Genomic DNA, 282,999 nt, shown 5'->3' on the forward strand with positions numbered 1-282,999 from the left:
ATGGTTCTCAAGACTTATATAAATGCTAATATGTAATAAAAAACCAGTACTACTGATCTATTACTTCCAGCTTATCTAGCTGGTTACATTTCTCAAACAAGCTACTGCCCTCTCTTTTGTTGATCACTGGATGCACAGGAAATTTTTCCAAGTAATTTCCCATAAGCATTAAGAGTCCAGATATTGACAGCCTCCTGTGAGGTGATGAGTATCCTCAAGGCCCAGTAACTTCAAAGGGACTTGTGCATGCTTAAAATTTCTCAGAACCTTGCAGAATTATGCCACAACAACAATAAAATCCCCCCAGTGGGTAATTTTTCTAAAATTTTCTAATGCAGATGTCTTACAAAGTAAATTTAACTTCAGTGACTTTTATGCTGGACAAGGCTTTCAAGTACATCAAACATACCTTTACATTTTTTTATTTTTCTGGCCCTGTTTGCAAGTTACTGAAATTATGTTCTTAAGATGGCTCCTTTTTCCTTTGTACCTGATCTGCCAATGAGGATATGGTACTGACTCTGGCAGACCCAATAAAATAAAAAAATCTCACAGTACAAAATTATCAACTCACTGAAGGCTAAAGCAACAGGGTGATTATGGAGGAATAAATGTACAAATATATAAAATAATAGCCTAACAAATACTTAGAATGACCAGTCAAGTAAACCGCCTTTTATATAAGTGTTCATAATTTCAAACATTTTTCAGTTTGAAGACAATTCCTTTCATCCTCTCCCCTTTCCAAAATGAATAATCTTTATGTGCTTGGCAGATTTACATTAAGCAATTAAAAAAAATCCATAAATGGGGGCGTATGTGGACTAAAGTTAAAAATATATTTACATATTCAAATTCCTTTTTCACCATTACCAAGACTTGAAGAATATTTTCCCTCTGAAAGTTGATCATATTACAGCCACTTGAAACAACAGCTGAACCCATTTTAAGCTTCAACACAGAATCTCAAATTATTTGTAATTTTTAAGTCTACATACACTGGTGACTAGTGTAGATTTTGCTATATGAAAGAATTTTTAAAAAAGTGAACAGAAATGAAAGGACAATACATTTGTTCAGTCTCACTGGCAAGTTCTGCTACTAGTCTGTTGCTAGACACTGCATTCTCACTTTGGTGCTGGCTAGTGTTCTGAGAGCAAGGGTACAATTTTCAAAAGCACCTAAACTGACTTACAAGTTTGAGTCTTGTTTTCAAAACTGACTTAGGAAGTCACTTTTGAAAACGGGACTTAAAGTACCTAATTGACTTAAAACCCTAAGTCCCATTTTCAAAAGTGGCTTCTTAAGTCAGTTTTGAAAACAAGACTCAAACTTGTAAGTCAGTTTGAAAATTTTACTCAAGTTTAATGTGGTTAACTGCAAAAATATTTCAATGTAAGTTCTCTAGCTGGCCTCAACATGAAAAAAAGAGGTTTGAAAATACCGAGTTCTCAAGTGTATTATATCAAAAAATATGGAATCTTGAAAGGTGTTTTTAAATGAAAGTTTTACAATTCACTTTCAGTGTCTAAGGCCAAAGTAATAAGTTATTTCTTGCTCCTGCCTTGTTTTGTTAGCATGAATAAACTCAGACTTTTCAAGCTCCTGAATTTCTGGTAGTTCCCATGGTCACACATTGCCCCTGCCCAAAATGGCAAAAAAAATCTCAATTATAAGATCTACTAGGGTACTATTTTGCATAAAATTATTTCAGTAAAACATTATTATAGTACCTATTGTTGTCCACTATCTTTGCTTGTTTAGTTGTTCACAGACCTGCTTATTTCAGTTTCTCCTGACCTTCTAAATCTGTTTCCAAAAAGATTCCAACTGTTCCACAAGACCTTGGGTTAAAAAAAAAAAAATCTGTTGTGTTCATGTCCCCTTTACATCGCTCACTTATTACATCTGGCAATAAACATAACTTATCTTCACTATTTAGGGTGCAAGCCTGATCCATTTAGTTAATTTAAATTTTGTCATTGACTTAGAAGGAAGGAAGGTCAGGTTCCTTAGTTAGCCTGGGCAATTAAAGCATGTGGTCCCTGCACCCACCTGCAGACTCAATGACATCAGTGGGTCACAGCTGTAGGGTCTGCTAGGTAGACTGGCTTGCAGGATCAGGGCCACTGGGATTTTGCTTTAATTGGAGCCACAGTAAGATAAACATAACAACGTATTCGACAAGCTTCAAATCATAATAATATTAAAGGAAAATTAGTCACAAGTTTTATGGTATTTAACATTTCATTTTCTGTAGCTTTAAAATAGCCTTAGCTTGCATAAGTAATGTTTTCTAAATGTTGGGTCTAAAGCGTTTAGTGACTGAGACACTATAGTTCCAATTTACAAACCACAAAAATCTATATTCTTCCAACAGCATTCTAAGAGGATGATGGAGTGGGATGCATTCTCTACATAATCTATAAATGTCTGGGTCAGATGTTGACTTTATTTGTCATTCAGAAAACGAGCCCAATCATTTTTTTTTTTGATAGAACTCAGTCATTTTGTAACAAGAACCCAAAAAGTAGATAATTAATATTGTTGTAGACAACAATTCTCATGAAAGATTCATGCAATTTAGCCATAGGAAATTTGTCACATGAAAAGGAACATCATGATTTGTAAGATAACACTTTGATACAATGTTTTCTGGTAGCAGGGATGAATTTACAATTGGATTCAGTATCCTGTAGATGTAAAATAAATATAGTCTTACTCAAACTATTAATTTTCAAACTGAACATTTACATAACCAAGAATTTAAAAAAATGGAGTAAGGTTTAGAAACCAGATCCAACAATAGAGTCTATAACACTTAGGTTTTCTAAAGTGGTCCTGTAAAATATTGTATTTTCTCAAAAATCAGAAAAAATTAAAGTTTGACTTTTAAAAAACTAATATTTTGATAAATATCTACAATGATTAAAAATGAAGATTTTTGTTTTAAGTCTTACAAATTCTAGACCTCACCTACAGTGGGATTTTAGCCTCTCATGTAGCTGCACTCTGACATGCCTCTACTCTAGGCTCAGTTTAGGAGTACAGTGTAATTTACCACATTGTAAAACTGCACCAATTCAAACCACATGTACATTTTGAGCTTTCACTGGTGCATAAAATCCTAGTCTAGATAAAGTCTCTATATTATGTATTTCACAAATACAAGTTTAAGTACTTCACTTGGTTTATATCAATACTGTTACTAAGTACAGTAACTACAAGATTTCTGAGATTTAAAATGCAGATACTGCATAATCTAATCCTAAATTGTTCTATTTACCACAGAAAAATATAGTAGTCATATAGAACAGTCAAATTTCAGATATCAAAAGGCTGAAATGGAGTTAAGTGGGTCTCCATTTTGAACTCTGATGTACAACCCATCAAATAGAGTCAACTTTGTTTTTGTTTAAACTTTGGTGCAGGTTGTGCTACTCATATAGATCCAGGTCAAACATATCTTTTAAAAATAAAACAAGCACCAATTTTCCACTGTTTCTTATTTAAAACACAAATTCTGATATCTACATATCATCACTAGGTTTCTTTAAGAAGAAAGTTCTACATTAAAAAAAACTTTAGTTCTCTAAGAGCTCAAACTTTATTTTTTTTTTTTGGGGGGGGGGCATATTTTAAAGCAGAATAAAAGTCCTAAGGCCTAATCTTATAAATCTTTATTGAAATACTTCACAGACTTCCACTAACTTCAGTGGGTCTATTCATGGGGGGAGGGGGAGGGAGGGGAAGAAATCAATAAAAAAGGGAACAAACTGAGTTCAATATCCACCTACATTTATCAACTGGAAAATCATTTTTACTTTTCTTGTACCTTCCACAGTTATCAAGTTAAAAGGCCCAAGAATACACAAAGGTTGGTTACCTCTCTCCCCACCCTTATCCTTGGAAGACCTCAGTTCAGAGCTATTTTTTTAAATTATATTTGTCATACCTAGATATGTTTGCAAAGCAAACCACAGAACCATGCTGCAGGTTTTTGTTTTTTAGCTAGCTAAAAAACTAGTTTTTCCATTTAAATGCTTTCATACTTGGATAAACCCTCATTTAGATGCTACATGCTCAATAAAATTATCTAGATCTGCTAGGGAATTATGAAGTGAATCATTCATGTCTTGACTTCTGAGAAACCTTCGAAGAGTATCTAAAGCAGTTAGAGCCTCATTTTTTGATGGCAAAGGCTGTTCAATTCCTGGAGATCCATCACCTTCACCTTCATCTTCCTCTTCATCATAAACAAACAAATCAGTTTTAACCGAAGTGCTTTCTTTGGTCCACATCGTTTCATTATTTGTGGGCATTTCACATGTTACCAAGTCATCATCCAAACCTGCATATTCCTCCAAAGATAAGCCTTCTGGAAACTCTACCCCAGCTGCCAATGCATGTGCAATCAAATCTAAACCACTTTCAATTTCTCTGTCTGTGTCACCATTTTCCCCTGTTTGTGATTTGAATCCTGCTTCTTCATAACTTTTAACAACAGTTTCTGGAGTTACATTTCTCCAGCATAGGTGCAACATATCAACTGCATCAAGTAGAGTCAATGTAAACTCTTTACTACCTTCTACACAGTCTACAAATCTCTTGATAAGACGATGCCTGTATTTGACTTTCAGACTTCTTATAACTCCCTGTTTCATAGCTATAAATTTAGATGATGAGCATGGAGGAAAGAACACCAGTTCAATAGACTTCAGATTCTTTACCTCTGGATGAGCTGGGAAAGAGTCAACAAAAAATACTACTCGCCGCTGCTGTGCTTGAAATCTCTCATCAAGTTTATGCATCCATTGTTCAAACACTTCTGAGGTCATCCATGCCATATTGTTTGCCTCATAATCCACAGGCAGTGACTTTACATCTTTAAAGCAGTGCGGATTTTTATTTTTGCCAATAACAAGCAAAGGAAGTTTCTCAGAGCCATCCATATTTGTACCAACCATTACAGTTATTCTCTCTCTGCTTAGTTTGCCAACAGAACAAGTTTCCCCTTTAAATGCAAAAGTATTATTAGGTAACATCCGATAAAACAATCCAGTCTCCTTTACATTAAACACATTTTTTGGCTGATAATCATTTAAATAATAAGGAAGAACATTTTGGTACCAAACAGTTAAAGTATCTGCTGTAGTAGCCACAGATTCTATAGACTGAGATCTGAATACTAAACCATATCTTGATTTAAAACGATCAAGCCAGCCGTTACTGCACTTAAAATCACTATGTCCAAGTTTCTGAGCAAAATCGTTAGCTTTGAAACGCAACATTGGGCCATTTACTGGTACATTCAAGCACTGAGCAATTCTGTACCACTTCATTAATGCCTCTTCCAGATCCGTATAAAAAGCTGTTCTTAGTCTTTTTCTTTTAGGATCAAATCGTAAGGACTCAAAGGCTTCTAGAACTTTATCTTTATTCTTCATAATTGAAGACAATGAATTTTTCTTTATGCCATATTTTGCTGCAATGTCTGCTTTTTTCTTGCCACTTTCCACAGCACTTATTATGTCAATTTTTTCCTCAATGGATAAACTTTTCTTTTTCCTTATTACAGGTAAAGATGAGGGATCCACTGAAGTCTCTGCCATGGTATCCTGCACTCTTTTACAAACAAGCACACACAAACACACACTCTTTCTAGTCCTTTCTGATACCAGCTTCTTTAATTAGATTAGTTTTCAAGTATATATACTGATGTCACAGTCATCACATTTTGAAAGCTGATGTGGTACAGTCACTGGTATCTTCCTGGATACTATCAGTACATTAATAGCAATTTAGCCTCTCTTACTTCTTTAAATGTCTTTATCTAGAAAGAGGAGTCTAAAAACTAAAACAAATTAACACAATGATTACAAGTTCCTTTCAGGTTCATTTTAGAAAACTGCCGTTGCACCTCCCACCCCCAAAGATTGAAAAAGTAAGAGTGGGGAAAGGATGACTTCATTGACATAAATATAGAAACCTTTCAGTCCCACTGATTTACTTCTGGTGCATTATAATCCTTAACCACACCTAGGAACTAATTCAAAGAAGAGAACATAGTCAATAAGAAAGTGGCCTCCAGTGCCCTTGCCTGTATGGAAAAACAATATTTTTAAGGGATGCAGAGCTATCTGGTGTTCCTTTTATGCAGGACCATGGCCTAGGAAAGACTTTGCTGCTGACAGCAAGTTCCCTCGAGGCCAACTTTTCCTTCACCCCAGGCCACTAAAACAAGGAGAGAGAAAGGAAGCACATTAGCAGCATTTCTTTCATTTACCTAACCCCAGGCCCCCTGAATTTTATTTGGGCGTCAAAGGGATGTTATCATGTTGCCAAGTTGACTCTTTCAAGGTGCCGACAATAACCTGGTGGCTCAGAGAGCGCTGCAGCAGCTGGGCCCACGCTGTGAACGGGACAAACACTCTCCCACCTAACCGCTCTCGTCCGCTGACGCACATGGATCTTCACTCCGTGTCTCTCTCGCCGACCTCACACGCGGGAGGGGGAGGCGGCAGGGCTGGGAGAGCAGCTGTTCCCCCGCACGGGGTCCCCTAGCCCCCCAGGTAACCACAGGGCGGGAGTCTAACACCCCTGCGCCTCGCAGCACCTCCCGCGGAGCGGCAGCCGGGCCCCGCGAGACTGAGCAGCTCGCTCGCTGCCCTGCCGCGCCCCGCCCCGCCTCGCTGACCCCAGCGCTGCAACCCGGCGGGGACACGTTCCGAGAGGAACCCGCCCGCCCGAGCGTCAGCGAGAGACTCCCGGGACACACCAGCGCCCCAGCCCACCCGCTCTTCTCTTGGGGCGGGAGAGGCTGCGCCGCGCTTCCTGCCCGGCTGCCTCCAGCGGGGGAGCAGGTCACGGTGTGCGGTCGTAGCCGCCACGTGACCTCCCGCACCGGGACTCGGCTCCAGTCCCCGGCAGAGCGCACAAGACGCTGCGGAAGCGGGGGGAGAACATTAGAGAAGCGGCGGCGGACCCGGATGTCGTTGCTATGGTTGCTGCATGGAGGCAGCGACACCACAGAAACGGATATTGTTGGCTAGAGAGACTCTTCCACGTCATGGCCATAGAGATTTCCGGCCAAGCGCTTCCGGTTGCAACTGGTGGTGGAGAAGGAAGAAATAAAGGTGCAGGCGTTGGCACCGGAGCCTTTTCTGCCCGCAGGAGCCGCCCCTTTCCCCTCCGGGCCTGACAGCAGCTGTCCCTTGTCCGGCCCCCGCGGAGCAGGACGTGAGCGGGGCGGGAGCGGCGCCGCTGGCAGGTGAGAGGAGGTGGGTGGGGGGGGGGGGCAGCGCGGCGCTCTGTGCTGGGCCCTGATGCTGGAGTCTCCCCGGGGGGATGGCGGCCGTGCCCAGCTCCGCGCTTCGGTGCGAGTGGCGGCTGTTGTCCGCGTAGGACGCAGCTCACGGGCGGGGAGCCGGGCCGCAGCGCCCGCCCTCTCATTGCCGTGTACGTGTCACGTCTCGGCGCGGAGGCCGGGAAGCTGCTTCCTTGTCGGAAACGGGACCTGCCAGCCCCCTTCCCGGTCCCGCGTCCCTCGCCCTAGGTGCCAGCGGGGACAGCGCTTGTGCTCGGCGGGGCCGGGCTCCCAGCGGCGGCGCTGCACGCCTGTCACCAGCAACGAAAGCTTGATCCTGACACACTTTCCCTTCCCCGGGCTGCCATCGGCGCCTCTCCCGGGATTATCCCCCAGGGACCGTCAGCCCGCGAGCGTATGGGTGGGCTGCAGAAGGTCTGCAGAGAGACCCCGGTTGTTAGCTGTTGTTGGTATTCACTTTTAGTTCTTGTTTTTAGCTAACTTTTACCGTCTTGCAATCTTAAATAATAATTGGCATCTAGAGGCTTGTTTTTAATGATTGACTAAATGGATGTTTAACTGGTTGTTTCGCTAAAATGAACTAAACGTAAGTGAAAAGAAAAAACAAGATTTTTTAAAGAAGTCATTTGTTTTGATTCTTTGTTTCCACACGCTGTTTAGCCACAAGGGGAAACAAGCCACTTACCACGTTGATTACATGGTAGTAAGAAATGAAGTGTGGAAAGCAGCAGGAGGAAATGATACAGGCCTAATTTGCAGCAGACAATGTGAAAGGCATGTTAACTCTTTCAAAAGTCTGTTTAAATGAGACTTGTTCTCTCCTTGTGTGTGGTGTTTTTTTTATTTTTTGGTATGGCTTATTGAGGAAATTATGACCAGTTCTTGTTGGTAGTTTTCAGTTTAAAATAAAAGTTTCAATTTCTGAGTGTACAATACTCATACTCTTTCTTGAAGAGCTAGAGAGATATTTTGTCATCAGGTGGAGTCACATATCTGGTGAAGAGTCCTGATATTGCATTTTGGTGGTGTTAGGCCATTGCACTTCAGTCCTTTATTTTCCTCCCCACTTTTCTCGCTCCTATAAGGGGTTGGAATTGCCAACATCTGTCACCTTCCATTTGCTCAGAAATCTTGCATCTTTCTCACATGTGTTGGAAGACATAGGGAACACTCTTGTGATTGAGATTCTGGTTGTAACCATACAGAAAGTGAGATGCTTCTTGAATGTAAAATTGGAAACTAGTCTCAGCGTAATATACAACACACTGTCAAACTTCACTGGGAGGAAGAACCTCAGGGAAGATGCAGAACAAATTTGTTCTGCTTCTCTAGCACTGTTGAGGAGCTTTCCAAATGACAAAATAGGGGTGGGGGGAAATACCATATAGCATTAAACAGTCTGTGTCTGTCGGCAGGATCACCCACGATTTCAAATAGGAATATCATCCAAGATTTTATTCATATTTTGTGGCCCAAACACTTAATCAGTAGAAGAGCTTTCAGAACCAATGATCTTTCCAAGTAGTGGTTTTGCACTCATGACTGTAGTGGGCTAGAGAAAGAGATTATTTTGTGGTTTGTGGCTCAACAGCTTATTGTTCAAAAGCCATTTTATTGAGGGCTGATAGTTTCAACCCTTATATGTGAAGGAGAGATGGGCAGTGACTGGGAGAGGATGAAGTTGGACAGCAGTACATTATTTTTAATTGGCCTCTATTTGACATTCATTAGGTAGAAAGAAGTGAATGATACTTGGGGAATTGCAAATTGTTTGTGCTCTAGTTGTTCAGGAGTAATTGTGCATCAGTCACAGTATTGCCAGTTCATTTAACCCAGTGGCAGTATGCTCTTTTTTATATCACTCTGCTAGGTAGTTAGGGTGTGTTCTCCAATTAAATGAGGTTGGCTGTCTATGGTAGAATGAACCAGAGCAGGTGGCTGATAGTTGTGGCTTAGATGAGGTAGGAATGTGAACTTGTTTTAAATTTTGGCTGTCCCATGGATTTTTATTTCTTCTGACAGTCTTTCAAAATAAGAAAAAAGCCATAGTTATTCTCAAAAGCTAACACTTTTGAAGTTTTTTTCAGAGTACTTGGAAATACTCCAGTGTCTGTTTAGGACATGATTGTCCGGGACAGTGTTAAAGATGCCTCATTTTAGGAATTCAGATGGAATCTTAAGTGTTTAGGTTCCATCTATACTGTCAAATTGAAATGTGCTTTAATCATGTCAGTGGACAACTGTGTTGTTACTGCTTCTTTTGATACTACAGTATTTGCAGTGTAAACGAGGGTCTTATTGTGCTCTGCGTGTCTTGGCAAACCAATGTTTGTTGGAAAGGTAGACTATAAGGAGCCCTGTTTAGCTTGGACAAATGGTGCTTGGACTCTGAGATACAAATTTAAATAGCTGAAACTTAAAAAGTCACTTGAAGAAAACATTTTTCAGTGATGCTCAATTTTTTTTTCATTACGGAGAAAGATCGAACAATCAGTCACTTTGCATTAGTACTTACAAATTTTATGTTTGATACAATGTTGCATGTTCTTTGCACAGCAGATTAAGATACTAATCTCAAATAAAAATATGCTATGTAACAAGCACCATTTAGCCAGAGAGGTAGTATTGTATTTCAATTTGGTAATTCATGCATTACTGAAGTCTTTGGTAAATTGGTGGTCAGCATCCTTAAAGAGAAAAAGAAGTGGTTTGAAATCCAGTCTTCCGCACTGCAATGTGTGTCAATCACCCCTCCCCCCCAAAAAATGACTAGATTAAGAGCAAACCCCTTGTTTGAATGGAAGATCTCTGATTATTTTCTATTTAAATTAAACCTATATGGTTGGAATATGGCTATAAATGAGAGAAGTGTCACCCAAAACACCCTTTTTACATACAGTAATATTCAGACAGAAATTGGCCAAGGTCACACAGCATGGCAGAGTTAATGTCTCAGATTTGTTGCCTTGTGTTCTAGTCATGTTCAAAATGGATTTATTAGTCCCTAGTGGAAACTTAGCCCCATTAAAGACGTTCACACGTGGCAGAAATATTGCAGGCAAAAACTGGAGTATTGGCAGAGTTGTGTGGGGACACGTTTATAGTGATCACCTACTGGTAAGTCCTTCATGTTTGCAAATACTTATTTGCATTACTTACTGAAGTAGCTCATATGGTTTTGGATCAATAAGAGCAAAAATAATCCTTGGTTTGCTTGCAAAGACAGTTCTGTGTAGTAATCTTGTTTTTGTCATGAATGGTGCTCATTCTGTAGATGATCTTGCATAATTCTATTTACCTTTCTTAAAAGAAGGTAATTGTCCGAGACCAGTACAGGTTCGAGTAAGTTTTTGATCGAGTGAGGAAAATCAAAACGTGTCAGATTGAAAGTTCAAAACCACGTGGCCTTTTATTGATGGGGGATAAGTTGCTACTTGGGCTGGGGAGGAGCGCTTTTACTAACTAACAATACTATTAGAACGAGAATATTTACACAACTTGAAACAATCTATAATTAACTGCTTACTAAAATTCAGAACAGATACACAAAAACTAAATAAACTGTGTGCACATTAACCAAATATTGTAAAATACAACAATTAACCACAATAGCAGTTAATACAACAGTTTAACTTTCATATACTATATACATAACTTGCACCAAATAATAACAATATATACAGTTCTGTACCAAATAAGGGAGGGAAAAAGAAGAGGCTAAGCAAACAGAATATTACAGAAATTGGAATACAAATACCGCACTCCAGGCGCAGCTGACCGGCATGTACAGACACCGAGAGCATAATGAATTGATGGGAATTAATCCCACTCGTCCCGACTTTGTTTCGGTCTTCACTGAGAAGTCTGAAGGAATGTCTAATATAGTGAATGCTTATGGGAAGAGGGTAGGTTTAGAAGATAAAATAAAAAAAGAGCAAGTAAAAAATCACTTAGAAAAGTTAGATGCCTGCAAGTCACCAGGGCCTGATGAAATGCATCCTAGAATACTCAAGGAGTTAATAGAGGAGGTATCTGAGCCTCTAGCTATTATCTTTGGGAAATCATGGGAGACGGGGGAGATTCCAGAAGACTGGAAAAGGGCAAATATAGTGCCCATCTATAAAAAGGGAAATAAAAACAACCCAGGAAACTACAGACCAGTTCGTTTAACTTCTGTGCCAGGGATGATAATGGAGCAAGTAATTAAATAAATCATCTGCAAACACTTGGAAGGTGGTAAGGTGATAGGGAATAGCCAGCATGGATTTGTAAAGAACAAATCTTGTCAAACTAATCTGCTAGCATTCTTTGATAGGATAATGAGCCTTGTGGATAAGGGAGAAGCGGTGGATGTGATATACCTAGACTTTAATAAGGCATTTGATACGGTCTCGCATGATATTCTTGTAGATAAACTAGGAAAGTACAATTTAGATGGGGCTACTATAAGGTGGGTGCGTAACTGGCTGGATAACCGTACTCAGAGAGTAGTTATTAAGGGCTCCCAATCCTGCTGGAAAGGTATAACAAGTGGGGTTCCGCAAGGGTCTGTTTTGGGACCGGCTCTGTTCAATATCTTCATCAACGATTTAGATGTTGGCATAGAAAGTACACTTATTAAGTTTGCGGACGATACCAAACTGGGAGGGATTGCAACTGCTTTGGAGGACAGGGTCAAAATTCAAAATGATCTGGACAAATTGGAGAAATGGTCTGAGGTAAACAGGATGAAGTTCAATAAAGATAAATGCAAAGTGCTCCACTTAGGAAGGAACAATCAGTTTCACACATACAGAATGGGAAGAGACTGTCTAGGAAGGAGTATGGCAGAAAGAGATCTAGGGGTCATAGTGGACCACAAGCTAAATATGAGTCAACAGTGTGATACTGTTGCAAAAAAAGCAAACGTGATTCTGGGATGCATTAACAGGTGTGTTGTAAACAAGACACGAGAAGTCATTCTTCCGCTTTACTCTGCTCTGGTTAGGCCTCAACTGGAGTATTGTGTCCAGTTCTGGGCACCGCATTTCAAGAAAGATGTGGAGAAATTGGAGAGGGTCCAGAGAAGAGCAACAAGAATGATTAAAAGTCTTGAGAACATGACCTATGAAGGAAGGCTGAAGGAACTGGGTTTGTTTAGTTTGGAAAAGAGAAGATTGAGAGGGGACATGATAGCAGTTTTCAGGTATCTAAAAGGGTGTCTGTCATCAGGAGGAGGAAGAAAACTTGCTCACCTTAGCCTCCAATGATAGAACAAGAAGCAATGGGCTTAAACTGCAGCAAGGGAGATTTAGGTTGGACATTAGGAAAAAGTTCCTAACTGTCAGGGTAGTTAAACACTGGAATAGATTGCCTAGGGAAGTTGTGGAATCTCCATCTCTGGAGATATTTCAGAGTAGGTTAGATAAATGTCTATTAGGGATGGTCTAGACAGTATTTGGTCCTGCCATGAGGGCAGGGGACTGGACTCAATGACCTCTCGAGGTCCCTTCCAGTCGTAGAGTCTATGAGTCTATGAGCCAGCTAAATCCGCAGGAGACCCTTCTAGCTGGAAGGAGGATCCAAGTCTTCCAGCTAACATGCAAATACTCCTCCAGATCTTGGCGCGAGACATGGTTTTATTCGAAAGCTCTCTTACTCGTGTCAGCGTCTGATTGATCCCTAGCTCCTTCGCCTTCCAGGTTCTGAGCTGGAGCCCTCCACGTAAACAAGATCTGCACACGGCAGACTACACTTATGCACATGGCATGCTGGTATTTTTGCACAAGGCACTCGCCTGACCCCTAGGTGACCAGGCAGAAAGAGCGGGAAAATGCACACAGCACTATAATGTTGCGCAATGCACTAGCCTGACCCTTAGGTGACCAGGGAAAAAGAGCGGGAAAATGCACACGGCACTATAATGTTGCACAACGCACTACAGTGTTGCACACAGTACCAATGTGACCTTTTGACCGACAATTGGCCATACAGACACCATATTTGAGCATAGGCTTAGGGCTACGACAGTAATGAGTCAGCCTAACGTAAAATAATTTAGATAATTCATTTCCCTGTGTTTTCTGTATCTTGCTTGTTATCTTACTTTATACATCACATAGACCACCTGACTACTCATGATTAGACTTTATGTAAATAAAACATTCAGCACAAATTGGAAAGTTGAAATGTGCTATGAAGATAACTAGTGCTGGTTTATTTAACTGGGATTGTCTGTATCTGGTGTGAAAGTAAGTAAATGTTGAATGCTAGGAGGCTTACTCTACACAGGGCATATCACCTTTTGTTATACCAAAGATTATTGGCAGTCTTGATTTATTTTTTCAGAGATCAGCTGTCTACCTCACAGGTTGCTCAAACAGTGCAGTATTTGTAGGTTTCAGCTATCTGGAAATTTTTTCAGGTTACAGTTTCCAAGTGCAGTTCTGTTATGAAAAGTGATCATGTAAAAATATCGCTACATTACTCTACATCTACAGAACTGTTCCTTGTGTATATTCAGAGAGCTGTTTGCTTGCTTTAGCATCAAAAGTGAGGGTCTCACTCTTGTTAGGCCATGCACACAACACAGTTAAGAGAAATCTGGGTTCGTTTTCTATTTATGCATAATGTGGAAGTGTCTACTGTTCCAGTGATTTACATCAGTGTTAATAGAGTTTGTACACGTGTCTTCAAAGTATGTCCTCAGTGACTAAGGGATTACAGAGGTGACTGCAGGACATAATTGACCTTTATAACCTTCATTACAGGTGACTGGTGAAGAATCTACCTTAATCTCTGAACCCAGTTTTAGTTTGCAAGTTTAGTCTGCTTGCCAGGGCAGATAGCTCCTCATGCTGCCCTCCTCACAGCCTTAGGAGCATGGCGAAGAGAGACTTAGAAGGCAAATGAAACTGAGCTGGCAGGAGTAGAGAGGAACAGCTGCAGCTAGGACTTTGGACACTGTTACAAGTATCTGGCTGGTTTTTGCAGCTTTTACTTTGGATGTTTTTCCTCTCTGCTGATTGGATATTTGCTCCAGTTTCCTCACAATCTCTTCTCTTCACCTTCATTTCACCAGCCCCCTCCTACACCTCTTCTTTCCTCCTCCCTTCAGTTTCTCCTCTACTTAACTTTGTTTCTCTTTTCAGCTAATGTCCTCTGTGATTCACACCCTTACACGCTTAGTACAAAAGAAACCTGTTGAGGTTTCATCTGAACACTCATAACTCACTGGTCAGTAATATGGTAAAATGTATGTAGCAACATCATATGTCTAGTTGGGAATTCCCCCTTGTGATACTTTTTTTTTTTTAATGGTCCAGGACTTTATTAGGAACTAATCTACAAGATACAAACCAATCAAAAACCATTAAAGAAAAGTTGTTTGAAAATGTTATGTACAGGTACATTACACAGAAGAGAGCAACAGTCGTCTTCTAAAGGCCTTTCCAGTGAGCAAGAGCAGCACTGGCTAGCAACGGGGCACATGGAGAATAATGCAGCTCTGCCTACTGATCTCTGGTCTGGCCACAAGAAACCAGGCAGCCCTCCCTGCTTAGGAAAAGGTTGTTAAACAGGCCTAACCTAAACAAAGGATTGTTTGTTTATCTTAATTTACATGGAAGTAATAAACAGAACAATCAAGACAGTTGCTGGGAGTGGGGAAGGAGAGTGCAGGAAACTGAACAATGTGCAATTTAGCAAACTCCAGCTATGTCGGGGGGGAAAAAAGGGGGAGGGAATAGAGCATGGAGCCTCCTTCACCACCAGGCTCCATCTCATCTTCCTCATTTCTTGAATAAACTTTATTGTAAGGAGTGACCTTCAGAAGAATCCATTTCAAAGGTTCATTGGACTATAAGAGAGAGGGCTAGAAAATCTCAAATGTATTAACCTAAGAAAACAAAGGAACCCACATCTTTCTCTCTCTAGAAGAGAGACTGACTTGAACAAAGCCTGAACCAAACAAACCCTGCTAGATTAAGTTTTAGACTTTTACGAGTATTAGCACTTTTATTTGCTTCTGTATTTCTAACTTCATCTTATACTTAAACTCACTTAAAATCCTATCTTCTTTTATTTTATTGTTCATATAAACCAACAGTGCTGTGTCCGTACCAAAGTGAATGTTAAATCCAGTTAAAGTTGCAGGCTGTTGCATTTTGTCTCCTTCAAGGAGCAACTGGATCTTACTGTTCCTCTGAACCACGGGTCAGCAACCTTTCCGAAGTGGTGTGCCAAATTCACTGTAACTTAAGATTTCCTGTGTCTTAACATTTGTAGAAGGTCTTTCTCTCTCTCTGTCTATATTATATAAATAAACTATTGTGTTTAAAGTAAATAAGGTTTTAAAAATATTTAACTAGCTTTATTTAAAATAAAACTAAAATGCAGATCTTATCAATTTAGTGTGATCCTTCCCTGGGATCGTTGTCTGGGGTTCCAGCCACCAACCCCGCTCTGCCCTCTGCCAGTCTGGGGTCAAATTGCTGGTCCTGCTCAGCCCGCTGCCGGTCTGTGGTTCTATTTACTCAGCCGGCAACGGGCTGAGCAGGGCTGGCGGCAGGCTGAGTGGGTCAGTCTGCTGCCAGTCTGGGGTGCCAGTGGTACTCAGCCGGCTGCAGGTCTGGGGTTTTGGCTGCCGGTCTGAGGTTCCGGCTACCGGCCTCTTGCCATTCGAGGTCCCAGCCTCCGGCCCCGCTCAGCCTCCTGACGGCCTCAGTGAGCAGAACCCCAGGCCGGTAGCAGGCTGAGCGGGCCCAGCGGCCAGGATCCTGGCTGGCAACAGGGCAGCAGCCGGAACCCCAGAAGAGCACGTGCCATTAAAAATCGGCTTGCATGCCACCTTTGGCATGTGTGCCGTAGGTTGCCGACCCCTACTCTGAATGTTGGAGGAGAGGGCTGGACATATCAGAGTGTATGAGTCTAGGGGAAGATCAGGACTGGGGTAGTGTTAGGGTCACAAGTCTGGTAAAGTCTGTGATAACTTCTGCAGGCTGTTGGACTCGAAGCAATTGAATAAGAGCTGTACAGTGTACAGAGTGCAAAGTGCCTGCTGGCTGTGTGTGTCCCAGATAGGGAAATACTAGTAGCAGAAGCATTTTGGGTCACTCAGGGTTATAATACAAGAAGTGACACACCCTTTCACTGATCTGAATTGCAGTCCCAGAGTATGACATATTGCCAAAAACTTCACCCCAAATATTAAAAAACCCTAACAAAATATAGATTTTGGAACTACCATGCCAATTGCAGACCATCACATTATTCATCCTACTTGTATGTTATATCCCTTCCATGAACCCTTTATCTCCTGTCTATTTAGACAATAACTGTTTCAGGACAGGGGCCGTCTTATTCTATGTATAGTGCCTGTGCTGGAATTATTAATATGGGAGACCACAAAACACTAATTTAACTATACATTCCTTTTAAGTCCAGTGGTCAAATGATATTTTATACAATTGCTCTAAACACATCTAACAGCCTACAAAATAAGCAGTTACTGCACCCAATATAGTAACTCAGGGCTTGGCTACACTGGAGAGTTGCAGCGCTGGTGAGGGGGTTACAGCGCTGCAACTCAGGATGTGGCCACACTTGCAAAGCACAGCCAGCGCTGCAACTCCCTGGTTGCAGCGCTGGCTGTACGCCTGGTCTGCCTCGGGTGTAGTGATTCCAGCCCTGGTGATGCAGCGCTGGTCATCAAGTGTGGACACCAACAGCGCTTTTATTGGCCTCCGGGGTATAAGGAGGTATCCCAGCATACCTTTTCAGCCACTCTGGTAATCGTTTCACACTCCACTGCCCTGGGCTCAGCTGACCCCTCCTTTAAATGCCCCGGGAATTTTAAAAATCCCCTTCCTGTTTGCTCAGCCAGGTGTGGAGTGCAATCAATCAATCAATCAGCGACCATGCCTCCATGCCCCAAACGAGCCCCAGCATGGAACAGTTCCGAGCTGCAGGACCTCATCACTGTTTGGGGTGAGGAAGCTGTGCAATCACAGCTGCGCTCCAGCCGGAGAAATTATGATACCTATGGGCAGATATCAAAGTCCTTGATGCTAAGGGGCCATGAACGGGACACTTTGCAGTGCAGGGTAAAAATAAAGGAGCTGCGCAGTGCCTATTGCAAAGCCGTGAGGGAAATCGCCGCTCAGGAGCTGCCTCCACGACCTGCCGTTTTTACAAGGAGCTGGATGCCATACTTGGGTGTGACCCCACTGCCAATCCGAGGAGCACGATGGAGAGTTCAGAGCAGGAAGAAGTGGGGGAGGGTGTAGAGGAAGCGGAGAGTGAGGCCACTGGGGTGGAGGGAGACACCCCAGAGTCCCAGGAGGCATGCAGCCACGAGCTCTTCTCAAGCCAGGAGGAGGCTAGCCAGTCGCAGCAGCTGGAAGTTGCTGGTGAGGAAGAAGCAGAGGAGCGTGTTCCGGGTAAGCAGATTTTATGTTTTGGGAGAGGAGGGTTGGGGTTATGGCTGCCTACATGCATGCCTAAATGTGGAATAGCCCATTGATTTGCTCTATCACGTCTCTGTAATCGGCCTCGGTAATCTCTTGAAAACTTGCAGCCAGAGCGTGGGCAATGTGCTTGCGCAAGTTTATAGAGAGAGCCACCGTGGTCCTTGTCCCGGTCAGGCTAACTCGTCCGAGCCACTGTGCCGCAAGGGGTGGGGGGACCATTGCTGCACACAGGCAAGCTGCATAGGGGCCAGGGCGGAATCCACATTGCTGTAGAAGACCCTCCCGCTCTTCCCAGGTAACACACAGCAGTGATATATCTGGCAGTAGGAAACCCTGTTGAGAATGTAGGGATACTGCTCAGTGCAGGTCGGCAGCTTCGCGGTCCCCCCCCCCCCCCTTGCAGGTCGGCAGCTTCGCGGTCCCCCCCCCTTGCAGGTCGGCAGCTTCGCGGTCCCCTCCCCTTGCAGGTCGGCAGCTTCCTGTTCCCTCCTGTCCCCTGTGCAGGCCCCCAGCTCCCTCCTCTACCCAGTGCAGAGAAACCCCAGTGAGCCATCAGGCAGTTCCCCTTCCCAGGTGAAGTCGGGGCAGAAACACTCACCCCATTGCTCGCCATGCCTTTGCTTCCGTGGCCTCTCTGTGCTATGTTAGGTATGTGGGAATGATGCTACAAAAAGTCTACAAACTCCTTCACTGTGTGATAATAAACAATGTAGCCTCTGTGTATTACATGTTTCTATCTATGTTTTTTTAAGTGACCTTGAATAATGCAGCCGGATCACCGCCTGCTTGTCGCTTGCAGAACTTGAGGAAAAATCCGCGAAAATCAAAAGAAGAATTGATCAAAGCGGTTATGAATCAGTACGCCAGAGAAAGTAGGAAGACGCAGGAATGGAGAGAGAAAATGCATGAGTGGAGGCAAACACAAAGCAGGAGAAAGGAATTGGCTACCAGAAAAACCTCAAAGCAGTTGATAAGCCTCCTGGCTCGCCAAACTGACTCTTTCCAGTCTCTCGTAGCTATGCAGGCAGATCTGTACCGTGGTAACCCACACCCCTCCCAAAGCTCTCTTTCTTGTTCCCCAGTATTTGCACAAAACACCCTTCTCCAGCAGCCTGTTTCTTACTACCCCTAGCTGCCCCCAACACCTGTACGATCACCTACCAGCCCTGATAACTACAATCCTTACCCTGTGCATTCCACCCCCATGACGCTGCAGCATATTAATCCTGAAGTGCAGCAGACATTGAACAGCAATCCAAACAGGACATATTCAAACCTATGAATGTACAGTCCACCACCCTACCCCCCTACCCTTTTATGTACTGTATTTTGAATAAAGGATTTCATGGCTTTTACAATAGTTTTTATTATTGCAGAAAGTGGTAAATACTGTACCCCAAGGGAAAAATGAGCACAGCAAAGGCATCAAACATTACTGTTGGCTCTCAGCATCAAATTGCTCCCTTAAGGCATCCCTAATCCTTGAAGCCCTTTGCTGGGCCTCTCTAGTAGCCCTGCTCTCTGGCTGTGCAAATTCAGCCTCTAGGCGTCAAACCTCGGAGGTCCATTCCTCACTGAATCTTTCACCCTTCCCTTCACAAATATTATGGAGGGTACAGCACGCAGATATAACAGCGGAGATGCTGCTTTCCCCCAAATCTAGCTTCCCATAAAGACAACGCCAGCGGGCTTTCAAACGGCCAAAAGCACACTCCACAGTCATTCTGCACTGGCTCAGCCTGTAGTTGAACCGGTCCTTGCTCCTGTCAAGCTTCTCTGTATACGGTTTCATGAGCCATGGCATTAAGGGGTAAGCGGGGTCTCCAAGGATCACAGTGGGCATTTCGACGTCCCCTACTGTGATCTTGCGGTCTGGGAAAAAAGTCCCGGCCATCAGCTTCCTGAACAGGGCACTGTTCCGAAAGATGCATGCATCATGCACCTTTCCAGGCCATCCTGAGTAAATGTCAGTGAAACGCCCACGGTGATCCACAAGCGCTTGGAGAACCACGGAGAAATACCCCTTGCGATTAATGTACTCTGATGCCAGGTGGGGTGGTGCCAGAATAGGAATATGCGTCCCATCTATTGCCCCTCCACAGTTAGGGAAACCCATTTGTGCAAAGCCATCCACAATGTCCTGCACGTTCCCCAGAGTCACAGTTCTTCTTAGCAGGGTGCGATTAATGGCTGTGCAAACTTGCATCAGCACTATTCCAACGGTGGACTTTCCCACTCCAAACTGGTTCGCCACTGATCAGTAGCTGTCTGGAGTTGCCAGCTTCCAGATTGCAATAGCCACCCGCTTCTCCGCTGCCAGGGCAGCTCTCAATCTCGTGTCCCTGCACCGCAGGGTAGGGGCGAGCTCAGCACACAGTCCCATGAAAGTGGCTTTTCTCATCCAAAAGTTCTGCAGCCACTGCTCGTCATCCCAGACTTGCAGGATGATGTGATCCCACCACTCAGTGCTCGTTTCCCGAGCCCAAAGGCGCCGTTCCACGGTGCTGAGCACGTCTGTTACTGCCACAAGCAATTTACTGTCTTGAGCGTCAGGCAAATCAATATCATCGTCTGACTCCTCACTGTCACTTTGCAGCTGAAGGAATAGCTCCACTGCCATGCGTGATGTGCTGGCAACATTCATCAGCAAGGTCCTCAGCAGCTCGGGCTCCATTTGTAACAGAAATCGCGCTGCAGACTCACAATGCCGCCAAACTGCTCGGAATGTGTAGCAAAGCACCACGGGGCGTTGGAACAGGAAGCGGAAAGACCTGCACCCTTCCGTCCCCTTCCCACAAGCCACAGCGCCAAAATGGGACGTGCTCTGTGGGATAGCTGCCCATAATGCATCACTCCCAACAGCGCTGCAAGTGCTGCAAATGTGGCCACACTGCAGCGCTGGTAGCTGTCAGTGTGGCCACACTGCAGCGCTGGCCCTACACAGCTGTACGAACACAGCTGTAACTACCAGCGCTGCAGAACTGTAAGTGTAGCCATGGCCAAAGTGTTCTTAAGCATGTGACCAAGATGCTTCCCACCAGGCCAGACCTAGGGAAAACCATGTCATTCTGACATGCTCCAGAATGATCAGGTAGGGTCTCACAATGAAACCTCAAATTCATAATTCTTTTTATTTCTTTCAACAAGCAAATTATGCCCTAACCAATTACCACTTTATCTAAACAACTAATTAGAGACAGCGCACCCTAATTTCCAGGTTTAATCCAGGTAAGATTTACAGTCTCTTTCTACCCAAGGTCTTTCCTCCTTATCTCTTCCCCTCCTTTCTGTTAACACTTGTATGCAAGATGGGAAAGCCCATGCTGGCTCCTCTTAAGACATTCCTTTTGTCTTATTTAAACCCATCTGCAGTCACTCCTATTGATTGAAGGCCTTCTTTTCATGAACATCCCTTTATGTCAGGTGTTCTCAACCTTCATTGCACCATGACTCCCTTCTGAGAACAAAAATGACTACACAACTCCAGGAGGGGGGACCAAACCCTGACCCTGCCGGAGCCCCATTGTCCTAGTTGTGGGGGGAGAGGGGACCAAAGCCAAAACCCGAGCCTCACCACTATGGGCTTTGGCTTTGGCCCTGAGAGGTGGGGCTTGGGCCCTGGGCTTCCTGGGTGGTGGGGCTCAGGCTTTGGCCACAGGCCCCAGCAAGTCTAAGCCAACCCTAGCAATCCTACTACAATGGGCTTGTGACCCACTCTGGGATTCCAACCCACTGTTTGAGAACTGTTGCTGTATCTCATTAGTTACTTGAACCAGACATCATCCCTACTCCATTCCTTCTGGTCTTAAACTCATTATTTTCTAGGCCTTCCTGCTACCTGCTAGTCAGGACATTTTTTTACAACACCTAGTTGAAGTTTGGTTAAGGAAATATAACTCCAGTTCTTCAATTTTATATTTATTCTACAGCCTAGAATAATGGTTCTCTGGTCTTGGTTGGGATCTCTAGGTGCTATCATAGTATAAATAATAAGGGCTGACATTTTAAAAAGCCCACCTTTTTGTTTGTAAACTATGTATGTTTGCTGTGGAAGTTGAACTTGGTACAACTGGCATTTTTAGTCCAGTTTCAAAGTAGAACCATACTTTAAAAAGATAAAGGCCAAAATGCTGTTGGCACCTTCTGCTTTATAAATGATCGCAAAACTAGTAAAAGTCATGGGAAGTTTGTGCAGAATATTTGTTTGTGCTCTTCTGCTATCACAGACATTGTTCCACGCTTTACATGACCAATAAACGTGGGATTTGAGGCTAAGGTTGAAAGGGTTTGTTAGTACGTAACCCAGATGATGGTCTGATGCGTCTTGAATGCAGAGCTCCTGCTATTTGGCAGTAGTCTGATTCTCAGTAGTGTCCGCTACAGGCCCCTCTCCCATGCTAGCTCAAAAGGTTGAGACTTGGGACAGTTCAGTGATTGCAAGCCCAGAATGGATCTCTGTGATTATCTTGTCTGACCTCCTGTATAATACAGGCCATGGGACTTCTCCAAAATAATGGAGAAAGAAGTAATGTTTAATGGCAAATTAGAAGAGAAACTGTGAGCACAGAGTCCGGAGGATGAACATAGTGGACAGCCTGAAGAAGGGAAGAGTGGAGAGGAGAGAGGGCCAGGAGTCCCAGCAGGTAAAGGAGTGAGAGAGGCATCAGGACATAATGGGGCTTCTCAGGCAGCGAACAAAAATAATGCAGACTCTGATGGACCTGCACATTTAACAATCCCGGTCTCTCCTCCATCTGTAGCCCATTGAGAATTCAACATTGGGGCCGCTTTATACACCCCCTTCAACATTCCAGGTGGTATCGGGGATTGGTGTACTACATCTACAACCACACCCTGGGATATATTAAAGACAATCACAGCTTCACATACACAGACCTGCGAAACCTACGGTTGGTGTATGTGTAGCTGAAATGGACATGAATATTCTTTCCTCTTCACAAATTTGGTTCTATTAATTTATTAAGTTTTATTAAGTTTATAATGTATTAGATTTAAAATTTCAGAACTTTTGCACTGATTTTGTTGCAAATAGTACAATTTTATTCTATAACACAAGTCATCTTTATTATTTCACAACATATGCTGCTTGGTGCTCAGTAGTTCTGAAAGCAACTAATTACCGGTCCCAGCAGTACAGACCCCTGGGGGACACCACTACTTACCTCTCTCCATTCTGAAAACTGGCCATTTATTCCTACCTTTTGTTTCCTGTCTTTTAACCAGTTACCAATCCATGAGAGGACCTTCCCTCTTATCCATGACTGCTTACTTTTCTTAAGAGCCTTTGGTGAGGGACTTATCAAAGGCTTTCTGAAAATCTAAGTACACTATATCCAGTGAGTCCCCCTTGTCCACATGCTTGTTGACCCCCTTAAACAATTCTAGTAGATTGGTAAGGCATGATTTCCCTTTACTCAAACCGTGTTGACTATTCCCCAACAAATTATGTTAATCTGTGTCTGACAATTTTGTTCTTTACTGTAGTTTCAACCAGTTTGCCCAATACTGAAGTTAGGCTTACCTGCCTGTAATTGCCAGAGTTTCCTCCAGAGTCCTTTTTAAAAATTAGCATCACATTAGCTATCCTCCAGTCATTTGGTACAGAAGCTAATTTAAATGGTAGGTTACAGATGATAGTTAATAGTCCACCAATTTCACATTTTAGTTCCTTTAGAACGCTTGGGTGAATACCATCTGGTCCTGGTGACTTCTTACTGTTTAGTTTATCAGTTTGTTCCAAAGCCTTCTCTAATGACACCTCAGTCTGGGACAGTTGCTCAGATTTATCACTTAAAAAGAATGGCTCAGGTTTGGGAATCTCCCTCATGTCCTCAACTGTGAAGACAGATGCAAAGAATTCATTTAGTTTCTCTGCAATGGCCTTATCATCCTTGAGTGCTCCTTTATCATCTCAATCAGACCTCTCAATCATGGGCAGACACTTTGCCCATTTATTTCATAGATATTTTGAAGGGCACGGCAGGCAGCTTAAACCGTTGGGATATCTTTCTCACTGAGGTCCAGTCTTGTGAATGGACATCATTGACTCTTCAAATGAGCATAGGCACATTCGGCTGTCATTCTGCACCTGCTGAGCTGGTGGGTCAATCATTCCTTGGTGCTGTCAAGGTGGCCGGTATATGGCTTCATGAGCAAGGGGTAGATTGGGTTTCCCCAATTCACTATTGCCATTTCAACATTCCCAATGGTAATCCGCTGGTCTGAAAAGGAAGTCCCTACTTGTAGGTTTCTGAACAGTTCTGTGTTCTTAAAGATGTAGGTGTCATGCACCTTCCCTGACGAGCCCACGTTGATGTTGGGTGAAGCGTTCCCGGTGGTGCACCAGTGCTTTCATAACCACAGAAAAGTATCCCTTTCTGTTGATGTACTCAGTGACAAGATGGTCTTGTGCCAAAATAGGGATATGCGTGTCATCTGTCTGTCCACTGCAGTTTGGAAACCCTATAGCTGTGAAGCTGACCACTATGTCCTGCACATTGCCGAGGGTCTCAGTGCTGCTTAGCAGAATGTGATTAATGGCCCTGCACACTTGCATCCCCCATGGTGGATTTGCCTACTCCAAATTGATTCCCAACTGACCAGTAGCAATCGGGTATTCCGAGTTTCCACAGTGCAATCCCTCTTGCTTCTCAGCTGTCAGTGCAGCTCTTGTTTTTGTGTCCCTTTGCTGGAAGCTCAGTGGACAGATCTAGGAATGTAGCCGTGTGCAGCCAGAGGTTCTGCAGCCAATGTTTATTTTCCCAAATGTGCATTATGATGGGATCCTACCAGTCAGTGCTAAATTCTCAGGCCCAGAAGCAGTGCTTCACCATCTGCAGCTGCTCGAATGCCACCAACAACCTTGAATTGGTTCTCATTATGTCCCACAGCAGTCTGTCCTCCAAGGAATCCTCATGCTCTCCACTCATTTGGTTCTTTTTGCAGCTTTGGAAATGCTACAGGATTGTACGCCCTTTGCTTGCAAAGTTCATGACAAAAATGCAGAGCTGTGCAGGCTCCATGCTTCTGTCAGAGATGGTGGACAGTCAGGAGGGCCATGCAGGTTTGTGGGATTTTGAAAAAAGTCATAAAATTTATGGGATATTGATACCGTTATGGGATGGAAATAATTGCAAGCTGAGAAGTTGATTGCATGCTCCCAGTCACTGCTGCATAACTTACTTTGCCCCATCCGACATTGCCAAAACTTCCCAAAAGTCAGTGTGCTGATGGTGGGGAGTTGCACAGCGGGATGCCTGTCAATGGTGCACCACATTCTGCATTGACACAAGCACTGCTAGTGAGTACATGCATCACTAACACGAGGAGTCAAGTATGCATGTGCACAAATGATGATGTACTAATTACAGCAGCTGTATGTCAACATACCTTGAGTCGACGTAAGTTTGTAGTGCAGATATGGCCTTAAACACTTATTACCTCAAAACATCTTAAGGTATGTCTATATGGTAATGTAAGACCAGGGGTTTGAACTCGGGCTCAAGCCTAATCTTCCCCCCCCCCCCACCCTTTCTGTCTACACACACACAGTGCTAATCCGGGAGTCAGACCCACGGTCTCAGGACCCCACGGGGATAGAAGGTCTGAGCTTGAGTCAAGCCAGGACCCTGGGTTACAGCCTTATTTCTTTGCAGTGTAGATGTAGCCCCACTGGACTTGTGCTCTGGCAGTCTGCCAAAAGTATTCCACAACCCCATGTCTGACTTTCTTTGTCCAGGACAGTCAAGTTTAGTGAACAAACCGGTTTTGTCACATTGCACCATGAACAAAGGGCTAGAGGCCACATTTTAGGGGAGGGTGCTAGGGAATCTGGGATAAGGGTGACTGGACTGGGGCCCACATAATGCAGTGTAGATTCTGGAGCCTCAGGTTGGGACCTAGGATTCAACAGTTCTCAACCTGGGGTTACAAATGAGTATAGGTGTTCAGGCTGTAGGTTAACAAAGTGTTTACTCTCTTGATTTCTATTAATCTTGGGCTTCCATTGCAGTTTAGACGTACTCTTAATGTTTTATGTGGTTTTCCCAAATGATGGACACCAAAATCATGCTGACTGTCTTGTATACTTATAATGTGCTTATGAACATATCTGGCTGCTAAGAGATCAAACTAATTAATCTGCTAAAAACTGGCTAGTGATACTGTCCCTTTGATTTTTATAAAATATTCTACTATACAGCAGCAGCTATAGTGAATTTAGAAGAATTACATTTTAATGCAGAAGGAGCATGGCATTAATATTTTCTGAAAGTTCACTATTTTTCATCAGTAATGTCTGTAAGGTACAACATATAATCACTTGCATAAGAATTAATGCATGCTCAACGTATTTCGTTTTCAGATATGTCAGGACACAGCAACGATCCCACAGCAGTTGATGAATCTCATCCAGCCGCAGAAGAGGTCCGGTCTGACTCTGAGGTGATTGGGTGATATTTGTGTAATACTGTAAAATCAACCAATCCCAGTAACAGTTTCAGACTACCAAAAATGCATAATGCAATGCATAATAAAATTCTTGGGTGTGCACACATGCATGTGGTGCTGCTAGATTTATATTCTGGCCTTTTTAACTTTGGGTCCGGTTTCCGATTGTTCTGTTGCATCTGAAGCAGTGAAACTAAATTTAGTCCATAATTCAGGATCACTTCAGCCAGCAACTTTCCTGCTGTGCTGTGCTACTATTTGATTGTATGAGCTAAATGGGTTTAGGTGGGTGGGGATTAGAAGGAGCACACAGGTACTGCAGGAAGGGGCACTGGTAATTTTAAAAAGATGATGATCTTTCCTCAGTCTGCCTTGATTAGTTCCTCAGCATGATAGAGTAGGAGGGGACATCGCATAGAGTGAAAACTAAAACAGAGAATCTGACCACTTGTAGTTGATGATTTAAGGTAGTAAATTTTGCCATCCTTCAGGATGAAAAGGGCTATATTGGACATTGTTAGTCAAAGGACTAAAATATTATTGAGTTTGGATAAGAAGTAAAAAAAATAATAATAAAAACCTTAGGGAAAATTTTCTTTTGACACTGAAAGAAAAGACCTTCTTGAGGGGATAAATAACATTCATTCTGTGTAGTCATCTTATGTATGTCTCGTAATACTTATCAGTCTGAAGAATTTGGGCAAACACATAGTGCACATCCCATTGTCACTGGTGGGATGTACTGCAATCCCTTTCACATGTAGCTGACATGCGAAGATAATTAATATTGTCCATAGAATAACCTCAGTGGAATAGTTTGAGTTAACTCAAGAAACTTTAAAAATACACTTAATTTTTATATTTTTCTTTCCATTATCTAAAATGCACTTTTAATTCAATTCTTGGGAGATCATTTCATCTTGCAAAGTTGGTGGCAAAAAGCCAAGGAACTTGTGCAATAGTCTCCCTTGATGCAGGCATGGCTTTGACCACAAAGTGGAAGTACTTGTCAAACACTGACTCATAAAGGATTTGGGAATTTGAGTGGGCGCCCAACTGTGTATAAAGGTGCTTCCATAGTGAATCAGTTGATTTTGTTGAACACATTTTCCCCATCACAGAATGGGCCAAATACAATTTAGAAAAAAGAGTGCATCAGTTGATAGGCAAAACCGTTACAAAATGAATGTGCTTCTAAATGTGTCTATTCTAGAGTTTCCCTGTTGGTTCAAAGAACAGATGTGTATTATCTGTGGACTAATAACCTCATTAGGTAGGCACTGTTTATGAATTTCACCCTCAGTTTGTAATATAGTTAAATTAATAGACAAAAGAGAGAATATGGTAATTAAAGAATGATTAAATTACTTTGATTACATTATATTTGTCTTGGATTAAAGTAGCCATTTTAAAATTTAAAATGGGACCCTATTTAATCTAGATCCCTCTTTAGCATTTAGTTCATGCAAAAGTTTGTGATTTCACAGAACTCTTCAGAACCTTTTCAGTTGCTCAAATACTCTGACTGTGCCACCCCCTCCCACTGCTGCACAAAAAATTACTCTCCACTGAGATTGGGATTTTGCTCATATTTTTTGTGATGCATTTTGGTTTTTCCCACCTGAAAATCTCCACAAAATACATCCACTTCATACTGTTTTGCTTCCTGTTTTTTTGCCACAGACTTCATATATTGTTTGGGGCAAGTCAGGTAACATGACTGTACTTCAGTTCTACCATCAATATAATAGTAATTGAGAGGCTTAATTCATTAATATGAGTAAAGTGACAAAGTCTTTGATGGAAGGCATTTGAGCAAAATATTTAATGCTCAAATTGTTGGTAATCCAAAATGTGCTCACTATCAAACTCATGTTTCTTGCATGACAATATGGAACAACTCCCACTTCTTCTAACCTCAACCTAACTATCTATATGAAGAATATAGTCTCTTGCACAGTTGATAGGATAACAAATTAAAGTATTTTGACTTGTCCAGAAACTGCAGTACCACATATAGAAACAATTGGAGCCATCTTGCCAATATAGACTCATAGACTCATAGACTCTAGGACTGGAAGGGACCTCGAGAGGTCATCGAGTCCAGTCCCCTGCCATCATGGCAGGACCAAATACTGTCTAGACCATCCCTGATAGACATTTATCTAACCTACTCTTAAATATCTCCAGAGATGGAGATTCCACAACTTCCCTAGGCAATCTATTCCAGTGTTTAACTACCCTGACAGTTAGGAACTTTTTCCTAATGTCCAACCTAAATCTCCCTTGCTGCAGTTTAAGCCCATTGGTTCTTGTTCTATCATTGGAGGCTAAGGTGAACAAGTTTTCTCCCTCCTGCTGATGACACCCTTTTAGTGTCATAACTGATTATATTCTATTTCAAGTTGAAGCAGGTCATAATTCTATCATAACTTGGTCTGTATGGAGACTTAGTGTATGAGAGTTCAGTTCTGGAGCAATTTTTAAAAACAGTTGAGTTGTTTATAGGTTTCTTAAAATAAAGCTTAATTTTGGCAGGTGATTTGCATCTCTATGCCCAATGTTCTTTCATAGGAGTGGGACAGATTATCTGTCTATCCACCAAGTACTTCTAATGCATTTAAAACACACCTTAAATATGTACTGAAGAGCCATAGGGCTTGTGTGGTGCACCTTAATGTATTTTTAGCTACATATTCACCCGATAAACATTGTTGGGTTTGTTTTTGTTTGTTTGTTTTTTTTTAAGAGGGACATAGCATGGAAAAACTTACTAATCTCTATACACTGGACATACACTATTGTAAAACTGGGAGGTTTGTTTGGACAATGCTTGATCCGTTTCGGGAAAATGTGAGGATTTCCAGGAGAGGGAATTCAAGTGATAATATTTGCAAAGAAGGGCTGGCTGTATTGAGCATTAATAAGAGGATGCAGTTTGAATTGCGTGTTGTTCTTATTTTTCTCTCAAACTCCCCCTAAAGGCTGAAAATACCGAGTATACTTTAAATATTTCTAAGGTGTCTGTCATACATGGTATCTTGCTATCTTCATAGCATTCTTGTACCCTTCTGCTTCAGAAATCTGAAGCAAAGTTGGGATGGTGCAGGATATTGCATCTGTGACAGTAAATATTTTCAGCGCTTTGATAAATTTTCAACAAGCTGAAATAAATCTACTTAAATCCCATGACCTAAAGTCTCTAGTACAATATAATTTCCATAGAAAAGGACTTGTTCTACTAACACTATTTAGGGATTGTATGTAGATGACCATTACTGTGATACCTGAACGTCTTGGTTATACCCTCCAAATCAGGGTATGTGCAATTTTCACTCTATTATGTTGTATGTATTTATTACAAAAGAGAAAGTAACACTTTTTCAGAGTGGGAAAAGATAAACTAACAAATTACTGTTACGCATATAACCAAGGTAAGTAGGGACATGGTGGCGAAAATAGGGTTAAATATTCACAACAGCACATGCACATCAAATATAACAAAGGAGGAAGCCATTCTCTCCAGCTTAAAAACTGAACTGTTCCCACAAACTGGGTTTGTGCTCTGAGACCTGCACTGCTTTGTGTATGGCCCCCAAGTAACTCTGGCAGTTGTATTTTTGAATAGAGTCATTAGAGTTCTATAAATCAATTAAAAAAAACAACAAAAACAAACACAAATTCCAATAGAATGAGGACAAAAATTACTTCCCTACTACTATGATAGCAAGGCAGGATAAAATGCATCAGTGCTCCCTATATGTATACTTCCTGAGCAAGGAGACACTATGCTTGTGTTTGTGTGTGTGTATGTGTGTGTGTGTGCTACATAAGGGCACCTTCAGATAGTTCACTATATTGTAAATCTCATTTCCATCTCATTACTGTTAAAGGACAAATGATTTTGTACAGTAACTTAAGGTGTGCAGTTTATGGATGGATATTTGTCAAATCTCAATAGAACTAGACTACTTTTTGATTGGCCACAAAGATTTCATATGGGACAGGAATTCTTAAACTTGTTCATCATATGCATCACATCTTAATAGCAACAGTGTTTTTGTGGCACAGATCTTCCCCCTCCCCCCCATCTTCCCCCATTCATTGTTGCATGGATCATCTTCCCTCCCACTGACCGTTGAATAACATCCTTGTAACAACCACAGTAATTGTTTATCTGGAAAGGTGGTGGGAAAGCATTTAGTGCATGTCTTCGCTTTTGATGTGACTCTAGCAGGTGGAAACAAGCACCATGTGACGCTTTATGGACATGCACAGTTGAAGTGAAGGAGGATGGTGTGATTTTTTTTTTTTTTTTTTTTTTTTTTTGCTTTGGTGTTGGACTGTTTTACCTAGTTGGTTGTCTGAACCTAAAATCCAAATATATTTAAGTCTAGTGGATTTTTTTGTTATGCTTCATAATTCACTTGGTTAAAGATGTATAATTTCACAGTTTACTTTATAGAACCTTTAAAGGATCAATTAAAAATAACCTGTTATTTTGTATTTTTGAGGCTGCTTATTATTCAGTGTCAATGTGCTAGATACTGTAAGGCCCAAAATAAAGGCTGCCCCTGTCCTGAAAGAGCTATGTCATTTAATCAGCTGAGTCTATTGGATAATCTTGACAGAAAAAGTTTTATTTTCCTGATGTAAATGTGATGATCACAACCATGTTAATAGATTTCTGAAAGATATATTCACTTATATTTTTTTTTGCTTAAACCTTTGTTTTGTGAACACAGCCAGTTCCAGTGCTCAGATAAATAGATCAGCTGCTATTCAGTACCCATATATTTCTCATGTTGGCCTTAGACTGTCCCAACTCAAGGATTTGTAAATATTCTGGATCTCAAGGATTTTGAAACTGATTTCTTCTAACTAATTTGGAGGAAAAATCCAAATACCTTAACTAACTTTTTGCAGTGATGATGGAAATTGTCTTTTTCCTTCCCCCAGCCCAAAGAGCTTTCCTGAAATAAACAAAAATCTGAAATATTCAAAAACAGAAACTTTATTTCCTGTCTCAATGGATGTTTCTAAATATTTTTCTTTTTCTTTAAGACAACACTTCTTTAACAAACACAAAAATCACTAATTTGCTTTGGACAGTAGCATACTGCTTTTAGTAGGTGTTTCTGAATGTATAGTTGATTTAAATTATAGTAATTCCTCACTTAGTCATCCCGGTTAATGGTTTTTCGTTATGTTGCTGAACATGCTCTTTCAAAGTTGTGTAATGCTCCCTTCTAACGTCGTTTGGCAGCTGCCTGCTTCATCTACTGCTTGCAGGAAGAGTAACCCGTTGCAGCTAGCTGGTGGAGGCTTTGAACCAGGGTGGACCAGCAGCCCCCTATCAGCTCCCCACTCCTCTAAGTTCCCTGTGCAGCAGCTGCCTGCAGTTCAGCTGTGTCCCTCTCCCCACTGCCATATGCTGCTCCCGCCCTCTGCCTCAGAACTGCTCCCCAAGACTCCTGCTTGCTGTGCCTGATGGGGGAGGGAAGGAAGAGGGGGGCTAATGTCAGGGTATCCGCCTCCCCCCTGCTCCTGCACCCCGCTTACTCCATCTTCCATAGAGCAGGGGGGGACACACCAGGGCTGGTCTCAGCAAGCTGACCTAATTAACATGGCAGTGTACTTAAGGGAAATGCGCATGTCTCCCTCCATTCCTGCTGCCTTGCAGAGTGAGAGAGTTAACCCTTGAGGGCTCAGCCAATTGCTAGTTCATCATTTAGCAGTAAGGGAAATATCCCACCCTCTGACTCCTCCACCTCAGCCAAGCTTCACAATCATCATCTCTGTGTACCAGTGTTAAATTGTTTGTTTAAACCTTATATATATCAACACACACAAAAAATCTTTTTTTTTTTTTTGGTCGGGTTACAAAAATTTCCCTGGAACCTAACCCCCTTATTTACATTAATTCTTATGGGGAAATTGGATTTGCTTAACATCGTTTCGCTTAAAGTCACATTTTTCAGGAACATAACTACAACGTTAAGTGAGGAGTTACTGTATCTGTAATCTACTCTTCCTAATTCATTTCTGAATGCTTATAAGAGTTCTTTCAAAAGCCTGGTATCACAGCCTTTTTGTTTTACACTTACAGCTTGATAGCAATGTAAGTTGTGAAAAGTCTTTCAAAAGTATAGGATTAGTTAAATATGGAAATTAGTTGATTCTTTGTGGCTTAAATGGAGAATAAAACTATAAATATACAACTTCAGATTTTCTTGGACCCTGTACACCTGCTTGCAGTGTGTTGTATAACTTTCCTAAAAGAAAGGAAGATCATAATTCGTAAGCAAGAGTGCTAAGAATCAGAAATATACTTTTTCTTTCTCCCTCACCACCGCCTCCAAAAGCAACACTTCATCAGGGTTTAAGGGATTTTTTCATTTGTCTTCACACTTTCCCTGTTCTTACAGTTACAGATTGATAATAATGTAAGCTATGAAAAGTCTTTCAAAAGTATACGGTTATTAAAGCAAATTGGTGCTGCTAGACCAAATTTTATAGATATTGCACAAAATCTTGTATATTGTATTGCAAGAACATAGCACTTTGCAAACCTTTGCACATTTTTAACCCAATTTAAGGACAGTTAATGTTTCTATCCTTAATGGCTAACGTTCTTGCTTTGTGGCTCATGCAACGGACTCCCTGATCCACATGGGAAGCTAAATATTTATTCCCAGGTCCCTCCTTTTGCTCTTTCACTTTCCACTGTGTTATTTTGCAGTTGGATGAAATTATGATCTCTTCTTCAAAAGACTGAGTGGTGTGAAAAATCATTACTATAGTCAGTGATTTTCTTTTTTTTTTTATGCATGCAAGTGTAATTCATATAATGTTAATTTGCTTTTGAAAATCATCTGGTGATGGAGAAACACATGGATTAAAGTCCATGCTTCAGACACATGCACATTCAGAGCTTAGTTAAAAAATGGATCAATGGTTATCAGAGTCTAGGGAGAGTCTCAAGTTATTAATGAAGTATTCCATGTTGAACCAGACTTATTCTGTCAGCCACACAATTGAAACAACAATGGAAGAGGGGAAAATATGTATGACAACAAGCTTTATCAGTATGATTATGCAGGCCATCTCACGCAAGTGTCAATAAATCTTTGTACTACACTAAGTTTTCTGTGTGAGGGGCAGGAGAGATGCTGGCCTTTAACCCTTTTGAAGGCTTAATTTGTTGTCTAAAATTGTAGTCTTCCTTCCCCTAGCTAATGAAACAGTTAAGATGCTTTTTGTCTAGTCTCTTCAGGACTGTTTAACTAACTGCTGTGCTGGAGTGGGAAAAGATGAACTCAATCTGATCTTTCATCAGCCCCTTTCCTTTGGGCTATCTTTCACACAAATGGTTCCAGTAACTGTCTTCTATTGCTTACTGCAGGGTTTCTCAAACTGGGGTCGCAGCTTGTGTAGGGAAAGCCCCTGGCGGCTCCCACTGGCTGTGGATTGCTGCTCTGGGCCAGTGGGAGCTGCTACAAACAGCGGCCAGTATGTCCCTCTGCCTGCACTGCTTCCAGCAGCTCCCATTGGCTTGGAGCAGTGATCCACAGCCAGTTGGAGCCTCGATTGGCTGGACCTGCGGACAGGGCGGGTGAACAAACCGGCCTGGCCTGCCAGGTGCTTTCCCTACTCAAGTGGTCACCTCAGTTTGAGAAACCCTGGCTTACTGCTTTACCAAGCAGCAGCAGTGTGAAGCTGAAATGATTCTTTCTGAGTAGCAGAAGTATTGATTGTTGATTTGGCTCTGCTGCTTCTGGCAGAGCCATGAACAGCAGCAGAAGCGCTATTGTTGTTTGGTCCAGAAGACAGCACTGCATTGGTAACATTTGTTCCACATTGCGACAGAAGGGCTAGAATCATAACTTTTTTTAAAAAACACAAGCTTAAATTCTGCAGCAATTGATGATTAAAGCCACTTCCTTCTTCCATGCTGCTTGCTATGATGAGTGGGGTTTTTCAAGCTTGGCTCATTTCATTAAGTACTCTGGAATATGTGAGATATGACGGATGCTGGATGTACCATCTGTCTCTGGGTGCACACATGTACAAGTACAAAATAATTATTTATTTAGGGCCTTCTGAATTTAATTCTACCTTTCAGATTCTGTCTAGAAATATAGATGGGGGGAGGGATAGCTCAATGGTTTGAGCATTTGCCTGCTAAACCCAGGGCTGTGAGTTCAGTCCTTGAGGGGGCCATGTAGGGATCTTGGGCAAAAATCTGTCTGGGAATTGGTCCTGCTTTGAGCAGGGGATTGGACTACATGACCTCCTGAGATCCCTTCCAACCCTGGTATTCTATGATTCTGTAAACTGAATGACATTATTTAATTACCCAACACTGTGATATGGGTCAGGTCCTAACTATGGAATTGTGTTACACAACTTGCAAAAAAGTATCTAACACACAGTGACTTTGTTTTTGTGTGATTTAAAATACTAACTGAATTCAGTTTTTGTATCAATGAAATGTTAGAATTAGATTTCCATTTTGTAACAGCAGCTGATATGTAAAATTAATTGTTAAATTTTCTGTTGAGCACTTTTATAATATGCTAGTCACTCTGGTGTGTTGGCAAATACTAACCTGTTTCTTTTTACACTGTAGGAGTTTGCAATGGCTCAAGAGTCTCCCAAAAATTCAGCAGCAGAAATTCCTGTGACCAGTAATGGAGAACTTGAAGATTCACGTGAACGCAGTTTTAACAGGGTAAAAAGAATTTCTTCAGTGTTGTTAATTACTACTAAATCACTATCAGAAATCCAATTAATGAAATGCTGAGATTACAAGGTAATATGTAATAAACAGAATCTGGCCTGGGTTGATTCCCTAGGGCTCACAGAAGGCTAGTTTAGTTAATATTTTATCATGTCAGAGGTGAACATATACCTATTCTTGTAGTTAAGGAGAAGGTTAGACTACAAACCACTACCTCAGTGTACTCAGTCCTCAGTTGTTCAGGAGCCAACTTAGCGATCAGCATTTCCCAAAATGCCACAATAGTGTGAATTCATTGTTTCATTTAGTATAGTAATATGTAGTCATATTTGAACAATATGGTGGGAAATACTTAGTTTTTATATACCCTTATTCTCTCAGCAAAATGACTGGCCAAGTATTATTTTATCAACTACAATGGGTTAATAACATAGTAAAAGCATCCTGATAGGTTTATAATTTAGACTGGTGAATAATTAAGTCACACAGTGTTTTAATATCATGTGCTGCAAAAGAGCTGCAGGAGACACATTAAAGAGCCACTTGCAGCTTGCAGGCCTCAGTCTGAGTATCACTGTGCTACATAAAGATGCCTGCAGGCTTGCATTTGTTCAAAGAAATTAAATGGAAAATCATTCTAGTGGTTTATTAAACAGACAGAAATATGATAAAAATTTGAGCTTACTAACGTTAGTTTGGATAGCCTTCTGGACTACTAGGTTGTCTTGTTCACCCTGAAGCATTTCGTTAAGATACGTCTGTAAATATGTTTAGTACTTTTAAGTGTTTCTAGTAGAGACTTAAGAAAATGTAAGTACTTACAGATTTGTATTATTTCTGCATATAAATTCACCCTAATTCCAACTACAGTTACTACTGGGGCTATGAGTTGAAAGTAGAATGTCTCCCATTACACAGATGTTTTCTGGTGCCTCAGGTTGCCTTCTGTATTTGGGGGTTTTTTTTTGTACGCTTCTATCCTAGTTGTAAACTTAATTTTGTATGGAAAAAAGTAAGTTTGCAACAAGCAGTACCTTGAATTTTATTTCTCTGTGGATGAAATGTCTATTGGAGGAGGTAAGTGGATGTCAGTGATCTTGGCAGTCTTCTGACAGCATTAATGGAAAAACTTGTTAAAAAGCTCTATTGAAAAATTAAAGTTTAAAGTAAATAAAATCAAGCAGGCATCGCAAACTGGAGTAAGTTTGTACTGAAATTACTTTATGCTTTCACTATTGTACATTTACAAAACTCTGCCACTAGTAATGTACCATATAGCTCATAGTCCAGCATGTAAATCTTACATTCATAATAAAATTTCTCTACCAAAAAAAAGAGAGCCTGCGTTGGGTTTTTGCCCTCAAGTTTTTATTCATTAAAATTTCAAAACAGGTATATTTAAAATGGGTACTTGAGGGGCTGTGCAAATACTGTACAGGCAGCTAGTTTACACAGTTAGCTGGTTCTTAAGTTTTACTTGCTACAAAGCAGGCCACTTCAAAAGGCTTTAAAATAAGAGGTGGCACATTTAAAATTACATGTAACTGCACCTTGGCTTCTGTATGCAACTGCACCAAGTAGTGTTGCAGAAGGGAGAGGAGTGTAATAGTTTTGTTCATTTGGGTAACTGAAGTTTTTGTGCCACATATCTATCTGAAATATACCTATTGCTATATGGCAGGGGTCGGCAACCTTTCAAAAGTGGTATGCTGAGTCATCATTTATTCACTCTAAGTTTTTGCGTGCCAGTAATACATTTGAACATTTTTAGAAGGTCTCTTTCTATAAGTCTAGCATATATAACTAAACTATTGTTGTATGTAAAGTAAATAAGGTTTCTAAAATGTTTAAGAAGCTTCATTTAAAATTAAATTAAAATGCAGAGCCCCCTAGACTGGTGGCCAGGACCCAGGCAGTGTGAGTGCCACTGAAAATCAGCTTGCGTGCCGCCTTTGGCATGCGTGCCATAGGTTGCCTACCCCTGCTATATGGTATCAATAGTTTCCATTCTCTAAGATGGAATACAAAATGGTAACATTTATATTACATGGTAAAGAATTTGTGTGTATGCATGTGCCATTTCTTTCAACACCCATACTTTTTTCCCCGAGACATTTAATTGGTAGCTAATAATTTGTTCCTTGACTGACCAGCAGGGGCTGCTGTGGTTTAAGCCATAGAGATTTGGGCATTTTCAATTTCAGACTGTAAAAACAAAGGCTGGTTCCTGCTCTAAATTTTTGTTTACCCTGGTAGTCTAGACTTAAGTGAGATCTTCTAGTAGAACATGAATTGGAATTAGACCCATACAACACTGAACTGGGGATATTTTTTGTGTGTTTAAAAAAAAAATTGCTGGCAAGACCTAAAAATTAGTAGATCCTTACTGGATCCTTGAGTGAGGAAGAAACTAAAATATATATATATATTTTTATTGGCTGGAAGAATTGTTTTCAGGGTTAACACAATCTGCATTTGTGGTCATCAGGTAGGTGTAGTGACTGGCTGACAAGAAGAATGGAACTTCAAGGGGATGGAACACAATATGGTGTCCAATAATAAAGATATAAAGTTACTACTGCTCTTATCCCCGGTCATAAGTATATTTTTTAGTCACCCTGGATGTGTGTCCCTTTGCGTTTCCATGACTATGCTGTTAATACACATTATGGGAGAAAAGATACTTCAGTGACTTTAAATCTGTGCTGTCAAATGGGAACTTCAAGAGGGCCCCCAGAGTCAGGATATGTGTAATAAATAAAAAGAAAAATTACAAATGAAGGTGTCTTAAAGGTAATTGTGAATGATTAGGGCAACTAAAACAGAACTTAGAGTTCTGCTGTGGCAATGAACTTGGGCCTTGTGCAATAGGGAGAAACATTGGGCTTGTAGTCTGTTAAGGAATTAATTTAATTGTTTTTATAAGGAGTTTCCTCAGTCCTTGGTTAGTATTGTGACAGCAAACCTACACTGTATGGTAAAGAATGTTAAAATAGACCAAATAAAAGTTAGACTAGAAAGTGATGTTTCGGGCGGTGAGGGTGGGTGGTTGTTGTTGTTTTTAAGTTAAAGAGTAAATATCTGAAAATCACTAACTACCCAATCTGCTAAGTCAACTTCAGTTTTTTTATGGTCATAGACTGTTTATGCTAAAGATCCCAGTTGGAGCAAGGCTAACAATTCTTTTGATGCCCAAACTTGAATAGAATTCTAACTTACTCTGCTGTATCTTTGACTCTGCAGGGCTAATAGGTGAAAAGTAGCAGAAACTTGCTTTAGTTAGTAAAGCAAGTACTTAAGCAGATGTGGCTTTGAATGCTTACAGAGAGCATAGTAACATGGTACCATTTTTACATAGTTACTTTTCAGGTTAAATCCTGCTGAGTAAGAATTCTGATTTTTATTTTGCTATGTGGTGCATAAAGCAAATGACTTTTATGCTTGTCTTTAAAAATACAAAACTCTGTGGGCTTTCAGCTATCCAGGTGCCAAATGGAGCTACCTACTTTCTAAGCATGTTATTGTACACCTATATTCAAAGGGTGTATCTCTACTGTTGCCCAAAGTAAATATCAGCAGTATTCTGGGTGCTGACTAAAATATAATACAGGCAGATGCACAAAAAAAAGTTTGTTTATTTTTAACCAAAATTGTTGAATTTACTGTGTGCAAGCTTAAAATGGTAATCTGAAAACTTGTCATGTTTTAAACCTGTGCAACTGTTCCAATTCTTGTAACTTATGCATGACTGTGCAAAGATTAAGAGGAAATTTGTTTTTTAACTTAAAATCAGATTTAGAGTAAGAATGGTATTTGAGAACCTTCAAGGAAGTTTTATTAAACATTTTAAAATATTTAAAATTTAATACATGCTAATGTACTGTGTTCAGAGAATCTGTGTTCTCTTCTGAATTCACTGTGCAGGCAAAATAAGTGTTTTTTTTGTGTTACAGGGCTAAATAATAGAATTCTAACTATAGAAAATTGGAATTATGTATAACTGTATAGTAGATTTAGTTCATGATTACATATGAAAAGTTGCAGCAGCTAGTTTTTTTTGTTCACTGACTTTTTCAGAAGTTACTTACTTTCTGCGTAACCCAGAAAGTAGAAAATACAAGCAATCCTCAGAGCATAGTGTGCATATATCACCAGTTTTCTGCAGCCTGAAGACGAGATCTGAATGTCTTCCATTTGCAGTAAGGAAACATTCTTAAATATTTACTGTAAACCAGTTGGTTTAAGAAAATGGTGATCTAGAAACTCTGAGCGATGGAGGGAGGGGGGTGGGGCAAGGGTGAGTGTTCGGTTTTCTGTGATTAGAAAGTTGGCAACCATACCCCCATGCTTGACTTGACCCATATTTTCATTTACATTTTGCAAATGTAATAACTTTGCAGATATTTCAGCAGCTTTAGGCGTATTTGTTCTCATCTGTGTGCACAGAGATCTAGCTGTGCAAGTCTTGTTCAATGCTAATATGATTTACACAAACTCTTGTTCTGGGAGTATACCCCAATTTTACACTCACATCTGAGACGCCTTCTTAACTTGGAATGTGTGATGATCAGAATTATTGCAAAAAGATTAAAGGCTCATAGATTGTTTGTTTCCTTTGGGATATCTTTCTGGATCTGTTTACTATTGTCAGTCTCCAAAATCAGAACTATTATGCCTTTAAAAAAAAAAAAGTGGTGTTCATCTTGCTTCAACTTTGTTACTTTTAATGCCTCTCTTTTGCTTTTTCCTTTTCTCCTGTAATTTTGGTCATTATTTCTGAGTTTAATGTAAAACTATATGTAATGTGTTAGTTACTGCTCTGAAATTTCTTCAGTTTTGCTGTGAGTATTAATTTATTAGTTTGTAGGCAGAGCCAGCACAGGAATGGTTAAGAGTTCACCTAAGATTGGGAGAAGGAATATACTTCAGTTGTACAATTATAGTAGTTCTTCATAAATAAAAGAGGGTGGTGGAGGTGATTACAATGAGTAAATGGACTTAATTTCAGGGAAGTCTTTTTTGTTTTAAATAAGTTGGATTCAGTTGAGAAACATTTTAGTTTTTTTGCTTTTTTAAACATGTGGTAGTGCCCCACTCAGGAATCTAGGGCCCCACGTAGGGTTGCCAGATGTCCAGTTTTCGACTGGAGCACCCAGTTGAAAAGGGACCCTGGTGGCTCCAGTCAGCACCACTGACCAGGCTGTTAAAAGTCTGATTGGTGGTACTGCTGGCACAGCGGGGCTGCCAGGCGCCGTGCAGCTCCCAGAAGCAGTCGGCATGTCCCTCCGGCTCCGAGGCAGCACACACAGCCCCATGGCTACCCCTTTGCCTAGGAGCTGGAGGGATACGCCAGCCACTTCTGGGAGCCGCCTGAGGCAAACGCTGTCTGGAGCCTGTGTCCCAACGCCCTCCCATGCCTGAAGCCCCTACCTCAGCCCTAAACCCCTTCCTGGACCCCCAACTCCTCATCCCTGGCCCCACCCCAGAGCCTGCACCCCCTCCCGCACCCCTCATCCCCTCCCACACCCCAACCCCCAGCCCAGAGACCCTCCCACACTGAGCCCCTCATTTCTGGCCCTACCCTGGGGCCCACACCTCTAGCCCAGAGCCCATACTCCATTCCAAACCCCAACTCCTTGCCTCAAACCAGAGCCCTCTCATCCCTGGTCCCACTCCAGAACCCGCACCCCCAGCTAGAGCCCTCGCATTCCAGTGAAAATGAGTGAGTGAGCGATGGAGGGACAGAGGTGGGCAAGGGTGAGTGTTCAGTTTTCTGTGATTAGAAAGTTGGCAACCATACCCCCATGCTTGACTTGACCCATATTTTCATTGACATTTTGCGAATGTAGTAACTTTGCAGATATTTCAGCAGCTTTAGGCGTATTTGTTCTCATCTGTGTGCACAGAGATCTAGCTGTGTAAGTCTTGTTCAATGCTAATATGATTTACACAAACGCTTGCTCTGGGAATATACCCTTTAGCAACAAAATAACAGTAGAGACCAATTTGAGGTTCTGTTCTGCATAAATCCATTTTAATGCATGGACAAGCAAATGCAATATCTGATTTTGCAATAAATATCTCTCTTTGTTTCTGAGTTCTTGTAAAATGGTGGTATTGTTGTTTAATTTTTGCACTACAGTGCACCTATAGTACTTGCATACAGCATCATGCAGGAATATACTGTTAAATAAAACACGAGTTACCAAATGTACTTGATTTTTAAAAAACAATTGGTAACATGTTAATACAGTAATATTTACTATTTGCATCACTTCCAGTAAACAATTGGTTCTCTAACAAAATCCAAATTGATAATTAAAAAGTCAGGTTAGAGGCTTAAAGAGGATCCTCAAAATATTTTAATTAATTTTAAATTAGTTTTGTAACTGAAAGCTGCTTTCATTCCTCATGTTACACGGTTTCCTTTTAATTTTGCTTTTCATTTTTCACTGTTGGGTGAAGTACACAAATCTACATAACCAATAATAAATAACGGGCTCAATTGTTAGTTAACAGATTCATATAAGCATTGTAAATCCATTAACAATCTGGTCACTAAATGAAGCACTGACCTATTTCTCAGATATAATCACTGATAAACCGTAACTGGTGATCTGTAAAAGCAGGAATGTGTTATCAAAAATTACTAGCTGCAACAGCAGAGCAAAAGATTAGTCTCCTTCCAGGCTTCCCCCAATCAGAACGTATGGCTCGCCATTATGGGCTTACTAATTATTTGTCAGCCACCAAACTTTGACTCAGATTAACTTTGCAGTATAGTGAAGCAGTTATGCTGATGGCTGTGTGCGCACCTCTCTCCCCATCCACCCCCCGCTCACCTGATTTACTGCTGAAGAATGCTATGCGAGTAATTTAATATGATTTACATTCAGGATGGTCCAGAATACAAATCCTGGATCCAGACCTTCCTAGACTCAGGGAAGGATGGTTTTTAAATCTGGGACTATCTCTTATCCCTACAAAAAGGAAAAACAAAATTGTGGATCCAAACACTACCTAATCTGGGGAGATTTGTGATCAAAATACAGATTTTGTGGTTTGCGCCCAGATTAGGCCCATCGCCGGAATTATAAAAGAGAGAATGTCTTTTTCACAAATAAACATATCCCTCCACCCATTATAACCAGTTTTAGAGACATGCAATAAGTGAAGTAGTGTTGTTACCCTTTGTGTATTGTCTATATTGAGGCCAGTGACAAAAAAACACAAAGGAACTGTAACTAGCAGAAATGATGTGGTGCACGCATCATTCTAAAGGGCAGATGGTGTGAGCTCTAGCAGCCAAAGTTACATTTGCTTGGGGAATAGAGAAGGGACAGCGGATCCCTCATGACTGTGGCCTGGTCTACACTACGCATTTAAACCGATTTTAGCAGCGTTAAACCGTTTCAATGCACCCATTCACACAACGGGGCCCTTTATATCGATATAAAGGGCTCTTTAAATGGGTTTCTGTACTCCTCCCTGACGAGAGGAGTAGTGCTGAAATCGGTATTACCATATCGGATTAGGGTTAGTGTGGCTGCAAATCGATGGTATTGGCCTCCGGGTGGTATCCCACAGTGCACCACTGTGACTGCTCTGGACAGCAATCTGAACTCGGATGCACTGGCCTGGTAAACAGGAAAAGCCCCACGAACTTTTGAATTTCATTTCCTGTTTGCCCATGGTGGAGCTCTGATCAGCACGGGTGGCGATGCAGTCCCAAATCCAAAAAGAGCTCCAGCATGGACCATACGGGAGATACTGGATTTGATCGCTGTATGGGGAGACACATCTGTTCTATCACAGCTCCATTACAGAAGACGAAATGAGAAAGCATTTGAAAAAAATCTCCAGGCTATGATAGACAGAGGCCATAGCACAGCGCTGTGTGACAAGCGTAACGGAAAGCCAAATAATCAAATGGATGCTCATGGAGGGAAGGAGGAGGTACTGAGGACTCCAGCTATCCCAGAGGTCCCGCAGTCTCTGAAAAGCATTTGCATTCTTGGCTGAGCTCCCAATGCCTCTAGGGTCAAACACATTGTCTGGGGTGTTTCAGGGTATATGTCTTCAATTTACCCCCCCCCTTACCTTCCCCCTGTGAAAGAAAAGGGAAAAAAATCATTTCTTGACTTTTTTTATATGACACCCTATGTCTACTGCATGCTGCTGGTAGACGCGGTGCCACGGCAATGAATAGCAGCATCCTCTCCCCTCCCCTCCCCGGTGACAGACGGTACAATATGACTGCCATCCATCGTCATCATCAGCCCGTGAGTGCTCCTGGCTGGCCTCAGGTGAGGTCGGCCAGGGGCACCTGGGTAAAAATAGGAATGACTCCCGGTCATTCCCGGTAGATGGTACAGAACGGCTGGTAACTGTCCTCATCATAGCAACTGGGGGCTGAGTTCCATCAGCCTCCCCCCACTCCCTGTCATGTCTAAAGAAAAGATTCTGTACTGCCTGAACTATCATGGAAGCGGGATGCTGGGCTTCTCTCCCCCCACAGTTTAATGTCCTGCCTCGACTATCATAGCAGCTGGAGGCTGCCTCCCCCTCATTTTATCTCACTAAAAAGTCAGTGTTTCTTATTCCTGCATTCTTTATTACTTCATCACACAAATGGGGGACACTGCCACAGTAGCCCAGAAAGGTTGGGGGAAGAAGGGAATCAACGGGTGGGGTTGTTGCAGGGGCACCCCCCATGAATGGCTTGCAGCTCATCATTTCTGCGGGATCTGACACGGAGCGGCTGTGCTCTCTGATTCTCTGATACACTGGTTCTCTAGTACACTTGCCCCATATTCTAGGCAGGACTGACTCTATTTTTAGATAAACCATAAAGGAGGGATTGACTCGGGGAGTCATTCCCATTTTTGTCTTTGCGCCCCTGGCCAACCTCAGCTAAGGCCTGCCAGGAGAACCCATGACAGCAGCAGACGGTACAGAATGACTGATAACCATCATCTCATCGCCAATTTAAGGCACAGCAGACGGTATAGAACAACTGGTAACCATCTCTGCTACCTTGCAATGGCAAATGAATGCTGCGGTGTAGCACTGCAGTACCGCCTCTGTCAGTGGCATCCAGTACACATATGGTGGCAGTGACAAAAGGCAAAACGGGCTCCATGGTTGCCATGCTGTGGCGTTTGCCAGGGCAATCCAGGGAAAAAGGGCACGAAATGATTGTCTGCCGTTGCTTTCAGGGGAAGGAACGAGTGATGACATTTACCCAGAGTCACCCGCGACACTGTTTTTGCACCATCATGCATTGGGATCTCAACCCAGAATTCCAGTGGGCGTGGGAGACTGCGGGAACTATGGGATAGCTACGGGATAGCTACCCACAGTGCAACGCTCCGGAAATCGACGCTAGCCTTGGTACATGGACACACACCGCCAAATTAATGTGCTTAGTGTGGCTGCATGTACTTGACTTTATACAATCTGTTTTACAAAACCGGTTTATGTAAAATCGGAATAATCCCTAGTGTAGACATACCTTGAGAGCCTCCTGTTGTTGGGGAAGTAGAGGGAGCTGAAGAAACTGCTACTCAGTTACTACCTCCTTTGCTTCAGAAGTGTCCGGTAAAATGTGTGTCCTATTCGGTTTCTGCTTCCACATATACTTCTTGTATGGCTGTTCTGGTAGGTAAATAGTGGCATTGTTGCTCAGGAATTACTTGCACCTGCACCCTCACCATAGATGAAATCACTGCTCACTTAATTAAAATCGTTCATAAAAGAGCTGCTGTATTCTCACTTGTCCTCATGTGCACTATCAAGAATTACTTAAGTACAGTTTTGACTGAAATTCTAACTTGGTTTGTCCAGCCAGTATGATAGATTTAAACTTTAAAGTGACTGAACTGGGCTGTAGCCTTGAGCTGTATTGGGCCAAAAGTTTGTTTTTATGTTATGACATAGTTTTGTCTCAACCACACAATCTGAGCTTAAAGCATGCTTAAGCATACTGGTTTTGTTAGTGTCTATGCACCTTTAAAGTCCATTAGTAATGGTAGTGTTAATGGGATGACTAATTGACACAGCCCTTTATTATTGTTTGCTGGAGGAAACGCAGCCGATTGCCATTTTTTAACTTGTTGGTCCTGTAGTTCACACTCTTTACAACATGAATAGTGTGAGAAATTTCCTTTTGTCATTTAAATACTTGCTTTCAGTTTTTTTTAATGTAGGTGAGAATACTTAATATTGTTTAACAAACTGGACCCTGAGGCCATGTCTACATCTAAAATTTTGCAGCGCTGGTTGTTACAGCTGTATTAGTACAGCTGTATAGGGCCAGCGCTGCAGAGTGGCCACACTTACAGCAACCAGCGCTGCAAGTGGTGTTAGATGTGGCCACACTGCAGCGCTGTTGGGCGGCTTCAAGGGGTTTTGGGGAAGGCGAGAGCAAACCGGGGAAGGAGACCAGCTTCGCCGCGGTTTGCTCTCGCGTTCCGCGAACCACCCTGCAAACCGCAGGGAAGGAGAGACCTGCTTGCTCGGGGGTTCGGCGAACGCGAGAGCAAACCGGGGAAGGAGACCAGCTTCGCCGCGGTTTGCTCTCGCGTTCCGCGAACCACCCTGCAAACCGCAGGGAAGGAGAGACCTGCTTGCTCGGGGGTTCGGCGAACGCGAGAGCAAACCGGGGAAGGAGACCAGCTTCGCCGCGGTTTGCTCTCGCGTTCCGCGAACCACCCTGCAAACCGCAGGGAAGAAGAGACCTGCTTGCTCGGGGGTTCGGGGAACGCGAGAGCAAACCGGGGAAGGAGACCAGCTTCGCCGCGGTTTGCTCTCGCGTTCCGCGAACCACCCTGCAAACCGCAGGGAAGGAGAGACCTGCTTGCTCGGGGGTTCGGCGAACGCGAGAGCAAACCGGGGAAGGAGACCAGCTTCGCCGCGGTTTGCTCTCGCGTTCCCCGAACAAGCAGGTCTCCTTCCCTGCGGTTTGCACGGTGGTTCGCGGAACGCGAGAGCAAACCGCGGCGAAGCTGGTCTCCTTTCCCGGTTTGCTCTCGCCTTCCCGGAACCACCCAGCAAACCTCAGGGAAGGAGACCTGCTTGCTCGGGGTTCGGGGAACGCGAGAGCAAGCCGGGGAAGGAGACCAGCTTGATTACCAGAGGCTTCCTCAGGTATGCTGGGATACCTGCTTATTCCACGGAGGTCAAGAAAAGCGCTGGTAAGTGACTATACTTGATTACCAGCGCTGGATCACCAGCGCTGGATCCTCTACACCCCAGACAAAACGGGAGTACGGCCAGCGCTGCAAACAGGGAGTTGCAGCGCTGGTGGTGCCCTGCAGATGTGTACACCTCCTAAGTTGCAGCGCTGTAACTCCCTCACCAGCGCTGCAACTTTCTGATGTAGACAAGCCCTGAGATGGGGAAAAGTGCATTATTCTTTGTAATCTGAAAACATGCGATGTGTTTGTCCGAAAGAGTTTCTAAAGAATGAATTAAAATTGTTGTGGTTAAGCTACCCAAGAGCCCAAATACTGTTATCTTACAAACTTACTTAAGTATTTGTCAAGTATCAGGGGGTAGCCGTGTTAGTCTGTATCCACAAAAACAACAAGGAGTCAGGTGGCACCTTAAAGACTAACAGATTTATAATGGGCATAAGCTTTCGTGAGTCAAAAACCACTTCTTCAGATGCATCATCATCATATGTTTGAAATGCTTTATGAAAATACGAAACCTGGTGTGTGCATTGCATTCTGAAATTCCTTTGTATATCTTTTTGTTGTTTGTTGTTTCCCAGGATAGACTCTTTCCTCCTGTCCCTTTTTGCCCTCTTCCAGAGCAAAAGCAGTCTTCTAAGCATCTTTATATGCTGCCAATAGCAAAGTTTATCTGGCAGTGTGGGAAACTTGAGCTTCATTGTGAATCTTCAGTATGTGCTATTAGAAGAAAGAGTATCTTTAAGATCTGTTACTCACTGCACCTGCACTCATAACACCTTGAGCTGTAATCTTGTCAGATCACATAAACCATGTAAAGTCAGAGCACTTATATGGGAGACTAACAAAAGGAAACTCAGGTGCTTTAGGAAGTGCTTACGCCTTCTGAGTCAATACTGAGCTAGTGTTCCAGCCTGGTGGTAGAGAACACTGTGGTGTGCTTCTTGTGGTGCTCTATTTTAGATGAGTTGGAAATCAAACCCCGTGATCACCTGTAGTCATGTAAGATCCCAGTTCTCCTTTATTAAGTTTAGGTATGTTATCTCTGGCCTGGCCAAATTCCAGTTTGAGCAATTATATTCAATTTTACTAAAATGTCTCAATTGGAGAAGCCATTTTTTGCTTCTTATCATAAAAACAAACCTTTAGAAACTTGTGGGTTTTTATTTTCTGCTGCCAGGTGGCTTATTTCATGCACTTTAAAAGAGGAAGGGTCTGGACTTCATTGATAAGACTGGAGGAGAAATTGTTCAGAAAGGTGGATTGTAAGGTGAGATTGGAGAAGACAAACTGCTTAGTGGAGGAGGAAAAGACTTCTTTCAAGTGAAGAGTAACATGATTTAAGGCATGAGGCCAGGAGACAGAACAAAGAGATACAAAGAATAAGTAGTAAGCAAAGTGAATTAAATTTAACGTAGAGCAGGGGTGGCCAACCTGTGGCTTCTTGCCTAGGTGCCAACTCTGGGGCTGGAGCTATAGGTGCCAACTTTCCAATGTGGTACACAGGGTGCTCACTGCTCAACCCCTGGCTCTGCCCCAGGCCCTGGCCCCACTCCACTCCTTCCCCCAAGGCCTCTGCCCCTTCCCCAAGTCTACCATGCCCTTGCTGCTGCTGCTCCTCCTCCTGCACACCACAAAACAGCTGATCACAGCAGGCGGGAGACGCAGGGATGGAGGGTTAGGTGCTGATCGACAGTGCTACTGGTGGGTGGGAGATACTGGGGACAGGTAGGGGAGCTGACGAGGGGGGCGCTGCTGATGTGTTACTGTGGCTCTTTGGCAATGCACATAGGTAAATTCTGGCTCCTTCTCAGGCTCTGGTTGGCCACTCCGGTGTAGAGGGAAACCAAAACACAAATGTAGGTGCGGGCAAGTTAGTGGAGTATTTTGGCTTAAGAGGCGAGCTTAGAATGGTAGTAATGCAGGAAAACAATGAATTGATTCAAAGCAAAGTGTGGGTAATATGATTGTAGTGAGAGGAAGATGACTTTACAATGAGTATTGTAAAGTGGACACACTTGGTGAGGCTGGAGATTGAGAACTGAGAGGCCATGTTAGTCAAAGCAAAAGTGACCATGGCAAGTATCTTAATAGTGTGGAATAGATGGGACATGATGAACAGACAGAGCCAATGTTTTGTCTCATTGAAAGTCAGTGGAACTTAAATTCCTAAATGACTTTTGACAATCTGATTTAGGCTCCTAAGTCACTTCAGTGCTTTTGAAAAAATGTAAAAGAAGGTAATATGAATCTGTGTTAATTGTTGCTTGATTCGTTAGGACGGTGTCATCCTTAAGGAGACAACAGTGTATAGTCTTTCCCAGTTGAATTCCCTAAATTCTTATTAATGGGTTGCATAAGTGGACTAGTTTTTTTTTTTATTCCACTTTCCTCCCAAAGAAGTACTTAAGTTACATCAATGATCATAAGCCGCTTTAATTACATCAGTTGTGTATGTCCACACAATACTCCTTGTGATGGCAGAGCGTGTCCACAGTCCTTGCCCTTACACTGACAGAGTGTTGCATTAGGGGTAGCTATCCCACTGTGCAACACACCACCGTCTGCTGCTGGGACCTCTGGGAATGGATCGTGGTGCATTATGGGGGCATGCTTACCGTTCCGTGGTGTGGCTCTTTCCATCCCATCATTTCATGGGCTTCGAACTTCATTTCATGCCGTTTTTCAACAGTCCTTATTAAGTGTGCACCCACCATCTTTGCCTAACAGCATGGATCCTGAACCATTGACCAGTCTGGTGATGAGCGTTATGAAGACAATGCAGCTGTCCTGCGGTATTTCATGAGCTGTGTGTAGTTGGGGGTGGTTGTCCTTCCCCCTCTGGCTCAGAGGGAGGCCGCACTGCCTCACTGTGCTGTTAGGGGTCTCTGCCAATATTAGGGAAATTAGCAAGTTGAGTGTTAATGTCCTGTTAAGAACTAGTTAGAAAAATGCCTGTCAGGCAAGGTCTAGGTTTAGGTGGTCCTCCTCAGCTCAGGAGAATGGACTAATGACTTCTTGAGGTCCCTACCAGCACTAACTTTTGTGACTAAGAGAGGATAAAACTTTAGATGGAAAAGAAACAGCACAGGCAAGATCCATAACAAAAAATGATTGGACTAAGTCTTATTGTTCCAATCTTGCGAAATCATCTAAATATAAAATCTACTTGTCCCACCCTCATAACGTGGTGATGTAAAAGTTATTTTTACTTAAAGTTACTGTTTAGACAGGTAGAAGAGTAATGTTTTGCAAGTTTGATGTTATACAAACTATCGTAAGCTCCATATGCTCTATAGGCTTTGATATGCTCTCCAGTGGTCACATGGATAATCATAGACATGCACAGCTGGAAGGAACCTTCAGGTCATACAGGCCAGCCCCTTTCGCAGAGGCAGAACCAAGTATACCTAGATTTCAATATGGGGATTCCACAACCTCCCTTGGAAACTACTTAATGGAACACAAGCCTGAATAAGGAAAGAACAGGTTAGCTAACTGCTTTGGCCAAGGGACAATAATACTACTATCAGTAGTGGAACTACTACCCATAATAAAAGCTTATAGCACAATGTCACTGTTGTCACTATGTATCAGACACACACTTAATAAAGCAGTTATTTTTCAGAGTAGGGTAATCATGAATTTCTCATAAATAGGTCACCTATGGCAAATGTTTATTTCCTCTCTTTGACTGTTTCACTCTGGAGCACACTTTAAAAAAAAAGATTGTAAAGAAAGCACTGTTCAAGAAAGTGATTTTGGTTTTTTTGCTCGAATGAGAACTTAATTCCTGACAGCACACTTGTTTTCCAGTGCTTTCTGTAATGGAGTCAGAATGATGTTATATAATACCTTATGTTTCCAAGGAACTAACTTTTAGCATTTTTAACGTTTTGTTTTTTCACTCCAAGATAAAGCCCTTTTAAGGCTGTGGTTTTTAAGTTGTGTATGTTACTTTTAGATATCTTATACTCTCCTCACTGAAACAGGTTTAATTGAAAATGTTTAATTTTGAGACCATAGTGGTATTGTAAACTAACTTTTCAGAGGAGAAATAATTAGTTTGAGTGAATATTTTAAAATGTACGCAGATTTCCCACAAATGCAGACTTCGGCACAGAATACACTGACCTCTATGTAACTTACTGGTGGACCAGACCAACTATTTTAAGAAGGCTGTCTAATCTTTGGATAGGTTTTTTTTGTTTGTTTGTTTTTTTTAATATAACTGAATGTCATCAGCAGGCTAACTCCATAGTTTGAGCCTAGCGTGTGGCCAACTGTTACTAAATGTACGGAGTTACTTCACCAGTATGATGCACTAGCTCTCCCACTGCTATTTACAATATTTAATCATATTATATGTTGTGATTTATAATTAAAATAACTGTAAATTATTAGTCAAGCGTGTGACAGTATACTTGCAGCAGCAGCAGAATTATTTATTGGATCAAAAACTAGTTTCTTGCATTGATGGAAAAACACAAAAAAGCTTTACAGATTATCATATAAAATACCTTCTTACAGCAACTGTGTAGTAATGGTTTGTAATTATTTCTCATTCTATTAAAACATTAAATGAAAAAATCCCCAGTATGTTCAGATAATGTTATGTCCAACTGTTAGGAAACTTGACAATGTGGTAGGCTTTTTCCCCTTTATCAGATGACATAAACAAGGAAATTCAAAGGTAAAGCTTGATACTCTCCTTTTCTATGTCAAGGGATTTTTAATAACTTACAGTATGTATTCACATGTATGGTTCAGTTTCTAGATTTCTGGATTCATTTCTGTTTATAACTTATCCATACTTCAAGTGCATACATAACTAGCTTCTTTTAGATATTTTAATAGAAATATAGCTAGAGTAGCAGTTAATGGAATCTTTGTGGGGAACTAAATTAAACATACTTTAAAACAGTAGTTTCTTTCTGTAATTTAAGCTTTGTTTTAATTGCCTTCAACTCTAGATCTCATAAACTTGAAAAAAAAACTTGAGTAAAATGTTGGGGCCTGAAAAATGTAGAGTTAGGTAGTAAACGTATGCTGATGCAATCACATGATACAAATGCATTCTTGACCTTTTTTGGCTCTAACATGGGACTGAAGTCTGAAAAGATATGGAAGTGTCTTAACTTGTTTTTCTCATTAAGGTAAACAGATAATTTTCACTACTGAAAGCAGTGCATACTGAAAATAAGTTATGGAAGTTTCTAATCAACAAATTGTCATCAAGCTCTGATTATGGAATCTCTTTGCTACTTAAACCATCAGCCAAAAACAAAAAACCCAGACCATAGCTTGATAGTGTCTCAAATTCAAACTTGATTTTTTTCAGTGCTGGTATTTAGTTTTCAAGTAAAATTATTAATTTTACTGAGAATAAAATATGTATTGCAACTTTACATAATCTTTGTCGGTCATGTTTGGTTATAACAAATCTTACAAATGTATGTAGTGTTGTATCAAGTATATTATATCAATCAGTTCTTCTTCAAGTACTTGCTCATATCGATTCCAATTAGGTGTGCTTGCACCGCGTGCACGTTCACCGGAAGATTTTTACCCTAGCAACACTGGGTGGGTCAGCTAGGCGCCCCCTGGAGTGGCGCCGCTATGGCATCGGATATATACCCCTGCCAACCCAACCGCCCCTCAGTTCCTTCTTACCGCCTGTGTCGGTCGTTGGAACAGTGGAGTGCAGTTTTACTGACCTCCACCTCCCTAGCTAGTTATTTTTGTGTATATAGCTATAGTTATAGTTAATTTTTATCGTTCATAGTTAGTATTATAGTTAAGAGGGGTTTGGGGATTAGCCCCTTCCCAGCACCCAGTGCCGGGGCCCATTCCCGGTTCACCGGGTCTCAAAACGTGCTCGGCTTCTCACAAGCCGATGCCGACAGGAGATCCACACGACTCCTGTCTTAAGTGCCTCGGGGAATCTCACCTGGCAGATAAGTGTCGCATTTGCAAGACTTTTAAGCCAAGAACAAAAAAGGAGCGGGACTTTCGACTAAAACAGCTCCTTATGGAGGCGGCTCTTACCCCTCCGCCTTCAGCATGGAGCACTGGTCAATCGGCGGGCAGAAGCGCCTCCTCGGCACCGGACTGTGCCGGTACGGCCAAGGCCTCTCGGCACCGGCCATCGCCGGCACCCAAGTCGACTTGGCACCGCTCCTTCTCCCCGAGGTCGAGAAAGACTAAGACTCCTGCTGCTTCCATGCCACCTGCACCACAGCCAGAGAGCTTGTCTAAGTCGGATCGCCCAGCACCAACGACGTCGGCACCGTCGATTCCGGTCCCACAAGGGCCGTCGAGTCCGGTGCCTGTCAGCTCCCCGGCGCGAGCCATGGTTGAGCTTACTATTCCATCCACGCTGGAGACATTCTCAACGGCGAGAGATCTGATTGCCATGACAGAGTCGACGCTGTCTCAACCCCCGGCACCGCCGGTGCGGGTAAAACAGTCTATCAGCAAGCCTTCCTTGATAAGACCATCCTCTGTCGGCACAGCAGAGCGGCACTGTTCACGATCACAGTCCTGCAGACATTCTAGGTCCCGTCGGCGCTCCCACTCCCCACGCCACTCGCAGTCCTGGCACAATTCTCCTCTTTGGTACCGGTCGCACTTGCAGCACCGTTCAGTATCCCGTTCGCTGGCCCACTACTTTCGGCACCGCTCCAGCTCCCGGCACGGCTCCAGGCACTGTGACTCCCATAGCCGCTCCTGACGTCGAGCCTCGAGATCTCGGTCAACTTCCTGGCACCGCTCTGGTCGCAGGTCCCGATCTCGTTCCCAGTACCAGTATGCCTCCAGGTACCAGTCCCCGGTGCTGAGTAGAACAAGGTCCGCTAGAGACAGAGACTCTGCCCAGGGCTTTTCAGCCCCTCCATGGCCATCCAGACACGCATCAGTGTCGTCCCACGCGGACAGCTCTTATGCGCAGGACCGCAATTCCGATGTGCCCACCAGAGTCTTCCAAGAGACCCAGGCCCAGGACCAAGGCCCCCATCAGTGGTCTTTCTAGACACCTTGGGCTTACCACCAGGCCCAAGGCGTACCAGTAGTTCCATCCGGCTCTGTCCCATCAGAGCACCGAGTGCCAGAGGCGACAGTTAGCCATCCTCCTCCAACTGCTACGGAGGAAACCCTAGTTCACCCACCGGACTCCCAGGTTCCACTGGAGCAGGAGGTCGCCCAAGAGCAAGAGGCCACACAGGACCTGCTCGTCACCGGCATCTCCTCTTCCTCTTCTCTAGATGAGACGGTGGCAGGAACATCCTCCTCGGGCCCTCCTCCAATCGACCTGAAAGCCCATCAGGACCTCTTCAGGAGGGTAGCACTCAATATGAACCTCCAGGTGGAGGAGGTCCCGGAGGTAGAGGACCCAGTAGTGGACATTCTGTCGGCGGATGCCCCCAACAGACTGGCCCTACTGTTTATTCGGACCATCCAGGCCAATGCCGATACTATATGGCAATCTCCAGCCTCTATCCCTCCTGCAGCCAGGGGAGTCGAGCGTAAATACATGGTGCCCTCTAAAGGGTACGAGTACTTGTATGTCCATCCTCCTCCTTGCTCACTAGTCGTCCAGTCTGTTAATGAGAGAGAACGCCATGGCCAGCAGCTACCAGCCCCAAAATCGAAGGAGGCTAGGCGAATGGACTTACTCGGTTGCAGAGTGTACTCAGCAGGTGCCCTACAGCTCCGGGTGGCAAATCAACAAGCCCTGCTTAGCCGCTATAATTATAACACCTGGGCGGCAGTAAGTTTATGGAGCTACTCCCTCAAGACTCCCACTAAGAGTTTGCTTCCCTCTTGGAGGAAGGGAAAAAGGTGGCCAGAACTTCCCTCCAGGCCTCGTTGGATGCAGCCGACTCAGCAGCCAGGACTCTGGCCTCGGGTGTTGCCATGAGGTGCATCTCATGGCTTCAGGTTTCAAGCCTCCCACCGGAGCTGCAGTATACCATTCAGGACTTGCCATTTGATGGTAAAGGTCTCTTCTCAGAAAAGACTGATCCCAGGCTGCAAAACCTGAAGGACAACAGGGTCATAATGCGCTCTGTCGGCATGCATACTCTGGTGACCCAATGTAGTCCTTTCCCTCCCCAGCCTCAGCGCCATACTCTGCGCCTAGACAAAGACAGGACTTCGGCAGGCGGCACGGCCGAGGTGGTCGTAGACGACAGTCAGGACCCCAAAGGGGGCCAAAATCAAGGTCCTTCGAAACCACCAGCTGGACCAAAGACGAACTTTTGAAGGTGCGCCTGAGAGCGGCATACCAGTTACAGACCAGGATCCTTCTCCAGCCGTATCTCCTACTTCCTCCTGGCGTGGTCCCAGTTAACTTCAGATTGCTGGATCCTACGCATGGTGGAGCATGGGTACCACCTCCAATTTATTTCAACCCCATCCTCCCACCCTGCAACCCCATCCCTCTTCAGGGACCCCTCTCACAAGCAATTGTCTTGCAAGAGGTGCGGACGCTCCTCGCCGTGGAAGCTATAGAGGAGTACCAAAGGACAAAAGGGGCAAGGGGTTTTACTCCCGTTATTTCCTAATCCTCAACTTGAAGGGAGGTCTCAGACCTATCCTAGACCTGCGAGGACTCAACCAGTTTATGACAAAGTTGAAGTTCCACATGGTATCCTTGGGGACCATTATCCTGTCCTTGGATCCTGGAGACTGGTGTGCCGCCCTCGATATGAAGGACGTGTACTTTCACAGCGCCATTTTTCCTCCACACAGGAGGTACCTCCGCTTCGTAGCCAACCATCAGCACTTCCAGTTTACGGTCCTGCCGTTTGACCTTTCCACAGCCTCAAGGGTATTTACAAAATGTATGGCCATAGTCGCCGCCTATCTCCGCCAGCGTAGGATACACATTTTTCTGTATCTGGACGATTGGCTCATCCAAAGGGCCTCCGAGACACAAGTCACCCAGCATGTGGGCATCATCAAGGACCTATTCAGACATCTAGGCCTGATGATCAATATAGAAAAATCCACTCTGGTTCCCACACAGAGGTTAGACTTCATAGGAGCTATCCAGGATTCCAATCTAGCCAGGGCCTGCTTACTGCAGCCGCGGTTTCAGGCGATGGCAACAATTATCCAAAGTCTACAGAATTTCCCAACGACCTCGGCTCGCACTTGTCTCGGTCTCCTGGGTCACATGGCTACCTGCACGTTCGTAACCAATTATGCCAGACTCTGCCTCCGTCCTCTCCAAGCTTGGCTCATCTTGGTATACCACCCGGGCAGGGACCCAATAGACACGATAGTCACCATTCCCCCGAGCACTCTAGGCTCCCTAGACTGGTGGCTAACTCCCCCCATGGTGTGTACAGGGCTGCCGTTCCATCTACCCCAGCCTTCAATGTTCCTAACGATGGATGTGTCATCTCTCGGCTAGGGTGCTCAGCTCGGACACCTTCGTACTCAAAGCCTCTGGTCATCTCAGGAGCTGGCATTACCCATAAATGTCTGAGAACTGAGAGCAGTCCGCCTGGCGTGCCAGGCGTTTCAGCAGCATTTACAAGGCCGTTGTGTCTCAGAGTTTACAGACAACACAACGGCCAAGTATTACATAAACAAGCAGGGAGGGACACGATCCTCTCCCCTTTGTCAGGAGGCCATCCAACTCTGAGACTTTTGTATAGCCCACTCGATAGACTTGGTAGCGTCCTCTCTCCCAGGGATTCGGAACACTCTGGCGGATCGACTCAGCAGGTCCTTCCTGTCTCACGAGTGGTTGATCCGCCCGGACATTATTCATTTTGTTTTCCAGAAGTGGAGATTTCCCCACATAGACCTGTTCGCTTCCCACACGAACAGGAAATGCCAGATGTTCTGCTCCTTCCAAGGTCTCTTCCCGGGATCGATCTCAGACGCTTTCCTGATGCCGTGGAAGAGTCAGCTGCTTTATGCCTTCCCACCGGTTCACAAGGTCCTGCTAAAACTCTGCAGGGACAGAGCTCGCCTAATCATGATCACTATAGCATGGCCCAGGCAGCACTGGTACACCACGTTGCTCGACCTGTCAATAACCTACCCAATTACCCTGCCACTCCACCCAGACCTCATAACTCAGGACCATGGCAGGCTTCGCCACCCAGACCTGCAGGCCCTTCACCTCACGGCATGGCTGCTGCGTGGCTAAACCAGTCAGAGTTATGTTGCTGTGCATCAGTACGACAAGTTCTCCTGGGTAGCAGGAAACCTTCCACCTGGTCAACATATCTGGCCAAGTGGAAGCGTTTCTTCTGCTGGTGCGAAATGCATAATCTTACTCCCACTGAGGTCTCAATTCCCTCTATTTTGGACTATCTCTGGTCTCTCAAACAGCAGGGCCTAGCAGTATCATCACTGAGGGTACACTTGGCAGCCATCTCTACCTACCACCCGGGGGAAGATGGCTGTTCCGTGTTCACACCCTATTGTTTCGAGGTTCCTCAAGGGCTTGGAGCGCTTATACCCCCAAATATGCCGCCCAGCCCCTACCTGGGACCTCAGTCTGGTTTTAACCAGGCTTATGTGTCCCCCATTGGCGCCGTTAGCAACCTGCTCGCTACTCTACCTGTCTTGGAAGACAGCTTTCCTCGTAACCATTACATTGGCCAGACGAGTCTCTGAGCTAAGGGCTCTTCCGGTGGATCCACCATACACTGTGTTCCACAGGGACAAGGTGCAGTTGCGGCCACACCCGGCATTCCTCCCTAAAGTGGTTTCGGCCTTTCATGTTAACCAGGACATCTTTCTCTCAGTCGTCTTCTCAAAGCCACACTCAACGCGACGGGAGCAACAGTTGTACTCCCTGGATGTTCGTAGAGCGCTCGCATTTTATATTGAGCGGACAAAACCCTTTCGTAAAATGCCCCAACTCTTTGTCGCGGTAGCAGACTGAATGAAAGGCCTACCTGTTTCCTCTCAGAGGATCTCATCTTGGATGACGGCGTGCATCCGCACTTGTTATGATTTGGCTCATGTTTCCCCAAGCCACATCACCGCGCATTCCACCAGAGCTCAGGCTTCATCAGTACTGGTGGCATCGATACTTTATATGTTGGAATATACAGTCTGACAAGGCTTCTCCTGGGACTCCACATTTGTATTGTTGATCACTATACAGAACAGAAACCGGGGGAGAACATCTGACTTTTCTAGTCAACTCAAGCCTTACAAATATTTCCAAATAGTAATGTTCTTCAATAAGTAAGCATCTGTTATTTTCAGTGTAAAATGGAGCAAATACCTGTATTTACTTTTCACCAACCATCAGTAGTTTGTTTGTTGTAGAGAAAACTTTTGCCCTAATTATTTTTGGTTTCAGTGCAGAGAATGTTTGTTTTCTTTCTTTGGACTAGTTCAAGCAAAGTTGAAAAGCAAATTGGAAGTTGAAAAAAGCAGGAAAGCTTATTTTTCTCTTTTAATCTATAAATAAAAATCAGGTAGGAGAGGATGAGATCTAGTAATTCTGATAACTTGGAAGGATGTGGGGCCAGATTTGCAATATACGTGAGCACTTAAAATGCAAGTAGGTGCCTACTGGTAATTTCAAGAGTACCTAAGGTTAGGTACTCCTAACAATCCCACTAGACACCTTCTGCATTTTTAGATCCTTATAACTTTGAAAATCCTGTTTGCATAGGTGATCTCTTCACTAAGCACTAAAGCAGAGTCAGCTGTACCAGTGCAACTCTGGAGTCAGATGCAACAGATTACAAAATACCATTTTTAGGTCATCTTTCTGGGTAAAACCACTCTTCAGTCTTCAAATGTGTGCATCAATGGAAGTTGGGGGCTACGCAGGTTCTACATTGACGAAGTGAAGGTTAACTGCATGAAGTTGGAAGGACTTGTCCCAGGAATAACAAAAAAGTGAAATGAGATAAAGTATAGTCACTTTCCTTTAAAATGAGGTTATTCACCTCACTGCCCAGCTTGTACCAAATAACAAGCTTCTGAGGGAGTGCAGGTCAAAGCCACTTATTTTTTTATCCCTGTGCCCTTCAAAAATAAGTCTCTCCCATTCCACGCATATCATTTATCTATTTTTGTAAATAGGAATGTACATACCATGCCTCTTAGTTTTTTTTCCCCACAATTTTTCTCAATTTTTTTTCTATAAAAACTGTCAGTGATAAATCCCTTCATCAAGACCATTATGGGCTGTTGGCAGCCTTCTTATTTAGGAGCGTTTTGTGTAATAAATCATAATTAGATGTCTGAGACTATATGCCATAAAACTGAACCCAGGTTTTCATGCAAGAACTCGTATGTCCAGAACAAACACCTCCTTTGCTTATTTAAACAAAGAAACAGCACCCCTCAGGTCAGAGATGACTGATTTTTAAATCACCCATTTAAATCAGCAAGCAAGAACTCTGATTGATTTAAATAATTGATTCTATTCTTGTTTAGTATTTGTACTTTTCAGTTACTTTCCACTATATTTAAAAAAAAAATATTGATTGTCATTGGTTGGTATTGCCATTAAAACTTTTTGATTTGCAACCAAATACTTTATAGCATTACACTAAGGATATATCTATGCTGCATTCACACGCTGTGAATGCAGCATAGATATACCCTAGGTAGCTTGGGTAGACATACCCTAGGTAGCTCAGGCCCCAGAGCAGTGAAGCTGGGGCAGTGCAGGATAACCTGGTGAGTAATTACTCAGAATTCTGGATGGATTTGTAGTGCATGCTGAAGTAGCTTCATTGCTCCGGAACCTAAACTAGCCTTAATCTAGCTAGCTTAGTTTACCGGCAGTTGCTCCACTTTAGACTGAAAATAATAATGCTTACTTAATTAAGGACATGATATCTTGACATGTTTTATAAAGTGTGAGTTGACTAGAAGAGTTGGATCTTTTCCTCTGTCTCTGTATTAACATTACATTTGAAATTGTGACAGCCTATAGTAAGCCCATAATTTACTATAATAAATAAAAATCCTTTAAATATTCTGCATCATTAAACATTGACATTTTGGGCTTTTTTTTAAATTGATTTAAATAACTCGATTTAAATAAAAATCTGATTAAAAATCATAGGTTTTTATCCATTCCACGTCAGGTTCACAATATATTAAGTCTTGGTAATACAGTTTATTACTATAATTTATTCTAGCAGTAAAGTCCTCTGTTTATTATCTTGTACTGTAGGTTCCTGACATGCTGCTACTCATGGATTAGTGTCCCATTATATTTGACATGGTACAAACTTAACAAAAAGATGGTCCCTGCCCCAGAGAGCTTATACTTTTGATTGTAAAATAAGTGATGCAGTAGGTGGATAAATGGATGGGAGCACCAAGAAACAATGAGACAATACTGTTTGCTATGATGGGCAATGGTCACAGTATGCCAGCTGCCATCCTATTGAGGCTTTTATAGGCACTGTGGCAGAAGAGTTTTAAAGGGGAGGGAGAAAACATGTAGGTACTCTTGTCAAGACTTAGCAAACAGGCAATGAAGGCTTTCGTCAGTAGAGTGAGGGTGAGAGTACACATGTGCTATGGAGATTAGAGAATTGGGCGGGTGGGGATAGATTTTGAAGTGCCTTAAAAGTACAGAGAAGTAGCTGAGAATTTTAACACTTTCATAGGAAAGAGGCTTGGCTTCCATATCTTCAGGTGAAGAATGGGCCAGAGGATATGGGTGGGCTGGAGTTTAGAGTCTTTAGAAATTCAGCTTAAAATACAAAGCTTTACAGGAATCTAGTGCCCATAGGTAGGTTGAGACTGAGGGTTGGTCTACACTACCGGGGGGATCAATCTAATTAAGCAACTTCAGCTATGTGAATAACATAGTTGAAGTTGACGTACTTAGATCTACTTACTGCATGTGTTGATGGGAGATGCTCTCCTATCGATTCTCCTTGTGCTTCTCGTTGAGGTGGAGTACTGGAGTCTAGAGCAATCGGCTGTCTATTTATCGCATCTATACTAGACACGATAAATTAATCCCTGCTGGATCGATCGCTGCCCATCAATCTGACTGGTAGCATAAATAAGCCCTGAGGCTATGTCTACAGAACTTATGTCGCTCAGGGGGTCTGAATAAATCACCCCGAGTGACATAAGTTACACTGATCATAAGCACCGACGTGGCCCAAATTTTTCTGCTGCTTGCAGAGGTGATTTTATTATGCTGGTCGGAAAGCTTTCCCATCAACTTAGTGTCTTCACCAAATGTGCTGCAGCGATGCATATGCAGCACTGTGCATGTAGACATGCCCCACGAAGCAGCTAGTGATCATGGTGCTGTTTGTTTCTTTTCCTTCTTTAATATTGCACTTAAATGATTCACTTTTTGTTTGGCCCTTTATAAATAACTAATAATCAGGAATCATGGTTAGTTTAACCAAAGTATAGTCTCTTCTGCTAAGGATACTTTTTTATTACTTTGGAGTTTGTGCGTTTGTAGGGTTATTTTTTCTCTTTTCCTGATACTTGGTTTATATTGTAGGGAATTATTACTGTGGATTGGGATTATTCAGAGCTACATTCTAAATGCCAGTTTGGGCCTTTAGGTAATCTTACACCTATGCAGCAACTCCCATGGGGCTTGCAGATTAAGTGACTTCTGTAATATACCAAAAAAAATCAGTTGAGTTTTAAAGATATTAATTCTTCAGAGTGTGTGTGTGTGTGTGTGTGTATATGTGTGTATATGTGTGTGTGTATATGTGTGTGTGTGTGTGTGTGTGTGTGTATATATATATATATATATATATATATATATATATATATATATATATATATATATATATGTGTGTGTATATACTGTTAGAAGAAGTTACTGCATATGCCCTGCAATAGCATCTTGAAAATTAATTTTTTTTTCTCTGCATATTTCATGCATTGCTCATCTGTTCCTTTTATTTATTTATTTATTTTTCACCTTGCTAAGATCAGAAAGATTCAGAATTCCATGTCGGCAGTTAAGGTTTTCTGATTATGTAATCTACTGTGATGTGACTGAATTATTAGTCTGTGTCTCCTGCTCGCTGTTTTTAATACTTTTATTTTTACGTAGTGTGGAACAGGGAAATTTGCGAGGTTGGAAGGCATTCTGTCTTCTAACCCTGACTTACTTGCTGCATAGCCTTTGAGAAGTACCTTAATCTTTTGCCTCATTTTCTCCATTTGTAAAATGGATAATACTAACTCTCCAACCTTAGACCATCTTTAAGGATTTGTTAGTGATTTCACAGTGTTTTGAATGAGTAAAATGTGCAAAGTATTATATGGCATCATGATATATTTGGCACTTTACAGAACAAGTAAAATGATGCACAATCCAGAAAAACTTTCAGTCTAAATGAAGACTGTGACAACAGGAAAACCTTCTGTTAGCAGTTACTATTAACTCTTTAGTTTCTAGGAGTTAATCTTGCACTCAACCACCTGGAAAAACTAGAATTTACCTTATTGTTTTTCTTCTGTAAGGACATTGGTAAGGAAGGGAAAAGTATTGTTTTATTTTTTGCTTTGTTTTAATTTCTTTTTTTTTCACATACTTAACAAATCAGCACGCTTTTAAAATGAGCGTACAAACTGTTTCATCTAACACACATTGTAAAACAGTGTCCTATGTTGTAAATGTTTGCTACTAATGCATCACAATAGAATGCCATGACACTGTAAGACAAATTCCAGGCTATAGACAGGATTGTCTAAGATGCAATTGAAAAGATATTATGGTGCCTAAAAGTTTCCTTATCTAGGTTTTTATATGGATTTTCCCTTTTATTCAAACATTTCCAAGGATTTGAAACATTCGTTACCAGTTGGACTTGGTCTCTCGGAAACCCAAATAACATCTCATGGCTTTGACAGCACCAAAGAGGGAGTCATTGAAGCAGGGCCATTTCAAGGTAAAAACTACTTGTATACCTACATTATTTTTACATTTCAACAATTTACCTGATTTAGGCATGTTTTTAAAGCCATAGCCTCCTAAAACTCTTTTCAAACTCTGTACCTGCTTTGCACTTCAGCATAAATAGCAGTTATTCTGATGTGCCATGTATACTTTAGGTGTGAAAAGTGTTCTCCTCAGTCGCTGGGTTGCTAAAATGAGAAATTGATATCCACTTGTTAATGATTTTCAATGAAAACTTATAGCACATTAGGTAAATTTTAACTAACCTGCAGTTAATTTTAATAGGCCCTTTCCTATAATCATGTTGGATTTCTTAATGAAAAGATTCTTGGTGTGACAAAAGTATGTATGTTGTTTGATGAATACTGGTAATTTAAAAACTGCTATATTAAGAAGGGAAAATTTAGGTTATTATAATAAAAGCTCTATACATAATTAGAGCTATATAACTAAATCATTAAGTTAGAGGTATTGTTTCAGTAGTAAACATAGCTCAAATCAGTCCCACTATCAGTTACACTCCACTTCAATTTTCTAAAGAAAATAGAATTGCAGTGAAATTCTCTTTTCCCAGCTCTGTAGTGGGTTGTTCCAATGAGTCTAAATTGTTTCCTCTTTATTGTGATGTATATGTTGTAAAGGTTCTTAGACACCAAGCATAAGAATCAGTCCTAAAAATACTACAAAAATTTGGTTATATTGAAGATGGGTCCACCATTTTACTTGCTCAGCATAGAGCTGCAGGTTTCTTTAATTTTAATGGATTTATTTAAAAACTAACCTTGAGAAATGCAAAATTATTAAACAATCCAGTAATAGCACTTTCTCTTTAACCTACTGTCTGAAAATAATAAAGAATACAGGAAAAAAGGACGTAAATGAAATCTTAATAAATCACTATATACAGTTTTACTTTATCTAGAGCAAGATTGAGTTTAGAAAATCTGACTGAATTTGAGTGAGCAGCTGTGAAACTGAGTCTTTGTAGTAGTAGGTACTACTTGCTTGCTTTTATAAGTAAAACCTTAAAAATTCAAAAATGAAGGGAAAAAGTACAACTTGTTACATAATTAAAATGTTTCGGTGGCTCATGAGTGTTTGATGAAATATTCAGTACAGCTAATGAAAAGTTGCATAAATAATAAACGCTGCTTACCATTCCCTTTTCATTTCATTCTATCTGTAAGGAAGTAGTACACTAGTTTAACAGGGCAGGTACAACAGAACTAATACCAAAATAAAGTGCACAGGACATTGTTCAAGGTATGCTAATAATTCTAAAATGTCATAAATGCTTTACAATGTAGGCAACAGAATTATTAATTTTCATACGTTATAGAAACAGGGAACTTTGTGCTTTCTCTGTGTGAAACGTAGATTATTATCATGAACTGACTTGAATTTAAAAATAATACTCCAGTCTTTTTCCAAAACCAATTACTTCAGATTATTTCTGATTGTTTTTCCCAAATGAATGAGAGATGATGGAAATTAGGCTTTGAATAACCCAGTAGACAAAAAGATAAAATATGATTAATGCCAAATTTTAAGAGCTTTGATTTCTGTCCAGTAGAATGGATAAAAAAGAAATACATGGGGGGGAAAAAGCAAAATTAGTTGGGATGGGATGAGGGGAGGGATATAGCTCAGTGGCTTGAGCATTGACCTGCTAAACCCAGAGTTGTGAGTTCAGTCCTTGAGGGGGCCATTTAGGGATCTGGGACAAAAATCTGAGGATTGGTCCTTTGAGCAGGGGGTTGGACTAGATGACCTCCTGAGGTCCCTTCCAACCCTGGTATTCTATGATTGTTATTGTGAACAATGAAGCTTAAGCAAAGTTGGATACTCTTGTGCCAGAAGCCAAGAAAACTTTAAGAATGAAGAGTTGTTTTTAGCTTGCTTACATTCCATGATTAGACACTGCTCCTGTAATAGGGTCCTTGTGGGCAGACCTTTGTGCCTGCATGAATCCAGTTGCAGAACTGGGGACATTAGTACCTAAGGTATTGCTGTTCTTGTAGAACATATCATCATACTGTGACAAGATAGGGCAAGTTAAATAAATGTCTTTCAGCCTTAACTTTGTTTGTGTGTGCAGATTAATGGTGTTGCTAAAAATTTTATGCTTTGCTCTTACAGTTGAAATAATGAGGGGAGACACATTCTCCATGCTACAGGGACATATATAAGAAACATATGCTGAGTCTTGCTTCAGTTATTTAAAGAGCTCTTTTGAGATGTTACTGAATTAATAAAGTATAGCTTTTGTGGAAGCCATTAAAGCATACATAATTTCTGAGGGCACATTGACCCATTAGATTTTTATGCAGCCTTGAAAAAATGTTATGAAAATTAACGTGCTCAGGCACGAAATTGACTTGCAAATACCATTGCAATACCATAATGATCAATTTGGACGGGGAGAAGGGGTTGTTACTTTTTTTGATGGGTGACTAAAATCAGTATTTTGTCCTGGGCAAATGGGGTGATTTTTTTTCATGGTTGCCTCTATATAGTTAAATTGACTATTTTATTATATCCTTTCCTTGATGTGAAAGAGTATAAAGCCATGAGCTGTATGACTTGTTAAAATATGTATAATAGCTTTGGGAGCACAGCACTCTTACTGTTAACACAATGATGCCCATAACTCAATATTTTAAATATAATTAATGTTTTTAGTAGGCCTTTTTCTTCTAGAACCACACAGGCTAATATTTTAACAGCCTAATGGCTCAGTCCTGTTCTCAGATACTTAAGTGTTCTTACTGCATATTCTAGACATATAGCTACTGCACTTCATTAAAATCTGTTCCTGCACCTGCTTATCTGAAATTGGAATTGAATCCAGAGTCCAAGTATCAACCTTCAGGATTAGGAGTGTTGCATGATAACAGTAGAGTGACTTTTACTTAGATAAGGAAAATCAGATTTCAGCTGAAAAGCAGCCATGTTGTTCAATATGAAAGTAGTTTTATTTGTTTTCTTTGCTACCTCCTGTATCTGGCATTTTGTATTTTGGTTGATTACTTCCAGTCATACTGCCAATTTCTTTTAAAGAAAACACACAATTAAGTCAGGAGTAACTTTGAGGATTTCATATTAACAACTGCTCCTTTCTAATATACAGGGGCTACTCCAGGCACCAGTGCAGCAAGTGTGTGCCTGGGATAGCAAGCCGTGGGGGGTGGGCTGCCGGTCGCTGTGAGGGCAGCGGCCAGGCAGCTTTTGGCGGCATGCCTGCGGGAGGTCCGCCAGTCCCTCGGCTTCAGCGGCAATTCAGTTATGGGACTGGCGGACATTCTGCAGAAACGCCGCCGAATCTGTATTACAAGCGGACTTCCCGCAGGCATGCCGCCAAAAGCTGCCTGACTGCCATGCTTGGGGCTGCAAAATACATAGAGCCACCCCTGCTAATATATCACTACCAGAAATCCCAAGAATTATTCCATACACTATTCTAGTTTTGTATTGATGTTACAGGTATATCTCCAATACTAAAAGCTATCTCTGAACATAAAAGTACACATTTTCTTAGGAAAGAAGAGATGGGTTTTCATGGTTTAATGTGTCCCCTTTTCAGGTTCCGCAGCATCACCCATATCATCTGTTATATCTCCTAGCAATGCAGCAGCTAGCAGACTGGCTGGACAAGGGAGTGATTTAATTATTCCCACAGGTATTCACAACACTGACTGCTGGATACACTAGTGTTAGTGTTACACTAACACCTTTGTTACACTAACTCCTACTGTCTGTAATAATTTGACTTTTTTTTACTAGGTGGGTGTGTAATTCCTGATATTTGGTGATTCTGTCATTTCTGGGCTTCAACATTTGCAAAGTAACCTATGCTTTCCCTTCTGAACAACTTTTCCTGCTCCAAAGCATTAAGTATAATCTGTACAGATCTTTACTTTTTATCAACAATAAATAAAAACAAATGACATTTAAAAAGTACTCTAGATGTAATTGTTAGTGCTGAAGCAGTCAGCTTTTTTCTCTTTGCCAGCCAAAACAGAGACATGTTCTAATACTCCAAGTATGAGATTCATAACACCCAAATTGGGCTTTGTCCCGACTGCCTCTGTGGCTTTGGTCAAGTTACTTAACCTCTTTGTGTCTGTTTCCTCCTCTTTAAAATGGGGAGAATACTTAGCTACCTCAGAGAGGTGCTGTGAGGATTAATTACTTAGTATAAAAATTATGTTTTTAAAGTGTAAATCACATGTTGGTGCTCAGTGCAGTAAAAGAATGTCTGGAGACACATGCAGAAGCATATTGTTTTTACAAACCCTTGTTTACAAATGACCTGGGAAGGTTAATACATAGTGTTCTGTATTATACGAGATGTGGCAGGTGCAGGGATAGTCTCTCTCTTTTTTCTCTCTCCAGTTTGAATGGGCCTTCTGAATAATTGCACCTTCATATGCCGATGGGTCTTCTGCTAATAAGTCAGTTTTTCAGCCTGGAATGCTATTGTAAAGCCTAATGACTAAACTTTCTTCCTTATATAACTTGTTGTATTTCTACCTAAAGAGAGACGGGGGCCACTATCAGATATTCTTTTGTAAATTGCTTAGGTTTTTAACTCTGCCATGTGTGTAATACTTCCTTAGGAACTTGAAGAAAAACTTTTTCCATACTGACTCTGTCTTGCACTTGATGCTAGGCATTTTATTTTGCTTTTCTCTTCAGAAGTGAAGTCAGCAAGGGTCTGTATGTGCTACTGAGTACACTGACATAGCATCAGAAGCCACGTGAAGTGTGTATAACTCTGGGAATTCGACCATGTACTAGCAAACTACCTTACTCTTTGTTAATTTTTTTTTCATTTGTACATCTAAACAGCACTTGGCATAACTTGAGTGGTCAGTGCATTTGTGGCAATGGAGGGTGCTCCCAACAAAATGACTGCAACATTTTTTACAATTTTGATATTGGGAGTCAGCTTTTCAATTCAAAATCAAAATGTGCAATTTGAATAACATTCTCTACTGACTGGTACCTGCAAAAACTTGGGACTGATTATAGTGTACTGATGGTGACCCTTTATTCTGTTTCACTGCTTGCTGTGGTTTCTTTATTGCTGATTTTGAATGAGGACTCGTGAGTTCCACTATCTTGTGAATGAGGACGTAATAAAACTATGAAATACACTAACCTTTTTACATGTACATGAGAGTTATGATTCTCCTGTTAATTTTAATTAAATATGTTGAGACTAACAGCAGCTCGATCTGGAAAAATGTGAATGTCTTACTCTTATGTTAACAAATATTGTGTTGACAATTCTGTACATCTTATGTTGGCTGTACTTGGTGGCAGCAGTTTGATTTTACTTCGTATACTTCTGTAACTTACTAACAATGGCTTGTAGTGTGTAAAAGTTTTTTAGGCTGGCTAATTCTGGCAGAATGTTGGACTGTTAGAGGTTGCCTAAATGCTGTTTTTAACACAGTTTAAATAACTAAACTAATATCTGAATTACTTGTTGAGGGTAGTAAAAATTCTATACAGAAACACCCATGTAACTTTATCATACTTTCTTACTCAATTTAGTGTTAGTTTACCTAAATCATTCACTTACACAAATATTCTGGATTAACTTTAAAATCAATATAGATATACTTTCATTTATTGTAGGCACTTTTAGGCCCGATTTGCACAAAACTGCTTTTTGAAAACAGTCTTTCATGTCCATTTACCTAGCACTGTTCAAATAAAATCTAGTTCGATGCATAATTTGCTTTTCCATGCATGAGTGCTGCTTTATGACTCTTTTTGGATATGCAGATATATGCTTGATTTAAAAAAAAAAAAAAAAAAAAAAAAAAAAAAAGAAATAGACCCTAAAAATTTTCTGTGTCTTGTTCAGGTGGTGTAAGAATGCAGCAGAAAAGTGGGCCAGTTGTTCTAGCAGATGAAGTAAAGAATCCAGCAATGGAAAAATTAGAGCTTGTGAGAAAATGGAGCCTAAACACTTACAAGGTTTGCAAGTTTACACATGTAAATTTGTATTGCTGTTTCCAGATTATTGCTAATGTAAATTTAAATTTGTAAATGTATCATATTGCAGCATACGATGTGTTGATAGATGCAGCATGTTACAGATAGCTAAAAATCTGTCATTGTTATGGAGAAGCATATTCTGAATTGATGTAGATATGACTTACTTAAACTAGGCCTATTACTGATTTGTTCTTTTTCCCTCAGATTTTTTAATCTAGGTTAGAACTCCAGAATCTTCTGTTAGAACCTACATATGTGTAAAATTACATATAGATCTCTTAATTTTTTATGATGCAATGATAGCTTTTAAACCTTATTTACATGACAAAATAGGGAGTCGATTATATTTTTCCCACAAACACACTTACTTGAGCTAAAACATAAATCCTGTGTCTTTTTGCTAGTGGAACTACTAAGTTTTATATGATTTGTCATTGGGTAACATTAACTGCAATAAAAATGTGAAATATGGTTGTTTTTATCACAAATTATCTAAAAAAAATTTAATTTGAGATTACATCTGGTATCAAGGTGACTTCTTTGAGATTTTTTTGCTCTGGTTTTTTTTTTTTTATATTTCCATTGCATTTCTTGTGTTCAACTGCACCCAGTAGCCTGAATTTGATGGAACAGTACAGGAACAAGTGGATAAGTAATAACATGGTGATGATAAAGTGCATTTATTTTGCTAGTGACAATTGCAAATGGCTCCCCCATCCTCCCATTATATCAAGGGTCTGAAAAAGGATATATTGGTGCACTTGTGACAGTAAACCTACTACTGTCAAGAGCTCTAAATTTAGCCCAGTTCAGAGCAGCAGCTCCTTACTCTCCCTGAAACTTGGCTGACAGAGAGCTGGAGGGAAGGAATTTGGATTATATGTGTTTCGATCCATGTCAGGCTCTTCACCACTCCTTCAGCCTGTGGAGAGGAGAATGCTTTGCAGTGGAGAACCCCCACAAATCTAAGAACTCCTGCAAAGATACTAAGCCACCACCTTCCCATCATTTGACTACCAGGGTCTCTAGTTGAGCTGGACAGGAAACTCTCTTCCTGTCCTGCAAAACTTCTTGAGATTTCAAAGATTTCCCCATTTTGCACTGGGATGAAATGAAAATCCTTTGTCTTTCACAAAAAACCCCCCCAAAACCTGATTCTAACCATTGGACTCTCCAGTCTCTTGGGATGTGGGCGATGCAGGTTCAAATCCATGCTCTGAATCAGTCTTAACAGGGACTTGAAACTGAATGTCTGATGTCCCTGGTGAGTGTCCTTAATACCAGGCCATTGGCTATTTTGAGGTGGTTTGTGCCCTCTTGTTTCAACCAGAAATTCCACCCTGGACCTCAGAAACCTTCCTGGTGAAAGTTTTGACAAAAATGGCAAGTTTCCACAAAAAAATTTGGTTTCAGCTGATTGGCATTTTTTGATGGGAGAAACAATTTCATCAAAATTCCCTATCCGTTCTAATCACTTGTACTCTTAGATCTGTGTACTGACTTCCTCTTTAATAGAGGTGAGAACAAATGAGGACATTTTTTCGGTAGCAAATGTGATACTGCTAATTGTAACTAGTTCAAAAGATTTGTTCAGGACAGAGACCTCCATCTTTTTTTCTTGCTCAGTTCCATTGGTCCATTGGTCCTGATTTCATGTAATCTAAATTGCAAAGGTCTGTCCAACTGCTGTTTCTGCCTACCGTGTTCCCTTTGAGAGGGAACTAATATTTTGCCTCCCCTTGTGAAGAAGTTCTTAGAAGTTCTCTGTACCCTCCAGTCAGGTAGCCTGCCGACCCTTGGGATTTGAATTGGTGCTCCACAAACTTTTGTTGAAGGGCCCTCAATCTGGCTTTTTGTTCCACCTCTTACTAAAAGATTCCTTCCTGCTGGCCATTGTCTTGGCCCAAAGTTGCGAACTGACTGCTCATTCACTTAATGCAGTCTTCTACAAAGAAAAGGTGGCTGAGGCATATACAAAACCTTGGCCAAGTCTCAGTTATTCATTTGAAACATTATTTCTCTGCCAGGCTCCTTCCAAAGCCACATAGCCATCTCAGAGAGGTCAGGCTGCATGGTTAACTTACAAAAACATAGAGAACAAAGCGAAATAAAAACTCACATTCATTACTGCTCAAACTGACAGCACTAAACTTTTTGGAACATGGAGTAGGATGCTTTTTTACCTTAAGATCCTAAGGTTAAACATTTATTGCCGGAAGGTATCCAATGAGGTAGTTTGTGAATCCAGGTCATGTATGATGTCTCTGAAGTCCCTATGCTGGAACATTTTTGGGCTTTTTCCACCAAAAGGATGGGTTAATTCAGGGCATACTTACGAAACATGCCCTCATTTGAAATCTATCTGGCATCTATACGGTGGTTGGTGGTTACATTTATGAACACCTGTACCTCTATTCTGAACCAGGAACAGATTATTAATTTGGGAGGACAGTGCTTTGTTGTGTGTGACTAGTGCGTTTCCTTGGTCATTGCTGGCAGGGAGGTCATTGCTGGCTAATTTCCTGCACTGAGTTCTGTTGGGGCACATATGTAAAGGAGAAAAGGTCACTTACCTTGTGTAACTGCTGATCTGTGAATGTATGGAATCTACATAGCCATACCAAAATCTGCTGTCCCTAGTTGGATGCCCAAATCACTTCTGGTGATGGAGAAATTGATGACAGTTATTGATGGGGCCAGGGGTTATTTATACCCTTGGCCCAAGGCAGGCGTGCTTTCAACTAACTCTGCACAGAATTGTTCTATGGCTGTCTGCCAAGGTATGTAATTCCTACGAGATGGCTCTGAACACATTTGTAAAACAGGAGTTATATCATCTAATAATCCGCTTTCATGTCAAATGAATTAGCAATCCCTTACTGTTACACACCTTGATGGAATTTATATCCTCTAACAGAGATCTAATAGATTTCAGGCTCTGACTTCTTATTTCTCCAGGCTACTGTACCTAGTTACCATTTAGAAATTATTCTTGCTTTGAAATGAGTTATTGGCTAATCTGAATATAAATTCTTAAATCAGCCTACTACAGTTCATGAGCCTTTCTCCCACTTTCCATCAGGATTCAGCCTGAAATTGTGTAGCCTGTAGGCCATCTCTATTTAATGATACTTCCTTCAGAATTTTTCCATTTACCACTGTTGGGCTCTTCTGTCTTCATCACTTGGGACTTCAGTATCCATGTTGATTATTCTTATTACCACTTTGCCTTTAGCTTCCTTTCTGTTCCCAGGCATTCTTGATGGTATCTGCCAATTCTCTCGACTACTGTAAGAGTCATATCCTGAACACTGCAACTCCTTTCATTCATTCTGATATTGGGAGATTCGCCACCTGGCCAAAGCTCCACTTGGTTGTGGGACAGGGGAGGAGCGGCTCGAAATTATTCCAGTAGAAGATTGGGTTTAGCAGAGCTGATACTCACCCAAGCAATGGAAAGTGGATTTACCGAGGGCTAGATTCTCTTGTCCATTACCTGGAAGACCCTGTATTGGTAATAGAAACTAAAGTAAACTCTAACAAGGACTAAAGTAACCAGTTCAGGCTGTGTCCTTAAACTTGTTTTTGCTGGCCAGCCTTGGACTTGTGAGAAGTCTGAAATTGGCTAGATCAGACCTGGAAAACACATTCTAGAAACAAGAGGGGCAGTTTTGATTGAATCTTGACATGAGTGGAGAGTAGGTGGAGTATTAGTGATTGTGGTGATGTGGTTCTGTTTGTGCATGTGAGAAGATATGGGGAGGAAGCATGCAGGAATCTGAAGAGCTGGGGCTGAGGGAGGCCTTAAAGAAGGGAGTTGCACATGTGAGGAGAGTGAGAAGATGAATTCAGTTGCAGCAAAGATTGAATTGATACAGTGGTGTTTACAGGCACAGTGGCATAGGTGATGAAAGGAAGATTTGCAGACACAGGAGATGTGGAGGAAAAGGAGAATATAGCTTTGAGAAGAGTATCAAGATTAAATAGTCAAGGTAAATAGGAGGGGAAGGGTGTTGATGATGACATAATGATACAGGAGATGGACTTGAGCTTAATTTCAAATCTGAGAAACCATTTGGGAGTCAACTAGTCTGTAATGGGAACAGTATTGTCCACACCTGCAAGAGGATATTGCAGGCAAACTGGTTTATTTCTTAAACTCATTATCCAGGTAGCAGGCTGGCAATCTGCATCAGTTCAGTGGAACAGTTTTCTTTGATGTCAGCAGGAAGCATTGACTTTGGAAAAGGCCAGTTCTAGCCTTGAAATTAATATGATAAAGGGACAAAGTCACAGCAGCATCCTCCTCTATATCAATAGAACTTCATGCAAGTGTGAATGTACTGCACAAATTTCATTTTTGGGTAACTATATTCTGCTTTACCCATATGCCTTTAACTTTTTCTTATGGAAAGTGTTTAATTTTTTATTTAAACAAAGCTTTAAAACTAGCAATTTTAAAATCACCTTTTATTTAAGTCCATTCCATCCTTCCTTCTACCTTTCTATCCCTGAAGGAAAAAAAATTCTCAGTTCTTTCTTAGGTCTGGTTTATATGCATTTTTGTACTGATATCATTATTTTGGTTAGGACTGAGATTTTAACTGTAGAGGTATATCAGGCCAGGTGTATAAAAATCAATGATTTTTAAAATCAGATTTTTTTAAATTAAATATTTATAAAAAAATAAACGTTTAAAATTAAAATTTGAAATTGACAACTTATGCTAAGGCCTACACACTGCAAATTGTGTAAAAAGCTATATTTAGATGCAATTCAACATGTTTTAATGAGAAGCAGCTTTTCTTTGTGAAAAAAACTAAAGAAGTACAAATGCAAAACATGATTAAAGTTGATTATTTAAATAAGCGTTTCCTGCTTGCTGATTTAAATCAATATTAAAGCTGGTGATTTAAATCACTTCAATTTGTCAGTCTATCCTGATATCAGTACCATTCTTAGTGTGGATGTATAAAAGTATGTCTTGTATAAAAGTACTTATTCCCCTTCCTGTATGGGTGTAGACAAGACCGTAGGGAGGATCTATGGATAAGAGGTCAAGAGAAGATTTACTCCTTGCCATCAGTCAGTGCCTTCAACTCTGTCTTTTGAGCAGATTGATCAAGAACGAAGAATTCCCCAACATGTTAGGCTATGTCTATACGTACAGTGCTGCACCTGTACCAATATAGGTGCACAGCTGCAGCTTGTCTGGTGAAGACGCTCTATGCCAACGGGAGAGAACTTCTGCCATCGACATAAGCATTATGCGAGTGAGCACTTATGTCGGCATAACTTATGTCACTCAGGGGGGTGGTTTTTTCAAACCCCTGGGCGACATAAGTTATGCCGACTTAGGCTGTAGTGTAGATATAGCATTAGTTATCACAATGTCATCTTTACATGGGAGACTTGTATCAAGTCCAAATGCTGGTACCCAGAGAAACAGTGGCACAAACAGGGAGGAGGCAATTTACATAGTCAGCTTTTTCATATCAGGGTATCGTTTTACAAACTGATAGCGCTCTGGTAGTACAGTAGAGCATAATTTTGCATGTGTAGACAATTTCAAAACAGGTTATTATGTTAGTCTTGCCCTGGTTTCAGAAGATATAACGTGTGATTCTGCCAGTGTGGATTTGATTTAAATCACTAGTCAGGAAGACTCAATTCAATCATGGATTTCTACATAAAAATGCATTCTTGTTGGTTGTAATAACCTTAATACATATTCTTCACAACTCGGAGATAGATGTAGGTTTCATTTTTAGAAGGTACACACTATACATTTTTAAGTGATTTTATTTTGGAAACTTTTCAGATTAGTTTTACAGCTATATCAGAAAATGAATGATTGTTTGGTTATTTCATTTATCAAAGGTAATTGAAGCAGATAGTTATGAAGTCATTGGGAGGTGAAGTATCTCCAATTCAACTGGTTAATCATTAACATTTGAAGGATTTTCTTGCCATGCTGTATTAGGAGGAGAACATCACCAGACAGACATTTAAATTGTTTTATTTAAGTAAAACAACAACGTTATATATTCTGGATTTTTTTCTTCAACAGCAAACATATTATTATAACAAAACAAGCATATTAATTTTTGAATTTAGTTAAACATTCATGTTTCTTAAATTCAGGTTTGTTTTTGTTAAAATTGTTTTTAATTAAAATGGCTTAATGAAATATTTAAAAAAATTAAATTGACTGTCATCCAAGTCAACATGAGAAACTTAAAATATTGGTTTCTGCTGCTAACTCAGTCATCTTCACCTTCATTTTCCTGTTTATTCATAATCTGGGAAAGAAAAACAAGCTTTCCTGCTTTTTCAGGACCAAAAGATTTCTCAATTTGGAATGAATTAGTCCAAAGGAATAAAGTATTCTTTCTAACCAGCAGAAGAAGCTACTGCTGTTAAAAGTGAGATAAGCACTTGGATTCAGAGACTGAAGTGATAAAGTGATTTAATCCAGTTCACTGGTGTGACTTTCTTTCAGACATCATCAGCAAACATGTATTTCTTGAATGGTTCACCCTTAGCTCTGAACTTTATTATAGTTGACATATGCAGGGATGATTGCATGATGTCCATATCATAGCCAACTCCTCTTCTTCAGCAGTTAAGGTTTGACCCTGGTACTGAGTATTGAGAATATTGTCAAGAAAATGAGCTGGAGATAGTGATTTGTTCCATTTGTTGTTGTTTTTTTAATGCTTGTAATTTAAGTCTGTCATTGCATATTTCTCTTTTTAAGATCTCACTCAGTTCCTTCCAAATTTCAACAGCGTCAGCAATAAAACAGCTATTTCCCTGCATTTTGTTCCAGGCTACAGAAATAGGCTTCAGGGTACTCAGCGCGTGTTCAACATTTCTCTTAAGCCCAGTGTTGAGAAGTTTGGCTGTGACAGTGCCATCTATTTTTTCATGATTTTGTTCACAAACTGTCATCAGATTAGGCCAGTTCTTGATATAGTGCTCAAAACAGTCCACTATGGAGTTCCATCATATGTTTTGTGGGAGAGTTAGCTTGGTTTCTCCCACTTTTTTCAAAGCAGCTGCTGCAAAATGGTTGTTATGGAAGTATTTTGCAATTTCAACATTAGCCTTTATTTCTAGAGTGCTCTGAAGTCTCTGGCTAGGAGGTACACCAAATGAGCACTGCAACTGTATGTTGTTAGCTTGGGACGCTCTTCTAAACAAACTGGGCAATTTTTTCATCAATTACCTCTTTGAAATCTGCTGGTTCTTATCGCAAACTTATCTATGGTTGTTTCTAGGTGAAGTATTTTTTTTATTTTTATTTTTATTTTTTTTTGCTACAGGTGATATACTGTGGCTATGTGACATACATGATGTGACTGAAACAGTATCATTGACAGATAACTGAAACCATAGAAAATGATGATGATCTTGAAGGTGGATAGTTTTCAGAATCTTGTATGTTGAGGATGGATTCTCCTAAACAAAACAAGTCAATGCAGTTATTTAATTATCATCACCATACTGCTCATTTAGTATTACTCATTGCATTCCCTGACACTCAGTACTACTTTAAAGGTGAAATTGTAAAAGGAAGATCTGCGTATTTCAGCTATTTATTTTTTATCACAACTGCATCTAAAATGGTAGTACCATAGAGTAACAACTATATTTTTTGCTCCAACATGAGAATTCAAGAATAGTCCAGAAGGAAGACAGGTAGTCCTTAAGAAAAATAGTATGAAATAAAAAAGTTGACCAACCTGAAGATCCTGCATGATCAGACATGTTCCTTTCATCATCTTCAACAGCTTCCTCCTGAGAAGGAACACTTCTCATGATGATGTTTCATTCAGGCAACCAGGCTTTGCATTTCTGTATTGCACTGTTTGCATTTTTCATGGATGCTTGTCTTACCCACAGGTAGAGGAACTTCATTAAAATACTTATTCTCAGTTTTAGTTTTTTCTCACTAATTTTTTTCCATGTCTTGCATCATAGATTGCCCAGCCAAAGCCACCTACTTTATGCAGGGCACCTGACCTCACTTAATATAGGTATTTTGATTTCTTGTCTCCATCTGCTGGTGGGATGATACAATAGCCACCACATGTCTGGACTAACCCACTGAAAAGAAAAAAATCAAATGAGAAGATAATCATTTCCCCTCTCTACAGGTTCTCTGTTTAACTTCCTCTTTGTATAGTTTATCCTTTGGGGGCAACTCAGTTTAGCTGATTGCTGTTGTAAGCTTTGAACACCACTTCTATGGAATCCTCACTTTTTTTTTTTTATTCCTTTTCTCACCCATTTGTGAATGTTGATTCTTAAGTTTGTTTTTTTCCCTATGCTATGTTTCTGAAGCTGAATGCTTCAAGATCGTCTTTGATTTTAAAATAAAAACCATTTTGTCATGTCTGACATGTCTCCTTACCTCTTGCGCCCAAACATTTTGTCATCCCTTGCTCAGATTTCCTCTTACATGTCCCTTCTTTGTAAGTTTGCATATCACTATCTCTGGAAAATAGCCAGAACTTATCCTTACCCATACTGTGCTTCTAATGCAACACTTACTCATACTCTAATCACATTCTGTCTAATCTGCTGCAATTCCTTTTATGGACTTTTTATAGTAACTCCATACTCCTCAATGTGCACTGTTTCTCTTGTGCTCGCTCAGAAATGGTACTGTATTGCCTTCATTCTCTTACCTTAATAGCTCTGATTCCAACTGAAAGTCATGTGCCCAGTTGGTCATTTTTAAAATAACATTCTGTGAACTGACTCCACTTTTTCCCCATTGGTCTCGTCTTTTGTACTTGCCAGATCTCCCACCATCTAGTTTTCGATTCTTGGGTGTCATTCACATTGTCAATTCAATTTAAAAATGTTTTATTGGCACAACAAAGCTATTCCAAAATATACAGGAAAGGCGACTCCTGAGTGTATCTGTCTTTGAGAGAGAGTCTGTGAGGTTGGGGGCCACTAGCACTAGCCAGGCAACTAAAACACTGAACTTGAAGTGCAGAATAGATCAAACCATTTTTCCAAACCTTACTATAGCCCTGCAAAGTCCAATACTGTAACATGTTTTGGAAACGGTTTGGTTTCATTTACACTGTTAGACTAAAATGTTATAATCAGGTCCCACCTTCCCAACACTGTAGTTGTGACCTTGATCATCTCAGTTCCATCAGGACTCTCTTCACGCAAGGTCATTCTTCCACTTGCACAACTCCATTCCATCTCGATCTCTTTCCGCTTCTCTTTTGGGCCACAGATTCGCTTTCTCTTTAAAGCTTGCTAAAAATAGCTTAGCACAGGAGTAAACCATTGGTTTACACCTAAGGCCTGGTCTACACTACGAGTTTAGGTCGAAATTAGCAGCACTAAATCAATTAACCCTGCAGCCATCCACACAACAAACCCATTTACTGTGACATAAAGGGCTCTTGAAATCGATTTCTGTACTCCTCTCCAACAAGGGGAGTAGCGCTGAAATCGACATTGCCGGTTCGGGACGCAATTCGACGATATTGGCCTCCCGGAGCTATCCCGCCAGGGGCGGCTCTAGGCATTTTGCCACCCAAGCATGGCAGGCAGGCAGGCTGTCTTCAGCGGCTTGCCTGCGGGAGGTCCCCAGTCCCGTGAATTTGGTGGCAGCCTGCGGGAGGTCCGCTGAAGCCGTGGGACCAACAGACCCTCTGCAGGCATGCTGCCGAAGGCAATCTGCCTGCCATCCTTGCAGTGACTGGCAGAGCGCCTCCAGTGGCTTGCCGCCCCAGGCACACACTTGGCGTGCTGGTCCCTGGAGCCACCCCCATATTCCACAATGCACCATTGTGACCGCTCTGGACAGCAATCTGAACTTGGATGCACTGGCCAGGTAGACAGGAAAATCCCCGGGTACTTTCAAATTTCATTTCCTGTTTGGCTAGCGTGGTGAGCTCATCAGCACAGGTAACCATGCAGTCCAAGAATTGAAAAAGAGCTCCAGCAGGGACCGTATGGGAGATTGCTGTATGGGGAGAGGGTTCCGTGCTACCAGAACTGTGTTCCAAAAGACGGCATTCCAAAACATTTGAAAGTCTCCAAGGGCATGATGGAGAGAGGCCACAATAGAGACTCACTACACTGCCGCATGAAAGTTAAGGAGCTCAGACAAGCGTACCAGAAAACCAAAGAAGCAAACGGACGGTCCGGTGCAAAGCCGCAGACATGCCGCTTCTATGCTGAGCTTCATGCATTCTAGGGAGCGTCGCCACCACTACCCCACCTCTGACCATGGATTCTGAGGAGAGGATACTCTCAGCCATGCCTGAGGATTTTGTGGATGAGAAAGATGGTGATAAGGAGGACGATGAGCTTGCGTAGAGCACACAGCACACTGTTCTCTCCAACAGCCAGGATCTTTTCTCAACGTGACTGAAGTAGCCTTCCAACCCTCCCAAGGTGGTATCTCAGACCATGAAGCCATAGAAGGGACCTCTGGTGAGTGTACCTTTGTAAATATAAAATATGGTTTAAAAGCAAAAGTTTTTTTTAATTATTAATTTGCCCTGAGGACTTGAAATGCGTTCACGGCCAGTACAGCTACTGGAAAAGTCTGTAAATGTGTCTGGTGATGGAGTGGAAATCCTTCAGGGACACCTTTAGAAGCTGTCCTGGATGTCCTGGATGTACTCCCAAAACCTTTGCAGAAGGTCCATGATAGGACACTTTACCACACCATGCTAGTAGCAAGTAATCTGGTATCATTGCATGACAAAGCATGGCAGCATATGGTCCTGGTGTTTGCTGGCATTCAAGCAACATCCATTCTTTATCTTTCTGTGTTATCCTCAGGAGAGTGATATAATTCATGGTCACCTGGTTGAAATAGGGGAATTTTATTAAGGGGACAGAGGTGGCCATTCCTATGGGGCTGTTTGCCTGTGGCTGAAAAGAAATCCTTCCCTGCAGTTAGCCAAGCGGTGGGGGGCAGCGGAGGCATTGGCACTGAGTTGTTTGCATTTGTCTAGCAGGCTAGCATTTCCTGATACCAGCCACGTGGTGGGGGGAGAGGTAGAGTGATCATCCCAGAGAATTGGATGGGAGGGGGTTAGTTTGATTTCTGCTGCTGCATGTTAACATGAAACCCACAGCACTCAACAGGCTTTTCTTGGTATGGGAAAGGAGGGCACTGCTATTATAAAGGTTGCAGAAGCCGAAAGACAATGGCTTACCATGGCCACATGCGAGCTGAATTCTGTTGCCAGACCCTGCATCTGCGGCTTTGGTGTTAGAGATCACAGGCACTCAATAGCAAGATGCAGAATGCGACCTTGTACCAAAATCACATGTGCTATGTAATGTGAATAGTGTTGTTCACAGTGAAAGAGTACACTTATTGTTCTGTAAAATGTATCTTTTTAAATACTTCTCTCCCTTTTTTCCCTCCTGCAGCTGCAAATTTTTCAAGCCTTCCTCCTCCGTCCCGAAAGCTATCTCAGATAAAGCGACAAAAAAAATGCACGCGAGATGAAATGTTCTCGGAGATCATGCAGTCGACCCGCAATGAAAGAGCTCATTTGAATGAGTGAAAGGACACAGTATCACAGTACAGGAAAGTGGCCAATGGACGTGAGGACAGGAGGGATGAACGTGGGGACAGGAGGGATGCTTGAAATGAGAGGTGGCGGCAGGAAGATCAGAGGAGGCAGGATGTAACGCTGCAGCTACTGCAGGATCAAATGGACATGCTCCGGCATCTGGTGGAGCTTCAGGACCGGCAGCAGGATCAGAGTGCCGCTGCAGCCCCTGTATAACCACCCTCCCCATGTTCCATAGCCTCCTCACCCAGATGCCCAAGAACGTGGGTGCGGGAGGCTCTGTGCACCCTGCCACTCCACCTCAGTGGACAGCCCAAGCAAAAGGCTGTCATTCAACAAGTTTTGAAGTGGCCTTTTCCTTCCTTCCCTCCTCCCGCACCCCACTTGTGCTACCTTGTCAGTTCTCTCCTTATTTTTATAATCAATTAATAAAGAATACATGGTTTTTAAACAATAGTGACTTTATTTCCTTTGCAAGCAAGCTGTGATCGAAGGGGGGATAGTGAGTGGCTTACAGAGAATGAGTCAATCAAGGGGGCAGGTTTTCGTCATGGAGGAACAAACAGAACTCTCGCACAGTAGCCTGTCCAGTCATGAAACTGGTTTTCAAAGCTTCTCTGATGTGCAGTGCTTCCTGGTGTGCTCTTCTGATCTCCCTGGTGTCTGGCTGCACATAATCAGTGGCCAGGCAATTTGCCTCGACCTCCCACCCCGCCGTAAATGTCTACCCCTTACTCTCACAGAGATTGTGGAGCACACAGCAAGCAGCAATAACAATGGGAATATTGGTTTGGCTGAGGTCTGAGCGAGTCAGTAAAGTGCTCCAGCATCCCTTTAAATGTCCAAATGCACATTCTACCACCATTCTGCACTTGCTCAGCCTATAGTTGAACAGCTCCTGTCCAGGGTGCCTGTGTATGGCTTCATGAGCCAAGGCATTAAGGGGTAGGCTGGGTCCCCAAGGATAACTACAGGCATTTCAGCATCCCAAACGGTTATTTTCTGGGCTGGGAAGTAAATCCCTTGCTGCAGCCATTTAAACAGATGAGTGTTCCTGAAGACGCGAGCGTCCTGAACCCTTCCTGGCCATCCCAGCCATGTTGATGTTGGTGAAACGTCCCTTGTGATCCACCAGTGCTTGCAGCACCATTGAAAAGTACCCCTTGTGGTTTATGTACTGGCTGCCCTGGTGCTCCGGTGCCAAGATAGAGATATGGGTTCCATCTATCGCTCCACCACAGTTAGGGAATCCCATTGCAGCAAAGCCATCCAATATGACCTGCACATTTCCCAGAGTCTCTACCTTTGGTAGCAGCAGCTCAGTGATTGCTTTGGCTACTTGCATCACAGCAGCCCCCACAGTAGATTTGCCCACTCCAAATTGATGCCCGACTGACCAGTAGCTGTCTGGTGTTGCAAGCTTCCACAGGGCCCTCACTTCTCAGCTGTGAGAGCTGCTCTCATCTTGGTATTCTGGTGCTTCAGAGTAGGGGAAAGCAAGTCACAAAGTTCCATGAAAGTGGCCCTACACATACGAAAGTTTCTCAGCCACTGGGAATTGTCCCACACCTGCAACACTATGCAATCCCACCAGTCTGTGCTTGTTTCCCGGGCCCAGAATCGGCGTTCCACGGCATGAACCTACCCCATAAACACCATGATCTCCAAAATTGCGGGGCCAGCAGTTTAAGAGAATTCTGTGTCCATATCCTCATCACTCTTGTCGCCGTGCTGCTGCCTCCTCCTTGCCTGTTTTTGCAGGTTCTGGTTCAGCATAAACCGCACGATAATGCGTGAGGTGTTTACAATGTTCATGACTGCTGCGCTGAGCTGAGCAGGCTCCATGCTTGCCATGGTATGGCATCTGCACAGGTAACCTAGGAAAAAAGGCGCGAAATGGTTGTCTGCCATTGCTTTCATGGAGAGAGGGAGGGAGAAGGGGGACTAACGACACGTACCCAGAATCACCCGCGACAATGTTTTTTGCCCCATCAGGCATTGGGATCTCAACCCAGAATTCCAGTGGGCGGGGGAGACTGTGGGAACTATGGGATAGCTATTGGATAGCAACCCACAGTGCAACGCTCCGGAAATCGATGCTAGCCTTGGTACTATGGACGCACACCGCCGAATTAATGTGCTTAGTGTGGCCGCATGCGCTTGACTTTATACAATCTGTTTCCAAAAATTGTATTCTGTAAAGTCGGAGTAATCCTGCAGTGTAGACATACCCTAAGTATCGTATCTTATCTTACCTTATCTTTCGAAGTGCTGAATTTGCTGCTCACTATACCGATGAATTGCAAGTCAATTTAGGAGTTTACTCCTGTGTCAGGGTATAGTAAACTTTACTTTTTAAATCCTAAGGTTTAAGATAATCAACATGCTTTTTTATAATCAGACAAGCACAAATTCAGTTTTAAGATTATCTTCCTATAAATTCCTTTGCAAAAGTTTCCAGTTTCTTAAAAATGCCTCCACAGTATGGGAAGAAGCAATTGTTTCCTAAAAGATTCTAAACGTTGAAATATAGGAACTTACATTTGAAGATGCTCTATATCCATTAGGCCTAACTTTGGAATTAAGTGGGTAATGCCTCTGGGATTGGATGGTTGGATAGATGAAGATGGAATGAATATTAGAATAGTTATTTAGAATCAGTAACATTCTGGTTTATGTTGTGTTTAATAAACTGACTTGAATGTATTGAACTAAATAATAATTGCTTTTACTTAATGAGATTCACCAAATCTAAAAAGTGAAGATCTGAAATCTCTCATTTGAGAATTGTAATTAGTTCTGCTCTTGATTTGTTACCTTACATATTTTTATTAGTAGGAGTTGAGACTTGTCCAACAAATGTTCTTGCTGAGTCTTGAAAAACTTCTAAAGGCTTGATATTTTTCTTCAGTTTGTTGTGCAAACTTAAATTGGGAGGGGTGATTGTGAAAGAATTGCTTATAATTATGTACTCCTTGAAGCCAAGAAATGGTGTGTGCTGTACTATCTTGAATGTAGAATTTTGTTTTGCTTTCACAGTAATTTTAAACTATTATGAATTTGCAGTGTACTCGTCAGATCATCTCCGAAAAGTTGGGCCGTGGCTCAAGAACAGTAGATCTGGAACTGGAAGCCCAAATAGACATACTAAGAGATAACAAAAAAAAGTATGAAAATATCTTAAGATTGGCACAGACTTTGTCCACGCAACTGTACCAGATGGTGAATACCCAAAGGCAACTTGGAGATGCATTTGCAGACCTGAGTTTGAAATCATTGGAACTCCATGTAAGACTTTAATAGTATTAGAAAATAAAATACAGATTTGAGGATGAACATCACTGGCTTATGCATGTTGTACAGTAGATAGCTGCTATTTAATAACATTTGAGACTCTGAAGGAAATCATTGAAATTACAGTAAGGTCATCTAGTAGTTTTTAATGCCTGGCTTTAATTGGAATTTGAACTAAAAGACTACTAACATACATGTTTACTCTGTATAGTGAACAGTTTTGCTCCTCATTTGTCACTAATGAAATGTCAGTAGAATTTTTCTAGATCATCATTTCCTGTAAAATACAACAAGCCTGTGGTGTCTATGTTTGGAAATAGAGTGGGGTTCATGCAAAAGAGGTGAGGTAACAATGTGGGTTAATCACTTTTTGTTTAGCAGATTGAAATGTTGAGTTCAGTTGTTTCATGGAGCACCATTTTGATCAGAGCCTTGCAACCTGTATAGTATAATGAGAACCAGTTCCTTTTACAGCATTTAGGCTCTCCATGCAAGAAAGGTAGAGGTGATCACTTAGAAATCTTACCGTTAGTGTTGAGATAATTCTTCAGTTCAGAGTTATATCATATACCATTCAGGCAATATTGCTGTAACTGACTGTAAATTCTACATCTTGTAAGAAGCGGAAGCCAGGTAGCGTATACAAAAAAGATGAACGGATCTGGGTAGAAACTTATATATATTCCTTTTCACAGAAATCTTTGGTAAAAGGCAAAAGATCCATACAATCTGAAGAGAAACCAGAGTATGAACAGATCTGGGAGGAGAGAAGCAATCCTACTTCTCATATCTGTAGCAGTTCCCTCCTGCCACTCATTTCTTATTCTGTAGATAGTTGAAGAGGATTCTGTTAATAAATAAAGGTTTCCACAAATGTAACAAAGTAGTCTACCTTACCCTAGTTTTAATTGAACTTCATTGTAGTGATGCCTGATGAATCTGGGGCTGTTTTTATCACTAGAGCTAGCTGTTTGGATAACACTTTTTAAGACTTGAGCAAAACAAGTTTAAAAAGCTGGAATGTTAACATTCACAGTAGATAATCGGATATCCACATTTGAGCTGCAAAGCAGTTTGTTGCTGCTTGGTGAAAAATCAAGATTTTGACATGACATTGCTCTAATAAACTGAACTCTTACCTTTTATAAAATCAGTGGGTGATAGCTTTAATCTTGAGCTCTCTACTGTGTTTATCCTTCAGATTCAAGAATTTCTCCTGTATTTATTCCCTGGTTTCAAGGCCTATTTATTTTGAACAGGGGTGTCACATTGGTTATGTTTAGAGAGCTGGATTCCATTTTTAATTATAATCTGTGTCAAGATGTAAATATGACTATCCTCAATCCAGAGAGGATTTCCCATTAATGTTTATAGGATGTACACACAAAGAACATGGGTAAAATGTGGCCCTATGTAATAACTAAACTTTTATTTATTCAGTACTTTATTATACGCTAAACAGAATAACATAACCCCTTTTAGGTTCCTTTTCTTCCCCATCTTTGTCTTTTTCTCTCCCTCTTGGCTGTTTCTCTTTTGTATTGTTTCCTCTGCGTCTTCTTTCCTCTAGGTTTCACTCCCTACTCCCATCCGCTAAAATGATCAGATGTGAAACAGTTAATGTTAATGTTTTAAGAGCCATAATTTGGCATTAATGTTTACACCATCAGTTGGTTACATTAGGTTCACATCTTCACAACCATGATAGCTAGAAATTTACTTTGGTAAATGAAAGCTTAGGTTATGCAGAATATGAAAATGCTGTATGGAAAACACAAATACATCAGTGAGTCTTATGTGTGGGAGCCTTGCATTAAAAGAATAATCATTGCAATCTGACATTGAAATCTTTTGCTATTGATAAATTGGTCCTTGCCTTTTGTCATACCTAAACTTGATTGCAATTTTCTTTGGCAATAACTTCCATCTTAATCATGCCCCCTTGACATTTGTAGCTAATCTGTATTATTCTGTTTTTTCACCATCCATTATGATAGTACATTCTGCTGTCTCAGTCACTTATAACATATTAAAATAAATATCAGATCATGGTGTTCCAGGATTTAACAACCACTCTTGTTCATTAATTAATATCATTTACCCTCTCTGAATTTAGTTAACTACTCCAATTTTACTGTATAATTCATGGTGTTACTATTGTCTTTAAGGGAGACACTGAATTTAGACTAATCCTAAATGGTTACAAAATGATCTGAAGATTTTTGGCAGTGGTAATAAGGGTAACTTTGAAGTGGTAATAAGGGTAACTTTTTTGTGTTTAGCCAAGATCTATAACTGTCTTTACCATAGAATTGGTATCAAGAATAGGTGCTATCCATTCTGTTGGGACAGATTCTACTGAAATCAATGGGGTTTCATGGGAGAAACTTGAACAGTTGCTTGTAAAGGTCTAAAGCAAAGGGATAGTTCTGGCTATGACTCTCTCTCTCAGCTAAATTTGTTGCCTAGACTATTATAATCACTATGTCTATTTAAATATACACACATTCAAACAGCAGTGATTAAATTCCATACAACATGGTTTATCATATCTGTGTTTTCTAATAATAAGTATATGTGTTTTTTTTTCCAGTGTTAATGAGTATTTGGGTAAATGACATGATTTAATTATAAACCACAGTATTATTTTTTTTTTTTGTTCTTTGTTGTAGGAGGAATTTGGATACAATGCAGATACTCAGAAACTTCTTGCTAAAAATGGAGACACTCTTCTTGGTGCTATTAACTTTTTTATTGCCAGTGTGAACACACTAGTGAATAAAACAATTGAAGATACTTTAATGACTGTGAAACAGTATGAAAGTGCCAGGTAGATATTTTGTGTCAGTTATTTTCATTTAACATAGTCTTCAGGTTTACTCCCTGTGTTTGGACTGGTAAACAGTGTTGAAAAGTTTGTAAATATAACACAACTTTCATATTTTAAATCCTGAGTACGTTCTCTCTTTACACTTATATAATACTTCAAAATGATGTTTGAAATTTAAACTTGCAGAAAATTTTCTGTTAAACTCAGATCTTTCAGAAATGATTCTATTTAGGCCAGGTCTATACTAGAAGCCTACAGCGACACCGCTGTACTGATACAGTTGTGCCATTGTAAGATTGCTCATGTAGACATAATATGCCGACAGGAAAGAGCTCTCCCGTTGACATCATAACCACCTAAATGAGTAGTGGTAGCTATGTCAGTGAGAGAGCATCTCCCACCAACGTAGTGCTGTGCACACGAGCACTTATGTGGGCAAAACTTAAGTGACGTGGAGGGGGGTGGTGTTTTTTCACATCTGTGAGCAATGTAAGTTTTGCTGACATAAGGGATAGTATAGACATGGCCTTAATGTTTCCTGTAGGGTAAAGATTGTTTGTTTGTTTCTTTCCCCCTCCCTGCCCTGGTAGAATAATACTGGAAATTCTGGTAGGTTACATATAGTCACATATGAAGTACTGTTTCTGAATGAGAAATAAAATGTTCTTCCAGTTCCCTTTAGTGCATTCTTTAGATAACTAGTTACCCAACTTGGAGACACTTACCCACAGTAAAGGTATAGCTTAGTGGCAACAAAGCCAGATTTCTCAGTCTGCTTCCTGTTAGTATATATTTAACCTTGAATAGTGGTCCATTCAGTCACTGACCAATCTTTGGAGTCTGCTGACTAGGTGCCAGCTGAACTGATGGGGCTTTATAGTATGGATACCTATCTGCTATGAACTGGACTGAGCCCAGTACTTCAGTGCCTAGTTAATATGATGTCATGTACAAGCTAAATTAATTTCATGTAAGATCTGTCAAACAGATCAGGTAGTAAGTTCAGCTCTTGTCTGAATTGGGCTGGATTCACACTGATAATCTGGACTTGACAGGCTTCTAACCTCTTGTCTGAATACTTAAACCATTTGGTCCCCCGTCTTTAATCTGTTAACAGTTTACTTTGAATGGAATGCTAAATAAATGACTTCAAAAGATTATACCAGTTATTTTCTTGTGCTCTCCATGCACGGGATGATGTAGCACAGTTCACAAAAGACTGGCATTAGTGTACTAATGTTCAGTGGTTAGTGTTCATATACTAGAGCAGTGATGCTGAGACCTCAGTGATTCAAGACCCAACTTTACCCAAAAGAGTATATACATATATGTCTGACCAAGTATTACTATTTTATCAACTACAGTTGGTTAGTAACATACTAAAAGCATCCTGACTGGTTGTTAATTAAATCACACAGTGTTTTAATATCGTGCTGCAAAGGGCCACATGAGATACATTAAAGAGCCAATTGTGGCTCTTAAGCCTTAGTCTGAGTAACACTGTACTAGAGTTTAACCTTCCTTGAGAGCCTGAGCTTCCTTCTGTGAGAATTTTGCCATTGATTTCAGTGGGAGAAGGAGTAAGTCCCGAATAATATATATACATTCATATTGGGAAAACAATTTTGAGTCCACTTGTGTGAAAAGTTTTTAATTACATATGCCAAACATTCTAGCAGGAGAATAAAATAACGTGTTGTGAGTTTTTTTTCCAGACAATCTTAATATGAATCAATAGCTCTTGCCATTGCAAAACTTGAACTGTAGAAGTTTTATATAGTCATCTTATTTTTAGTTAGTCAGGTAGTCATGCCAAATATAAATCAGTGATCTCGTCAAATGGTATATGCATTCATGTGCAGAAAAGGGTGAAGGAATGATTCCTGCTACTTGGTTTTATTTAATCTCTTGGACTCTGTTCTACTATGTTCTCCTCAGCCTCCCCCTATCCTCTTTCATTGCTCCATTGTGAGCAGTGCTACTCATTCACCATGGAGCGTGGTGCAAAAAAATTCACAGCTCTCCAGAAAGATTCCTCTAAAGGCATCTGCTTTTATTATCTATAGAGCCTAAGAGCCCCGATTACGGACTAGGACCCCATTGTACTAGGTGCTGTACAAACACGGAACAAAAAGACTATCCATGCCCTAAGGACCTTACAATCCAAGTATAAGTCGAGACATCAGATGGATACACGCAGAGATGGGGAGTACAAGGAAACAGTAAGACAGTATCGGTCAGCATGATAGGCAGTGGTTTTTGCATAGTAGCATCCTAGCTTTTACTTTTTTTTTTTTTTTTTTTTTTTTTTTTAAATAGGCCTTGTGGTAAAGGAGAGTTTGAAAGAGGGTAGCTTTGCAGATATTTATGGGGAGCTTCTCCCAAGTGTGAGGGAAGCATGGAAGAGAACACAAACATGCTTATTTGAAAATGTAACAAGTGGGCAATGGGCATGGCCTCATCAGAGGCAGGGTTGACCTTTCAGTACTGAATGAGATGATGAATAATAGGTCATGAAGGGCCTTGAAAGTAAAGACAAGCAGCTTGTGCTTAATACTGTGTGATAGAGAAGAGAGAACCAGTGAAGGGATACAAAGAGAGAACAGTAACAAGAAGTCTCTACTTTGGATTGTGGATCATTCAAAATTTTGACTATTTTCTTTTTGACTGATTTCCCTCCCCCCTTCCCTCGCCCTCCACCTCCCACCTCCCAAAAAGAAACCTTCTGCAGTTGGAGTGCCATCAGAGGCGTACATCTCCTCTCTGGTGTCTGCAACATACATTAGTCCCTTTCATCCATACAAAATGCACAAGGACAGCCAGTAAAATGATTTTACTCACCAGTCATTCTAACAAAATCATCCTTTCCTCTTGAAATCCCTCCACTAGTACTTGTTTCTATGCAATAACAAGTTCTAAAACTTCTTGTTGTTGCCTTGAAGCCTCTGCATAACTCTGCCCCACCCTACTTATTTGGGCTTTCTTATCTCACTGTTTCCTGCCCTATCCACTCTGCCAGTGACACCGCCTCCATGTCCATTCTTCCCACAAACATCTCCAAGCTGGTCCATTTATACCTTGAAGGATTTAAATGAGAACAAGTTCCCTTTTAACATGACACCTTCACAGATGAGTCAGATTTATCTCTAGGCTTCTCCTTGTTGTACATTGGCATTTTAATAACTATCCAATCTTATTTCCTCCCAGCAGACCTGTTTTATTACGTGCTTTGTTGTTTCATGTCTGAAGCTAAGTTGTAAGCTCTTTGGAATAGGGACCATATCTTTTTTCACTGTGAAAATGTAAAGTTTCCTCTTGGGGCAGTTTTGCCACCACCAAACTGAAAAGCCAGGTTTGTTGGTGGCAAAATTCTTCCTGATTCCAGTTCACAGTACTTGATAGTACTTAATTCTGTTTTCTCAAGCAAAATGGAAGTAGATGACTCTTGCTTTCAGAATGGTTTAAACTAAACCACACAAAGTCACTCTTAGTGTGGAATAAGTGTGTATCCACACAGAGAGTTATTGTGGAATAGCTAATACACTGTAAATTCACACCTGGCTTATTTTACAATGTCTTCCCTGTCTAAATGAGTCCTTCAAGTCTACTCCATTCTTCAGCGCCATCCAACTGTAGAAAAGCATTTCTTACTAAAATAAAACATCATGCATACCTTGCTAATTGGAGTCCAGGGAGTTCAGTAGGCTGGTGAATGTGACAATGGGAACTGGGAGACCAGAGTTCAGTTTTCAGATCTGGCATTATCTTGCTATGATACTGGGGGTGATTGATTTAACTTTAATGTACCTCAGTTTCTCCAGCTCTCAACTGGGAATGAGTCTTACCTTTTGAGACTGATGGCTGAAAAGTGCATTGCTTATTGAGAGTACTCTTTCCTAATGCCTTTTACTACAAAAATGTGGAAATAACGTTGACAAATATTCTAGGATCCTGAAAACAAGGATAGGCTTGTTGGCTACTCTGATTACATTAATTTGCATAAAACATATGGCAGACCTGTGATTGATTTATCTTATAATTGGTATGATCTAATCTAGGAAGACATGTCAAAGGTGTTTTGTAATTTGAGAGTTAGGTTTTTCTTAGATCACGTTTATAAAGAATGATTTAGTATATTAAAGGCACTCTTTCTAGCTGAGTGTTCTTAGAATAAATCGTATTTGAGGGCTGGATGGCTCTTATCTGTAAGTACAACTTAAAATCCATCTTGTGCTGGTTGTGGGTAAGGGTAAAATGAATTGATTATTTCAGTCCATTCCCTGGAACCCTCATCTCAAAAATTTTATGAACAGACAGATTGAATTACCCTGTCACATCTAGTAGTCCTTCAGTGTATGTCTTCACTGCAGATTGTAATGCAGGCTTTTACTCAGGTGTTGCCTGTAATCTCCCTCCCATCCAGACACACAACCTTTGCCCAAAATCTGGTGCTTTCGCATAGGCTAGCTGGCTTGTCTGGGGCTGTAGGGTAAAACCCAGATGCTGTTTTCACTTGGGTTAGTAACCTGCCCTTTTTGCAACGAGGATGCAGACTAAATCACTCAAGTGCTGATATTCCTCCAGTCCCTTCCCACAATTATCCCTTTGTGCCCAAAAGGACAGACTTTTTTCTGATTCCCTTTTCATACAGCAGTTCAGTTTACTATAGTGCAAAGAACCATAGGATATGCCCCTGAAACCCCACCAACACTTACGGATGAGTGTGGCCTCCATGAGGACACTGGGTTGTGGCTTTACGGTGTGGCTGCTCATACCTGTTCTAGGCTAACTTGAATGCACAAGTGTAGGTGCTGATCACCTGAATTAACTCTGCAGTGAAGCCATACTCTTATAATGCGATTATGTTGTCGGCATGTTTCTTCATCAGTACAACTTACATTACACATGTTTTGATGCATAAACAAAGCATTGTCATTCTAGTACCTTTCATGAGCATTACATGCACTTGTATATTTGGTCCAGCTTTCTTTCTAATCTCCTCCTGGTTTTGGTGTGTAAGTTTTGAGACATTGTGACTCATTTAAACTTTTTTTTTCCACTCCTAGAATTGAATATGATGCCTATCGCACAGATCTAGAAGAACTTAATCTTGGTCCCCGTGATGCAAACACGCTGCCAAAGATTGAACAGTCACAGCAGCTATTCCAAGTGCATAAAGAGAAATATGACAAAATGCGCAATGATGTATCTATCAAATTGAAATTTTTGGAGGAAAACAAGGTAAGCTACAAACGTCACCTCCTACACTTTGTAGTGGAATTGCTTTCTGCTAGATTCTGTCTCCTGAGATAAATATCTGATATAGCAGCACATTTTCTTGAAATACAGTTTGCTTCAAAATGTAAAACAAGAAAGAGAAGTAAAATAGATTGGTTTCTGGATTCTTATTGTTCTATTGGAACATGCCTTCATGGAGTTAGAGAACATGCCTTCATGGAGTTAGAGACCTCAAGTCCCTCACTCTAAATTACTGAGGTAAAAGCATATAATAAAGATTACTTGAATATATGAAAGTATTTCTACTGCATTTTTTCACACTTATGTAATAGTGATCAATACAGTGATTTACTAATTTATCTGTGATTAGATTGTGGGCTTAAAATGCGTAGCATTATTACTATGTTTGGTAATGCCTGCGGGAGGGATATGTGTAAAAGGCAGTGAGTAAGGTGTTGGAGAAAAATAGAGTGCTCACTCTCAGGTTTGGTGCAGCAAGTCAGATATTTTTTCTCTAATAATTGTGTGGACGGAGAGAGAAGAACAGGTCTCTCACTAGGTAAACAATTACAGCAAGCATTTATACCTTTTGTTAAGTACAATAATAGGCGACAGTTGCATTTTGTTTATATGTAAGCCCTCCTGATAGCTTATTTTCCTCAACAATTTAGACTATAGTCTGCATTCCATACTTATCTAACACAGGGTCACAACTTCTCGTACAGTTCTTTCCCACTTGCCTCACACACTCCTCGCTTCTGCAAATCTCACGTTATTAGGGTTACAGCTAGCCTGACTCTTGCTCACATAAGGGGACTGTTTGAATATGAAATCCCCTTCAAATCCCTGTCAGTTCTTTCTCTACTTCCACAAAGGGCAGTAACGAGACCATTTCAAAACTAATCTTTCTCCTAATTAAGAATTAATAATTGTAGTGCCAAGATGTGTATATTTAATCAATGTTAGATGAGGATTAGACTGAGGAACTGTCACGATTGTTGTACATGCCAACCCTTCAACTCAGAGTATGTCTACACTACGAAATTGGGTTGAATTTATAGAAGTCGTTTTTTAGAAATCGATTATATACAGTTGATTGTGTGTGTCCTCACTTAAGACCATTAAGTCGACAGAGTGTGTCCACAATACCGAGGCTAGCGTCGACTTTTGAAGCGTCGCACTGTGGGTAGCTATTCCACAGTTTCCACAGTCTCTGCCGCCCATTGGAATTCTGGGTTGAGCTCCCAATACCTGATAAGGCAAAAACATTGTTGTGGGTGGTTCTGGGTAAATGTTATCAGCCCCCACTCCCCGTGAAAGCAACAGCAAAAAATCATTTCTCACCTTTTTTCCTGAGTTACCCATGCAGACGACATACCATGGCAAGCATGGAGCTCGCTCACCTCGCCGTCACCGTACATCTCCTGGATGCTGCCAGGTGTGATACTGCATTGCTACACAGCAGCAGATGGTGCATTATGACTGGTAGCCATCGTCATCATCTCCTGGGTGCTCTTTTAGCCAGCCTCAGTGAGTTCAGTTGAGGGCTCCTGGACATAGATGGGAGACAATGAATGCCAGCAGTCGCACTGCACCATCTTCTGGCGAGCAGCCAGGAGATGACAATGGCTAGCAGTCATACTGCACTGTCTGCTGCCAGCCTAAGATGTATAAGAGAGATGGAGTGGATCAAAACAATAAAGAGACCAGATTTGTTTTGTATTCATTTGTGAGTAGTGGGAGGAGAGAGAGCTCAGTGGTACACCGGGACCATACACTGCCATGCTTTGTTATGTAATGATTCCAGACTACAGGTTACTGGTCTGGCATGGTAAAGTGTCCTACCATGGAGGATGGAATAAGGCTTCCCTCCCCAGAAACGTTTTGCAAAGGCTTTAGGAGTACATCCAAGAGAGCTTCATTGAGATGTTCCTGGAGGATATCCGCAGGGCAGCCGGGGGGGCAGGAGGGGGCAAAAGGAGCAATTTGCCCCGGGCCCCATAGGGGCCCCCTGAGTTTTTTGGGGCCCCTGGAGTGGGGTCCTTCCCTCACTCCGGGGGCCTGGGCCCCGGAGCTTCTTCCGCTCCCGGTCTTCACCGGCGGGGGGTCCTTCTGCTCCGGGGCGGAAGGACCCCCCGCTGGCGAATTACCGCTGAAGCGGGACCCGCCGCCGAAGTGCAGCCAGGTCTTCGGCGGTAATTCGGTGGTGGGGGGCCCTTTCGTCCCGGACCCACAGCTGCCGAAGTGCCCCGAAGACCCACAGCTGGGGCCCCCCGCCGCCAAATTACCGCTGAAGACCCAGCTGCACTTCGGCAGTGGGTCCCGCTTCAGCGGTAATTTGGTGGCGGGAGGCCTCTGCTACGGGTCTTCGGGGCACTTCGGCAGCGGCAGGTCCCAGAACGGAAGGGCCCCCCACCGCCGAATTACCGCCGAAGCGGGGGGCCCCCCGCTGCTGATGACCCCAGGCCCCCAGAATCCTCTGGGTGGACTTGGATTTCCACTCCATCCCCAGACACGGTAACAGACTTTCCAGTAGCTGTACTGGCCTTGAATGCATGCCAAGTCTTCAGGGCAAATTAATCAATAAACATGCTTGCTTTTAAACCATGTATATATAATATTTACAAAAGTACACTCACCAGAGGTCCCGTCTCTGCCTTCAAGGTCTGTGAGCCCACCCTGGGTGGGTTGGGAGAGTACTGGGTCCAGGATGATAAACAGTTCCTGGCTGTCAGAGAAAACAGTTTCTCCGCTTGCATGCTGTGCGCTATCTTCAACGTCATTGTCCTCCTCATCTTCCTTGTCCCCAAAATCCACATCCCTGTTGTGTGAGAATCCATTGATGGAGTCCATGCACGGGTATGGGGTAGTTGTAAGGGCACCCCCTAGAATGACACGCAGCTCATCATAGAAGCGGCAGATCTGGGGCTCTGACACAGAGTGGCCATTTGCCACTCTGGTTCTTTGGTAGGCTTGCCTGAGCTCCTTAAGTTTCACACGGCACTGCTGCCAGTCTCTGTTATAGCCTCTGTCCTTCATACCCTTGGAGATTTTTTCAAATACTTGGGCATTTCATCTTTTGGAACAGAGTTCTTTTCTTATAGCATGGATTCGTCTCCCCATACAGTGATCAGATCCAGTACCTCCCGTTCGGTCCATGCTGGAGCTCTTTTGTGATTCTGGGACTGCATGGTCACCTGTACTGATGAGCTCTGCATGGTCATCTGTGTTAATAAGTGCACCATGCTGGCCAAACAGGAAATGAAATTCAAAAGTTTGTGGGCCTTTTCCTGTCTACCTGGGCCAGTGCATCAGAGTTGAGAGTGCTGTCCAGAGCGGTCACAATAGAGCAATCTGGGTTAGCTCCTGGAGATCAATATTGTCAAATTGCATCCATGCTACTCCAAATTTGACCCAGCAGGGTCGATTTCAGCGCTAATCCCCTTTCCGGAAAGGAGTACCGAAATCGATTTTAAGAGCCCTTTAAGTCGACAAAAATGGTTTAGTTGTGTGGACAGGTGCAGGGTTAAATCAATCTAATGCTGCTAAATTTACTACAGAAAATAACTTTGTCAAAATGGATTTTTCCTATCTTCATTTTATCCTAATCCTGATATTGTCATTAACTTCCGGACCCATACATGCAGAGATCAGTAGTGTTGGTTACTACTGTAGTAAACTGTTTGCATGAGAAGCCTTTATTTTTCTCGTTCACAGGAATAGGGGTGGGGTGGGAAATAACCGATGCTACTGATCTCTGCATGTATGGATTTGGAAGTTAATGACAATGTCAGGATTAGGATAAAATGAAGATAGGAAAAATCCATTTTGACAAAGTTATTTTCTCTTAGATAGGTATAAAAATAGTACAGTCTTATTAATATGTGCTTGGAATGGCTAGAGTCTTTTCCTATAACTGCAGTTACTGCAAATGCCCATAGGGAAGGGAGAGTTAGCAACCTCTATCTCTAACAATGGATGAATATTTTCAGTAGAACACCAGCTCATATTGTAAAAACCTTGACATTAATAACATTACCTGTTACTCTGATGCAGACTGTTTTCTTAAACACACCAAAAAAACCCAACCCTAAAACCCTTGCAGGTCTCTGACTTTTCAAGAGAAAGTGTTTTGGGCTAGATGTTCAGCTGGTGTAAAACAGCTTAGCTCCACTGAAGTCAATATAAGGCCTTATCTACACTACAAAATTAAGTCGACCTAAGTTAGGTCAGCGTACAGCCACCGCAGTAGTTACTATGGTGGTTCCTGTCCACGCTGTGCCCCCTGTGTTGGTTGTGCACGTCCTCGCCAGGAGCGCTTCCACTGACTTACTGTGTGGGGCACAGACAGCTGGAGCTCCTCCTGCCTTCGGCCTAACAGGCAATGTAAGTAATGCAGTGTCTATGCAGACACTATTACCCTAACTACATCAACCTAAATGCTATGCCTCTCATGGAGGTGGAGTTATTAGGTCAATGTACTGGGCAACTTACATCTGCGGGAGCTGCCTTATGTCAACCTACCTCTGTCGTGAAGCCCAAACCTAAATTAGACAATACAGTTAAATTAAGCCTTAACACAATGGGAAAAGGTAGTAGAGAAAAATAAACTAGTGGAGAGATGAAAAAGGAGAGAGTCTCAGCACATACACTTACTAAAAACACCACTTCCCTCTGGTTTCCAGTTCTGCATCCACTGATTCAGCTCTTCTGAGCAATAAGATACTTTACTACACTGGCATCAGTATTAGGAGCAGAGGTTCAGATTCCTTCAAGAACATCCTTACTGATATAGCTCTGCCATCTGCAAATAAAGCACACCAAACCCTTAATGGGCAAGATCAACAACTGTTGAAAATCAGTGTTATCAGAGTTTTTCCTGTTAACACCATGTAAGGCACCTAGCCCATTAAGTGTCTGATGCATAGTTCTTCCATTTGCAAATAAAGTTATAATTTATATTCTTGAAACAAACTGAACCTCAGATCCCAACATTAATGCAGATACTAAACTGTTAATTCTCAGACAAGCTGAACTGTCAGTGAATGCTGATCTGGAAACTGGAGATGAAAGTTTTTCTGCAAACTGGTGTACTGAGATAATTTTCTTTCATTGCTTCCTGTTACGTCTATGATTAAGGACTTAATGTAATTGATATAGTTTGGCTTTTTGCCTTTTTTTTTTCTCATTGAAATGATTTAACATTTATAAGGGAGCTATTGATGTATGTCTTTAAAAACAGCTGAAGGTAGCACTTGCTGAAATAGTTCCTTTGCACTTTTGCATTTTTATACTCATATCAAATGGCAGATTTCATGGTTGTGTAAATGCAAATTGCATAAACACATCACACATGCAGTTTGACAAACACAGCCAATCTAAGGTGGAGTTGGAATAATCTTGAGATTTAATTGACCCACAAGAGTCCATTTACTGCCACCTTGGGTTTTTTGTTCGTTTTTTTAACGAAACTGAATGTTGCAGAGACCGCTGATGAATTCTTCCTTCCTTCAGTTTTGATTAACAGCAGAATTATATTGACAGTTGCAGCCTGCAGTCCCCGAATCTGTCCCTGCCAGCCTCTGGTTTCCGCTACTACTACAAGGGGGACAAATAACTCAACAGGGCTGAGAACTGTGGCGGAAACTGCAAACAGCCTTTGGATTGGCAATAGGAACAGGGCCGGTGCAAGGAAGTTTCGCACCCTAGGTGAAACTTCCACCTTGTGCCCCCCCAGCCCTGCAGCAGTTCCCCTCTGCCCTGAGGCGCCCCCCCCATGGCAGCTCCCCACCCCCTGCGGCAGCTCCCCACCCCCAGGCCCGGGGAGCGGTGCAGTACCTCCCCACCCTAGCTCACCTCTGTTCCGCGTCCTTTCCGAGCACGCTGTCCTGCTCTAATTCTCCTCCCAGGCCTGCGGCGCCAAACAGCTGATTGGTGTCACAAGCCTGGGAGGCGGGAGAAGCGAAGCAGCAACTGCATGGTGGGACCCCTGGGCTGCAGGTGGCGCTCTGGCCCAGGGGGACCCCTGGGCTGCTGGTGGCAGCTCAGACTCCCTCTCCCTCCCAGCGGCAGTGGCCGCTCAAACACGTAACAAAAAAATTGGAGGGTGCCGCTTTTTGGTGCCCCCAAATCCTGGCACCCTAGGCAACCGCCTAGTCTGCCTAAATGGTAGCACCAGCCCTGAATAGGGAAGAAGAGAATTGCCTTGTAGTTAACCCTGTACTGGAGCCGGGAGACTTGCAAGCTCTTAAGGAAGCCCTATCCTACAGTAAAAAGGCTGAAGTCGTTTCTGGGCTTGTGTGGGTTGGGTAGGAATTTGAGGTTGGGGGAAGGAAAATCCTTCATTGACTAAATACAACCTCTGTACAGGGAATACATCCTTACCTTCTGGACACAGGATCTTGTATCAGAATTTCTGAGCTCCAGTGCTTTCTACACAGTAGATATTTTGTACTTATGATAGTTCAAGTTGTATGTTTTTTCTTATGAGCATAGTACACAGTTCCTGACTGCTGTACTGTTGCCATAAAAATAAACATTTATACATAAATACCTATTTAAACACTAACACAGCAACACTGTATTTTAAATTTAATTGAGATAATTTCTAAAAAATTAAGTAGAAATGTGTGCTAAAAAGGTCTTTTGAAAGTTAGTGGAATCTTTCTGTGCATTTTCAACAAATACGATTGGAATTTGCACATAGATTTAAGGACTAATGGTTTGGCTGGAAATGGACAATTTCCTACATAAATTGTAAAATCTGGCAATCGGTGGTGATTATCTTAAGCTTTGAGAGAGGTTTGACTCAAACCTGTTTAAAAGGGGCTTTGTAAAAACTGCTCTTGTGTGCTTAGCAGTCTTAGCACTGTTTCTCAACTACATGGCATTGGAAGCTTCAAAATATTTACTGTAGGACTTTTATAGCTACCATTTGAAAATAGAGGCCTCTAGGGTATTTTTCATAATCAAAACATCCATAATGAGGGGTCTTTTTAAATACATCTTTAGGCCCACCTCCTGACATCATCGTTGTGTTTTAAATCTACTATCTCTATATGAGGTCATTGAAAAAGAAGCCAGAACAGGATTATGGTTACTTACTGTGATAGCCACAGGCTGGAAAAATGGGTTCCTTTGTCTGTATATAATTCCTAGTTTCCCTCATTTTTATGTAACAACTCTTCTTTCTTGTAGTGCTTACTGGGGTTTAATGGAAGATTCCTAAATCACAGAGCATATAGGAATCATAGTCTTCCAATGAATCCTTCTTAAATCACCACTCTTTTCATGTCAGTCTGTGCTGATGGAATTTTATCAGGAAAAACGAAGGAGCTCCTGCTGCAACTAGTACTTGTCCTGTATGTGATACTGGAAAATGTAATGTTATCAGTATTTCACTGGAATAGAAATTGAGACTAAAATAGTACTTTGAGCTCTTCACAGAATAAATTTGGTAGCCCTCAGAACAAAGTTTGAAGAAAGGCTCTTGAAATCCAGAGGGTTTACCGCACTCTAATTCAATTTCCTTTTGATTAAATAACCTGTGTCTTTTAGGTTTTTTCCCATTTTAGTTATGAAAGCTGAGACATCATTTAAACCTGTCCTACCAAAGGAACATTTGTGTGTCACCAGCACTCTAACAGATTTTACAACTAGTCAAATTATGACTCAATCTGTATCTGAAGGAGTGAAATACTGTACATGTAAAACAAGTCCCAGAGTAAGGCTGTAAGAGAATCTTTGTTACCCCATTGCTTCACTTGTTAGCTCAGTATACCATATAGGAGACTAGGTTTAAGAACAACTGCAGAACTTTCAACTCCCAAGCTGATGCAACAGTCTCCATAATACAATTATCCAGTAGTTGCAAAGACATTGTTACATTATGCTTTGGTAAGCCCCTTATTAATTGGAGTTTGCCATTTCCTGTCTTCTCTTTATACCACAAGAGAAGTGCCACTGTTTAATTGAGGAAGAGAAGATTGAAATAAAGGGAGATAATTAAAAAAGCAGTAGTCCATGCTGGCCCGCTTGGCATTCATCTTTGGTTTGGAAAGCCCTCATTCATATGCCAGACTTACTGCATATGAAGAAAATCATAAACATACGGTATGAACAAAGTTATCAAATGCAGTAGGAACACAGCTGTATTAATACATCTTATCTCTAGAATGGACATCAGTCAATAAATTTCTGACTTAATATATGTGGTCTTGGTGCTGAAATAAATTATACATGAGAACTTTTTAATTCTAGAGGTTTTTTCTCCTTTAAGAGCCTTAGCTATGCAAAATGCTGAAGAGTGGTAAAATCTTAAGAACTCAAAGCAGTCTGAAGGAAGCAGTCTTATGGATAAAAATGTGTTCTTTCGCCTATTATAGAAGCCCTTATAGGTAGGGCAATCAAACAACCAAATGGTGTCCGGCCTTATCTGTTTAGATTGTAAGTTCTTTGAGGCTGTCCCTTATGTGTCTAGTCCCTTGAACAGTGTGGCCATGATATCAGTAGTGCTTCTAGGCAGTAGTATAATGAAAATAATCATGCAGTATTGTTACACCATGCAATAGCCATATGATTCTAATAAACAATTCTAGTATTTGTAGTTCCAGATTAGATTTAATGGATTTTTTTTAAAAATACACTTTTTCCTTTCTTCCCCCGCCTCACCCATGCTGCCCTCTTCCCCTGTATCACTACTGGGCAGAATTAGAGTTGTTTGGGTGGCCTAACCTTAACATATTTGGATTTCTTTTAAGTTTAAACTTAACTTTGAATGTTCTAGATTTATAACATTTGGTTTTGGGATAATGATGTTATTGTAATGTATTTTACCCAGAGTTTATTCACATGTATTCTCAATTTAATGCCATCTTAATTTAGTTTTTTGTCTTGGAATTGAAAAGTTCATACATGTACACTAAACGAGAAATGCACAGAGAATGCTACTATATGATAGTTCTGTTGAGTAGAAAATACATAGTTTAAGGCTCATACTTTATTTAATGTTCCGGAGCAGAATCACTCTAGCTGCTTTAGCCTCTCCAGAGCAGCACAAATCATCCAGATTATACTGGCCAGTTGAGGTGGATTTTATACCTGCTTTGCAGTGACAGACCACTGCAAAGGAGGCAGTGTACACCTGAGTTTTCCTCCTCATCCATCATGTTCCCCAGCACATGCATGCCCAACAGTACATGCACACCAGTTTTGTCGTTCCAGTTGCGTAGATCTAGGCAATGAGTAGCTTTTATTTTAAATAAATGTTTAGAATTAATGGTCACTTTTTGCCATTATCCTAACTAAATGTTTATCTGTTAGTAAATAAAATATATTTTCCTTCAGAGCAACTCAAATTGTCATCTTTCAAAGTAGTCACCATCTCCGCATTGTTTCAAATGAGTAATGCCAAGCTGTCCTTAAGGAAGAGGGTAGTGCCCAGTGCTTTCAAAGGCACTGAGAAATGATGTGAGCATCAGGTGAATGGAAGCAGTGGCCATTATTGCTAAGGGTAGCCTGCATCTTAAGTCCCACTGACAGGGGCGGCTCTAGGGATTTTGCCGCCCCAGGCACGGCAGGCAGGCTGCCTCCAGCGGTTTGCCTGCGGAGGCAGCCTGCCTGCTGCCCTTGCGGCGCTGGCAGAGCGCCCCCTGTGGCTTGCCACCCCAAGCACGCGCTTGGCATGCTGGGGCCTGGAGCCGTCCCTGCCTACTGAAAACAATGAGACATGGTGGCATTTTGAAGAACATGATTTGTGAGCCTCTGCCGAAGGAGAAACTTTCAATTATGAAGAAAAGCAGCAAAAAATGACCATTAATCCTATTTCCCACCCCCCCCCCCTCCCGATATAGCTTATATACAATACTTCAGTGAGTTTTTATTATCTGGAAGGTGTGAAAAAGAAAAGAGATGGCCCATTATTTAAATCATTAGAAGCAAAAAGACTACACAATGTGATAAATTTCTGAAAGGTTCAATTCTTAAATCCATAAATTCAGGAATTTTAAATTATGTGTAGATATTTGGAATAAGTGCTGTAGTTTTGAGGGAGGGTGATATGATGCATTTTTGATACATAAAATGAGGCGTGAATTCTTGCTTCACATGTAAAACTCAGCCGTAACTTTGGAATCATGACTGTTGCTTCTATAACGTCCTAATTTTGATGCCATGAGGCAGTACTTGCGCAGCCCACAATGGGCAGCCAGAGCTTTCCAGAAGGTTCTAGAAGTTCATAACACCTGGGGTACTTCACCCTAGGAGAGTGACTTTGTATAGACAGCACTCTGAAAGCACTGTAACTCACTGATAAAGTAGCCTTTCTTTATTCTCCCGTTTAACAGAATACCCTGACCTTTTTAACACATGCAGTCCTTTTCCCCCCAACCCCTCACATAATTCACTGTCATCTGATGGTGCAGATTCAGAAATGGAAGCATGTCCACCTTTGTGATTAGAAATTATCAAGTTAACCCAATTTTGGTCAGTTTAAAGTGGTCAGTGGAGGGGAGCTTGCATTTTAAGACTGTATAGATTGGCCATTTTTTTCATTTGTATCAAGCATTTCCAATACAATACCCAGTAAAATCAAGAGAACATACTAGGAATTAAAACAGTGTGGCCCTGAAATTAATTTCTGTTACTCTGAATTTATCAAGGTCTAACTTCATAGAGTGTATTTGACTCCACTATAATTTAGAAATAATCTATAGTATCTTTATAAAGATACTTAAGTTCAGTAAACATGGTTGCCTATTTTTTAAACAAGGATAATATACAGATTTGTGCCACAGAATGATTTTTGGAATTTTCATAACATTTTTGAAAAGATTGAGAGAGATCTTCCACTTACTAATTAATTTAAGTACTTGGATTTATTAGCCCAGATGACCCTCTTTCTAACCTCGGTGCCATAAGTTCCTTACAAATTATCTAAACAAACCATGGTACAGAACACTAAATTTAAACAGAAACCCATCCAGCCCAAATACTCAGCCCAGACAACATCAAACAAGTCTAAATAAGTGGACAATATTGAAGGAGACTAGATGATGGTCTGAAGGGAATCTCAATGGAGAGGTTAGAGTTGGAGCAGTGTTTAATGAAGACCAGACCAAGTAAGTGAGTGGAAGAGTTGATCCAGCATTTTATGAGATTAAGACAGAGATCAAATGAGATTAAGACAGTGAGGCAAGTAGGTCATCACTGAAATCAGAGTGATGTTAGTGGACGAATTATGACGCAAGGAAGAGGAAAATGAAGTCAAATCAGGTGAAGGTGATTGGGAAGAAGTAGACCATAGTTAGATGGCGTGTTCAATAGAGGAGTGAGATGCAGAACTGGGGCATTTGAAGTGACAGGACGGGAGACTCACCCCTTTTGGTTTGTCTGATCTCTTGCAAAGACAGATTGGTGCTGCAGACTTTCACTGGGCAATTCTCCCTTTTGGCATACTTTTTTAAATGAAAGGTTAGAAGTGTGGGTCTGCACAAGATTCCTATGATCCCACACCTGCTTCAGACTTTTGCATAGAAGTGTCTTCAGTTGCTGATAAGCAAAGGAATGGGCTTAAGGACAAACATTCATTTGTTCCTGAATTTCTTCAGTTCTGTGAGGTAAAAGCAAGCTGTCATATTGTGATGAAATTTTCATTTACCTGTTGCATTTTGTCTGGAATCATGTAACAAATGATTGAAAACAAGGATCTTGTGTATTTTAAACTTTGTTGCACAATGTAACGGACAATCCTGGTTCAATTATATGATATAGTGAGGGGGTGATATAAGGAACAATCCTGCATTGGCAGGGAGCTGGGCTGAATTACCTAACAGCACCCTGATGGAAAAAGACCTATAGTTCAATGAAGCAGATTAAATCAGAAAAGTGACTTTTTTGTTTCCTCAAGGGCACATAAACAAGATAGACACTTTAAAAATAAGTTGCTATGTATATTATCTCGGAGGGGACAAATGTGAAGTAAATTTGGCCCACCAGCATTTATAAATTGTACACTGATTTGACATCTTTAATGAATTGTTAGCCTATCTATTCAAATACTTAGTTTGTCTGATTATCATTATGCTGCTTAGTGGATTGCTTGCTGGCACAGTGATTAGTTGCATCTTACCTAGTGAGTAGAGGACTACCTAGTGTTTCAAAAGCAGACCCAAGATGTGAGATCCTGGGCAAAATGCATATATTATGGGGTGAACATTTATTAGGAGAAGAAATAGTTGTAATATATGCTTTAATGATACTATCTGAAACCAGCAGTGTCCATTCAGAAAGGGCTGCTCACTATGCTGCATGACAAATTAAGGGCCCATCTATACTAATCTGTCAGGTTAGGCTGTAACTCTATTCCCTAGAAATGTTTTGCGAACATATTCCTGTTCGCATTCTATATGTTAAACACCCCTATCCATACACGGGTGGTGTTGGATGTAATATGTATGGGTCATAAGTGACCTAGGGGGAGATTTTCAAAGGCACACATGGCAGTTAAGTGCCTAACTGTTGTGTGCCTTTGAAAATCTCCCCCTTAGTGTCAACTCAGTCACTGAAGAAGAACAGTTGTTCTTAAATTACAAGTGAAGCTGAATTTTGTCTTTGCCTATTCCCTATTGTATCAAGTCACAAGTGCTAAACCCATGTCTTCACTATTTATTTTGAGAAAAATTGGCGATTCTCAGGAACTAATAAAGCTTAAAAGGGTTGGCAAGTGAGAATATATATATCATGTATCGCAAAAAGTGTTGCATTGTGGATTGAATTTATTATAATACCTAAATGAGAGAGAGAATTTCAGACATCAGCAAATGTATTTGTCTCCTAATAGAAGAGAATGTAAGTCTCTTACTAATGTTAACAAAGTCTTATGAGCATATCTGTATGCTGCTTTCTGCATGAAAATAAAGTAGAGCTAAATACAAGAACTTGTTCAGACATATTTAGAATAAATGGCTGCAGAGTGTAAACACTTTAAAACAAATTCTCTCTTACATTACCTTAGTTTTCATTGTGACCGGAAAAATCTTGAAGTGGGGAGTTGAATTTCTTTGAATTAATAGACCCTAATGACACTCAGATTGTATCACAAAAGGTTGGATTTTTGCATAAAATGTTAAATATGTATTGAATAACTCTTCTCTGTTAGTTTAGAGTCTGAACAATAAATCTCCTGTTATGTCTAAAGCCTCAAGTGTCAATCAAGTGCCTCTTCATCTTTAACTCCTTCTGTCCTTGTCCACAGGTTAAAGTACTGCACAATCAGCTTGTTCTGTTCCACAATGCCATTGCTGCATACTTCTCTGGGAATCAGAAGCAGCTTGAACAGACACTTAAACAGTTCCACATCAAATTGAAAACTCCTGGAGTAGATGCTCCATCCTGGCTCGAAGAACAGTGATCAAACTAGAAAAGAGGAGCATTGTTTAACCTAGAATCTGTACATCTGATAAAAAATAAGGGGTTGGGATAGAAGGACTGTTGCAGTGATTCTTGCACAAACAGCTTTAATTTTTTCCCTTTTATAATACTGTAATTGAATACGGTTGGAGGGTGGTGTCTTTCTGGTGCCCAAGCATAATTTGTCATTTCAGATTTTGAGTATTCCTTTTGTATGTGAGGGTTGATGGCTATTTCTGTAGTTAAACAAAAAATATAGATTTGCACTGATAAGATGTTTGTAGTTTCTGGTCATTGTGGTGGCTAGTCAAAATATTTCCAAAGGGAAGTTTACATGATTTGTACCAACATCTGATATTTTATATATGAATATATTAAACATCTTTAATGAATCATTTTCATGTAATTGTGTTTTAAAAAGGAGAGTAAAAAGAATATTTTTCAGAGTAATAATATAAGGCCTTCATGCAGTACCTGCACAGAGGCAACAACTGTAATAGATGGCTGATTGACTCATGGAATTGCAGCAAATACCTTTTTAAAAGGTAGGTCTTTATCTGTCAATTGTATATTTAAAAACAAAAATTCTAAAGAAGTGAGAATCACTGTCAGTCTGAGGCTTCTAAGCACACATTTTAGCTTTGCACCAAGTGGCTAGCTGGGTGAAGCCAACCACTTGCCATACTAAATCCATTTTTAAATGTTACTTTCTGCATGAAACAAATACCATACTAGCCTTAAATCACAGGTATGTGCCTTTTCATGAGATACGTCTTTCGACCAGTGTGTATAATCCACAAGAGAGCCTTTTTTGTCTCTGTTCCCACAAGGGAAAGAATACTACATAATGCTATATTTCTTTCTACACTTTAGACTAAGATAAAACTTCAGTTAAGATTGATGGATTGATGTGATGTTTGTTTGAGAGAAAAATAGGGCCAGTATGATTAACTGTGGAGCATACTTCAGTAGCAGGGATAATGTGGCTGATATTTGTATGTTTCATTTCTCCATCAGTAGTGTAATCCTTATTTAAATGTAACTATATATGTTAATTTTATCATAGGCATTTTAAATTCAGTATATGTGAGAGTCCTGATTTGCACATGTTCCATTGCTTTGTGTTCTGTTAAGTAAAATGAAGTACTTAAGGACTATTACTTGCTTACAACTACGTGGATGATATGATTTATGTACTATATGTTCAAGTGTCTTTCAGCTGATGTTTCTTAAAAGTTTGTTTTCACAAACTTACTTAACACAATAATGTAACTATAAATCAAACATATTTACGTCATTCCTCATTAGATTCATAGTCTGACAGAGCCTTCTTTATTTTTGTATTCTGTCAGAATTTCTCTTGTAATCATTCCTTTTACATTTCCCCAGAATGTACCTCCATTGTGAATTTTTTATTCCTATTAAAGGTGTTTGCTGCAATATCTTTTTCCTTGTCGATAACTATAAATAGAATTCTGCTGTAATTCTCTGCAGTGAAAGCTCTGAGAACCACCAGGTGAACACGACACTTCAGTTTCAGTAAATGAGCACTGGGAGCATGGTAAGTTTTATAATTTACTACAGGGTGAGTTGGCATTATACGCAAGTTAAAATCCAGTGCAAACATATCTACTTGTGAGTAAATGTCAGTGATTGTATGTTGAAGCCGCTTAAAAATGTGAGCTGAATTCTATTATTAAGGATGAATGCACATCACTTCTGTTGTCTTGGATTCCATGTTCATAATTACTGTTTTGCAGGGCTTCAGTCGTGCCAGAATACTCCAGAATGCCATCCCAGCATGTTAGCATAGGCACTGACTCTGTGGGTGCTCTGGGGATGGAGCACCCACAGGGAAAATTTAGTGGGTGCTCTGCACCCACCGGCAGCCAAGCTTTGGATTTTTGCAAGTGCGTGTGTGTGTGACTGTGCAGGTGAAGTGGCTTTTGCAAATAGCCATATGACTGCACAGGAGACTCATTGAGGGCAGAGACACAGCAGAGACATGAAGGTGGTAGACTCCTACGCTGGTACTTGAATGCCAGCTGTCAGAGCAGTAAAGGAAAAATAATTCTTCTAAAATACACATCCGAGTATATCTTCCCCGTCTAAATTGGATCTTTAAGGGTGAAACTTGTGCTATGTCAGGCTAAACCTGGCCTGGGAGGAGATAACTGGGCAGAAATGGTGAATGCGAACTCAGTTTAAATTCCTGTTCTTTATCTTGCCCCCCAAGGCACGACCGTAAACTGCTAGTGTTGCTGTTAGACCTGCTTGGATGTTGAATTGCTGGATAAGACATTCCAAATATTACATAAGTATTAATTTTACTTTCTTCCTCCACTCCCTTTACTCGTTCTATATACTACTCATGGAATGGGTCAGGAAGCTGATGTATTGTATTCAAAACTAATGTTTCCAGTCCAACCAATTCTAATACTTCTGGTAAGAGCGTTTCCTACAGGTGTATCTTGCTGATTGTTTTCTTAATACTTGCATTTGGCAGTCTATACTCTTATTTATCCTGGTGTTCAGATACTAGAGTTATAGGAGCTAATAAGTGCCTGTACAGATGCTGTACACCTTTGTGGCCATGTCTACACTACAAAATTGTCGACCTAATTTATGTCAGCATAGTCACCACAGTTATTAAATTGCTTGTACACGACCTCACCAGGAGCGCTTGTATTAATTGTATTGTCTGTCAATGTGGGGTATTGTGGGACGGCTCCTGAAAGCCAGGAACAGTTGGCATGAGCAATTCAGTGTTTAAGGTGACACGGCGTCAACCTAATTACATTGACCATGACTATGCTGCTTGGGGAGAGGGTGTCACTACATGGGTGTACAAGAGGCACTTACGTCCACAGGAGCTAAAGTTAAGCAGACTCCTCCACAGCTAGTTCAATGCAAGGCAGCTTAGGTCTATTTAACTGTGTGGTGTTTTTAGCTTGACACAAGTATTCTAAAATCGGAATAGTTTCTTAGGTTGGTTTGAAATTTGGTGTGCCTCATGGTGCGGGGGAGGAGGGAGGAGACAAAGGCTATTGTTAATTATCTATATTAGTGGTAATTTAACTGTAGGGTTTCCAAGTTACAGCCCCCTCAAAGAAACTACTGCCTTGTACTTAAACTGGAGAGGTGCTAGTGACTGGATGAACGATAGACCTAGGTGAGATTGATGGTTATGAACTCACTTTTCTATTAACGTAACTCAGGATATGTTAATCGCAGGTCGTTCTCTAGGACAAAAGGAGTTTTGGACTGAAGGTTTGCCTACAGGGCAATTTAGGCCATACCTGCACTACCATTTAAGTCTGCAAAACTTGTGTGAAAAACACACCCACCCACCCCCCGAGCAACATAAGTGTCATCAGTATAAGTGGTAGTGTGCACAGCACTGTTAGGGTTGCCAACCCTCCAGGATTGGTCTGGAGCAGGCCTACACAACATATGGCCCGCGGGCCGCATGCGGCCCACAGAGGCTCACTGTGCGGCCCACAGCGGGATTCAAAAGGCTCTGAGCTGCCCGCAGCGGCAGGGAGCCCAGAGCTCTTTAAATTCCAGCCGCGGCCAGGATTCAAAAGGCTCTGGGCTGCCCGCAGTGGCGGGGAGCTCAGAGCTCTTTAAATCCCAGCTGCGGCAGGGATTCAAAAGGCTCTGGGCTGCCCACAGCCGCGAGGAGCCCGGAGTCCTTTAAATCCCAGCCGTGGCCACGATTCAAAGGGCTCTGGGCTGCTCGCAGCGGCAGGGAGCTCAGAGCTCTTTAAATCCCACCCACGGCCGGGATTCAAAAGGCTCTGGGCTGCCTGCAGCGGTGGGGAGCCCAGAGCCCTTTAAATCTCAGCCGCGGCCAGGATTCAAAAGGCTCTGGGCTGCCCGCAGCAGTGGGGAGCCCAGAGCCATTTAAATTTCAGCTGCGGCCGGGATTCATTGGGCTCTGGGCTGCCCACAGTGACGGGGATCCCAGAGCTCTTTAGATCTCAGCCGCGGCCCGGATTCAAAAGGCTCTGAGCTGCCCGCAGTGACGGGGAGCTCAGAGCTCTTTAAATCTCAGCTGCGGCTGGGATTCAAAAGGCTCTGGGCTGCCCGCAGCCGCAGAGAGCCCAGACCCCTTTAAATCTCAGCCGCCAGGGCTGGCTTTAGGCCAATTCAACCAATTCCCCTGAATCAGCCTGCCCCTAAGAGGGTCACATGCTCAAGCCCCAGTACGGTGTACCGGCAAAAGCCAGTGCGCTGTAGTGGGGTGGCCCAGCTTCCCCAGGGGCAATTTAAAAGGCCTGTGGCTCCCAGGCCTTTTAAATTGCCACCAGAGCACCATTGCTGGAGCCCTGGGGTAGGGCTCTGGGTCTCTGGGGGCTAGTTAAAAAGTCCGGGGTTCCCGTCGCTTCTACCGCCCCGGCCCTTTAAATAGCCACCGGAGCCCCACCACTTCCCCAGGGTTCCCGTGGCTATTTAAAGGGCTGGGGCGGTAGAAGGAGGGGAGCCCTGGGCCCTTTAAATACCCCCAGAGCCCTGGGGTAGCGGGGGGCTCTGGGCGCTATTTAAAGGGCCGGGGCTCCAGCTGCCTTTGCCACCCCGGTCCTTAAATAGTCGCTGAAGCCACACCGCTTCCCCAGGGCTCCCTCGGCTATTTATAGGGCTGGGGCAGTAGAAGCAGGGGAGCCGTGAGCTCTTTAAATAGCCCCCAGAGCCCTGGGGTAGCGAGCGGGGGGGTCTCTAGATGCCTTTGCTGCCCTGGTCCTTTAACTAGCCCCTGGAGCCTCACAACTTCCCCAGGGCTCCTGCAGCTATTTACAGGGCTGGGGCAGTGGAAGCAGGGGAGCCCCAGGCCCTTTAAATAGCTCCTGGGCCATGGGCTGCTACTCCTATCCTGGTGGCGGAGGTAGGAGGAGGGGGCACTCACCATACAGGATGGGCTGTACCCCTTGTACCTGCACCAGTTGCTTGCAGCCAACCCCTGCCACACCTCCTGCCCTGCCTGCACCAGTTCCTGTCTGTAGCCAGCCCTGCACCCGCTGCCCACAGCCAGCCCATCTCCAGCCAGCCCCTCACCCCCTGCCTTGCCTTCAGCCCTGCACCAACCCTTGTCTCCAGCCAGCCTTGCACTCCCTTCCCTGTCTCCAGCCAACGCCTGCCACACCCCCCTGCCTGAAGCCAGCCAGTCCTGCACTCCTTTGTCTCCAGCCCTACCAACCCATGCCGCATCCCCCCTGTGGCCCTGCCTGAAGCCAGCCAGCCCATCGCACACGCCGTCTCCAGCCTGCCCCACACCCCTTGCCCAGCCTGCAGCCAGACCCTACCTCCAGCCGCTCCCCCCCCCACCTCCAGCCAGCCCCATGTCCACTGGTGCCCTGTAGTTCCCAGGGAAGTAACCCTGCACACCTGCTTCAATGAGGTGGGCAGGGAGCAGCTGGGACCCACACGTGCACCCTAGCACACCCTCAGGGAGTGGCGGAGCTCATTTCTAGTTCAGACACATCTTTTTAAAAAAGAACTTTAGGTAGGGTTAACATACATCTGTACTTTCCCGGACATGTCAGGCTTTTTGGATCTTAAATCGCCATCCAGGAGAAAAATATAGACATATGGTAACCCTATTGGTACAAAAAATACATACTGTGGCAGAACTTTTTATAGGGAACCGGTTGCTAACAAATGAAAGGCTTTTTTTTTTTACATTTTTTTTTCTTTCAGTCATCCCTGCCGGGGCCCTGCCGAAAATGTTCGAATTGGGCCCCTCAGTTCCTAAAGCCGGCCCTGCCAGCTGCGGACGGGATTCAAAGGCTCTGGGCTCCCCACAGCCGGGGGAGCCCAGAGCCCTTTAAATCTCAGCTGTGGCCAGGATTCAAAGGGCTCTCAGCTGCCCACAGAGATTCTTGGCCGTGGCTGAGATTTAAAGGGCTCAGGGCTCCCCCCGCCACGGGCAGCCCAAAGCCCTTTGAATCCCAGCGACGGCTCCAGCGGATGCACTGGGGCTGGGATTTAAAAAGGGCTCGGGCTCCCCTCAGCAGCAGGAGCTCTGGGCCCTTTAAATCCCTGCCCTGCCCCACAAAGCTCCGGGTTCCTGCAGCCGCCAGAGCCCCGGGCCCTTTAATTTGACCCTGAGGGCTTCCAGCCAGCTCTTCAGCTGGGAGCCCCTGGTTGATCTAAAATCAAGTATCACCTCCCCACCTCCAACCTTCCTTTTTGGCCCACAGCTGTTTTGGTGGGGCAGCACTGGGAAAGGAGGGTTTGTTTCTGCAGGGCTGGGCTGTGCTGGGGCGGAGTGTTTCTGCTGGGCTGGGTCGGGGGGGGGTGTTTCCGTGGGGCGGGGGGGGGTTCGGCCCTCAGCTGTTTTCTTTGGAGTAATGTGGCCCTCGTCGCTTTACGAGTTGTGCAGGCCTGGTCGGGAGTCTCCCACAATTGGCATTGATCTCCTGGTGACCAGCAGGAGAGCTTTTCCTGCCAACATAGCTACTCTGCTGCTCATTGGAGATGGTTTAATTATGTTGATGAGAGAGCTCTCCCATCGGCACAGAGCAGCTGCATGAGAGATCAGTACAGCTGTGCCACTGTAAGGTCTCTAGTGTAGACATAGCCTAAATACCTGTGGCTGGCTGATGCCAGCTGACTTGGGCTCTGGTTAACGGGTTGTTCAATTGAAGTGTAAATGTTTGGGCTCAAGCTAGAGCCCAAGCTCTAGCACTCTGCAAGGGAGGAGGGTCCGAGAGCTCAGGTTGCAGCTGGAATGTCTACGCCATAGTTAACCAGCCCCTTAGCTAGAGCCCTGTGAGCCCAAGTCAGCTGGTATGGGCCCACCATGGGTGTCTAATTGCAGAGTAGACATATTCTGAAGGGCCTGAGGTTGCTTCAATTTGTGAGTCATGGGTAGCAATTTTATTTTAGGGGGAAGATAGTCTTTCAGGAGGGAGGGATAACTAGACATGTGAATACTTCCTGAGAGGGATATTAGGAAAAGAGGAATGTGGGGCTGCAGTGATGGGAAGGGTTTTTTGAGGAGGGGAGAGAGGTTGGGGACTTAAGGTTGGGGGAGTAGAGGTGGGATTCTGCGATAAGGGGAATGTTTTGGTGAGTGGCAGGATAACTGGGGAAAAATAGGGGCAGGGGCACCTGTCAGCCCCACATTCTCCCCTTGTCAGTGTGTGCCCAGATCTGGGGACTCTTGGCTATCCTGGGAGGTCCATGACCATCTGTAGGAGTTGGACTCCCTCCCCAAGTCCATATGTAAGCAGGGTTGGGAGGAAGAGGGGAAATCCTTCTGCGAGGGTCTGAGACACCCTCCCCCCCCCACACACACACTCTCTGTGAACCAGGATCTAGAGAAGTCCTGCCTCTTTGGGTGGGGAGCTGAGAAAGGGCATACTTCATGCATATCTCAGGCTCTAAAGCACTCTAAAGGGGGATGGGAACACCTACTGGGATGAATGGAGTAATTCACACATCTCAGAGCTATTGTTTCAGTTTGTATTCATCTCCATGTGGTGGTCTTATTCAGTTGTAAAGTCTCCTCACTCTTCTGCTGGAATCCCTGATGTTTTAAAACTCCATCATTTGTGACAGTCTAAGCTGTTACCTCACACGTGTGTAATTCAAACTCTACAACTGACTGGAGAGGAGGTTCAGAATGAGCTCTTTCTAAATGTCCAGCAGAGTCCAACCACTTCACTACTATCAGCCCCATTTATTATAGAAGAAATAAACAAGACCTTCATGACCCAGAAAAGCTGCTGCCAAGATAGCATCTATCCCATGTTCCTTTAGAATTTAGGGCTAAAGGGATGAGCATCAGTGACAGACCTAATCATTACTGTACATCAGGGGTTGGCAATCTCTGGCACGCGGCTCCCTGGTGGGTCGGATCAGTTTGTTTACCTGCTGTCAGCAGGTTCAGCTGATCGCGGCTCCCACTGGCTGTGATTCACTGTCCCAGGCCAATGGGGGTGGCAGGAAGCCATGGCCAGCACATCCCTCAGCCCACACCGCTTCCCACAGCCCCCGTTGGCCTGGGACAGCGAACCGCAGCCAGTGGGAAGGAACCACAGTCGGCAGAACCTGCCGACACGGCAGGTAAACCAATTGGCCCATCCTCCAGGATGCTTACCCTGGCGAGCCATGTGCCGGAGGTTGCCGACCCCTGCTGTACATTCTGCAGGGAAGATCCCCGAAGCTTGCAGGAGATGATGAGGGAACAGGAATGGAGGGAACGAGTTCTATGGGAACTCTTTGTGTACCTAACGCTAGACAGGAGAAACAATAGTGTTTAATTTTTTTTTGCCCTTTACTTGGCATCCCTCTTTGAAAGTGTGCAGTGGATGGGAGTGAGGGTGAGCTTGGGGAGAAGGAGGGAATGAGGCCGAGTGGATCTCTTGTGTAGCATCATCAACTCAAGATAAACATGTCTGAAGCTGTAACATCCTCCTCATAACAAAGTTTAGTCATAAACTGAAATCCCACCCTAAAAAACCCAAAGATTTAATCATGTGGCAGTAGTAATAAAAGTGATGGGAACTCTTACAGGGCTGTGGTTCAATGCCCTGATCCTATTCTGCTCTTTCTCCAAGTTCTGTCTCTCCAAGCTGGTCACTGGGTCCATCCCCAAACCAATCCTCAGAAAATGGGACCCAAATGCTAATCCATCCAGCTGGGTTGTTGCATGATATGCTCTTGGGACAGAGAGTTCCCTGTGGTTCTATTCACTTCTTTCTCCGGCCTCACAGTGAGACCCTCTGCTTGCAGGAGGATGTCAAGTGAGATGGAAGTCTCCATACTAGGGGCTCTGACAAGCTCCCTGTCAAGTTCCTCATGCGGGGGGAGAGGGTGCTAGGCATGTCACCAGACCTACTGTTTTTGGCCTTGCCCTTGCAATATGGGGCCTTCAGATGTTTCAGCCGTTCCCTGCACTGCACTGCTCTGCTATTGAATTGATGCCTGCTCTGCCAGCCTCTATGAGATTCTTATAAATGTGCATATATGTCATGTGCTCTTGCTAAAGTCATGCTCTTGGTATGTATACTCACCCCAGCTGTTAGCTAGCATTCTGGTGCTTCTCCAGCTGCCTGGCAAGGTGCTGGGAGGGACAAAATTCAAAGGGCCAGTTGGGACTGATTTGAGCAAGTTGTAGAAGTGGAGCCATCCACGCACAAAAGAAGGGTTAAACTTTGAGCAAGAGTATAGAAATAGTAGGTAGCTTCTGGTCCACAGAGAAAAAGTGGGAGGAAAGTGAGGAGACTGAAAGGCCAGAAGAGAGAGAGGTACAGGAGTTTGGGGGAGTTATGGTGTGGAGGACTATGTAGACTTGAGGGCAGGTCAGCAGGCAGAAAGTGGGTGGCTAAAGTGGCTGGTCACAGGTGAGTGCATATTCTTACCCCATGCTCCAGGCAAGCATGCTAGCTGGGTTTCAGTATGCCGCTGAACACACACCTATAGGCACTGAGTGTGGATGATGGGAGTGAAGTCTCTCTTTCCAACTGTGAATTGCTGTTTCTACAAATCTCTGCTTGGGGGGCTTGTGCTGAGATCCCCACTGTGGATGCCCACACTACACTGCCACTGCTATGTTTGGAGGGAGTCCTATGGATGGACATACTGAACAAGAGGGAACATGCAGTGTCATTTCACCAGTACAAGTTACAACAAACAATCCAATTTTTATCATTTGAACATCTGCCTCACCCCCCCCTCTAATCCTTACCAAATGTGGTTATCAAAATGATTTCGTCGTTCATTGCTCTGAGTAGATTCTTCCCCTCTTTAATGTCCTTCATTTGCTGCTGTAGTGAGTTCAAGCTTCTTTTTCTGACCTTCAAAGCCCATTCCCACTTTGCACCCCACTTTATCTTCTCTTGTCTTATTGCAACAACCTTTGATCTGTCCATGGTGCTATCCTCATCTTCCACCTCTCTCCCATCAAGCTGTCTGCTTCTCCCACAACCACTCACACCTTTTGCCATGCCACCCTTTCCACACTGAACACTTTTGTTGTGCAGATCTTGTAACAATTACCTTCTTCTCTTTAGTCCTTGAAGCTCTCTTCTGTTGTGAGGCTGACATGAAATGAACCAAATTATAAAGGCTGGTTGTGGAGTAGTTAATACAAATAATATTTAAACAGGAATAAATGACAAAAGAACATTGATTCTGTCTTATACCTCTCCCTGCTCATTTGTCACTTATCTCTTCACAGTAGCCTGGATAATTTTTTAGAATTACTGGAGAATTTTGAAATTTTAAACCAGTGGTACATGCATGGGCTCATGCATAAAATTGCTATCAGTGGTGTACGGCTGTTTGCAACATCATCCAGATTGCAGTTGTTCTTAGCAAGACTAATTTCTATGTCTATTTGCAGGTATTGTATTAATGTAGATGGCAAATGCTGGTAGTGCCATGTCTTGAACAACTTGATCCTACCAGTGTGTGAGGTCATGGTACTGACCCCAAAGCAGCACTAAATGTCTCTTTCAAATAACAGGTGGACCCAGTTACTACAGATGTGGAGGAGACGGAGCCTTCCTGAGTTGCAGTAGGATTTTCATTAATTCCCCAGGCCCATGCTATACTGCTGTCCCAAGGCCTTATTACTTGGCAATGAATTTTCAAAACTTGTAAGAGAAAACCATTTCTCAGAGTGAAGAGCAGTCACTGATCATTCTACTGAGGGTATGTCTATGCTACCGAGACTATACCAGTATATCTGAGGTGACATAGCCCTGTAGTGTAGATGCAGTCTAGACCAACAGAAAAGGTTTTTCTGTCAGTGTAAGAACTCCACCTTCCCAACCAAAGTTTGCTATGTCGATGGAAGCCCTTTTCCATCGACATATCTCTGTCTATACTAGGAGGCTTTCTGGAATTGCTATGTTGGTCAGGGATGTGGTTTCTTCGCACCTCCAAGTGATGTAGCTGTGCTGATATAACTTCTCCACATTGACCAGGCTTTAGCCTCCATTGTGAGGAGGTTGCAAATATGGTTACATTTCTGAAAGGGTAATGGATCCACAGTTCCTTTAGGATGCCTGAACCCCTTTCCACAAGATGCCACTTGAAGGAGTTGTGTTGAGAACTGTGGAATAGGTACCCCCATGGCTGGACAACTGCAATGCTTGACTAAAGTGCTATATTTGTATGTGGAGCAGAACTGTACTGGAAAGAGAATGGTTAGGGTCAGTAACAGCACAATTCCCTTTTTGTAGATGCATCCATTGTAAGGTCTTCTGGACAGGGATAGTGTCTCACTATGCCTCCGATCCAAAGCTTATTGAAAGTCAGTGAAATTTTGGATTAAGCCCTATATCTTGAACAGTGTTTTTCAAGGTGTGCATGCTACTGTAATATAAATAGTTACACATACAACATTGTTAAAAGACCTTTATTAGAGTGCAAAGTCAAGCACTCAATAGTTAGGAAATACCAAAATTTTGGTTGCCTGGACAATCTTAATTTGGTCCATTTGTGCATATATATTATGATACAGCCTTTAACAATCTGATCACATGCTGTTTTTTTCCTCTGAGATTCCTGCTTCATTCGGTACCCAGGAAGGACAATGCTCACTTAAGCACCTATTCAGTATTTCTTTTGCTCCGTGGTCAGTGTGTGTCTTATGCTTTATTGACTGCACAATAGTTAAGCCCTGCTCTGAAGACAGGACTGCTAATTTCCTCATAGCGTTTACTAGTGGTGTTTATCACTGTAGTACCTGAGTGCATCCCAAACACTAATAAATGCATTTTCTCAATACTCCTGTGAGGTATATGTGAGTATTATCTCCATTTTACAGATGGGGAACAGAGGCACAAAGGTTAAGAGTTTCCACTAGCTTTGGGTGCCAAATTTGATACTTGGGACCTGATTTTTCAGTGTATTTCGCATTATAGAGCACTTCATATGCTTAAAGCATGGCTCCCATTGTCTACAGTTGTACCAGAATGCTCAGGATGTCTCCAAATCAGACCCCAGGATCTTAAATCAGGCACCCAGAAAATGAGGAATACAATTAGTGATCACCTCTGAAAACATTGGTTTAAATATCATAGATTAAAAGGCCAAAAGGGACCGTTTTTATCATGTAGCATGAACTCCTGTATACACAGCTCATAGAACTTTCCCAAAATAATTCCTAGAGCACCTCTTTTAACAAAATAAAACAAATCTGATCTTGATTTAAAAATTGCCAGTGATGGAGAATCCACCAAAATCCTTGCTAAATTGTTCCAAAAGTTAATTTCTCATTGTTAAAAAGTTATGCCTTATTTCCAGTCTGAGTTTGTCTAGCTTCAACTTTCAGCTGTTGGATCATATTATACTTTTTTCTGCTAGATGGAAGAGTCCATTATTAAATATTTGTTCCCCACATAGGTACTGATAGACTGTAATCAAGTAACCCCTTAACCTTCTCTTTGTTAAGCTAAATAAATTGAGCTCTTGAAGTCTATCACTATCAGGTATGTTTTCTAATCCTTTAATCATTCTCGTGACTTTTCTCTGAACCCTCTCCAGTTTATCAACGTCCTTCTTGAATTGCTGACACCCGAACTGGACACAGTGTTCCAGCAGTGGTCACACTAGTGCTGAATAGAGAGGTAAAACAACTTCTCTATTCCTTGAGAGTTCCCTATTTATGCATCCCAGAATTGCTTTAGCTCTTTTGATCAGTGTCACACTGGGAGCTTGTGATCGCCATGACCCTCAAATCTGAATTTTTCAGTCACTGCTTCCCAGGATAGAGTCCCCCATCATGTACATATGGACCACATTCTTTGTTCCTAGATGTATACATATGTATTTAGCCGTATCGACACATTTTATGCTTGCACTCAGTTTACCAAGCAATCCATATCAGTGACCTGTCCTCTTCATTAATTACCACTCCCCCAATTTGTGTCATCTGCAAACTTTATCAGTGATGATTTTACATTTTCTTCCAGGGCATTGATAAAAATATGTTAAATAGTCTAGCATCACAAAGGAACTCTGTGGCAGAGGCAGGGAGAAAATAAAGTTCTCTAGGTCAGCATTCAACTGTCTTAACCATGAGACCATCCTTACTCTTCCTGCAATCACCTGCCTCATTCACTATACACCTTTCAACTTCTGCAGCAAATGAGGCAGGGATCCTACAGACAAGTCTCCATCACAACACAACCCTGATTCATGTCCAAATCATGTCCATTCTGTGCACTGAGTGAGGCAGGGGTCTTGTGAAAAAAAGTGTGTGATCATATCTTTAAAAACTGTATCATAATACATATGCACAAGGGAGCAAAATTAAGATTGAATCAGGTCCTTTAATTCTGACATGTTTTAACTTTAGAGTGCTTGACTTTGCAACCTTAATAATGTTTGTAATGTAATTTTGTATGTATTCCTAGGTCTTAAATAAAGCAAACTGGGAAAAAAAATTCTATCGTGTGGTGTCATATGAAAACGGACATGGGTTAGCAAGAGGGTTGAAACCTTCAATTCATCACACAGACCTCTGCCACCTGAGTAATTGATAACAGTAACAGGTTGTCATCCTATGTGCAGACCAACATTAGCGAGAGATGAGACGTGCACTTTGCCAGTGGATTTCACATGTATTTGCTTACACAGGAATGGTGAGACTCGGGAATCTTGGGTTCTATTCCAGGCTCTTGAGGGGAGTGTGTTCTAGGGGACACAAATCTTCTGCCCATTTCTCCCCCTATCCCTCCAACCTGTCCCAGTCTTGTGTCTTTCCCACCAAGTATTCCTCCCAGTCCCACTCTCTTTGTCTACCCAGTGCCCTCATCTCCATTCCTCTGGCTTCTCAACCCAGGCTCCTACTATCACCCTTCAGACTCCCCAGCCCAGTGCCTTTACACAGTCATTCCTAGTTCCCCCAGCTCTGCCCACAGGGTTGTCATCTAATCTGTCTCCCCACTGGCCCATGTTCTTTATCCCTACTGGAGTCCCAGTCTCCTCTGGGCTCCTTGTTCATTTCAGTCTTCCTCCCTCCATCTCCTTGTCCACCTAATCGTAGTCTCCCTACCCCCAGACTCCTTATCTGATTTCAATCTTCCTACATCTTTGCGGTCTGATTCCCACCTCCCTCTCCTTTCACCCCTGCTTCTTGTCCCCTCTGCATCTGAATCAGACAGTTTCTTCCTCCATGCCGCCTGGGCCCAGCTGGAGTTTGCTGAGTGTATGTCCACACTGCACCGGGGAGCAAGCCTCTCAGCCTAGGCAGACAGATTCATATTAGTGGAGTGTGACCTAGCCCATGACAAAATAGTGCTGTGGACATTGTGGCTTGGAGTGCGACATGGTGCCCTAGGCTTGAGAGCCCTATCTCCTGCCTGAGCTGCAATATCCAAACTGGTATTTTTAGCATGCAAACTGTGAGCCCTGCTAGTGTGAGTCTGTTTACTTGTTCTGGGAGGCTTGCTCCCACCTGCAGCGTAGACACACCTTGAAAGCACAGGCGAGACAGGTTCCCTTCTGTCAGTTCAGGTGCCCAGACCCAGAGCCAGCAATGACCCACAGTAGCCCAGAGCTGCAAGTTTCAGGGAAAATTCTGCTGAGCCTCATGCTGGAGCATGCCCACTGCAAGGCAGAATCTTCAGGGAATGTAGCTGCTCAGTCAAAACTAAGAAGTCTCTACACAGCATGTGCAAGCTGTGACATCTCAAAAGCTTATAACTTGGCCAAATATGGGAAGATTTTGCATACTGATGGCAAAAGGCACATTCCTGACACAAAGGCCACCCCTTCTGCCAAAATTCAAGCCCCTGCTCCAAAGCATAGAAGAACCTGAGCTTTTCAAAGAAAAGGTTGTTGGATTTTTTTAAGTAAGCAAAACAATGTATGTTTTCCTTAGCTTTGTTCCCTGAAATTATTTGAAATGAAAACAAATAATTCAGACAGAGGCAGACACCCAGAATGGAAAATTTCAGCCCAAATGGTTCAGCTTTCACCAAGTTATGAACAACTGAAATCAGGGCAACCTAACGTTAAGTGTTGGGCAACTTTAGTAGGCTACCAGCCCCACCTGTAATGAAAAATGTATTAAGTGGATCTCACTAGTGTAGACAATGAAGGGATAGTGTATGCTGTCAACAAAAATACTGTTTGAAGTTTATAGCATATTCAGGCCAGTTTCCAAAGCTGCTGTTTACTTTAACACATTACTGTTATCTCATTCTAGAAAAAAATCAGAATACTTTCATCTTCCATTATTGTAAATGTAGCTCTTTTTAAGAGTACAAAGGCTTATCATGAATTCAACTGATCACTCTAATTGAATGATCAAATAGAATAGTGTGGCTTATTTAAGTTTCACTAATGAGAATAAAGCTATTTACAGTACTTGAACAAAGCCTCTATTTTGAATGGGGTTTGTAATGCAGATTCACAAAACCCAGGCTGAAACTCTCCATGCCCAAACTCACCTGTCACACTTAAAAAATAATAATAATAATAAAAAAATAAGTCAAATGCAATTTGGTTTTGGAATTGTAAATACTTTTATTTGTTTGTTTCTTGAAACAAAACATTGAGACCACTTTGTACATAATGTGAGTTAATTCTTCCCCTTGGTGGGAGTAATAAGCATAAAACATGCCATTTAGTTATAAATAAGAGTTAGGACAGATTGATACCAAATAAATTACCTTCCTGGTGTTTCACTTTGATTTTTAATTACCTAACTATAGAAGCATCTATCTGTTAGTTTTAGTATAGCTGAGACTGTATGACCAAAAACACGTCAGATCAAGTATTTATTCATTATTGATGGATGAACTGTAGATGCTAGAAGTGTTGATTTAATAGGCCTTTGAGTGCCAAAATATCATTTTGCTTTATCATGTCAAATCTGCTTTTTAATAAGTTACTACTTACATGTTTCTTGTAGCTTCAAACAAGGCTGAAGTTGCATATATCAGATATTCCAACTCTGATTGAGGGGGGAAAAAGCAAGAATAGGGTTTAAAGATGTTTTCTGTTTTCATCAACTTCAGGAGGCATTTGATTCAGTTTGGAGGGAAGCATTATGAAAAGTAGTAGAATCATATGGATTTCCAGTTAAGAATTTATAATTGCAGTTATCCATCCACGGTGACTCCTGCAATGCCATAAAAACTGTTGGACAATTCAGCAACTGGTTCAGCTCAAAGTTTGTTGTGAGACAAGGGGGCATAGAATTTTTAGTCACTTTTGATTATGTTCTTAACTGTACAACCGGCAGACAGATTTGAATTAGTGATGGTAGTCTTCCCTACCTTGGGAAAATGATGTAGTTGACTTAGATTTTCAGTGTATACCAGGAAGATGAAGTGGTTGTATCTTGGAAAAATAACAATAGATAAAGTGTTGAAATGCAGCAGCAGTGAAGTTGTAGAACAAGTAAAATCTTATGAGTGCCTAGGAAGATTGATTGGTGCTGATGGTTCCACCAAGAATGAGGTTAGAAAAGGTGTGTTTTAGCTAGAAGTGTTGCACAGAAATTGATGAAATTATGAACTGATAACGTTACATCGGGTACCAAGATGAAAATTTATCAAACCAGTGTACTAACAGTATTACTGTATGGTCTGGAAGCAGCAGCATTAAATGAAACAGACATCAGAAGGCTGGAGGCAGTAGAGGAGTGTTCATTGCAAGATGGCAAGTGGGGAGTGGAATGATTTTAGAGACAAAAGAAATCACATCAATAGGATGTAAAATCAGAATAAGGGACTAGCTGCAACTGAAAAGATTATGGTGAGGACGCTGTAGAAGATGGTAGGTTATCAAAGAAAATAAAGCAAATGCAACCAAAGCCCAAACTTGAGGCTGACCACTGACTAGATAGTGGGACATGACCAGGCTGGGCTTATATTGGAGGAAAAAGTTATGGAGAGGAATGAATGGCAACACTGTGACATTACTGCCAGTCATAAGCAAAAATATTCACTCAAAAAGGTTGAAAATCTATGCACCCATGAGAGACTTCCATTATGTCATTGTATTAATAATACTAAAAAGCACACCCAACAGGTCAAGTTAGAGGCAGAGCATGAGCTTGGATGTGAAATTTAAACTGACCTTTCTCTCACCCTGTGGGGTTTTTGTCAGAAGCTTTTCAATACACAGTTTCTAGTAGTTTGTTAGGTGGTTTTCCCCAGGACCGTACTTAGGATTTATGGTGCCCTAGGCAGGATTATTAAACTGGTGCCCCTGTGCCTGTCTTGCTCTTAGCAACACAAACATAAGCTTACTCTATTGGAAAACTTGCCACATGCATGTTATTAAAACCAGTTTAACTTAATTAAGCACACTGTAATGCTGATGGACTAGCACTAAAGAAGTAGCACTACAGAAAAAATTCTGATTTGACAGAATGATGCAAATAATATTTTTTAAATTTGTCTACATTTTATTGGAAATTTATATTGAAACAAGGATTTGTTTTTAATTAAAAGCAATCTTTCTGGCTTTTTTGGCTGCAAAATCAGTAATAATGTCATTGTATGACAAAGACAAAGTGATGTCTTGACTGGTCTTGCTATTCTTGCAATCAAACAAGTGTTTGACTCCTTGTAGAGTGGAGATAGTTTTTAAATGAACTTTAGTTTTGAGAAACTCCGTTCTCCTGATGCTACTGTTACAGGAATTGTCAGTAGAATACGAGTGGCAATGTACACATTAGGATATATGTCAACAAGTTTTGCTGGTATGAATAAACTGTACAATGTCCATCGATTTTGCGTGTGGCAACATTGATGACAGTGTACTCAATTCTTCATACAGTTCAAGTTCATTTAAATCAAAACAATCGCTGTGCTTCAGGAGGCTCTCTGTCAGGAGTCCCCAACGCGGTGCCCACAGGTGCCATGGCGCCCGCAGTGGCCTCTCAGTGCACCTGCGTACTGGCCGGTGGACGAGCATCCGCCGAAATGCTGCCAAAATTCAGCGGCAACACCTCTGGATGATGCCGCTTGCCGCTGACAAGCAGTGTCATCCAGAGGTGTCGCCACCGAAATGCCGCTGAATTTCAGCAGCATTTTGGCGGATCCTCGTCCGCCGCCACAGTTCTTGGTCTGGTGACCGCCAGACGAAAAAGATTGGAGTCCACTGCTGTAGGTTCTTGCACTTTGTCATTAGTTGCTCTTGTTCTCCTATTTCGTTGAATTTAGTCCTGCTCAGCCCGTTGCCAGCTGAGTGAATGGAACCCCAGGCTGACAGTGGGTTGAGTGGCTCACCCAGGGTATCAGCCGCCAGCCTGCTCAGCCCATTGCCAGCCTAGAGTTCCTTGGGAGTCCCCAGGCCAGCAGTGGGTGCTGAGCGGAGCCGGCAGCTGGGACCCCGGATGGCAATGGGGCAGCAGCCAGAACCCCAGAACAGCGGCAGGCTGAGCCGCTCAGCCCACCGCTGCGTACCATCAAAAATCAGCTTGCGTGCCACCTTTGGCATGTGTGCTGTAGGTTGCTGACCCCTGCTCTATACACTAGTAAGGAGATGAGCATATTACAGTTATTGGAGGGCTCTATTTAGTAGTAACAGGGCTATAGGAAAGTCAGTCAACATTTTTTGTTTCTCTGATGAAAACTGGCCCACTCCCTTCCCCATACCAAACTTGTCACAAATAATTGTCAGCAACTTAATTTTCTGTTTTTGGCTGAGATATTGATTTAAAAAAAATATTGAAATTGAATTCAGGATTGTTAGCAAGCATTTTTGGTGAACATATTTGTTAAATGACAATCTAAATGGAAACACAGCACTACTTTCATGCTTGGCTCACCCCCCAGGCTGCTGGTCCAACAGCTGCAGTAGAGGAGGAGATAGGTGGAAAACTGCAGGGCCCCAAAATCCACCTCTTGGAGTGCAGAGTGGCAATAGCAGCAGCAAACCCTCAGGTCTGATCACACGCCAATGGGCACCACCGCCAGCCCAACAGACCATGATGAAGTTAGCACAGCATCTGATGAGATGGATCACTGCGATCCCGGGGGAGAGACGCACTCTCCAGCTAGGGTGACCAGATCCGGATGTCCCGATTTTATAGCGCCAGTCCCGATATTTGAGGCTTTGTCTTATATAGGCACCAATTACCCCCACCTAGGGTGACCAGACAGCAAGTGTGAAAAATCAGGATGGGAGGTGGAGAATAGGAGCCTATATAAGAAAAAGACCCAAAAACTGGGACTGTCCCTATAGAAGTGGGACATCTTCTCACCCTACCCCAACCCCGTCCTGATTTTTCACGCATGCTATCTGGCTATCCCCAGCCCAGCCATGTGTGACCATTCCAATCCTGGCTGCCTGTGAGGAAGTGAGTTACTTTCACTGTCATTCCTCAGCAGACAGGCAGCCAGCCTCCCCTCCCACCCAACCCAGCCCTGACAGAGGGGAGGGAGGAGAAAGGGGTGCTCCGTGGGGGGGGGGAGAAAAGGAGGGGTGCTCTGTGGGGCAGGAGAGAGAAGAATGTATGTTATGGGGGACAACAAAGGATGCTGCCAAGCCTGCCTCACCTCATGCCGGGAGAAAGAGTCACACTCACAGGTGAGATCCTTCCCAGAAACCCCAGCAGCCAATCCCCTTCCTCAGACTGTGCTGCATTTGGCTCTCTCTAGGACCCAGCAGCCCTGCTCTTACATTCTCCACTGCTTCCCCTCTATCTGGGCTCCCAGCAGAGCAGTGCCCCCAGACCTAGTGGTGTCCTAGGTGGCAGCATGTTCTGCCTCTGGCTAAGGACGGCCCTTGTTTTCCCACTCAAGTACTGCTTGGTGAACTGAGGACAGCTGTAACTGACAATTTCAGAGCACTGATTGACTGTTGAGAAAATATGTAATTCTTCTCCTCCTAAAGCATCTTTACAGACACAGGGAGCAGAAACAAGTCTTTTTAGTCTGGACACAAGCAGCTACAGTATAAGCAGCTCTGCGCTTCCTTGCTGGTGACCTCAACCCTGACCTCATATTCTCTTGGAATGCCCATGATGACTCAGACTTGAGCCTATCCTCTCCTGCTACTGTTAGTAGTGCCAAATTATGTGCTGAGTTGTGTGATATGAATTGCTGTTCAGTAGGACTGAGCTGTTTCCACTAAATTCATTTAAAACTAAAGCTAAACTTGACCATGTTCCTAAAGCTTTTTCTGGTTGGTAGTTTTTTGTTGTTGTTGTTGTTGTTGTTGTTTTTTAACAAAATGAATCAAATGGTTGTGCCAGCTGGTGAGCCCTGAAAACAGAAGACCTCAAGCTAGCCACAGAACAGGTACAATGTAGGCAATGACTGGAAACATGACTAGGGGTAAGAAAGTTCCATCTCTAGACTTATTCATTACTAGGCCTCTTTGCCGAATCGTCCATGGGGGCATCAGCTAGAATTAGCACCAAGTGTGAAATGAACTTTTATCTATTAGTACCTGGAATGAGACTACAAACAAATAAAGCGACTATATGGTAAGCTATATTGAAAACACCCCCTCCACTACATTAAGGTTACAAAACCCTATGATAGTGCTTGTCAGGGTTCCTTTCCCACTCTGAACTCTAGGGTACAGACGTGGGGATCCGCATGAAAGCCCCCTAAGCTTATTTTTACCAGCTTAGGTTAAAACCTGGTACGCTGCCACCACCAAGTGATTTAACAAGAAACGGGGAAGGGACCACTTGGAGTTCCTCTTCCCCCAAAATATCCCCCCGAGCCCTTACACCCCCTTTCCTCGGGAGCCTTGAGACTAATATCCTAACCAATTGGTTACAAAGTGACCAAAGACCCAAACCCCTGGGTCTTTGGACAATGGAAAAATTAGTCAGGTTCTTAAAAGAAGGATTTTATTAAAAAGAAAAGGTAAAAATCAGATCTGTAAAATCCTGGCTATTACTTACAAGTTTGAAATATGAGAGACTTGTTCAGAAAGATTTGGAGAGCATGGATTGATGTCCAGTCCCTCTTAGTCCCAAGAGCGAACACCCACTAAAACAAGGAGCACAAACAAAAGCCTTTCAACCCCCTCCCCCACAAGATTTTAAACTGTCTTGTCCCCTTATTGGTCCTTTGGGTCAGGTGTCAGCCAGGTTACCTGAACTTCTTAACCCTTTACAGGTAAAAGGATTTTAGTGTCTCTGACCAGGAGGGATTTTATAGTATTATACACAAGAGGGTTGTTACCCTTCCCTTTATAGTTATGACAGTGCTAATGTAGTATTTGTGGTTAATTCTGTAGCCAATGTCTAGAAACAGCTTTCAGTTCTTGCAGTACGGGGCAGATTTTAACCTGTCATGTAGAGATGTGTTTTGCATTACAAATCCCCTTATCATCCTTCTGTTGTGAATCCATTTTCCAGGAATAATGCAGCTTCATGAGTACTAGCAATGGGGTAAGTGGTAAAAACATAAACAATGCCTTCCCCCCACCGGTGTCATAATGAAAATCTGCCCTAAGATGGAAGATGAGTACTGTTTTTTCAATGAACTAAGCCTCCCTATGGCCAGAGGGGGAGCAAGGATTTGACAGGGGTTTTTACACCTCCTAAGCAGCAGAGCTAGCTGCAACTGTGTGTGTGTGTGTCTCACTCTTGCTCTCTCTCCCTGACTATTTAAGAGTCTTTATTGGCAGTGGATAAGTCAATGGACTCATGAGTGTGAGAATGACTCTGTAGTCCAGTGGTTAGAGCACCCACCAGGGAGGTGGGAGACCCTGCATCCAGGCCCACTTTCATATTTACCCACAATGGAACAACTTCAACAGGAGAGACTGAGGAAGTCCTGTGGTATTAATTTAGATGGAATATCTAGGCTAAAGATATTAACATAACCCAGTCATTGTCCAACATTAAACACAGTTTTACACAAGGTTTGAGGTTTGATATACAGAGACCTCAGTCTGCTTGGTTTCACTGCAAACACACCATTAAACATTTTTTTAGCCTTTTATTGAAGATGAAGGAAAAATAATTAGAGCATTTGAAATGTACAGTATTAAGGAAGGCTTTCATTGTAACAAAATCTGTTATTTCCCTTCGCTGGAGAGAGTTCTTAAAAGAAACTTCCCACACCCGCCTTCTTTGACTGTCCTTTAGATGGTATCAAAGATGGCAATAACTGCCTTTTTGTGGGGAAAGAGAAGAAATTAACTGAAATGGATGGAGCTGTTGTTTTCACTGAAGTCCAATATCCCTGATGGTGTTTGGGATTCAGCTGGAGCTAGTAAAGGTGGCAATATCAGCTGGGTACCTCTCTCTAGCCCAGTCTGGTCAGGGCATCCCTCAGGATGGTGAAGTCCCAGGGTTCCAGGAGATGGTGGGGGTGGTAGCCATGGCAGTTAAGATTTCTCCTGTAGCCAATTTTTCTTCCCACAGTCTATTTCTTTAAAGACCCCAAAAGCGAGTGATGAGTTAGCCCATCCTCCCAGTATTTTGTCCACCAATTAGGTCTAGTTCCTGACACACCAGTTCTGGTTCACTGATTTCTGGTTCCATGCTTGTTTTGATTACCAAACATGATCATAACTGTCTTTGAATTATATCAGAACTTTTTGCTGGACTAATTCAGTCTCCCTTTTACAACTTTTCCTATCAGCGTTATAGGGTATTGTGACATCTTATGAACTTACACATACTTTTTACAGTTGAGCTCACAATTAGGGTAAATTTGTAGTCCCCAACTATTACAATATCAGAATATCCCATAGCTGAGTGGGTAGATGGTTGTGAAATGGAAGACCCCTCTTTAAATCCTTTCTCTCCCTCTGGTAGAGAAGGATGAATTGAGCCCAGGTCTCCTGCATCCCAGCTGAGCACACTAATAACTGGGCTATGTTATATGTTGGTTGCTGCTACCATCTTCTTCACCTCTTACCATTACGTGTGAAGCAAGGCAGGCATGTTAGTCATTCCTGCAAGCAATGAGTTATATGCCTAAACTGTCTGACTTCAGGCAGCTGGTTTCCATTCATGGATGGCTAAGCAGAGATAGGTGCCTATCTCCAAGAGGCAAGACTTTGCCCACACCATTGTTGTCGGCATCTCCCATTGGCTAATTTAGGTGGTTCCCTACCAACTGTGCTGGCTTTCATGGATTACAGTCTTATGTGCCTGTCTCTCTCTCCATTAATTGTATAGGGAGTCAAAAAGCCTCACTTGGCTTATTGGATTCTAGTATTGTTCCTGTGATTTTTCTAGGTGCCTAGAAGTTAGGCACCATAAGGCTCAGTGTTGAAACCCCTAAACTCCTTCACAGATCCCACCCCTACTTTAAAATCTCTCATCTTCAATTTTTAATGTTAAAATGCAGCGGGGGTTTTAGAAACACAACTGCTAAGATTGTAAATTAATTATATCTGATTATTAGTCAAAAGAACATCTTTTACAAACTTTGGAAAATAAAAATATTGGGAAATCACCAACAAGAGTTAGAAATGATGTAACACATTTTTACTATAATTATAATTGAACAGTTTGTTTCTGTATGGACGGACCATACATATTTCATAGTGTCTCTGATTTTAAAATTACTGCTTGCTCTCTTGGCTACCTGAGAATGAAAAACAAAATAGTTTATCTGATTTATATAATATTATATAATTAAGATTTTCATCTGATGGATTTATACTATTTTGTTATTTGCATGTTCAAGAAGCTAAGAGGGCAGCTCGTATAGTTTTAAGAATAAAAAATACTGTGATATGTTTTTTATTATTAAATTAGAGAACTCCTTTCTTTCTCTAAGGATATCATTATTTATTTAAACTAAACTTTCTAGAGCAAGAATGCAAATTCCTGTATTCCCCCCCCCAAAAAAAATTACTATGTCTGAAATTAAAAAAAATCTCAAGAACTGATCAGTACTTTCATTTTTAAAAATACTGAATATGTTCTTACCAGGAAAGGGAAAAATGGTATTCAGAAAATACTGGCCCGAATTCTCTGATGGGGTAGATGGGTAGAACTCCACTGAAAGCAGTGGAACTGCATGTATTTATGCCAACTGAAAATGTGCACTGTGGTTTGTCTTAGGTCCCAATCCTGCAAACACTTATACACATGAGTAGCTTCACAAACGCCAGTGTACTCATTGAACTCAATACCGATGCTCCCCCACCCCACAGAGGCCAGTGACATTTTGGAAGCAGGTAGGCAAAACTAGCTATGAATATTGGTGCAGAGCCAATTTTCAGCAACAAGTAACTATTTATTGTATCATTTTCCTCCCCATCCTTTGATTTATGTATTTAGATGATGATCTCTTTGGGGCAGAGATTCTTACTCTTTGTTTTTACAATGACTAACACAATGGGGCCCTGAGCCATAATACCAGTTTTACTCAGTAGGATACAGATGTGAGCAAAAAGTTATTCATGGACATGCGTGTTTGCAAGATCAGAGCCTTATTTTGTAAATTTGTTTTGGAGAGACAGGGTTGAAAAATAACTGCCTTCTAGTCAGTGTATTTTAATGGGTATAAAGAGTGTGGGACCTATTTTTTCCTCTTTTTTTACAGCTTTCAAATGGCAGCAAGTAGGGAAGCACAATAGTAAGATTAGTTGAGTATTGTAGCAGATAAACCCAGACAATTTCTAATGTATTTTAAATTGTGCTAAAGTCCTTTTAAAATCATGAGTAGGACTTTAGGGCTTGTCTACAAGGGGAAATTTACCCGTATGACTCCCTTAATAGACATTTATTCCAGCATAAGAATGTCCATATGGATTATAATAGTGTGTATGTGTACACCTGCTCCCTGCCCCGTAAATTTCCCCAGGCAGATAAACTCTTGGAATGTTTTTCAAAGGTTGGGATTGTGGAAATTCCTCCTAACCCAATAAGGTACAGCTTGAACTTAGTCTGCTTCTAATAACTGGTTCTCAGAATGTATTTACATGCCTGTTTTGCCTACCCCCTTTCTGAGTCACTGAGATCCTGGGTTTTGACTCATTGGGGAGGAGGGACTGAGATGGGAAGGGAAAGGGTGATGCTTATCTGGGAGCAAGAATGGAGTTTGTAAAGGTTTCATCTACAGAAACAGACTACTTTCTAAGGGCTATGTTGAGTGTGTTTAGAGAAGGCTTTTACCTTGTTTCTATATAAATAGTTACAATGACATCAATGTTGGCAACAGCATTTAACAAAAGATTAATCCTCCTGCACAGATTATTTTCTCCCATGACACACTTTCCTCTGATAAAGTGTGATAAGTGATTCCCATATGTGATCAAATGGGAAATAGTTTTGTTTTAGGGCAAGCCTGCCCTGTAGCACCCCCTGCTGAGTTAGTGCTGCACTGTATGAACTCCTTGTCTCGGTTTCCCTTCTCAGGAAGCCAGTAACTCCAGGTCAGGCACTCATAACGCTTGACTCAATCATACTCTCCTCAGGGCTTGTTTACTACAAAACCTCATACAAAGGGGGGCAGAACAAAGAGTCCCGAATAAATAAAAGATGCCTCTAGTTTTGAGAGTTCCTCTGAAGCCTGCCCTTTAGGTTCCCTTCCCAGTCCCCTCAAGTATTTTATGTGTCTTTATGTCTCTCCTTATGGTGGGAGTCCTCAGTCCTCTTGGGGGAGCTGGGTAGTTCAAACAACCATTACTTTAGGATTACCTCTGTCTCCTCCTTATAGCAGGACCCCCCACCTCTCCTCCTGGAGCTGGGCTGCACTTTGTTTCCCTCAGCTGGCCCCCACTTAGTCCTCAAGTTCAGAGGGTTTTGCGGTCTCCTCCTACTGATATCTACTCCCTGCTAACTCAGGGCACTACAGGCAGCTTGTTATTCCCTTTGGTGGATGCAAGCTGGAAACTGCCCTGCTACGTGGGAGGAGGCAGCATTTATGCTTGTCCCCTTCTCCCAGCTTATCCCCACTTGGGTGAGGGAGGAGGAGCCTTGCCCCTCCTCTCTGCAGGTTGTTGTATCTGTAATAGACCATTTAGTTCTTAAAGAGCTATGACAGGGATCAAGGTGGATAGATCAGTAGCCAGTACTGCACTTGGGGCAGTACAGATGACGCTGTCACATGCTGCCACAGAGGAATTTATTTAGACAAATGCCCCAGTTCTACAAAGATGCAAGTGTTTAATTTTATATATTATGCATAGTACCATTGACCTTATTGGATTATGCCATTACTCCAACTACATAAAGTTAAGAATGTGCATTATTTTTGTAGTATTAGGACCCGTATCATTATTCAAAATTACCAATTAGATATCCAAAGACACAACCCATTTATTTCCCACTTTTTGTAATACATTGTATTATTTTGTCTAAAGTGAATGACCAACAGTTCTTCGTGATCATTTATTGGAAAATTTAGATGTTTCTAAGCCTCTCTAAAAGAAATAACGTATAACACTGAATTTAAAATGTTTCAATATTTGGTTTAATCTTTTTGCCATGCCAGTTTTCTAAAACACCACTCCCCTTCACACTGCTATATCTGCAGATATTTGAATTTTGCAGAGAGGAACGTTTATGGAGAAAAAGAAGACGGCATCTTTTACCTCCATGGAAATCGGTAGACATGGAGAAGTTTTCCCGAGTGGGAAAATGATAGAAGTTTCATTTAAAAGAAAAAACAAAACCCCAAGCCCATAAACAAAAATCCCAGGGGCTGTCCTTTCTGAACAGAACCAAAGGGGTCCCATCTTTATCTTCATTCTGTGAATAGTTTCAATACACTGGCCACGCCATCCAGCAGACATTTACACACTTGTTTAATTAGGCACCAGACTATTTGGGTACCTGAACGTAAGCGGGTACATAGGTGTTTGCAGGATAGGAGTTTCAGTGTGTGAGTCCTTTCCCTGTAAATGACATGGGTGCAGCCCAAGCCACAACCTGTGTGTCATTATTCGTCCCTGTCCTTCTGTCCAAAGCAATAGCTCCTAGGCTAGAACTACAGGTGCAAGTACAAAGCGTGAGCCTAATGCTGTACTACTGAAGTCAACGGAGAGTTTCACCACGGACTTCAGTGGGATCCTCATGTTGCCCAGGGAGTGGAGAGAAAATTAAGAGCCACCCAGCTTTATTGCCCTTTGCTACGTGCTTGGAGAGACTAAGGTAGCATTGTCACCTGAGGCAGCCCCGCCTCGTGCTGCGCTTGCGTGTTACCTCCTCCTTCCTGCTGCCTGGTCCCGGCTGCAGTGAGATGGGCGGAGGTGGTGGCATTATCCTGGATTCCCGGGGAAGAGCCCAGCGGCAGACCAAGGCAGTGGGGAGTGAGAGAGAAGAGGCAGTGCGCATTCAGGCCGCCCCTGAGGAAAGGGGCCTCCGGGGGGATCCGAGCAACTGGAGACAGAAAAGGTAAGTGGCCTTGAAAACGAGAGCAAGGTTGTGACATGTGAATAGCGCGAGTGAAGCCTGCGAGTGAGTGGATCATGTATGTTGTTATGGACATGGATGTTGTTTACATGGCAATTCCCGACTACTGGGGCACTGACACAAGGGGGCACGGGACGGCTGCGTTCTAGAGTTGTCACGCGTGCCGCCTTCTCTTCCGTGCTTTTGCTGAGCCAGGTTGGGACCGAATTCTTCATTTCTTTCGCCGCGACTTTGCCCAGCATTCCGGCCGGTCTGTGCGTTAGCTCAGAAACCAGATCAGCCGGACCTGAGCTGCTGGGGCTTCCCTGGGAGGGCTCGCGCCTGGTGATGAAGTGGAGGGGTTGGGCTCAGGCGCAGTGACCTTGCGTCTCTTCCCACAGAATTAAAAAGAAGCAGTAACACAGCCATAAAAATCCACTTTCCTTCTACTGCAAATTAAAATCGATTTTGCTCTCTGGAAAGAAGAGGAACAATCTCTTTTTCAAAGGCCCCACCATTAAAAAAAATCAAATCTTTGCACCTCTGTGCAGGGTACCTGAACAATTTGTATAGTGGAGGTGCTGAGAGCCATAGACCCAAACTGTAAAGCCTGTATATGATGGAAACCACTTCAAGCGCGGGAGTGCTGCAGCACCCCTAGTTCCAGCACCTGTGTCACTGTGACTTTACTGGAGGCTGAAATGCTGTTTTTCTCTGCGCAGCCAGGCTCCTTCCACAGGATCGTATATTTACTGCTTGCTTAACTTAAACTCCCTATTCAGTATCTTCCACTTCAGAGGGGGAAAGGACATTAAAAGTAAACATAGGTCCATGCTGCACCCTTGCATTGCGGGGAGTGATCTTGGTCGCCGGGGCTTCATCTGCAATTGTGCGCCACCGTGAGTCCCCTGAAGTTGAAGAGATGGGAGGCGGGTACAGCCCTTCCCCCTCAGCTGCAGAACAAGACACATATTGATGGGCCCCGGTTGCGTCATGAGCTGTTCCAGCTTTCACACGGGTGTGTTTCTCTTCACGCCCCCCTCCGTGATTGATGCTGGAAAGGCTGTTGTCCACTGAGCCGCAGCCATGGTTGCGAGGCTTTCTCCTCCCGGGAGTAATGGGACATGGGAGGGGGATGATGGGACGGACTGAGTGGCAGCCCAGGGGCCAGTGCATTGCGCGAGCCTACGAGGGAGAGAAGCGGTGGGTGGGGGAATCCCCGCTGCTGCTGCTGCTGCTGCTGCTGCGGGGGCTCTGGGGACTTGGGTCAGCTTAGGGCATGGAGAGACAGACCCGCCCTGGCCGCGCACGGCGCCCCAAGGAGCCAGAAACCCCAGCTTGCGGCGCCCCCTGTCGCCTCTGGGCGAAATGGAGAAACAATAGGGAGGGCCTGGCATAGACACGGCGGGGCTTCCCGGCCCCCGCCAGGTGCAGCCGCGGGTGGTGCGGGAAGAGGGGGAGGCGGCCGTGCTGCACCCGGCCCAAGGCGCCTCGCTACTTGCGCACGCGGTGGGCGAGCGCAGAACTGCCCCAGCTCCCGCTGGCGGGAAGGGGGCTGCGAGAGCAAGGCGAGGGGCAGTGCCCTGACCGGGGTAGGAGCGGGGGGGTGGGGGGCGGTGCGAGGAGAGGACGCTCGCTGGTGTGAGGAAGGACGCAGCTGCTGGCTGCCGGGTTTTCTTCCAGCTGCAGCTCGTGTTGCGGAGGGGAGCGCAGGCAGCATCTCCCGGAGGGGGGGGACGCGCCTTTCTGCGCCGCAACCCGCACCACCTCACCCTAGCTCCAGGACTGAACACACTCAGCAAACGTGGCTTCTCAGTAGGGTTTCTTTAATTGCCTCCCAGGATCCGCCCAGAGCATCCAGCAGGGGCTGGGAGAATGAGGTAAGGAAGAGGGGTTGACCCTTTTCTCTCTGGGCTGCAGCTGAGCAGGGAGGAGGAGGAGGAATCACCCGACGGGATACACTTGCTGGCTTCGCTGTAATTAGCTGAATCAAGTCCCTGCTATTTCCCGTATGAGTGTGTGCGCACGACAGAATCTAGCCGGGCAAACAGCCTACCTCTAAAGTCAAACCTCATATTTAATCAACTCTTCTGAAGTGTCTCGAGGTCTCCAGGACCATGTAGTTCGACCTTTAGTTAAACACCAACCTGTAAGTAACCCATTTTTTACTGCCCCTTGGGTGGTCCTCTTAAGTCAGCTCTGTGTGTACACACATGCATTTGCCTTTTTATCTGCATAGAGGACAAACCTTTTTGGCTTATTTTTCCCAATCAGAAATCAAATATTGACACTCCTCTTTTACCATTGTCTAAAAGTATCCTTGGAATCAAAAGGCTAATGTTTAAAACTAAAATGTCTTTATATTATCCAGTGGCCACCGGCCACACAGTCACTAGTCTTCATAGTCTGTTTGACTTGTGCACTGAACTAAAAGTGGCTTTGTTTTTTTCAGTTATACTTTTAAGGGATATGTTTCATATGAGAATTTTCTCAGGATGTGTTCAGTGGTCATCTTTTAAGTTGTTGTGATTAATATGAGTGTTTCTTCATTTACAACCCACATTTTGACAGATTAGATTTCTAGCTATACATGCCCAGTGTTTTCTGTTGCTGTAACTGTGGTTAGCAACTAGTTGCTCCATTTACTTCTTTGTATAGCTATTGTTGAGATCCAGACATCTTAGTACTGTGGTGAGGATTGTGGTGTGTGAGCATTCAAAGGCAGTGCTGTTTCAATGTTAGTTTGGGAGATATCTTACAGAACAATATATTTGGTAGAGAACAGGAGGTATGGACTAGAAGGAACAGGTGTGAATTCTAAAAATTACTTTGTATGCTGAACATTTCCCTTGTTAATTTGTGTATGCAAATACAATATTTTGTGTCTCTTTCAAATGGCAGTTACTGTGGTTGGGGAAACAACATTTTTTGGAGTGCTTGTCTTCTGAACTGGGGAAAAGCTCCTTATTGCTCTCCATCTTTGAAGAATGGTTATAGGTGAAATTCTGTACAATAAAATCATGAGTGAGACAAAAAATAAAATGCTCCATTGAATTAAAATATTGTGTTCCTTTTCCTTTGAAAAGTATGATCTACAGACCTGATATTACTCAATATGTGTACAGCAGTTTCAATTTGAACATTCTTAAACATGTACTAAAGGCATCAGTTTAAAACTGTTTTTTGCTGCTCAGACTGATTTGGATGTAAGAAATGTGCAAAGATGCAGATTATAATCTTGGAAGTCTTTTTAAGTGTTGATCTCACATCTTCTCCCTTTCTATCCTTCCTTCTAAAATTTCAGCTCCAGTTCACTTTTATCAAATTAAGTGTTTAGGACACTATCCTGCTCCTAGTGTATTTTAGAAGTGGGAATTTACGCTTAGTTATGAGTGGGAATTGCTGTCATCCCTCTCTCTACTTCCTACAGGGGCTAGGGAACACCTGCTGCTATCAATAAGCTGTGCAGACACTGTCCCAGTCTGCTAGTTTCTCTTCCACCACCCACATTAGTGGCTAGTATTATGGTGCATCCACAAACTGATTCTTTGAGAGAGGAATTTTGACATTCCTCTGTATCTCAGCCTAGTAACTAGGGTACTGTTAAGAGCAGGTGACCTCCTCTACGTGACTGTGCTTATCTGTGGGAAAACAATAGCTGAATGCTTGTGTGTTTTTTGTAGTTTTCCTTTCACACATTCATTCCAGACTTCTTTTTTCCCCTCTATCCTGGTTATGGGAAAAAATTAAGTTTGTTGCTGTTGCTATCATCCAAAGCTATTAGGTTTACCATTACTTCCTAGGATTTTCCCCCTCTCCTACTTATGGGCTTAATTTTACAGAAGTGGAGAGGAGATGCTTTTGTTCCCTGTTAATTCCCCCAAGGAAAGGCAATAGAATGTATGATTCACTTCCTTTTTGGACCATCCATCTCCTAGACTCATCTGTAAAGAGTGTAACAGCTGTTGCAACACTCCTGCCAGTCTGGGGAATAAGAGGCTTCATTTGGGATTATGTATAGCTATTCAGCTGATTAGAATAGGGTACAAGCCTCAACATTTGGATATAAAACTCAAACCCTTCCAAAGTTGGGATGTGGAGGTGTTTCTCTAGGGCCTCTAGCATAGGTCCCATCTCTAGAAATGACCAAAATGTTTAGGGGCGATGTAGTGCTTCTGATAGAATTCTACTTTGGGATTGAAAGCTGTGTATTCAAGGGCTTTGCCCAATGATGAAATTTAGTGCTACTTAATAGTGCAATCTATTTGTTTCCTGTCGGTGAAATATTAAAGTCAGTGCCTTCTTTCTGACTTATAGCAGTGCTCTAAAAGGAAGTTAAAAGCCCCATGGCAGTGTTCAGATACGTCAGTCTTTGCTCTGTTTTTGCCAGCATTTCCTGTCCCAATGGAACAGGTTCCAATGTCCAAAACTGTTTTGAGCTGTTAATGAATTCATAATAGATATTCAGTTTTCTACATCATTATGCTTATCCAAAAATTAAAGTTAGCTTAAATATAAGTAATATATACAAATATCTCAAGTTTTAAGAAATCTAAAGGCTTTACTCAACAGCTAGAAGTTGCTAGAAGTAGTCTGGAAAGATTGAGAACCACTTCTTTAATGTATCTGAAGTTCTACTCTTGGGTTGTTTAACATTGAGACATTGTTGAATCAACATATCCTGTACTGTTTGATTAGGATTTTATCCAGTTCTTCCTAATGCATCTGAATTTATTAGAAACTTTCACTTCTTGTGTAACACTCTGAGAGTCAAGACAAACCTTAATGTATTCATTTTATTAGTCCATATAGAAGATAGCTGACTTAAATTTGAAGCACCACTTTCTCACATCCTTTTTTCTTTCTTTTCCTTCCTCCATCAAAGTATCCTCCTTAACACTTCAGAGCCTGTATTTTCTGGGTTCCCCACACTCATGAATACTTTCACTACTCGAGAGTGAAATGAATATGACTAGTGAATTTGAAATAAATATCTGGTTGGCTGCTGCCCACAAGATTCTGAAGAGCACAGGTGAAATTGACTGATGTCTTATCACTTTCTACTGAAGCCACTGGAGCTATGTCAAGTTACATCAGCAGAAGATCTGCCCCATGGCTTGTCTCTGTAATTTTTTTTTCCTCTCTGTGCATGTGTGCTATAATGGTTCATATCTGGCAGCGGTGAAGGTGTCTCATTTTCCTCTCTGACCCCACCAGTATTTTTTGTATACGTCCTGTCAATTGGGAGGAATAATGCCAAGTAGATAAGGCTAATTAATCAACAAACTTTTGTTTAGTAGTAGTCTTGCCCAAATGCATTGCTGTAACTTCTTCATTAGATTTCCTATTGCCATTCTTTGCCTGGTACTCCTCCTTCAGTCTCCATTTAACTTGCCTGTGCAATACCACTCAATTTGGTAGTATCTATCTCTGATTACAATGCTGTTTAATCACATCCTCCAGTAAACAAATAATGAGATTAAACAATAGCATTCTTAGTTGGGCCTTGTTTTTTAAACTTTTTAGTTTGATGTGTTCTCAGGGAAAATATCTAAAAAGTGTAAATCTATTCATTAATACGAGTGACCTGACAAACTTTTAAATTGAGCCTTTAAAAAAAAAAAGAGTAAAACTAACTAGCTTTAAAATTGCTGCCACTGACATCAGCATCTGCTCCACCACAGTGGTAACATAAAAAAAAATGCAGTTTTCTTTGAAAACTCCTGTTGAGCTACCAGATTATCTCATCTAGACATACAAGTTTTCTTAAGTAAATATTTGCAGCTTTCCACGTGCATAGAGCTTAGGCTATGTAATTTATGATTCCAATTTATATTTCCCCCTCCCTTTTTTTTTCTATCTGTAGTGAGATGTGCTTATTGAGGTAGCTACAGTAATCTAGATACCTGAGTGAATTATAGAGACACATCCTAATAAAACTGCAGTCTCTCTTCTATTGTGTACATTTAGTTAAATGTATTGTAACGTGACAATTAATGACAATGACAAAATGTAGATGCTAGGCTTTTTGAAGATGCATGTTTATGGTCAGTAAGCATAAGTATTGCAAAGTTTTATTAAGAATCCAGGGTTTTGGGACTCCGTACACTTTATTTGTGAAAACTGCATGAAAAATATTAGGGCAAAAAAGCCATATGCTACATAGTTGAACAATCTGGGATCATTCATTGTCTTGATTCACTGATGAAGGGGAAGCCATTTAAAAAGCTTCAAGCAAAGCTTTTGCCAATATATAAGTACATTCTAACTCTGCATATTTAAATCTGTATAATGGTATTTTAAGTCTGAAATGAATAGTTGGAATTTGTTCCGTTTGAAATGGCTTGAGATAAATGTTGTTTCTTTAAAAATTATATTGAATCCAGAATAGATACTTCAGTAACCTCTGGTCTCCCCAGAGGCACTCAAAGCTTTAAATTTTAAAGTTTATAATTTTATTTAAATGTAATTCCCTATAATTAGCTGACATTTTATTGTGGATGTACATAAATTTTACAGAATTAGGCCCTAGAGAACTTTGTTTTTTTCAGAAAATCTCCCATCTAGATTAAAACTTAAAATGACTGATTGTTTTACATTTAATTTTGTATATTTCCCACTAATACGCTGCTACTTGTACCAGGGAAAAATCCAGTCTTTTTGATCTGAATTTCACTATTGTGTTTTTTGTTGTAGGTTGTGAAGATGATTCAGGGCTCCTGCATTGTTTTCCCTGCTGTCAGATCAGAGTTTGAAAGTGTCTGACACAAATTGCTACTGCATTGCTCAATGTTTCAAGGAAACCCAGGGAACTAAGTCTCTCCTCATAGGAGAGACTAAAATGCATGTTATGAATTGTCTCTCCTTGGTCAATGATAAAGAAAATGGGGCTATTTCAGTTGCAACCGGATTAATGATTGAAGATACAACAACAGAACAAGTGCCGCCGCCACCTCCAGCACCGCCGTTGCCTCCACCATGTTCAGTCACAGGTGCTGGTTTTACACCTTCACCACCTGGGGTGCCACCGCCACCACCACCACCTCCTCCTCCAGGACCAAGCCCACCTGCTCCACCACAGTTTATGAATGAGCATGGCCCCCACAGCAAAAAAAAAACGGATGCGGAGTTTCTTCTGGAAAACAATTCCTGAAGAGCAAGTCCGCGGTAAAACAAATATCTGGACTATTGCTGCAAGACGGCAGCAGTTTCAGATTGACACAAAAACAATTGAGGAGCTTTTTGGGCAGCAAGAGGAAACCAACCCTCAGGGGCTCAGAAGGCGAACTTCAAAATCATCATTTAAAGATACTAAAGAAGAGGTAAGAATTCAGAAGTAGGCCCTACATTGTTATGTTTTTCTCTCTATCTCTCATTCACTGTAATGTCTTTAGAAACTAGTGTGAAATCTGACCAACTGCAATTCACCATATGTTTTCTTATCACTTTACCCCCAAACTTACAGAGCATAAACTGTTAGATTTGTGCTTTTCTTTAACGATACTTGTTTGTGAAAGGCTGGCTCTGTTGTTATAAGTTATCTCCATAAAGTCCCTTAATTTGATCACTGGCAAAAAATATTATATTTGAGGAAGAAAGAATGTGTCACCAGTGATTACTGTAGATTCTGTCTGGCTAGCCCTTGATAAGTCTTCATTCCTGGGCATGGCGTGCATGAAGAGTACAAATACAGTAATTTACACGCATTATTTTATGTGCATAACTGCACCATATCATTGTCTTCCTCTTCAGTTGCTACTTTTGAAAGCACAGACTTCAAGGAGTTGTTAAAGGGATCATTAGTAGTAGTTCTGAGGGGCAAAAGTAAATGATGATGTATCTTGAAGGAGGATAAAAGAATCATCCTAACACAAATGTAAAAGGACAGGGCCATCCCTAGCTATTCTGAGGTCCTATGCAGCCCCCTTCCCCCCACAGGATGTGGGGGGGGGGGAGCCAGGCCTCTGTGGATGGGGGAGGAGGGCTGGCTTGGGGGGCAAGAGGGAATTGCCCCTCAGCACTCACCGGTGGCGCTGGGGCCGGGTCGCTGCACTTCCTACCTTTGGTGAGTGCAGGCCTGGCCCTGCTGTGGGGGTGGAGCAGGGGCGGGGGGCATAAGGAAGAGATGGGGCAGGGGCTGGAGCAGCACACAGCTGCGCAGGGCACCAGAAAATGTGGTGCCCCAAATTTCCCAGTGCCCTACGCAGCTACATGCTTTGCATATGGGTAAGGACGGCCCTGTAAAGAGACAAAACTTTGTTCTTAATGTGACTGTTTGGAGATAATGTAGGGGAGAACACATAAGTATGTGAGTGAAACAGCAAATGTTTTTCTTAGGGCTGGTCTACGCTACCGCCTACGTCGATGTAACTTACGTAGCTCGGGATGTGGGACACCCCTCTGAGAGATGTAAATTACATCGACTTAGTGCAATGTGGACGCTGCTTTATGTCAGCAGGAGACACTTTCTTGCCAACATAGTTTCCGCCTCTCATGGAGGTGGAGCAGTTATGCTGATGGGAGAGCGCTGTCCTGTTGGCACAGCGTGTCTTCACCAGATGTGCTACAGTGGCACAGCTGTACCGATATAGCACGGTAGTGTAGACTTGCTCACTGCATCTCTTACTAATTTTAGATCTAGTTTTAGTTGCTCCCCATTTATGTATCAAGTTCACCTTCTTAATATTGGGCAATAGCAATAGACTAGTTTCATTCTCTGGTGCAACAGGAAATCTGGTTTGGGGGTCGTGTGAGGTGAGGAAGAGCAAAGCATTTACTTCAACTCTAAGGGAATCATTAGAGTCAAACACTTTTCAATGATCCACTCAGTAGTATTTCTGTCTTTTTTTTTTTTTTTTTTATCTCTTGCAAACAACCTATGTTGTTTGGATTAAGAAGCTTGGAAGTGTTTCTATTAAATATTTGCAAAACTGGAAGTAAAAATGCAAATGTAAGTACTGGTAGGCAAAGGGAATTTACAGAGAGGAAATGTTAAATATGCATAAAAGGCCAAAGAATGGAACCAATATTAATTCAAGCACCAAATAAGAGAGACTGCTGTAAATGTAACTGCTTTGTACCAAACTTTAATGAGAAAATAAAAAAGTGTTGGAACTGATTTAAAACATCATACGTTTGTAACTTCAGTACACTTGAAAAGGGGTGTCAAAATAAAGTTTAACCAAACAAATGTGCAGATATTAGAAAAAGGAAACTCATTCCTTATAAACACTAAGGAAATAGACAAACATTGGAGATCTGGTTACTTCATTGTGAGCAGGTGAGAGGGCCAAATGATTTAAAAAAAAAAAAAAGGCAAATATAGTGCTGCTCTTTAAAGACTTCCGTGAGTAATTTTTACATCAAAGAGTGGAATAATGAATCTCTGCTTACTAAGTATCATGAATGGTGGAATAACGAGCATCAGATAACATTTCTCAAATATCTACCAAAACTTTGTAGCTTTCATTAATATAATAACAAACATGATGCTCCTAGGAGATATTCCAATTGAGCAACGTGTTGGTATGTGAGATTTTCTTTGAGATGAGAACAATGGAGCCATTATTGGAATCGTTTTGGCTTAGAGGTGGGTATGTAGCTGCTTATGTGGTGTTTTGAGTATTTTTTTGATCTTCTGTAAGGTGACCAGACAGCAAATGTAAAAAATTGGGAAAGGGGGTCGAGGGTAGTAGGAGCCAATATAAGAAAAAGACCCAAGAATCAGGACTGTCCCTGTAAAATCGGGACATCTGGTCACCCTAATCTTCTCGCATCTCCCCGGAGATGCTGAGGACTTACAGCTCTTTTTAACATTAATGGGAGTTGCACTTCCTATATAAATAAAATATTGTAAGAATACAGTATTATTTAGTGCAAAAAGAAATAAAATCTTAGCTCTGTCCATGATACAAGATGAAATCTGTTTTTCAGATGTTTATATTCCAAATAGGCGGAGAATCGTGTGGGGCTTTATTTTTTTAAATATGATGGATGAATGATAGCCTTTTTATTGGTGTGGATGCCAAGCAGGGCAGAATAAACCTTTTGTGGGCCCATGCCAAACATGTTTGTGGCAATGGGATATGGTGAAGAGGGTGGGGGTGTCAGTTCCCAGAGCAAGGGGCTGGATGGGAGCAATGGGGCACAGTGCGGCGAAGGCAGCCCAATTCCACCCAGCCCAGTGTGAGGCCAGAGTGTCACAGGACCTGCCCTAGCCAGCTCCATCAGGACCCACTTGTCTGGCGGGGCCTGGCTGAGCTCCACGCACTGTCCTCCGCCCCCCACTGCCCGAGACTGGCTTGGCCTCTGCACCAGTCCTAGGTAGCTCAGCCCTGGGGAGGTGGGCCAGACCTCATGCATGGTGGGCAGCAGAGACTGCTTGGAGCCGCACTGGGGAGCGTGACAGATACCTGGGACACAGCCTTCAAGAGCCCAGCTGGCCATATCCATCAGCCCTGCCCAGCCTGAGTGGTGGAGCCCACCTTCTGGGCAGTGAGCCCTCTACAAGTGAGAGGGACATGCTGGCTGGGAGTCCCTCACACAGCAAGGCCTGGGCACTGTACTGCCCAGCATGAGGGGCCAGACCCAGCCGTGTGGATAGGTTAGAGGAGTCCATAATGGGTCCCTTTCCAGTGTGGCCGTTGGCACCATTGTAAACCTGGTATTGATGCCAAGGGCTGTATGTTCACATTGTGAGGATGTTTCTACTGAAGCTGACAACTCTCCTTGTCATCTGGTGAGGAATGGTGTTGTTTCAAGTCATTGGTACTGGTCACTGCCAGGTTGGTGCTGGAGCCTCAGCCCTTTTAACGTCAACTGTGGCTTAGTGAGAAAACACTCCAGCAGTTGGAGTTCAGGAAAAAGTGAGGCTACAATTTGTGTCTTTAAAGACACATTTATTGAGCGCAAAAGCAAAGTCTGAATGGGTTTGACTTTGGACTGTCATCAAGTCATTGTGTAAGGAAAGATAAGGAATCCTGGTGATTGATTTGTGGTAGGTGGTGTGTTACAGGCTGCCGCTAGGCAGGATTTCTGCAGCTTTTATTAAACTTTGCAGTGTCTGTGGTGATAGGTGGCATCAGCCTGTTCGGTAAAGAATTGGGATGGCAGCAGAAACAAGAGTCTACAAGATCAGTTTTATTATTTGGAAGACCATTTCAAAATGCTCCTTAATTGTCTGCCACCTACTGTCTCTCTTCTGCTTGAAGTGGGGGCAGGAAGTAGAGCTGCCTTCTTTCAACCAAGAAGAGATCCAGATTGCAGCCTGTAAGCTGATGTCTGGGAAGGCACCAGGGTTTTGTAACCTCACTCCTGAGTTGCTGAAGAAGAGGTGAGGGTACTGTTGTATGTAGCTGCATTGACTTTTTCAGACCATCTGGTGAACTAATATCTCCCCAACAGTTAGAAGGAGATGGTGTACTTGCTTCTGTTCAAAGAGGCAGTAAGGCCAAGTGTAGTAACTGTAGAGAGATTATGCTGTTGTTGGTCCCAGGGAAAGTCTTCACTTCCCTGCTAATGTCCTTATGCTTATGCGCTTCGTGGCAAAGGCTGGGATACTCAGTGTGGCTTTAAACCTGGTGGTTCCACTTTTCACCCGATCTTTACTTTTGAGACAGTTTTTTGAGAAGATGGCTGAATTTAATAAGCAGTGTCCAGCACTTTTATAGATTTTCATCAGGCTTTCTATTTAGAGTATTGTACACATTTGTGGGGTCTGATGAAGTGACTCAGAATCCCAGGGAAGATACTGTCACTGACAGAAATCTGTGTTTAGGTCAGTGGCAGATATGTGGCATGGTTCCAGTTGCTACGGGAGTTTGGCAAGGCTCTATTCTGTCACCATTGTTGTTCAGTATTGGCATTGGTTGGTTGATAAGCTTGCAAAGGTTGTGGTTGGTGCCACTGAGCTGAACACCATTTTGCTTCAAGATCTCAAAGATGCCCATACAGTGCCTTGTTGGCTTAGTTTGTTGAATCACTGCAGCTGATAGCTGGGCAGGCATGAAACGGTGCACAATGGTCCATTTATTAATCAGGATAAAATCAAGTCCTTGGCCATTACCATCAAGCAGTTTCCAGCTCCAGTTTATGATGAACTCCATATTAACCTGTTCAAATGGGACATTGAGCAGGTGGCAACTGTCAAATACTTGGGAAGCATCACAAACAGTGCTGGAGGATGTTTGAAAGATGTGGACGCTTGTGTAGCATCAGCCACCTCCATGTTCTGGTCCCTTCAGTGATGTTTGGAGACATTGCCACATCAAGTTTGCTTTGAAGCTGTGGTTCAAAGCAAGCTAGTTATTCCAACTCTTTTGTACCACAGTGAAATGTGGGTGCTGAGGAAGGCTGAATAGCACAGGAGTGAATTTTTTTAATCTTGCCATCTTCATCAGATGTTTCATATTAAGTAGCAGAACAAGATAAGCAATGAGGATATTCATAGTCCAGCAGTTGCCTCCATCAGTACTAATTTGGTTTCAGTGGCTTTCTTGGTACGGATATGTTAGGGTGGAAGGCCAGTGAATTGTGAAACGTATTTACCAAGGAATGCTGCTACTCAGCAAGTGATCACATGGTCACCAAAAGTTCTGGCAATAATAAGATTGCCAATGGCTGAGAGATGGATTATGTTAAGAACCTAGCTAGAGATCAATCTGGATTATGTTTGATCTGCAAGGAGGTATGTTCTCTTGGGGTTTGCCTTGATACTGGTGATAAGTGAGTGTTAATGGGCTTCACCAGCAAAATGAGTTTTGAGGAGGGATTTTTGAAGCAAAAGGGTCAAGGAAGATGAGGGTGGAGAAGAATCCCTGAGACTTGGCTAGAAAAGGTAATTAGAAATCATGTGAGATCTGCTTTGGTGAAGGGGAGGGTTACAATCCACAAAAAATTCTCCAGTTGAAATGATGTATCAAATGTTGTTAGTAGTGGTCAGCACTGGAACTGGCATTATTTTAGTAACTTTATTAATGATGTGGAGGAATTGGCATGTGTTGTGTTGACCAGACTTTGCAGATGATACCAATACTGGAGGTCTGACACAGAGAAGATTTAGACAGACTCCAGAAAAACTTGAAGTCATGTTTGAGGAATAACAAGAGGCAACCTAATATGAAAGCATGCCAAGATGCTGAAGTGCAGGGGGCTGGACTGGTTGCCCTCAAGGTCTCTTCCAGCCTTGCATTTTTATGATGCTATTATTCTGTGCCTTTGGGCAAGAAGAAAGCCAAAGGAAAACTCCAACAGAGAGAAGGATGGATGTTAGGAATGCAGAACAAGGTTTATTGTGATTAAATGTATGTAAAAATAGAAGTTATATTCGCTCCATGTACACAGAGTTAAGGGCCATTGTTTTAAAGTGAAGAGCAATTTTTGTGTGGTGTGTGCCCAATTTGAGGCACAAGGATTTTTCAGAAAAGAAGCCCCCTTTAAAGAGTCTTAAGGTGAACACACAGATAGTGAGGTACCCAAAATTACAAGTTACTTATGAAAATCTTGATCAAAAGTTTTAACTGAAAAATTGAACGAGTGTAAAATCATATTCAAAGCAATGAGAGCTAATATACTAGGCCCTATAAGAAAATCTGACTACTGATGATTTGTTTAATTTTGATTTTGTACCTAGCTTGTGGTCATAGCAGTAACTTTGTATTGTGCTGATACCGAAAGAGTAGTGTTATATGTTCTCTTTAAGGGAAAGAATAAAAACAATGAGTTTAGTTCACCAATTTCCCTGATGCACTGAGGCAGATTTTCTGATGTAAATCTGTGTAGTGTCATGAAGTCAATGAGGCTATATTGACTTAAGAGCAAGGATTTGGCCCGCTGCATACTGTCTATTTAACTGTACAGAATAGTGCACAGTTAAACACTCCAACTAAAAGAAATACAAAGAGTAGCACGTAAGGTCTGAGAAGGTTAAGAACTTGTATAGCTCACACAAATGTAGAGAGGGATCTTAGATCTGAACAAATTATTGAACAAGCTGTAAGGACTGAATGCGACTGTTAAAGGATGCGGTGTATTTAAAGAATGGTAAATTTAGATTAGAAGTGAGCAGAACAATTGGAGAATAGAACTGCAGTCTGAAAGGTAATTGAGAGGTACCTTCAGTGAAACATTTGAAAGGAGATTTGAAATGCACTGGGGAATGCTAGTTTTAACCTGTTCTAGGTGTTGGGGCTTTCACTTGTTGAACTGTGTGAGCCTTTCAGCTCCCATGATTAGAGGAGAGAGACTGAGATGTACCCCACTGTTTACATTTGCTAGGTTGGTAGGAATTCAGGCTAGCAATAATCTAATTAAAAAAAAAACACGAACTCTATATCATATTCTTTCAGACTTGTAATGAATTTTGAATCGCGAAGCGAGGGAGTGTCAAAGTTCTGGAAAATATTCAAATCTACTTTTTTCTTTTTTTGTAATTTGGCAAATGAGATTGCCTTGTATATACAGTATTGTCTAGGAGTATGCTGGAAGCATACTAACTACATCTGCATTTTTATTTTCAGCAGCTGGCCTCAGAACTTCACATATTTGGTACTTTTTCCTGATGTTCCCATTGCAAATGATGTTAATTCTCCCCCTCCCCTCCCCTCCCCTCCCTCCCCCCGGCACTGTGGCTGAGTATAAGATATCTATGAAACTGTCAAACACAGTGTAAGGCCATTTTAGTCCTGTACATCTGTGTATTTGGAGTTGTTTGTGACAGCCAGGTGACAATGTTAACATGAAACAATTCCCCTGTCCTTGTAAATCTCCTGACTGTTTCTTATGGCTGTTATCGCCAAACTTGCAGTGGTAAAATTTCAACTTTAATGAAATAAGGTGATATCATTCACTAAGATAATTGCTAACTTTTCAGATTCCTAGCTGCGTTCCATTAGGACTTCGTACAAATTTTTGATATTAAAAAAACTGACTCATTCTTTTGATTAGAAAGAACTTTAAAAATTTAGCAGGAGAAAAAAAGTATACTACTTTTTTGGTTGGTTTCCAGAATTACATTGATCTCTAGCTAGGTTCTTAACATAATCCAGCTGGATGTTCAGCCTGTCAGCCATTGGCAATCTTGTATTGCCAGAACTTTTGGTGACCATGTGATTGCTGGCTAAGTAGCGGCATTCCTTGGTAAACATGCTTCATAATTCACTGGTCTTCCATCCTAACATATCCGTACTAAGAGAGCCGCTGAAAACAAATTAATGTCATGGGGTACTGCATTCAGATAAACTGAAGACTTGAGCATTATCTATATCTAATACTGATGTCACTTTGATTAAATGATTTAAAATCCTTCCATTTAATCCAGGGGTTCTCAAACTGGGGGTTGGGAACCCTCAGGGAGTCGCAAGATTATTACATGGGGAGTCGTGAGCTGTCAATCTCCACCCCAAACCCTGTTTTGCCTCCAGCATTTATAATGGTGTTAAATATATTAAAAAGTATTTTTAATTTATAAGAGGGAGGGGTTACACTCAGAGGCTTGCTATGTGAAAGGGGTCACCAGTTAAAAAAAAAAAGTTTGAGAGCCACTGATTTAATCAGCATGACGTTCATTCATATGAATTAAATCAATACTGTGTGTTGACTCTTAATTAGGTTCTTATACTATGGTGGTCATGGTATTTAATAAGTTACCCCTGAAATAAAAATACTTTGAAATGCATGGTTCATTAGTATGTCTCTGGAGGTCATGGAACTTCAAACCTTTTGTTATAGTCTGTCCCAGTGAGAGGCATTAATGTATGGATATGGTATGAAATAACTGATTCCACTCTACCTGGTGCTGGAGTACTGTGTCCAGTTTTGGGTGCTTTAAGAAAGATGTGGGCAAACTGGAGAGAGTACAAAGGAGAGCAACAAAAATGATAAAAGGTTTAGAAAACGTGACATACTGAGGAAAGGTTTAAAAGAAAAACTGGCTGTGTTTAGTCCTGGGGCTTATCTACACTTAAAATGCTGCAGCGGTGCAGCTGTACCACTGTAGTACTTCAGGGAAGACCTTATCATTGCTGATGAGAGAGCTTCTCCCATCTGCGTAAGTAATCCACCTTTCTGAGGGGTGGTAGCTGGATGAACAGGAGAATTCTCCCATCAATTTTTAGCACTATCTACTCTGGGGTTAGATCGGTTTAACTGTTTCGCTCAGGGGTGTGGATTTTTCATACCCCTGAATGATGTAGTAATACCGACCTGATATCCTAGTGTAGAACAGGCCTTGAGAAAAGAAGATTGTGTGGTGACCTGATATGACTTCAGATATGCTAAGGGCTGTCAGAAAGAGGACAGGGATCAGTTGTTCTCCATGTCCACTGAAGGTAGGACAAGAAGTAATTGGCTTAACCTGCAGCAAGAGAGATGTAGGTTACATTTTTAGTATTGGAATAGGTTATCAAGGTAGATTGTGGACTCCCCATCACTGAAACTTTTTAAGAACTGTTAGACATATACTTGCCAGGGATGCTATTAACTTGTTTCTGCCTCAGCACAGGGATGGACTAGATGATCTTTTGAGGTTCCTTTCAGCCCTACATTTCTATGATAAAAATCTAGCTTGTTACACGGTGAATTATAATTTGTCTTAATTCTCTCACTAACATGCTGTGGTTTTCACTAAACTTGGACATCTGTTCCGCAAGCCAAGGCTATTATGGGTGGGCTGCATTGTTTCCTGTTAAAGACTAGTTTAATAATAGATCACTCCTTATCTGCTCACTAATGAATGATACCCAGATCTAGCCATTCATTTCACTTGTGTTTTGGTGACAACTCTTTTGTACAGAAGGTTGCATATAATGATTCTTTTTATAGCAATTTAAGGAAGAGTATTTGTATTTTAACGTTTTCCAGACAGGTATTACTGGAGTCATGTCTCTTGCTTTCTCTCTCTCAGATTTCCATTTTGGATTCAAAAAGAAGTATGAATATTGGGATATTTCTCAAACAATTCAAAAAGTAAGATTTCCTTTTTCATACAATTAATTAACTTGAGCTTCAGGTAAAATGGCTGCTCAAATAAGTGTTCTAGGAAATAAAGAAGACACATGATGGAATGAGAGAGGCAATTTTTTTTTAATTTAGTTTAGGTTCTGCACCAAATTGTCAAATAACTTCAGTTTGTAGTTTAAACAAAAATGTGTTTGAGTGCCAATTTTACTTAAATCTTGTGTACTAATGAGCTCACAAATTTTACTTAAATCTTGATTGTTGCCTTGCCAGTTGAGCTGAAGTTTCATATGCAGTAATTGAATTACATGAGAATTTATAGCTTTCTATGTGAGATGCTCTTCTTTTGGCTTTCTCTCTTTATGAAGAAAGAATGGAATGAGATGAGAGTGCCACATTCCTTTTATGTGACAAATCTGAGGAATTGTCCCATATTGAGGTGATGCTAGAGGAATCAAACTGACAAATTAAACAGTAATAAGTCACCAGGACCAGATGGTATTCACCTAGCAGTTCTGAAGGAATTCAAATATGAAATTGCAGAAATACTAACTGTGATATGTAACCTATCACTTAAATCAGCCTCTGGTACCAGTAGGTAGCTAATGGAATACCAATTTTTAAAAATGGTTCTAGAGACAATCCTGGCAATTATAGTACAGGCCAGTAAACCTAACTTCAGTACCAGGCAAACTGGTTGAAACTATATTAAAGAACAGAATTATTAGACACATAGTTGAACCTAATATGCTAGGAAAGAGTCAACATGGCTTTTGTAAAGGGAAATCATGCTTCACCAAACAGGTGAACAAGGGTAATCCATTGAACACAATGAACTTACCTTTTCAGAAAGCCTTTGAAAAGGTGCCTCACCAAAGGCTCTACAGAAAACTAAGCATTCATGGGATAAGAGGGTGAGTCCTCTCAGGGATCGGTAACTGGTTGAAAGACAGGAAACGAAGCATAGGAATAAATGGTCAGTTTTCAGAATGGAGAGAGGTAAATAGTGGGATCCCCTCCCCCAAGGATCTGTACTGGGACTAATACTGTCAAAAATAGTAATAAGTGATCTGGAAAAAGGGATAAACAGGGAGTGGCGAAGTTTGCAGATATAAAACAAAATGAAGTACCTCCTCGCACAACACACAGTCATACCGTGGAACTCATTTCCAGTGGATATTTTGAAGGCAAAAAGCATAACTGGGTTCAAAAAAGAACTAGGTAAGTTCATGGAGGATAGGTCCTTCAATGGCTATTAGACAAGAGGCCAGGGATGCAACCCCATGCTCTAGGTATCCATAAGCCTCTGACTGTCAGATGCTGGGAATGGACAATAGGAATGTATGACTAACTAATTGCCCTGTTCTGTTTATTCCCTCTGAAGCATCTGGCATTGGCCACTGTCAGAATACACAGGATATTTGGCTAGATGGGCCATTGATCTGACCCAGTATAGCTGTTCTTATGAGACGAAGGAACTTTTTTTAAGAGTAAGCTGGTGGTGTCGAGCCTTTTATGCACTGATTAGAAAATTATTCTTCAGTAGAGGCACTGCTGAATGTTGCTTTAGAATAACACTGTTGTGAGTACTGATGCATGACTAATTACAATTTTTGCGCATAGCAGAGGTGTGTTTTTTGTTACTCAATGCTGTTACTCAAGCATTTGAAATGTAATTGATTAATTGTGTTTTCAAGGCCTGCTCAATCCATAATTGAAGATATTAATCAAGGAAAAAGTGATCCCTATGGGTCTGAGATGCTGCGTGAATTCCTTAAATTATTGCCAGAAGCAGAGGAGGTAAGTAAGCAGTTTTATTTAGTGGCTGTTTTTGTGGCAGAGCTGCTGTTGCCTGGGGTTCTACAGAATAGCTCTTACTTTCCCTCTAAAAGGGCCATCAAAACACTGCAGATCTATAGATGAAAAACCATTAAGTGTGACTATTTGGCCTGTAGGATGACAACATACTTGCTTGAGATACCAAGGACATAGTCTTAGTCATTCCCTGCCTACTAAGTAGTTTAACTATTTATTTGTTGGCAGTTCTTAATTAAGGCACTGATAAGGTGGCTTTGTTTCTTAGATGCATTTTATTAAGTTACAACCTGTAAATTACTGCTCAGTGCTCTTCCAGCAGGTGCAGAGGTTCTGCAGTAGGAACCAAACACAGTTGGCCAGTACCTTCATTTAGGCTACATCTACACTACAGCCTGGATCGACACTCTGAGATCGATCAACCAGCAGTCAATTTAGCGGGTCTAGTGAAGACCAGCCAAATCGACAGCAGATCGCTCTCCAGTTGACCTCTGTACTCTACCCTAGACGAGAAGATTAAGGTTTCTCCCTTGAACCTTCCGTGGTGTAGACCCCACGGTAACCCGACCTAAGGCATGTCAACTCCAGTTATGTTATTCATGTAGCTGGAGTTGTGTAGCGTAGACATAGCCTTAGAATGCTGTTTGTTTCTGTGCTGCCTTAGTGATCCACAATCCTAAATGTGCCAATTTGTTTGATAAACTTAAGTCGACTGTCACACAAGCTTTCTAAAAGCAATTTTTTAAAACCAGGAAATTGACAGTTAACATTCAGGCCAACGTTAACTCATATGCCATACCACTTCAGTGTCCTAATATTCAAATACTCACTGACAACAACTTGCTCAGCAAGAAACTTGCTTTCAGTTCAAACATATAACGAACAACACCACACATCTCTAGTTAATTGTACTCAAACACACACCCTTAACCCAGGCTACTTACTTTTTCATGTGCACAAATAACATGTATAGTGGTAAGGTCTATAATTTTCGATAGGAAATATGTAATCTAAAGGTGAAGTTAGAGGGGTTTGTACATAAAGGCAAACCGTCAACTTGAAATGTAGCTAGTTAATTTTAGAGGTGGAGTTCAAAGTAGTTTTGGGTACTGAAATTGGTCCTGAAACCATCCTATCTCCCCTCCAATTTTATATGGCTTTACATGCGTGTGGAAAAACCCACATAAAGTGGAAAATAGTGGAGTAACTATATGTAACAGGAAACTTGAATCATAACCTCAGTTCATTTGTAGTCAATGCACAAAATAAACTGACAGAAAGTATTTTTCCCTTCTAATCTTTCAGCTATAGGTCTTGGATGTTACTTGTGGCAAGAGTAGGTAAACTTTCAGATAGACATGACTCTCTAAATTAATTGCGTGCTTTGACTATAATTTTACGCACTTCAGTCCTTAAATCTAGTTTTCTGAGTTCCATGCTGTGGAAGACTTACAGTAGTGAAATCCTGACCTGTCTATACCTGACCTGACAATTCTCTATAACTAGAGCATGGCTTCTGATACTGTGAGAGTTCAGTTGACCTTATGTGAAACAGCTGAACATCACACACAGTCAAGCTGCTGTGGGTAGTGAATGTACATCTTGCATGTCCTGTAGCAAAGCAGTTAGTATGGGGCCGTCAGGGTGGGGAGGCTGTAGTTGATCTCTGGAGAAGGAAGACTGGCATGTAGTTAGGCAGCAGTAGGAAACTGATTAAATTATGAGACCTAAAGGCCACAAGGGACCATCGTGATAAACTAGTTTGACCTCCTACATAACACTGGCCATGGAACTTCCCTGTATGAATTCCTACTTAAAATCCAGTAGCTGTGGTTTAACTAGAGTTTGTCATTCACAAAAACATCCAATATCCATTTAAAAATACTTCAGGTGATAAAGAATCTACCACATCCTAGGATAAGTTGTTCCAATGGTTGAAAATGTGCACCTTATTTCTAGGCTGAGTTTGTTTAGTCAATTTCCAGCCATTAGTTCTTGTTATACATTTTGTCTGCTAGATTCAGGAGCCCTCTATTATCTCATTTCTGTTCCTGTGTAGGTACTTACAGATTATGATCAGGTCACCCTTGTCCTTTTCTTTGTTAAGATGAATAGATTGAGCAATTTGAGGTTTTCACTATAAGGCATGATTTCCAATCCTTGAATCATTCTCATGTCTCTTCTCTGAACCCTCTCCAATATCTTTCTTGAAATGTAGATGCCAGAACTGGACACAGGGGCACATACAGAGGTGAGGTAATTGTTGTACTTGATAGTCCTCTGTTTATACTTCCAAGGATTGCACTAGTCCTTTTGGTCACAGCATTGTGCTGGGAGTTCATGTTCTGCTGATTATTCATGACTTCCAAGTCCTTTTCAGATTCACTGTTTAAATTTTTTCCCAGGTGATTTAGGTCATAATTGTTTTCAGCTTTGTGAAACTGATATTTTTAAAGCACAAAGCACTGTCACATTTGCAGTGCTAGCTGCATCCTCTTTGGGGGTCTTGTTATGTGCCACTTTTTCAGGTGTCAGACCTTGTGGATTTACCCATCCTGGGTGGTTCCTCCTACTTCTAGGACTGATCTGTGCTTAAAATTTAGATAGACATAGCCACATCACTCAGAGGTGTGAAAAATCCACACCTCTGAGCAATGCAGCTATTTCAACTTAACCTCCAGTGTAGTAGTAGCTAGGCTGATGGAAGAATGCTTCTGCCAACCTAGCTCAAGAAGGTGGTGTTCCTACACCAATGGAAAAAACTCTTGCATTAGCGTCAGCTGTGTCTACACTACTGGGTTATGTGCCATGGCTATGGCACTGTAGCTATGCTGGTTTAGTCCCCATAGTGTAGACATGGCCTTAAACAGGGTACCCACGGCCCAGTCTATGAGTCCTGCTTACCCGGCAGGTCTGACTGGGTTTGGCACCTGTATTCTTCCTTTTAGGAGTCTGTGACCTAGTGGTGTTGATAGTGATAAAACATTCATTGCAATAGGAAAAAAGCATTTAGAGAGAGATTTTAAAACAATAGTCTACACTGGTTTATCTTACCTAAAGTGTGATCATCTTCTGAGGATAACTAGACAGGCCTAATTTCAGGCACCCCAGTGGTCACCTGCATCTTAGTTTGCTTTCCCCCTCCCTCTTTCTTGTCTCTTTCTCTTAACTACTATCGTCCCTTGGATCTTCTGGTTCCCAGGCCTTTTCGGGTTCTGGCATTGTTTCTCACATGTTTGCTGAAAAGTTGTTTATCTTGAACTATTGTTCTTCCCCTTCCTGTTTGTTTGTTTTCCTTTATAGCCCCCTATTAAACTACACCCATGTGTTCATACAATAAGCATCCCAGTAACCAGGTCAACACACAGTATTCATATATTATTACAGAGCAACTCCAATTTCATCGCATATATTACTGGTTTGGAGTTTGTTTTGTTTACACACAATAAATGTAATCAAGTCATCATCACTTGCACCTAAGCAAACACAAACTTCTTTATTTTTATGGTCAATTCCTCTTCATTTTGTCAGGATTAGGTCTCATGCAGAATTCTCCAATGTAGGATGCCATACTATTTGAGTTAGGAAACTGTTATTTATAAATTCCCAGCACATTTTAGTCTTGGCAGCATGAGACCTCTCACATAGGTCATTCAGATATAAGTTCCCCATGATAATGTAACTTTTTGTCCTACCCCTACATGTAGATGCTTAAGGCGCTGGTGGTCCTGTTCTTTAGTGTGACTTGGTGTTCTGTAGCAGGCACCAGCTAGTGTGATATCTTGTGCCTTATCTGTTAGAAGGTTGGTCCATAAGCATTCAAGGTCATTTGCTTCCAAGTGGTCAGTGACTCTATTTTTGACAGGGTGCCAGAGTACCCTTTCCGCTTCCTCTTTTTCCTTTCAAACCTATTTAAAGCAGTTATAACCAATGATTTTAACATTGCAGTCATGTGACTCTTCCCAGCAGATTTCAATAATACCCACTAAGTTAAATTTATGCTTATAAATGAGCAATTGCAATTCCTCTTATTACCCAGACTCCTATAATTGGTACATAGGCAATTAAAGAATGTCTTCTCTTCGCATCCCTTGGTGCTTGGATTTATTTTGTACAAAATTAATGCTCATTTATTCCTTTTTTTCATCTGCTTCTCTTGTTAAATATAAATGCACTCCAGTCTGTCCCCTAAAGATGGAGGTCATCCAGATTTGCACAGCTCCCTCTCCTGAGAAGGTTGACTCATGTGCCACGAAATCAAACCCCTCTTCCTTTCAACGACTTATCTAGTCAGTGGTGCAGTTCCAGAATCTTCTGCTTTCTCTCTTCCTTTGCTTGTGGGACAGGAAAGATCACATTCCTCTCCTTTCGTACCCTTCTGTCTTCTCTGAAGTGGTCTGTAATCTCTGAGGTATCATCTGAAACTGTCATTAATACCAACATGCACCATGCCAGTGGATCTTTGTGCACTGACTTCAGAAGCCTACCTAATCTTGCAGTCACATCTTGGTTCCAGGAAGACAACACACCATCCTGTTTTCTGCCTGTCCCTTGCAGAACAGCTTAGAGTTTCTGATATGGACCTGGGATGCTTGTAGACGTCTTTGTGGGCACCCTTGATTTGTCTTGTGCGTTGAGTTGAGGAGCCATCCTCAGGCGTGTCCTGAACAGTCTTTTTTCCCCTCCCAATCAGCTGTGAATTAAGAGATTTTCTGCAGTTTCCATGATACAGTGATACAAACCTTGCAATGAAAATGCATTCCTTGTCACAGCTGTGAAGGGGGTCAGCTTTGAATTCTCATGCTCTTTTCAGTTTGACCCTCAACCTTTATTCACACTACTGCTGGTAAATTGTAAACACTTGATTTATGCTGTAATCTTATCAGTGTCCTAGAAAGTGTTGATAAATAGCCCTATTACCTCAGTGTTTCCCTACTCACCAGCCTGACTTATGCTGCAAGTTTTATATCTTAACAATTTGTCCCTCCCCCACTGACCTCCTACTGATGGTTATTCCACCTTTCTGTGGGGTCTTTTATGAGATGGAACAGCTTTTTTTAACTTTTTAAAATAAAGCTAGATAATTAAAACAAAACAAAGAATAAGGATTTATTTTGTTGTCTTCAAAATGTTTTGTGCCTTCCCCACTGTGATTGTACTGTGATAACTTTATTTATATGCATTAAAAGGGTGTTAACACTAAGAACATTTTAGTTGCTAACTGAGCTGTTAGAATTGTGTACAAATGGCACTTTTGTTCAGTGTTTTTATGAAACTATGAATATAGACATTATTGAAATACTGGCACTGTGTGAAGAATTTTGTCAAACAGAAATTGTTTGAACATTTTCAAATGTGTGATTTGCAAAATTGACAAAGTCAAGGTCGGACAAAGCTTCCAGCCAGTGAAATTTTCTCAAATTTGCTGTTTAAAACCATAAGCTTTTCTCTGTGGAGTACCGAGGGTTTATTACCAGGGTTGCCAGCATCCACAGAAAATGGTCTGAAAGTCTGGTGCAAAAAACACGTGTAATTTTTTTTAGATAGTTAAAATAAATAAATTTTAAAAAACCACCAACAACAACAAATCATTAGTTGCCAACCACAGGTCTTCCTGGGATAATTCATTTACCACCCCACCATATTTCTCAACACTGGAGGAGACATATCTGTATTTGTTGCTTCCTCCTTCCCCAGCCCACTTCTTGTCAGGTCAGCCTTCTGCGTATTTATCGAGGAAAAGTGCTTGTTTTCCATGCTAGCAATCTCTGATATATAAGAGCCTACCCAACTCCCTCTCATTTTAAAAAAAAAAGGATTCCAGTTACACAGCTGGGCCTATATCCCATTAAAATGGCTGACAGTTACTCTTCCTGGCATCTTGGTCAAACTAGAGGGAATCCAGCTGCTTTTGATGCATGACATGGCTTAACAGGCCCAAATTGGTAAGGGTTAAGGGAGTCCACGGAACACAGTCATTAGTAGCCACCATGCCACATTCTTTTCTGTATGTATTGCAAGTATGAATTTTGGATAGTCTAGCCAATTCATCAACTCACCACACGCATGCTTGCCTAGGTTTATCAGAACACCCTGTTAATCCTTCCTTACAATGCCTAAACGTGTTTGCTAGTTCTTTGTCTTAAAAACACTAATAATCTCTCGTCTAGATTACTGGAAAACTTCTCTCTGCTTGCACCATTCCCTTTAAATACCTTCTCAATTTCTATATAAAATTCAGTCCCCTCTTCCTTTCCTTCAATGCTGTGTGTGGCTCTGCCCCTCTGTATTTTGTATCTCCTCCTACATCCTTGTTTACCCCTTAAATCAGCTGTAGTCTTCTTTTGACTGCACCCTTTGTCTCCTTTTCTTATCTCCTGTACCTTGCACAGGTTAGGGGAGGGGCATTTCACATGTGATGTCTCCATTCCTTTCACTTCAGCTGCTTTCATTGTTTGTCATTGTTTGATCTAGCCAGTAAGCACTGTGGGAACAGGGCCTCATTTTTTAAAACACCATGTATGTTCACAATAATGTAGAAACATGGAAAAATGGAAGAGACTTATCCTATTCATCTCTCCCATTGTGTACCGCTGCCTCTTTTTGAGATGGAGTAATCTACTCTGATTTAATATGAGTATATGCATCCACGAATGAGTGGTACTGATACAGTTTCAATCAGAGACTCAGAATTCTCATTCAGGAGCTTTGCATAACTGTCCTGTATTCATAAAATAAAATTAACTTTCTTGCTAGTGTACTGCATGTTGCTGATGGAAAGCTGCTTATAACTCATTTACTGGCTTTCCTGGCTCTAAAAAATAATTAAATATTAGCGGTAGATATCTTCAAACCAAATGAAGTCAGATTTTCTCCATTTCATAACAGACTTTTCAGTGAGGGTGAATTATATACGTAAAAGTGTATGTAAAATCTGTTTGGTCGTGGCCATTGCAAACATATAATCCATCTAAAAAGCAAATAAAAAAATTAACAGCAGCTCGGTGTGAAACTCAAGAAATGAAAAATTGAGCATGAAGTTGAATTATGCTCCCTTGTTCACATTCATTAAAATATCCTCTCTAGTTATGTGACTGTAGTGCTTAAACAGGGAGTTCTCAAATTATTCATGAACCTATCCAAAGTCCGTTGGTGTATCTGTTAAGTATATGACAAATAGTGTGCAATGTTGCCAAAGTTCATGATTTCATCATGGCTGTTATAATATTTGGGGTGTAAAATGAGACCTGCATCTCCTGTGACTATGGGAGCATTTTGACTTTCATGTGAACAACTTTTCTAGCTCTCGTGGTTGCAGAGAGAAGGTTGAAAACATGATGCCTGTGGCATTTTTTTCTGTTTCATTATTGGGTGACTGAAACTTTTTACATTGGAAAATATGTAATATCTATAGCAAAGAAATGTGTGTAAGATATTGCCTTAGATTTCCTCCAGATTGTTGTAATCTTATGACCTAGTTAATAAACTGCAAAACTTATGTAATGTGGGGACCTAGTTATAACACATTAGATTATAAACTGCAGAAAGGATCTTTTAGCTTCTCTGTGCTTTTGTCCTCACATTTGTAAAATGGGTTACTAATATCTAGTGGCTGCATCGGTGCCCACCCAGCGCTGGGGTTGGAGGTTCTTTGGCTGCACTGTCCACCTGGCATTCTGGGGCTGGGGGCATTCTGGCCGCGCTGCCCGCTGGGCGTGCTGGGGCTGGGGGCACATTGAGAGACTGGCAGCCACAGGTGTATGTGTATGCTCTGGTGAGGGAGGGGAGGGGAGGGGCCTTGGGCAGAGGGAGAGGGGTGGGGCTAGCCTCCCCCAACGGTGTGTTCGCCCGCTGCCATAGCTGATGTCTGTTATCTTGCTTCCTGGCTTTTGTGCATTTAAGTTTTAAAGTTGCATTTATAGTTTTCTACATGTAATTTCCTGTCTTTTTTTGAAGAGGGGAATCTGCCTGCACGCTTTAGGGTATAGCTACACAGCAAAGAAAAACCCATACTAGCTGACTCGGGCTCTGGCTATGGGGATGTTTCATTGCTATGTAGATGTCCAGGTTCATCCTTGCAGCCCAAGCCCCATGAGCCCGAATTGGCTGGCACAGGCCAGCTGCAGGGTTTTCTTTGCTATGTAGGCATACCATTAGGTCAAGATACCTGCAAAGACTACACAAATTGTATGTAAGTAATGTGTATGTGACTCAATTCCTCTCTAACTAGGATTCTCTTTCTTGGTATATCTTTGTCATAACTGGAAAAATAGAAGTTTTATCGCTTTTTGACAAAATTTGGGTTTTTGTGGGCATTTTCATTTTGAATCAACAGTTTGTTTTTTTTTCATTTTGTTTCAATGTGAAATGTCATTTTGGTTTTTGGAAACTGAAAAGTTTGAGGTTTTGGCCTTTTGATTTTTGATTCCCCTCTCTCTCTCTCTAATTTTACATGCCATGTCCACTCCTATTTCTTCTTCCAGCATAAAAGTGGTGGTGGTGGTGGGTGGAGGAGAGAGAGAAAACATTTTTTCCAAAAGTCAAAATGGTATGTTTAAGGAAAAAATTCATTTTGAAATGTAGGCTGGAAACAAACACGTTTTTGTTTTTAAAATTCAAAAAATATTGAAAGCAACATTGATCTGCAGAAAATGCTGATAACAACTGCAGTTTCTGATTATTTTTTTTGTGTGCAAAATATCTTTTATCAGATCTACCTTCATGTTAGGTAGAGCCTGCATTTCTGATGTTTAAAATTATGCTTCCTCTAATTTTTCAGCTCTTTATACTTTGCTGTATTTCTATTCTATTTAGAAAAAATATATATATATATACCAAGTCTGGTCTTCTGTGGCTTTGTTGGGGGTGGGTCTGGAATTGGTTTATTGGTGGCTCTTTTATCTTAAGTGAAGAGGCAAGGGTTAAATCTTCAACAAAGCTCTTTTGAAAGCAGTCCTTTCTTTAGAATGTTCATTAGGCACAGAGTTCACACAAATAAATAGTCTGACTAAATATCTTTTCATCTCTCATTTTACTCTGCTTTCATTCTCTTGATTCCTGTATCATAACTTAATTAGTTCTTCTGGCATGTATGGCTGTCTTCACTATACTGGAGTGGTGGGTGGGGAGGAGGAATCCTGAAGTGTATACTGGGAACTCTAGTGTGGACAAAGCACCAGCAGTTTCCAGTCTCTTTACCATTAAGTTAAGTTTACCCAGCTCTTCAGCAGGGTTAACACACAGTGGTGAAAAAGGGTCCAGCTGAAGAGCCTTGTCTGTCACTCATAGGGGATCTTTTACAAGAAGTCTATAACTTAGTTAAAGCTCTAGTGACTTCCACAACAAACAAATCTTGAAACAAGCAGAATAACCGCTTCTGCCCACCTTCTTTTTTTTGTGTGGAGAGGTAGGATCCTTTGTCTTAATATCATAAAAGAGCACAATGACAGAAGCCTTATGATCTTTATAATACAGAGGATGGAGTTGTTTGTATGCATGTATGTATGCGAGGTGTGAAAGAAATGTGAGGGTGAGACTAGATACTAAGTTTGTGTGTGGGAAGATAGAGGAGGATGACTGGATGTGGGCATGATTTTATGCATGATTTTTACATATTGTGAAACATTCTTATAACTTATCTGGACAAAATTGCAGTTGTGCTTCAACAAGGGTGTGTGTGCTTCTTCACTGTATCTGTGGGTGCTTGTGTACAAACAGTCTGTTTGTGTCTATGGCTTCCAAAATGTGTATGGATATTGATGCAGCCATGATGAAACAGGAGAATACAGATGACAGACAAATGTATATTGTGGGGTGGGGAGTAGTGGTATCTGCTGCATTTACTGATAATGTCTGTAATTGAGATAAGGGTGGCTCTGGACATTTCTGTGATGTGTGCACAGTGCCATGAGTCTCTGGCACATAAACTAGACAGCAGCATATTTTTAAGGCCCTATTGTGCATCAGATATAATCATGTTAGGGAACTCTGGTTGTTACACTGTATCTTTTTTCTTTTTTCTTTCCGAACATGTATAGGTGACCAATCCTCATGGAGGGCTAGGGCTAGCCTCATGTGAGGTTCTAAAGTTGAGCTATTTTTAAAATTTGTTTCCTTTACATTTAAAGTATCTTTCCAGCCACACCCAAGTACTTTAAAATAAATCCCTGGATTTGGCTTCAGTATTACAAAATAAGATAAAACCTCCCAACAAATTCACATTTGATTGAGACTAAGAATGTGTAGCCTCACCCCAAAAGAGAATTGTAGAGAAAGCAATGAGTGAAAGCATGTCTGTGATGAAAATATGTTGCAACTTAACTACACACTTTTATTACAATTGTAATATATAGCTAGATCATCTTAGTTCTGTAAGCACTGAACACTGTTAACTTTCAAGCATACATCCAGTATGCCAGACTTGTGATCACCTGAATAGTTGGCACCTGTCAGGGCTTGGCTACACTGGAGAGTTGCGGCGCTGGTGGTGGGTTTACAGCACTGCAACTTAGTAACTGTCCACACCTGCAAGGCACATCCAGCGCTGCAGCTCCCTGGCTGCAGTGCTGGCTGTACACCTGGTCTGCTTGGGCTGTAACAATTGCAGTGCTGGTGATGCAGCGCTGCTCATCAAGTGTGGCCACCAAAAGCGCTGTTACTGGCCTCCAGGGTATTAGGAGGTATCCCAGAATGCCTGCTCACAACAAACCGGAAGAATGGCTGAACTCCGAGCTCCCCCCGAGCTGCTTATCGAAAAAACAAACACAGCTCCTGTTTGCTGGAGCGAGCGGAGGCAGGCAGGGGAATTGCTTTGGAAGGTTCACAGCTGTTTGCTTGAAGAGAGAAGTCACACGGCAGAGGGGTAGGGGGAGTCCATGTTGAGCAGCTGCTTATGTGGTCTGAAGGCTATTTAGGAGTTCATAATTTGCATTTAGTGAATAAGAGAGGGGTGGGGGAAGGGCTCGAAACTTTTAAATTGATTGCAGGTTGGTGATGTGTATGTTCTAGTCCTTAGAACTTGCAAGGCAGGGAGCTGACAGATCCAAAAATCTACTCTCTCTCCCCCACGTTCCCCCTCACCCCCTTCTTTTGAAAAGCATATTGCAGCCACTTGAACGCTAGGATAGCTGCCCACAATGCACCACTTCCAACAGCGCTGCAAATGTGGCCACACTGCAGCGCTGGTAGCTGTCAGTGTGGCCACACTGCAGCGCTGGTAGCTGTCAGTGTGGCCACACTGCAGCGCTGGTAGCTGTCAGTGTGGCCACACTGCAGCGCTGGTAGCTGTCAGTGTGGCCACACTGCAGCGCTGGTAGCTGTCAGTGTGGCCACACTGCAGCGCTTTCCCTACACAGCTGTACAAAGACAGCTGTAACTCCCAGCGCTGTACAACTGTAAGTGTAGCCATACCCTCAGGCAGGAAATTCACCTGCTTACGATGGAGAATTGCAAATGGAGCAATAAAAATGAAAGACCCTAATTTTAATGGAAACTGTTCTCCTAAACATCATGACCATGTCTTTGTCTTTTTGTGTGCTCCTGCAAGATGGCACACAGGGCTAGTTATGGAGAGAGAGGCATATAATAATGACTTGCAAGTTTCCCCCTGTGCTTCCCTGCTAACACGTTGGGATTGAAGGAAGTGCAATTGGTTTTTATTTTTCTGAAAGGGAACTCTGATTTCAAGACTCCCCTAATGCAAGTCGCTGAACTGACTGTAATTCTTTAAGTTAAATTTGCTTCTCTTCAGTAAAGGTGTATCCTTTCATTTTTAATCTTGATCTTAGAGATTAAGTTGTTTATTATTGTCTCTCTTTCTTTCCTAGGTAAAGAAATTAAAAGCCTTTGATGGAGATGTAGCAAAACTGTGTCAAGCTGATTACTTTATGTATTTACTAATCCAGGTGCCAAAGTAAGGAGGTACTAGGTTTATTCTATTCATGGCAAACTCTCTTTTTTGGCTCTCAGTTTTAAAGCTGAGTTTGTTTATGTTCCAGCTATTCTCTTCGGATTGAAGCTATGGTGCTAAAGAGAGAATTTACACCTTCTTGTACTTCTCTACAGAAAGACATGGCAATTATAAGAACAGCTACCAAAGGTAATTAAACATGCTGTGACATGCATTACATTCTTGTTTTTGCAAGAGGATTCATCAATCTGCATTACGGAGACTAGATCTTGAATTTCAGGTACCTAGTAGCTATTTAAAGGACGCTAACTAGCCTATGACACATTCCATAAGGGTGTGTCTGTTGAATCTTTAACTCTGCTCCCAGGGCCAAAGATCCTGAAGTTACTGCATCTCTTTCACATTCCTCTATGCCTGGTAAAGCTGTCTGTAAGATGGGGATATTGGTTGACTGAAATCATTATCATAATGGATTCTCATATAATGTCTTACAGATCCATTTCCTTCTGTTCTTCTGAACTCTCTATTTTCTAAACTTTACAGACACCATAGCACTGGTGATATGTTGTTCCTTTGGTCCAGGAACCCAAACCCTAATTAAGTCCTGCCTTCTGCCTTCCTGTCTTCCTAGCTCTCTCTCTCTTAAACTAATGCAAAATAATTAACTTCTTAATTTTCTGGTTCCGCTCCTTCCCATGATTCTGACCTTCACCTAATCCTTATGTTGCCCATTTACTCTGATTCTTAGTGTGGGAATACTGGTAAACACACTGAAAGCCACAGAAGTATTGCTCACACTTGCCCCAAGCAGTGTTAGGCCTTGGCTACACTCACACTTTACAGCGCTGCAACTGGGGTGTGAAAAAACACCCCCCTGAGCGCTGCAAGATACAGCGCTGTAAAGCGTCAGTGTAATCAGGGCAGCAGCGCTGGGAGCGCGGCTCCCAGCGCTGCATGCTACACCCGTAAGGGATGTGGTTTACATGCAGCGCTGGGAGAGCTCTCTCCCAGCGCTGCCGCTCTGACTACACTTACACTTCAAAGCGCTGCCGGGGCAGCGCTCCCATAGCGCTGCCGGGGCAGCGCTTTGAAATTCCAAATGTAGCCATACCCTTAGACAACACAGTAGCGAAGTATCCAGCTGCAGGAGCCTTGTCTACACTAATGCTTCCACTAGTAGAGCTGAACTGGTGGTGGTAGTGGCTGTAAATTTTTGGCAAAAAAGCCTATTATATCTTCCTAATGCTGAGGGTTTAACTGGAGACTTACAAGAAAGTCAATTAATAAAAGTCCATATACACTGCAAAATGGAACTGTTGTAATTGTCATTTGACAGGGTAGCAATTGTAGTATAGATGGGCTTGTCCTGTGTGCTATCTTTGTAGGCTGACTTCTTAGTTTTATAGACTTCTGTATCCACTTGCACATTCTTTTTTGCCTCTTGCTATAAAATGCGTCATGCTTCCTTGTATAAACCTTTTTATAGCAAAACATTTTAAATTACCTTGTGTTTTGGCAACACTGACCAAAGTGGTTTGAGAGGTACCACTACTGACTGCATCCATAATGACAGGTTAGCATGTTGGATTAAACAGTTAAAAACAGGATAATTTAAATAATGCTAATTTTGGAGCAATATAATGTCTTGTCTTAAAAAAAAATTTTTTTACAGTTCAGTGACTGCAAGTGTGTTTATTTTAAGCCTTCTACAATTTAAGGGTTCCATATTTTAGTATGAATAGTGGCTAGATAGTCACAGAATCATAGAATATTAGGAAGGGACCTCAGGAGGTCATCTAGTCCAACCCCCTGCTCAAAGCAGGACCAATCCCCAGATTTTTACCCTAGTTCCCCAAATGGCCTCCTCAAGGATTGAACTCACAACCCTGGGTTTAGCAAGCAGGCCAATGCTCAAACTGCTGAGCTATCTCCCTGCTCTGCCCCCGTGCCACGTAAGTAAAATTCTCTATAATGTTTATTCCCATGCTGTGAATACCTTGCAAATTTGCAAAGATCTTTTACTCTGCAGTATTTGTAGAATACTGATTTTATTAACTCTTCACAGCTCCATAGCTCTGTTTCTCTTATTTCTAAGGTACTTATCATGTTAGTTTCTAAGCACATACATGTATGTTAAGTTGAATCTTGTTGAAAATGTTCATGTATATTTTTATCTAAAGTACTTTTGTGTTTTGCAAAAGTAGAATATGTAGTAAGCTTTTATTCTTTGAGTTTTATAAAGAAGTTTTATTTCATATTACTGTCTATATGATGATTTAATGTAGCCTTATATGCTATCTTTATTGTAACTCAGTGTCTTTCAATTTATGCACAAAGTTTGCAGGGTGAGGGTAGGAGGGATAAGTAAGGAAAGTTGTACTTTCCTTACACCTTTTCAGACCCAACCAATTACTTTTATATACAAACTTTTTAGTAATCAAGGTCCCAATCCTGTCAGACATTGAACAGTTCCTGCAAGGTGCTATGCACATTTGCTTCATTCTGAAGTTAGTGGGTGGTGAGGGAGGTTGGCAGCTCTTATAAGACACTCAGCACTGAGCAGAATTACACCCCAAATCTTTCATGAGCTACTGGTGGTTGCCTTGGAAACGTTATACTAGCTGAGCTAAGGTCTGAATGTATACTTGTGGTTTGCCAACTGTGTCTGTGACTTTGGATTATATAATGCCATTTTCTCCCAGGACCTTTCAGTTAATTGTAGTTTCCTATAAAAAAAAATAAATAAAAATAAAAAAAAATTCACACCTTTATGAGCTTGAGGATTAAATGGACTTTGGTAACTGACAATCCATGTATAATATACACACTGTATATATTTCTAAAACAGCCTCCAGACAGCAATTTTCTGTTTGTTTCTCTACAGAGTTAATGTCATGTGAAGAACTACATTCCATATTACACTTGGTCCTTCAAGCTGGGAATATTATGAATGCAGTAAGTGTGCATCAATATGAAGAGGCCTGATTGACTATCGCAGTCCACTGATGTCACATGCCTTCTCTGTCTCTTTTCCTCTTTAGGGGGGTTATGCTGGCAATGCAGTTGGCTTTAAACTCTCGTCACTGCTCAAGCTGGCAGACACAAAAGCAAACAAACCTGGGATGAATCTGCTGCATTTTGTTGCTTTGGTATGTAAAAACTACCATCTTCGAGAATAAATATTATAATCTAATTAGGGGAGGTAGAGATGACTGACAGTTTGTTTTAGTTGAGTGGAAGAGGCATGTGCTATACAATAAGAGGGTAAACCTTAAGGCTCTGGTACTTAACCCTTCCCTCTCTGCCTCCACACATTCCACTAGCCTACCGGTGTATGATGATCCTGTCCACAGAAAACTGAACAAATATAAAGACTAGTTAAATCTTTAGCAGAAACTTTCTGGTACTGTATAAAAATAATTCTCCTATCTAGCTCTTAAAGTGTAACATTCCCCTAACTATTCGATCCTGGGATACTTTGTTAAAGGAGCTGTCAATTTTGATAAAAAACTTCTTTCTATTAAAACTTCTGAGGAGAAATTACCTATTTCATTGCACTGCTTGACTCATTAGATAGTTTTTAAAGCTATCAAATCTGTTGCAGCTCCTTCAGAGTTTTTTTCCTTTTCCAATTGGAATGACTTTGAAACACACCTGGGGTCACTGTCTTGACCAAATTTTTCTTCCCTCCATGGAAGGGAAAAGATTGAAATACCTCCACTTGTGATTTTTTTTTTTTCACTGTCTGTGTGCAAACTGGTTTAACAGCTTTTACATCAGCAAGACACCGTCAGCTAATGACATAAGTATTAGGTGATGTTTAGGCAGGAAATATTGCATTAGCCCAAACAATTGGCATTGGTCAATTGCCCTTACCTAAGATTCTCTCTCAATGCAGATGGATTGTTTTCAGTGGAAGAAGGTACTATTATCTGTGCTCTGTGAAATGGAAATTGTTTAAACTCTCTCTAGGTCTGATCCTTGTCCACCTTTAAGTGAGGCTTTTTTCCAATAATTCACTCAGTTGAATTGAAAGAAAAATAGAATCTAGCAGCAGTGTAATACAGAAACTAAGTGCCTTTCCCAAAGCTTTAGGACAGTTTTTACTTAGATTTTAGCAGGGTAATGGAATGTCAAAGGGACATTGTTTGTTTGTTTTTTCTTTAATTTTAGGAAGCACAAAAGAAAGATGTGGTTCTTTTAACCTTTTCAGAAAAATTACAGCATGTTCATGATGCAGCCAGGTAAGCAAAGAAAACTGAGAACTTTTTGTTAGAAAGCGACATGAGACTTCTTTTTGTGAAGCGCAGAAGCACATTCGTTCACAGAGCTTTGGCATTAAAACTGAGATCTTTACAAGTGTTTACCATAACTGTTAGAGCTTCATTTTCATTTGCAAACAGAAGTTTGCCTGCAATGTGCCTTCAGCTTTAGAGGGTTTTATTGATTGATTTTTTACAGGGTTTTTTGCCTTTGTCAACACATTCAACTAGGTAAATGCATATATATTACTTTTAAGAGATCGACCTACAGGGCATGTTTTTAAAATAGTGTCATGTTACTGTTACTGCTGCTCTATAGAATAACTTCCAGCTATTTGTTGGGTTGGTATAGTACAGATCCAGATCTGGTACCATGTACACTCATAAAGATTACTAGTGGCTCCCACTTCCTCTGCAGACTAGATTTCCCCATTTTTGCAATATCCTCTCCCTTTCTATCTTTGAGAGCCTCCCTCCATAATACACACTCTACTATGGGACATTCAAAATACTGGACCACCCCATTCTTGTAAAATATGAACTAACTTTACAAACTTGAGTCCCCACTTCTCTTACGTGGTAGAGGGAAGGAAGCTTATGCTTGTGAATGAACATGTTGTATTCATTCAGTGTATAGAAGAAAACCTGTAATACCTGGGGCTGAGTACAGTTTTCAGCCTGAGGCCTTGAGTTGTATAATTCTACAGCAAACATTAATTCATACCTGGCTAAACTACATATGTACTTTTATAAGGCAGTGTATCATTTCAAGCATAGAACTGGAAGTTAGGAACCCCTGAGTTCTAATCCTGGCCATCATCTCTGTCTTTAGCTTTGGGCTTAGCTTCTTTCCACATCTGTAGAATGGAGATATTTCATATCTCATGGATATACTGAGTCTTAATTTAATGTCTGTAAATTACTTCAAGATCCCCTGAGGGAAGGTGCTGTGAATCTGTTGGCAATAGACCTGACTGGAAAATTTCTGATGGAAACCTGCCTGGCTTCCTGCTGTCTTGCCCGTGACTCTTCGGCAGCCCGCCTGGCAGACTGCTGAGGAGCCCAGGCTTCTTAGGCCATGGCTACGCTGGAGAGTTGCAGCGCTGGTGGTGGGTTTACAACGCTGCAACTTAGTAACTGTCCGCACCTGCAAGGCACATCCAGCGCTGCAACTCCCTGGCTGCAGCGCTGGCTGTACACCTGGTCTGCTTGGGGTATAATGATTGCAGCGCTGGTGATGCAGTGCTGCTCGTCAAGTGTGGCCACCAAAAGAGCTGTAATTGGCCTCCAGGGTATTAGGAGGTATCCCAAAATGCCTGTTCACAACAAACCGGAAGAATGGCTGAACTCTGGGCACCCCGGAGCTGCTTATCTAAAAAACAAACACAGCTCCTATTTGCTCGAGGCCAGCGAGTGGAGGCAGGCAGGGGAATTGCTTTGGAAAGTTCACAGCTGTTTGCTTGAGGAGAGAAGCCACACGGTGGGGGGGGGGAGGGGGAGGAGTCCGTGTTGAGTAGCTGCTTATGTGGTCCGAAGGCTATTTAGGAGTGCATAATTTGCATTTAGTGAATAAGAGAGGGGTGGGGGAAGAGGTCGAAACTTTTAAAATGATTGAAGGTAGGTGCTGTGTATCTTCCAGTCCTTAGAACTTGCAAGGCAGGGAGCTGACAACAGTGTCAGCTCCAAAAATCCACTCTCTCTGTCTCCCCCACGCTCCCTGTCACACTCCACCCCACCGCCCTCTTTTGAAAAGCACGTTGCAGCTTGAACGCTGGGATAGCTGCCCACAATGCACCACTCCCAACAGCGCTGCAAATGTGGCCACACTGCAGCGCTGGTAGCTGTCAGTGTGGCCACACTGCAGCACTTTCCCTACACAGCTGTATGAAGACAGCTGTAACTCCCAGCGCTGTACAGCTGTAAGCGTAGCCATACCCTCAGGGAGTAAGCGTACAGCTTCGATTTTGGCTCTCCCAAAATAGAATTTTTTTTCCTGTCTTTTCCCTCCTGTGAAATATTTAGAATTTTTTACCTCCTTATCCCGTTTGGGTGAAAGTTTTTCTCCTCCCCATCCCTCAGTTCAAAATTTTTCATGGGAGGGAAAAGACTGTGTTTTCTGGCCAGGTCCAATTTACAACAAAACATTTGTCATTTTTGTCTCACCATTGGTTTTAGTCAGATTAAATGAAACAAACCAAAACATATTATACCTTTTGGACATGAAGAAGATCAAAAACTAGTACAACAAAACCTTAAAAATCACACATTTGTTGTTGTGCCCTCTTTAAACTTAGTTCTCTTGCATTTTCTTACTGCACTCTTTCATAGGTCTGCCAAATGCAACCCATGTCATCTATAGAGTTTTTGGTCTGCTGAAGGTTCTGCAGTGCACTGGAATGCAGATCTCTGAAGTATCTGTGATCTTTACTGAGGCAGGGAGTGTATCAGTAGAGATGAAGGATGCTGAGGAAAAATAGCTTACCTCATACCCATAGATATGTGCACTCCCTGCTCTAGTGCTGATAATTATAGGTGCTACTGCCATCATCACCAGCCCTGTGTACTCTGGGAAGTATGTCATGGGGACTGCAGTTCACATACCTGTGAAAGAGCAGTGACGGCAATTAAAATCATGCTGTTGGTGAAATGCCCCCTAACCAAAATAAGTGTATGCAGTCAGTAATGTTGGGCCATCTGGGAGAGATTACTAATGATCAGTTCCTAAGCAAGGCTAAAATTCTAGGGTGGTGTTGAACTCACTGTGTTAGGGTAATAACATCTCCCTATGAGAAGTTACCCTGAAAGATCCATTGCTGAGGTAGTTGAGAGACTCGGTCATTTGCTACTAATTTGCAAGTGACAGAGTCCTGTGGCACCTTATAGACTGGCAACCTTTCAGAAGTGGTGTGCCAAGTCTTCATTTAGTCACTCTAATTTAAGGTTTTGCGTGCCAGTAATACATTTTAACGTTTTTAGAAGGTCTCTTTCTGTAAGTCTATAATATATAACTAAACTATTGTTGTATGTAAAGCAAATAAGGTTTTTAAAATGTTTAAGAAGCTTCATTTAAAATTAAATTAAAATGCAGAGCCTCCCGGACCGGTGGCCAGGACCAGGGCCAGCTCCAGCTTTTTCGCTGCCCCAAGCGGCGAAGCGGGGAAAAAAATAGCCATTCGTCAGGCACTTTGGCAGCAGTTCATTTTTCTGGGGTCCTTCATTCCCTCTCTTCCTTTTTGGTGGCACTATGGCAGCAGCTCAAAGAGGAGGAGAGGGACTGAGGGACCCACCGCCGAAGACCTGGACGTGCCACCCCCTCCCCCCCCCTTTCCATTGGCTGCCCCAAGCACCTGCATCTTTCGTTGGTGCCTGGAGCCAGCCTTGGCCAGGACCCAGGCAGTGTGAGTGCCACTGAAAATCAGCTCGCGTCTGGCCTTCAGCACGCATGCCATAGGTTGCCTACCCCTGTTATAGAGTAACGGATATATTGGAGTATAAGCTTTCGTGGGTGAATACCCAATTCTTCAGACTCACGTGCGTCTTATGCTCCAATACGTCCCTTACTCTATAATGTGCCACAGGAGGACTCTTTGTTGCTTTTTGCAGATCCAGACTAACACGACTACCTCTCTGATACTTAGTTTGCAAGTGGGGCTGCAAAAACTATAGGAGCTGGGCCTTCAAACACAAAATGGCTCAGGTTCTCTAAGAACTGGGCTATTTCTGTGAGTCTTGGGCCTGTTGCACTACCCTGCCAAGTGAGCAATAATGCCCCAGGAACAATGCATGAAACCTGCAGAGGGGGAGATTCTTCTGTAACTTGCACTGTTGTTTTCAGGGAGAGCCAGCAGTTCTTCGGAGACTAGGCTGTGTAGTGGTCAGGAGCTTGTCTGTTTAGCGGCCACATCACATAAGTGATGTGAAGGGGTTTGTTGCAACTATGCAGGTAATATGGTAGAAGGATCAAACATCATGGCTGCTGGGCCAAAGGAAACTTGTGGCTCTTTGAGCTGCCTGCATTGCTCTGACTTCATGAAGCTTAGGGAACCTTTCAACATTGCAAATAAGGAAAAATAAGCAGATTTCTCTGCTAACTCTTACCTTCTGCTCAGGGAAGGTTTACCAAGCAGGCAGGTCTTGTTTGATGTACAGGTGGTGTATTATGACAAATTTATGAAGCGTGCAACGTCTAACAATGGGCAACTCCTTTCTCTCAGTAAGTGCTCTCTGTATATGCTATTTTTTTAGATTATCCATTGATAATATAGAAGCAGAACTTCATTCTCTATCTGCCAAGACAAGATCTCTTAAAGACAATATTCGACAGGACCCAGGACTCTTTCACCAGATGGAAGGTTTTATCCAGGTTTGTAGAATATCCTTGCTACTGTGTTACTGTCACTTCAATACAGCGGTGTTTCTCAGCCTAACATAATTTGCATGGATATGTTAACAGGCAGTAGATTCACTTTACTATGTCTGCCTCATCATAAATCATCCGTTCAGAGCTGCTCACGCTGCACTACTATGTGTGTCAGATATGAGTTTATAAAGGACTACACTGTTTAGAGGAAAAAATATTGGATGTACGTTGCCTTGAGGGCTGATTAGGCAAGCATATTTAACTATTGTGAAATGGCTGACGGAGATCAGTGGTTAGAATATCAGATTATTTGCATGGTTCTGCTTTGTATTAAACACACAGAAACTAGATTCTTACCAACTTGTTATGCTGGAGCATGCCAGTTTTAGTTGAAATTGTATTGAGCATTTCAAACTCTAGTTGTTGGGAGATTGAAGGAGTGTTTCTAGCAATTCGTATGCTTAACAGATTTGCTGTGGATTAACCCTTAACATACTTTAGGGTATGGCTACACTTGCAGCCGTACAGCGCTGCCGTGGGAGCGCTCCCGCGGCAGTGCTTTGAAGTGCGAGTGTGGTCGCGGTGTCAGCGCTAGGAGAGAGCTTGCCCAGCGCTGCAGGTACTCCACCTCCCTGTGGGAATTAGCTTACAGCGCTGAGAGCCGCGCTCCCAGCGCTGGGGCAGTGTTTACACTGGTGCTTTGCAGCGCTGTAACTTGCTGCGCTCAGGGAGGTGTTTTTTCACACCCCTGAGCGAGAAAGTTGCAGCGCTGTAAAGCGCCAGTGTAGCCAAGGCCTTAGTGTGAGCCCCATGATCGTTCTTGGGTGGTGGTTTTATTTGATTTTCCAGTCTTTTTTTTTTTTTTTGTATGTAAATAAACGGAGTACAATCTTGGTACATGTAGTGTAACACCTTTTAAGCAGGTGTGATGAGTGGAAGAACCTATACGTGGGTTTCCATGAAGTGTAAGAATGTATCTGTGTCTTTTTTATATATATTTGTTGTATAAATATTGCAAATAAGAATACAGTATTTACCAAGAAACTTGTTAAGGCAGGTGTGATTTAAATTTATAGAAGCTGTTAATGGATTAGCCATTGCACTTTGTCAGGAGCAGTGAAGCTGATGGAGAAAAAGGGTGGGTTAAGAAAGGAATAGTTGCCATCACTCTGAATTATTAGCTTTTATCTACTGCATTAAGACTCCTTAATGTTGCGTTTTAATGTGTTTTATTTTAATAGCTAGCTTTACGTACCATTAAAACCTTGCTTAGGACAAATTCCAAGTGGAATCTTGGAACCATTTTTCACTTTACAAATAGATACTCTATATAATGCTTCCATTTTTGAAATTGTGGGCAATAACTACACTGATAAATCAGCTTACATTATGTCATCCCTGTGAATGAGCTACTAATATGTGGTAGAACTAATTACCCGTGCATGTCAATTGTCCTGTTTATCTTCAATCCAGCTTTTGTTTGTTTTGGTGTGTGTGTGTTTGCGTGTCTGAAGGCTGACAAGCAAAGATTTATTCCTACAGTAATTTTCCCCCACCCAAAAAAAAAAAATCCCCCACGCCCTCTATATAGAGCCTTAGGCTCCTGATACAAACTGCTACTTTATACAGCAATTTTGTTTACTAGGTTGTTTTTAATATTTCTGGCCCTTTTTGATATTTTCATTATACTTTTAAGACTATTGTTCTTTCATTGACTAAATTAAACTAATAAAGGAGCTGATGGCATTATTTGTGTCTATTTATCTATATACATTTAAGAGAAAAGAGGGAAGATAAGATAATCCAGTAAATATTTTTAAGATCAATATTGCGATATCCTAAGCTTGTTCAAACATTAGTTTGTCTTTAGTGGTTGTTAGACTTAACTTTTATTTTGTCAATTCATTGAAAAAAAGGCTTGGATTTAAAATGTCCAAGTCCATTCCTGCTTTTCTTTAAACTTTGGATAAAACATATCGATTCTCATTTAGATTCTTACACTGATGCCCATCACTGTAGTATCTGAGCAAGTTCCTCATGGAAGACACTCAGACCTTGTGTAGATTTCAAAATACTATAGTGTTTAAATACAACCAGATCTAGTCAGAAATTTGGGGGAGGTATTATTCCATGAAAATGGGGGGTAGGAAATTTGTCTGGATCTTCCTTGGAAAATTAGAATCTGACATGTGGGTTGAAAATTAAGATTTTTTAGTCTAAATATTTAGGGCTCCATTTTTGGTTTTCAATGAGCCTGGATCCCCAGATGGACTTCGTCTCACATGATGAACCACCTCCACCCTCCAAGAGGGGAGACCGTTATGCATCATAGGAGATGTAGTCCAGCTGGGGAGCCTGCCCTATACAAGAGAATAGGAGCATGAGGCACTGAAACTACAACTCCCATAAAGCGCCACAGCAGCATTTCATAATCAAAATATTGCAGGTTTGGGATGGAAAATTAGAAACTACCCATGGAGAACAGACACCTTTTTTTAACCTATTGATTAGCTGAAAGCCCAATCTTCTATCAAATCCCTTTTTGAAGGAAATCTTTCAGCCACCCCTAAATAGAGTTGTGAGCAATCTGACATGGCACATAAATGTGGGCAATGACATGGCATTGACCAAAAATTGTCCTGGTCTACACTAAGTCATCACCGTCATGTTACTTAGCTCCATTGTTCACAACCATGTTCAAACACAAAGAAATATTGTAATGAAGATCAGCTCCTGGAAACTAAATAATTGGGGTGCTGTGAATGAGTTGTATGTGTGGGATATACTGGAGGGCTTCTGGGATGTGCATGGGTTCAAGAATGGACAAGAATGGGATGGAACTAGTAATGGAATTAGTCATGGCTCTAGTCCAGAGGGAAAGGATGGGAAATTAGTGTAGCAAGGGTAAATTCTATGGGAGAGAAGGGAGCTGCCAGCAGGAAAGGCGAAGTTATTTTGGGAAGGATCAGCAGCTGTAGACAAGAAAGCTCATCATATTCTTAGTGCAGCTTGATAAGAGGCAACTCCAACCTGATTGCATTGTTCTGAGAGTTAAAGTTTGAAACATTGTTTTGCTTTAATCCTTCATCTAGTGACGCATCTTGCTCATTGGAATTACTGTTTTGATTTATCTTTTTCTTTCTTCCTCACTTCACTGAAATGGCAACACATCTGCTTTTACACTGTAGGATGTTACTCTCAAAGTCCTGATTTATTGGACTCTGTGATAGCTGGTAGATGGGAACATGGATTTCATCAGCACCTACTATATCTATCAGGTGTATAAGTTCTTAATATATCTAGCTTACAATATATATGTTTTACTGCAGTTCGCTGTAAAAGAACTAAAAGAACTAGAATACTGGAAACGAGAATTACAGGAGCAAGGAAATACGCTTATTGACTTTTTCTGTGAAGACAAAGAAACCATGAAACTGGATGAATGCTTCCAGATATTCAGGGACTTCTGCATAAAGTTCAACAAGGCTGTTAAGGTAAGGAAAATGAAAACACATTCTCTTTCACTTAAAATAAATCTCTTTATTCTTATGTGATCTAAGACTGCTTCAGGGACCTAACATTTATATTTGACATATTTGTTTGAATTAATATAATGTGGCAAATTGCCCATTTCTAGGGCTTTTGTTGCTCTAAGCAAACGGAAAATAGCTACCTCTCCCAGCCAATAATCAAGTCAAACATTTTGCTGCCCCCAAATATTTTGTTACCAGCCAATTAGATTATTCAGAGGACGTCAGGCCAGTGATCTAAGTGTCATTTATAAGATAGCTTCCTCCCTCACCCTCCTTACAAGTCTGTAAAAATTCCCTGTCTCTGACTCGCATTCTTTCTCCCTCCAGAGGGAGGCATTAACTGGTGTTTTGGGTTCCATGAAGACTCATTGTGGCTTTTTGGGGGGTGATATGGGAAAGCAGACTAACAGATTTTTATCTATTTCAAGACTTCTATTATAGGTGACTTCCAGTCCTTCCAGTGTGATCATGGCAGCTGTGGTGTGAAAGCAGCCTTCGTAGCCTTTGCTCTACTTTTGTCATTGGCAGCTTTGCTTTTTTCCAGGGACAGCTTTGCGTACATAAATATGTTCTTTGTCTCATTTAATCCAATGCGTCATGCCTGTTTTCTCCTACAGTGCTGTATAATGGTATAAGCAGGCAACCTCCAATTAAGTAAGTGATTGATATTAGCATATTAAGAATACACTAGGAAGTACTGTTGGATGGGACATGAAGATCTGAATAATACTCCTGGCTTATAAATACACATACATAAAACAGATATACAATACCCAGGTTCATAACAAATAATTTAAGCATCTGGAGTAGTCCAATTGCCTTCAGTGTGATTACTCACCTGCTTAAATAATCTGAATTGGGATTATACTGAACAAAACTATTTCAAAATGTATAATATCTCAGACCAATCCTTATTGTGTTTAGCCTGTACAGAGTACTGCAATATTAAAGGAATACCATCAACCTGAATTGCATTTCTGATGATGACGACGACAACAACAACAAGAAAAGTTCTGAATACTGTTAACTGTACACTTAAAATAATCACATTGGAATAAGTTAGATAATCATTTTTTGTTTGTGCATTTGACAGCAATTTGTAAAGACTAACTTTTCCCCCCTCCCTCTGTTCTTCTAACTCATATATTCTGTCATTCTGTGTTGACACAGGGTAGATAATTTTTTTAGTAGTGTGAATATTGCTAGGCTCTGATGGATTAATAATGTAATAAAAATTAGGATTCCAGAAGTGTGAACCCACCCTTTTGGCAAAGGAAAGCTACCCTTTCCATTTGGGATAGAGCTAGAGATTTCATGTCTTCCTTTGCCAATGACATCCATTGCAGATAATCCAGACTTTATCCCCAATTGTGAACCACAGAGCTTTCAAGATTGGGAAAGTCATAGAATAAAAACACAACTAGCCAGTTGTATACAAAAGAGATTTCTCTCTCTCCCCCCTTTTTTTTTATTATTAATATTATTTAAAGAAATCAAACCCAACTTTAACTTGCAGTCTCCTCTGGTATCAGCACCTTCAATTTAGCATTATTTTTCAACTTTCTAGAAAGCTGTTTTTATATGGAAAGCTAACTTTAGTAAAAGCCGCTGACTTCTGGATGGACAGCAAATAAAAAAAAGTAATTTATTATTTGCTGACAACTTCTCACAAAATATCCAAATCCTTTTGGCATTTTATCATATATAGTAGGGTCGACAAATTACACCAGAGAAATACTCTTCAGTTTGAGGGCCAGCAATCTCTGTGTGTAGCATGATATAAGAATATTTTGTTTAAAAATACTGTTGTGTAGTACTCTACACCAGCCTGGTTAGTGTGTGCATGCGTGCACTTATAATACAAAACCATGAGTTTGGATAAGTGAATAAATGATAGTGAAAGAGCTGATTTTATGCATATAGAGGAAATATGCAATTATTCATGTATTGGGATGCATTTCGTAACCAAACATTACAAATTGTTTGATGTTTATTATCCATGGGTGATCCTCCAGGCTCTTTCTTGTGGAAAAGGTCACACTCAGATAAATGAATTATTAATTTCATATTTGCTAGTAGCCACTAGACTAATGGTAGCCTCTTGTGGTGGATAAGAAACAGCCCCAAAACAGAGGAATAGTTCCAAAAAATATAAGAGGTTATAGTTTTTTTGGGGTGGGGGAGGAAGCAGCGTGTAGACACACAGCAAAATAGACAAAGGACAGAAGATATTTATTTGATACTAGGAGTGCACTGGATCCAGAAGAAGAATTGCATTTGGAAGTTTTTTGAATATTAATATGTTTGAACATGTCTGAGTATGTCATGTTTGTAAATATAGCATAAGAAAATCCCTAGAAATATATCCTGGTTGGGGTAAGAAAATTCAATGTGTAGCCTTACCAAATAGAAAAATGTAGAGAAATATCATGCAATGATACATTAAAACAAAGTGTATGGTAACAATTTATAAAGTTCCTTAAAATGATGTGTGTTTTTTAAAAGGGAAATAATTAGTAAAACCATAGACTGTTGAAGGATAACTCCACTATTAGGTATATTTATATGCAATTATTTTTAACCAATTAATATTTAGAAAGTGATTATTTAAAGTTGATCGGTCCTCAGTGAGACACACCTACACGTAGGATTTAGTGCATTCCATTGTCATGGAATAAACCCTTTGCCCCAGAATTTTGTTCCAACATCCAAGTGTTGCCTTTTTTTAAGAAGAGAGTTTGATTTTGAATAAACAGTATTGTAGGTCTTTCCAAGGCTATCTGATATCTGATCTTCTTGAGTCTGGTGGCAGCCTGAAAAATAGCTCGGAGAGGTCTGAACTACTCCACCCATTGAAGACTATGTCCACACTAATTTTTTTTGTTTTTCTGAAAATTTTCATGCCATTGCAGCTGCTATCACTTGTGCAGCACCTCTTCTTGTAGCAACAGAAGACGTGCTAGGATAGACAAATCTCCATATGAGTGCTGGTGTGTGTGGTTTTATTTTTGTCTTTAAATGTTGCTGCATAGCCCTCCTCTGATTAGGTTTTAGCAAAATAAAGGGAAATGATGGCTGTCATCAGTACCTTGTCTATTCTAGCATTCACTCCATTGTGCAGTTGCAGTGGTATTAGGAATAGGTGCACATGTTTCAAAAAACAATGTAGTGCAGATAAGTCTTTAATAGTTTAAATATTAAATCTAACGGTGACAATTTAAATGCTGTCTTTAACTGTGTCTCTGCCAGTGATTTTAGCAGAAAAACATTCAGCCTGCCCCCAAAAACCCGCTGCTGTAGTTGCAGATATATATATCGACAATATATGAATATACTCAATTGAATGTGGGGACAGCATAACACTGAATTTATTATCAAAATAAAGAACACAAGTTAACTCTGCTGATTAGAGTATCACTTGCATGTATAATTCATTGAAGTCTCTGCCACAGAATTCCCTGCCTGCTGCACTAGAATGCCACAGAATCTGGGGCTTTGTCACTGTGAAGTTCAGAGGAACTTGGCTATAGAATGCCACCTGTCGAGGAACAATTACAACTGGGGTGCTTGAGTATAAGATCTCTGATACATCAAGTCCAGAAGGATGGAATGGATCCAGAGGGCCATATGGATCTTTGTGTCATCAAACTTGATTGTTTTAATGGCTGAGGTTAATTGTCTAATATGTTTCTGCTTTAAATGTTTGCATATGCAATGAAAACTGCTGACTTAAAACTTACTAAAAGTGAACTTTAAAACCTAGCATATTGTAGTTCATATTCTTGGTCTCTGCGGGGGTCTGATAGTGTTTTTCAGTGCTCCCTAAGCTGGCTGGTCTAACGAGCTGTATTAGTTAGGCAGGAAACTGTTCTCCATATGGTACAATAGTTGCCATGGTGATTTGAGTGGGGAACAGACCACAGTAGGAAAAAATGAAGAGATGGGTGGCCTCAGTTAGCTTGTTTTGAAATGAGGGATGCTTCACTTTGAAATGTGTATTTATTCCTCATTCCCATCCTTTCTTTGACAGGAAAATAGGGAACGAGCGAGTCAAGAAATTCACCAACTGCAGAGATTAAGGGAGCTGGAAGAAAAGCGCCAATCCTGGGCTGCTGGAGAGCTTGGGAGCTTTGGGAGAAGTAGCAGTGAAAATGATGTTCAGACATTGGCTAAAAAAGGACTGGAGGTTTTTCTACCTTTGTTGCGGCAGAGACCTCAAAGTCCTTTGAATAGAAACCCGAGCACTAGGCGCTCCCGACTGTCCTTAGGGATTACTGCAGAGAGAGATCTTCTGACTTTCCTGGAAATCTCCAAGGATGAGAATCCAAACAAATTCAACAGCCTTCCTCGTGCAAACACACGACAAGCAAGACCCAGCATAGCCTTGACTGAATCCAAAGAGCCTAGAGATCTCAGTTTAAATAACTTGAATTTACACCAAGCATCTGAAACCAAAATGGATAGCGCAGATCTGTCTCATTTGCCTTCAGCTCAGCCCAGTCACTTACAGGACATGGAGGTGGGCTCTACCAGTACTAACCTCTGTCACTCCGAAAAGAATACCGACAACAGTCAGCACAGGTCCAGTGTGCCTGGTGTGCAAGCAACAGATGTAAATGCTTTGGCCCTTGCTGTTGAGGAATGTCAAGTTGTTAAAGGACTATATAAGTCTGATATCCAAGAAACAAAACCTATGGAAGACATGTCTTTAATAAACTTGGAGGATGTTGGTGCAGCAGACTTAGAGACTCTAGATGACTTGAGCTTGCACTCCCTCAGCACTGCGGATAATGATGATCCAGTGCCCTCTTACAAAAGTTCCAGAGAGGCCGATGATTGTCAAGCCAAGGCGGGAAGCTGCAAAAATGAAGTTTCCGAGCATACCAGTAGTGGCCCGACATCTATGGATACAAGTGTTTCTGGCAGTAAAGAACATGGGCCAACGTTCTATATATCTGATACTACTGATTGTTCTCTGACTTTCGACTGTTCAGAAGGAAATGATTTAAAATTAGTGGGCAATGAAGTGAAAGAGCAAGATGGCAGAGCTTACTCTTGTGCAAATGATGCTCGAGATGGCAGTAGTACAGTTGCCTCAAATCTGAATTCATCCTCTGCAAAGGAAATTTCTCTTCATGCTTTCTCAAATGACAAAGAGGACTCCAGCCGCAAGCACTGCTTCCCTAAGGAAAAGCCTGTAAAATGTAGAGAATCCTTAGGACCAAAGAGAAACTCTCTAAAAGATAGATCTCTAAACTCTTCAAAATCCAGTGGCACTCGCCCTACCCAGACAGTTACTGCCAGACCAATAAGAACTTTGAATGCATCTGAAAATATGAGTATGAGAAAAGTGGTGCCCATTTCCAGGTCAAACAAAGCACCAAGCAGTCTGAAAAAGCCAGAAGCCAAACCAGCACTTCGAGAGGCCAGTACAGCTGAAACACAACTGTCACATCGCAACACTATCCGAGGCACAACAGAAACACTTCCAAGAACTCCTTACAGGCATAGCTTATCAGTAGAGGAGCCAAAATTACAGCGAGGGACTGCAACTTCCAGCAGTGCCCATTTTGAGAGGGACCAAATTCAGCGCAAGGGCTCTCTTAAAGTGCCAGGTTCTAAATCTGTCAGAGGTATTCCCAAATCAAAACCAGATGAAAGTAAGATTTGTCGCTCCACTGTAAAACCCCAGGCCCCTCCAGATACTAACAAAAGCACGACAGCCAGCGCTCCCAAGCCACCGTCCTCTATACCAAATTTTGCAAGGAACACAGTGGCCTCTTCCTCAAGGAGTGCAAAGGTGGATCTACCTAACTCTTCGAAAACTCCAAGCATCACAAGGTCAGTGTCTCAGAGGCTACCTAGAATGAGGCCAGCAGCAAACTCTGATGACCTCTTCCCCAAGGAGAATACTGGAAACTTCCTAAAACGAGCAAGTAGTGCTAGAGTTCTCAAAAGGAACACAGGCCATAGTGATATTCTCAGTGTTAAAGCGGAACCTACAGCAAAGGAACAAGGTATAATGGAAAAGTCGTCCCTTCAATTGAAAGATGCAAACCGGACCACAATAGGGAAGATATTTAAACCATTATTGAAATAAGGGTTTGGGCTTTTTGACATCTTGGCATATGAACACATGTTTAAGCACTGGATGTCTTGTGAAATATCCAAAACAGTAATATCACTATTTAATAACATCTCCTGGTATCTAATGTACAGCACACCATCAGAGGACAGCAACTACTTTTGTTCTGGTCTTCATCCTGTAAGCATGAATTTGAATGTATTTAATGTTACTGTGGTGGAGTACAAATGCCACGAATCTTTTATGCATTTGTGGTATAGTACATTGATAAAAAACAATCCTGAAGGAATTTTAAAACTACCAATTGAAATTATTTTGTGACATGAGAAGAAAAAAAAAAAAAGAGGAGGGGGTTATGGCCAGTTTTTGTATACAGGAGCGTTGTGGTTTTTTTTTTTTTTTTAAAGCTTAAGCAGTTTTACTAGTTGGTTCCTTTATTCAAAGTTGAAACGACGCCTTTGGAATAGTGCAGAAAATGAACTTGGGTGAAGATACTTTCTGTCACTCTAATTCCTTGGATTCAAGAGTCATCTGTGCCTGTTGCAAAGTCCATTGCTGGCAATTGGACACACTGGGAACCGCTGGCCTAAAAATGGTGAAACAGGACATTCACTGTTTGTGGCTGTCTTAACCTCATTGAAGAATTTATGGCATGTCTTATTGTGTATGTGTGTCTGTCTGTGTAGGAAGGAAGGAAAACTCTGCTGGGCAGAAAGTTTATTCTCCATGAGTGTGGCAGAATTGTCTTGCACGTGCAAGTAGAATATAGTAAAAAAAATTGACTGGTGCTGGATGTAGTAGCACAGCTGGAGGTCACGCCTATTGGAAATACCACCAGTAGCTGTTAGGGATAATAGTTACTCATGTTCTGACTCATTTCAGTCAGATGCAAACTTGCCAGCTTTTGGTAATACAAAAGTGCCATATTTATAATACATATCAAAGGTGATGCAGCTCAACATTTGAAGGCTGCAACCTGGTGCCGAGCACTTTCTTACCATTCCTTATTTCCACTGGTTTATCTACTATCAAATTACTTGAATGTTGCTATGGCTTTGAAACAGCCATTTCCCTGCCGCCGCCTCCTCCTCCTCTCTTTGTCAGCAGGAGCATTTAGCAGGAAACATACAGCTTACGCATGGACAATGTTTTGTAAATTAAGCTGCTTTGACTGCTTCAAATGTGTTTTTTAATGTTTAAAGTGGCTAAAGGATGAATTAAAGACATGTTTTATGTTTCATAAGCTTTTTTTAAAAAAACCCTTTTTTCTGCAGATACAAATTTTAACACCGTGTCAGACTAAGATACAGAGAATGAGGGAAAACTTGTTTTAACATGCTCTGTGCCTTTCCAAGAGAAATGTATGTAGGTGTGGGGAAACTGACTGTCTCCAAACATCTTATTTAAACAGTTGCCTTTTTATTCACTTATGAATGAAACCTCATTTAAAAAAAAATAAAACGAAATATATTTGGAAAGTTGTATCTCTGCCTACTGATACATCACTCCCACCATTCCCTTCCATTAGGAGTGTATACTTCATTCATAATTAACTACCTGCCCATACACTTCTATGGGCTAGCAACCAACCAGTCGGGTACAGCCAGCTTTATGATTTTAATAAAGCAAGTGGCCCTTAACCAAGCAGATCCCACTGCAGACAGCATACCAAAACACTATCAGCTGTTCCATGGGACCTCTTGTGAAAGTCTGTCTCAAAGTGAGATTTTTATAATCAATTCACAGGCAAGGACCTCAGAGTGAATATTGCTTTAAATCTCATAAGCTTTAGGATCTTCCCTCCCTTGTGGGTTAAATATGAAAGTGTGTCCCTTAGCCCTCCCTGTGTCCTTGAGTACACATTTGCGAGAGCAGGTGACTTTTTTTTTTTTAATCTTTTATTGGTAGTAAGCTTGAAAAAAAGTAATTTAAATGTGTTTGGAAAATGCAAATTAATATCTATATAAATGTCTGTAAAAACAAACAATGTATTTAATGGACCATTTATACATTTCTGAGTAACTTGGTAGTTTAATAAAGTTCCCACTTACCGGAGTTGTGCTTTTATATTTTCCCTGTTTTCTATTTTGATTTTGGTACTATATTTCTCAACCTGACAGTGTCCCAAAAGGAAGGACTTTAATTAAATTAAATTCAGGAAGTTTTAAATGTTGGATTAATTTTTTAAAACATATTTTTATATAACTTCAGTTTCATGATTAAGCATTTCTAATGCAGGGCTTCCTGTTCTAAACATGGGTTAACAGCAAATTTATGGAGCATATTTGGGTCTATAATGAAGGATTAATTTGCAGCATGTTCTGCACACATTTTGTGTTTTGGCCAAGATAAATATTCATGGGACTAACAAGTCTGGATCTGTTGCTATCTTCATACTTTTTGGCATAGCACACTTTATTGGGAAATCCTAGCTCATAACTACCAGGGGTTTAGAAATGAGAGTGTGATGACTGTTTTACTATAACCCTTAAAGGAAAAAATGGGCTAAAGCTTCATCTCATCTTTTATTTCCTCTGTTGTGTTATAAAATAGCAATTGGTATAAGCTGAAATACAGTGCCAGCCCATGTCAAGTGGGACATCAGTTCTCCTAAAAGAAAACCTTTTTCCCCTGTACTGTGGAGAATGCTGTCTGTGCTGGCATTGCTGCTCTTTTCAGACTTGTTCGACTCCTGATTTTGTTTGTTCAGTCAGTGCTTTGTCCCTTATAAGTGACAAAGACCTGCAGCCTGACTGCTGACAGATGTGAGCTTTGTGGGAAGGCTCCTTTACCGTTTAAACATATCTTAAGTTTAATTTTTTAAACTTCATTTTAACAGGGTTTGTAAGTACCAGTTCATTACTTTTAACTACCAGATCTGCTGTCAGAATTGAGTGACAGATATAAATGCCCTGTAGGTTTAATTTTCCTTGACATCAGCTAACCTAACCCCTTTCCCTATAAACAAGTTTGCATATAAAAGGCCTTATAGGGTATGTCTACACCGCAAAAAAAGACCCGTTACTGGCCCATGCCAACCGGGGGTTTTCTTTGCTGCGTAGGCGTACCAACAGTTAACTACATTGCAGTCAGTTCTGAGTTGACTAAAGACAATTCCACTTCTTCCAGCTTTGCTAAATGTCAAACACTTTTGTCTCTGGTAATAGATTAATGTGATCCTTCTCCCCAGTTATGGTGTTGCCGGGTCATGGGTGGAGGGACAAAGTGAGAGTGAAGTGAGGAAGCTAGGGGCACACCTAGTGATCTCTATAGCTAGTTGACAGGTAGATCTTTTGGCACAGTAAGGAAACATGCTGGGGCATACTTACAGGTATCGAATATATACACTTTGTGGGAATTACATACATAGCCATTCAGAATCAGGGATTCACTGCATCACTCATTACAATAGCTTATGAATTTTTCAGGGAAGAAAGAAAAAGTTTTCATCCAAGTGCAAGACTGTGCTGTTTGAAACAATCTGACATCTTTTTAATCTTGTTTGTCTGGCTAACTACTATATGTTATGATGTAGCTACAGTTAAACAGACCAAACTAAACAGAGCTCCTTTCTTTCAACTATATATCCTCACCAAAATATCCAGTTTTCTAACTGCTTAACAATAACATTTATAAACTTAACACACACTGTTTAAATCTTGGGAACCCTTGCCTGTGTAACCACTACCCAAAACAAGGAGTTCATCTACTGTGGGCTTGTCTACATCACAAAGTTGCAGCGCTGGTGAGGGGGTTACAACGCTGCAACTTAGGAGGTGTACACATCTGCAGGGCATCACCAGCGCTGCAACTCCCTGTTTGCAGTGCTGGCCGTACTCCCGTTTTGTCTCGGGTGTAGAGGATCCAGCGCTGGTGATCCAGCGCTGGTAATCAAGTGTAGACACTTACCAGCACTTTTCTTGACCTCCGTGGAATAAGCAGGTATCCCAGCATACCTGAGGAAGCCTCTGGTAATCAAGCACGTCTCCTTCCCCGGTTTGCTCTCGCTTTCCCCGAACCCCCGAGCAAGCAGGTCTCCTTCCCTGCGGTTTGCAGGGGGGTTCGGGGAACGCGAGAGCAAACCGCGGCAAAGCTGGTCTCCTTCCCCAGTTTGCTCTCGCGTTCCCCGAACCCCGAGCAAGCAGGTCTCCTTCCCTGCGGTTTGCAGGGTGGTTCGGGGAACGCGAGAGCAAACCGCGGCGAAGCTGGTCTCCTTCCCCGGTTTGCTCTCGCGTTCCCCGAACCCCCCTTGAAGCCGCCCAACAGCGCTGCAGTGTGGCCACATCTAACACCACTTGCAGCGCTGGTTGCTGTAAGTGTGGCCACTCTGCAGCGCTGGCCCTATACAGCTGTACTAATACAGCTGTAACAACCAGCGCTGCAAAATTGTAGATGTAGACATACTACTTAAACAGCCAGCAACTTGTTTCCTTTTTATTAACAGATAGCTAATCTAAATCTAGTTAACTCTGGTGATTGAATGACATATTCTGGAAATCTTCTTTACTGTTAGTAATGGCTTCTGGGCAAATAACCTTGTAACTGAAAAAAAGACAATGAAGTGCAGCACCTGTAAATAATTCTTCACTGTAAGGCTTCATGTTTGTCTTCCATGACAATGATTAAAACAGACCCACTGAGGACTATAATTAAGAGACTAGCTTACCAGCAGTGTGTCAAGTCAGTTATTTGCATTGGAACAAGGCTATTTGCTGGCATATGGACATCACTGGCAGTGTACCTGGAATTTCTACTTCCTAGAGCCAATGACATATCCGAATGAATATAAACTTTCAGCTGTCAACTTACTCCTTTCTTAAGATCTGCTAACCTCCAACTGCTGCTATCCTTTCTTATTGCACTGAACCAACTTGGAGTGCAAAGGTCACCATGAGCGTACTGATTTTGTTGGGAGGGGAAGGGAGTGGGACTTTGTAGATGATGAGTCAATGCTTAGCAAGGGTGGCCTGGATAGGGAAGGATCAAAAAGTTGCATATGTGTTTTGGGTTTTTTATCCCTCCAAAAGAGACTCTCCCAGTCCAAAGTAAAGAGTGTGGGAAAACTCCCTTTGAATGATGATGTATTGAAGATACAGCACTGAATATCTCTCTCCTGCTTTAGGTGTTGGCTACAAAGACACAATAGCCATCTCTGTCCTGTTCTATCTTTGTGTATTTTAAAAAAAATACTTTAATGCTTTTATATGGGCAAAGTGGAAGAAAAAAATATAAATTCTACCTACTTTTATCAAGGAGGCTGACCATTTAAAATGGTTGGCAACTGCAAACAGACCCTCTGCTGGAAATGGGCACATATTTTCATTGGATATGGATTCAGTAGCAAAGTAGCTAAGACAAAAAAGCAGAATCTCTTCTCAGCCTCAAAATGGGGCTAAATGACAATCTTTTTATTTGGAAATATGAATCCTAGCCATTGAAGAAGGGCCATGTTCATGCGTGCATCAAAGAAAGTTGCCACACGTGTTTGTGCCATTTCTGTTTCTTGGTTTATTATGAGAGTTGCCTTCCTGACGGCCTTCTGTCCGAGGGTCATTAGAAATCAAAGAAAGTTGTCTTCAGTGTAGTAGAGAGCAATAAACAATATCAAAATCCCCCAGCAAAACCAGAGCGTGAGTAGTATGTATTGGTAATGCTTTATCTAGCTCTTCATTTAAGCAAAACTGTCGTGTGATGCTTAACTGTTCTGCACGTGTAAAGGAAGCCAGCGGATTAATCATAAAATATGTGCACTTTTAAGAGCTTATTCAGGAAAGTAATATTCTGTATCTTCATGTGCTAGCACATGTTCTGGGGCCTGAGGTTGCTTATGTTCTTCAGATAAATATGTCTGGAAATGGCAGTAATGCATTATTAGCTTTTAGTAGCTGAAAAGTTGTGTATGGAAATAGATTTGTCAGGTTTATTAGGCAAATGTGGAAGTGATAAATTAAGACATTATTTGAGACAAGTTTTCAAGCCCATGTGAATCCTTTCTTCTGTCATCATTAAGATCTTTAAATTAGTGTTGGAAGTACTACTGCTGGCAAATACTTACACAGATCAGTCACAGAGAAAGGGCTAGAGTCCTTTGTGCCTGCCTAAACTGAAGCATTGCAGCAAACAGCTGACTAGTAGTGGTGCATATTGCTGCTTGAGTTCCATTACTAAAAAAAGACCCAAGTCACTAACTTCAGTGTTTTGTGTTTCTATTATTTTTCATGGGGCATCTGAAGGTGTTAGATGTATTCATCATTAAAATCTATAACCACCTTGTTAGAAAGAAAAGCTGTTACAAACATGCTCTTCTTTCTATCCCTCAAACAACTGTTTGCCTCTCTGCATCTCATTGCTATTTCCTCCCACTCCCATTTCCTTTTATATTTTCCATCCATCCCTATTTTATTTTCCATCCTTCCCTAACACTCTCACTCTGTTTATCTTTCATTTTGTTTCTCTGCTTCTCTCTGCAACTCTGTTCTGCCATTTTCTGTTCTCAAGCTTTTTCTTAGTTCTCTGATCCTATCACTTCTTTCTCCTTCCAATCCTCTTTCCTTTCCTCAAGTCCTCTTGTGGGTGTGTGAAAATTGAGTTATTCTGCCAGCCTTTGGTAAGGGAGGCAGAGGTGCTGGAACAATTTGTATAGTGGGGGTGCTGAGAGCCATTAAACCAAGCTGCAACCTCTGTATATAATGGAAACCACCAGCACCCCTAGTTCCAGCACTTGCGAAGGGAGGAAGATAGGACAAGAAACTCAGGGATATGGTCTTAAGGATCCTGCTTCTATCTCAGCTTCCACCTTTCATTCTTACTGAACTGCTAGGAGGCAGCTGTTACCAAGTGGAAGGGCAGCTAGTTGTTGGTCACTGGAGTTTCCATACTAGGAATAATGCAAGAGGCTGGGACTCTTCTAAAAATGGAACAATTGATGTCTATGGGGAATGGAGTGTGTGTGTGTGTGTGTGGTTTTCTTGGCTTTCTGGGTCAATAAATAAATGAGCGATAATAAAAGAATGCCAGGCATTCTTTCCTTACATATCCTCTTTGCCAAAAGACTTCCAAACCACCCATAATCTTCAGTGCCATCTTAGTGACATGAGTAAATATCAGAGATTTGAACTGCCAGTTTGTAACTGTTGAAATAAATGCATGTGTAATTTTTGACTAATGTGCAGTTTTTCCCCATTTGTGTTAAAGCACTAATTTTTACTAGTGGTAAGAATTTCCTCCTCCTTGCTTATGGAGGAAGATTTCTGCAAAGCATTCCCCAACCTGCAAAAAGCAACGATGGCTCATCAATACAGACTTGATGAATTACTACATGATGCAGAGCACTCTGAATTTGTGCATAGTATATTTATGTGGTATACAAATGTGTATAGCTACAAGGGAAGTTGGTGCTCCTTTTAAAAAAACAAAAAAACCCAAACTTCACTTAAGATAGAAAACCCACTGTCAAAGATCTTAACCTAACAGCACAATGTTTTTAATACAAAGCTCATTTTAAAATGATGGCATGTCACGGTGGTCGAAAGTGTTACCAAAACATAGATCATATTTTGGGGAAGGTACTAGCAGAACATTAGGATATTGTCTAGACTAGGATTTGGAAGGTGGTAGCAGCCTAATGTAAGCAAGGTAGAGTGCCTTCACACCAATGTAATCTGTGTTTTGGTGCAACTTTTAATGGGAAGGTTTCAGAAAGAAAGAACACCCCATCTCAGAATAGTTAATAGCCTAGTGGTTAGGGCACTCACCTGGGATATAGTCTCTGTTCTGCTTGATTTGGAGCAGGCCCTTGAACATGGGTTTCCCACATCTCAAGATTATTAGGTTCTTGGCCTGCCTGCCCACCATCCCACTTTTCACAAACATTTTCAAAAGGCCTTGGTTTTATTCTTCCTGGGACTGGAAACAAACAGCAAAACCTCAACATTTTCGGTGAAACTGATTTCTTGTTTTCCAGCGAGCCCTACTGTTAAGACAGGGAAATGTGGTCTAGATGGAATTGTTGTAAAATGGGGGCACAATTGATCGAAAAATCATACTCGGAATAGTTAAACTAGAAGGGCTTGTATAGTGGTGTCCTGCAGGGGTTTGGCCTGGCCTTCTTAAACTATAAGGATAGTAAAGTATTGGAAGAGGTTTCCAAAAGAGGTGGTAGAATCCCTGCTGTTGGAGGTTTTTAAGAACAAATTAGACATACACCTGTCAGGGATGGTCTAGGTATACTTGATCCTGTCTCAGTGCTGGCAGCTGGACTAGAAGATATTTTCAGGTCCTTCCAGCCCTACATTTCTATGATTCTATGTTAATTAACACGTTATCCTAGTCTAGACAAGACCTAGGTGGGAAGCTGTTCCAAGCACATGAGGAAGCTTAATAGGAGGCATTAAGTCAGGAGTCAGCATAAGAGATAAAGGGAAAAGCCAGGAGAGAATCACAGAATCATAGACGATTAAGGTTGGAAGAGACCTCAGGAGGTCATCTAGTCCAACCCCCTGCTCAAAGAAGGGCCAACATCAACTAAATCATCCAGCCAGGGCTTTTTCAAGCCAAGCCCTAAAAACCTCTAAGGATAGAGATTCCACCACCTCCCTAGGTAACCCATTCCAGTGTTTCACCACCCTCCTAGTGAAATAGTGTTTCCTAATATCCAACCTAGACCTCCCCCACTGCAACTTGAGACCATTGCTCCTTGTTCTGTCACCTGCCACCACTGAGAACAGCCTAGTTCCATCCTCTTTGGAACCCCCCTTCAGGTAGTTGAAGGCTGTTATCAAATCCCCTCCTCACTCTTCTCTTCTGCAGACTAAACAAGCCTAGTTCCCTCAGCCTCTCCTCATAAGTCATGTGCCCCAGTACCCTGATCATTTTCCTTACCCTCCACTGGACTCTCTCCAATTTGTCCACATCTTTTCTGTAATGGGGGGCCCAAAACTGGATGCAATACTCCAGATGTGGCCTCACTAGTGCTAAATAGAGGGGAATAATCACTTCCCTCGAACTGCTGCAATTCTCCTACTAATGCAGCCCAATATGCCATTAGTCTTCTTTGCAACAAGGGCACACTGCTGACTCATACCCAGCTTCTCATCCACTGTAATCCCCAGGTCTTTTTCTGCAGAACTTCTGCTTAGCCAGTCGGTCCCCAGCCTGTAGCAGTACATGGGATTCTTCAGTCCTAAGTGCAGGACTCTGCACTTGTCCTTGTTGAACCTCATCAGATTTCTTTTGGCCCAATCCTCCAATTTGTCTAGGTCTCTCTGGACCCTATCCCTACTCTACAGCGTATCTATCTCTCCCTCAAGCTTAGTGTCAGTTGCGAACTTGCTAGGGTGCAATCTAGCCCATCATCCAGATAAATAATGAATAAAGATGTTGAACAAAACTGGCACCAGGACTGACCCCTGGGGCACTCTGCTTAATACCAGCTGCCAACTAGATATTGAGGCGTTGATCACTACCCATTGAGCCTGACAATCTAGCCAGCTCTCTATCCACCTTTATAGTCCATTCATCCAATCCATACTTTTTAAACTTCCTGGTAAGAATACTCTGGGAGACTGCATCAAAAGCTTTGCTAAAGTCAAGATATATCCTGTCCACTGCTTTCCCCATATCCATAGAACCAGTTATCTCATCACAGAAGGTAATCAGGTTAGTCAGGCATGACTTACCCTTGGTAAATCCATGTTGACTGTTCCTGATCACCTTCCTCCCCTCCAAGTGCTTCAAAATGGTTTCCTTGAGGACCTGTTCCATGATTTTTCCAGGGACTGAGGTGAGGTTGACCAGTTTGTAGTTCCCCTGTTACCTGGAGTTCTTTCAACCCAAAGCTCTTGGTAACTTTTACTCTGTGTGAGGTGGTGTCAGGAAATAAATCAAGGGAGATGCAGCCATCTGACCAATAGATAGCTGGCACAAACAGGGCAATACAAGAATGCTTTCACTTAAAGCTAAACTTTACATAGTCTCAAGCACTTACATACGTCCACAACAGGTTAGTAAAACACCCCAACTCTAGCTAATTACTGAAGCTGAGTGTGACTCTCGAGTGGCACAGTGGCAGCCTTACAACAGCCAAATCTTCCATCTGACAGCAGGGACCATGATGTGTCCAGAGGAAGAGTCCTTGAAGAAACCCTCTCAAAGAGTCCAACTAACTCAAACTTTTCCCCCTAATTTATACATTAGTAATACAATGACATGTCACTTCAAGAAAACTTGTTAAACAAGCAATTTCAAAGGTCAAGCAAGAGGTTTCCTTCTGGTCATCGATTAACCACGTGTGGTTTTTCAGAGTTTGCATGCCTTGAGGCCCTGTCAGACACATTCCTGCGGGCACATGGACAAGCTTCCTGTTCTTCTAAAATGCTTATATCAGAAATTTCCACACAATTCTGATCAGGAAAGATGGGGGTCAAGCTGCCTTGTCTCTGGCACCCTAAACCCCCTCCTCTCCTGCCTTGGTTAAGCTAAGGCTGTTGCATGGCCAATTTACAGCCTGCTGACATGGCTGCTTTTAGCAATAAACAATAGTGGTTTCAGGCACTTTACTGGTTTGCCAAAATCTCCCTGTATGCCCTTGGTGCTCCTTCTTCCCTTTTTTAAAAAGAAGTTTGAGAAGTTTGAGTTCAATACAGGGAGCAGAAGGAAGGGTAAGCAGTTGCAGAAATATGTTTGAGAAGTGAGGAGAAATTTGAAAAGAAGCCATTGAAGAGTTTTGAGAAGGGAGGAATGGTCAGGCTTGTGGGGAGAGAGATGACCGTGGCGACTGCATTTTGGATGGGGTGGAGTGGGGAGAGATGTGAGGAATTTCCAGTAATAAAGATAAATGACCAGCATGTGAATCAACATTTTGGCAGGAACAATAAGAATGGAAAGGAGGAATTTGAGATATTGTAAAGAAAATGGCAGTCTTTGGTGCGGTCCTGAATATAAAGGTTGAAGGAAAGAGAAGTCAAAGATAGCACCAAGGTCGTGAATTTAGGTGGAAATAGTTCTTCCAAATGGCGAAAGGAAAATAAGGCCAAGTAAAACAAATAACTCGCAACACTTATATTTCTAACTACATAGTTGTCCTCCAGGATTTGATAGTTACTAAGACTGGCGAGAGGTAAAAGGCTGGCTGATTGGTCTATTGGTAAATTATCTTGAATTGTTAGGGGTAAGCATCTGAATTAAAATTCTACCCACTGCGTTTTGCTAAAATTCTACCTGTTGTGTTTTGTCAGGGGATACTTTCTCCACTGAAAATACTCATGTGAAAATGTCATCTCTTGCAAAATCTTCAAAGCAGGACCAAGAACTGATAATATTGTACCTTTGTTTCTCAGTGTTAGGGTGTGATGTCACTACATCACAAAGCCAGAATGGAGGAGAGAAAAGAAGCCTAAAGTCAGGTGTTTTTCATGGTACAGGTCTCAAACACCAGAAACCTTGGCTAGGTCCAGTTTTTCTGAAGAGGCGTTCTGACCCTATGAGCCTCTTCCAGCTGATTTGGATGAAATGCTCCAAAGAAGGTCACATTTCTCCTGACAGTTATACATTTATGATTAAATGAGATCACTCACATTTACATTAGACATGATAGAACCTGTTGGTTTTTATCCTAAGCAACATAAACTCTTCATGTTTAGGGCGTAAGCCAACAACTAACTGATGAGGTTAGAAATATAATTCTTTATTGTAAAGTTCCTTGCACCTTCCTCTGAATCATCTGGTACTAGCTACTTTCAGACTGGTAACTGGTTGACTACAAGTCTGATCTTGTGTGGGAATTCCTAAGTACAGCAAAAACCAGTTAAAGAGATGTTCTTGGCTGGAGATGTGTGTTGTGGGTGAATCTCAGTATGAGAAACATCTAGAGGAGAGGCTCAAAGGGTGAACACGACCAAGCCTAAGATTGCCGGGCCAAATCTAAGGACACCCTTCCCATCAATATGTGCCTGGTCCACAGCTGAGCAACAGACTGAGGAATGGGGACAACCAAGGGGATTCTATATCGCTGTAATCTCACTGCATTGGATAAAGATATTGTTGGGAATCATGTGAAATGTGTCATAAACAACCCAGAGAGGATGACACATGACTATGATAGGAGACATTCTGTAATAGTGATAGCAAACTGCCTGATCCTAAATGATTGTAAAGTAGACGTCCATGAGGATGTGTCACTTTAACACCAATTTGCAAAGTTGATGCATAAAGACTTCCCTAACTTCCTCAAAAATAACTTCATCCTTTGCAACAAATTAGCTGTTACTCATCCAGACTGAAGCTGGGCCACAGGCTCTGATTCTCCATGATGTTCAATGCTCTTGGCTGTAAGGGAGAGTGGCAGCTGCAGGAAGTCTGTGTGGCTCCCTTATTCCGGGCTGGTACAAGCTGGTGGATTGGATGTAGCAGGGATTTGCTCTGCCAGTCCCCCTTCCAGAACAAAGCATGGCTGGGACAGGGAGGGAACACACTGTCCTCAGGCTGGGGATGGGGGGTGAAGCACCTGGCATAGGAGATGGTTCTGCCGCCTACACCAGCTTTTCACCACCAGAGTTTACCTGCATGGGGTGAATTCTCCACTGACCTTTTCTGACTGCTTTAAGGCCACTTTGCATGCCACAAACTTACCTTACAGAGAATCCAGCCCATTCAGCTAGGCTTTGGTGTACACTGAGGAAACTTTGGCTAGTATGCCAACTATTTTGAAAACCTGTTCAGCTGGGCTGATTTTACAACCAGGTGGAGACTTATGTAGGCCGGTCTCCTGGTGCCCTGAACTAGTTTCCAAACCACTCCAGCAACTCTCTTTCTCCTCTCTCTCTTTCATTAGAAATATAGCTAACGAAAGAGGTTTGTTTCAAAATGAAATAATTGTCAGGTAGGATGTTGTTTTGAAATTCTATTTTGTAAATAGCATCCTACTATATTCTAATGAAGATTTAAATACTATTAGAAATCACAGGATTGATTTAGAGAGACAAGGTGGGTGAGTTAATTTTTTTTTTTTTTATTGAACCAATTTCTGTTGGTGAGAAAGACAAGCTTTTGAGCCACCCAGAGCTCTTCTTCAGGGCAGAGAAAGAATTGGTTATTGCCTTCTTGTCAGAAGTTGGGTTCTATGTACTGTAGAAGTTCTTTTGTGCTTTGCTTGGGCAATGTTAATATTGATAAATCCCTATTTGCTGTGTCTCCATGTTTTTTCCTTTGTTTTTGGAGCAACAGGGTACAAGGAGATCTTGCCTTGCACAGAATTCTCTTCACTGTCATCATTTATGCCAGTAATGTATTTGTTTGTAAACCTTCCCCCTTGCCCCCCGCCCCACACACCTTCCCAGGAGTCACACTGAGCATTCTGAAATTAGGAGACATTGATTTCTAATGATTCATTTTATAGGCATCCTATAATGAGGGAGCTGGGTTTCCCTAGCCCCTTCCCTTCCTTCTTTCATCATGTTTTACTATGGGTACATCTACACTACGGGATTATTCCGATTTTACATAAACCAGTTTTGTAAAATAGATTGTATGAAGTCAAGTGCATGCGGCCACACTAAGCACATTAATTTGGTGGTGTGCGTCCATGTACCGAGGCTAGCGTCGATTTCCAGAGCGTTGCACTGTGGGTAGCTATCCCGTAGCTATCCCATAGTTCCTGCAGTCTCCTCCACCCCTTGGAATTCTGGGTTGAGATCCCAGCGCCTGATGGGGCAAAAAACATTGTCGTGGGTGATTCTGGGTACAGCCTCACCCCTCCCTCTGTGAAAGCAGCAGACAACCATTTCGTGCCTTTTTTCCTGGGTGAACTGTGCAAACGCCATAGCACAGCAAGCATGGACCCTGCTCAGATCAAGACTGCAATCGTGGACGTTGTAAACACCTCGCGCATTCTTGTGCAGTCTATGCTGAACCAGGACCTGCAAAGCCAGGCGAGGAGGAGGCGGCTACAGCAGAGCGGTGATGAGAGTGATGAGGACATGGACACAGAATTCTCTCAAACCATGGGCCCCTGCGCTTTCGAGATCCTGCTGGTAATGGGGCAGGTTCTAGCCATTGAACGCCGATTTTGGGCCAGGGAAAGAAGCACAGACGGGTGGGACCGCATAGTTTTACAGGTGTGGGAGGATTCACAGTGGCTGCAAAACTTTCGCATGCGTAAGGGCACTTTCATGGAACTTTGTGACTTGCTTTCCCCTGCCCTGAAATGCCATAATACCAAGATGAGAGCAGCCCTCACAGTTGAGAAGCGAGTGGCAATAGCCCTCTGGAAGCTTGCAATGCCAGACAGCTACTGGTCAGTCGGGAATCAATTTGGAGTGGGAAAATCTACTGTGGGAGCTGCTGTGATGCAAGTAGCCAAAGCAATCATTAAGCTGCTGCTACGAAAGGTTGTGACTCTGGGAAACGTGCAGGTCATAGTAGATGGCTTTGCTGCAATGGGATTCCCTAACTGTAGGGGGGCGATAGAAGGAACTCATATCCCTATCTTGGCACTGGAGCACCAGGGCACCCAGTACGTAAACCGGAAGGGGTACTTTTCAATGGTGCTGCAAGCACTGGTGGATCACAAGGGATGTTTCACCAACATCCACGTGGGATGGCCAGGAAGAGTTAATGACGCTCGCGTCTTCAGGAACACTACTCTGTTTAAACGACTGCAGCAAGGGAATTACTTCCCAGATCAGAAAATAACTGTTGGGGGTGTTGAAATGCCTGTAGTTATCCTGGGTGACCCAGCCTACCCCTTGATGCCATGACTCATGAAGCCATACACAGGCAGCCTGGACAGTAGTCAGGAGCTGTTCAACTATAGGCTGAGCAAGTGCAGAATGGTGGTAGAATGTGCATATGGCCATTTAAAGGCACGCTGGTGCACATTACTGACTCGCTCAGACCTCAGCCAAACCAATGTCCCCATTGTTATTGCTGCTTGCTGTGTGCTCCACAATCTCTGTGAGAGTAAGGGGGAGACGTTTATGGCGGGGTGGGAGGCTGAGGCAAATCACCTGGCCACTGATTTCGCGCAGCCAGACACGAGGGCGATTAGAAGAGCTCACCACAAAGTGGTGTGCATCAGAGAAGCTTTGAAAACGAGTTTCATCACGGGCCAGAGTATGCTGTGACTGCTGTGTTTGTATCCCCTTGATGAACCCCCCCCCCTTGATTGACTCATTCACTGTAAGCAACCCACCCTCCCCCTTCGATTACAGCTTGCTTAAGGAAATAAAGTCACTATCGTTTAAAAATCATGTATTCTTTATTAAAAAGTCATTATAAAAAGAGGGAGAGAACTGACAAGGTAGCCCGGGTGTGGTTTGGGAGGAGGATGGAGGGAAGGAAAAGGCCACTAAAAATATTTCAAAGTAATGACAGCCTTTTGGTTGGGCTGTCCAAAGGGGTGGAGTGGGTGGGTGCACGAAGTCTTCCCCCGCGCATTCTTACATGTCTGGGTGAGGAAGATATGGAACATGGTGAGTGGTGAGGGTGGTTACACAGGGGCTGCAGCGGCACTCTGTGACCCTGCTGCTGTTCCTGAAGCTCCACCAGATGCTGGAGCATGTCAGTTTGATCACACAGCAACCCCAGCGTTGCATCCCACCACCGCTGATCTTCCTGCCTCCACCTCTCACCTCGAGCGTCCCTCCTATCCTCATGTTCGTCCCTCCTATCCTCACGTTGGTCCCTCCTGTCCTCATGTTCACTGGCATCTTTCCTGTAATTTGATACCACGTCCTTCCACTCATTCAGATGAGCTCTTTCTTTGCGGGTTACTTCCATGATTTCTGAGAACATTTCATCTTGCGTCTTCTTTTTCCTCCACCTTATCTGAGATAGCCTTCGGGATGGAGTAGGGAGGCTTGAAAAATGTGCAGCTGCATGAGGGAGGTAAAAAAGGGAAAGAAGTATTTAAAAAGATAGATTTTACAGAACAATGCTTATACTCTTTCACAGTGAACAACACTATTCACCTTACATAGCACATGTGATTTCACTACAGGGTTGCATTTTGCATCTTAATATTGAGTGCCTGTGGCTCTGGTGTTAGAGATCTCACAGACGCAGGTCCGGGCAGCAGAATTCAGCTTGCATGCAGCCATGGTAAGCCATTGTCTTTCAGCTTCTGCAGCCTTCATATACACAGTGCCCTCCTTTCCCAAATACCAAGCAAAGCCCGTTCAGTGCTGCTTCTTTCCTGTTAACATGCAGCAGCAGAAACCACGCCCCCATCCAATTCTCTGGGATGATCGCTTTACCCCTTCCCCCACCGCGTGGCTGGTAGCAGGGAAGATCCCTGCTAGCCAAACGCGAAAAAGCTCAGTGCCATTACCCCCCCTCTTTTCCCCCTGCTTGGCTACCTGCAAGGAAAGATTTCTTTTAGGAAACAGGCCAGTAGGAATGGCCATCTCTGTCACCTTAATTAAATTCCTGAATTTCAACCAGGTTACCATGAACGATATCACTCTTCTGAGGATAACACAACGAGATAAAGAACGGATGTTGCTTGAATGCCAGCAATCACTGGGACCATACGCAGCTAGGCTTTGTCATGCAATGATACCAGATTACTTGCTAGATGCATGGCGTGGTCAAGTATCCTACCATGGTGGATGGAATAAGGCTGCCTTGCCCAGAAACCCTTCTGCAAAGGCTTTTGGAGTACCTCCAGGAGAGCTTCATGGAGATGTCCCTGGAGGATTTCCGCTCCATCCCCAGACATGTTAACAAACTTTTCCAATAACTGTACTGGCTGCGAATGCATCCCAAGTCCTCAGGGAAAATCAATAATTAAAAAACGCTTGCTTTTAAACCATGTTTTATATTTACAAAGGTACACTCACCAGAGGTTGCTTCCATGACTTCATTGTCTGGGCCATTGGCTTGGGAGAGCTGGGAGGGTAATTCCGTCTGGGTGAGAAAAAGCTCCCGGCTGTTGGGGAGAACGGAGTGCTGTGTGCTCTCTGCAAGCTCATCCCCCTCTTCCTTCTCCTCATCTTCCCCATCCGCAGAATCATCAGCCATGGCTGAGATTACAACCCCCACCTCGGAATCCATGGACGGGGGGGGGGGTAGTGGTGGCACAGCCCCCTAAAATTGCATGCAGCTCAGCATAGAAGTGGCATGTTTTCGGCCCTGACCCGGACCTTCTGTTTGCTTCTTTGGTTTTCTGGTAGGCTTGTCTGAGCTCCTTAACTTTCACTGCACTGAGTCCCTGGTGTGGCCTTTCTCCATCATAGCCTTGGAAATTTTTTCAAATTTTTTTTCATTAGCACAGAATCCTCTCCCCGTATAGCGATCAGATCCAGTACCTCCCGTGCGGTTCATGCTGGAGCTCTTTTTCGATTCTCAGGAGACTGCATTGTTACCTGTGCTGATGAGCTCTGCGTGGTCACCTGTGCTGGTGAGCTCTCCAAGCTGGCCAAACAGGAAATGAAATTCAAAAGTTCGCGGGGCTTTTCCTGTCTACCTGGCCAGTGCATCAGAGTTCAGATCGCTGTCCAGAGCGGTCACAGTGGTGCACTGTGGGATACCACCCGGAGGCCAATACCGTCAATTTGCAGCCACACTAACTCTAATCCGATATGGTAATACCGATTTCAGCATTACTCCTCTCGTTGGGGAGGAGTACAGAAACGGGTTTAAAGAGCCCTTTATATCGATATAAAGGGCCTCGTTGTGTGGACCTGTGCAGTGTTAAATCGGTTTAACGCTGCTAAAATCGGTATAAACGCGTAGTGTAGACCAGGCCTCAGAATAACAAGGAACTCTGAACTATCCTGATGGGTTTGTGGAACAAAAGGCAGATATGGGATAACATCCTTCATTTTTAACTATTTATATATATTTGCAAACTACATTCTCCAGTTTGAAGACTATCTCTAGAAAGAATCCAGTCCCTCTTCTAACTCGAGGCCAGCAGCTGTGCTAGTTCCTCCTCATCCCTGTTCCTTGTACTTGATAACCCACAATGATTCAGATTTCAGCTTAGTGTGTGACACATCTGCTGCAGTGCCTCAAGGGAATTATTAAACAGAAGTCTTCATCTCTGGTCATTTTTCTTTATAATGGGCTAGGTGATATTATATTATACAGCATGAGAAGCACTTTAGTCTTTAGCATTGGGAGGCTGGGAATGGGGTGGTGAGGAGGCAGGGGTGAGGGATGCTAATTGCTGGTTTGGAATGTCCTTGTTATTATAAACATTGTTCTGTACCAGCCTCTGTGGCTCTCAAACTGATCTTAAATACATTTGTTTACTCCACTTAATGGTGAATAATAAGGTGGCTTGCTCTACCAGTGCCACACCAGGAAGGCTCAGACTGAGTCACTGCAGCCTGAGAAGACTTGCACTATTTCCTGGGCCACCTTCCTAAGTGATGACGTAATTGCCTCCTGTCAGTAATACAAATACGTTCATGCATAAAATAGCTTAGGAGCCAGGCAAACGGAATTCCAGAAAAAAACCTTTCCCATAATGCAAGAGAACACATAGTTCACTATGAGAGAGCCTAAATAGTGAATTTCCTTATGTAGAGTGATACATTTGCCAGTGAAAGACTAGCATGAGACTAGAGAGAGAGAAACAGCTTTATGTGGCTTTTATGGAGCAGAATACATTCAGAGCCCATACTATGACTAAATTAATAACTGTGGCAACTGGCCCATAAAACGGTTACGTTTATAATTTAAAAAATAATGTTATGATTTTTACTTTAATTTTTTATGTTTCTAAAAGCAGTGTGATCTGCCCGCATCAGCCCATGAGAATTCTGATGATGTACTCTCTGTAACTTGATATTCTGTTGGGGAAATATGTTTGGCGGGAGTTCCTGTGGTACTGCTTTGAATCGGCTCTCTGGACCTTAGAGAATAAACACTCAGGCGTGGTCATGTAATTTCAGTGACAAACAGGTGTGTCATAAACAGATAGTAGAAGTTAATAGAACAGAAGTACTTTATATCTCTTTTGCCTGGAAAGGGTTAACAAGATCAGTGAGCCTGGCTGTCACCTAACCAGAGAACCAATCAGGGGACAGGATACTTTCAAATCTTGAGGGAGGGAAGTTTTTGTGTGTGCTGTTAGTGTTTGGTGGTTGTTCACTCTGGGGGCTCAGAGGGATCAGATGTGCAACCAGGTTTCTCTCCAATCTCTCCGATACAGGCTCTTATAAGTTCAGAATAGTGAGTACTAGGTAGATAAAGCGAGTTAGGCTTATGGTTGTTTTCTTTATTTGCAAATGTGTATTTGGCTGGAAGGAGTTCAAATTGGTATTTTGCTGAAAGGATTTTAATTTGTATTTGTATACTTAGGCTGGGAAGGTATTCCCAGTGTCTATAGCTGAAAGACCCTGTAACATATTCCATCTTAAATGTACAAACATAATTTTTACTGTTTTTTCTCTCTTTAATTAAAAGCTTTTCTTGTTTAAGAACCTGATTGTTTTTTTAATTCTGGTGAGACCTCAGGGGACTGGGTCTGGATCCACCAGGGGATTGGTGGGGAGAAAGGAGGGAAGGGGGAGAGAGAGGTTAATTTCTCTCTGTGTTAGGATTACTTTCTCTCTCAGGGAGAGTCTGGGAGGGGGAGAGAGAAGGAGTGGAGAAGGTGAATTTTCCTCTCTGTTTCAAGATTCAAGGAGTTTGAATCACAGTCATCTTCCAGGGTAACCCAGGGAGGGGAAGCCTGGGAAAGGCAACGGTGAGGGAAAGGGTTTACTCTCCTTGTGTTAAGATCCAGAGGGTCTGGGTCTTGGGGGTCCCCGGGCAAGGTTTTGGGGGACCAGAGTGTATCAGGCACTGGAATTTCTGGTTGGTGGCAGCGCTACAAGTACTAAGCTGGTAATTGAGCTTAGAGGAATTCATGCTGGCACCCCATCTTTTGGACACTAAGGTTCAGAGTGGGGAATTATACCATGACATGGTGGCAGAGGTGGGATAGATAGATAAGATAGAATCCAAAAGCCAGTGAGGTTTTTATTTCTCTCCCTGCTAGCTATCTGCAGGCAGACTGAGAGGTTTGGGTTTAGGAGCAAAAGCCAGTAGGATTTTTTCTTTCTCTTTCCCTGCTAGCTGTGTGTAAAGCAGGCTAGAGGAAATTGTTTTAAAAGCAAAGGTCTGCAAGTTTTTTTTGGTCTCTCCCTTCTGAGTACTCTGAAGGCAGAGACATTAAGTTTAACAAGGATCTTTGTTAAACAAAGGGACTCCATCTGTGTGTTTTGAATCAGCTCTCTGGACCTTAGAGAATAAACACTCAGGCTTGGTCATGTAATTTCAGTGACAAATAGGTGACTCTTTTCTAATAAACTATTGTTCATAATTTTCCACTGCATTTTAAAGTATTTCTTTCAAATAGCCTAGCAATTTTCAGCATTAAATAGCACTTTCATCTTCAAAATGCTTTATAAAGCATAACCAATTCTCACATCATTTACTGAAGTAAAGTCTGTAAATCTCAAACTTGTGAATTATGCTAATAGTTCATGAAAATGTCACACCAACATTAAGATGAAAGCAGAAATTTTTTTAATTTTTTTTTCAATTTCCTACTATGGGGGGTGGGGAAATAAAACAGTTGAGACTTTCAGAAAATGCTGAGTGAAATGCCAGCTCACCTATAGCAAATTCTAGGCCAGTTCAAATGGAAGGTACTTCCTCTTTTCGTTGAACATATTCATGGTGATTTGAAATAGCAGTTTGACAAAACTCTAAAGCTCCTGTGGTCAATCACGTGCACCCTAACCTGGAAAACCAGGGTAGAGATGATAATGGAATCCCTGAAGACAGGCAATTTGATCAAAACTGATTTCAGTGTTTCCAATTCTTGCAATATTATGGCTGAGTAGTGGGGATTCTGATCTCTGCCACAGGCAATCTCCTGTGGGTGGAAAAAGCTTCAGCCTTCACAGCAGTTATAGACTGTTCAAGGAGGGAGTCCCTCTGATTGGCTGCTTTCCCCACCTCCTGGGAAAGAGCAGTTAATTACAGCTTCTGAAGTAGAGAGATCTCTCCTTCTCCCCTCAGGAGCCACGTAAATGTGTAGGTTGAGGAGGAGCACAGGGAGTAGCCTGATGTGCCTTGTGACAAAAAAGGAGGGGGCAGCAGAAAGCCCAGCAGTGCAAGGTAGCTCTCCTACCTTCTCCCCACACTTCCCTCTTATGAAAAATGGGTTGGCTCTTGTTCCTCCCTCTCTAACCCTGGAACACTAGGCCTGGGAAGGGAGAGACAAACTCCCCCGTGCCTCCATTGGAACTTCCCCCATATCTTAGGCCTGGGAGGGCATGGAGGAGGTGGAGAAGCCCAGGTCTGGAAGGAGTTGAAGAGCCTTCATAACTGCTGCAGGGCAAGCACATATGGGGTTGGGGAGGGGGGATTGCAGGTTTGCTGTAGGCCTGGGACAGATATGAGAGCTGGAGAGGCGGAGCACAGAATTCATTGATTGGCATTTTGGGGTTGGGGAAGAAGCTTGGAAGCCTTTTGCACCATCAGGCAGCACTTAATACAAATTACATTAAAAATCTTGTCACGAGCCTCTGGCAGGTCTGGAGTCTGAAGAAGCAAAATGAGCTAGAATGGGTGTGTGTAACAATGAGCTGGCTCAAAGCTACCCATTGTCTCACATGCCCTGGGGTTGGAGAGTGGGAGTTCAAAATTCAGAATACAGACCAGAAAAACATGATTTAATCTCCTTTTTTCCTGTTTATCTCATGGTTTTTGAGCTGTTGGATTTGATACTGAGATGCAGAATCCCAAAGTCTGAGGTGTGGGAATTTGGTCACAGCACAAGGAGGGTGAGTTAGTGGTGGCCTTAACTCTGCAAGTTATTGCGCTTGTTATTTTAACACACTCTTCATTTTGCTACCTATTGCAGGAGCTCTCACTGGTGCATGACAAGGCTGGAGTCCCAAGAGAGCACAGCTTTGGTTGTGCTTCAGTTTTATTGCAGTAGCGGTGTTGTGTTGATCCCAGGATATATGAGAGAGAAGGTAGGAGGGGTACTATCTTTTATTAGACCAGCTTTGGTTTCCGGCCTCAACCAGGAACAAGAGTCTGTGAAGCTCAAAAGCTTGTACCTTCCACCAGCAGAAGTTGGTCTAATAAAAGATATTACTTCATCTACCTTGTCTTTCTCCAGTTTTATGGCTTATTGCTGCTGTCCAAGGGAAAGGGATTTCTAGTGCTGCACTAGGATGCTAAACCAGAAGAAAAGAGAAGCACTGAGGAGGAGATGACACAGAACAGACTTGAAGTAAAAATTTGTGCAGCACCAGGGAGAAGCTAAGTTTAGGATGCTGTAGGCAAGTCCCAGAGGCATACATTGGGCAGCAAAGCTGAGCACCACGCAGCAGCTGGATGGCAGAAAACTTTTGGAGCTAACTCTGCCATAAGGCTGGTGGCCTAGGGCAGCAAAATGTTTAATGACCATTATTATTTATTATCTATCTGCACAGCACCACTTGGTTCTGCAAGTGATGAACAGTGAATCCCATAGAACAGGTGCTAACTTGTATACTGAAAGTCCATAGGTTACATTTTATCTTCTGTTTTTTTCCTTGATTTCCACTACATGTGTGCGCGTGTGGTGAACATCACTTAAAACTGTATCAGGAAAGGGTTAAGTTACGCACTGGTGGGGTCAGGAAAATAATCCAAAATGTGACTATTAAAATGATCCTCCTCGCCTGTCATTAGACCAGTGGTTCTTAACCTTTCCAGACTACTGTGCCCCTTTCAGGAGTCTTTGTCTTGTGTACCCTCAAGTTTCACCTCACTTAAAAACTATTTGCTTTCAAAATCAGACATTTTGTAAAAATACAAAAGTGTCACAGCACCCTGCTACTGAAAAATTGCTTACTTCTCATTTTTACCATACAATTACAAAATACATAGCAATCCCCAGGTTGAGAAACACTGATATAGTATATAGAGTAGTATAAACAAGTCATTGTCTGTATGAGATGTTAGTTTGTACTGACTTCACTAGTGGCTTTCATGTAGTCTATTCTAAAACTAGGCAAATATCTAGATGAATTGATGTACCCCCTGGAAGACCTCTGGGTATCCCAAGGGGTATGCATACCTCTGGTTGAGAACCATTGCATTAGACCATATATCCTTCCTCTAGCTTAAATCCTCCATTTACTCAGCTTGTGCTCTGTTTGACACCTTGACACTGATTTTTCAGAAACGCTGAGCACCAACAATTTCAGTTGAAGACAACAAGAACTGTGGGTTCTTAGCAACATTGAACATGGGCCCAAGGTATATAACCCAAAATTTAATGCACTCAAAGTGGGTCACCACTTGTGAAAATCTGTCTACCTATGTCTGCTTCAGCACCTTCATCTGCATATAACAGTTATTTACCTTAGTGGTAGACTGAGAAACTTAATTAAAAATGGAGAAGTGCTTTCAGATCTTTGGATGGTGCACTAAGGGTGAACCCAAACAATGTATTGCATGATCCACTTTTGCAGACAAAATAATCAGGTAAAATGTTCTTCTATGTCTCTTTGAGCACAGCTAAATTTGTTTTTAATGTGCATTTAAAAATACCACTTAGAGCAAAACAAGGAATACTGAACATACTATGTACACAGCAAGTGTTGAATAGCAGCTCTGTTCTGACTTGTCTTTATTTTGAGAAGTGAATTGCAACTAATGCTTTAATCACACTGACCTTTGAACTCTTTGTTGGTCAGTCTAATGTTTTTAAAGAGACTTTTGCAACTTCTGAAGACATTTACGGCCAGCAGCAGTACCTACAGTGTGTACGGTGCTTTCCGTGTTCAGAGAAAGACCTGATCCCTGTCCTGAAGAGAGAGCAATCTGAAGAATCTGCTGTATTTCATAGTTGGTACTATTGGAAGTGCAGGAGCTCTGTGTAGCTCAGAGGTGGGCAAACTATGGTCCATGGGACTGTCCTGTCTGGCCCTTGAGCTCCTGGCTGGGGAGGCTAGCCCCTGGCCCTTCTCCTGCTGGCCCTCCTCCCCTGCAGCCTCAGCTTGCCGTGCCACCAGTGCTCTGGGCAGTGGGGCTGCGAGCTCCTGCCGGGCAGTGTGGTGGCGTGGCTGGCTCCAGCTGGATGGCAGGGCTACGAGCTCCTGCTGCGCTGAGCGGCATGGTAAAGGGGAGGAGTACAGGGGGGTTGGATAAGGGGCAGGGGGTCCCAGGAGGCAGTCAGGGGAGAGGGAGCAGGGGGCGGTTGGATGGGGCAGAGGTTCGGAGTGGAGGCGATCGGGAGACATGGAGCAGGGGATGTTGGATAGGCATGGGAGTCCCGGGGGGCCTGTGGGTGTGGATAGGGGTTGGGGCAGCCAGGGAACAGGGAGGGGGGGTTGGGTATGGGATGAGGTCCCGGGGCTGCGGTTAGGGGAGGGGGATCCCAGGAGGGGGCAGTCAGGGGACAAGGAGCAGAGTGGGTTGGATGGGTAGGAAGTTCTAAGGGGGGCAGGAAGTGGGAGGGGCAGATGGGGGGAGGGGGCCAGGCTGTTTGGGGAGGCACAAACAGAAGAGAATGCTGTGTGAATTACTTAAAGTATATGGAGACTTTGAATCCCAAATCTAGGTGGAAGAAAATTGCTGAGATCTTCTCTGGTAAAGTCTGTGAAAAGTGAATGCATTTGGAAGCATGTCAATGCCCAAAAGAAATGTGACATTATTATAGTAGATATGTATTATCAAGCCCCTAGTCATGGATCAGGACCCCATTGTGGTAGGTGCTGTACAGACACACAACAAAAAGACGGCCCCTGCCCCAAGGAGTTTACAATCTAAGAAAAGAGCGGCAGATGGGGAAGTACAAGAAGACAGCCAGTATTGTTCTGTACGAGAAGCAGTGGTCTCAACATGGCAGCGGCCTTAACGGTTGCCAAGCTTTTTTGTAGACATTATGTAAAAGGAGAAGTTAAAAGCCAGACCTGAAAGGAAATAATGAGGTAGCTTTATGTATGTTTATGAGGAGCTTCTCTCAGGAGTGAGGGACTGCATGGGAGAAATTATTAAGGTGTCTGAAAATCTAAAGAGTGGGTGATGAAGCCTGGTATCACGGGCCAGTTGGAGGAAAGAGTTGCAATGATAGGGTGGGGATAAGATATGAAGGGCCTTGAAAGTTAAGATAAGTCGCTTTTGTTTGACATGATAGAAGAGGGGGAGCCAATGGAGGGATGTAAAGAGAGGGGTGTCCTGGTCAAAGTAACAGGCTAGATGAATGAGGCAGAGCAGCTGTATGAATGGATACAGCCTGGGTGTAAGGAACAGGTCCAAATCAAAGATGATGACAAGCTGTGGACCTCGGTGACAGGCAGGATGGTGAGTATGCTGCTCAAGAAAGGAGGTAGGAGGAAGGGCTTGGGGAAAAAGGTTAAGACCTCTGATTTATCCATGTTGAGTTTGAGCTGACAGCTAGACATTCACAAGGAGACAGACTGAAATTTTAGTTGACAGAGGGAGACTGGTCAGGAGTAGAAAGGTAGTTTGGTGAATCATCTGCCGAGAGGTGGTAGCTGAATTATTGTTTGTGTGTGAGATTATCCAGAGATAAGGTGTAGAGAGCGAAGAGAAGGAAACTGTGGAGATTAATGGAAGGAGGAGGCACACATCAGGACCCTGGTGGGGGTCTGGGGGATCGCTACTTCCCACCACGCAACACAGATGTAATGAGGTTGAGTAGTGTCTGCAAAAGAGAAACTAAACAAATAATTATTCCTCAAGAAAGGTTTTTAATGACTTACAACTATAAAGACAACACAGACAGAATAAGAAAAACAGAATTAAAAACCAGCACTGAGTGAGGATTAATATAAATGGCAAGTTATACTGAAGACAGGCACAGCGACATGCAAAGCTATTATTGTTTACAAACTACTAGCTTTACCAGCATTGTGCCCGTTCCCAGCAAGGCACAAGAAGATATACAGTTATTATATATTGATTAACTATTGACTATTATTATCTTTAAACAACTCTAAAACACCTTTACCAAGATAATTAAGTTATAGTATTGAAACAGACGTAAGATTAACTAGCTTGAGCACAACCAGACCTCTTCACTCCGAAACCTTACCCTGCATTCTTCCAAAGATATGTTACCTTCAGTCGACCGCTTTCTGCACTGGCCAAGCACAGCTAGTCGGTGAAGTACAAGTCCCTTTGGTTCAGGGGGTGTGTATATGAGTGATCTCATTTAGGTCAACACACACGCAAACACTTGCATCTTTACACCTTTTTTTATACAGTATTTACTGGCCGTGTTTTGAAGGAGGTCAACCAATCAAGTTAGGCCAAATCTCTAATGTGGTTAGCATTGTTGCTTTGACTGTATAATTTATGCTTACTTGTTTTCTTGTAGCCGATTGTTTTAAATATGGTTAATGTGGGTTAGACAAGCTGTGCCCGGGGGGTACAACTTATCTCACTTTATAGAAATCAGCATAATGCTATCTAGTTGCAGCGCATTTTGACCACAAGTCTGTTTCCTTTTGCAAAGCTTGCTTTTTAAAGCTAATTTTACAAGGCTCGCTTTGTGAAACTTCTGGAAGTTTTAGGCCTAACACTGACCATACTATTGTTCATTTCAGGTTTGACAATACTCTTGTTCAAATTACTCACAGAAACCAAGGATCGAGCCCAGTGGAATGCCCACAGAAAATTGGAGAGGGGATGAGGAGGAGCCTTCAAAAGAGCATGTTGAAGGAGTGGTTGAGAGGTAGGCGGAGAACCAGAGAGGACAGAGACACAGAAGCTAATGGAGGACAAGATTTCACGAAGTGAAACATGGTTGAAAATGTTGAAGGTAGCTGACAAGTCAAGGAGGATGAGGATGGAGTATTGGTTCTGAACTTTCTCTAGGAAGAGTTCATTAAAGATTTTGGTGAGAGTAGTTTCAGCTGAATGAAAGGGGAAGAAGTCTCATTGAGCGGGCCTAGGGAACTGGAGGAGAAGATTAATTGTGGAGAGTTCAATGAGCTAACAAATGAAAGGGAGTTGGGGTGATAGTCAGAGAGGCAATTGGGGTCAAGAATGGGTTGCTTTAATATGGGAGAGACTAAAGCATGTTTGTTTTGTGAATGGGAAGAACTAGACAATGCAAAGCTAAGAAGAAGAGTAAGAGAGGGGATGAGGATGGGTACAGAAAGGTCAGGAGATGGGATGGGGACACTAGGACAAGTAGAAAGGTTATAGGAGGAGCAAGTTAAAGGTGATAGTGAGAGGGCAGCCATAAGCTCTCTAGTGTAGCCATAGCCTGCAAACAAAGTTGTCAGGTCAACATAAAGTTAAAATCCTCACTCTCATGAAGTCACAGGCAGTTTTACTATGGCCTTCAGTGGGGCCAGTATTTCACCCATAGTCTCTGGGGCTAGGTTAGTACATGGTACTGCTATTAATACAAAGGATGTTGGTTCAGTAACCCACAATGACTAGTTGTCACTAAAGTGCCAGTACATGTTTTGACTCTTCTGCCTACTGAAGTGTGTGTAGCTCTGTTATATACAATTTCACTTTCTAGCTACTGCACATTTGTGTTGTAGGAGTATGTGGCATGAATCTGCCATTTTATGTTTCCTTCAGATGCTGCCTGTTAGAGAGGAGATGCACTCTTCTATCTCATGGAGATTTAAATTTTTGTTATTGCTTGTTTTTTCTTAATCTAAACCTGAATCTAAAAATAGTGAAAGTCAGAAGTTTCTCTATGTATGGAAACATACAACATGCATTTGCCCCATTTTTTCTCCAGACTTCTTTTAAGTGTTTATCACCATTATATGCTTTTTGAAATATTAATCATGATAGCATCTGTATATCTTGTACCAAATAAAAACAATCAGTAACAAAATATAACCCTCCAGTCTTTACTTGTCACAAAAGCTGCACAAATGTGCCATGAGAAAATAAGAGGGACATCAAGTTTTTTTAAAATAGAAGACAAAGACTGGGGACCTTAGGCTGTTCTGAGTGGCTTCTGGGATGCACCATCAGCACCCCTACAGTGGGAATGTGATGAGGTCATTTCTAAGAACTCCATTTACAGGTCAGAAAACTTAATTTTCCCCTTCCATTCAATTTGACCATATGTCTTAATTTCTTACCTCTTGTGATATGCCTCCAATCTGTATCAAAGGGAGGGGTCCCTGGAGATCTTTGGGGTGCAGGAGACATTCATAGAAAAGCTTCCCTAGAATTAATCATTTAAACGTAGAAATAATCTTTGTCCTTGTGACTTCATAATCATCATGGCATTTGTGTCTGAGTAGCGTCTGTACAAAGATGAGAACTAAATGCTTGTGCACACTTAATTTTAACTAACAATCCAGATTGTGATGCATATAATTTATAACTGCCCAGTTTATGCAAAGCAGAATTGTTTAATTCTCTCTGTGTGGGTTATAGTATGAGCCTATGTGTTGGGGGTACTATAGGAGGAGGAAATTATGCCATATGTTCTATGCTGTATAAAATACAAAATGCCATACGGAGAAGAAAGGTCCAAGGATACTTTCTCAGGCCTTGTCTACACTACACAATTAAGTTGACCTATGTTAGGTCAGTGTACAGCCACTGCAGTAATTACTTTGGTTTTTCATGCTCACACTACCCTCCTTCTGCCAGTGGTATGTGTCCAGTGACTTAAGTGGTGCAGTGTGGTCAGCCCTGTGCAGGGCTCCTGACACTGGGAGCTTGGAGCCCAACTGCCCAGCACTGACAGACGATATAAGTAATGCAGTGTCTACACTGCCGCCCTAACTACATCAACCGAAGTATTACAGCTCTCGTAGAGGTGGAGTTACTAGGTCAGCGTAGTGGAGGACTTACATTGGCTGGAGCAACGCTGTCGTGTAGACACCTTCAAAGTTAGGTCAATGTAAGCTGCCTGACATCGACCTAACTCTGTAGTATAGAGTTAAGTAATGATAAATGAGAGGAATCAAAGCTTTTCAGAGCTGAAATACTGTCTCAGCTACATTCCCTTGACCCATAAGTGGTAGACTATTGATACTTTTTCAAGAGGAATTTACCTTTTCATTTCCAAATGGTGGAAAATGAAGCATTGTTTAAAAAAAATAAAAAAATCAGGGAAGCGTGTAATGTATAATGAGGTGATACATCAGCAAACAGGCAGGGCCAAGAAATACTGGTCAAGGTGTAAAAAGTCAGCAGGCAGAAGCAGGTGCCTGATAAGCTGCTTGCAGGCAAGGTGGGTGGGAATGCTTGGGGATGAGATAGGTCAGGTGTTATGGGCCATTCTCCCTTGGATGGTCCTTTACAATATGTGCCAATTACTTATGCTAAACAATCTGTTCCACCCAGGGGTGAAAGTAACTTAAAGAATTTACCGGTACTCCAGAGTCCCAAGCAGGGTGTGTGTCCTCAAACGGAAGAGGCGGGGCCTTTGGAGCCCCAGGCCCTTTAAATTGAGATTTAAAGGGTCCCAGGCTCCGGCTACAGTAGTGGCAGCTGGGAGCCCTGGGCCCTTTAAATCACTGCTGGAGCTACCACATGCAGAGGTGCCTGGGAGCTCTGGGGGCTATTAAAAGGGACACTACCGGAGTGCAGCCCTAGGCTCTTTAAATCACTGCCTGAGCCCTGCTGCCAGAGCCCCAGGGTAGCAGCAGTGGCCAGGGGCTCCGGCAGTGATTTAAAGGGCCTGGGGCTCCCAGCCACTGCTACTGCAGCAGAGCCCCAGCCGGTTTAAATTGCCGACAGAGTCCCAGGAGTCCCGGCTGCCACTGCTACCCCAGGGCTCTGGCAGTGGGGCTCCAGTGGTGATTTAAAGGGCCTGGGGCTCCAGCCACTGCTACTGCCCCGCACCCTTTAAATTGCCGCCCGAACCGCACTGCTGGAGCCCTCGGAGATTTAAGGGGCCCAGGCAGTTGTGGTGGCCAGAGCATCGGGTCCTTTAAATCGCTGCCCGCGCCCCGCCACCAGGGCTCTGGCAGCAGGACTCGGATGGCGATTTAAAGGGCCCGGGCTCCAGCCACCACCCTGGCTCTGTTGGGAGCCCCAAGCCCTTTAAATTGCCACCTGGGAAAGCTGGTGCGGTCCAGCGTACTGGAGTGTACCAGCTTACTTTCACCCCTGGTCCCACCTTGCATTTTACTATGATGCTGGGAGTACTTTTCGCAGACTAAAGACTTGTCTTCATGTACAGTGTAGCTGTGCTGCTCTTGTGCTGTAATGAAGATGCTACTATGTTGATGAGAGAGCTTCTCCCATTGACGTAGTTAATCCACCTCCCCCCGAGGCAGTAACTATGTCAATGGAAGAAGCCCTCCCTTCAACATAGAGCAGTAAACATGGGACCAGGGGGGAAAGGGGGCAGTGGGTTAGGTCAGTATAACTACATCATTCAAAATTTATCTCCCAGCTAAAAAGGTTACAGATGCTACACACAGATGGTGCAGAACTTCATAGTTGGTTTATCCCACTTTTTTGTGTGCTTTGATCAGCAGTGAAATCGTTATCAGAGGGGTAGCCTTGTTAGTCTGTATCCACTAAAACAACGAGGAGTCTGGTGGCACCTTAAAGACTAACAAATTATTGCATCTGAAGAAGTGGGGGTTTTACCCACAAAAGCTTATGCCCAAATAGACTTGTTAGTCTTTAGGGTGCTAACAGACTCCTCGTTGTTTTAGTGAAATAGTTAACATTGTTGACAGTTATGCTTTCATCAGTAGGTTTTATTGTTTTGCATGCAGTTGAAATGAATGGGAACTGTTTCTGTTCATGTTCCATTTCTGTTCGTCTGAACAGCATTGGTTTTATACTCAATTTACGTATTGGAGGGTTTCTCTGTAATTGTAAGGGAAAAGACCCAGACCCAGATCCTGAGCTGTGCTGTGGTTACTTTACACATGGCTGTGTCAAAGCATCCCTATAGCCAGTGTAGCTGATGACTTTAGGATCATCCTAGTGTAGGGAAAGCCTCTTGTGGCACAAAGCTTGTATGAAAGCTCCTATGCTGTTCCACTCCCTGTGGCTGATATAGGGAAAAGAAGGCATTGTGGCATATGCTTTGCTGATTTCTAGATGCCATTTCAGTCTCTTGGGCTGTAGTCAACTGGCTGAATGCTTCTCAGCTGCAACACAGGATAGGAGACGACAACTACTACTTCTTTTTTTTTTTTAAATGAAACTCTGGTTAATGCAACATGTGAGGACAGCACCAGAACAAGGTACAGGGCTAATAAGCCAACCCAATGCAACTCCTAAACAAGCAGCGAGGTTCTTGGTGAAATCTGACCTATGTACACCTCTCTTCAGCTGACAAGTTGAGAAGATCACACGCAGACAGTGTTTCAACAGTGAGTCAAACAAAAGAAGGAAGACACGCAACTCTCCATCTTGTTTAAGTAATATCCAGCTAAATGTAAGGTTTAGTTGTATTTATGTTCTCCTCTTAACATGTATTTTGAATTGGACTTGGAGAAAGACAGTGGGGTGAATCACTGCTGGGAGGAGAAAAGGAACCTGAACTTTGACCCCACCGGAGTTTGGATCAGGAGTAGAGACAACACAGTTTGAGAACACAGTCAAGGGCAAAAGGAGCTGCAAAGAAGAAGACAGCATGGATACAGACTCCTGTCATGTAGGCGTGGAACGAAATCCCCAGGGTTGTTAGTGTGTCAATGGGTCCCGCCTGTTCGCCCCAGGACATTTGTCAGCCTCTTTTTTTGGTCAAAAGTTCTCCATACACTTTAGATTAGTATCCACCATGCAGAGGACTCATTGAGGCAGAAGAGTGCTTTTATAAGCATTGCCTCAGTACTGTTTCTGCAAAGTCTTTGCAGGAACTCGGTCATGATTTTATCTTGCTCCTTGAAAAACATAAATAGCTCAAAGGTTCTGTTGATGGATTTTTTCCCAGCTCTTTGATGTGCCAGAGATAATTTCTCCACATTCTCCCCCAACCTGTCCCTATTCCCTACCCAAGTTTTAATATGTTTTCTTGTTGTTACCTGTTTCTACTAGACTGTAAGATCCCCAGGGCAGGGATCTTGTCATCTTTTATATTTCTAAGCACTATCCACACCTATGGTTTAAACTATGGTCTAAATTATTCTAGCAGTATAAATTAATACCACCCAACTCTTTTGGCTCCTTCTGTGCAAGAGAAACTTTCTAAACATTTCCCTACTTGCTAATATTGATTCCACTGGCTCCACCAGTCTTACTAACATTGGGAGCTCTAGTATGAATGGGCACCCATTGCCATTTTAACCGACAGGTCATGTAATGCTGCTTTGAGCATGTTTAGTGTTCAAAATGGTGGTAGCTGCTAACACCACTGTAACTGTTCTAGTGTTAGCAATGGTGGGAAATTTGTCTAAAGGCCCTGTCTGTTCAAGAGAAGCCTTGGCGGTAGTTATAGCAAACATCTCTCTACTAATTTATTGGCTAATGAGAACAGTTTGAGAGGGCAGAGATCTCTTACCATATGGCATAGTGAAATTTATTTGTGCTGCTGCATTTTCAGGTGTAGTTAGTGTATTGCTGGGGATTTCTTAAGAATGATGTCTGTAGTTTTTAGCTGCTTTAGCAAGATTGTTGGTGGTTAATTTTTGGAGCATGTGTGACAAGTGCACAATCACCTGCATAACCTTCTCATAGGCCTTCACATTTGCTCTGGTAGATGTTTGAAATTTAATACAATATCTTGTCATCACAGTTGTGACATCATGACATCTCTGAAAGCATCATCAATTATGCTACCAAGTTGAGTCCAAAGTGACTCCGGGCCAAAACGTAGTCTTGCTTGCCTCCATTAAGTTTATTATTACAATTGGGCAAGGCAGAGCAACATGTACAAAGACTCCATCCAGAATTCTGTCAGGCAGACTGGCCTCGAGAAATTCATGCTCTGAGGGGAGTTTGCTCAATCCTAACCAGCTGACAATATCAAAACTTTGGGCAAAACTGTAGACAAGCTTGTGTTTAATTCCCAATGTGTTTCCTGTAATTCTCAAGTAATAAACTCATTCAAAGCCAATAGCACTTCTTTCTACTCTGAAGCAGCACTGTATTTCTGGAAGGACTCAAGCTATGTCTACACTAGAGACCTTACAGTGGCAAAGCTGTACTGGCATAGCTGCGCCTCTGTAAGATCTCTTGTGTAGCTGCTCTATGCTGATGGGAGGGAGCTTTCCTGTTGGTATAATTAAACCACCCGCAATGAGTGGCGGTAGCTATGTAGCACTGTGCACACTACTACGTATGCCAGTGAAACTCAAGTTGCTCAGGGGTGTGTGTTTTCACACCCCTGAGTAACAAGTTTTGCCAACATAAGTGGTAGTGTAGACATGGCTTTAACTACTGGGGGGAGGGATAGTTCAGTGGTTTGAGCATTGGCCTGATAAACCCAGGGTTGTGAGTTCAATCCTTGAGGGGGCCATTTGGGGAACTGGGGTAAAAATCTGGGGATTGGTCCTGCTTTGAGCAGGGGGTTGGACTAGATGACCTCCTGAGGTCCCTTCCAACCCTGATATTCTATGATTGTCATCCATATCAAGAGAGACAAGGTGGGTGAGGTAATATATTTTCTTGGACCAACTTTTGTGGGTGAGTAAGACAAGCTTTTGAGCTTACACTGAGCTCTTCTTCAGAAAAGTGTAATTCTTTATCTGTAATATTTGCATGTTCCTAAATCCAGATGTATGCTTATTACAACTATCTGTAACCCACTAACAGCACCCATCGCTCCCCGTTGCTTTTTCCTTCCCCCTGTATCTTTCCTCCCAATGACTGGAAATGTGTTAAGGGCTACTTCACACTGAGTGGTCCCTCGAAATATGTGTTAACTACCTATGCTAATCTTATGCTCAAATACATTTGTTAATCTCTAAGGTGCCACAAGGACTCCTGTTCTTTTTGTGGATACTGACTAACATGGCTGCCACTCCCTATGGTAAGTAGTCTGTTACATCTTGTATTTAGCTGTGATACTCTGAGTACTACCTTTCCCAGACCTGAAAAAGAGTTCTGTGTTAACTCAGAAGCTTTCACCAAGTTTAGTGAAGTTTGGGCCAATAAAATTTAAATTTTTTATTAAAGCTTACGTTAAATTATAATACATAGATTGGGAAAAGAGTGTCTGTATTATCTCTCTAATATCCTAGGACCAACACGGCTACAACATCATCAGTATCAAGAAACACTGTAGAAAGTTCTATTTCTGCAGGTGACAATAGGGAATACCACTCTAGTAGCCACTATTGCTCCCCCCACTCCTTTGCAGTTACAGATGATGATGATTGTGAAAGTCTCTTGTGCATAGTCCCACAGAACTCTACTTACATACTGTTCTAAATGAGGTGCATATGTAGCTGGCTGGGACCTGCACTGACGTAGTTGTAGATCTCAAAGAAATTCACTCAGGGCTTGGAGTTTTTCCAGTTTAATAACTTTCAATGCCATAACAACTTGTAAACTAGGGGTAGAATTTGGTGAAGGCATGAGGCTAGTGATCAGGATTCTATGTGTGGCTCCTGTGTGACCTTGGACAAGTTAGTTCACCTCTCTGCATCTCAGTTTTCCTTCTTGTAAAATGGCAATATTTTCCTACCTCTTGTGCTTATTGAATTGTTGTTTTTAATGCTTGATTCCTGATGTTTGGTGGCAGATAAATCAGAGCCAAAATGCTCCTGTTTTCTCCTTAGGATGTCTGTTTTTCAACAGTGAAGTTTACTTCCCATAACTTATTGGAATGGCCCTGTGGTCATAAACTGATTCTGGTAAGGAATTGTAGAAAGATTTTATATTTGTTGCCTTCATAAACTTGTATATCTTTCATGCTCCTGTCCAAACAGGCCTCCTTACTCAAAATTTGGTCTTTATCAGCTTTCACGAATTCTTGCATTCATTGGGTTTTGTTGTTGTTTTTTCCCCTCTCATGTCTGCTGCAGATTGCTCATGATCATTCCTTATTTCTGCAAAGCAGTTCTTTCACTGACCTAGTCCTGGCATTCACTTCGGTTTGAAATACTGTATGTCGCTCAGTACTTTCCACTCATTTTCTGTGGTGTTCACATTCATACCAGCAGATATGCAGCTTTCATTGATACTTAATGCAGCAGCAAAATTCTCAGCAAAGGCTTTTTGAATAATGGGATCCAAATCTTTCAACCAACAGTATCATGGTAATTCATAATGTCCTTTTTCTGCTATGCTTCAAGCCACCTGCATCATATGAAAGACTACATTGTTCCCTCAGTTGAGGAAACAAACACATGCAGTGTCTGCTCCACTGGCAAGAGAGGAAGGGGTAACCTCCGACTCTACCCTGCTCCCACTCCTCTAACTTCACCATATTTGGAGCTTTGAATTTCTACTTTACCAATGTCTAAATTAAAATGTGTGGATTCACACTTTTCAGGGAGGAACTTTTCTGATTGCTTACTGAGCATCATAATATTTATAGGGTGTGGCATTAGACACTCGGCATGGCCATCCTACAATAAACAGTTCCTGAGGTATTACGAATTTAAATGCACAGGCTTGATTTCTCCCCCCCTACCCAGGTGTAATTATTTTTTGAAATCCACACTCCTTGAAGTTACTTTTTTTTTTTTTTTTTGGGGGGGGGAGGGTGGAATAGTACTACACTATGCTTTTTTCAGAAAAAAAGGCTTATAACTTAGCATTGATCAGAGGCAGGAAAATTACTTTGATTCTCTTGTGAATTATTCTAAAGCGATGAAATATCTGGTAAGATCAAATGCCTCTGTTAGAAGCAGAGCTGTCTAACTCCTACTAATCCAATAATTTCATTTGTTTTGTTCAACTTACCACATTGTAAGCTTTTACAGGGGAGGAAAAAAAAAGCAAGATCACAACAAATTTACAATAAATGTTCTACACCAAAGAAGGAGGATTTTGTCCTATGTTATGCTGATAACCCAGAGGAAAATTTCTACCACCAACTTCTCCAGTCTAACAGATGAATACATTAACATCGCTGACCCACAGGGCTCTTTCTGGAACTTGCTCATTTAACCTAATTCGAATGTAATTCTGACTTTCAGCTTTGAATCTTTCTCTGGATTTGCCAAATAGATGTTTGTTTAAAAATAAAATAATCTGGTGTGGGATACTACCTAGCTTAAATGGGGGTGGGGGGTGTCATTACTTAATTATTGCTGGGGGGAAAAATCAGTCATCCTGGAGTTAAGTTTTGAAGAGATCGGTAACATATTTCAGAAAATATAACACATAAGAGCCGTGTTTTATGTAAGACACTTTAGAAAAACACTTGAGGCTCCAAATACACATCCAAGCATCCTTTAGCCTTAATACATGAGACACCAAATCAACGTTACTATCTGGGTTACCACAAGCATGATGCATATCGGTAGCATGTTGGCAGCTTATATGGTATGCAGCCTAGAGCATTTCTGGACCCAGGGGCAACAGCAAGCTCTAGGCTTCCTTGCCTAGCTCTTCCTATATTTCCCCTTTTCCCTAAAACCAGACTATGTTATGTCTGTTTTAAAAAAAAAAAACAGGTAGTTTATTACTATTTAGGTTTTCAACCCTCAAGATTCCCCCTGCCCCAATACTACATCTTGCCATCAGATACAGTATTTTACAGTTTGGTCAAGTCTCTAATGGCTGTGAGTAAACAAGGGTTTTGTCTCCGCCAAAAGACATCAGGCCCAATTCACCCTGGTGGTCTCCCATCGTAAGTGGAATTACAGCAAGGCTGAATTTGTTCCACAATCTGTCACAGCACAATACGAGCCAGTACCATGCTGGAGCATTGGCTCCGGAATGGCTCTTGGAGGACTTTCCCATCTGTGCCAGTCCACCCCTCTCAGTAATTATGATACTTGTTTGTACTATGGGAGATGTCTATGTCGAAAGTTAGCTTTGCTTATTTGATCCTATCTGAGGTCACTTGTCGCCTATCCATTATACCTCTGTTGCAAACACCTATCATTGTTTAACATATCGCCTCTTTGGGCCCTATAATCTAAAATACATATGTTATAAAAAGCAACTCTATTTTTGTTGGCTTGGTACTTGATAAGAAACAAATACTAAGAATGCCAATTGTTTTATAAATACTAGCTTATTCTCACAGTACTTCTGTGAAAGATGTAGATATTGAATTTTGCCATCTGACATGCAAACTCTGCAGCATGAAGAAAAAGGAAGCCAAACTTAATAGCAGCATCTATTTCCTGAGCAAATTCAAGAAACATCGTCCCCTAGAACTCATCTCACACTGCTTCATGCAACTCCAAATATGCTGAGTTGCTCTGCCAAAGGACTTCAGAAAAACTATTACAACCCATGCTTGATGGGAACCACATCCTGAAAGAAATCTTTCTCCACTTCCAGTTTTGGCCTTCAAACTACCCCTAACCTCACCAAGCTCATAATCAGTTCATATTTTTAATGATCACTTAGGCCTGGTCCACACTACAGTGTTAAATCGATTTAAACAGCGTTAAATTGATTTAACGCTGTACCCGTCCACACTACAAGGCACTTTAAATTGATTTTAAGGGCTCTTAAAATCGATTTCTGTAATCCTCCCCAACGAGAGGAGTAACCCTAAAATCGATATTACTAAATCGATTTAGGGTTAGTGTGGACGGAAATCGAAGTTACTGGCCTCCAGGAGCTATCCCACAGTGCACCAGTGGCCGCTCTGGACAGGTAAATGAACTCTACTGCACTGGCCAGGTATACAGGAAAAGCCCCGCAAACTTTTGAATTGATTTTCCTGTTTGGCCAGCGTGGAGCTCTCAGCAGCACAGGTAACAATGCAGTCTCCTGAGAATAGGAAAAGAGCTCCAGCGTGGACCACACAGGAGTTATTGGATCTGATCGCTGTATGGGGAGAAGATTCTGTGCTATCAGAACTGCATTCCAGAAGATGAAATGAAAAAACTTTTGAAAAAATTTCTAATGCCATGAGGCAGAGAGGCCATACCAGGGACTCAGTGCAGTGCAGAGTTAAAGTGAAGGAGCTCAGACAAGCCTACCAGAAAACCAAACAGCAAATGGCAGATCCGGACCTGGGCCAAAAACATGCCGCTTCTACGCTGAGCTGCATACAATTTTAGGGGGCTGCGCCACGACAAGCCCCCCCTTGTCCGTGGATTCCGAGGTGGGGGTAATAATCTCACCCATGGCTGAGGATTCAGCGGAGGGGGAAGATTACGAGGAGGAAGAGGACGATCTTGCTGAAAGCACACAGCACTCCATTCTCCCCAACAGCCAGGAGCTTTTCGTGACCCAGACAGAATTAAACTCCCAGCCCTCCCAAGCCACTAGCCCAGACAGTGAAGCCATGGAAGCGACCTCTGGTGAGTGTACCTTTGTAAATATAAAACATAGTTTAAAAGCAAGCGTTTTTTAATGATTGATTTGCCATGAGGGCTTGCATGCATTAGCTGGCATTAAAGTTACTGGAAAAGTCTGTTAACATGTCTGGGGATGGAACGGAAATCCTCCAGGGACATCTCTATGAAGCACTCCTGGAGGTACCCCAAAAGCCTTTTCAGAAGGTTTCTGGGCAGGGCAGCTTTATTCCGTCCACCATGGTACGAAACTTTACCACGCCAAGCCTGCAGCACGTAATCGGGTATCATTTCATGACAAAGCCTAGCTGCGTATGGTCCCGGGGATTGCTGGCATTCAAGAAGCATAATTTCTTTTTCTCTGTCTGTAATCCTCAGGAGAGTGATATCGTTCATGGTCACCTAGTAAAAATAAATGTATTTTATTAAGGGGACAGAGATGACCATTCCTACGGTGATGCTTTCATGCGGCTTAAAAGAAATCCTTCCCTTGCAGTTAGCCATGCGGGGGGAAGGGAAAAAGCTGCCCATTCCTACGGGGAGGTGTCTTTAATGGCGCTGAGCTTTTTAGCATTTGGCCAGCAGGAATTTTCCCTGTTAATAGCCACGCGGTGGGGGGGGGGGAAGGAGGAGGGGATAGAGTTTCATTGATCTGCCATTATAGCAGACATGCGGAGTGGGGGGGAACACAATTCACAGTATTTCCTCTGCTGCTCCTTCTGAAGGCATAAGAAAAAAAGCAAAAGATGTGCTTTTTAGCAGTTGGCTGGCCAGCACGAATTTTACCTGCTAATAGCCACGCGGGGGGTTGGTGCAGGGAGAGGGTGATCTGCCATTTTAGATGTAGGCCTTACCATGACCGCCTGCAAGCTGAATTGTAATCCCCGGACCTGTGTCTGTGTTGATCTGTTACACCACAGCTGCAGGCACTAAATACTAAAAGAATCCAAAGGCGACCTTGTAGTGAAGTGACATGTGCTACGTACGGTGAATAGTGTAGTTCACTGTGAAAGAGTATAACCATTGTTCTGTGAAATGTATCTCTTATGATCCTTCTATCACTCTTTTCCCCCACTCATGCAGCTGCAAATTTTTCAAGCCTCCCTACTCCAGCCCGAAGGCTAGCTCAGATAAGGAGGAGGAAGAAGAGGACATGGGATGAAATGTTCACAGAAATCATGGCAGTAACTCGTAATGAAAGAGCTCATCTGGGGGAGTGGAAAGACGTGGTAGCAAACTACAGGAAAGATGCCAGTGAACGTGAGGACAGGAGGGATGCTCGAGATGAGATGTGGCGGCAGGAAGATCGGAGGTGTAGGCAGGAAGATCAGCGGTGGCGGGATGCAATGCTGCAGCTGCTGAGCGATCAAACTGACATCCTCCGAAGTCTGGTGGAAGAGCTGCGGGGTCACAGAGTGCCACTCCAGCCCATGTTTAACCTCCCTCAGTACTCACCATGTTCCATATCTTCCATACCCAGACGTGTAAGAACGCGTGGGGGAAGGCTTTCTGCACCTGCCCACTCCACCCCCGTGGACAGTCCAACCAAAAGGCTGTCATTACATTGAAATGTCCTTAATGGCCTTTTTCTTCCCCCTTATCCTCCTCCCAAACCACTCCTGGGGTACCTTTTTATTTCTCTTACTCTTCTTATAATTACATGCTTTTCAAAGCAAGTGGGAGGGTGGGTTGGTTACAGGGAATGAATTTATTTCCATAAGCAAGCTGTAATGGAAGGGGGGAGGGTAGGTTGCTTGCAGCAGGAGTCAATACAGGGGGGAGGTTCATGAAGGGGAAAGAAACACAGCAGTCACACCGTACCCTGGCCCATGATGAAACTCGTTTTCAAGGCTTCTCTGATGCGCACCGCTTCCTGGTGTGATCTTCTAATCGCCCTGGTGTCTGGCTGCACGTAATCAGTGGCCAGGTGATTTGTCTCAGCCTCCCACCCCGCCATAAAGGTCTCCCCCTTACTCTTACAGAGATTGTGGAGCACACAGCAAGCAGCAATAACAAAGGGGACATTGGTTTGGCTGAGGTCTGAGCTAGTAAGTAAAGTTCTCCAGCGCCCTTTTAGACGGCCAAATGCACATTCTACCACCATTCTGCACTTGCTCAGCCTGTAGTTAAACAGCTCCTGACCACTGCCCAGGCTGCCTGTGTATGGCTGCATGAGCCATGGCATCAAAGGGTAGGCTGGGTCCCCCAGGATAACTACAGGCATTTCAATATCCTCAACTGTTATTTTCTGGTCTGGGAAGTAAGTCCCTTGCTGCAGCCGTTTAAACAGAGTAGTGCTTCTGAAGACACGAGCGTCATGAACCCTTCCTGGCCATCCCACGTGGATGTTGGTGAAACATCCCTTGTGATCCACCAGTGCTTGCAGCACCATTGAAAAGTACCCCTTGTGGTTTATGTACTGGGTGCCCTGGTGCTCCAGTGCCAAGATAGGGATATGGGTTCCATCTATGGCCCCCCCACAGTTAGGGAATCCCATTGCAGCAAAGCCATCCACTATGACCTGCACGTTTCCCAGAGTCACAACCTTTCATAGCAGCAGCTTAATGATTGCTTTGGCTACTTGCAACACAGCAGCCCCCACAGTAGATTTTCCCACTCCAAATTGATTCCCGACTGACCGGTAGCTGTCTGGCGTTGCAAGCTTCCAGAGGGCTATTGCCACTTGCTTCTCCACTGTGAGGCCTGCTCTCATCCTGGTATTATGGCGTTTCAGGACAGGGGAAAGCAAGTCACAAAGTTCAAAGAAAATGCTCTTACGCATGCGAAAGTTCCGCAGCCACTGCGAATCGTCCCACACCTGCAAAACTATGCGGTCCCACCAGTCTGTGCTTGTTTCCCGGGCCCAAAATATGCGAGCAATGGGTAGAACCTCCCCCATTCCCATCAGGAGCTCCAAAGCAAGGGGGCCCGCGGTTAGGGAGAAATCAGTCTCCAGGTCCTCATCACTCTCGTCGCTGCACTACCGTAGCTGCCTCCTCCTCTCCTGCGTTTGCAGTTCATGGTTCACCATAGACAGCACGAGAATGCGTGAGCTGTTTACAACGTCCACGATCGCGGTACTGATCAGAGCAGGGTCCATGCTTGCTGTGCTATGGCGTTTGCTCTCAGTTCACCCAGTAAAAAAGGCGCGAAATGGCTGTCTGCTGCTTTCAGGAAGGGTGGGGGTGAGGCTGTACCCAGAACCACCCACAACAGTGATTTTTGCCCCATCAGGCACTAGGGTAGTAACCCATAATTCCAAGGGTCAGGGAAGACTGCAGGAGCTATGGGATAGGTACCCACAGTGCAACGCTCCGGAAATCGATGGTAGCCTGGGACCATGGACGCACACCACCGAAGTAATGTGCCCTAGTGTGGACGCATAAAATCGATTTTATAAAACCTGTTTTATAAAATCGATTTTAATAATTTCGATTTTATTCTGTAGTGTGGACGTGGCCTTAGTGTGGAATTTATTCAGCTTAGGCTGCTTCATCTTAAAACAAAAAACAAACAAACAAAAAGGAACAAAACACTTATGAAACTAATCAAGGCTCTGTGTATAGTATTTTGTTATTGTTTGTTGTCTAATTCAACAGTTCACTAAATGCTTTACAGATAAGTATGAAGCCACGGTACCTGAAGGAGGGTCACACACAAGATATGTAAAACTAGGATTAGTTAATAACTTAAAGGAAAAAATAGTCAGAATATTGGATAAAAGCTTATAAATCAAAAAAGAATGGTATGCCAAAGGCCACTGTTGAACTCAGAGAAGGGGAGCTAGGGCTTGAATGAAGGCAACCCGCACTGATATGCTATGACCAGGGGCCATAGAAGCTTCCTACAGTGGGAGGGCCACTGATGCCTGAATTGTGGCCTCACCCCTAGTGCTGCCCCTTCCCCTGAGCCTCTACCCTCAGACCACCCCTCTCCCCCTGTGACGTTATCTTATTAGAGTATGACCATGCAAATCATTGTTGCTACCACTGTTATATAAGATTTGTTGCAATTACATAAAGTGTGACACATGACCAGAAAGGCTTAAGCATCCTCCAGGATAAATGACCCAAATTCAACCTTTAAAATCATATTGGCAGATAATGTTTGTGTTTTTGTGTGTTTACATATATATTGGTAGAGATTAACAATGTAATCACAGTCCCTGTCTATGCTGTATTCTGTTAATTCAGAGATCAAAAGGACACCTTAACATCCAAATGAACTGTAAACATAGGATATAGCTGTGTTCATCTTTCTTTGAAATGCACAGCAAATCACCTGAGAATGATGGAAGATGAGCAATTGCTTTATGTTAATCTGTGTAGATAATTTCCTGTGATGCCTAGGAAACAGGTCCACTTCAAAGTCCCCATGAGTGTCTATTGTTCCCCTAAGGACTCCAAGCTGTCAAAAGAAGGCCTGAAACTATATAAAGATGCTTTGGGTCCCAATCCTTTTGATCTCAGATCTGCTTGATGCTTCATGGAGGGGAAGCCCAAGATTGAGATCTCCAGTCCTAACCTGGAATGACCCTGAACACAGACTTTGGATTATAACCTATGAATCAATTCTGAAAGAACTCTTTGCAACTACAAAGCTCACCATCTTACTATGAATCTGAATCTCAAGAATTGTACTCATGTCTGTATATATACTGATCTTTTAACCAATATTCTCACTCTTTTAAACAAAATTTTTTAGTTTAGTTAATAAGAATTGGCTGCAAGTGTGTATTTGAGTAAGATCTGGAATATTCATTAACCTGGGAGATAATGTGTCTGATCCTTTTGGATTGGTAGAACTTTTTTATATGATGATTAAGATTTTCAGTAAACCTCATCATATTTGACTTGGGTATTTGGGTGGAGGCCTAAGGCTGGGTTGTTTTAAGGGAACTATGTTGCTGGCTTCTGGGTAACCAGTGAGGTATTATAGAAGCTGTTTTGTGCTGGTTTGGTAAATCTAAGTATTGGAATATCCACCAGCTTTGAGAATTGCCTGACCCATTCTTTGCAATTCATCCTAATTGAGTGACCCAGCATGGCTCCCCTGGGATCCCGGTCAGACCCCCGCAGCCCCATCCTCTCACCACCCCTTCCCCTGAGGCCCTGCTCCCGCACCATCTGTTCCCCACCCACCAATACTCCCTCCCTTCCCCCATCGCTCATCCTTACATATGGTAAAAAGTAGGGCAGGGCCATGAACCCTGGCCCCCCTGTTCCAGCACCCCTGGCTATGACTAGGCCTTAATTACTATGTGTAACTTGCTGGTAGGCCATTCTGTCCCTGGCACTAGATCTGAGTTTGCACAAGAGCCCCAGCTGCTGCCCAGGAGTTAAAGCATTGCAGTTTATGGGTGGAGTTTTGAACTATGCAGACAGATGCCCACCTGTTGTTAAAGTACCATGTATAGAGCAGGTTAAGTGTCATGACAAGCTGACAGTGTATTCACAATGACCAAAATGTTGATAATTCTGGGAGCTGTGAAGGCTCCTGGTAAAGGAACATTCTCTGGATGTGTTGTAGATATTAGACTTGGGTTGTGGACCTTTGCTGGGTTGGCAACAGTTTGAGCTAATTTTTGTTGAGATGCTTAACAGCAACTAGTTTACTTCTATTCATAGGTAGTAGATAGTCTGACTTTATGATTTTATTTCTTTCACCTTAAGCTGTTTCACTTCTCCTCTTATTTAGGTCAAGCCAATAAATTTGGCAATTGGCCTAAGCGAACAGTACTGATATAACTGCATATCTCTGACAGAGCCTTGCAAACCCTTCACAAATGCCATAAATATCACAATAGCAAAGCAGGTAAGTTACTTGACAAGGTTTGCTGTAAGAAATGGGAAAAGATTTTGTTAACGGTAGGGCATTTTCTTTACCCTCTTTCAGCCCTTGCTTTTCTTCTCCCCTTTCTTTCCTCTCTGTCCTCTTCTTCTGCTTAGCTCTTACTACTTGCATTTTTTTCTTTCAGACAACTTATTTTTCCATTTCTGTTCCATTCTCACTTTATTTACATTCCCTTCTCTCTCCTGCTTCCCTCACCTACCTCCTCCTCACAATGCCAATCCAGGGCTTTATGCTCCTGCCTCTGCACACTTCCAACTCCCACTGAGGCTTGTATGCAGCACCTGTGTAATCAGCCCTCCTGCCTATTCCCTACAGTTGAGTCAGCACTTCAAGGCAGGAAATAGAATGACAATCCCAGCATTTGCAATCTGCCAGTCAAATAAATGGGGACGGGGCTGGGGGGAAGTGTGAAGATAATACCTCAGGGCTATTAAGATGCACAGCAGAGCTTAGTGCATTTTAACAATCCCCATTGATGTGCCATGTGTATAATTAGTCTTTTCACCAATAGCTCTTGAGTGAAGATGATATTCTAGGTTGGTTTCTGCTCTCGTAGTAAATAGTTTACAGCAATCTAAGTGAATGGAGTGGCTTTAGTTTGAATTCTTATTGCAACAATATTGCTGCTGTTGTGTTTGCTCTGTCAGGTGACGTCAGTCTTGAATGTCTATTTTTCTAGTTCAGCCCCTTTTTATGCTGGGAATTGATCCATAACCCTACTACTCTTTCCTTCAAATCCCTCTTCAACACCTAGTTTTGTAGAGATGCCTATGAGAATTAAGCAGGCAATGTGTGGGTTGAATAGCAGTCAGAGAAAGCTGATTTTATTTATAAGAGGAAAAATCTTTAATGAATGATTTGGGACCATTAAATTAATCCCAGAGCCATCCTGTTTAACTGTGATTTTATTCCTAAGAGCCTTGTCTTCCCCTTCACCCTATTGTTTATTTTATTCACTAGTTTCATATTGAACTATAAACCCTTTGGGACATCAGGTAACTTTGTGTAGGTTTGTGTAGTATCTTCCACACTGGGACTCTGATCCTGATTTGGGATCCTTGGGTCCTACCACAATGGGAATAAATTACCAGGGAACATTGTGGAGTTTCTGGGCACGATCACCCATCTGGTATATCACTGCAGGAAGGCAGTGCTTTCATTTTGTCAAAACAAATACAACTCTAAAATGTGATGGCAGGGCAGAAAGAAGCAGGAGCTGGATTCCCTGACATTTGTTCTGAATATGCTCTCCTTATTGCACAAGGAAAGAAAGGGTCCTAGAAAAAAAGACATTATCCCACTGCATGAAGGGTTTTTCACACTGCTGTAACCAGCTTTAATTCTAGCAGCTTGGCAACAATGGGAGTGTGTATGTCTTTCATGTCTCCTTTGCAAGTGGTCTCTGGAGACTTGACTAGAGATTGTGCCCTGGAGCCTCAGCGTGCAGCCCTGAAATATGAAAAAGTGTCAAAGATTTGTGGTAATTGAACACTTTCTCCAGTAGTTAAAACAATACCATTGATCTTGGCTCAAAGCTGAACCAGTCCTTGTAAACAATAAAGAACAGATGGTGGACTTGAAAACAATCTCTATGTTCTGAACGGCAATAAAACTAAAAATGTCCATCTCACTTACACAGGCAGAGTAAGCAAAGACAACAGAGAGAAAGAAGAAGGAGGATAATATAGTGCCACCACAGGTTTGGGTCTTGAAATAATTGTAAAACAGTGTCCACACCCCCACGAATACCTAGGTAGCTGGTTCTCAACCAGGATTCTGGGGCCTCCGAGGGGCCATGAGCAGGTTTCATGGGGTCCTCCAAACAGGGCTGAAGTCTGGGGCCCTGAGCACCGCTACTCGGGGCAGAAGCCGAAACCTGACCAATGTAGCAATGTGGTGACCCCTAGGCAATTGTCCTGCTCTAATGCCAGCCCTGGCTTTTATATGCAGAAAAGCAGTTACTGTGGCACAGGTGGGCCATGGAGTTTTATAGCATGTTGGGGAGGTGGGGCTCAGAAAGAAAAAGGTTGAGAATCCCTGACCTAGGTGGTATATAGTGCTGTTCATCAGTAGGTCTCAAAGCTCTTTAAAAAAAAAATATTAACCCCACTTGGTTTGCCTCAGTTCTGCTTAAAAACCATTCAGAATAAAGACTGGATCTGTGCAATGAAAAAAAGTGAAGGGACTATCAGCTCCTGCAAAGAAATTACGGTCAGATTTTCTCTCCCACTCTGCTACCTTTATGCCAGTCCTGTGGTGACAAGGGAGTGGAAATTGCCAGTATCTTGTTCCCATGCTAGAAGTCTCTAGTAGGCAGAGAGTCAGAATAATCAGCTCTGATATGTGTGCTCCCAACCTCTCAGCTCTTAGCATAGAGGGTGGATTGCAGCAGGGAAAAGGTGTGGCTGGAGGTCACTGTGCTCTAGTATCCCCAGCTGGCAAATGGCCTCTAGGGAGCCATTACTGAGCCTAGAGCTAAGCCAGAGGATCAGGGAATCATAACCAACTTCCTAACACCCCCCGCCAAAGCCCCCCACTTTGCTATGCCCAGCAGCAAGTGCATGCAGCAGAGAAACAGGGGCCTAAGATTCCACCCTTTAAAAGAAAAAGAAAAAAAGAAGAAGGGTAAAGAGTGGCAGATATCCTATTGCAGCCACATACCTTAATGTGGGCCGGGGTTGGCAGGCTCCTTGGGGAGTTGCCTTAACATCAGTTCCCACATGCCAGACTCCTGAGAGAACAACAAAAAGCAAGAACGTTACAGTTAATTACATATACCCAGCCACCAAACCAACCCTGAACCTCACACTTATCAGTAGGTGGTGCTCCAGATATCACTGCTCCTCCTCTTCCCACTGACCAACCTGGAGATGTCTTGCCAAGGACTGCCAAATGGCAGGGAACTGGCTATGCAGGAGGAGTTCTCCCAAAGGGACAACTTTCTATAAGTTCTCAGCCCAGACAATGCTTTTCTCTGAACCCTAAAATGAGGAGGGGGGTGAGAGAGACAGAGAAAGAAAGAAATCCATAGTTCAGTTACTAAATAGGGCCAGATGCTGTAGTTCATTCTCTGGTAATTTCCAGTGAGTAGGGTTGCAGGATCAGGCTGTAGTCTCCACCATTCTTGTACAACCCTCCTACGCAGCCATGTTAAACTGCTCATCCATTTTCTTCTGTCAGAGTCCAAGTTTCCCACCATGGTGCAGGACCAAAAAATTATTGCAAAGGATGATTTATGTTTGTTCTTACAGAAAAATCCCACTCTAGGGAGTTACAGCTTACATGGTTCCAGCTTAAACAAGGGGAGGTTTGAAACCAGCTGCCAAAATCTCCTGATCATTCCCTGACAAAAACCCCATCCCAGGTGCCAAAACCTTCCAGTCTCTGTCTTTTCCTCCTCCAATTCCATTTCCTGTACTGAGCTCCTTGGCTGCTCCACACTGTGTGAACTCATAGCAGCATTAAATAGATTTGCATCCCAGGGTGCAATTCTACTCTTGAGTTATGTTTTTTTGTTTTTTGTTTTTAAAGGCACATTGCTCCCAGTGGTGGAAAGTCTGGAATCTGCAGTGGCACAAAGTTTTTGTAATTTTAGCTCCCCCATGGATTTACAGCTGATCAGGGCAGCTCCAAACATATACATTGGGAATTGATGGAGAGGGCATAGCCAGGACATTAGGTGGATGCACTGATTCAAAACATCCCCTGGGCAGTCTCACTGCTAGGCTTTCGGTGTGATTCTCCTGGTGATGCTAGTCCAAACATGTATCATTAACAATCTCTTGAGCCAAGGCACAAAATCAATCCCTATCTTAAATGCTCTATTTACTTAAATCTAGCAGAGCTCTTTAAATTGAAGGCACAAATGAAAATAACTTTATTGCTAGCATAGGCAGAGTGGAGTAACTAGGAGCTCAGCGTAGGAACCAGATGTGGAGTTTGGGAGAGGGACTCCAAGGAGAGTATTAAAGAGAAGAGAGAATCTGGAAGAGTGGACAGTAGTATTGCTTGCATGGAAACATTGGTGTAGGCAGGTTGTTTGTATAGGAGGCCGCTGTCTTCCATACACCAATTGTTCAGGCCCAGGTTAGAGTATGGCTGTCCAGACCCTGCCTATGATTTTATCATATTCTTGTTTCTCATTTCAGGCGGGTGCTGTTTTTATTCTTTCTACACCCTTGACTGAATTGCAAGAAAGCCTAACAAGCTCAGTTATAGGGGTTATTGGTTTTTTTAGCACAATATAAAAAAAGTTCTAATATTTCTGATCTATAAGCGCTTTCTAGGCCACAGCCTCAGCTGGCATAACTCACCCTAGCACAACAGAAGTGAAAGGCACAATGCTGATTTACACTGACTGAGGACCGGGCCCTCTGAAGTTATCACAAAGGTGGAAAAGAGAGGAATTATTTTTTTAGTTGTAAAGTATAAATAAAAACTAAATCTGGGGGATACACCATAAACTGTGAGAGCAGAATTCCCTCCATTAGATGTTTAATAGGCTAACAGAAGATTAAAAGGGTGAAAATAAAATATTCCCATTCACAGCTTCAGGCAATGAATGAATTGATGAGCCTTTGAGAACAGTGATATTCCTGAGATTTCTCACAAGGTGAGAGAATTACTTATATGAATGTGTTTGCAGAATAAGCAACTGGAACCCCAATCCTGCAAATTAATGGTGGCTCTCCATTGATTTCAGTTGAGTGTTTCCTTTAATCTTCTGGGTGATTGTCCCACTTTATTCACTGTTTTGCATATCATACAGTTTCTAACCCAGACTTACTATCATTTTATTTAATAACAACGTGGAGCCCAACAACACTGACTGTAATAGAGATGTCAGTAATGTGACACCAGTGATACCTGCATTCCACAGGACACCAAGATCATCCCCATCCTTTAGTAAAGACACCACACCCTTTCTGAAGGCTCCAAACTCCACTTGACATAAAAGCAGCTCAACGCTATCACAGATGTTCCCCTGTTCAGCTAATGGATACCATACAATACAAATCTGCCCTTCGTGCACAGACCCTTTCTGGATAGTGCATCTGAGATGAGTTAATGGTATTCAACCACTAACACCTCCTAGTCAAAAGATCTTTCAGCATATACTTTACAGTTGTCTAAACACAGGATACCACATTATACCACAAAACAATCAAACAAGTTTTAAGGTGATATACTATATCTCCATAGGTGCAGCTGCTTAATAAGCTGAATACTAGACTGAACTGTTTTTTGGATAGTGTGTTTGGAATTGACATTTCAGATTCAGATGAGCATTTACTAATTTCATTTTTTCCCTTTCATCTGCCTGTGCAAGCTGTATACTTGTATTAGTGCAGCCATTAAACAGTTAAGGTCTGATTCTGCTCTCATTTACACTGGCTTAATTCCACTGATATCAGTGGAGTTACTTCTGATTTGAACTGGCATCTAGATTAGGCCCAACAGGCTTTCTGGCTCTCTCCCCCTTACTCCCAGCTAGCTCTAGTTCCCAGTGATTAGAAATATTTTAGTTGCCTAAAGACTGCAAGCTTAATGTTTCCTGTCTTTTGGGTGACAAAAGAAGCCGTTAAGAACAAGGCTCTTGTACAGCTGCTGTCCATTTGTTAGCTAATTTAGCTCCTCCCTTCTCCTCTCAAACTCACCTGGACTGCATTTCTAACTACAAAATCTGCTAAGGGAAGTCTGACATCATTACATGTGAAGGGTGAATCAGCCTAGCCCGTAGCATAGTTTGGTAATCAGTTTATGACTGTTCACCACAGCTCAGCCCTGTCTAAACTGGCAAAGGAAACAATGTGAGCACCCTGTAACTAAGAAACTTGTTTCAACATGTTTCAGAGTAGCAGCAGTGTTAGTCTGTATCCAAAAAGAACAGGAGTCCTTATGGCACCTTAGAGACTAACACATTTATTTGAGCATAAGCTTTCATGGGCTACAGCCCACTTCATCGGATGCATGCAGTGGAAAATACAGTAGGAAGATATATACACACAAATGACATGAAGCAATGGGTGTTACCATACACAAGCTAACGAGAGTGATCAGTTAAGGTGAGCTATTACCAGCAGGAGAGGAAAAAAAACTTTTTGTAGTGGTAATCAAAATGGTCCATTTGCAGCAGTTGATAAGAAGGTGTGAGGATCAGTGGGGGGTGGGGAAATAAACATGGAGAAATAGTTTTACTTTGTGTAATGACCCATCCACTCCCAGTCTTTATTCAAACCTAATTTAATGGTATCAATTTTGCAAATTAATTCCAATTCAGCAGTCTCTCATTGGAGGCTGTTTTTGAAGTTTTTTTGTTGTAAGATTGCGACTTTTAGGTCTGTAATCAAGTGACCAGGGAGATTGAAGTGTTCTCCAACTGGTTTTTGAATGTTATAATTCTTGACATCTGATTTGTGTCCATTTATTCTTTTACGTAGAGACTGTCCGGTTTGGCAAAGGTACATGGCAGAGGGGTATTGCTGGCACATGATGGCATATATCACATTGGTAGATGTGCAGGTGAACGAGCATGTTTCAGCATGTATCATTGATAATGCAATTTAAATTGCAAGTGTAGACGTGGCCTGAGAGACCTGTTACTCAGCTCCACCTAGTGGAACTATCTGTTAATGTGAGTCCTGTAATTTTATCTAGGTAGATGTTGAGTTGGGATGGCTGAGATCTGTTTTGTTTAATTGTATCTTCTCTCTCTCTTTATAATCATACTTTAAATTAGGGGTAGGCAACCTATGGCACAGGTGCTGAAGGCGGCACGTGAGGTGATTTTCAGTGGCACTCACACTGCCCAGGTCCTGGCCACCATTCTGGGGGCTCCTCATTTTAATTTAATTTTAAATTATGCTTCTTAAACATTTAAAAATCCTTATTTACTTTACATACAACAATAGTTTAGTTATATATTATCGACTTATAGAAAGAGACCTTCTAAAAACGTTAAAATGTATGACTGGCACGCGAAACCTTAAATTAGAGTGAATAAATGAAGACTCGGCACGGCACTTCTGAAAGGTTGCCAATCCCTGCTTTAAATGAATAAGAACCACCAAATTATGAACAAAGGTAACCCAAGTAATCATATGTTCACCTGTTACCCTGGTCCTTTCCTTCCTGTTGTTGTTGAGTCTTCAGAATGGGAGCTCTGAGTGGGGCCCCAGGGCCATGCCTTCCTATCTGTTTGGAGAGCACCTGAGTAACCTGAGACCTCTCACTGCTCCTGCAATAAAGTAAATAATGATGATCACAGTAATAAATAAATATGTGCTCACACTGTGTGTATGAGAACAACTAAAGCAGCTATAAGCCTGAGCAGCATTTTGGAGCTGGAATTTGTTTGGGGAGTGTTTGGATTGGGATTCAGTTTGGTCCCATGAGCATCATAGGATAGGGCCAAGCTATGAAAATTGGACTGGTAATTAAACTTTGCCATAATTTGGATCTTGATTCTGGCTGGGACTCAACTTTGATTTAAAGAGATACTGGAAAGTCAATTTAAATTCAGAATTTAGGTTTCACAAAATCTAAGTTCAATGGAAATGTTTCCAGGAAATGTCTCAGGATTTTTTATTATTATTCAAATAATAATACTTTGCTCTTTGCATTTAAATGTTTCCCTTTGCAATGCAAACAAGGCAGCATTCTGCTACTGCAGGAGAACCAGAAAGCATAATGAACTCATAACAAAAGTGAATGTAAGGAAAGCATCAGGGTTAATAGTGAAAAGCAAATGTGGTTGTTTCCCCGAGAGTTGGTCATCTTCAATACTCAGAAGTGTTAAAATACTGGTGAGGACATGTATTTACAATGTATGTAAAATACTTCTTTAAAAACAATGTCCTTTTATGGGAAGTTCTGGAAGTACTATTTGTTGCTGGAGGAGGACAGTGTGTAATAGTGATTCATATGCTGTTTTTGTTAAGTAAAGGCATGTTCTGAGTCGCTTCTGATTCCTCAGTAGCAAAAAATCCATAGGTAGGCAATGCTTAGATCTTATATGCTGTAGCACTTTTCATCTTCAAAGTGTTTTACAAACATTAACTCATTTGTGTTGTGTTTTAGTTATGTAACTGTTATTCACTTATTTTTACCACTCTATTATTAACATAGCACCTAGAGGCCAAATGAGATCAGGGCCCTATTGTGTTGAGCATACACTAAGGCCTGGTCGGCACTTAAGGTTAGGTCGATATAGCTATGGTGCTCAAGGGTTGGGAAAAATCCATACTCCTGAGTGCTGTCGCTGTGCTGACCAAACTCCTGGTGTCAGTGCAGCTAGGTCAATAGAAGAATGCTTCCATCAATGTAGCTACCGTCACTTGAGGAGGTGGTGTTACTGCAGTGATGGAAAAACCTCTTCCGTCACTGTAGGAAGTGTCTACACTACTGTGCTATAACCCCAGAGCCGTGTCGTTGTATCATTCCTTAATGGCTATTAGCCAGGATTGGTAAGGAATGGTGTCTTGAGCCTCTGTTTGTCAGAGGGTGGAGATGGATGGCAGGAGAGCGATCACTTGATCATTACCTGTTAGGTTCATTCCCTCTGGGGCACCTGGCATTGGCCACTGTAGGTAGACAGGATACTGGGCTGGATGGACCTTTGGTCTGACCCAGTATGGCCATTCCTACGTTTTTATAGACATGGCCATAGAGAGAGACAGTCCCTGCCCGGAAGTGCTTACATTTTTCATGACGCAAAAAGGATGGGAGGGAATTAGGCATGGGGAGGTGAAATGACTTACCCAATTTCTAAAAGCAAGTTAGTAGCAGAGTCAGGAATAGAACTCATGTTTCCTGAGTTCCAGCCCATCACCCAAGCCTTTGGGCAGCACTGCCTCCCATAAATGTCTAAGGATTTGCCTGCAGAAATAGGTAGCCATTTGGGGCTGGTTCAGAGCAGAACACTACATTATAGACGCACATCTGTACTGTCTCACACAGACCTTGCTTTGAGTCTTTGCATAGTCTCTCAATCCAAAGTAAAGTTAATTTGGACTGAACATACTGGCTTTCTCTTTAAATATATGAGAGCTGTAGATTGTCTACAGTCTGAATTCAGTTGGACCGCTCATGTGCCTAGTGAATGTTACAGTCATATGTAAACATGTGCAGGTTTTGAGACCAAGTGAGGTTTGGCATCTGTCTGTCTGTGCTAGGGTTTTCTATAGCACCCCGCACTGGCACTGACATACAATGGTAAAAAACATGGATCTATTTGTTAAATCATGAAGGCTGAGAGTAAAAGCATTTCTTCCAGTTTAATAAATGAATGTCTGCACAGTGCTTTGAAGATGCAGAACACCATATGAATGCTAATGTTATTATTAATAATTGTACTCAGCATGAAGAATTTGCCCATGGCTGTGAAGAACAGCACCAGTCACTCCCACAGCAGTGGCAGGAATTTGTAATTTAAAGGGCTAGCATATTATGCAATCAGACACATTTCAGATGTGAATTTTACTCCCCCCTCTTAATTTTTTCCTATTTGGTTTAAATTCTCTTCTTCCAGAATCCACTTTACTAGGATTTAAGAAAAAAAATGGATGGCACACTGGTTACAAATGATATCTCAGGAGATGATGCATGCTTGACTACAACAGTACCTGACCACATACAGGTGATTAAAGTGAATGCTATGTTGGGCTTGAGGAGGCATTTCCTCCCAGGGCATATTGAGAGGGACTTTAGGAGGGAATGTATTTCTATTATGTGCTCTGGGGGAAATCATACATTAGGATCAGGTATTACACAATCACTTCCTGCAACTGTGTGGGAGAAACATTGCTGATGGACATTTAAAAAACATTTTATTCTAGATTTGGAAATGATGCCAATGGGTAAACAGATCACTGATCCATGCAGTAGATTTTGTCTTTGAAATTCATCACTGTTCAATGGCACCTCACCTATAGGGCTGATTTCTTCTGGGGGGCTTAAAAGGGTGACTGCCTCTATGGTAAACCTCTGTCCTTGACCTAGAGACAGTGGATTCCATTCCTTCCCAGGGCAGCTCATCTCTTGTGAAGTGTTCTGTTTGTCTTTGTCCATTTCCAGCTGGTAAATGCAGCACCAGGCTGTTTGTCTTCAGTCTGCTAATTCTGTAAGTACAGGTGAAGCAAATATTTTGCTTTGTTACTGTGTGTATTTAAATAATCTATTGCCTCTCAGCATCTTGCATGTACATTTTAATTAGCACAATCCCTCCATTATTTTTTTTAATTTAAAAAAAGATCAGTTATATGAAGGTCTTGATTGCCTAGCAAGTGTAATAAATTTGTAAGTGTTGGGTGATTGTTCTTTCAAGTGAATGTGGCACTTACGTGTTTGTTTTTGTTCTATTTAGGTTCAGTTTTCAGAGTTATATAACTGTTCTCTTTGGCTCATAATCACGGTTTCAGATTAACTATGGCCATGCTGCCTTTTGTTGAGGAGTTGACATATGACTAAACCATGTGACACATCTTGTTTCCTATTCCTGAGTATTTGTTGATTGAGAAGTTTGCTACAGAGACGGCATTTAGTCCATGGCAAAAAAGAAGAGAAATCAAGGTCCTGATTCTAGTCTCTGAAATGGCTTTGAGACTGATGAGTGGAGGGCTGTTTGCAGTGTCCTTATAGCCATATTGGGCCACGGATATGGAAGAGACAAGGTGGATGAGGTAATATCTTTTATTGGTTCAACCTGAGTTGGTGAAAGAGACAAGCTTTCGAGTTTCACAGAGATCTTCAGGTTGAGGGCTATCAGTTCTGGGAAGTAATATTGTAGAACTGTATTGGATGTGATTGTGGGTGTAAGCATCTCTGAAAATCAGGCCTTTTAAAACATCTCCACCAATTTGATTCAAAATAAATACAGAACAAACAACCTCTCCTCAACCTTGTTTATGTAGGACCTACAGTATTTTGTGCTCTGCTATTAGAGTGCATAGAAGTAAAGGCCTCAAACCTGCAAACACTTAACTTATCTTATATTTGAGGACAGAGCTTGGCGAAATTTTTCATGCACAACTTTTTTAAGGCAAAAAATGCTGATTTTGTGACACCAAAACGTTTCTTGAATGTGTCAATTTTGTCAATGTTTTTGTTTAGGAGAAAAATTTAAGAATTCAGAAAAAAAATCAAAATGACCAGTTTGGACATTTTCAGAACAAAATGTTTTGATTTTTCTTTTTTTGATTTGAAACAACTTTTCATTTCAAAATTACCTTTAATTTTATTTTTAAAAAATTCAAAAATATTTTAAAATGCTTCAGACTGAAACAAAATGATTTGACCAGAAATGATTTGTCTTAAATTTTCAAAATTCTCAATGAACCCAAAAGTCCATTTTTGCATTCAGTTCTGCTGGATAGCTTCACTGCATAAGGATTTGCAAAATAAGGGCCTGTGGTCTGTATCCACCCACACTGAGCCCTATTGAAGTCAATAGGGTTCTGAGTGGCTGCAGGGTCTGTTCCCCTTGCAAAGTAACTTGCAGAACAGTGGTTTCATTAACAAACCCATTTGCCACAGCTCTGCTACAGTACTCAATGATGGACCATTGATGCAATCAGCTAATAAGAAAAGTTGCATAATTTTTAATCTTTAATGGAAATCTGGGGTGTCGGTAATGGTGGACATGAGAAATTGCCTGAACCAAAACCTTGCATCTAAACTCCAGATGTGGGTCCTGGTTTAGATTTAATTTTGAATCTCTCCCTCAAATGTGTCAAATTCAAACAACTTGACGCTTAGGGAAGTTTAGATTTGGATCTAGATTTCAAATCCAAAAGTGTGGGAATGTTCAGGTCTGGGCAACTGGTTTTGACCACTGAAGAGATATGAAATTAGGAGCTGGAATTTTTGTTCTGACTCATCCTGTGCGGGTGTGGAGAGAGAATGCTTGTAAAGTCCAGAAGACAAAACTGTGGGAGAAAAGGCAAGAAAAATAAAAATCCCCTTTCAAGCTTTGGAAAAAGTATTATAATTACTGGAAAAAAATAATTAAAAATGTACTTGAAAATGTCCAAATAAAATGTAGAGTTCTATCAAACAATCTAGCCCAGTAACTTCTCAGAGGGGCAAAGCAGCATCGTGCAGACTACAATCCATATGGAAAGAATCTTGAAAATCCTGTGTGTTATCACACTTGTAATTGATAACCAGCCGTGCTGTCAGAGCATCAGGTAAACAAATGCTACTCCAGAGAGCAAGAGGGAGGGCAAAGCCACTCATCAAAACAAAGGGGCAAGAAAGAGAGAGAAGAATGTGAATCTCTTGAGGGGGAGCTGGTAATCAGGGAACAGCCCTAAAAACCAGGAGGAGAGGGGCTTTAGGGATGGGGCTGAGGGGGGAGTGCTTTCTGGGAATGTGCACTTGGGAGCATAGAAGAGGTTGATCTGCTGATTGAGACAGGTACAGATCAGCTCTGAAGTGAAGGCAGTTGGGTAAATTTCCGTGTGTTTGTTCTGCCATAGTGGATAGAGGTGTAACATGATGCACTCCTTTGTACACTGGCTTGGAAGCTTCATTGGATCATTTTTATTTGGATGCCATCATGGATAGAAAAGGGGGATGTCTGGATTATACTCTGAGTATTGGATTTAATTTGAAATCTACAGGCAGCAGCTCCCCATCAGATCAGACAGCTCAGCTTCTGCATATGCTGGGAGAGAAAGCAAGGAGTGTAAAAGACATGGCTTTTCACATTTGAAAAAAAAATTCCATATTTTCAATTGTTTATAAGAAGTAGCTCTGTTATATATGAACGGAATGCTTTTATTTAGCCCATTGAATAAATTAATTGGCTGAATTAGACAATATGTCCATATGACATTCTAAGAAAGATTAATATATTTTTGTGTTACTCCCACTTCTGGTGTGGTCCCCCACTTAAGCTTTGGCAGCCACTCTTGGAATAAAATTATATTTTCAATTTTATGCCACATTTGCAGGTCTAGATCACACAGCTGGGGGAGAGGGGAAGAGGGGCAGCCTTTGACAGCAAAGTGGAGGAGAGGGAAGGGATATGTTGCAGAACTGGAAATATTTGTTGAAATTCATTATCCCTCTGATTTGAGGGAAAAAATCTGAACTAATTTTTGCTAGTTATATCTAGCAATAGGCAAGAATTTACCTGCTGAGCATTGAAATAAAATAATGTGCCTGTGAGCAGTCTCTTATGCAAAAATAAATGGGTATTTCCATAATAACCTTCTACAGTGTGTGTATATGTAACAATCTGCTTCTCCTTTGCCTGTGTTTATGTAACCTAGAAACTGTCCTCAGCCTTATAAAAGTACACAGTTTGCCATGGTTGCTCACCACATGGAATATGGTGGCATTAATAGTAGTGGAATAGGTCTATTATTAATAAATTATTAGAATTTATATTGCAGCAGTGCCCAGAAGCCTGCATCAGATCAGGATCCTATTGTGCTAACTGCTGTCCAAACACACTGTAAGAAACAGTTCCTACCCTGAAGAGCTTACACATGACTCAATATCAACCCTGGTAATGGAAATGACCACCAAAAAAAAGCTTACTGAGCAAGTCCTCTTTATCCCCAGCCAATCTCACATTGCCTTCCATCAGAAAATGTCATGCTCTGAACTCTTCTAAGAGTGACTGATTGCATTTTCCATCTGCTTTCAGTTAACTGAGACAAAGGACCCAGTTTCAGTTAAACTTATCAAAGGTACGAGTTATAAGAGGGCCAGACATGGTACTTCAGCCACAGGCATGTCTGTCATCTTTTCTCTCCAGCATCAAATGCTTTGGCTTTACTTCCTTTTCCCTCAGAGATGCTTGTGCTTGAATATTGTTTTCTCTTGCCCAGACTTCATCAAAGTCAGCAGGCCTTCTTGGAAGCCACTTCTCCCATCTGTCTCTCTTTTGAAGCTTTGCCTTGCCACTTGTTATCAGGAAGCTGGAATGTGTTGGGTTTGTAATGAAACAAATTTTTTTGGCTTCACCACGGTCAAAAGGGAGGATTAACTAAAGGAAAAAGCTAGCAGTGCACTACAGAATGAGCGAAATCTTGTTTGTTTGTTTGTTTGTTTATTTGATCTAACAGAGGGGTAGGCAACCTACGGCACATATGCCGAAGGCAGCACATAAGCTGATTGTCAATGGCACTCACATTAGCTGGGTCCTGACCACTGGTCCGGGGGGTCTGCATTTTAATTTAATTTTAAATGAAGCTTCTTAAATTACATACAAGAATAGTTTAGTTATATATGACAGACATAGAAAGAGCCCTTCTAAAAAGGTTAAAATGTATTACAGGTCTGTCGTATCTTACGCACATTTAACATGCGCGATTTCAGCTTTACGCAGTCGGCAAAAACAAACAAAAAAAAAGAAAAATAACAATTTTAGTACAGTACCTGCAGTGCGGGCGTTTCCGCCCGCCATTACACTCAATGTAATTTTGACTATACGCAATTTTTGCTTTACACACTGACTGTGGAACGTAACCCCAGCGTAAAATGTGACAGACCTGTACTGGCACACAAAACCTTAAATTACAATCAATAAATGAAGACTCGGCACACCACTTCTGAAAGATAGCCGACCCCTGATCTAACAGGTCCCCTTTCCCCACAACGTCTCATTTTTAGGCCAAATCTTAGTTCTCCAAAACTGCATCCATCTGCTTTTAAATATTCAAGACCAATACCAGGGACAGTTTGGGCTTGTCTACACTGGCACTTTTTACAGCGCTACAACTGTCTTGCTCAGGGGTGTGAAAAAACACCCCCTGAGCGCTGCAAGTTTCAGTGCTGTAATGTGGCAGTGTAGACAGTGCACCAGAGCTGGGAGCTGCACTCCCAGCACTGGTAGCTACACCCCTCATGGAGGTGGCTCTCCCAGCACTCTGCCAAGACTACACAAGCCCCGCTAAAGCCCGTCTGCTTTAGGATTTATGTTTTATTTTATTCAAGCTGCCAAATTTCAGAGGACTGCAAAAGGCTGTGTTTTTGGCATAGACACACTTAATGGATTTGATTCACTTTCTCAGTGGGAAATTTGTATGGTGCAAAAATTTAAAGAAATAAAATAGAAAGTAAAAGGAAATTAAAAAATAAATAAAAATTTCTGTTTATCTGAATGTCTCATGAGAACATTTCTGCACTGCTAACAACTGCTTTATCACTCCCCATTGCTGGCTGCTGCTGTCTTCTTTTTCTACTTTTTCACTCTGTCACTTGAAAATTCTAGGACCTTGATGGAAAAGTCCTATAGATATTAATAGGAAGTGAATCTATTGGGGTTTATAGAAACAGGAGAGCAGTCTTTAGAAACTATTCAAAAACCAATAGAATTGAATGGGAAAATACTGTCCTTTCTATTTGTTCTTTTAACCTCTGCATAGAATTAAGTAGCAGGGCTATAACTGTATATTAAATGCTATAAGCAGATACAAAAAAAAAAGTCTAGAAAAATTAGCATTTTCCATTAATTCTGTACCTAAGCTATTTGATGCCTAAGTGAATGTGTTTTAAACTGTGAAGCATTTCAATGGAAAGCAAAATCTCTGTTTTATATTCTTGAGAATGTCACAAAAATGGGCTCACTATTTGCTGCTCTCACAGTCTCTGAAAGGAGAGAGAGAGAATCATCAATCATTTTCACTCAGCTCTCCCACATTCTAATAATTTGCAGTGTTTTCCAAAGTCATAACTCATTCCAGATGATTTTCTTAATTTTTAATTTTAATCTTTGTTTCTAGTCTATAAAACTAGGGCTTTCTGTCTCTTTGCATTCTTCCCTGATGTGTTTGAATGCCCCAAATTTCTGGCAAAAGATTATACTGAGTAACCACTGGGTGGCCCCATAGGATTCTGCATAAAAAGATCTCAAATTTTTTATGTCATGGTCTAAATCTTGATAGAGAGATTGTCTTGTGGCCATGTCCACTCTCAAGTCATCATTGAGTGAATCACCTTCCTCCACATTAGTAATTATATAGTATCCTTGTGGCAACTACAGCAATTGCTTACATGGTAAATTGACATATTAGTAAAGTATTTATAAATACATTAAAGATTGTGAATCTCTTTGAGATCTACTGATGAAAGACTCTGTGAGTTAGGTGATATTATTATTTTATCTTAGCTTTCTAAACTAAAATGTATCAGCTGGAAACAAGGAGGAGACATCTGCCAGCGCTCTTCTGACCACCAATAATTATCCTCTGGATCACAGTTTGAGAACCCTTGCTCAAAGTCAGTAGCTCTCCTGTGGTGAGGCTGGCCTTCAGGCATGATCCCTTACTGTCTTCACAAAGAGGATCAATGAAACCCAGGGAAAGCGGTTTCCCTTTCTTTGTTTTACAGTTAACTGTATTGCAGAACCTAGCACTGAATATTCATTTAAATTATCAGAAGGCAGATCTTCATTAGGGGACCAGATCCAAAGTCCATTGAGGTCAATGGAAGTCCTTCTACTGACTTCAGTGGACTTTGACTCAGGCTCTTGCTGAATCCAATATAACCATAACCCAGCAAAGAAGTAATATTTCCCAGCTCTCCTGGCTGATGAAAATAAAATGCTCTTCACAAAAGTGTTTCCAAGAATTACCCTTTAATCTTGCATCATATTTATTGAGGTGAGGTGGAAGGATTTATGGGGTGGTTTAGATTTATGCCACCATCTGAGAGAATGTGTTCTAAGGAACATTATTTTATTTATCTAATAGCACCGAAAATGTGCAAGATGCTTTGCCAATAGTAAGAAGATAGAGTACCTGTCCTGAAGAATTTGCAGGCCTAGATCCTTCATCATGCCCCTTCCAAGCCAGACGCCTACTCCAGCATGGGACAAAGACTGAATTGTGGATAAGGATGTGATGTATCAAGAAGCAAGTGATTAATTTTACCATGGGCTTTATTAGTTCCATGATTTTTTTGTTAATATAATTTAATCATGTGTTTTGCTAGTTCTTCTTAAGAGGTAGGGAACTAGTGTAGCCTATGTAGGCCTGGGGGAAGAAGGGTGTTTTAAGGAGAGAAGGTGGAGACAAGGACCAGATGTGGATTCCTAATGGTCAAAACTTTGAAAAGTGTGTCAACAATATCTAGCTTGCATGCACCAGTTGGGGATTTGTATGCGCAACCCTCTATCGGTGTACATTACACATACACTTTTGAAAATTTGGTGTAATATGTAGTTTTCACTGCATCTTTTGTATTCTTATTTTTATGACAGGGTTATTCTAAGAGGCGTGTGAAATATTTCTAAGGAAGCAGGGCATAAAGAGAATCTCAGCTGGCTGTAAGTGTTTCATCACTAACTTGAATATCAGCTTTGTTGAAAGGGTCACACGTTTTTGGGGCTACTTAATGAGACAACCATTTATTTTGTATGAGCACTATCATATGAAATCTAGCAGTTTGGGCTGAGTTTAATTTTGTGTCTTGTTCTGAATATGAAAGTCAGAGAAAATCTTATGAAGTGCAGAACTTCATAAAGAGAAGCCAAAGAATAGGTCGGGAAGAATCCCTGCAAACCCAAACTGCAGAATTGCTTATAGCTCTCTTTATTTCTGCCTCTTCCTGTGCCTCCAATACTGTGGGAGACACATAGGCTGTGTACTTGGGCTCTTCCTGTCTCACACTTTTCTTGTTTCCACATTTGGATTTTTATTAGATTATCTATCCTTGATTTTATTCTGCCATGAGGAAATAATCGTTAAGGTCATTAACTGGGCAAAGGGGATGGATGGCTGACCTGTTATACCAGAAATGGCCCAAACTTTTTCAGGATGCTTAAAAGGTGACTGCAGAGTGTATTTACTCTTATGCTTGTCAGTTTTTGTTCGTTTTAATTTTTTTCCTCCAGATTCACTGTTTTAAGGCCAGAAGATCTAGTCTGACCTCCTGCATAACACAGGTCATGGAATTTCATCTGGTTTCTCCTCTTTTGGGCCAATAACTTATGTGTGGCTAAAGCATATCTTCCAGAAAGGCATCTGGTCATGATTCAAAGACATCAAGAGAGTCTTTGTTTCAATGATTAATCACTGTGACACTCTGTACCTCGGGGGGCGGGGGGGGGCACCCTACACCTACACGTTAATCTTTATAAAATGATTGTGTGGTATCCAATGCAAAGTTTGTCATGTTGGGTGTCTTCAGAAGGCTCATAATGCATGATAAAAGAGAGAGACATTTTGCCATGCTCTCTCTTCCACCTGCATCTACAGACACCACCATCACTACCAAGCAACTGAAACGCTGATCAAAGGGGAAAGCCTGACTGAAAAGTAACCAGCCAGCCTGTGGTGAGAAACATCTAAGTTTTTAAGGGCATTGAAAGTGTTAAGATCAGCTTAGAATGCGTTTTGCTTTTATTTCATTTGACCAAATCTAACTTGTTATGCTTTGACTCATAAGCACTAAAAATCGATCTTCATAGTTAATAAATCAGTTTGTTTATTCTATCTGAAGCAATGCGTTTGGTTTGCAGAGTGTCAGAGGCGCTTCTTGGGATAACAAGCCTGGTACATTTCAATTTCTTTGTTAAATTGACAAACTTATATAAGCTTCAAAGAGTCCTGTGGCACCTTATAGACTAACAGACGTTTTGGAGCATGAGCTTTCGTGGGTGAATACCCACTTCGTCAGATGCATGTCAGTGAGTATTCACCCACAAAAGCTCATGCTCCAAAACGTCTGTTAGTCTATAAGGTGCCACAGGACTCTTTGCTGCTTTTACAGATCCAGACTAACACGGCTACCCCTCTGATACTTATATAAGCTTGCAGCATCCAGTGGGCATAACTGGACACTGCAAGATGGAGGTTCCTAGGGTTGTTTCTGGGACCAGAGATATTGGCTAGTGTCATTCGCTTGCAAGTAGCTGGGAGCAGCTTACACGCCAGAGGCTGTGCATGAACAGCCCAGGAGTGGGGGTTCTCACAGCAGAACAGGGTAAGGCTGGCTCCCAGAGTCAAGGACTGGAGAGGCCTAGCAGACCACCGGTCCAGATAACACCGGAGGGGAAGGTCACAATCACTCTCTCTGTGTTTTGGTTTTTTTAAAGAGACTTTTAGCACCAAGTATTCTCTCTCAACATAGGTACTTTTATACACTGTAATCAAGTCACTTCTAAGTCTTCATTCTGATAATTAAATAGGCTTAAAGAACTTAATCGCTGTAAGGCATTTTCTTCAGCCCTCAAATAATTTTGTGGCTGTTTTTCTGCTTCCTCTCCCATTATTCAACATCCTTTTAAAAATACAGACACCAGAACAATGTGCAGTATTGCAGTGTTTTTTTCTCACCAGTACCGCATACTGTGGTAAAATTGCCTTCCTACTCCTACTCCATGGTTTATGTAGCCAACGACCACTTTAGTCCTTTTGATCATGGCATTGCACTGGGAGCTTATGTTCAGTTGCTGGTCCACTGTGGCCCCTACATTCTTCTCAAAGTCACTACTTGCCAGGACACAGTCCCCCATTCTCTAGGTATGGTTTGCATTTCTTGTTCCTAGATGTATAACTTTGCATTTGGCTGTACTGCGGTCCCTTCTAACCCTATGATTCTATGATTAAGAAGTATTTTGTTTGGATGGTCCTAAGATACCAAACAATCCAGATCATGCTAAATATGACAGCTATACCCTCATCACTATTTACCCTCCACCAGTCTTTGTCATCTATGCATTTTATTAGCAGTGATTTTATATTTGCTTCCAGATTATTGATAAAAATATCAAATAGCATCAGGGCTAGAACTAATCCCTGCACAACCCCAATAGAAATCCTCCATTGGATGATGACTCTCCATTGATAACTACTTTTTGAGAGCTATCAGTTAGCCCGTTTTTGTAATCCATTCTCTGAGTACTTTATTGATATTTTATAGTGCTAAATTTTTCATCAAAATGTCATGTGGAACTAAATTTTAGACATCTTACAAAAGTCAATTACATCTACACAAATACCTTTATCAACAACATCTGTATCTCATTAAAGATTAAAAACAGGTTTGTTTGACGAGACCTATTTTCCACAAAAGCATGTTGACTGACATTAATTATATTCCTATCTTTAATTCTTGACTGAATCGCATATCAGCTTTTCCATAATCTTGTCCTGGATTTACATTAGACTAACTAGCCTGTAGTTTCCCAGGTCATTTGCTTTCCCTTTTTGATTACTATCACAATATTAGTGCTCCTCTAGTCTCCTGGAGTTTCCTCAGTTTTTCTGAAGGTGACTCCCTCCTCAGTATAATCAGAGGAGGTGTCTCGTGGGATTTCACTGCTGCACATCAGCTCTCATCGGGAGCTGCTGTCTGCCACAGACCTTGACAAACAAAATAGTTGATCCTAGTGCTGCTGTATTAAGTACCTTTAGGCTTATTGATCCCTCTGATTGCCTCTCTGACATTAAATCTACCATTTGACCTATATGTGCCTGTTAATTTTATACAGCACATTTAGCCTCTAAAATTGCGTTCTGCAATGACTAATACTTTACGCTACAGAGGCACACTTTACTCATATTCACTCTCAAGAGTTTATCTTCATCTTCGAGTATGGATTGGGAAGGGTGACTCGGCCACTGTATCATTTTACCAAGCTATCTCTAACCATATTATAAACAATGAATCTGATTAAGTACAGCATAATTATCAGGCCAGGCAGCCATTTGTTTATTTCCTTTGTATTAGCCACTGTGAAAAAGCATAAGAGAGATGCGGAGTGACACAGCGTAAATTGAGCCCCCACAATGATAACATAAGAACAGGCATTGGGTCAGACCAATGCCCCATCTAGCTCAGAATCCTGTCTTCTGACAATGGCTGGTGCCAAATGCTTCAGAGGGAGTGAACACAACAGGGCAATTTATCAAGTGATCCATCCCCTATCCAGTCCCAGCTTTTGGCAATCAGAGGGTTAGGGACACCCAAAGGTTGTCTCCCCTGACCACCTTGTCTAATAGACAGTGATAGACCTATACTCCATGAACCTATCTAATTCTTTTTTGAGCCCAGTAATACTTTTGGCCTTCACAACATCCTCTAGCAATAAGTTCAACAGGTTGACCGAGCATTGTGGGAAGATGTACTTCCTTATATTTGTTTTTAAACATGCTGCCTATTAATTTCATTGGGTGACCCCTGGTTTGTGTGTTGTGTGAAGGGGTAAATAACCGTTTTTTTCCCCCTCCACTCCAGTCATGATTTTATAGACCTCTAACATACCTCCCACACCCAGTCATCTCTTTTCCAAGCTGAACAGTCCCAGTCTTTTTAATCTCTCCTCATATGGAAGCTGTTCCATAGCCCTGATAATTTTTGTTGCCTTTCTTTAAACTTTTTCCAATTCTAATATCTTTTCTGAGATGGGGTGACCAGAACTGCATGCAGGACTCAAGGTGTGGGTGTACCATGCATTTATATAGTGGCATTATGATATTTTCTGTCTTTTATTATCTAGCCCTTTCTCAAAGGTTCATAACATTCTGTTAGCTTTTTTTTGACTACTGCTGCACACTGAGCAGATGTTTTCTGAGAACTATCCACAATGACTCCAAGATCTCTTTTTTTTGAGTGGAAACAGCTAATTTAAACCCCTTCATTTTGTATGTATAGTTGGGATTATATTTTCCACTATGCATTACTTTGCATTTTTTCAGCATTGATTTCATTTGCCATTTTGTTGCCCAGTCACCCAGTTTTGTGAGATCCCTTTGTAACTTTTTGCAGTTAGTTCTGGATTTATTTACCTCGAGTAATTTTGTATAATCTGCAATTTTTGTCACCTCATGGTTTACCCTTTTTTTCCAGCTGATATATGAAAATGTCGAACAACACCAGTCCCAGTACAGATCCTCGGGGGACCTTGCTGTTTACCTCTCTCCAATGTGAAAACTGACTATTTATTTCTGTCCTGGTTTCCTGCCTTTTAACCAATTACTGATCCATGGGTGAACCTTTCCTTTTATCCTTTGACTCCTTACTTAGCTTAAGAGCCTTTGGTGAGGGACCTTGTCAAAGGCTTTCTGAAAGTTCAGGTACATTATAGCCACTTAGGGTGACCAGATGTCCCGATTTTATAGGGACAGTCCTGATATTTGGTTTTTTTTCTTATATAGGCTCCTATTACTCCCCACCCCCTGTCCCAGTTTTTCACATTTGCTGTCTGGTCACCCTATAGCCACTGGATCACCCTTGTCCACTGTGGTGAGATATTGGCTGTGTGTGTGTTCATTCAGTGTGCTGTCCCAGCTCTGCGCAGATAGTGGAGATAGCAGACCTTAATCAAACTGCAAATAAATCCACTCGTGAATTTTAGCAAAGGCACCAGGCCAGGTTTATTGTCAATGAGACATGGTCCTAGTATCCTGCAGACTCTACAGGACCACTAACACATGTATGCCCATTACAATGGACCAGCTTAATGAATGCCAGGACTTTCCGTTCCCCCCTAGGCCAGACAAAGCCACTCCTTTTGAGGCTTCATTTTATACATCAATACAAACAATTTATATATTGCCCCTCTGATGCGGCTAACGACCTTATACCTGTTGGTTCGATCAAAACATCTCAATCCATCAGACTGACATCCTGACCTTATAGTTAAGATTGGTTACCATGCCTCTGTTATCTTTGGGGAACGTGCTTGTACCATTCTTTGTGTTGGGGTATTCTGGTACTGCCCTTCTGGAATGTGTTTGCGTGAATGTTGTGTGCCTAGCACTTCTTAGGAATGTGTGTTTTCTGTCCTATCAGCTCTGTTCTTATCAGAGTCTATGAGCCTACAGTCTGGCATGTTTTACAGCAGGGCTTGCCTCCTGCTAACATTGCTTTATATCAGCAAAGCTTTGACCACTACTTTAGCTCAGGTCTCATACCAGGCCTCTACTACAATGGCTTATTTCTCAGGCTCTCTTCCTACTACATCCACAAGTTAATTGACCCCCAAAAAGAATTATAATAGATTGATGAGGCATGATTTCCCTCTATAAAAGCTGTGTTGACTCTTCCCCAACATGTAGATGAATATGATATGTCTGATAATTCTGTTCTTTACTGAAATTTCAACCAATTTGCCTGGTATTAAAGTCAGACTTACTGGCCTGTAATTGCCAGGATTATCTCTACAGCCTTTTTAAAAAACAATTGGCCTCACATTAGCTATATGCCATTCATCTGGTACAGAGTTTGATTTTAGTGTTAGATTACACACTACAGTTAGTAGTTCTGCAATTTTATATTTGAGTTCCTCCAGAACTCTTGGGTGACTACTCTCTTATCCTGGTGACTTATTACTGTTTAATTTATCAATTTATTTTTCCATTGAAACCTCAATCTGGGACAGTTCCTGAGATTCGTCCTTTAAAAAGAATGACTGATGAGTAGGAATCTCCCTCACATCCTTTGCAATGAATAGTGATGAAAATAATTCTTTTAACTTCTCCACAATGGCCGTGTCTTTCTTGAGTGCTCCTCTAGAACCTCGATCATCTAATGGCCCCCCTGATTGTTTGGCAGGCTTCTTGCTTTTGACGTACTTCAAAAAATTGTGTCTTTTGCTAGTTGCTTTTCAATTTATTATAATCTAATTATAATTTTACACTTGACTTGCCAGAGTTTATGTTCTTTTTTATTTTCTCCAGTATGATTTGACTTAACATTTTTAAAGGATGTCTTTTTGTCTCTAATCACCTCTTTTACCCTTTTGTTTAGCCATGGCAGCTTTTTTATTTTTATTATTATCATTATTATTATTATTAGTCATCCTCTTACTGTTTTTAATTTGGGGTATACATATAGTTTGAGCTTATGTTATGGTGTTTTTTAAAAAACTTCCATAGAACTTGTAGGCATTTCACTCTTGGCATTGGTCCTTCTAATTTCTGTTTAATTAGCCTCCTTATTTTTGCATAGGTCACCTTTTTGAAGTTAAATGCTACTGTGGTGGATTTCTTTAGAATATTCCAATCCACATGGATGTTAAATTTAATTACGTTATGGTTGCTCTTACTGAGCAGTTCAGCTATATTCACCTCATGGACCAGATCCTATGTGCCACTTAGGACTAAATCAAGAATTGCCTCTCCTCTTGTGGGTTCCAGGACTAGCTGGTCATTTATGGTGTCTAGAAATGTTACCTCTGCATCCTGTCTTGCAGTATGTTCCCTGTCAGTATGAGATAGTTGAAATCCTCCATTATTATTGAGGGTTTTTTTGTAGCTTCTCTAATCTCCCTGAGCATTTCATGGTCACCAACATGGTCATGTGGACAGTAGTATATTCCTACTGCCATATTCTTATTATTCAAGCATGGAATTTCCATCCATAGAGGTTCTATGGTACAGTTTGATTCATTTAAGATGTTTGCGATATTTGACTCTATGCTTTCGTTCATATACATTGCCACTCCCCCATGAGCGTGACCTGCTCTGTCATTCCTATATATTTTGTGCCCCGGTATTTACTGAGTTCCATTGATTATCATCATTCCACCAACTTTCTGTGATGCCTATTATATCATGTTCTGATTTAATACCAGGCACTCAAGTTCACCAATCTTAGTATTTAGACTTCTTGCATTTGAATACAAACACTTATAAAATGCGTCAATATTTAGTCATCTGCTTCATTTGACTGTTTATCTTCAGTTCCTATCTGTTCCTTTTCTGCTTCATTCCTCTCCTCTTTACTAGGATGTATAGTATCTGCTTTAATAAATCCTGCCTTAAGGGATGTGTCTATCTGAACATTGTGCTCCTCTGCACCTGCCAGATTTCCCCCAGCCCGTAGTTCAAAAACTCCTCTACGACCTTTAAAATTTTGCATGCCAGCAATCCAGTTATGTTTTGCTTTAGGTTGATCCCATCCTTTCCCAAAAGGTTCCCCAGTTTCTAATAAACCTAAATTTCTCCTCTGAACACTATCATTTCATCTACGCATTGAGATCCTGCAGTTCTGCCACTCTAACTGGCCCTGCAAGTGGGACTGGAAGCATTTCAGAGAATGCTACCATGGAGGTCCTGGACTTTGTTTTACCTAGCAGCCTAAATTTGGTCACCAGGACCTTTGTCCTACCTTTCCCTGTGTCATTGGTACCTACAGATACCATGGCCACCATTTCCTTCTCAGCCCTACACGTAGATGTCTTGAAAGGCTGCAACCTTTGCACCTGACAGGCAATTCACCTTGTGGTTTTCCTGGTCATCACAAACCCAGCTAGCTATACTTCTAATAATCAAATCATCAAATACAATTATTTGTCTCTTTCTAAAAACTGGGGTCCCCAGAGGGGTATCTCAGTGTGACATATGGAAGGAAGGGGCGTTAATTGGGATATTTTCTTTGCTACTTCAGAGTGCGCTATCTTTCTCTCCAGAGAGACAGAAACCCAGAAATAGCAGTGATAAAAGTATGCATGGGTAACTGAGTCTTTTCTTCCTTATCAAATTCCATGCTGTCTCAGTTGCAACATGGTGCCCTTCTTCACTGACTGAGAAACTGTTGTGTAATGTTGTTGTGCTTTGTCAAACAGCTGCTGTCTTTTGTTCTAGAGGTGGCAGTATTTCAGTGGTTGGTGAAGTGGTCCTTGCTAGATTCTTTACCAACCACATAGGCATGAGGTGAAGCTGAATTAGTTAATAATTGTAAAATACCATGAAAGCTTCAGATGAAAGGCACCTTGGAAGTTCAAAATGTTAATTTTTAAAAAGGAACCATGTGAACCTTATTTCTTTGAAATATTTAATTATTAGACCAAATGTGGCTCTAAAGGTTTAAGGAGAACATTTTCAGAAGCAGCTGAAGGATTTAGGAATACAGGTCCCCTTCAAAGTCAGTGGTACTTGCTAGTGGTATTGAATCCCTTTGTTACTGCTGAAAATTTCCCCTCAAAACAATAACCCCACAAAAAATCCCTTCATAGTCCAGCCAGGAAGAAGAGGAAACTGGCAAGACTACATGTGTGGGGGACCTAGTAAACTCCCACATGTAATCATCACATCACAAGAACTTGCAGATTTTCACTCATCTGAAATTTTACCTGTGTTGCTGAAAACCCTGATCCAGTAAAGTACATAAGAACAAATTTTGAAAGAGAGGGTAGTTAAGGACATTGAAGTAATTGGGATAAAATACAACAACTTTTACTGGAAGTAGATTGTGATAGACCACCTTGATTTCTTTCTTTGAGAAGATAACTGATTTTCTAGACAATGGAAATGTAGTAGAACTACACAACCTGGAAACTTATTCATTAAATTGGAAAAGCTGGGGATTAATACGGGAATTGAAAGTGGGTAGGTTAAAGAGGGGACTACAATGGATCATGCTGGAAGGTGAACTGTCAGGCTAGAGGGAGGTTGCTATTGGAGTTCCTCAGGGATCAGTCTTGGGGCCAATCTTATTTAATATTTTCATTAATGACCTTGGCACAAAAAGTGAGTGTGTGCTAATAAAATCCATGGAAGACAAAAAGGAGTCATAGCCAGTATGCAGGAGGACCGGCTGATGTGGATGACCTTGAAAACTGGAGTAACAGAAATAGGATGAAATTTAGTAGCAGAAAGTGCAAGGTCATGCACTTAGGGACTAAAAACAATATTTTTTTTCTATAAGCTGTATCATCTGGAAGTGATAGAGAAAGACCTAGATGTATTGGGTGATCATGAGATGACTATGAGCCACTAAAGTGATATAGTTGTAAAAAAGACTAATGCAATCCTAAGATGTAGGAGAGGTATTTCCAGTAGAGACACGAAAATGTTACTAATGCCTTGCATAAATGGCAATGAGACCTCATCTGGAATTCTGTGTGCAGTTTGCCTGTCCCATGTTTAAGAAAGATGAATTCAAAATAGAAGAGGTGTAGAGAAGGGCTACTAGGATGATCAGAGGTATGGGGAACCTAATTCATGAGAGGATACTTAAGAAGAGTGGCTGGTTTAGCCTAACAAAACAAAGTTTGAGGGCAGAGATGATTGTTCTCTACAAATACAGCAGAGAGATAAACATCAGGGAGAGAGAGGAGTTATTTAAGTGATGAGCCAATGTTGGCACAAGAACAAATGGATATAAACTGGCTATCCACAAGTGTAGGCCTGAAATTAGATGAAGGTTTCTAGCCATCAGAGGAGTGAAGCTCTGGAACAGCCTTCCAAAGGTACTAGTGGGGCCAAAAACCTAATTTGTTTCAAGACTGAGCTTGGTAATTTTATGGAGGGGGTGGTATAATGAGGTTGCCTACAATGGCATATGGCCCATCCACGACTATTATTAGCAAATCTGTCCAGTGACCGGAGATGGGATGCTAGGCGGGGAGGGCTCTGAGTTACTACACAGAATTCTTTCCCAGGTGTCTGGCTGGTGGGTGTCACTCACATGCTCAGGGTCTAACTGATCACCATGTCTGTGGTCAGGAAGGAATTTCCCCCCAAGTCAGATTGGAAAAGACCCTGGAGGTTTCTTGCCTTCCCCTGCAGCATGGAGCATGGGTCACTTGCTGGTTTGAATTAGAATAATTGGTGGATTCTCTGTAATTTGACGTCCTTAAATCAAGATTTACCTGAGGACCTTAGTAATTCAGACAGAAGTTATGAGCCCATTACAGGAGAGGTTCTGTGGCCTGCAATGTGCAGGAAGACAGATTAGATTATCATGATGGTCCCTTCTGGCCTTAAAGTCTATAAGTAATGCCTCACAGCTGGCACTGCTGTTACTATTTATGAGTACAGAACTGGTTCTGCTGAGTCCTTTTGTGCTGCACAATAAGTATGTGTGTTCTTTGTGCCAGTGAAATGAGCACACAAATTATGTATCTGCCCTTACCAACAGTCTGCTGTTTTGAAATTCATTCCAGTGGTGGTTGTCCTCAGTCATTTTTGGGAGCAAGAGAATTCTGATATGCCCATATCCTCTTTACCTGGAATGTTACATTTTTTCCTGATGACTTTCTCTGTATTTAATTTGTTTCCATACACATCTGCCTCTGTCTTATATGACACTTTGATATTCCAACTCTAAATCAAGGCAGAGGAGCTGGATTCTTGCCAGTCTTCTAGAGTATGAGTAGGAAGCTTCACTCAAAATGAAAATTGTGACGTGTATAGAATTATTAACACCAATCAGTAGAAGAGGTGACTTGAATTCATGGGGTCAGATACTCAGCTGGAGTAAATTGTGCAGCTCCATATATTTCAACGAAGCTATGCCAATTTACATTAGCTCAAGATCAGTACCATGGCCTTTTGGTTCTTCAGGGTAGTGCATTTTTCCCCAAAGCCAAAGAATACGTTAGTGGGGAAAAGCATCTGTGGTGGTGGTTTCATTGCTGGAAGGTTAGCTCCTTTGGTTAATCAGGTTGATTACCACCTAGAGCATGAGCAACAAGCCTTCATTCTTTGCACAGATAGGGTATAATGTTTACAAAACTACATATTGTATGTGCACAGCCAAGACATTGGCTGAAGCAACTAGTGACATCAATTATTTATTAGCACAGATGTGGGACTGGACATCTGGTTATTGGACTAGAAAGTCTACTCAATAACAGAGACAGATGAGCAATGAGCAAATGTTCTATTTATATATAAATATCTGTATTCACAAGGGACTCTGAAAACATTGAAAGCTGAACAGACTTCTCTTTAGCATCTTAATTATTTTCAGCTGTGTCATGAGGTGTCTACCCCTCACCAGGCCTGAGTAGGAAAAAAGGGTCAGTTACCACCTGACAGTTTGCATCTGGAGAAGAGTCAGGGCTGATAAGCTCTAACTGATGGAGAAGCCCAATTGGGCAGGGGCAGGCTGAGCTTGAATAAAACAAGAAAGTAGAGAACAAGAAGGATCTACAGGAAGGAACTCTGCAGTCATTCCCTAAAGCAGAGGGAGTTGGCAAGACAGGGGAGGTAAGCCCTGGGATCCTGCCTGGGAATGCAGACTCTGGCAAGAATCCAGGGGAGAGGGTGGTGAAGTAGTCACAGGAAGCAAAGGAAGTTCCAGTGGTACCCAAGGCGGGGGCGAAAGCAGAACATAGCAAAGAAAAGTCTGAAGGAGTCCAGTGAAAGGGTCTAGGATCTGGAGCAGACTGTGGTTGCTGGATATATGGTCCCTGGGCTGGCACCTGGAGCAGTTGGTTGCCCTGGGAAAGTAGCACAGTTGGGGAATTGGAAGACTGCCTGAGATGATTTATCCAGTGGGACTTTGATCCTCTGAAAGGGGAAATCTATAGTGACCTGGCTGGAGGGCCATGTCATGAAAAGGGAGTATCAGAGAGAGGGATAGAGAAACCCTGGGAGAGAATAACTGAAAGAGGGACCTCTTAGTCTGACACATCAGACTAAGAGGTAATCCCCAGATAAGCCACAAGGAGGGACCTCTGAGGTGAGTAGAGCACCCTGTTACAGGCAGTGCCAACTAAGCTGGAATAACATGGCAGTTTACCCATTGCTCTGTATTCTGAATACCTTTATTCAGTACCCAAGATTGGTTTTACTGTGGCAAAATACTTGTTGGCAAAAGACGATTCTAAAAGGTTTATTTAGAGAACTGGATGGCTCTAGCTCCAGCTGGTAAGTAGAGCTGGGTGAAAAATTGGTTTCATACAAAGTGGAACATCTTCAACAAGACAGTTTTTGAGAGCAACCCCAATTCTCTTCTCCCCCCTTCCCCACTAGCTGTAGCCTGACGATTTGGATGCTCATCTGGGAGAGGGGAGATCTGAGGTCAAGTCCCTGCTCCAGATTGGCGATTCTGACCTGGGTGTCTCACATTCCTGCCTGTCCCCTAAAACTTCTGCCCAGATTAAACAAATTGGGTCAAGCTCAGAAATAGTTTTGAGTCAGCAGAGACTGCATTTTCTGGCAAAGTTGTTCACCTTGTTGGCAAAAAGACCACCACCCTATTAATTTTGATCATAATGGTCGCAAAGAAACTGTTAAAGGAATTTAAATCCCCATTTTTGCGTTCCACCGCCCCGGCACTTTGGGGATGGTGGGCACAGTGTAGATGTTGTTCTATATGGCGTGCCTTACAGATATGTCTCATAATCTGTCCCGTAAAATGGGTGCCTCTATCGCTATTTATCGAGGCAGGAAGGCCAAATCGAGGAATAAATTCCTTTAATAGTTTCTTTGCGACCGTTATCGAATCAGCTTTAGCACAGGGATAGGCTTCCACCCACCTGGAATACATACAGACACACACCAGCACATACTCGTACGAGCAGCATTTTGGTAAACTTAAGAAGTCAATCTGAAGGTTTACAAATGGTCCCCATGGCGGGTGATGTGCCGCCATGGTAGTTCGAACCAGTTGTCCACTGTTATGTGCCAGGCAAATAGAACAGGAACGACAATATTGCTGGGCCACACCTGAGAATTTTGGAGCATACCAGTATTTGGCCACAGACGCAATCATTCCTTCCTTCCCCACATGGGCTAACCCATGGGCTGCCCGGGCAAGGTAGGGAAGTAAGGCCAAGGGCGCAACCAGGCAACCGTCTGGGGCATGCCACATGGCATCTTCCGAATGCATGGAGCATCCAGACTGCTTCCAGCTATCCTTTTCCTCATCGGTCGCCGATTTCTGCATGAGCACCAGATCTTGCAGAGAATCGGCTGAGGGGGAGGGCTGAAGTATACAAAGGGGGGAATTTCCTTAAATGGAGCCGGAGACCCGGAAAGGGCCGCCTGCCTGGCGGCAGCGTCCACCAGGGCATTTCCTCGTGTAACATTGTCGCAGGGTTTCTGATGGGCTGAACACTTAACTACAGCAATAGCAGAGGGCAATTGAAGGGCTGACAAAAGGGCATTAACATACGAACTGTGGCTAATGGTCGCACCATTAGAGGTGAGAAAACCCCTATATTCCACAGCTGTCCGTAATCATGCACTACTCCAAAAGCATACCTTGAGTCTGTGTAAATAGTGACAGAGGTTCCCGCTGCCAAACAACAAGCTCTAGTAAGGGCATATAATTCAGCAACCTGAGCAGATCGGGCGGTTGGAAGAGAAAACGCTTCTACAGTGCCATGTAGATCACAAACAGCATAGCCCACCACAAGCTGACCCTCCGAATCCCTTAGGCATAAGCCATCTACAAAGAAAATTAGTTCGGGGTTCGGCAGGGGAACATCCTGTAAATCAGACCTAGGGGCGGATAACTCAGCAGTTAAGGAGAGGCAATCGTGGGGCTCTCCATCCTCCACTGTGGGTAGAAGGGAGGCGGGATTCAGCACTGAGCACCTAACCAAAGTAATATTAGCAGCATTTAAAAGAAGCATTTCATACTTAGTAAACTGAGAATTGGAAAGATGCTGAGTTTTGCCTTTTGTGAGCAGGGCTGTAACAGCATGGGGGACAGCCATGGTTAAGTGGCTTCCTAACACAAGAGAGGCGGAAGCTTCCACAAGTATCGCAGCAGCAGCTACGGATCTAAGGCATGGGGGTAATCCCGCAGCCACAGGATCCAGCGAGGAGCTAAAATAAGCAACAGGTCTGTGCTTATCCCCATGCAGCTGTGTAAGGACCCCCTGAGACGAACCCTCCTTCGCATGGCAATACAGAGTGAAAGGTTTTTCATAATCAGGGAAGCCCAGAGCAGAAGCCTGAGCCAAGACACTTTTGACCTGTTGGAAAGCCTGTTTGGCATCATCGGACCAGGGAATGGGGTCAGGGATTTTATTCAGGGTTAAGTCTTGTAAGGGGCGAACAAGAGAGGCATAGCCCGGGATCCATTGTTGGCAGTAGCCTGCCATACCAAGGAATCCTCGCATCTGCCTTTTTGTGCACGGTTTAGGGTTTTGGAGAATAGCTTGGACGCGCGAGGGAGCCAAGCCTCACTTGCCTGCAGAAATATCATGTCCCAGATAATGTACTGCGAGAGAACAAAGCTGTAATTTGGCTTTGGATACCTTGTGGCCCTTTTGAGCCAAGGCTTGAAGCAAAACCAATGTATCGGTTTTGGAGGCTTCCAAGGAGTTAGAGGCCAGCAACAAGTCATCTACATACTGGACCAAAATGGAACCCATAGGGAACCGAATATCATCCAGGTCCTTCTTTAATATCTGAGAGAAAATGGTGGGAGATTCAGCGTAGCCTTGCGGTTACCTAGTCCAGGTATACTGGGCTCCCTGGTAGGTGAAAGTGAATAGATATTGGCTATCTTTATGAATCGGGATAGAAAAGAAGGCAGAGCACAGGTCAATCACTGAAAAATAATGTGCAGTCAGGGGAATGCAGGAGAGGATTGTAGTGGGGTTCGGGACTACTGGAAAAGTTGGGAGGACAGCAGCATTTATAGCTCGAAGATCCTGTACAAACTGCCAGGTTTGTTTACCGGGTTTCTGCACTGGCAGAATCGGAAAATTACATTCACTAACAGTCGGTATAATAACTCCTTGTTCAAGTAATGCAGTAATCACAGGGCGAATCCCGTCCTCTGCTTGTTTAGAGAGAGGATACTGCCTAATTTTTGGAAGAGGCTTTGCTGGGTTTAGGCGAATACTTACCGGCTGGGCAGAACCAATACACCCAACCTGGTTAGCATGCTCGGCCCACAATATGGGGTAAACCTTCGCCAGCAGTTCCTATTGCAACAAGGAAGGGCTGGAGTCAGCATCCTCCACAGGGGTTTGTTCTGTTTGGAGAAGGGCCAAAACTTCTTTGTAAGATGGATCGGGTACCTCCAAAAACACTCCGTCAGGGGAGCAGAAGATTGTACAATTTAATTTACACAGCAAATCCTTTCCCAAAAGGTTAACAGGAGAACATGGACAAAGGAGAAATGCATGATGAGCCGAGAGAGGACCGATAGAAACTGACAGTGGGGATGAGACAGGGTGGGGAATGGGAGTATTACCTACACCAATTGCTGTAACCACATCAGAAGAAAGGGGTACAGAGGGGAACTCCTGAGCTCTAAGGGTAGAGTGAGAAGCTCCAGTGTCTATCAAGCAAGGGGTGACAACGCCATTTATTAAGCAAGAGACTGTAGGGCCGGTTTGGTCAACCGAGAGGAGTGGGGCGACGACGTTACTGGTCTCCTGGCAATCCTACCAATTAAGGGTAGGAAGGGGTGGATTAGGGAGAGGTTGCTCCAGCGCTCCTCCTGGACGAGGATTTCATCCAGGAGGGCATGGGGCAATTCCTGATGAGATGGCCCTCTTGCTTACAGTAGGTACAACTTTTCCATGGGATATCAGCTCTCCAATGTCCCTCCTGTCCACATATGAAGCAAGCATTTGATTTGGGTGGGAAGTCCACCCCAGGCAGGGGCGGTGCCCCTGCCGTCCCAGAGACCTGTTTTCGTCTAGGCAACCTTTTACTAGGGTCCTGCATGGTTTGAATCTGCAGAGCCATAAGTTTGGATTCTGTCTCGTCCTTTTTCCTTTCCAGTTGTCTATAGAAATATTATGCCACAGCCAAAATACTTTCTAAATCCTCTCCTTCCCAATACACAACGTTAATTCTCAGTTGCTCACCAACCTTGGGCAGGAGATCCTGCACAAAGGCGGCTATGTCAGCCTGTCTAGCAGTGCCTTCCGCATCCTCTATTCCCGAATACGGTTCAAACACTTGCTTAAGGCATTCCATATAATCTGAAGGGTTTTCTCCCTTATTTTGTTTACAAGCATTTGTTTTTGTCCAGTCCATTTTCTTGGGGCAAATGGAGAGGACTTCCCTAACCAGGGCATCTCTCCGTTCCCCCAAGGCTTCCTGTGACAGGTTGTCACCAGTGGCTGGCCATTCAGCCTTCTGGAAGAGGCAGTTAAGTGTCTCTCTGGGTAACATGGCCCTCAGAAGCTGAATCATGTCAGCCCAGGAAGGGTTGTAACACCTTATTACCATCCGCAATTGTTCTTGGAATTTAACTGGATCTTCTCTAATCTTCAGGAATTTATCTATTAGGTTGTATAGGTCACCTGGTGACCAAGGGGCATGCACAGTTACCAACCCCTCTGGTCCGGGTAACTGTTGCAGAGGAAATATGCCAGTATTTGGCGTAGTGAGTGATGTTCGATTATTTCTTAAAATAGTTTGGAGACGAGTGCGGTGGGCGACCTGGTCTGGTGACATTAAACTCTCCTGGTACTCTGGCGACATTATGATATCCCTTATAATGGACAGCCTATCCGACAGCTGTCATAACGGTGACTGTCCCTCCTCGGGGCTTAGCTCTAGATCTCCTTCCGCTCCCCTCACGCCTAATATTATTCTTTCAGCCTCTAATGACAACCTAGTGAAATCCTCTAGTTGCTCGGGAGTTAAATTTGGGTGACCGTGTGACCCGGAGGTTGGGGATGAGTGCGAGGAAGATCCCAGTGAACGCACGGGAGAGGATTCCTCTTGGGACAGAGAGGAACCAGTAGAGGTTTCCAACTCTGGCTGATATCTCGGAGTGACCCCTCAAGATTCTGTTGAGGAGGTTCCCGAGGATTATATGGAGGCGGGGTGCCGGGCCAATGTCAGCATTCTACAAACAGATCAATTAAATCATCTGATGGGGCTGTAGGGGCAGGCTTTGAGGCCGGGGCCGTCTGAGACAATCTATAGGGGCACAAGGGAACCACTCCTTGAGCACATCCCAATTTCTCCTGGGCCTCCTTCAGTTAGATTTTTAGTTTCTCTTGGGTGTCCTTAAGACCCCTCACTTGCGATTCCTGGCATCGTTTTCCCATCTCATCATGCCACTCAAAATATGCATCAAACTGTCCTTGAGGCACGGCATTGGCAAGAAGTGCACCCCGCAGATGCACAATCTTGTCAAGGTTGAAGCTTCCCTCTAAGGGAAACTGCAGTTTCGGGTCATCCCTGGTATACCAATTCCATTTTTAAAAATATTTACACATCGATGGACTACGATGTACATACATATATGCAGCAGGTGTGCCTTTTGGCGGGATAGGAATCCCTTTGGATTCACCAGCCCCCATTCTCGCTTTCTGTCCACTTTCGCGCAAGCCACACACACAAAGGAATGCTTTTAGGATTACCACGGTTCTATCACCTATGGTCTCTCTACCTGCCCTGGGCAGGGGAAATAGGAGTAGGTTTTTGCTTACCTGCACTACGGCAGGGACCTACAAGGGAGAGAGGTAAGGGGGGGGCGGGCCTCCTCAGGGACTTTTACCTTAACGGAATGCCCGTGGTCCCCGCACACCTTTCGTCAGCCCAGAGAACCAGCCTTCAGACCAACGGTGCCTCTGCAGCTATCGGGTCGGTGGTGCAGTTTCCCGGGGCTTCCCTCCTCTCTGAGAAAGGAAGGGAGCTTATAGCTCTGGGGGCAAAGAAAGGGACCCTGCGGTCCTTAAAGGACAGTGCTTGAGGAGCGGTCACAGGGTCATAGGTTATGGAAAGGGAAGGGAAAAAGGATGAAGAAACATGCACACACCTCAGCTGGATAGCCACTTACCAAGGCCTGCCAGCTGGGGAGCTTCACAGTCTCTCCAAGCTCAGCTGTGGGACTTGCTTTCGAGACACTCCCGGTCACGAGCTTTCACTTTGCAGGAGGCTCGAGGCGTCTTCCCGCAGCTGTCACTCACACCGGCCGCTCGGCCCACTCACACATAAGGCACAGTTCCCGACACAGGCGTCAGGGCAAGAAACTTAGACCCGGGTCCCGACTGATCCTGGTCGGTCGGGACCCCCTCTTCCCTCCCCCCCGATCAACTCCCAGGGCGTTGTAGCCCAAGAGTGGATCAGGATTCTCTGGACCGAAAGAAGCGAGGTCCGTGGAATGCTGGCTATCTCATTCCTCGGGGACTCCTTGATTCTAAACTTGACTCTCGGACTCAAGGTCCGGACTACTATCCGGACGAGTCCTTCTCAGAACCTTAAGAGAAGGGCGTCAGGTCTGTCTGATGGATAAAAGTTCGAACCCAGCTTGTGTCTTACCCCAAGCCGAAGCCTACTGGCCAGTCCTCTGCCAAACCCCAACAGAGATTTCAAAAGGTCTCTTACCTTTAAGGCGGGCCCAGGGCTTGGGGGGAGACTGTCTGCGGTCCTCCAGTCCAGGAAAGCCACCTGTGGGATCCGAGTCACGGCACCAAATTATTGGCGAAAAGACCACCACCCTATTAATTTTGATCAGACAGTCGGAAGCTCCTTTACTGATATATCAAAGTACAAGTGTGCACACAGGGAGAGACGGCAGTTCCCCATGAAATGGGTAGGCTGCTCTGCCCTTTGCATTTTTACCAAGCTTATAAAGACTAAAACCGCAAAACGTCATACAGCGATACATCCTTATTTGGTAATTACATTGCTAACACTGCAAAACATAATTGATAATTTTCCTTATATGGCATAAATATTGCAGCGAGTTATTTCATACATTTCATCCTGTTATAGTTCTTTGGCAGTCATGTGGGCCTGACTGTTCTGTTACCCCTACTTGTGGTTACCTTGAGCAAGCAGATTGTTGCCACACTATAATCACCCGAAGCTGAAATGGCACACAGGGGGCCCTTTGTCCCAAGACCAGTTCCCTATCCCAGACAATATGTCTTTGTGGTTCTAGAGCAGATAAACAAGTTTTAAGGAAGTTAAATTACTTCAGCCAAGGGCCTGGATCTGTAAAATCTTGATTCAAAAGCCCCGATCAAATACGGAGGGGGTTTTATTTTCCCTATCAACCTGAAAATGTTGGTCCAGATCTAGAAGTTGGGGGTATATCATCTTTCACCACAAGGTCATCAGTTCAAATTGAGCTCTGTCTGCTAATGACAGGAAGTTGTTACCATTTGAAAGCGGCTGGGTAGGTCACATGAACTGACTTGGTGGTTCTATGGTTGCAGTCCAGTTCTTAGTGGACAGGTGTGTCTAACGCAAAAGCCAGCATCACAACTATTTTCTTTTTGGCACCTAAGTGCCTGAACTATCCTCATTCATAGGGGACCCCCTCCTGATCTGGGATGAATCAGACTGGCTAGGCAGCATGCAGGCCTTGCACTACTGCTGCTGGTTCTGAGGCTGCAAAGAAGGCTCCTGGCTCCAGGGATGTCAAAGCATTCCCGTTCACCACATCTCAATTCCCCTTTAAAAAGTGTTGTTTTTTTTCAAGGAGATAAAGAAAACCTAAAGATAAAAAATCTACATTATATGTATTCTAGTGTCAAAGGCCTAACAACTACTTTCTCAAATTTGTGACAGAAAAATTTACTATTCAGTGCCCATTGCTTGTTGTAAAATCCAACGTGACAATCTGGATCTCTAACAGATATGTGTCTGAGGGACTATTCCTGAAAAGGTACCAGTTCCATTATTAGATCTATGCTGCAGTACAACATGATTGGAGCAGAGTCTCTGTGATCTCCTGTGGCATGTCCTGTATATTTCTTTGATTTGTTTTAGATTAGCCATCAATACATCCAGGGCTGGATTAACTCTCCTGTGGGCCTGGGGCTATTAGATGTTGTGGGGCCCCTGTATACAAGTCTTTTTCCTGAGATGGAGTTTGGTGCAGGAGGGGGCTGGGGCAGGAGGGCGGAGCGAGATGTAGTCTGTGGTTGGAAGGTGCTTACCACAGGCGGCTCCTGGCCAGTGGCACAGCAGGGCTCAGGCAGACTGGCTGCCTGCCTGCCATAGCCCCACGCTGCTCCCAGAAGTGGCTGTCTCCTAACAAGTCTCTGAGGCTCGGGGGCAGGAGGACAGCGTGTCTCAGTGCACTGCTTGTGCCCGCAAGTGCCGCCCCCATAGTTCCCATTGGTAGGTTTCTGGCAGTGCGCAGAGCCGCCTCTCTCCCTGCCAAGGGCCGCAGAGATGTGCTAGCAGCCAGCTACTTCCGGGAGCAGCGTGGGGCAATGGCATGCAGGCAGCTTGCCTGAGCACCCTGTTGTGCTGTGGGATTTTTAGCAGCCTGGAGTTGGAGATCACTGGCTGCAGCCCCTAAAGACCCTGCATTAATCCGGACCTGAATATCTATAAATATAATATAATATAAACATGACTGCTTTGAAGGCTCTGGACTTTAGCAGGGGTGAATGAAATTTTCAGGTTTTGATAGTAGAATTTCCCTGGGCTTGAGTAGAAAGAGGCCCTCTTCTTTTAGCTTGATGAGTAGTGGACTCGCTACGGAATCCAGGGACCTGGTTTTTAATTCACCAGAGATTTCCTAGGATTAAACTATCACTAAGAGTACAAGCCCTAATTTAGAACAGTGACATCAGCAACAGCAGCTTGTTGGCTTTGTATCAGCAGTAGCAAAGGATACAAATGATCAGCTTTCCCCTCATCAGAGGACATGAGCATCCCCAACTAAACCTTTTCATTGAGCCCGTAAGGATTATCCAGTCAGTCGATGCTGTGGGCTCTTTCCTTCCCTGTGCAGCTTTCATTAAACTCAATGAGAGTTGCATATGCAAATCTGTAGGAAAACTGCTTCTCCCCATCCTATACCTGTAGATCTTTATAAACAAATAGACAATGATGTATCAGCAGGTAAAATAGATATTTTTTAAATTAGTTATTTGGAATGAGAACTTCAACCAGTATCAGGTAAGAACCCCTCCCCCAATATTTTTTCATGTTCTCTCTTAAATTCTTTAACACTTTTCTTTCCTAAGTATTGCCCTCTTCCTGATCGTCTTTCACCCACCCTTCCCCCAGTTTTTTGGGAAGCACAAGCTGTCAGAGCTGTTCCTTTACCATCTGCATTCGTGCATTGATTAAATAAGCAAAGCTTTGTGACTATGGTCTGTTAGCTAACTTGTGCCATCCTTGTAACACAACAAAAAACAATCTGGGTTAAATTCTGTCCTAAGACATTGGTGGGACACCCTTTGACTTTCAGTGGTTGCCTTGTTTGCATTAGAGTGGGATTTGCCATAGGTCCTACAGAAACAGTGGTTATTATGGTATATTTATTATTTTGGAGACACTATGCTGAATTTAAAAGTTAGATGTCTAGAATTTGAAAAGCATTCACTGCAGGGCTGGAACAATTGTAGAATTAGGTGAGTTATGTCAAAAGAAGGGGAGAACTTGGTACTCTTGCAGATTAAAAGCTGTGTAATGATACTTCACACTTATACCTTTCAGTAAAAGCTCTCCAAGTGTGTTATTAATGTTAGTGAATTAGTAATACCTCCTAATACTTTGTGAGGTAGGCGATATACCTGTGCTACTGATGGAAAAACTGAGGCATAGAGAGATCAGATGAATTACTGTTGTTTATATAGTGCCACAGATGTGCATAATGGTTTAAGAATGAAGATTGGGTCCTGCCCTGCCTAGCTTGCAGTCAAAGTTAGACAAAGGGCAGCAGTTGCTGGCAGACCAAACCAGGACAGGAGGCTATGAGAAGATAAGGGTTACAGATAAAAAGTACTTTTCATTGTCTTTGCTGCATTGCCCAAGGACACCCTCCCAGTAAAGTGGGAATGTAGAGTGAAGGAGCCCTGCCTCCCTCCCACCACCACCCCTGCACATGCCCTAAACATACTAGGTCATGCTCTCTCCTTGTAATGTATATATCACCTCCCTGCCTGGCACATGGGCTAACTCACTGCATGCACATTTGCATTAGAGATAGAGTAAATACAATGTCAGCCTCTGCTAAAGATCTTATTTCTGAAGATCTTATCTTAGACTGATATTCCTGATTTTATGGTGGTGTAACAGCAGGGCCGGCCCACAACGTTTTGGCACCTGAGGAGGAAAGCTCAAATGATGCCCCAATGCCCCCTTGCTTGGGCTAAAACTTTGAAAGGTCTCAATTCTGCCGCCTTCTGCTCTGCTATCTACCCCAGTAAAGGAGAACTAATAACTTAAAATGCCTTGTTAAAAAATGTTAAGTAACACTTAACTTTCAAACGCCTGAACAGCAAATGTAACTTTTCTTGTCTGCATAGTAAACACTGGCATTTTTGTCTAATCGAATAATCGAAGGGGTGCTTTCCAGCCTTTTTGGGTGCAAAGATTTGAACTGCTTCCTGCTGAAGGTCCACAGTCTGGGCCAGCTCATGCTCTGCTGAGATGGTTGCAAGGCCGACCAGCCTCTCCTGTGTCATTATGGAGCATAGATGTGTTTTTATTAACTTCAGCTTGGAGAGGCTGTGTTCTCCACTGGCAACTGTTACAGGAAGTGTTAGAAGTATGCGCAGAGCAACAGAAGCATTTGGAAAGAGGGTGGTCATCTTATTTGTGCACATATATTCCAGAACAGTCTTTGGAGTTGATCCTGCTGAAATGTATCTTGAAAGGGCTTTCAGTTCATCACCTAAATCACCTTGCATCAATATCACGCATGTTGTCATGTGTCAACACAGTTTCTAGTGCCTTGCATTGCTGGGTAGGCCTTCTTCAGGTATAGTGAGGCGTTTTGGAATATCATACAACATCTCAAATATACTGCTGTGTTCCTTGAGCTGCATGAAACATTCTTCAACTGACTGTACTGAACAATCTAGCACCTGGTTAAAGAATTCAACTTTGAATTGTTATTTGGGGGGTCTCATGGGATTATCCCGTACCTCGTAATCAAAATGTCTTCTTCTTGGGTGACTCTTGTATTCTTGAATGGGTGGAAAAATAGCTTCAGTGTGAAGTTCCTCTGCCAACTTCTATGCACTCTTCAGAACGTTTTGAAATGCCTCATCTGACTGGTAAGACCAGGGGTGGGCAAACTTTTTGGGCCAAGGGCCACATCTGGGTGGGGAAATTGTATGCAGGGGCAGAGGGGTGGGATGCAAGAGTGGGTGTGGTGTGCAGGAAGGGGCTCCGGGCAAGGGATTGGGGCAGAGGAGAGGTGCAGGTTGTATGAGGGGGCTCAGGGAAGGGGGTTGGGGTGCAGAAGGGGTGTGGAGTGCAGGAGGGGTCTTGAGGAAGGGGTGCAAGAGGGGCGAAGACTGAGGGAGAGGGCTCAGGGCAGGGAGTTGGGGTGCAGGAGGGGTGCAGACTGTGGGATACGGCTCAGGGAAGGGAGTTGGGGTGAAGGAGGGGTGTGGGGTGTGGCAGGGGGCTCAGGGCAGGGGGTTGAAGGGCACAGGGGTGTGGGGTGCAGCAGGGAGCTCAGGGAAGGGGGTTGGGGTGCAGGAGGGGTGTGGGGTGTATGAGGGGGCTCAGGGCAGGGAGTTGGGGTGTAGGAGTGTGAGGTGCAGGGAGGGGACTTAGGACAGGGAGTTGAGGGGGGTACAGGAGGGGTTCGGGCTCTGGCCCGGTGCTGCTTACCTAAAGCAGCTCCAGGGTGGTGGCAGCGCGCACTGGGGCCAGGGTAGGTTCCCTGCATGCCTGCCCTGTCCCCAGCCCCACGCTGCTCCTGGAAGAGCTGTGGCCCCAGGGGAGGGGGGCCAGAGGGCGCCATGTACTCTGCCCTTGCTGCACCTCCAGGTACCTCCCCCGAAGCTCCCATTGGCTGTGGTTCCCTGTTCCCAGCTAATGGGAGCTACAGGTGGTGGTGCCTGGAGGCAAGGCCAATGCACAGAGCCCTCTGCCCCCCGAGCTGGGGGCCACAGGGAAGTGGTACCAGCCACTTCTGAGAGCGACACGGGGCCTGCAGCGCCACAGGGGGCAATCCCGTAGGCCGGATCCAAAGCTCTGAGGGGCCAGATCCAGCTGTGGGCCATAGTTTGCCCTCTCCTGGGTAAAACTGTAGATATGACTTTGCTTTGCCCAGTTGTTCCATTGCTCCAACTATATCAAGGTCAACACTTTGGATTCTCTTGCTTACAAACAGTATGTCATGCCACAACACTAAGCCACACAGAAATTTGAAGTTATGTATGTTTTTGGTGATTCCATTTCCCTCTGCCACTGTTCTCCCATGAACAATTCCTGTCATATCATTATCCTCAACAATGGCAACTATGGCATCATTTATCTTCCCAATTTGGGTTTGATAGGCTTCATCGCTTCCACTTGACTTTCCCATTGTGTGGCACTCCGTGGTTTCAATGTCAGAAAGGATGTTTCCAGGTGTTACTTCAAAACTTTCCATCGATGAGTTGATGCAGAGAAAAATACATATATGCTTCGAATTGCATTAAGAAGTTGATGCTGCATCACTGACCGTCAAGTTCAATGAATAAGAACCGCATGGGACAAAAAAAGCTTGAGGGTTTAACTCTCGGTAAAGACACTCTGATGCAATCTTCTCTTGATGCTGATCATCTATGGTGGCCTTTAACCTTAGTCTCATCTCAAACTCTTTCCACCTATGGAATGCTCTCTGGTGATTTGCTGCCTTCTCATGGCATGCCAGATTTCTAGCCAGATTTTTCCAGTCCTTTGTTCCAGTAGAACCCAATGTGGCTGGAATATTAGACTGGAAGAGTTTGCAACAAAAACAGTATGCAGCATTCTGGATTTTTGAGTACATAAGCCATGGCCTTCTCCACTTTGTCAACCTTGGGGATTTTACACCAGTAATGTGTTGGATGGAAACTTCTATTTTCATTGTCTTTGGAGAACATGAAGTTTTTCACTTGCTGTGACCCATGCAGTACAAGGAAATCCCTCTGGCTACTGCTCAAGTGGGTCCACAGTCCTGGATCATCTAGACTTAAGGAACTAAACTCAGCAGCAGCTGTTTCTTGAGCCTCCACCACACTCTTCTCTGATCTACACTTTTCTTCAGGAATGTGCTTGGTTACATCCATTTGAGATAGAGATATGGATGCTGCAGTAGCTGCCAGGTCATCTGCACTCTGACTAACTGGAAGTACAGGCATCTCACATCATCAGTGGGACCGGAAGGCTCACTGTGAACATTTATGTATCTATGTATCTCAGCAGAGCTCCTTCCTGCTTAGATAGAAGAAGATGCCCCTCTGGGACAGCATTCAGAAAAAGAAAGAAAGCAAAGGAAACTTTTCTTTCACTCATGACTGCTGTTCTGTGCCAGCTATAGTGGCTTTCAACACTCAATTGAAGGAGACAAATAAGCAGGCTGTTAGCAGGGCCTGAGTGAGGGAAGATAATCAGCGTCTTAAGGGCCTAACTGGCTCCTACTACTTCAGCTGACTGCCTGTTCTCCTCCAGTGGGTTCAGGGAAGCAGCAGGAAACAGGCAGCTCCCTGAGAAGCTGGTGTTAATCAGTCCAGGCTCCTGGGGATGTTAGAGAGCTCCCTGTTATTCCCTCTCACCTTTTCTCTATCCTGCCTGTTACGTCTCTTGTGCCCTCCTTCCTCCAGCACAGCACTCCACCATCTCTGTGCATCTAGAGCAGAGAGAATACATATGCACCAGCAGCAGACACAATTTTCTACACTCTGAGTCCTAGTGGCACCAGCCCCCAGTCTGGCACCTGAGGTGGTCGCCTCAGTTTGCCTCATGGTAAGGCCAGCCCTGTGTAACAGACTAGACTCAAGCTGATAGCTTACTCACTAGAAGATTTAAGTGGCAAAAGAACTGAAAACAAATCACTTGAAAGAACTGAAAACAAATCCCCTTGGTTTCTTGAGGAGCCAGTGAAAATAAAACACATTCCACCAGATGACTAATATAAATCTTAGCTGGTCAATCAAGTGATCTGATCAATAACCTTTGGCCAGGTTTCTTTATTCTGTTTCTAGCCCTAGAACAAAGAACAGATGTAGAGTTTTATTTGTGGAAAAGCCACTTTGCAAGAAAACAAACTAGCAGATCTGTTCAGGAATTTCTCCTGAAACTTTGTCTGTGACTGCAAGGAGGAAAAGATAATTGAAGAGCTATCATGCAGATGTTTACAGAGCTGTTGAGATTTATGTCAGACGCCTGCTAAGCCCTGAAGCTCCATGATTTTACTGAGGCATGAAACTGACAGGTCAGTTGGGGGATAACCTTCTCAATTTATCTTGTTTTCAAGTTGGTTTCAGACCCGGATGTAACCTGATGATTAGCTAGTTGCAGCTCTCGGGTGGCAGGCCTTCAAAACAATGGACTGATCTGTTTCTCTAAATGTGACTCTCACTAAATTAGAAATACTTGAGGGTATGGCTACACTTGAAATTTCAAAGCGCTGCCGCGGCAGCGCTTTGAAGTTTGAGTGTGGTCGGAGCGCCAGCGCTGGGAAAGAGCTCTCCCAGCGCTGCACGTAAACCACATCCTCTACGGGTGTAGCTTGCAGCACTGGGAGCCGCGCTCGCAGCACTGCGGCACTGATTACACTGAGGCTTTACAGCGCTGTATCTTGAAGCGCTCAGGGGGGTGTTTTTTCACACCCCTGAGCGCGAAAGTTGCAGCGCTGTAAAGTGCCAGTGTAGCCAAGCCCTGACTCTTACTACATTAGCAGCCTCACCTGGTCAATAACAGTTTTGTAAGTTGGCTGGAGATAGAGGCAAAATCAACAAAGCTAATTGTTCTGGCATTCTCCCTTAATAGCTCTTGAGCATCGGCAGAGAGGTAGCTGTCTAGGGAGATTCTTTTCCTTCCTGCCTGTTGTTCTGGGCAGCCCCTTATTGTTCTGTTAAACTTTAAAAATGTGCTTCTGCTGCCAGGGCTTGTCTACATCACAAAGTTGCAGCGCTGGTGAGGGGGTTACAGCGCTGCAACTTAGGAGGTGTACACATCTGCAGGGCATCACCAGCGCTGCAACTCCCTGTTTGCAGCGCTGGCCGTACTCCCGTTTTGTCTCGGGTGTAGAGGATCCAGCGCTGGTAATCAAGTGTAGACACTTACCAGCGCTTTTCTTGACCTCCGTGGAATAAGCAGGTATCCCAGCATACCTGAGGAAGCCTCTCTGGTAATCAAACAGGTCTCCTTCCCCGCGGTTTGCTCCGGTGTTCTCCGAATCCCCCCCCAAGCGGGTCTCCTTCCCCGCGGTTTGCAGGGGGGTTCGGGGAACGCGAGAGCAAACCGTGGGGAAGCAGGTCTCCTTCCCCGCGGTTGGCTCTCGCGTTCCCCGAACCCCCGAGCAAGCAGGTCTCCTTCCCCGCAGTTTGCTCTCGCGTTCCCCGAACCCCCGAGCAAGCAGGTCTCCTTCCCCGCGGTTTGCAGGGGGGTTCGGGGAACGCGAGAGCAAACCGCGGGGAAGGAGACCTGCTTGCACGGAGGGGGTTCGGGGAACGCGAGAGCAAACCGTGGGGAAGGAGATCTGCTTGCAGGGGGGTTCGGGGAACACTGGAGCAAACCGGGGAAGGAGACCTGCTTCTCCGCGGTTTGCTCTCGCGTTCCCCGAACCCCCCTTGAAGCCGCCCAACAGCGCTGCAGTGTGGCCACATCTAACACCACTTGCAGCGCTGGTTGCTGTAAGTGTGGCCACTCTGCAGCGCTGGCCCTATACAGCTGTACTAATACAGCTGTAACAACCAGCGCTGCAAAATTGTAGATGTAGACATACCCTGAGACATAAAAATAACAATAGTCTGATGGTCAGAGGTGCCATTGAAGCCAGTGGGACCTGTTTGCCTTAAAACCCCTTCTTCAGACTCAACTTTGCTGTGATGTCTACAGAACAGTCAACAATGAATGTGCTGAGACAGTTGTAGGCCTGAGTCTCTGGAAACAAATTAAGACTCTGGGGAATGTGATCCTGATCTAGACAATGGGGAGTATTGAATAATGAAGGCTGCACTCAGATAGTGTTAGTCTTGGTGAGGATGATGTAGGGTGACCAGATGTTAAGCGGAAAATATTGGGACTGCCGCAGGGAAGGCATTCTTTGTTTGTTTGTTTGTTTTTACACTCACCCGTCTGGGAATTCAGCGGCAATTCGGCGGAGAGCCCTTCAGTCACGGATGGTCTTCGGCGGTATTTTGGCAGTGGGTAATAAACCCTGCCACCAAAGACAGAAGTACCCGCAGCCAAAATACCGCCGAAGACCATCCGCGACTGAGGGACTCTCCACCAAATTGCCGCTGAAGACCAGGAAACAAAATATCAGGACAAATGGCGTCCCGACCATACTCTGGTCGGGACGCGGGACAAACTCCTCAAAATCGGGACATTCCCGATTTTATCGGGATGTCTGGTCCGACTAGGATGATGTAACTCATTTGAGAGACTAATTGGAGTAATTTCTTTACTTGGTACTCAGCGACACATCGCCTAGAATCACCATCAAATGCTTAAATTTAGTCTTGAGTCTAGCTAGACCTATTGTTCAACACATGACCATGTGTCATTTTCAGATCTTTCCCTTGGCCTGAATAACTGCAATTTCGGAATGATTTCTGCTCACTCAGGCATACAACCAGGAAATCCTTGAGCAGCTCACTCATTTTCAGTCATAGACATGGGCTTTCTGTCTTTAAATTCTGATTTTTTTTTCTGTTCTTGGCATCTGTGAGGAATCCATGACAGCTATCTTTGTCTGACAGTTATTTTCATGAGGATAGTGAGCAGTGATAACTCAAGAGTGGTGAATCATAATGTTATGTTCCCATCGCCCTGCCATACAAGTGAAGACAAATAGATCACCATCTCCATTTTTAGGAAGTATAAACCTGTTTTAAATTACAGATGTAGAAAATATAGAAGTGTGATTGTGTGGGAGCAGAAGGTTCCTACAGATCTAGTTAAGTCTATTCAGTACAGTGCTTGAAACAATTATAACCACTTAATCAGAACTGACCTTTCAATGCTGCTCTCCTAGTGCAATGTACGGTTAGATTGTAAGCATTTCAGGGCAGAGACTGTCTTGCTGTGTGTGAACAGAACATAGCACAATCAGGCTCCAGTCCTCACCAGGCCCTTTCAGCATTACTGCAAAACAACTGATAAATAATAATCCATGAAATGCAGTTTAGTTGACGTTTTTGCAGTGCAATATATGGACTAGGATTTGGGGGATATTCTGTGCATGGTTGGTTTACTCTTGTGTTTTCTTGCTGCTTGCTTACCTGTAATAAGAACAGGATCTAGTCTTACCATTGAGATAAATAATGTTAGAGAGAGCTAGAAAAACTACACACAGAAATGCCTAGAGAGAGAGAGGAAAACATGGAATGTGTGTCCAGGGAGAATATATTAGAAACTCCCCTCTCAATGTGAATTACAAAGACTTTGCATCCCAAGGGCATTGCTGTAGAAATGGTACTTGGCCATTATGGTCTCCAAAAGAAAAAGAGAGCCACTTGGCAGAAACCTCTTTCATTTGTATTTGTGAGTGAAATGGTTAATAAATCAGTTTTGTGCTGTCTTCTGTTCCACCCAGATTGTATTTATTGCTGGATTAGCAGTTGCCTACCCAAATGCTAATATCTGTTCTCACTCTTTCTTCCCCAGATTACCCCTAAATCCTATCAAAGGACAGAAGGCTTTAGCCTTGCTTGGCGTTAGCACCCTAGTGACCTACACCCAAAGACGATAGTTGGTGAATAGACAAATCTCTTCGACATGTTGGAAAAATACAACGTGCCTTAACCAGATCCATCTTTTCTCGTTATGGTTCTTTTTTCTCTCCAATAACGCCTCTGTCTGGAAATAAACACACAAAGTCAGCAATCTACATTGATGCTAAACAGAAGGGAGGCCGAGAGTTTGTCACAATGTATCAGTCAGGTCTGTGCTGTGGGTCTGCCAGCACCATGGGAGTTCTGCAAGACTGAAAAAGGTACAAGAGCTGAACCCAAAGAAAATGAGGACAAGGTAGGTGCTTACCAATCTTTTCATTCTGTTTAATGGGTCATATAAGATATTTTATGACTTGTCAAAAATTGGCTTCGCTCTCCTGTTAAAACTGCTTATTCAGTCACAGTTGGAAAGCAAAAATATTTCAAGCAGGCAGTTTGTAAAAATGAGCTTTGATGAGGCAATTTACACTTTGCACATTCTCTCTATCTATAGGTGCTTTGCTCAGTTTCAAGGGAGGGTGGATCTAGAATAGTAAAACCTTTTTAATGTGAAAGGTTGTTTAGCACAGGGTGATATTTACATGAAATATTAAAATGTATTCTTTCTGTTTTGTAATGAACACGCTGCAAATGAGTGGTATAACAAGGAACCTTTACACTCTGTTTTAAATGTTGTGTATCTGTTTTTTATTGTATTATGTATTCACTTATCATTGGTTTTGATTTATACATCCACAACATGTATAATTTGTATACAAGATGTACAAAAAAGTCTCTTCTGCTTTATGCTCATTTGCCAAAATTAAAAAATAACTATTTCAGTGTAGATAATTTTTAAAGAATTGGATTAAATGCATGTAAGGTTTATATTTATAAAAAGCCTTTGGAAAATAATGCATAGTTTGATAGTTTCGCCACACATTGAGATGGCTAGCCCACACTAGTCTTTCTGATGCATATTTTATGTACAACCCTACAAATGGTCTTCCTAATCCTATTGTTAGACTCTTAAGGGATGGTCCAGAGACTTTAAATCTTCTTAGCACACAGACAAGGATAACAGGATATAATCTGAAAGACCCTGAACGATAGAAACCCTAAGTATTCAGACTTAATCCAAAATATATAACCATTAGTTCAGTGATGTGTGAATGTGCAATGAAATGGACTTTCAGACAGTGCACAATGAATGTGAAAAACACAGCAAAGCCCTGATACTGCTGTTTGCAACCAGCACCACAATCTGTAGGCATTATTTAACTGTTCGAACAAGGAACTGGGCTTCACAGGACCAGGATCCTCTACCCAGTGTTAGATGAAAGCATAGGTACTGTGAGCCCATGCCTCAGGTCCCAGTTCCTGGAATCACAGGATGAAATCATAATCTGAGCTTTCATCAAAAAGCGTCTACCCCTTTATGTTGTGGGCAGTGTGGAAAGAGGAGGCTTAGCCCTATCTAAAGGGGAATGGTCCTGAACCACCCAGTCAACAGAACTTGTGCAGATGGCCACTGATGCTGTCACTCAAAGGAAAGAGGGACACATAGCAATGAGGTCACAGCAGACCTCATTAATCCAGCTCCAACTTTCATTTGCTGTGTGACCGCAGGCAAGTCATTTAAACCTATCTGGGTCTCAATTCTTCCTCTGTGAAATGAGATTAATGAAGGTGGATAAATGCTATAAAGCATTTGGAGACTGTCAGATGAAATGCAGTGTAATCACAAAATATTATTACATTACAGCTGATTGGAAAAGGGGAGGGATAACTCAGTGGCTTGAGCACTGGCCTGCTAAACCCAGGGTTGTGAGTTCAATCCTTGAAGGGGTCCCTTAGGGATCTGGGCAAAAATCAGTGCTTGGTCCTGCTAGTGAAGGCGGGGGGCTGGACTCAATGACCTTGCAGGGTCCCTTCCAGTTCTATGAGATAGGTATATCTCCATATAATGAGTAAAGTGATAGGTATTTTGCTCAAAAGATGGAAAGGTTTTTGTTTTTGTTTTAATTTTTCATTGACTTTTTTTGGTTTTCACCCAAAAAAACCAAATTATTCAGTTTTCAGATGACTTGGTTTTTCAAAAGCTTAATTTAATAATAATAATAAAAAAAAAGCAAAAAAACCCTAAAATATTTGTTTTTAAAAACAAGACAAATTTAATCAGTTTTTGAACTAAACGTTTTGACAAGTTCCATTGCATGTATTGACATTTTTAAACAGAAAAATGCAGGCACTGTATTAACACTTGCATTTTACCCCAGTTATAGTCAAGGTCAATGTGACATGAAGAAGAATGGTTCAGTGATTAGGGCATTTGTGTAGAATTCGGGAGATTGGGATTTGATTTCTTGCTCCCCCACAGACTTTGTGTAGGACCATGGACAAGTCACTTAGCCTCTCTGTGCCTCCCTTCCCTATCCATAAAATGGAGATAATAGCACATTCCTACTTCATGGGGGTTTGTGAGGATAAATACAGTGACGTTTCACTCCATATTCTCTATGAAAATATGCTTATGATATGAATATGACATAACTGAGATATACTTTATACAAGATGGTTCATGTAAGGTATCCTTGGAAAGGTTCTGATTTACTGAATGCGATTATCCAATTTGTATGCCTGTATCATTTCTGTATATGAAGTTAGGAATATTAACTATGTATCTGTATTTCAAATGTGTTACTTTGGGTGTCACCCCCAACCAGCCCTTCAAGTGCAACAATGGAAAAGCCAGACTGGGCTAATGGGCCATTAGCAGAGACAATGGACTATGAAAGGGTCTAGTCTTCCTGTGAATGCTGGAGATAGCCTACAAGCAATGGCTGCCACAGCCATGCAGAGACATGAGTCTGAGTCGCCTGGTACTGTATACCTCTCCTCTCCTTTTGGAATGCCAGTGGTTTTCCGCTGGAAGACAAAGGGTTCTCGCCTTACACAAGAGCTATGTTAGGCAGGGGAGTGACATCATCACGGTTCTCCTCTTCCTCTCCACCCTAAGAGACACTGAAAGACCTGGAAGCAAGAACTGAATTGGAGAGAGAAGGACTGAGCCCAAGCTGGAAGAGTGTCCAGCTTGTGAGTAATACTAACTGAGGTTTCAAACTGGAGACCAGTGTATCTGCCTTTCAAGAGTTTCTCTAATCTGCCTGCAACAATATCTAGGGTGAGATATTACTTTTTGTAACCAATTTCTTAAGTGAAACAAGCTTAGTTTCCGTGTTTGGTTTTATTTGCTTAGTAATCTGCTTTTTCTGTTGCTACCCCTTTAACCACTTAAAATATGCCTTTTATGGTTAATAAATATTTTTTGTTTCTTATTAAACCATGTTTCTGTAATTTCTAACTGCAAGGGGTGGCGGGGGGAGAAGTTGTGCATATCTTCCTCCACATTGAGGGAGGGGCAGATTTCATAATATTCCTTTGGGTCTGCACTCCAAGGGAGGTGGACACCTGAGTGCTGGGGCAAGTCCCTTAAGCTGAGCCTTCTCAGAACTGATCTCAGTGTCTGTTTCGGTCTGCAGTTGGGTGTGTACCTGCCTGTGTGTTTGCTGGAGGAGGCTTAATGGCCTGGCTCAGCAAGACAGCTAAAAAGCGTCCCAGGCTGGCATAACAGGCAGGCTCAGTTGTCTCTTATCACATCAGGTGGCATCCTAAGGGTCCAACCCCTCACAAATACATTAAAGATTGTGAGGTGCTTGAGGTCATAGTGATGGGCCCATATAAATACTTTAGAAGTGCCATGCATTCAGCAGGGCATCACCCTGAGGAAGGAGACTCATAATCAAAGAAGGCGACAAATTTAATATTTCATTACTGCTCTTCAACACCGTCGGGTAAGATAATGCAGCCGTCAGAAAAGTGCAGTTCCACAAAACCCCACACTTCAAAATTTAATATGTTTATTGGCTGAAGGAACACACAAGCATTTCTCCTCATACTAAAGATGCAGCATGTGGCCCATTAAATCCTTGCATGCTTTGTTCAGAACAAGGCCCGTAAACATGTGAAACTCAACTCTTGCTTTTAAAGAGACCTGCAATGCAAAACTTCAAACTTAAGTTAATTATACAAGTTTGTATTAATTCTTGTTCTAACCCGGATCTGAAAGCAGTTGACCAAGGAAAAAATGGATACATATAAAAATGACCCCACATAGTGTACACACCTGTTCACATAAAAATGGGCAAGGGAAAATATCTGTATTTATCTCAGGTAAAATACATGCTTTCTTAATTTTAAAGGAAGTCTGTTTTTATTTGGGGACTATCACCTACAATAGGGTGGGTCACTTCTCCTAATACTTTAGATTCTCAGCTGCTAAACTGTACATGCTCACATATAAGGGTCCCCAGCAATATTTAATTTAGTTCTGTCTCCCGACTAATGAGCTTCAGAAATCTTTCTTTTAAGGTTTTCTGTAGTGTCCATTACTACAGGTATCATAAGTGCTTCCCAGGTAGATTTGATCTGCCTAGTGAGATCCTTAATGGACTTCAAGGAGTCTTCTGCTAATCCCCCTCACCTGGCTGAAAAACTTTGGCTCCAAACACCTCTGAAAATCAATCTGGATCCAAACTTAATGACTCAATGCCACTGTAGTTTAGATCTCCATGGGTGCTGGGATCCCAGCAGAATAGTCTAATACATAGTAGTACTTTTTCAGACCTTTAGCAGTTCAGATGGAAGCTCCCCATCCTTAATGCAGATAAGCTCTTCTCATCAGGGAGTGGTAGTGACATCCACTTCCTCCTGAGAAGCACTGCAAAATGTGAAGGAATGAGTGCTCCTCAGTAATCTACACACCATATGGGCACTAGAAGGGATTCTGTAGGTTAACTGCAACCCTACTGATAGGAGGAGGAGAGGGTTGATAGGCCAGGTCCTATGGAAGTGAAGTGAGGCTTTGGAAGGAAAGGGTGAAAAAGAAACACACAGGAATATACTGGAGGAAGGAGGGACTGGAGGAGTATCCAGAGAGGAGAACAGATGGTTGGAGGGAGAATGAAGGAAGAAACAGAGAAGTGCTTAATAGAGAAGGAATAGACTTGGTTAAAGGAAAGATAAGAAAGCTAGAGGGAGGAAATAAAAAATACAGGGATAAAACCAATGAGCTTGAGAGAAAGAGAGACCCACTCCAAAAGGAAAAATGAGATGCTAAAGAGAAAAAGGTCTTCTCAGTATGACAGAAATATGCAAAAATAAAATTATAAACTAGTCAATATTATAAAAGGTCTGAAGGAAAACACAGATCCCGAAAAAGAAGCAGAGAGAGAAAGAGGGAGCATGTACTACAGAAGGAAAGAAAAAGTGAACTTCAAATCAAATACTTGTTATTTTTAACATTCGTTAATGAAAAGTTTGTTGCTCAGATGTTATGATACAATATATACTTTTTTTCCTGAGGAGTAAGTTCAGAGACAATGATTTATTAATAGTTTGCACTTACAGAGTCCACTTCTTCCTTCATATCAGTGCAAATAATTACATAAGGTGTAGGGCAATGATTAATCGAGTCCCTAGAGTCTGCCATCCAAGGTCTGTAATTATTAAGCTTTCTGCCTACATATAAGGGTTTAACTGTAAAGCATAGACAAAAACCTCTGTAATGATTTTTAACTTTCTTTAAGCATAGAATTTATTTTTTTCCACCCTTACTTATTGCTACAATATAAAGTGCCTGCTGGGAAATCATGGGAAAGACCATGGGATGGAGGAGTCTAACCCCTGAGGGAAAGGACGCCTTAAGTTAAACTGAACTCCTCAGATAGATAATAAATAGTTTGTCTCATCCAACCATTAATGGCCAATAGGAAGAACACAAGGAGCTATAAATGCCCATTCTACTCTCCACACACTGTGTGTCTGTACATGCAAATACACCAGCATTTCTGTAATGGCTATCTCCATCTCTAGTTATAGGCCACACTTTTTTCCAGCACACAGATTTATTTCTCTTTCATTTAGAAGATCAGTTGTTTTACTCAGCTATTTGAGGTGTTTCAAACCAAGAGACTCTCATAGATTAGTTTCTGTGAAGCTTAAACCTTTTAGTGTAATTGCTTCTAAAAATATCTTCTTGAAACTAGAGCTGCAGTATAATTTAATACAGTTCTTTAAAAAAGTCCCTAGGGAAAGCTGCAGTCCCATATTTCATAAATACTGTAAGATGTGATTGTTTGCCTCCTTAAAGTATTTTCTTCTTTTGCTATTTTATACCAGACTCAGCAATGAATCTCTGTAATTTATGCAAAGCAGCTTACTTATTGGCCAAGGAAGAACTGCATGCCTGCTATTTTGTGTAACAGTTTGTAAAGATTATGTTAATTTTTCTTTTGTATACCTGCACACAATTTTCATCTCAGTTCTCTGAAGCAGAAAATCCTGTCCTGAGCACTTTGTTACCTTATTTCTAAATATTTATTTCACAACTCTTAGGAAATGGTAAGAAAAACAAACAAAATGGGCAGAAAGCAGAACAGTGATGATGAGGGAACCGTGAAGCTATTATAAAATGGGTACATCTTCACTACCGGCAGTATTGGTGGGTAGCAATCGATTTCTCGGGGATCGATATATCGCGTCTCATCTAGACAAGATATATCGATCCCCAAACGAGCTCCTGTCGACTCCAGAACTCCACCAACGAGAACGGCGGTAGCGGAGTCGACAGGGGGAGCTGCGAACGTCGATCCCACGCCGTGAGGATGGTAGGTAACTCAATCTAAGATACTTTGACTTCAGCTACGCTATTCACGTAGCTGAAGTTGTGTATCTTAGATCGATTTCCCCCCCTAGTGTAGACCAGCCCAATGTGACAGTGAATCTGGGCAAAATTAAACCCAAATTAGTAGATTTTCTAGAGGTAATGCCTTATAGAAGATCAAAAGGACCAGTAAGTCAAGTGAAACACTTATTTGTTTCAGCAAAAACAACAAGGAGTCCTTGTGGCACCTTAGAGACTAACAAATGTAGTTGGGCATAAGCTTTCGTGGGCTAAAGCCCGCTTCATCAGATGTATGAAGTGAAAAATACAGGAGCAGGTATAAATACATGAAAGGATGGAGGTTGCTTTACCAAGAGTGAGGTCAGTCTAAAGAGATAAATCAATTAACAGCAGGATACCAAGGGAGGAAAAATAATTTTTGAAGTGGTAAGAGACTGGCGCATTACAGACAGTTGACAAGAAGGTGTGAGTGACAGTAGGGAGAAATTACTACTGGGGAAATTAAGTTTAGGTTTTGTAATGACCCAACCACTCCCAGTCTTTATTCAGGCCTAATCTGATGGTATCCAGTTTGCAAATTAATTTCAGTTCTGCAGCTTCACGTTGGAGTCTGTTTTGGAAGGTTTTTTTTGTTGAAGAATCGCCACTTTTAGGTCTGTTATCAAGTGACAAGAGAGACTGAAGTGTTCTCCTACTGGTTTTTGAATCTTATGATTCCTGATGTCAGGTTTGTGTCCATTTATTCTTTTGCATAGACTCATAGACTCTAGGACTGGAAGGGACCTCGAGAGGTCATCGAGTCCAGTCCCCTGCCCTCATGGCAGGACCAAATACCGTCTAGACCATCCCTAATAGACATTTATCTAACTTACTCTTAAATATCTCCAGAGATGGAGATTCCACAACTTCCCTAGGCAATCTATTCCAGTGTTTAACTACCCTGACAGTTAGGAACTTTTTCCTAATGTCCAATCTAAATCTCCCTTGCTGCAGTTTAAGCCCATTGTTTCTTGTTCTATCATTGGAAGCTAAGGTGAACAAGTTTTCTCCCTCCTCCTGATGACACCCTTTTAGATACCTGAAAACTGCTATCATGTCCCCTCTCAGTCTTCTCTTTTTCAAACTAAACAAACTCAATTCCTTCAGCCTTCCTTCATAGGTCATGTTCTCAAGAACTTTAATCATTCTTGTTGCTCTTCTCTGGACCCTCTCCAATTTCTCCACATCTTTCTTGAAATGCGGTGCCCAGAACTGGACACAATACTCCAGTTGAGGCCTAACCAGCACAGAGTAAAGCGGAAGAATGACTTCTCGTGTCTTGTTTACAACACACCTGTTAATGCATCCCAGAATCATGTTTGCTTTTTTTGCAACAGTATCACACTGTTGACTCATATTTAGCTTGTGGTCCACTATGACCCCTAGATCTCTTTCTGCCATACTCCTTCCTAGACAGTCTCTTCCCATTCTGTATGTGTGAAACTGATTGTTCCTTCCCAAGTGGAGCACTTTGCATTTATCTTTATTGAACTTCATCCTGTTTACCTCAGACCATTTCTCCAATTTGTCCAGATCATTTTGAATTTTGACCCTGTCCTCCAAAGCAGTTGCAATCCCTCCCAGTTTGGTATCGTCTGCAAACTTAATAAGCGTACTTTCTATGCCAACATCTAAATCGTTGATGAAGATATTGAACAGAACCGGTCCCAAAACAGACCCCTGCGGAACCCCACTTGTTATACCTTTCCAGCAGGATTGGGAGCCATTAACAACTACTCTCTGAGTACGGTTATCCAGCCAGTTATGCACGCACCTTATAGTAGCCCCATCTAAATTGTACTTTCCTAGCTTATCTATAAGAATATCATGCGAGACTGTATCGAATGCCTTACTAAAGTCTAGGTATATCACATCCACCGCTTCTCCCTTATCCACAAGGCTCGTTATCCTATCAAAGAATGCTATCAGATTAGTTTGACATGATTTGTTCTTTACAAATCCATGCTGGCTATTCCCTATCACCTTACCACCTTCCAAGTGTTTGCAGATGATTTCTTTGATTACCTGCTCCATTATCTTCCCTGGTACAGAAGTTAAACTAACTGGTCTGTAGTTTCCTGGGTTGTTTTTATTTCCCTTTTTATAGATGGGCACTATATTTGCCCCCTTCCAGTCTTCTGGAATCTCCCCCGTCTCCCATGATTTCCCAAAGATAATAGCTAGAGGCTCAGATACCTCTTCTATTAACTCCTTGAGTATTCTAGGATGCATTTCATCAGGCCCTGGTGACTTGCAGGCATCTAACTTTTCTAAGTGATTTTTTACTTGCTCTTTCCTTATTTTCTCTTCTAAACCTACCCTCTTCCCGTAAGCATTCACTATACTAGACATTCCTTCAGACTTCAGTGAAGACCGAAACAAAGAAGTCATTAAGCATCTCTGCCATTTCCAAGTCTCCCGTTACTGTTTCCCTCTCCTCATTGAGCAGTGGGCCTACCCTGTCCTTGGTCTTCCTCTTGCTTCTAATGTACTGATAAAAAGTCTTCTTGTTTCCCTTTATTCCCATAGCTAGTTTGAGTTCATTTTGTGCCTTTGCTTTTCTAATCTTGCCTCTGCATTCCTGTGTTATTTGCCTATATTCATCCTTTGTGATCTGACCTAGTTTCCATTTTTTATATGAAGCCTTATTTTGTAGGTCACGCAAGATCTCAAGGGTAAGCCAAGGTGGTCTTTTGCCACATTTTCTATCTCTCCTAACCATCGGAATAACTTGCTTTTGGGCCCTTAATAGCGTCCCTTTGAAAAACTGCCAACTTTCCTCAGTTGTTTTTCCCCTTAGTCTTAATTCCCATGGGACCTTGCCTATCAGCTCTCTGAGCTTACCAAAATCTGCCTTCCTGAAATCCATTGTCTCTATTCGGCTGTACTCCCTTCTACCCTTCCTTAGAATTGCAAATTCTATGATTTCATGATCACTTTCACCCAAGCTTCCTTCTACTTTCAAATTCTCAACAAGTTCCTCCCTATTTGTTAAAATCAAGTCTAGAACATCTTCCCCCCAAGTAGCTTTTTCAACTTTCTGAAATAAAAAGTTGTCTGCAATGCAGTCCAGGAACTTATTGGATAGTCTGTGCCCCGCAGTGTTATTTTCCCAACATATATCTGGATAGTTGAAGTCCCCCATCACCACCAAATCTTGGGCTTTGGATGATTTTGTTAGTTGTTTGAAAAAAGCCTCATCCACCTCTTCCGCCTGATTAGGTGGCCTGTAGTAGACTCCCAACACGACATCACCCATGTTTTTTACCCCTTTTAGCCTAACCCAGAGACTCTCCACCCTTCTGTCTCCTATGTCCATCTCCACCTCAGTCCAAGTGTGTACATTTTTAATATATAAGGCAACACCTCCTCCCTTTTTCCCGTCTATCCTTCCTGAGCAAACTATACCCATCCACACCAATATTCCAGTCGTGTGTATTATCCCACCAAGTTTCAGTAATGCCAATAATGTCATAGTTGTATTTATTTATTAGCACTTCCAGTTCTTCCTGCTTATTACCCATACTTCTTGCATTTGTATAAAGGCATCTAAGATACTGGTTTGATCTTGCCTCCCAGCTTTTCCCTGACCCTCCTTCCTCTCTGCCATTATAGCCCATGCTCCCTCCTGTTTCCAACCCATCTCCCAGGTCTTGTTCCCCACTTACCTGTGGGCTTTGCTCATCTGTCCCTGTCGAACCTAGTTTAAAGCCCTCCTTAGTAGGTTAGCCAGTCTGTGCGCAAATAAGGCCTTTCCCCTCTTCGAAAGGTGAACGCCATCTGTTGTTAGCAGTCCTTCCTCAAATAGCATCCCGTGGTCGAGGAAACCAAAGCCCTCCTGGCAACACCATCTTCGCAGCCAGGCATTCACCTCCACGATGCATCTGTCTCTGCCCGGACCCCTACCTTCAACAGGAAGAATTGAAGAGAATACCACCTGCGCTCCAAACTCCTTAACCCGTACTCCCAGAGCCCTGTAGTCACTCTTGATCTGCTCAGCGTCACACCTCGCAGTATCATTTGTGCCCACATGGATGAGTAGCATGGAGTAGTAGTCAGAAGGCTGGATAATCCTCGACAATGCCTCTGTAACATATCGGATACGGGCCCCTGGCAGGCAGCATACCTCCCGGGATGAACGGTCAGGGCGACAGATGGGTGTCTCCGTCCCCCTCAGCAGAGAGTCTCCAACCACCACTACCCTACGTTTCTTATCAGTGGTGGCAGCAGACCTCCCAACCTTAGGGGTACGAGGCTTCACCCCCTTAACTGTTGGGGGTGATTTCTTCTCTCCT

At 42.4% G+C, this 282,999-nt stretch overlaps 4 protein-coding genes, 1 long non-coding RNA gene and 1 pseudogene across 8 annotated transcripts; 2 read left to right on the forward strand and 4 right to left on the reverse strand.

Annotated features, from left to right (window-relative positions):
• Nucleotides 1-292: 292 nt before the first annotated feature.
• On the reverse strand, nucleotides 293-6,786 carry LOC127047769 (tigger transposable element-derived protein 4-like). Its single transcript, XM_050946505.1, has 2 exons — nucleotides 6,375-6,786; nucleotides 293-6,234 (listed from the first exon to the last, which is right to left on the reverse strand). Exon 2 carries the CDS (start codon nucleotides 5,610-5,612, stop codon nucleotides 4,065-4,067), a length of 1,548 nt encoding a protein of 515 aa, XP_050802462.1. The 5' UTR covers nucleotides 5,613-6,234; nucleotides 6,375-6,786; the 3' UTR covers nucleotides 293-4,064.
• On the reverse strand, nucleotides 4,065-5,612 carry LOC127047380 (tigger transposable element-derived protein 4-like). Its single transcript, XM_050945495.1, has one exon. The coding sequence runs from the start codon at nucleotides 5,610-5,612 to the stop codon at nucleotides 4,065-4,067; it is 1,548 nt and encodes a 515-aa protein (XP_050801452.1).
• A 26-nt stretch (nucleotides 6,787-6,812) lies between the features above and the next one.
• Nucleotides 6,813-105,877, forward strand: ARFIP1 (ADP ribosylation factor interacting protein 1). Of its 4 annotated transcripts, XM_050946567.1 has the most exons (10): nucleotides 6,813-7,270; nucleotides 26,159-26,238; nucleotides 34,877-34,978; nucleotides 61,964-62,072; nucleotides 65,664-65,759; nucleotides 67,959-68,071; nucleotides 82,735-82,956; nucleotides 85,635-85,792; nucleotides 90,859-91,033; nucleotides 104,283-105,877. In XM_050946567.1, the coding sequence occupies exons 2-10, from the start codon at nucleotides 26,161-26,163 to the stop codon at nucleotides 104,436-104,438; spliced, it is 1,209 nt and encodes a 402-aa protein (XP_050802524.1). In that variant the 5' UTR covers nucleotides 6,813-7,270; nucleotides 26,159-26,160; the 3' UTR covers nucleotides 104,439-105,877. The 4 variants fall into 4 exon arrangements, with proteins under 4 accessions (XP_050802524.1, XP_050802525.1, XP_050802527.1 ...); XM_050946568.1 differs by lacking the exon at nucleotides 26,159-26,238; XM_050946570.1 differs by lacking the exon at nucleotides 65,664-65,759 and having other exon boundaries at nucleotides 6,814-7,270.
• LOC127048538 (uncharacterized) lies at nucleotides 83,584-83,711 on the reverse strand (annotated as a pseudogene).
• A 25,674-nt stretch (nucleotides 105,878-131,551) lies between the features above and the next one.
• On the forward strand, nucleotides 131,552-182,615 carry FHDC1 (FH2 domain containing 1). The gene is given in 13 exon segments (XM_050946231.1): nucleotides 131,552-131,684; nucleotides 138,378-138,777; nucleotides 138,779-139,003; nucleotides 148,582-148,643; nucleotides 150,332-150,434; nucleotides 162,275-162,360; nucleotides 162,446-162,546; nucleotides 165,242-165,312; nucleotides 165,399-165,506; nucleotides 166,531-166,601; nucleotides 170,865-170,982; nucleotides 174,309-174,473; nucleotides 178,543-182,615. Coding segments are annotated over 12 exon segments (3,435 nt in total). The 5' UTR covers nucleotides 131,552-131,684; nucleotides 138,378-138,522; the 3' UTR covers nucleotides 180,613-182,615.
• A 43,439-nt stretch (nucleotides 182,616-226,054) lies between these two features.
• LOC127047872 (uncharacterized) lies at nucleotides 226,055-231,964 on the reverse strand. Its single transcript, XR_007773500.1, has 4 exons — nucleotides 231,853-231,964; nucleotides 227,609-227,725; nucleotides 227,406-227,475; nucleotides 226,055-226,193 (listed from the first exon to the last, which is right to left on the reverse strand). It is a non-coding gene; the product is annotated as an uncharacterized LOC127047872 (long non-coding RNA).
• Nucleotides 231,965-282,999: the final 51,035 nt, after the last annotated feature.

The sequence above is a fragment of the Gopherus flavomarginatus genome, chromosome 3 (genome assembly GCF_025201925.1).
Source record: "Gopherus flavomarginatus isolate rGopFla2 chromosome 3, rGopFla2.mat.asm, whole genome shotgun sequence".
Lineage (NCBI taxonomy): Eukaryota > Metazoa > Chordata > Testudines > Testudinidae > Gopherus > Gopherus flavomarginatus.

Bases quoted from the DNA above. Each gene is read 5' to 3' on its own strand.
- LOC127047380 (XM_050945495.1), bottom strand. From the start codon at position 5,612: ATGGCAGAGACTTCAGTGGATCCCTCATCTTTACCTGTAATAAGGAAA.
- LOC127047769 (XM_050946505.1), bottom strand. From the start codon at position 5,612: ATGGCAGAGACTTCAGTGGATCCCTCATCTTTACCTGTAATAAGGAAA.
- ARFIP1 (XM_050946567.1), top strand. From the start codon at position 26,161: ATGTCAGGACACAGCAACGATCCCACAGCAGTTGATGAATCTCATCCA. The intron at 34,979-61,963 runs GTAAAAAGAATT...AACATTTCCAAG, and splicing joins GTGAACGCAGTTTTAACAGG to GATTTGAAACATTCGTTACC. The intron at 91,034-104,282 runs GTAAGCTACAAA...CCTTGTCCACAG, and splicing joins AATTTTTGGAGGAAAACAAG to GTTAAAGTACTGCACAATCA.